Below are 248,989 nucleotides of genomic sequence, written 5' to 3'. Positions count from 1 at the left end.
CAACAAAAAGCTTAAGACCCCACCTCCGGTTCCCCCTGAACCGGACCATCTTCAGGCGCACCCTCCTCGTACGCCGTCACCTCCTCATTCGGCCCAGCTGGTCGTGCTGGGGCTTCCTCGTCGGCTTGTTGGTCTGGAGGGATGGAGGTCAGGTCCACCAACTTCCCCTGGAAGAAATCCTTTGTCATATCAAGATGAAATTTAGGAGGGAAGTCGCCAAAGAAGCAAGCCGGCCGAGCCGCCTGGGCAAACCCAGCCTGATGCTGAGAAAGGACCTTGTTGCGCGCCTTCTCCCTATAGGCACTGAAAGCAAGCTTCTCAGCATCCAATTCCTTGCCTAGTATCGCAACCTTGTCTGTTTCCTCCTTCAAGGCCAACTCAAGACGTTGGACCTTCAGAGCCAGGTCGTCAGCAACTCACCCCCGGCGGTCCAGTTTGGCCTGAAATTTTCCGTTAACTGTTTGGGCGTCAGTGAGCGCCGTCAGCGTCTCTTGAAGAGACTTCTCCTGCTCAGCCAATTGCCGACGAAGTCCATCGGCCTCGCCGTTTGACTCCATCACAATGCTCTGTGCCAAGGCCACAACACGCACTTGGAACTCACAGAAGAAGCTCCATTTCTGAGCCGAGGTCATGCGACTCAAAATTCCTTGACCTGATTCGGAGGTTAAGTCTTGGCTCAGAAAATCCTGAGCATTAACATTGTTAGCCAGGAAGTTTGGTCCAACCAAGCCTTGTGGAACAGTCGGATTGGCCAAGCATTGTTGCTTGGCCCAACGGCTCTCTTCGAGTCGGTCCAACATATGACTTTTTTCACACCCATTTCGGTTACTAACCGCATCCCGGCTAGTAAGGCTTCATATTCCGCTTGGTTATTGGATGCTCGAAAGCCGAAACGAAGGGACTGCTCAACTGTGATGCCTGAAGGACTAGCTAGAATTATTCCGAGCGTAGCACACCTCTAATCCTTTCCAAACCAATTGCCAACCTCGACATGATTGTGTATTTGGCCGTCAGTCTTCCCTCCCGAGATGTCTCTCGGCCAAGGATGTGGCTTACATTATTTACAAGTCTTCCCTCCCGAGATGGGTCCCGCCCCACCACCTTGGGGAGCCGATTGATTTCCAGCAACGCGCACGCCGACCGGAGTCTTATTTGCTCTGATCATTACTGAGCCGACATGTAAATACTTGGGTTGTTGGGTGTCTTCGGCCGTTGACCGGGCCGACAGGCATTTGTTCGGTTATCTAAGCTCTATCGGCATCCGGCCGAGCCGATACGTAGCGCATGGGGACGCATCATGGTGCTATTCTTATCGTCCGTCAGCCGAGCCGAGGTTGCTAGCAAACTCTTCTCTGCCTTCGGCTGTATGCCGAGCCGATGTTATCGTGGAGGTTCGTGGGGGTGGTTTTCAGTCCGCGTGGGTGTCTAACAGAACGACACGTGTTGGTCCACGTGACCGATAAGATAAGTACCTCCCCCCTCTGAAGTATCCACCGGAAGCTCCCGTTCGGCCCATCACCACCTAGAAGACTACGAGTGTGCCCTCAGACAGGTACAATAGCTAATTTGTATGGACACAAGCTAGGTTGAAAAGCATAGTGTGATGTTAGGATTCATATACATGGTACGGGATTCTAGTGTAGGGTTTATAATGCCTTAGGCTATCCAACTACAATGGCTAACTCTTATGGTGTGGTTCTCCCAAGGTACTTGACTTGAGTAGTATTTTACCATAATATAAACAGTTAAGTTTCAAATGAAACATAATTTTAATTTTATAAATATATAACTTCTTTTACTTTTACATAACTTTTGGTCGACATTACCTCAAGTAATCACCATTTAGTAGTGACATGAGTCATACATAATTGTCATGTACTAACAATCATTTTTTTGTTGTTGTCTTAGATATCCTCTATCAAATTAAAGCTAGAAACTAACCTCTAGGTACAAATATGTATTTAAGGGATTGTTCTCTTTTAACATATGTTCTTCTTACTTCTTATGTTTAGTTCTACATTAAAAGATAGGGATGAGAGATGTTATTGTTGTCCAGCATACAAAAGACATTATTTCTAAATTGGAAATTAAAGAAAGGGAGAAGAATGTACTCTTCTAATTCTTGTATAAGAAAACACAATCAACTTTATTTTTTTATACTCTCTTTTCTTTACCAGAAAAAAAAAAAAAACACTTCTCTTTACTTTAAGGATATTTATATCATTGTATATACAAGTTTATTTGTCTCCTCTAACTTTCTATACAACCAAACAAGTTTTATTTCTTAAAAAAAATTAAATATGATTTCATTTTTAATTATTTTTTTTGTTTGGTTTATCTTCTCTAAATCATTTTTTTTTAAATTTACATGAATCCAATTTAATACTAAGAAATTTATAGTAACTCATACATTTTAATCAACCAAAATAAATTCCATAAATCATATGGTTCTTGAAAGAAATAAAGTGTTAAGAATTTTTCATTTTTATAGTCAATAAACATGCCAAATCATTACAACAAAAAAGAAATGTAACTAGGAAGTACTTTTCTTAAAAGAATACTTTTAAAGCTATAATTTTATTGCAAGTCCTTAATTAAAATAAAAACCAATAGCAAACATGCATTTAATTATTTTTATAATACAAAACTACAATGTAATTAGGGAATTATTGTTGGAATAAAAATAAAGTCTCACATCAGTATAATAAGAGGAGAAATAACAATTTATAAAGTATACACATACTCCATTAACAAAAGGTTTTTTGATTGATGATCAAAAGCAAAATCATAAGGTGTAAACCAAAAATGGATAAATATCAAACCAATGTGAAGATGTGTGCAAATACCCCAATACACTAAAAAAAGATATAATGTTCCTCTTAATAAATATATCCCACCAAAAAATAAGTACAAAATATAACTCAAAAGTGGTATCAGAACTGCTGGTTGAATTTGTAACATCCCTCAAATTTGACATCTTAATTAATGGCTACATTTCATGACACTTCACATAACTCCTATTTGGTTAAAACTCTTCATCGATCAGAATCTTTCATAGGTAGTCCTTTTTAAGATGTTTGGACGTCTTTAAGATCATTGATTAATCCCACAAACCAACACAAATTTTTTCTTCTACTTTGTCCTTACTCACACACTTTCTTGGATTTTCAAAATGTCACTCATCCCTAAATCGCCCTTCACCAATCAAAACCCACCATTGGCATCCCTTTTTGAGATGCTCAGTCGCCTTTAAGATCATTGACTATCTCTACAAACCAACACAATACTTTTCAATATGCTTTGTCCTTGCTCACACACTTCATAGGAAACTTCCCAAAAGATTATCCAAGATGCTTAACTATGGAGTTCTTAAGTGATGAGTTATTGAAAAGTACATGTTGGTATATGTAGTATGAATTAATTCCCTTAAGTCATCCTCGATCATACAATCTCTCACATTTACAGTCTCTAAATTCCTTTCATTTTATGCGTCTGAGATGTTACAAGCCCATCAATTTTTGTTGGGTTCGCCCTCGAACCACATCATACTAGGAGAAGACATGCTCTAATATCATATGTAATACTCCTCAAATTTGACATCTCAATGGATGCATTCTACAATATTTCACACAGTGACATTTATACAACTCTTTTTATACAACTCTTTATTGGTCTGAATCCTCCATTGATCAGAACCATTCGTAGGTATCCCTTTTTAAGATATCCAATTGCCTTTAGGATCATTGATTATCCCCATAAACCAACACAAAATTTTTTAGTGTTCTTTGTCTTCACTGATACACTTTTTAGGAAACTTTCCAAAAGGTCACACATCCTTAAATCACTTCAAGTCAAGCATATACTTAATTATAAAGCTCTTAAGTGATAAGCTACTAAAAATTATATGCATTTTTTTAGTAAAGGTAGTACAAATTAAGTTTCTTAAGTCATCCTCAATCATACAATCTTACTTATGTATAATCTCTAGATCTATTTCATTCAGGATTGTCTGAAATGTTACAAGATTTGGTGACAATCAATAACTCATAACTCATACATACAAACAATAACAAAAATACAGTGTAATGCAATATAAATTTTGTTGAATGAGAGGTTAGATTCTTTATTTGAGGGGATGATTGTTGTAGGCCCAAAGTGGATAATATAAAATTAATGTGGAAATGTGTGTGCAAATATCTCGATACACTCAAAAAATAAGAGATAACCCTCTTTTTGATAAATATATCTCCCCCAAAAAACAAATACCATAACATAACCCTAACAACTATTAGAGTTGATCTAGTGAATTAAATTAGTTTTGAAAAAAAATCAATCTAATTACTTTTATTTTTAATTTATCATTTAATCGATTAGGTTAAAATTCTAAATTTGATTCAATGGAATTTAAAATTTTTAAATCAAATTAAAATTAAAATTATTTGAAAGAAAATAAAAAATTAAATTAAATGCTATTTAATATTAGAATGAGGCTTGTAATTCAATGAGTGATAATAAGCTTCAAAAATGCCTTCATTTTAAGGTGAAAAAAAAAACTCCTAAATTACTTTCATTACAAAATAATTTCTAAAAATTACATGATAAAAGTTCGAATCTATAACATAGTAGTTAGAAGAAATTGGTTTGCATTAGATATTTCTTACCAATAAAGATTAATTCCCTTGGAAGTACAAATCACCGAAAAAAAAATTTCTCTTTTCTCCACCAAATTTTCCACATTCACATGACTAAGAATCTAGTACATGATAACATACTTAAGAAATCATACTATCCATTGGTATAATATATCAGTAAATGACACACAAAGCATTCCATCCGAATTAAGATTTAAGAAATAGAAAATGTACTTGCCATGATGGCTTAGTCCCATGATACCTCGAAGCCCTTCTATCTCACATTTTTTTTAATCTATTGGAATAGTGTAAGCATATAAATAAAGTTTTACATCATTAGAAAAGAAGGAGAAATATAAGTTATAAAGCACACATATATTATTAGGAATCTTATATTGAGTAAAATATGAAACTCAATATAGTATTTAAACCTTGAGGCTCTCCCACTTAATCGACTAATCTTTTGAAATAGACTCTCTCCTCATGTATTTAAATCCTAATAATTAGTATTTCCATTGAGAGTTTTATAGGTTGAATAATGATGCAAACCGAACACTGATAGGTGAGTGAAGCTTTCAAAGAGAAAAGGACTATTACTAGGTGAGTAAAGCTCTCAAAGAGAAAAAGACTATTACTAGGTTAGTGTCGATAAAGTGAAAGTTCTCATAAATATCAATCCTTAAAGGAGACCAGAATGTTTGAAGTACTGCATTAAATAAAATATGAAGCTCAATGTAATACTTAAATTTGAAAACCCTCTCACTTAATAGATTAATCTTTTGAGTTGGGTTATTCTCATGTGCTTAAGTCCTAACACATACTATGTTTCTCTCAACAAATATCTCTACAAAAATACAAATAAATACAAAGCAACTTATCAAATAGTAGTATTGTTTTAAACTTGTTACCAAGGAGCATAATTTTGCATTTATCACATAATCACTTTGAATTGATGAACACGGTCAGCTATAGTAATATATCAGTGTTAGAGTTCACTACTAAAATGGTTATTACATTAATTGTGTCTATCTCTACCACTAACTTCTACCCCAAAAGGAAGACGAAACTGAAGAAAAAAGTGCTTTTATTGTTGGAGGAAGATAAGTTGGCACAGGCATCATTTCTGGGAGAATAGGTAAAGAAGACTCAAATTTAAGCACCTGAATCACTTGCCTTATGGAAGGCCTGAATGAATAATCTGGATGAACACACCAAAGGCCAACAACCACTAAACGTTCCATTTGTTTTTCATCAAATTCTCCACATAACTTTGGGTCAACTGCTTCAAGGAACCTTCCCAATCCATAGAGGTTCCAAACCCACTCAATCACAGATATCTGTCCCTCCTCGGCTTCTAGTTCAACAGGTTTTCTTCCACTGGCTATCTCCAATAACACCACCCCAAAACTGTATATATCAGATTCCTTAGTAGCCTTTCCTGAAGTGAAATATTCAGGAGCAATATAGCCCCTAGTCCCAGCTATACGTGTGGTTTGTGACCCTTTCTCATGATCCACCAGCCTAGCCAAACCAAAATCACCAAGCTTGGCATTGAAACTTGAATCCAACATAATGTTGCTTGATTTAATGTCCCTATGAATCACACACTGCTCCCACTCTTCTTGTAGGTAAAGCAATGCTGAACCCAAGCCAAGAGCTATGTTATACCTCACTCTCCATGTTAAGAAGCTTTTCACACCGTATAGATGAGAATCTAGGCTTCCATTTGGCATGAACTCATATATGAGGAGAAAGTCATTCTTCCTATGACACCAACCAATAAGTTGTACTAGATTCCTATGCCTCAATTGGCTTATGACCTTCACTTCAGTCACATATTCCTTCATTCCCTGTCTAGACTCTCTTGATATCCTCTTGATAGCAACATAGGACTTTAAGTCCTTCAAATAACCTTTATACACACCACCAAAACCACCTTGCCCCAGCTTCTCTGACTCTGCAAACTTGTTTGTAGCTCTTACTAGTTCATTATAGTCAAACCTCTTAGGTCCAGTGCCCTTTGGGAATTCATCACCCATGCTGAGATCAAAAGCTAACTCTTCTTTTCTCCCTCTAATCTTTTTCCTCAATAAAATACAAACCAGCACTAACAAACTCAAAAGAGTCAAAAACAAGCCTACACCAATTCCAAGCCCCGCCCACAATCCTATCTTGTTTTCCTTTTCAGAAACAGGATTGGAGTTTGGTGGGGCTGCTTTTGGTTTTATCTCATTTATGTTGTCATCACTTTGTAGACTTGAACTAAATGACCATGATCTCAGTGTATGCACCTCATACAATCTTCCTGTTGCGGCTGAGAAACCAAGAATAACCCTCCCTGGTAAGTACTTTCTCAAGTCAACCTTGTATGATATGTATTCTTCAACTTGCTCATCATCACTGTACGCAGTGAATGAAACGCTCAAATTATGAGTGCTTGAATTGTACTCAATGCTGCAATTATAAACACTCCATGTTTGAATATCTGTGAACCATGGCTTAGTTATGTCAGACTTCATAGAGTTGAAATTCAGGCCTACATGAGTGCCACCTGAAGGGTCCCATTGATTGTGGAAGGTGTCAAACTCCACTGCTACAAATGGGTGTTTAGTTGAATTCAACACTTGGTTGCCATCCACAAGGCCAAGACCACCTCCTTCTTTAATGTGCTTCAGAAGTGGAAGATTAGGATCAGCCAGGAAGAATGCCATTCCATCTCCATAATAACTCTTATCTGAAAAAATAACAAAGGAAAATTCAGTAGTGAAATCAGCAAGCTTTCCAGAGTTCGTGTCCCAGAGGAGCATCTGTTTATAACTTGTGACTCTCCCAACACTATAATTGTTGTTTTGGTCCATGGTGTTGGAAGTGACTTGGATGGCTCCTTTTAGAATTGAAGCATCACCTTCCCACTTGACATCACCATTTGTAAAGTAGGGGTGGTTAAATGATAGAGAGTTTGTAAGAGAAATTATTTGGAGGATGAGAATGGTTCCCATCGCATAGCAGAGAAGAAGAGTTGGATTATGATGAAGACTATTATGCCACAAAGCCATCTTAAGTGAGAAATGCTAGTTCAATATCTTGTGTTGGAACACTTTCATAAATGGAAGACTTAACAGTTAACGTTGAAGCTGAGAGATTGAATTTTGTGTTTTTATTATCTGATTATATTTTTCCTTATTTAATTGAATTCCAAACTGTCATGATAACTCTATTTTAGATTTTACATTTGTCTTAATTACAGTATGTTCCGTCACTGCCTACTTGCAATATAGAATGAGCGATAACTACAATATTTTTTGGTAAATAGTGATGGACGTAGTCACTAGCTAAATATTACATACATGATCATAAAATTCTTGTAACCCCGCTAAAAGCCACGTAGATTCCACCCAAGTTTCTGCACCCTATAATTCCAACCTTTTTGTTTTTGGTTTTGTGTCATTTTGGGATTATAGGACGGTCTTCATTCTTCAAAGTTTGTATATGAATCAAATTTGGCTGGTATTTTTGCCATTTGTGAAGTACACCACTTTGAGCCAGATATTACTTAGGGTTGGGGTCTTAATCATATAACCTTTTGTTTTTATGACGTTTACAATATCATCCTTATTCCTTACATGGAACCACATTGTAATTTTTTTAAACAATTTATTTTAAGAAGGTTAATGTAATATATAAAGGATGTTGTTGTAATTTTTTTTAAAATAATAATTAAAGGTTAGTGCAGAGATAAAAAAAAAATTAAAGAATGTGTGTAATTTCAAAGGAAAAACTTAGTTCTTTTTTTCAATAGATGGGATATATTTAAAAATAAGATATTATGCTTACAGTTGATCATCAAATTAAAATTAAACGAATATTGCTATTTAGCTTTTAACCTTATGTGACAGATAAAGCTATTATTGTTATTGTATTGCTATTTAGCCTTTAGGATTTTTGACAACAAAGAACTTGTGTGTCTATCCAAGGTGCTATTTGATCATTTGTCAATTCTCTTGCAGGCCGTGCAAGTCGAAGGGTTATAATGAGGGGACGAAAATTTTGTACTGAAACTAATGAAATAATAATAATGAAAAAAAAAAAGTTAATGAATTCTCAGGAATTGTGAGCATGATAATACAATATTCTCATGTTTGTTATGAATTTTTTTTAAAATTATTCTTAAATATTGTTCATTTTTATGAATGTTTTCTTATCATGTTTCTTGTTTTTTTATTTCTATGTTAAGGGTATAAGAATGTGATGTTCATATTGGAACATTTGAAGTTACATTCTAACACAACTTTCTTTTCTAATTATTTTTCTTTAAATTATTTTAAATCTTAAAAAAATATTCTAAAGAATATTAAAATATAACTAAATATGTTTTCTAAAAATATACAAGAATTTGTCAAAATATTCTTACGGTTGTTGAAAATGTAACACGATATCCTGAAATAAAGGCGGATAAAAAATCATAAGTTTCTGTTCTTGTACTTTTAAAATACTGTATTCAACCTTTATTTCCTAAACCTAAAACTGCAGCGGATGAAAATTATTATTTTAAAGACTTTGGATATTTGAAAAGATGGATTTTAAAATCAAGGATTAAAACCAAAGATGACACATAAACCACTAACCAGGCATGTAATTGGTTGAATAAAAGTATCATCTTCTTGGTGATAAAAATGGTGAAGTGGGTACAGCCCAGCCCATGAAGAGAATAGACTGGACAATGATGTAGGGGCTAATTGCTAAATGCACTCTCCTATAATTGTTAAACGTATTCTCTTTAGTAACTTTTATATTTTTCTCAAAATTATTACCTCCGTTTTTATTTATAAAATTTATTTTAAAATAATTGTTTAATTATTTATATAAGATTTAATTTATATTATTTTATATATTTAATACATTTCATAAACTACTGTAATTTTTTAATGTATTAAAATTTAACATTCTCAAAAAAAAAAACTTCTATAACTAAACAATATCGAATTCTTATGAGTTGTGCATATATTAATTATATTTTTTAAAAATTAATTTTTTTATTTATAAAAAATTACAATAACAATAATAAATTTTAAACTTAAGATTTTGTGAGTAGTATCCTAATCTTCGATCACTAGAAATTTAATGCATGCTTCTGAAGTTTTTATAAACATCAAAAGTTTAATACTTTAAAAAAAGAGTTTCTGAAATGTATTTAATGTATTCTAAAATTAATTTCTTGAACATTTACTCATTTTCAAAAATAGCTTATAAAAAATAGTTTGTGAAAAAGAGTATTTTAAAGAAAATATAAAAATAAATGGAAGGATGTACTTTTAGCAATAAGAGGAAGTGCATTTAACAATTTTCTGACAAAGATACTGGGCTTTAGATCTACCGGTTTGGAATTGAAGAGTATGAATCAATGAATGTACACTTAAAAACTCATCTTAATTTTCTGCTACACATACATTACCTGTCTTTACATATAGAAATACTGTCAATTTTATATGTGACATATTCGGCTTCTCTTTTTATTTCTGAACTAATATATCTTCTACTGTAAAAAAATAAAATTAATGTATCTTCTTTATATATATCTAGATATGTTAGATTATTTAGACATTTTTGTAGGGTTTAGAGTGATCAATTCAACCGACTTAATTACCGCCCTTTACACATGTTTGCATGACTTCGTCTAAGAATTGGAATGGAATTTACAGGTGACCCATTACTGTCATGCATGTGAATTTAAATGAAAATATCATTCTTAAACATAGAGATTTTTTAGTGTTTCAACACTATATACTGCTAAGATTTCAGCATATATATTTAGTAGCATCTCCATTTCTCATAATTTACTTTTCTTAATTAACATTTGAGCCATTAACTTAATTAAGTTGTTATTCAATCTTAATTCAGTGTGAGCAACGCTAACTTCACAAACTATACTGATAAATTAAATATTGATATATAACTTATATTTGATATTACAAATTGCAGAAGGCCCCAAATTCACGATTTGTGCACTTGGAATATATCGATTTTACCAACCTTTAATGGTTAAGAAATTAAAAGAAAGAAGTTTTTATTAAAAAAAAATGTGACATTAATGTTATTAAAATGATTTTATTGTGAATTCCGATAAAAAAAACACTTTTATTTATTAAATCATTATATATAAAGAGGGAGAAAAAAAAATCAAGTTAACTCATGAATATAAATTTTGGTAAATTTTAATAATCTAACAATAATCATTAAGTTAATATCAAAATATTCAAAAATTTAATCAATAAAATTTAATATATATATATATATATATATAGCACTTTTCTATTTTGTGCATTACCCCGAAGTTAATTATAAAACACTGATTGTTTGCACAGGAATTTTTCAATGGACCAATTCAGACGAGTTTTTATATCCTCACCTTTTGCCAATTTAAAGCTGCAAAACAGAGACTAATATATACCCAATCAGGCTATCATATTATACTACAAATCTTTATAATGAGGTGCCCATGAATATAGAAGGAATGAACACATATACTACACATATTTAAGTCACTGCCATGCATAGAAAACTTTCCTGTTATTCTAACTTATGGCCAGGGGAAGTTAAAAACTTGTAAAAATTTGCATTTATATATTGACGGAGGAAGATATATATCTAGAATCGTGGAACAAGATTATACAGACATGAATACTTTGACTAACACGTGCACAAGTTGAGAAACAGTGGGCACAATCACGATTATAGATCTTTATCATGATTTGAGGCATAACATTGGCCATCTAATCAAAACTCTTCACATTTTTTTCATTAAAAAAAAAAAAGTAAACTAATTGAAACTGCAAACTTTAAGTTGCTTTTGTTGGTTCAGAAATATTGTCACGCTTGAAAACCTTAGAAGTCACGCAAATCCTACCGTTTTTGATATTTGAGATTAGCACGCTTTAGGGATAACTGAGCAGTGATTAGAGATATATTAAAGGCCCTAGATTCATGATGACGAAATTTTAACTCTAACTAATCAATTATGAAGAGTCAACAAACCATTCGTGGGTCTACTAGCATATTGAAGTGAAATGCAAGAAAACAATCTAAATCATCAGCTCCCATGAAAATATGTTTCTTGGGACAGTGAAAACTTTTAGATCTACATGAGTTGTTTGTTTATATACTTGAATATTTAAAGAATAATTTAGTTCATTTACATTTCTAATCAACAATTGCTTTTATAAAGATCCAATTTTAATATTTAAATATGTTTTTAATCTTTGTAACTGTGGTTAAATTCTGTTTTAATCTTCTAAATTTGTTATTGGTTTTAATTTTTATAAATTTGAATTTTTAAAACATTATTCTATATATGTATGCCACATCAAAGACCATTTTAAGGTGGTATGCTTAAATATATATCATGTTAATTATTAGTGAGGAACCATAGGAATTATTTTTAAAAATTAAAATTTATGAACACAAACTAAATTTCTTTTATATAAAGGATTATAATTAAATTTTATGATATTTACATGAACTAAAAATATACTTTACTAATGAGTAAAGCTTGGTATTCAAATCAATATAATTGGTTTAAGATGGATAGTGAATAAATCATCAATTTAATCCTAATGTACTACTCTCTTCTTCAATTAGTTTTTGAAGTAATAAAATTATATAAATAATTCTTCAAATATTAAATATCTATCTATTTAGCCCCTAAATTAATATATTTAGCTAATGTTTAAAGATTAATTTGAATGATTTTTTGATACTTGGAGAACTACTTTAACATAATTTATAATACTTTTTTTCTATAGCAACACAAAATTTCTAATACTTAGAGAATTACTTGTGTATTTTTTTTTTACTTTAAAGATAGTTAATTTGAGAGAGTGAAAATGACTTTAATGATGAAATTAATTGTGTACTCATTAGATTATTAAGTTCATCAATAAGTTTAATTAGGCATAACAAATGAATTGATATATAAATTTGTTCTAATTTTAATGAGGAAAATTCGTGATTATTCGAATCCAAGTTCAGATTCTAGTTTTCTCTATACTTGTTAAAGTTAGGGGTGGAACAAGAATGTTAATAACCGTCTTCATCCATGTCCACTAGTAATATAATTACAAAAATGACCTTATATATAATACATTAAATTAGGAGGCATTGTGACAAAAAGGGAGCTTATAGATAACAAAAATTTTATTTTTACTTCTTCTCCAACTTAGTTGAAGGATATTGCTAGTTTCTAATTTTTTTTCATCATTTTACCAAAAAATAAATAAATCTAGGAGGCAAGAGCAATGGTAGAGCGAGGCGAGGATAAATACTCAAATCGTAGGTCCAGCAGGAATGAAAAGCGGGGGCCATGCCTAAGTCCAATTCGATTAACATTTCTGTTCATATTACCGTTTTCTGCCACTTTTTTTTTCCTCTGTTACTTGTCTTTCCTCTTTTCTGGCCATCTCTCTTCTCCTAAAATATACAGTATTATAGTATTGAAGTTAAGCACAACAAATGAAAGTTATCTTTAAGTCAGATTGCAGATCCAAAGACTTTACAGATTGCTAATATGCATGACGTCTTCAGATAAATAAATTACGTTTGGCAGAAATCCTCGTACTATAGTTAGCCATCAAAAATCTCATGGTTGGTTAATTATTTAACCATCAAAAGCCCTATCCTTTGATTTCTAGTATTGTAATATAATACATAAAAAGAATATGTGACATATCTGACTTATCTAAATAAATTAATACTCTGCCAAGTTCAATAATTTTATGCCACCAAAAGTTAACTCATACATACTAATAAAAGGATTAATAATTAATTAAGAACACAAGATATCACTTTTAACTGATAACATTTTTTTCAGTATTTAATCGAGGAAACATGACTGAAAATAAAAATAAATTAAAACATTTGAATATATAACTGGTTAGCCAATCTCTTTCCTACAAATCCCAACTCCATGACCAAATGATCGATTACATGTATATAAGAACGTACATTTTCTTTAGTTGACGCAACATAGTTGTCAGAATTTAGTTGAGTTCGAATTTAAGAGTTAACAATGATTTGATTCTACAAGTGAGTTGTCTCATAAATCTCAACTAGCCAACTCAAATACAAAAATATAAAATGATATATATGTACTACAATTACTACTTTTTGTCCCAATATATAAATTAAATGTCTTATTCTCCCGTATTAGTATAGTCCATGTGCTTATGCCTAAATGCTTGCATGCGAGTGGAATGACGAAATAAAAGATTAATGACAGTCAAAACCAAGTTAGCAGTCCTCAATTAACTGATTAAAAACCTTATCATATGACAACAAGAAACGGAGCATTCATTAAAAACATTTGAAGGGCCATTTCCAATGTTAGAGCATGCTCGTAGTAGTTGACAAACTAAACCCATAATTTGTTGATGATTGACACTTGGCTAGGGTCTTAGCTGGAGACATTTGTTTAGTACAGAGATTCAGGTATTGAACCAAAGCAGCCCATTGGCCGTTTAAGGAAACAAACATATCTTCATTGGACAAAAAATCTTTTTCACGTGGGTATGGCCAATGAGAAGTGTAAGTTCCGTAAAAGTCGTACTCGATTACTCTTTCCAATATCAAAAATGGGAGAATTTGAATTTAGTATTAGGATGCACTATTAACTAGGTAGAAGGAGTATTTGTGTGTGAATATATAATTGCTGGGAGTGCCACAAAAGTGAACCTATTCTCTTAGACGTACGATGCCTCCCATTTCGGACCACTCTGCGGAATATTCCCCGCTGCCATGAGCTTCATGAAGGGCGTGTATAGCAGGCATTAGCATTATTAATTATAGGTTAAATTACTTTTTTTTACATACTATGCTTATCTTTCACTGATTATAGTTAAAAATATTTTATTTTAATTTTTTACTATTTTTTTTTTTTGTCTTTTTTAGTTCATGTGCCTATTTCTACATTAAAAAAAACTAAATGATAAAATTTATATAACTATAAAGACTGAAAGAAAAATTAAAATAATATGTATCAAAAATTAAAAAATATATATTTTTAATCATAAAAACCAAAAATTAAAGTTCATAAAATCATAAACATCATAAAGATAATTAAACATGAACATCAACTGGATTATACTTAAAATTATATATAGAGTATATATGTGTATAGTTTAAAATACAAAAGAGAAATTAATAGTGTAAATATAATTTTTTTTTGAAAGATAATAGAGAATATATTTTACTCTATGTCATTAATTAATTTATTAATTCATTAACGATGTAATGTAATCTGATAAAATTATAGTAAAATTGGTCATTTTGGGTAGTGTTTTAACCTCTAATTATAAACAGTATGATGTCAAAAAATGAAGAAAAAGAATCAGAATAAACAAAATTCTTTAATTACATTTCTCTACATAACATAGCAACACAATAAATAAATAACTTGCACATCATTTTTTTTCTCTAGTGTCTAGAACATGTGTGAGAGAAAGTGACTTTAATCATGAATGGGATGGTGGATCGATGAATTTGAAATGCTACTTGACTATTTCAAGTTCCAACACCAGCTATGGAAAGGAGAAATTTGAAAGAGGCGTTGGAATTTGGAAATGGTCTTAGTTACTATCTTTTTATAGTACATAGTAGTAATGCTATTACTGGGTAGTTGTAGTCATTATTTCCAATTGTGGAAACCTTATTGAATCCGAAACAAGTGATTCCTAGTTTAGGTATGGTAAGAGGTTAGTTTTGTGGCAGTCTAACTAAAAAAGTTGTTCACTCCATCGCATGTGAGATACCGCACTGTTTCTTTGAGTTCTTTAACATGAGCATGTGCAGTTGGTAGATCCTCTCAGTTGCAGCTGGATCTACGACACCCTCCTTGATTTGAGTTCCACTTAGAATTAGATAATTGATTGGTGAGCTAAATACGAAGGAAATATAATTCTTTTTATTTTTTATTTGGTGGAGTTTAAAATGAAGAATATTATTATTGCCCTCGGTTTTGTTAGAGGATAATTAAAATGAAAGATTTTAAATTTTTTTGAGAAATTCATGTAAAGATTTTTTCGCCAAAAAGGGGAAATGCGAAGAAATTAAACGCACACATGTTTGCCTTTATATATATAACATAATCGATTATATGTATATAATTGATTATATCAACGATTATGTACATAATTTGTTATTTTTAAAAATACATAATTTTAAAATAATGACTATTATATTATAATAAAAATTGATAATAACAAAAGTATTTTTATTTTTTATTTTTAAATTAAATAATTTCTCCAAAATTTAGCTTCTACTTTATTTCTCTTCGATCAAACAATTTTTATTTCTATTTTACTTCTTACTTACTTATTTTTATTGGGACCTGCTATGTTTCAAGTGTAGTAGTCCTCATTATGTGAAGAACCATAATTTTAAGGGTATTCGACATTTTCTGTGTGACAAGTTTAGTCGTTATGACAGTTTTGTTGCACTTGACCTTGTACCCGTCATCTTTATTCTATTTGTTGAAGAAGATGAAGACGTAATCATACTCGTGCCTATTAGTCATGATAAAAGTAAGTATAGATATTAATGACGAAAATCAAGATACTAAAAAGGCTAATAAAACTAAACCTAATACCTCTAAAGTATGAAATTATTATGAAAAGGTTGATCTAGTTAATTGGTAGATAAATGCAAATGCAATGGTTGTGAGAAATTGTATATATGTAAAGTTATTAAGTGTTTTATGATAGCATATAATATCAATTAATCATGTTATTATTTTTATTTTCATTATAAAAAATAGACTTATTTTTTAAATGTATTTTTTAATGATCTGATTGCTTGATGGCTCAACATGAGTTAGATTAGGCCAAAAATGGTAGCAAAAAAAATATAGGTCATGCTAACTTAGCCTAAAATAGCATTTAACTCATGTAGGTCAGGTTGTGTTAAGCCGACCTGACCTATTTGACACCTCTAAGTACACATTTATCATCATATCCCTAGTATTTGAGTATGTTCTAAATCCTAGGGCTTTTGGTCAATTGTTTTATGATATATGTAGATTCCTTTTATTTCTACAAAAAAAAAGATTATAAAATAAGAATAAAATTTTCAACACCAAGAAGGTCAATAGGAAGAAATCTTAATCGTAACTTAGTCTTTTAAAATTTAATAATGTGTTTAAATGACAAATTATAAGAGATTTTTGGTTTTTTTAGTGAATTTGAAATGCTCAATAATAAACTATGTTATTTGGATTGGAAATTTAAAAATAAATTAATTTTGTAATAATTTGTAAAGATATTTTGATTATCAAAAATTGTAAAATACCAAATTCCAAAAAAAAAAAGTTATGCTTATTTTTTTCTTTCTTTATCTCTTTCCATACTCTCTCTCTTACCACCCTAACTTTTATCTTTCTTCTCTTATCTATTTCTCTCTCTCTCTTTTCTTTCTGGTTCTTATCTTTCTTCTTTCACCTATGTCTTTTTACTATAAATATTGAAACAAAAATATCAATATTTATATTTTGAATTATTAAATATCCTCAAAAAAATAATTAATTATTTTTGTCTACATTTATTGGATTGCATTCACACGGTGGTATGAAAATCGATTTAAGAATCAAAACTAAATATAGTTTATAAATATTTTATCTCCTTAATTCATCGAGACATCTTTTTAATGATACTAATATTTATTTTTGTGATATTAATATTAAAATTTCATTTTTGAATATATATTTAAAAATAAATGTTGCATGTAATAAAAATTATTTTACCATATATATTCGAACTAAATTTTCAAAATTTATAAAAGTCAAATTGATTTATTCAAATAAAATATTTAAAATATAAATACTAAATTAAAACAGTTGAAATTTAAATTCTCTTTAGAATTGTTGGTTGAAACCTAAGAAATGAGTGAAGTAAGTAACAAGATGTACATCAACATAGAAGCTAGTTGGCTTCTCATAGGATTAAGTGGATTTAAAATCCCTGTTTTTCCGCATCACCTTTATTCTTGAATATTTAATGTAGCAACGTCATCGTGGCACGGAGGTGGACGAAAGGCGTGACGACATTCATGCTCAATCTGTACGAGAAAGACCTCAAAATATAATCCTAGGAAATATGAACACGTATATAATCCTGAGAACACTTTTGTTAGCTGTAACGACCAAGTCATTGAGAGAACCTCAGTCTATATTAAAAACAGCTTCGTGGCCTTTACACATTCGGTGTAATTTTCTTAAAAAAATTCTCAAAATAGACATTTAAAAAACAAATCTTGAATTTGGGTAATTCGTGTTTTAGAAACACGACTTTTGCTTTATTTTTTTTTTCTTTTCTTATATTTTACATAAGTCATGAACACTAAATAATTATATATATATAGGAGGGATCTTTTTACTCCATTCAATAATTTATGTTCTACATCAAATTTTAACGATCCAACCGTTCAATTTAAAATTCTTAATGCATAGATCAAATCTGCAAATTTTTAAAAAATTTAAAAATTATTTGTTACTTCATTTCATTAATTCAAATTGACGGATAATCAAAAAATCATTTTATACATTTATTCAAATTAATGAAACGAAGTATCAAATGATTTTCAAACTTTCTAAAAATTTGCTGATTTGATTTATGCATTAAGAACTTTAAATTGAACGATTAGATCGTTAAAATTTGATGTAGAACATAAGTTATTGAACGGAGTAAGTCTAGATAGACTTACTCCTGAAATAAAAGGATCTTTCCTCATATATATATATATATATATATATATATATATATATATATATATTCTTTTTTTTCTTTCAAAGTGATAAGTCGTGTCTCAAGTTAAGGCATTATAATTTTTTTATGTTAAAATAATATCTTTTGTAATATTTATTCTGAAAAAAATAATTCGTGTTTTAAAATATGACTTTCATTTTATTTGATTTTTTTCTCAAATGAATAGAAGTTGTGTTTGTAAAACACGATTTACTTTAAAAGCCACGTTTTACGTTGTTTAACCAAGTGGTAAGGATTTAAATCTTATTTCTTGTGAATGCAAGGAATTCAAGTTAAGAGGAAATGATTACCTATTCAGTGTCCCTCGAACATTTGAAGGGAATTGTCCACATGTTTGATATACTTCATGATAATGAACAAAAAAAAATATTATAGTTATGTATCATTATATGCAAAATTAGGCTTATTTTATTCATATTTTAATTTTAAGTAAATATCACTTATAAATTAATGTTTTTATTAAATAATAAAACTAAAATATTTATAAATAAATGAAAATTTACTAGTGTTACAAGAGTATATAATTATTATAATTAATGTGGTTTTACCTTTATAATAAATAGATAAATGTACATATATTTTTATAAAGTATATATAGATAAAAAAAAAGATTAAGTATAATGTCTTCTTTTGTTATAAAAAGTTTTATATTAGAAAAAGGTGTACGACATCATATAAATTTAGAGTCAACCACCGTTCTTTTTAAAAAAATTTAGTGGAATTACAAATCACATACTCATCTCCGGTACAAATTCAAATAGAAAGATATAAAACATAAAAAAAAGTCAAATTTAATCTTATAAATTATAATTAATAGAAATAAATTGACTTTGACTTAACTAACTATATTACTGACATATAAGTATAATATATCATCAAAAGTGTTTATTTTTCAATATATAACAAGGTTGATGCATGTTTATATTGATTTAATTCAAAATAAAATTGATTTGATTACTTCTTAAAAAATGAGAAAAAATTCATATAAAAATATAATTTAATTAAAAGGCATGACGGTATGAAAATTTTATAGAGCCAACGCATCATTATCATACAATTAAAAATTGTTAATTTTAATAATAGTTATTTTAAAATTTATATTTATTTTTTAATTAATTAGTTGATAATAATGGAATATTATAATATATTAAAATTAAACTTTAAAATGATAATTTAAAATTTTATTCTTAGTTAATTTAAAATGAATATTATAAAAGTAATAATATTACTATATATAAAAAATATCATAAAATGGTAATATAATTTTTTTAACTACGAAATATTTGAGACTTGTATTCGGCTCTTAACTAATTCCTCTATCATCAAATCAGCCAAAAAAAAAAAAAAGAGTGTACTTCTATGTGTGACTTTATTGATTAAATTTTGAGTTAATCACCTATACACGGTTAATGTAAAGTTTTTTTTATACTGACAACCAATCATATTTTTTAATAGTGTCATATCAGTTGTTCATTTAATAAAATATAAATAAAATAAAATAATTTAAATAATATGATTGGTTGTTAGTGTAAAAAAAATTTACACTAGCAATGTATGGATGATTAACTCTTAAATTTTAGGTCTTATTTAAGAGATAGGAGATATAAAGTAGTAATGATTTTTGATAATATATAAAATATCTTTAAATAAAATGTACTTCCCTTTGTGACTTTGTTGTAGAGTTTTAAAAATCGGATCAGATCAACTGGTTGAACCAGTTGAACTTGAAATCGGTGGTCTAGTCAGTCTGAATCTTGAGTTGAATCAATTATATATTATAACCTGTTTTAAATTGGAGTAAACCGGTTAGTTTTCTAGTTCAACCAGTGAACCGGTAGGTCGAACCAGTGGATTGAACCGGTTCAACCAAAAAAAATTTAAATTTTTTTTATGTATTTCCTTATATAAAATAAAAATAAAGATTATTTTAAATAAGATAAAAATTAAAATTTAAGATAGAATATGAATTTATTGAAATTTATAAATATAAAATATATTTAACATGAATATTTTTTAAAAAAATTAATAAAAACTAGGTCATGCAGTTTAATTAGTGATCCATTAGTTCAACTTTTGATCTACTAACTTAGTATTCTAATCGGTTTGATAACCGGTCCAATTTTTAAAATTATACTTTATTAATATTATATTTAGTTTATAAAAGAAAGTGGAAGGAAAAAAATAAGAGAGAAAAAAGTAAATAAGTCAAAAATAAAGTGATTTTAAAGTTGTTAGAGGAGACAATAAAAGAAAAGTATAAACTTTCTCTTCACTTTTTTTAATGAAGTAGAAAATGAAAAGAAAAGAAAAAATATATTTATAAAATGACATTAATACCCTTAAACAATAATATATGAGATAAAAAAAATAAAATATATTATAATTATACAAAAGAAAACTAGTGAAAACAATAGATCAAACTAAAAATAATAATAAGTTAAAAATATTTTATCACTTAAAATAAAATAAAATAAAATAAAAAATTGTAATATAAATTAATTTAAAGACATTTTTATTGATTTACATTTTCTCTCTTTTTCTTTCCAATTTGAAAACAAAATTTTATGCGAGCTCACAAAAACTTTCTTTCTTTCCTTATTTATATGTAAACCAAATTTAAAGAAAAAAAATCATTTTTTTTCATTTCTTTCTCTCTTTTCCTTTCTTTTCTTTTCTACTTTCATCCCAATGAATTCCAATTAGTTTACTTATTTTATTTAGAACCGATGTGATTATTATTCACAACTTTTTTTTTACTTATTTTATTGAGTAGGAATCCTGTACGAGATTAATTATTATATAATCTTATGATACGACACACCCACTGACACGTCATCGATTGGTAACGCGCAATCACTTTCCGAAACGTGTCCTATGCATTAATATACGTTTTTTTTTATTATTTATTATTGTATAATCTTTAGCAGGGTTCTGACTCGCGAGCCGGCTTGTTGGCCTGCCAAAAATTGGCGGGCCGAGCCCAATATTTCAAAACTGCCAGCCTGTCAAACCCGTCTCGCCAGCCCATAGGGCTAAATAGCGTGTTGGCTCGTCACAGCTCGCCAGCCTACATACTTTAATTTTTTATATTTAATTTTTTTATGTTTATTTTATTTTGATGTAGAAGATGAGGATGAGGATGAAGATGATCAACACAAAAAAATAGAAACAACTTCTTCCAAGGAAGCTTCTAATGTTCTTGAAATAGAAAGTTAAAGTTGATTAATTGTATTTGGACTTATTTTGTAGACTATCAAAAATTTAGTTTATCAGTAATTTGTAAGTTTTTAATTTGGTTTTTGATTTTGGTGTAAGTAGACTAATTTTTATTTAATTTTGTTATAAGTTTGTAATTTACTTTTGTTGAACATATATTATGTATAATATGTATGCATTTTTAATTTCATATGGTTATATTTATTTATTTGTAACAATTTTTTTTATTTGAACTTTTTTTTTGTGGTATGCGGGCTGGCCTGCCAACCCGCTAGCCAGTCCTTAGACGGGGCGAACCAACTATTCCAACCCATTTTATATTGGCGGGCCGGTCAACCCATTTTCGGCAGGCTAGCCCGACCCATTTTTTGCGGGTCGGGTCAAAACGGGTCAGACTGATCCCGTTTTTCCACCCCTAATAATCTTAAATTAGATTTTTATCAATAAATAAATAATATGTGAAACTACATATTTAACCTTTCATGCATTAATATATGTTATTTTATATAGATAATTCATTAGAATGATAATTCATTAGAATATGGTGAATTTTTTGTTATTTTTTTATGCATATATATAATATAAATAATTATAGTATATTATAATATCACAAATAACATAATCTAATATCATGTATAATCGATTACCATATCTGATTAATATACAATATAATTGAATATCATAATAACTATAATGGAATATCACATAGCATAATGAAATAGAAGTCGAATATCATATACAAGATATTCTAATATAGCTAAATATAATACGGTATATGTAGTCATATTCAAATATTTTATACAACATTAACTACCATACATGATATAAGTGTTCATACATAAAATATTTGAATATGATACACAATAAAAACCCATATAGTATATTACAATTAAGTATAATTAAATATAATTTATTTCATATTTAAATATATGATAATTAAATAGTAGTTAGTTACGAGTAGTTAAAAGAGACAAAAAGATATTATTATTTTTAATCCAAATTCTACTTAAATTTCTTGTTTTTAAGATAATTATACTTTATGGATGTTTCATATAAATTTCACTCAAATGATCTCTTTCTCATTTTATGAAGTAGGACTGTCTTTTTATTATTTCATCCAAAATCACTGTACCCTTGCCTGCTCTCCTAAAATTCGGCCAAACAGAGGGTAAGAATAATGTACATGTATTAAAAAAAAATATCTTTATTTAAACAATTAATTAATTAAAAATTACAATTAATGTTTTTTTTAATGTAGTTATTCCATGTGTTTAGTTTTGTGAAAATCGAAAGCAATATTGACCAGCTCCTATCTTTGACATAAATCGAAACGGAACGTGATAAGACACATTTTCTGTTTTTTAGTTTTTTTATTTATTAAAACTGTTATTTTAGCTATATTGTAAGAAAAAAATTGTATACATTTAAGGTAATTAAAAATGTAGTAATATGTGGTTCGGTAGTTGTGAGAACAACTACATGTAATATACTGATTGCGTACTGGCCCACACAGTCTGAAACCTGAGCGCACGGAACCGTCTTGAGTCCTACAAAAACCACTTTTCGCTTTCCCTATAAACCTCTGAATTGCATCACTTTCTTCTTCTACTTTTAGCTCCATCTTCCACTTTTCCTTTTAGATCAGTCCCATAATTTTCAGGTATGTTACTAATTTCATTCACTCTTATTCTCTAGTCCGCACTGTCTATTTATACCACAATCATGTTTCGCTATTTATTTATAAAACCATGAGCTATTTTTTCTTCAATAATATTTGTATTTTTTTCCCCCTAATTTAAGGCTGTTTACACCATTAGTATTGGAGATTTCAGATTTTGTTGGTTGACCTGGGAAAGGAAGAAGGAACCCTAGTGAGTTTTGACTTTTGAGAAAAAGATGGGGAGAGGAAAGATCGTGATTCGAAGGATCGACAATTCGACTAGCAGGCAAGTGACGTTTTCGAAGAGAAGAAATGGGTTGCTGAAGAAAGCTAGAGAGCTATCGATTCTGTGCGATGCAGAAGTTGGATTGATTGTGTTCTCCAGCACTGGTAGACTTTATGACTATGCAAGCTCCGAGTAAGATCAATTTCTTATCTCAATTTTCCTCTTTTTATTTTACTCGCTCATCATTCAAATTTCTTTACTTCACACTGCACACCTCTCTCTCCTTCTTGGGGTTTTAGCCTTTTAGCTGAGTAATCAATTAAATATACATATCTATACATGATGGTTGTGAATCTCGTATATATACTTTCGAGGTTGTGTTCTTCTGCTTGCATATATTGTGGTGGAATTTGAAACTTGCTAGGTAAACCTCACATCACAACATGGCATTGGCATGGGATACATTTATCTGGGAATCTATAAATTTTATGAACACGGGAATTAATGCTGAAACCTTTTATACTCTTCAAGCGACCAGGACATATTTTTATTGTAAATTATAAATTAAATCTGAAGATTGTCCTTGCATTTTTTACTGGAAATATTTTCAGAAAACTTGTTCTTATGAATAAGGTAGGGAGCTCCATGGTATTACAAACCATTATCCTTCAACCTGTATTCAAGGCCACAGGTTTCTAATTCTGACATTTTTTTTAAAGAAAAATTGTCAAATATTATCATAAAATTTATCTATTAATATTTTTATTAGTAAAAATATCATATTAAATATAATTAATATAGCATAATTGTTTTAATACATTATTTTTACATATATTATTGATTACTTGGGATACTAAAATAAAATTTTTAAAAATTATAGAAATTAAAAATACTGATTTTAAATTTAAGATACTAAAAATAAATTTTTTAAATTTAGGAAAAAAAATTTAAGCCTTTATTTATTTATTGCATGTTTTTCTCTATTAATTAGTTCTTATATATTTTTGTTTTGCTATAATCCTAGAATTATAAATTGGTATAGTCTTTACACATTACAAATATTATTCATGTATTAATTTTCTACTTCAATTCATATATTTTCAACATATAATTATCGTAAGTAGTACTATATGTCCACTGAGAAAAAAATTTATCCTTTCTAGTGTGTTGTGTTTAAGGAACTTGATTATTCCCAAACTCAAATTGTAGTTTTCGTTTGCCCGCCTTCTTTCCATCATGACTTATTCTGTGTGTTCAATTTTAGTTTCAAGCACTTGTTCTTGTTCTGTTGCTTGTTTCTATTATTCCATATATAGAATTACCTACATTTCAATCTATTATATATCAATATATATATTATCTCTATTTTAACCTATTTATTTACAAGCATTATAAGAAAATTATCGTATAATGACATACACTCTATAATGGTACAATACATATTATTAAAAATTATTTTTATTCATATAATATATATTAGTATATTGTTAAAAAGTATGAGTATGTTATAGTAACAGATAATATATATTTTTAAATCTTATTTAAAATTAATACTAAAATTACGTGTAATTATATGTAAAAAAAAAATATATATATATATTTATTTATTTATAAGGATATTTTTTATATATAATATTTATTGTAATGATAATAACATTGTTTAGCTTTTCTTTCTACATTTAATTTGACTGAATTTTAACTTGTCAACGTTTTCACAATTTAGTCTTAGATATAGCTAGCTTGTCTTTGCTATCATATCCCATATTTGGTTTTTTCAACTAAAAAAAAGAGGCAAATGTCATTTCTAATAGACAAAAAAAAAATGTTAAGTGGTAAGATTATCTTCGTCATTATAAAACTTGCCCGACAGAAAATATTTTTATAATTGCGAGTTTAATTGTACTAATAGTTTAATGATTTAAACACTATCATTTGATGAACAAATAGTATATAGCCAAAAAATAGTTATTAAATATTAATAAATATATTTTATTGTTAATATAAATATGCAATGTTTATATTCATAGATTAATTATTACTTGAAATTGGATTTAATGGAAGTGGTTAGTTCTCAATAAACTTGATAATACTAAAAAAAAAATTGTCATATATTGACAGAAACATTATAATAATACCACATTTGTTACTATTTTTTCATATATTATAGATATAATATATTAGTATATTATTAAAAGTGTTAGTATAGGTTATATAGTAACACATAATATATATTATTGAATCACATTCAAAATTAACACAAAAATTATGTATGACTATATGATTATATGTTAGAAAGATTTATACCTAGATATATTATATCTATAGTATCACTTTTTATATATTTATTATGTAAATAACATTTCTTTTATTGTAAATCACTGAAGCTCTTTAAAAAGATATTTATATTGGGCATTGCATTTTAAAAATAATTATTTTCGAAGACACAATGTAAGAAATAAAAAAAAAATCTAATATTAAAATCATTAGCACTAATACACAAAGGGTCTTTTACGTCGCGTATTTTGAGCCTTTTACGTCGGAAAAGGTTCCGACGTTAATATGGTAGACGTAAATTTACATCGCCTCTAAAAGATGACGTAAATTTACGTCGGGGATTCTCTCAGACCGACGTAAAAAGGGACAAAAAACATGCCACAATTTTACGTCGGACATGGCGTTGTTCGACGTAAATTTACGTCGGCCATTGCAAGGCCCAACGTAAATTTACGTCGGACAAAGCCTTGCCCGACGTAAATTGTGGGAGTTTTTTTTTAAAACGTTTATAAATTTTTGATATACCCAACACCTGCATATAAATATAGTCCAGAATACCAAATCTAAACCAGGCAGTCCAGAATAGAAATTCAAATATATTTCAAAATTGAATGACAAAAAGAAAATAATATATAAATCTTAAAAAACATAAATTATGACAATGTAAATCCTAGTATCCTAAAAAAGCTATAAAACATATGTTTGTCAATGCTATCTAACTAACTAAACTAACTAACTATCAAACTATAAACATAATATCTAACTAACTAAACTTAGAAAAAAAGTTGCCCATTGTTCTCTTATCTTGAGCAACTCATCTTCGGACAATGGAGATGGATCTTGAAAGACCTGAAACATTAATTTAAGTGTCATTAATATGCAATGTTAATTATCCTAAAGGTAAATATAGTTAAATAAATTTTGATATGAATTACCTGCGCCCAAGAATCAATAATACCCGCAGAAACTATGACTCTCATCCAATACATGATGTAATAGCTACATTCAAACGAGTCTTGTTGCTTATTACACTAAAATGAGAAACAAATAACTATTATTTCCAAAGTCAATAAATTTAAATATTATTGACTGTATGAATTAATTTGCTAACCTTAGGGTATATGAAATGTAATGACTTTGATGATCTGGCTCTTCCACTTAAAATATTAGCTCCAGACACGATTCTAATTAATTGAAATAAAAACAAATGTTAGCCAATATATATAATAACAGTTTTAAAACATAATGAAAAAATTTAGTTACCCTTGTAATTGGCATTTAATTTCGTGACTTGGTTTTCGATGTAGTGAACAAAACCACACCACGGTGTATTCCTTAGGAATGATTACCATTAACTGCCAATGGGACCTACATTGTATGACAAACAAATTAGTTATAAAATTACCATGATTAAAAAACCAATTAAAAAACTAACCCGTCAATGTATGGAGCCATGTATATATCTCTTCTTGAGTCACTCATCCATGTTTGCATATATTGCTGGATCTGGACCTGAGTGTTTCCTGATTTTTGGATTGATTGAGGCTCAATAAATCCATATACTTCTGCTTGTGCTTGCTCCACACTCAATTTGTCCATATACCTAACACAAATAATTATTATAAGTTAAATGTAATTATTGTAAAGTTAGACTCATAAAAGAAAATATGACTTACATGACCCACAGCTATATGATAGATATATTTAACATGGAGTTTCCCTCAACAATCTCTAATGCATCAGGCAGAGATATGTATAGTGGAACATCAAAGCTATCAACTCCAAAAACTCTAATGTCCCACTGCAATTGAATTGACTTCTTCTTTAATCGTGATAATATGATTAGAAGCTTAGATATGGGATCACCCTCAGCTTCTACGATATTAGCATCATCAACATGAGGTTCTCTCATGACCTCCTTACCACGATTGATAAAATCCTAAAGAAATAATCAAAATTAGTTAAACAATAATAGAATTATAAGAATATAAAAGAGCAATAATATAATTACCTTTGCCTGTGCTGAAAGCGACATGACCAAACATTTTGGCCAAGCTAAGAATGTGCCGGTTGCCTGCCCCACTAGTTGAACCTCTGTATTGGGCAAAGGCATTAGAGCAGCAACATCTTGAACTTGGACAACCACAACCCGTGTCCAGTCTGGCTGTAGAGGGACACCATGGATGGTTGAGCCACCCTCAAATACTCGGCCAATAGCCACTAACCGTGGGGGGTCATCCTCAACATATAACTCACACTGGTTTGGTACATCAGTGTGAGTCTGATCCGGTGAGGGATTTGGAGCAGCACAACTCTCTTTAGTGCTGACTCGAACACCATCATGAGCAACTGCAGTCTGTTGCTGAGAACGAGCCAAAAGTTTAAACTTCTGTTCAAACTCTTTTTGAATATTCTTCAATCTCTCTTCAAACTGACTCTCCAATCTCTGCTCCATTCTCTGCATAACCTCTTGACTACAAGAGTCAACAGTGCTCCTCGATGATCGGGCACCAAAGAAATCTCGGTGGCTCCAAGAACCACCAACACCACGCACATGGCCTCCGTGCTCTGGCCTTCCTATGGCCGTTGTGAGGATATCATTCCGACCATCGGAAACAAATAAGCCCTGGGTGCTCTGCTCAACTAAACCCTCCTACAACATATTAACAATAAGTATACCATAAACTACACTTATGAATTAAATGAGTTGAAATGAAGAGTCTTAGTTTGTATATTTTTACTTACTATTTTATCCGCAACGACCCTTGCAGACTCAGAAGTAATTTGCCCATCTGATTTTGTCCGGGCTGCTATCCACATCTCATGGCGGGGAGGTGACTCCACACGGTCAGCAAACTCAACCCCTGCTGCCTCTGCCCTAACCTTCTTCATTTCCTTTTTTTTCTTCTCATATCCCCTTCTTGACAATAGATGGGGTGCATCATTCTTGGCCTGTCGTTCTTGAGCAGCTAATCTTTTAGCCTGCAATAATACAAAAAAGAAAATGAGATTAATTAAAATATACCTTAAGTATTTGTGTCAATGTAAGAGTTATCAATAACTAACCTGCCACGAAGGGTCCAATCGAGTGGCACGAAATTGCATCCACTCCTCATCAGTGATCTGGTACTTTAGACAGAGAGTCTCATTTTGTCGCTCTCCAAATACATACTCCCGTGTCAAGAAAGTCTTGAAGTCTCTCCACCTGGTGGCCAGGGCAGATAACATCTTCCTCCTCATGACCTCAGTTTTGGGAATGTCAAAATTTTTCTATGAAAATAACAACAATTAATAAATAATGTATTTAAGTTATATAATATTCAAGGGATGTGAAAGTATATACCTGAATATCCTGCCACATGAGGTTCTTGTCAACCTCCTGAACGTCATCCCATGATGGAATGATAATAGAAACATGTCGTCGAGCTAGGACTCCCAAATAGCTCTTAAACTTGGCAGCATTTGGGCCTGATGCCTTGCCAGAACGAGAATCCACCTCAACCGGTGTCCTCTCCTTGGCAATGCGCCCAGCTGTCAACCTAGACAATCGGGTGACAGATCTACCTTCCCTCCTTCCACTGCCAGACCCAGAATCCTCCATAATCCTGAAAAATTAAACTCTCATTACTAAAACAATGAATTAACTGAATAGACAAATAAAGTAAAAAACATAATAACAATATAGCAACATAATAACTAATAAAAAAAACAAATAATACACAAACAGAAACCTATTAGGTTGGAATGTTTTCCCATATTCCTTCATCATGATCACTTCGAATAGCATGTATTTCGTCTACTTCATGGTCCACAATAGGACCAAATGATCTGCTTGAGAAAGACGGTGTCTCATGCATATCTAGAGACTCATTTTCGTGAGTTTCATGCATGGTTCTTCCTTCGAGGACCACTGACCATTTCTCATTACATGGATCCCTGACATAAAAAACTTGTCTTGCTTGATATTCCATAATAAAAGGTTCATCCTTATAGCCGACCTTATTCAAATCAACCAAAGTAAATTCTAAATCATCTGTTCGCACACCCGTATTGCCATCAACCCATTTACACTTGAACACAGCCACTCTAAACGTAACATAATCAATTTCCCATATGTCTTCTGACTCCGAAGTAACTCATGGATGCTGTAATGGGATTTTTATCTTTTGAACTAGCAAAGTGCACAGTCTCAGCCTGAATTGTAACCCCACTATTTTGTACTCTACTTTTGTCATCTTCTGTCTTTGTATAGAAACAAATTTGTTAATGTCATACCCACCAAATGTAATGACATCGTTGTTAGGCCCACGCGTGAGTCTCAAAAGTGTATCAGAAGCATTAACCTCACCATAAACCTTTTTCTTAAACCAAGCTAAGAAACTCTTGTTATGTTCATTCAATACCCATTTCTCATTCATCCGGGGGTGTGCTATCTTGATTTCATCTATGTGTTCAGATATGTAAGGAATTACTTCATCAGTGTTGTTCAATATGTACAAATGTGCTTGGTCAATTTCTGTTCGACTCACAGTTGTAATCTTTAAACTTCGAGTACCCTTACCAAATTGTTTCCCATCATGTCGAGTCTTGGGAATTCCTATTGGTTCTGATTTCGACATGTACCTTGAACAAAACTCAATGGCTTCTTCTGCAATGTACCTCTCCACAATAGAGGCTTCTGGGCGGTATTTATTCTTGACATATCCTTTTAAGATCTTCATGTATCTCTCAACAGGGCACATCCATCTAAGATAAACCGGGCCACACAATCGAATCTCACTAACCAAATGAACTATCAAATGCACCATGATATCAAAAAATGAAGGTGGAAAATACATTTCCAATTGACACAAGACTGTGATTGCTTCATTTTCTAACTCATCTAACTTTACAGGGTCAATTACTTTGTTGCAAATGGCATTGAAGAATAAACACAATCGAGTAATAGCAACTCTAACAGAAGATGGTAAAATGTTACGAATAGCCATAGGCAAAAGTTGTTGCATTAACACATGACAATCGTGAGACTTTAAACCAATCAACTTCAAATCTTGCATAGACACCAGACTCTTAACATTTGAGGAGTACTCTTGTGGAACTTTCACACTGCTTGAGCACTCACAAAAGCTTTTTTTTTCTTTCTTTGATAGAGTATGACAAGCTGGAGGCAAGTAAGTGCGTCTTCTAATAGACAGAGGATGTAACTCAGAACGTATACCCATGTCCACCAAATCTTGTCGTGCTTTCACTCCATCTTTAGTCTTTCCTTTGATGTTTAGCAATGTCCCAATTACACTATCACAAACATTTTTCTCCACATGCATCACATCTATGCAGTGTCTAACATCTAGCTTGCACCAGTAAGGAAGATTAAAGAATATTGATCGTTTCTTCCAGATATTTCTCTCAGTTGACTTCTTTTGTGTCTTTCCGAACACAATGTTAATGTTCTTCACCCGTTGATATACTTCTTCACCATTGCGCGGTGTCGAGGCAATTTCATCCTCCTGACATCCATTGAATGCTTTCTTCAATCTACGGTATGGATGACTACGAACAAGAAAATTACGATGCTTAGTGTACGCAGTCTTTTGCCCATGTTTCAATTGGGTATAACTTGTGTTTTATTCACATATAGGACATGTATAATGACCCTTCACACTATACTCACTCAAGTTACCATATGCTGGAAAATCATTTATTGTGCAAAATAACATTGCACGCATGGTAAATTTTTCTTCACGATATGCATCAAAGACCTCCACTCCTGTGTCCCACAACATTTTCAAGTCATCAATCAATGGACTAAGATACACATTTATGTCATTTCCTGGTTGTCAGGGACCTGATATCATCATAGACAACATAATATATTTTCTCTTCATGCATAGCCAAGGAGGCAAATTGTAAATGACCAACAAAACTGGCCATGAACTGTGTTTACTACTTAAGTTCCCATAAGGATTCATGCCATCTGTAGCTAGACCAATTCTCAAGTTTCTTGACTCTGCACCAAATTCTGGATGTTTCATCAATCCTCTTCCATTGCGGAGAATCAGCTGGATGTCGAAGAAAGTTGTCACATTTTCTACCATTTTCATGCCATGTGAGGTTTTTTGCATCCTCTTTAATGGAAAACAATCTTTTAAACCTAGGTATTATTGGCAAATACCATAATACCTTAGCAGGGAGACCCTCTATTTCTTCCTCACCACTACTTCCATTAGTTTTCTTTTTGAACCGTGACAATCCACATGTGGGACACACTTTCAGTGTAGCAAAATCATTTGTATACAATATGAAATCATTAGGGCACGCATGTATCTTCTTATACTCCAAACCCATTGGACATAGTATCTTTTTTGCCTCATAATTGCGATTAGGTAACGTGTTATCTTCTGGAAGCATCTCCTACAATAACTCCAACAATTCTGTGAAGCTTTTATCAGTCCAGCCATTTCTGGCTTTTAAACTAAACAATCTTAAAGTTGTTGATAATCTTGTAAACATACTGCATCCTAGGTACAATGGTTGCTCAAAATCAGACTTTAAAGTATCATACACATGTGCTCTTTCAAAATTTTCTTCACCAACATCACGTATCATCTCTTCTAAGTTATCATCCATCCCTTCAAAATTTTCAGTTGTTGACACTGTTGGAATGTCTAATATTTCTCCGTGCCATGTCCATACTGTATAACTCTTCACAATACCATATATAAACAGGTGATCACGTATTTCTCCAACTTCTTGACGTATCTGATTCAAACAACGAACACATGGACAATAATATGCCCCTTTGATGGGTTTCCCATTTTGTCTTGCAAATTCCAAGAACTCTTCAACTTCATTTCTGTACTCTTGACTAATGCGACTTGCATTCATCCAACTTCGATTCATTATCTATATATTAACACAAATTAACTATTCACTCAGTTATTCATAATTTTTCTAACCTAAACTACAACCCTAAAAAATCGATACTAATTTCAGATAAAATCCACAAATATTTCTACTAATACGATGGTAAACTAAACGTCAATGCCTAAAAAAGTCCATCTTTAATGCATCTGGAATGGGCCGTACTGAAACCAGAACGGCCTGTTCCAGATCAACAATTTACAACACAAAAGATTTTAGCAGAACGAGCCGTTCTGCAAGGAGAACGGCCCGTTCTCCTTGCAGAACGGGCCGTTCCAGATGAACACATAGCACAAAATAAACGAATAACATTAATAGAAAACTCAGAAATTTATTCGTTTAAGAAAGTTACCTCACTTGTCGAATGTGCAGAATCTCAGGATTAGTCTGGAATGTGCAAACACACGAACTTGGACACTTAGAAATTGAGAGAAAAAGATTGAGAGAAGAAGGTTGAGAGTTAGATGAGAGAAAACAAAGGGACGCGCGCGGGAAATGAAAACGTTGCCATATGTTAGTGACTAATTTACGTCGGACGATGGGGGGTCTGACGTAAATTAGTACATCTACGTCGGATACCACATTGTCCGACGTAAATTTACGTTGCAACATTGGTGGTCCGATGTAAATTTACGTCGGAAAGTGTGGCATCCGACATAGATGTACTAATTTACGTTGGACCCCCCAGTGTCCGACGTAAATTAGTCAGTCAATATTTACGAAACTTCCACCGCGTTTTTATAACATCGGAGTTTCATTTTTCTGACGTAAAATGAGTGACGTAACAACCCATTTTTGTACTAGTGTAGTACATAATACTACTTCCTACCATAACAAGTGTTATCTTAAACTTTTTTTTACACGGACAAACAAAATTAATAAATAAATGAAATAAAATAATAGTTTTACAAAACTAACCTTATTAATTACTATCTTTGTTCCTATATAACTTAATTATCTAATTCACTAAAATTATAAAAATAGTTAATTTAGTTGATCATAATAAATATGTCTGATTTTTATTATATTTATTTTTCAAAAGCCACTCTTATACTACTGTTATATCTTAATTAATACTCTTAATTTTTTCTCCTAATTAGTACAATCTCTAACTAACCCCATTTTTACAACAACAAAGACGACATCCCTCAATTGTAAAGAGTATTTTTCAATTATGCTACACGAAGAATGGTAGAAACGTTTAAATATAAGCTTCTCTTTAGTAGGCAAGAGAAATATCATGTGTGTCGGAATATCATGTGTGTGGGAAGGTGCAATGTCTTGCTCTCAAAACATAAGTATATAAAGAGGTAAAAATAGAGTGCATGTCCTTTAAATAGTTTATGACTAATGTATCTTATCAAATTAAGCAAATATATATTTTTTATTAGAGGTATTTTAGTATAAAAATAAGGTTAAACCCTCCATTCAATCTCTAAAAGTGTGAGACTTATTATTTAGTCCGTGAAATATGATAAATTAAAAAAAAAACTCTTAAAAGTTGCTTTTGTCATTCACATTTGTCTTTTTGTGGATGGTTGTTAATTGATGTTGTTTATGGAGCTAATGTGACACATTAAGTATCACACTAGAAGTTATTGATCATCCTAAGTGGCATGTTACGTCATAAGGACCAAATTGAAGTGTTGTCATATCATAAAGACTAAATTGAAGAATTTTGTTTAAATGATATTTGTTTTTAAATGCTTGAAAACTTTCAATTTGATTCTTAATTGTACTAATTTTTTAAAATTTATTTTAGTTCTTGAAAGTTAATAATAACATTCAAATTAGTCGTTATACAATAATAGTTGACATGCATTTCCAAACATTTAAATTGGTCCCACATTAATTTATTAAAATTCATTTTAGTCCCTAAAAGTTAATAAATTTTGAACCAGTCTCTATCTAATAATAGTCAACGCACATTCCAAACTTTTAAATTGGTCACTACACTAATTCATTAAAATTCACTGAAGTCCTTGAAAGTTATTAATAACCTTTAAAGTCATCCCTAAAACAATAACTAACATAAATAACTTTGAAATGCTTGCAAAGAAGTTTTATGATATCCACAAACTTGAAATGTTATGATATTCCTTAGCTTGAAATGTTTGCAATGAAAGTTTATAATATCCACAAACTTGAAATATGTTATGATACTTACGAGCTTGAAATGAAACATCTCCATTCTTCCCAGCTAAAGGTGATGGTGAACTTGAAGAAGAAGATCCATGCAAGCATTTATTTCTCTTTGAATCTTCCTATACCAAATTCAAAGAAACCCTCTATTCTCACACCTACTCTACCTCTACCAATAATCTTTTTGCCTTCTTCACATTAACTTTAACCAAATTAGAACACCCAAAAACAAGAGCCCTAATCCTAGCATTCAATATAAAGCATCCTTTAGTGCACAACTTCTTTAGTACAACACACTTATCAACAATGTCTTCAATCTCTACATTTTGTCTTATGTAGAAAAGTAAGATAACAATGTATTAGTCACACTTATACATAAAAGAAACAAAAAGCATTTTTTAAATGCTTAATTAGAAAAGTTATCATTCTTTTATGTACTCAACCTATCCTGAGTGGATGATCTTCATTAGACAATCCTTGAAACTCTATATAACTTTAGTGTCAGTGAGTGTCTAGTGATCTAGAGTATTTTTCAATATTCATATCCTCACCCTAGAGATTTAAACACTTGAAAACCTTTAACTTTTGTATGTTGATAAGCCTAAAGATGCTTGTTAGAAAGAAAAAAATACCTAGAAGCCAAATATAATGTTGTGACCAATAGTTTGTTACATCTAAAGAGGTTGGGAATACTTATTTTGTACTCAGTGGTTGAGTGAAAAATTGTTTTAGTGAATGAAAGAACTAGATGTAACTCTTGGATTAAGAGTGAATCAATATAAATTTCTATGTGCTTTCTCTCTTCCTTGCTCTTTAAGCTTTATACTCGTTCATTCATTTTATATAACTAACAGGCCTAACTAACACACAATGGCAAGTTTTAAGCAAAAGTGTTTAAACAAGCAATTTAATCCCCAACCCCTCTTGTGTGTTACTTGTGTATTTCATGCATTACCAATGGTTTCCAATCCCATAAATAGCCAACTTCTTCAAATTCTTGCAATTGGAAGCAATCACCTTCTAGCTGAAAAAAAATGGGATAAATATCAATCAACATAAGCTCCTGTATTAGAATAGTATTTGACAATTGCAATCAACCCATCACCAATCATTTTCAACCTTCACCCGTTAATGTGAACTTTCTTCAACAACCTACACCTCTTCTAAATCATAAAAATTCGCACGTTGGAGCACTTGGCAGTTTTCACAACATACAATATTGTGAAGTGCCCAACCCCAATCTAACCAATTAGATATTACTCCAACAAGGCCCATGTTGCTAACCTGAATTGTCTCGAAGTGAACTTTAACCAAAGTAATGTTAAAACACCCAACCTTAACAAGAGTCTTATCCCAATCTCCCAATCAATTTCAAAGTCTAACTTATTATTTAGGGACCAATTTAAAAGCAATTATTAGCTTTTCAAGGACTAAAATGCATTTTAATGAATTAGTGCAAGGACTAATCTGAAAGTTTTTTTCATGTATTTAAAACAATACCATTTAAATAAAATTCTTCAATTTGGTCTTATAACGTGACAATTTTTTCAAGTTGATCCTTGTAACATGACAACATGTTGATTTGGTTCATGTGACATGGCATGCCACACATAATGAATTATAATTGTTAGTGTGACATTTAATGTGTCACTGTTCCATTAACGACGTTAGCTAATAACCATCCACCCAAAGACTAATGTGAATGAAAGAAGTAACTTTCTTTTCCAAAGACTAATGTGAATGAAAGAAGTAACTTTCTTTTCAGAGTCTTTTTTTCTTAACTTATCATCTTTCAAGGACTAAGTAGTAAGTGTCTCACTTTCAAGGATCAAATTGGGGTTTAACACAAAACATTTAAAACATATATTGGTTAGATCTTATATAAAGAAACAAAAATTTATTAAGAATATAAAGAAAAAAGTAATTAGCTTATTTTTAAAATAATGTTTATTTTAAGACTTATTGTTTTTCTTCTTTCACGGTTCAAGACTTGTATTTACTTTTTAACAAACCAAAACCAATTAATTTCTTTTGCACTACCGGTGTGTCAATTATATGTAACAAGTATCTATCACCAAAAGACACTTCCAATCAGCATTATGTTAACAAGAAAACAAAAACGGAAACTTTGGTGTAAAGGAATACTTGATATATAATTTTAAGGTAATTGGTGTCATTACTACATATTTTTATATTTATTATCTTTTACCTTTTCATGTTTTTTTGGTTGATGTAAAACGAGAATATTTAGATTACAATTTTTTTTACAATGGCAATATGAGATACTTTCCATTAATATAAAGTTCTAAATATAACGAGTAATTATGTAGGAATAGATATGATTAATCTCAAGCAAAATTGAAATTTTAGCTAAAGTATAAGTTATTACATTAGCTTGTCTCAATGAATTAGATTGTAAAAGATAGATAAAACCTCGGGTCTCAAGATATGTATGATGCAAGTAAAAATCATACCACACGTATAGCCTCACAAATATTACCGAAATTTAATTCTTACCATTGTTTCTAATATTTTCAGTACTATACAACCCTAGGATTATAATTTAGTGCATCATCTTTTAATTTATAAAAATTGATAATAATATTCATAAAGTCCTTGATCTCTTACCCAAATCTCTTAGTTGATTAACTCTAGTTAGTTACTGTGGTTAACTAACCATTATAGTTAGCTTTATTTTAGCCTTTATAAAAGGCAATTCTGTAACTGATTCCGATAAGTTGTTTTGATACACAAAATCATTAAATGAATATCATATTTTTCTCCTCTCTTCTTCTTCCCTGAGTTTTCTTTCTCAGATACAATCCTGTTGCTCTAATGGTTGTCACCATATTTGATATGGTATCAGAGCTCTTCAATTGAAGAGCTCTGCTGCGCTGCTCATATCCTTTCTTTTCTCCTTTTCGATTTCATTCTTTTCTTGGTTCGTATACCTTCTATTTTACACCATGAGTGTGACGGAAGATCGACAAACGCAACCAGATCAATATGTGAATGTGCACGACCCATACTACTTGTATCCAGGAGAGAACCCTGCTATTTCGTTGGTCTCACCAATGTTGGATTCAAGTAATTACAATTCTTGGAGTAAATCGATGATTACGGCATTAAGTGCGAAGAACAAGGCAGAGTTCGTGGATGGTTCTATCCAACGACCTGCAGTTGATGACCCATTACATACGGCATGGAAACGATGTAATAACATGGTTGTTTCTTGGTTAGTGCATTCTGTGTCCCCATCAATTCGTCAGAGTGTTCTTTGGATGGATGATGCAAAAGATATTTGGAAAGACTTAAAATCTAGATATTCACAAGGTGATTTGTTACGAATTTCTGAATTGCAACAATAAATGGCTTTCATGAAACAAGGTGATAAATCTGTCTCCGAGTATTTCACAAAATTGAGAGTAATGTGGGATGAAATTGAGAGTTATAGACCCGATCCTAGGTGTACTTGTAAGCAAAAATGTGCCTGTGATGCTCTAAAAATTGTTATGGAAAGAAAGAAACAAGATCAGGTGATGCAATTTCTTGGAGGCTTGAATGAAACTTTTAGCAATGTGAAGTCCAACATACTGATGATGGATCCAATGCCTGCCATTAGTAAGGTGTTTTCTTATGCTGTTCAACAAGAGAGACAGATTATTGGTAGTGACATGTATTCAAGTTCTATAAATGCTGCAACCTCTAACAAGTCCAACGTGTCTTGTACTTACTGCGAAAAGGATTATCATACGGTGGATAAATGTTACAAGAAACATGGCTATCCTCAAGAATCTGGACCTGCTAGAGGGGGTAGAGGAGGTGGTAGAGGTAGTCTGGGCAGAGGAAAACTATGCACCCATTGTGGTAATACTGGACATACTATAGATGACTGTTACAGGAAGCACGGTTATCCCCCAGGTCAAAAATTTCACAAGCAATCTAGCTCCTCTATTAACAATATAGTGAAGGATGATTCAGCAACAACAAGTTCTAATGATCAAAAACAAGAAAAACAGATGAGGGAAATTAAGTTGACCAATCAACAGTATGAAGCCTTAATGGCTGTACTACAACAACAAGGAGGAAATCTAGCTTCAAATGCTTCACATGTCAATCAAGTTGGAACCACCTCTGGTCTTTCAATTTCTCAAGCAGGTAATAGTGTGCTTACGGTTACCTGTAATATAAGTAAAGAAAATAATAACTCGTGGATTTTAGACTCGGGAGCGACAGATCATGTAGTTTCCTCACTACATTTATATTCAGAATATAGGAAAATCAGTCCAATTTTGGTTAAACTTCCTAATGGACATCAAGTACAGGCAACACATGCTGGAAACATATGTTTTTCTGATAATCTGTACCTTGAAGATGTTTTATACCTGCCATGTTTTCAATTCAACTTGATCTCCATATCCAAGTTAATGTCCTCTTTGCCTTGCCAATTGATTTTTACATCCAACAAATGTTTGATACAGGATTTGCAGCACCAAAAGATGATTGGTACAGTTGAGGTCATTGAAGGGTTATACAAGCTGGACGTGCTCCCCCTTAATTCTCCAACTACTCACTCTGTCTCTGATTTACAAAATATTGTTGATTCTGTTTGTAAAAGATCCATTCTAACATGTAATAAGTTGCCGATAGACATTTGGCATTTTCGATTTGGGCATCCCTCTTCTGAAAGATTGCAAGCATTGAAACAAACATATCCTGCTATTGATTTTGATAAAAATTTTGTTTGTGAGACCTGCCATAGAGCTAAGCAAAAAAGGTTTTCATTTCCCAACAGTGAATCACATTCAAGTTCCCCTTTTAATCTTATTCATGTTGATATTTGGGGTCCTTGCAACATTCCCTCCATGCAAGGTCATAAATACTTCTTGACAGTAGTAGATGATTTCACACGTTTTGTTTGGGTCTTCTTGATGCGTTCGAAAGCTGAGACACAATCCACTTTGAAGAACTTTATTCTGCATGTAGAGAGACAATTTAATGTTAAAGTAAAAATGGTCAGGTCAGACAATGGATCTGAATTCATAATGCAGAGATTTTATGATGAAACGGGTATTATTCACCAAACCTCTTGTATAGAAACACCACAATAAAATGGCATTGTGGAACGCAAGCACCAACACCTCTTAAATGTAACTAGATCTTTATTATTTCAAGCAAATTTACCTTCGATTTTCTGGTCCTATGCCTTGCTTCATGCTTCTCTCTTGATAAACTGCATGCCAACTCCTTTACTTGGAAACACATCTCCTTATGAGAAGCTCTATCAAAAATCGTATGACATCTCAATATTGAAAGTTTTTGGCTGCCTCTGCTACACAAGTACACTAACAGCTAATAGAAAAAAGCTAGATCCTAGAGCTGTCTCCTCTATATTTCTTGGTTTTAAACCGAACACAAAAGGATATGTGACTTTTGATCTTAATTCCAGGTCTCTAAATGTTTCTCGAAATGTTGTGTTCTATGAAGATTGTTTCCCTTATACTGCTAATAACAAGCCTGACCCTATTGACCTCTTGCCTTTGCCACAAGAAACTGCCTTCTTTTCTTTTCCTGACGATGCTGTCGCTCATCAACCATCTTTTGATAATCCACTTATGACTGTTGATCCTCATGTCAACAGCGACAATCCCACGAAGTTAAGAAGGTCCTCAAGACAGTCACGACAACCCAACAAATTTATTGATTATCATACGACATTCTTATCTTCAAGTTCTCCACAATTCTCAGGGAAGAAATATCCTATTGGTAATGCTCTCTCTTATACAAAACTTTCACACTCTTATAGAAAGGCAGTTCTCTCTGTCTCTGTAGTTCATGAACCCAAATCCTACAATGAAGCCTCTAAACATCAACATTGGATTGAAGCCATGAATTCTGAATTACAAGCTCTTAAATCTAACCATACTTGGACTCTCACTGAATTACCACCTACTAAAACAGCTATTGGATGTAGATGGGTCTATAAGATCAAACACAAAGCTGATGGAACTATAGAAAGATATAAAGTTAGATTGGTTGCTAAGGGATATACATAGATTGAAGGTCAAGATTATCTAGACACCTTTTCTCTAGTGGCTAAGCTCACCACAATAAGACTTATTCTTGCTTTAGCTGCCACTCAGAAATGGCACTTGAAACAACTTGATGTGAATAATGCTTTTCTTCATGGTGACCTCCATGAAGAGGTCTACATGACACTTCCTCCTGGAATGTATCAAAATCAATCGAATAAGGTTTTTCGCTTGCATAAATCTTTATATGGCTTAAAACAAGCTAGCAGGCAGTGGTATGCTAGACTATCCACTTTCCTTATTTCTCATGGTTACAAACAATGTTCTACTGATTATTCATTATTTTTAAAGCATAATTTCAATTCTTTCACTGCACTACTAGTATATGTGGATGATATAGTGTTGACAGGAAATGACTTGGCTGAAATTACAAACATTACTCAATTACTTGATGTTGCTTTCAAGATTAAAGATTTGGGAGACTTAAGATTTTTCTTGGGGTTTGAGGTTGCAAGGTCTCATCTAGCATCAATCTTTGTCAAAGAAAATATGCCTTTGACATACTAATTGATTCAGGAGTGCTTGGCTCTAAACCTGTCTCCACACCAACAGATTACACTACAAAACTTCACCAAACAGCTGGTTCACCACTCTCTACTGTTGATGCTTCCTCTTTTAGAAGGCTAATTGGCAGACTCATTTATCTTACCAATACTCGACCTGACATTTCCTATGCTGTACAATATCTAAGTCAGTATGTTTCACTTCCTACCACAGCACATCAACAAGCAGCTAATAGAATACTGAGGTACATTAAAGGCTCACCTGGAGCTGGGATTTTCTTTTCAGCATCCAATATTTTACAACTTAAAGCATTTAGTGATTCTGATTGGGCTGGATGTTTAGATACTCGAAGATCGATTACCGGTTTCTATGTTTATCTTGGCTCCTCTTTGATTTCATGGAAATCCAAAAAAACAAGCTACTGTATCTCGAAGCTCCTCAGAAGCTGAATACCGTGCAATGGCTAGTGTTGTTTGTGAGTTGCAGTGGCTCACTTTCCTCTTAAAAGACATTGGCATTTCATTCATTCAACCGGCCGTTTTATATTATGATAACAAATCAGCTTTACACATTGCTGCAAACCCTGTATTCCATGAACGTACCAAACACATTGAAATCGATTGTCATATTATTAGAGAAAAAGTTCAAAATGGTTTGGTGAAACTTCTTCCTGTTACCTCACCAAACCAATTAGCAGATATCTACACCAAAGCACTTTCTCCTGCTGCCTTCAAATTTTTGTATGTCAAGCTTGGAATGTATGATATCCATTCCTAGCTTGAGGGGGGATCTTAGTTGATTAATTCTAGTTAGTTACTGTGGTTAACTAACCATTATAGTTAGCTTTATTTTAGCCTTTATAAAAGGCAATTCTGTAACTGATTCCGATAAGTTGTTTTGATATACAAAATCATTAAATGAATATCATATTTTTCTCCTCTCTTCTTCTTCCCTAAGTTTTCTTTCTCAGATACAATCCTGTTGCTCTAATGGCTGTCACCATATTTGATAAAATCTATCCTTACAATATTTGGCATAATATATATGGTGAATATTTAAATTAAAAATAATAATAAGTAACATATATATCTGGGGTGGTGTGAGGTAGAAATTGTTTTGGTAAAAGTATATTCTTGGTTGTTATAGAACTTTATAACTTATAGAACATATACCGTATCAAATTTATATATGTAGTGTACGATAAATTCTATTGGTTAAAGTAGTGTTTCTTAGGAATTACAGAAACATTATCATTTTCTATCCATTAATATGGACTTCTACATATCTGGCAGCATGAAATCCGTTATTGAGCGCTACAACAAAGTCAAAGAGGACCATTATCAGCTAATGAATCCTGCTTCACAAGTCAAGGTAACATTATGCTCTAGATCAATTTGTTGCACTTGGTTATATATATCAACTCCACATTCTTGACTCCTATAGTTTGCAAGTATTGGCAGATTCTAAAACTAGAATTTCAATTCAGCGTCTAAATGCAGTATATATGAACACCCGACCCTAAGACCCTTGTTTCATTTCATACAGAAAATTCTGAGGCACTACGTTCAATACATTGTCCAATGATGTCATTGTCAACACTAGCTAATATGTATAGTATATCCATGACTCTTGCAAAGACTATTTTATACCCCTTATAGATACAATATATATAATAACTAGTAAACCTCAAAACTGTTAAACCGTTAGATTTCGCCTGCTTCATGAGACTTTAAATTGGTAAGTTACTCTCATGGTTAATTGCATATAAATTTTTTTCATTTTTATTTATTAGAATTACAACAATAATATATTTAAATATAAGATTATATGTATATTATTTCAATCTTTCAACATTAGGCCAATCCTAATAGCTAGTTCACATATAAAATAGATTTACTAATTAATTGATAAGATAAAACTCGTTCACTCAAATATGAGTTTGATTCCTATCACTTTATGAAAAGTGTCATGTATCTATAGATGTTTTATTTTTAAAAGTAAAACAACACACTATTTTTACCTATAAATATTTAGTAAAAGATAGACTCAAATACTTACACTTACAACTTTTTTTTTTATTTTTTTAAATAAAACTTAAAAAAGTCTCTTGTTATATAACTCATATAATACATTAGATAAATTGTCTGTGAGTAAATATAAAAAAAATTATTTACTTACAAGTTTTTGACTTTTGGTAACTATTTATGACCATTATTGCTTTCTTGTAGCGTGTGTATATCCTTCACCGTGTAATCGTTCAATCTATCAGCAAGTATAACTTGAAGTAAATTGATGCAGAGTATAGAAAAATTTACAACTCACCGGATCAATCTAGTGATAAGATACTTCGATAATTTGTATAAAAGTTTAGGCATATCCTTATTATCCTATGCACATAATATAAGATTTAAGTTTGTTGAAATACAAATGTAAATATGACGTCTCACATTAGGTAGAACAGAATTTTTTTTTTCTTTTTCTGATATGGTAGAAACGAAAAGGTTGAACAATATATAAGTATGAAAAATAAGAAAATAACTTAATGTGGATCTTTTGTTTGATGAACGAGAAATAAGATGGAGAGAGAAAAAGTATATGACTATAAAAAAGATGAGTGTGTTTGGTAAAAGGAAAATTAAAGAGGAGAGAAATAAAAAATATGTGGAACACTAGTTATTCTCACAACTTTTTTGCCTATATATATTTTTTCATTGAATTTTTCTTATTATTTCTTATTTATTTGTCATATATCAAACACTTTTTTTCATTTTATTTGTCACTTCTTTTCACCTTTTGTATTTCCATTCATTCTACTTTTTTCTTCTTCCGCCAAATGAACCCTAAAAGTTTTGAATTTGAGTGTGATATTAAGTTTACTTGTAAGATTTGCTCATACTTCATTAATGAAGACCACCTCTCAATGTTTTATGTACCTCATATTTTTGACAAGTAGTATTAAAGACTATTGAGAATAACTAACAAATAATCTTAAGAGAGGTGTTTTTTTTTTTTTAGGTTCGTTCCTGGAGTATCCACCGCCGACAGCAGTGACTAATCTCCTCGCTACGTTGGAGGGTGTTTAGTATGCAAAATATTTTTACATTTTTAAGAATCTTAAAGTGAGTCTTTTAATTTTTCATGTTTGATAATTATTTTTAAAAAAAAATTCCCAAGAATATAATTTTTCAAGAGCAATTTTTTATCTCACTTTTTCACAAAAACATTTTTAGAGGGAGAGTGAATCCAATTTTTTAAAGTTAGGAAAAAAACTTTATGTATTTAAAAAGGCCATAATATCCCTTTTATTTCTCTTTTCCTCTCTCTCTCTCTCTCACTTTTGCTCCCCTTCTCTTTTCCTCTATCCCTCTCCCTCTCTCTTTCTCTTTTTCTTTCTCCTTTTATTTCTCTTTCTGCCTCTCCCTCCTCCCTTCCTCCCATATCTCTATTTCTCTTTCTCTCTTTCTTGTATCTCATTATTTCTTGATCTTATCAATGTTAATAGTATTATTAAAATCTATTTTATTTTTACATTTTAATGGTATTTGTTAACACTTTTTAATTTTTTTATTTGAATGAAACAAAATACTATATTTTATTCTTCTTAATTATAATGTAGCATTTTTCTTTTTTACTTTTTTTATTGATTATGTATTTAAATAATTTTAATAAGTTTTTAACTTTTTAAAATAGTTTAATATCATATTTGTAATAAGATTTAAGTGTGTATATATATAAAGGATGTTTTTGTAAAAAATATTTATAAACCCAGGCATATATTTTTGTAACCAAACATGAAAATCTTTAATTTCCCGAGAATCATTTATGAATATTCCCAGAAACTTTTATGAGTAACCAAACATATTTTAATTATTTATAGGAATCATGATTCTCAGAATTTGTAATTCTCAAAAATCATGATTTTTATATATGAAAAAACTTCTCTACTACCAAATGCTCCCTAAAAATTTGATGTTAATTTCATTTATGTGGTTTTTTCATGACTCATTGATGAAGATTAATTTCTTGGTATTTTACCTTTCTTATATTCCCAACAAGTTATAACATGAAAAAAAAATAGAAAATAATAAAGTTAGATTAAGATTATTTCATTGATTCAAAACCTATTTACCCATACTATGATATTTAATCCTTTTAAATAATCCCTATTTTAATTAAACATAAATAAAAATATTCTTGACAACTCATTATCACAAAGTCCCATGACAATCTATTACAGTTCTAGTTTTACACGGTTTTTCAATCATAATACATCCACTAAAATTAAAAAAAAAAAAAAAAAGGAATGTTTAATAAGAAGTTATAACTTATTTTCAATGTTGGTCTTTATAAATAAAAAAATAAAGTGATATGTGCTTCAGTCACAATTTCATTTATCTAAATTAGAGATTGAATCTTGATTCTTAATTAAGGAATAGAAACATTGAACAACTTGTGTTAACAATTTTTGATAACTCTGAAACCAATTTAAAAGCTGTCAGTTATAAAAAAAAAGTTGGATGCAAAGATGAAAACACAATAACATGAGATAAACTTATATTGACTAAGAAAAAATGTCAGATAGGAATCCAAATTTAAGTTCATCAACTCTAACCTAAGATAATTTAGTTGCAAATTCTAAAGCAAGAAAGAACAAAGATATTAGAGTCAGGGATGAATGGATGATGCATCTGCTATGTACTAGATCCTTTTTCAAGACTTCCAAAGCTTCAAGAATGCTTATGATCTCTTCAAAGATTTTTTCCTCTTATGTTAGCCTCCATTATTTTATTTCAAAACTCAAGTTATATGTTTAGGGTTTTGTCGTCATTGTCTCACAGTATATGCTGGCACTTGACACTCATGTAGCATCTCAGAAACAGTCGACTTGATACTTAGGTATTATGAAATTCCATAAATTCTAACACTTAGCACTAAGTGGTTGTGCCTAGGGCTACTAGGCAGAAAGCAACTCTTACTTTGGGTACTTGGGTGCCCTGTTGAAATGCACGATGCTCTAGAACAAAGGCAATCGAACATTCTAACGCTCGGCGTTGAGGCTTGATGTAATGTAGTGCTACTAGTGCCTATCATTAATTGTTGCATATGATGTTTAGCACTAAACTATAAATCTAGAAATTTCGGGATGAATCAAATTTGACATTCCGATCAAAAATTATAAAAGCATCTTTTATTCACTATTCTAAATAAATAAAAGATAATTTATATAGTTCTTTTTTTATAGACTACCAGTATCTCTTTAACGGAGACAATTTTATTTGAATTAAATAAAATTATTATAGATAACAAAACTTTCACTCTAAATATTTAAATTACATAATTTTATATCTAATATTTGAATTTAAAATCATTAAGTTAGAACAACTCTACATCAATTAATCAACATGCTCCATGGTATATATATAAGTCTTTAAGTGTTTTTATACTCTCTCTAATCTATGTTATAAGTAAAAAGAATACACATTTTTTTCTTAAAGATAAAGAAATTTTAACTAATTTTATCTCATTTAATGATTCTCTCTCTAAAATATTTTTCTTTAAATGTATGACCTTTAATTACACTATTTTTTTAACATTTATAACCAGTGTTATTTAGGAAAAATATTACAGAAATATATATTAAAATTTAGTGCAATTAACTATCTTATTTTTAATATATGTAAAATCAGTTTTTATTCTTATAATAAAAAAATAGAGGAATTACGGTTTTTCAATTTAAAGTAAAATAATCTTATATTGGTAATTTGCATAATTCTTTAGTGGTAATCTTTATGAAATGCATTATCTAAAAGAAACTCAAATTCAAATAGAAAAACAACATAAGCAATACATATAAAATAGTGTCTCACTAAGTTTTGCTTATAAAAAAATTGTTAATTAACTATATAGTCTTTAATATATACTCAATAAATAAATAAATAAATAAATAAATAAATAAATAAATAAATAAATATATATATATATATATATATATATATATATATATATATATATATATATATATATATTAGTACATTCTACTCATGAATTTCACTAAATAATCTAGGTTCATTTTCTCTTCGATGAAACTCGCATGAAATTAATCATCAAATCATATAGATTAAAAAAAAAACATGTTATTAGCATTCATCAAATTAAGTGTAAAAGTCAAAAGCCTCAGCCTCCTTCAGTTTAGAACTTTGGCCCCATCGGTGAAAAGAGAAAGGTTGGCATCAAATACTTGACAGTGGCATATTTTGTCGTCTTTATCTCACAATACTCTTATATCTATTATTGACTAGTTTTGGCAGAGAGAAGCTGCAAGCTTGAGGCAACAAGTGCAGTACATGCAGGAATACCACAGGTAAAAAGTTAAACACCCAACAGTTGCAAGTAAAAACAACATTTTAGGAAATGAAGCATTGAACTCAACTATATATAAAAGGAAACGAAATAGATAATTATAGAATTGTTAAAATTGCCAACCATATATTACCGATTACAGACGTACATCTGGTTAGTGATGGAAAAGACTCCGTTTTAGCCTATCTAGTATCCATCAATAGCATTTTGATTCTCTTCAGCATTCCTTGCATAGTTTCATGTTGCGTGTGCCTAGCCACAACAAACCCAAACGCATTTTCTTCCAATTAATTTTAACTTATAATAAACCTGATTTGAATGCAAATGTATAAATGAACTTGGATCCTCTAGCTAGTCGGATACAATTTCTCTCTTCTAGTGGACATGTAGCTGTAGGAGAGGCCAGGTCATGTTAATTAATTAAAGATTTAAAGTACACACAATCAAATAAACATTTAAAAAATTTGTAAATCGAAAAACTCTTTAGATTCCGAAACAAAACAGAAAAAAGGTACGTTAACCTGTACCAAAGCTTCATATCCATGCTAAGGTCCAAGAAATAATTAACTGTTGCGCCAAATTTCCCTCTCAAACGATAAAGTTTATGAGATAAGAAGAGAACTTTAATAGTGCAATATTTTGAGTCTTGTAACATAATGTATCAGCAATAAAATAAACACAGTTATTCCATATTTTCTTTCTGGCAAGTGCAGGAAATTGATGGGCGAAGAACTTTCTGGATTGGGTATTAAAGAACTAGGAAATCTGGAAAATCAACTGGAGATGAGTTTAAAGGGTGTTCGCATGAAAAAGGTATCATTAATTATTGTTCAATGTCAAAGCAAATCAAAGCTAGCTCTTCCATTCAAATATAAGACGCCATTGATCCATTTCATAGTACATGCGTGAGCGTGACTCTTGCATGATTACTTAATTTTATTGTTTACCCTGCAGGATCAAATTCTAACTAATGAGGTCAAAGAACTACACCAAAAGGTTTCATGAATCAGATTTTGTTCCTCAAGTGGTTGAAAGATATTTCAACAAACTTCTGACAGCTCGTTTTCATTGATGCTATTGTAGGGAAGCCTCGTGCATCAACAAAATGTAGAACTTCATAGAAAGATAAACCTCATCCACAAGGAAAATGCAGAATTACAAAAGGTAAACGATCTAAAACACACATTTTTTTATATCTTAGAAATATATCTCATTCATAGTTTCATATACTTATCAAATATTATTTCCCTCATTTACTCAACCTGCGGTATTTGTTAGGTAAAAAGTTCAAGTTTTATTTTAAATATTTGGAGTTCAGGTTATTGAAGAAAAGCATAGAAAAGAAGATATTGCAACATCCAATCCTCCTTACACTATCAACTATGGATATGATATGCTTACGCCTATCAGTCTCCATCTAAGCCAGCCACAGCCTCAACACGGTGAACCACCAGCCAAAGCAATGAAACTGGGGTATTCATACGACTTGAGTCTATAAATATGATTTTGGTCCTACTAAATTTTGGTTTAGGACTTTCTAAAACTTGGTATTTATTTGGTGCTGTCTGAATTTTTAAAAGTGAACACTATCATAGATATGTTAAGCTCTAATGTGTCAAACGGATTTTCAACACATACTGTTAGATACCACCTTAGCGTTTAACAGGTTTGTCGTTTATGGAAACTATAAGTGTTCAGTTTTAAAAATTCAGGATACAAAAATTAAAACACATGTTTTAGAGGGATATATTAATATATATTTCTAGGAACAAAAACATATTTGGGTTATTCATAATTTCATTATTAACTAATCATCTAAAGTGTGCTCCAGATTACAGCTGCATTAGCAAAAACTGCTCAATAATTAGGATGGAGTTGATCGGTTGTGATAAGCTGTCAATGTTTGGTCCCAATGGTGGTGCATCTATCAGTGTCATCTTATCTTGTACTTCATCAATCACGACTGATCCAATGAACAGTAAATTGATGCATACATGTACATGGCATTAGATTATATGTCCAGAAGCTCTACATGCAGTTTCTGTTATAAGAATCGGACATAATGGTTATTATGTACGTAACATCAATGCAATAAGGATTATATTGTCATTTGTGCTGGTGTTGTTTTATAAATTCTCTATCTGTCATGATTAATTGAATGGAAATCTGAACATAACCCCTAGTGTCTTTGCCCCCCATGGCCATAACAAGTTGTAAACAACCATGCAGAAATTTGCTATTCTATTGTTTCTATTCTAGCTCTATTCCAATAAAAGAGTGATCTGATTTTTATTTTTATTTTAAAACCGGCTTTATAATGTATATGTATTTCAAAATCTTACTTAGATTGTCTTAATTGCAAAGGAAAAACAAAAGAAAATTCTCTGTTTTTTTTTTCTAGGAGAAGGAGAAATTAATATTTTCATTATATCGCGATAAAGCGACAAGTTACTTTAAAAAGGAAGTCGACATTTAATTAATTAGAAAAATACTGAAAAGTTATTTTAGTTAGAAAAATAAAGTTGGCATTCAAGAATTATACTAGATTTAGTATTCAATTCTGTGAAAATTTTTCCACACAACATTTTTCCTAACACAGATTACCTGTTTTTCTTATGACTGGTCTAAGACAGATTACCTTAGTCCCTATATTATTTTGCAAATTTACAATGTTTTTTAAAAAAATCAGAAAAGCATTAAAATAAAATATTTTAAAATTTATGAATTCAAATGTCAATTAAATCTTATAATTTTTATATAATTAAATATATTATTACAAGTTTCATGTCTTAAATCGGTCGAAAATTTATTTAAATTTGAGTTACAAAATTAAAAATTATTGTTGTTTTAAAAAGGACCAAATTGATCAAAATATAAAAGATAAAAGATCAAAAATAAATATTTAAATATATAAAGAACTAAAATAAATATAATAAATAAGATAAAGGATAATTTAACTTAAATTATATAATTATAATATATCTTTCAAATAACACTAATAAAAATTATATATCAATATATCTTTCAACTAAATATATGATTAATATTTGTAATTAAGTTTCAAAAGATTGGTTGAGTCAATGGGTTGAGTTTGACACATTCTAATCAATCAAATTATAATTAAATTAAATAATAAATTTTAAATTCCATTAATTTGACCTGAAAAGTTATTAACTCGTAACTCAATTCTATTAAAACTGCATTGGTTAAAATATATCAAATTCAACTAATATATTGATACATAATTAGATTGGGTTGAATTTAATTAATTGGATTTGCATGTTGATCACAGTCATATATATATATATATATATATATATATATATATATATATATATATATATATATATATATATATATATATATATATATTGGTTTATTGGAATAGTTTTAATTAGATTTAAAGATATTTTTAGTGTTTCAAATTTAAGTTAAATTTATTTTTAGTTCTTCAAATTAAAAATTGATATTTTTAGTTTTTATAATTTTAAAAAAAAACTTTATTTAGTCTTTATATTTAAATTTTGTTAATGAATTTATTAAATATTATCACATAAAATTTATTTATTAATATTATTATTAGTGAAAAATATCATATTAAACTCAATTGATACTAAAATAAGATTTTTGAATTTATTATTTTTAGATATGTTATTAGTAACTTGAAGGACTAAAATAAGATATTTGAAAATTACATAGATTAAAATCAATAATTTTAAGTTTAAGGGACAAAAATAAATTTATCTTAAATTTAAGACACAAAAAATATATTTTAGTCTTTTAATTATTTTGAAAAGAATATGAAAAGGACCACTTTATATATTAAAACAATCTTATTAATGTATACGATTTAAACTAGTGCAGGATTCTTGACCAAAATAAAATTAGTGCAAGATTCCTCAACAAACTCTTAGTATCCAAATAGTTATGTAAATAACTTATTTGATTGTCGTCGTCTTTTATCATTTAATAATTTAAACAAAGAGAATATATTACTTGCACTAACAATATGTAAAAGATTTTTATGCATATTGAACTCTTAAATTTGTCAGACAAATATATAATATAAAAAAATTAAGTATGAAAAGAATTTTTATTTTTAAGGAAAATTCAGCAAGCATTTTTTTTTATGGCGCGAGGTTCAAATTAGCAAGGAACTACTTAATAAATCCACACCATTCAAAACATATTGAAGATAACATGCATTATTCATTTTGATAAGATATATGGATTGGAGAATACGTTCAATCCCACCAACTTATTAATTATTTGTGTTGGTGCAAACATTATTATAGGTTGGTGCATTCATGATCCCTAAGTGAATACAACAAACGTCAGTTATTATAAAGTTATCCACAAATCATTTCTATTATATTTTTTTGTCTGATGTATGTCATCTTGATTTTTGAGTATGTTAATTTTCTTCAAAATATTTGTTACTTCAAAAAATTAAGAAACTTTTAATTTTTAATGATATTTTTTTTATTTATTAGGATATTATCTCAATATTTAAATAAATTTATGATTATATCATATATATACTTTTCTAATAAGGGTATTTTGCAAAAAATTATTTTGTGATAGTAACTTTTGTAATTAATTCTTAAAAAATTATATTAGTTTAAAAGATAAATATATAATATGAGACTAAAAAATAGTAAATAAATTTAAAATATTAATATCTTATATTTGTAAATAATTGTAATTACTTGGAACACCGATTCATTCGTGGTTTACATTAGATCTGAATTGTAATAAGATTTGTAATGCATTTACATTGTTGACAGATTTGACGCGATTTTTTAAAAAAAAAATAAATGAAATTATTGAATAAAAATCAGATTATTCATTTTTTTTATCTTAGCAAATCAGACTTTAAATTTGCATTTGAGATCTATAGATTTTTTCTGTGTTTAAATTTACATTACGTAACCTAAAATCACATCGGAATAAGCATTACAAAAAATCACACCGAAATATTAATTGATATGACTTAAACTAAATTTACGTATTTTACATTGAAGAATTAATTTTGAATCTAAAATTAATTTTAAATTAAAAGCTAAATTATGTTATTATTTTTTTATAGTATTAAATTCACAATTTTAGTTTTATTTTTATTTTTATTTTTACAAGTTCGGTATTCCAATTTTATAAAATTCATTAATTTGGTCCTTTATTAAATATTCATTCATTGATTGTTATAATTAGTTACAGTAATCATGATACGAGGTTAAATAGATGACATAAGAATTAATATTTAATAGTATTTAGGCTAAAATTTACTCTTTATTTTCATTTTTATCTCATAAAAAGAGTAAAAATAAATAAAAATGAAATAGAAATAAGAACTAAAAGTGCAATTTAGTTTAAATATTATTAAATATTAATTATCATGTCATCTATTTGATGTTAGATCATGACAAATATTACAATTTTAGAAATTAATGGCTCGACTAAAATTGAGGGCTAAAATTTCATAAGTAAAAATTGAGAAACCAAAATTGTAATATTATAGGGAGACCCAAAAATGTATACTACAAGAAATGTTGTAACATTGTATTTTTTTTAATTATTGTCTTTTAGCAATAGTTATATGTTGTGGTGTCCTAAGGTGTGGTGTCCTAAGGTGTGGTGTTGACAGACTCTATGAGTTAATAAATAGTCTTTAGGTGTTTTAGATGATTTCTCTAGACAGAGGTCAAGTTTGATCCTAAGAGGAGAAGTATATAGGATTTCTTTTAAAATTTGAGTTTCATAAGTTTTGCTCTAAAGAAATCTTATAGAAGCACTCGAGAGATAAGCTTTGAGATTCAAACTTCTTTTTCTTTCTAGGCTCTCCAAGCAAGTGAGGATTGTTTATGAATTGTTTATTCAAAGATTAAGATGCTAAGAATCAAGGTTGTGTTGGTGCGTAGCTTCAATGAGAGCTCGAAGTTCTTCTTCTTCCCTCTTCCTTTTGAACATGGTGAGGTAAGGAAAGTTAGATTCTTGATTTTTGTTGGATTTCTTGTTGATTGATTGCATGATTGGATGCTAATAGGTGAAATTATGTTGCAGAATTGCATGAGTTGGAATGGTGATCATTGAATTTGGTGTTTTTGGGGTTTCAAGGAGAAAATCTTGGTGATTTGGAAAATTGTAGTTGCATGTTGGAATTTTGGTGCAAAATGAGTTGTTGTTGATGTGAATAAGTGTTATCTTGTTTTGCATGTCGGTGATTTTTTGGATTTCAGGTGGGAAGAGAGCAAATTCTTGGTTTGTTAAGTGTAGAACTCACAGTTGTGTCGGGTATGCCTTCAAGGCGTTGGGTGTGGTTTCAATTAGAGGTTCCCTATCTTGCTCATGTTAGGTGTAGGATTGGTGATGTTAAGCGTGGGAAGAGAAAATTTCCTCGGGTTAGAATTGTGTCGAACGTGATTTGAATGGTGTCAAGCGCGGGGTGAGAGAATTGACTTTGCTTGGATTGGTGTCGAGCGCCAAAGGAATGGATCGAATGTGAAGAGAAAGACTTATCTCTACTTGGGATGGGGGGTTGACATGAGACTTTGCCACACAAGGGTTCCTTACCTCATCCACTCCAGGTGCGAGTTGAATGGCATTAGGCGTGGGTAAGGCAACGAACTCCTTGTCTTAATAGTGTCGGGTGTAATGTGTGTGGTGCCGAGTGCGACTTATTTTGAAAATTCTTGTTGTTTGATTTGTGATATGATGAACATGAATAGGTTAGATAAATATATTGCATGTTGTATGTTGATTGGTGATATTATTCTATGTATATTGATCAAGGATAATATAATATATATATATATATATATATATATATGTATGTATGTATGTATATATATGTGTGTGTGTGTGTGTGTGTGAATTTAATTGTTGAAATTCTTGAGGTGTGACGTTGAGAATGTTTTAGGCATTTTATGTTGATACATTGTTAAGGTATGATGTTGATTAGGTATGTTGATTGACTTAGGACTAAAAGAGAGGTTGTTTTAGAAAGTTAGATATCTCATTGTATGGATATTGGTCTGGTTTTCTATAAGCTCAATTGTGAAAAAACCTCTTTGAGTAGGTGTTATCTCTTGGAGGATTGTTGAGTCTCATCTAGGATCTTAGTTGATGCAGTATGTGGGTCAAGTGGAGGCATACCAACTACAAGTGACCAATGTTAATCCGTATGTGGGCAAGGTTGGGACATATATGTATAAAGTGACCAACTAAGTAAAGTATAAGGTTAGGGACTTAGTCCCTAACTGAGTATTGGAGGGATGTAGTATTTGAAGGGTAGTTGGTGGGCTAATTCCATAATGAGTTTAGTTTTGCAAACTAATGTCGTGGTAAACTCATACCCAAATTGTTATATCCTGACAAGAATACTATACTTCCTAATTCAAGTGGTAACATTCAAGAAACCATGTTGATAGGGATTGGAATCCTACTTTAGCTATTGACCTAGCAAGTGTATATGTATGATGTGGTGTGATTTGATCTTATTCATATGCTTGTTGTTTATATGGTTGAATGTCATGCTGAGATGTTTGGTGTGTTGGTATGTTGTAAAATATGAGGTGATATATGTATGTTTTACATGTTGATGACTAGTATAGATGTTTTCACTTCCATACTTGTTTTATACTTATTCTTTTGAAATCTATCTTACCCTTGCACGTTTTCTAGTGGTTGGACTGCGATGATCATATTTTACATGGTAGTAGAGTAAGGTTAGGTTGAGGTGTTTAGCATTTTGGAGATCCATGATATTGGATAGCGGTGTAACTGGAGACTACTCTTTTAGCTTTTTGGTAGAGTTGCTTGATTGACAACCTAAGGTTATACTCACAATTTTAGATTACTGTATAATCATATATATATGTGTGTGTGTGTGATTGCATAAGTTAAGTCAAATCTAAAGAAGTCATGATGTCACATGGAGGTACATTCCACTCTCAAGACCAAAAGGCTCTATGCATTAGCGGATCCAAGATCCTAGATTAGTGAGAGTAATTTTTCTTAAAAAACAAAAACTAATAATAATCATCATTATATATACAAAGAACAAAACATAATGTCAAAAACAATTATCAATAAGTCTATAATATAAAATTAAGAAGTACAAAATATAATATTTTTAAATATATGTTAATAATTTAATTGAAGTGAGGCCGGCCAACATATTAGAGCAACATTTTGTTCATGTGAGATATATGCTCAAGCATGCATTGCTAGTTTCATTGTATATATCAAACCTCGAATTTCCAATTTTAAAATGTTTGAAATGTATTATTACATATGATTATTTATAAAATATTATATCATTTTAAAAATTAAAAATTAAACTATAATGACTTGCCATGATCATTTCACTTACGGATAACCAATTAACAGCGAAAAACAACTAACATACCAAAGATCAATATAGTCACAATATCCGAATATGTACATTATATATATATATATATATATATATATATATATATATATATATGTATGTATAGTTATCCAATAGTGAAAACTATAATCCTTAAGTTGTCGATAAAACAATATCTATACATTCGATTACATCAAAGTAAGCTAACCAAAAGCATCAAAACAAGCCACCAGCATTGCCTCACCAAGGCCATCGCCCGACTCTAGCTAATCATGTTCTACTCCCATGAAAAGCATGATTATCGCAATCCAATCACTAGAAAAACATGCAAAGGTAAGCTAGATTTAAAAAAAAAACCATATAGCAAATATAGAAGAAAAATGCATCTAGACTATCAACAACCTTAACATGTAAATCATACAACAAAATCACAACATGGTCCACAACTTAACACTTCAACTTGGCATTCCACACCTTACAAGAGTAAGCAATTCAACACATATGAACATTCATATATCACAACATCAATGCCATTTAAAAACATTCTCAACCAAGCATATGAACAAAACCAAATAATATCACATCATATGCATACATTTCAACTAATGTATCGTTACGCATTCACCTATGAAGATTTCCTATACTAAGATGAGTAGTTTAAGTGGCTTGACTCTATCAAACCAATTGATCATTTTCACACTATACATCTTGCTAGATCGACAACTCAATCAGGATACCAATCCCTACCACATGATTTCTTGGATGTCTCCACTTAAATTAGGAAATTCCAATACCACTATCAAGTATAATATAGTTTGGGTGTGGGTCTACCAAGACATTGACATGCATAAATCAAGTCACTTATGAAATTAATTCGCTAACTATCCTCGTGATACCATGCACCCTTGTAGTAATTAGTTAAGGGTTATAATCCTAAACTTTACACCTTACTCCAACATTGATTAAGGATTTTAGAGGAGACTCAACAATTCACTCCAAGAGTTACTGTCTACTCAAGGAGGATTTTTCAACAATTGACCTCCCAAAGCACCACACCAATATCCAATTATGGGATATCCAACTTTCAAAAACAACCTTTCCTTTAGTCATAAGTCAATCAACATACTTTAATGCCTTTAACATTCTTAACACCAACACCTTAACAATCATCACCTATATACATTACCATAGGTCAATGTATATAGATAATAACATTATTAATTCATTGCATACCAATGCATCTCAACATTCAATCATACAATCATCTACATATATCATCTTAGATAAATATACATAGAACAACAACATACAACATGCAATAGATTCATCTAAGTTATCCATTTAATTTTCACCATTTAATCATATAAATAATTAATAAGTATTTTAAAAGCAATTGCCTAACACCACACACCCAACATCCAATGCTATTGGGGTAGGGAGCTCTCTGTCTCGCCCACACCTGATGTAATACTACCCTCGTCCAAAGTGGCATGGATTGGGTAGAGGCCCCCTAGGCCTTCACACCTAGCGTGACAAAGTTCCACGCCTAACCCCAAATAAACCCAAAACACTTTCTCTCCTCATGTTTGATGCCACTTCTTTGGCGCCTGGGACCAATCGAACTCAAGGCAATTCTTTCTCCTTACATCCAACGCCACCAACCATGTGTCTTGCGTGAGTAAGACAATGGTGAGTTATGCACTCATCACCATGAAAGAGTGCCTAACACAATAGTGAGTTATGGACTTCGTAGACCATGAATTTAACTCTAACCACCTAGAAAAATAGAAGATCCAAAGCATGCAACATAATCATACACATATATCACCATCCTCAGCTTACTCCACATCAAAAATCCAACATGCAACCACTAATTGACCAAATCATAAAAAATCCAACACTCATGCTCAAAGCACCTAAAACCCATCATTTTCATCATATCATCTAAGAAGCTCAACAACACAACCACATTTTTTTTATAAAAACCAACAACATACAACTCAGCAAAAGTATCAACAAGTCATTTCTAGTTTCCCTTACCTCAACTTCAAGCAAAGAGATGAGGAAGGAAGACGAAGATTGGTTCCAAGTTTCACCTGCACCACCTTGATTCTTAACTATTTGACTTTGAATCAACAACTAACAACAACCCTTACACACTTGGGAGGCTTAGAAAGGAGATGAAGAAGGATCAAACTCTAATGCTTCTCTTTCTAAGATTCTTAAGAAGTGAACTAATGAAACTGAATTCTAAAATAAAATCTTATACTTCTTTCCTTAAGGTCAAACTAGACCTTTGTCTAGAGAAACCCTCTAAAACTCAAAAACTTTTTAGGAGTTGCTCCCAAAGTTCTTCAACAATTACTCTAAAAATAACACACATCACATAATCAACACAACTCACAATTGTTAATAAAACACAATAATTAAGAAAACGTGCAATATTACATAAACCATGATTAAAAATAAATTAAAAAATATACTTAATTAAATAATTGATACTCTAATATTATATATCATTAAAATATTAACAAATCATTGCACATCATTAACTTCCTTAAAAAAATTGAATTGATGATAAATTGAAGTGAACTATAGAAATTAATCTATTTCTTAAGAAATTGAAGTGAGCTGCACTTATATTAAAAAAAATCAAATTATTTGTATGAAAAGGAAAATTTCTCTTATTTTTAATTTTTCTTATATTTTTATTATTAAAAAATAATTAAGTTCAATTTAAATATATTTAATTCAATTCAAATATGAAAAAATAACTCACTGAACTAATAAAATAGTTTAGTTAGTTTCACTACAAGAAAAATTAGCATTATCTACGGAAGAAATCCGTAGATAATGCTGAAAATCCGTAGGTAACTGATAATTACCTACGGATTACCTACGGAAAAAAATCCGTAGGTAATAAGCTCGTAGGTAACGTTACTTATGGAAATTTTCCGTAGGTAATGTTACCTACGAATTTTACCTACAGAAAATTCCGTAGGTAACGTTACCTACAAAATTTTCTGTAGGTAAAGTTACCTATGAAATTTTCCGCAGGTAACGTTACCTATGGAAAAATTCCGTAGGTAACATTACCTACGGAAAAATTCCGTAGGTAACGTTACCTACGAAATTTTTTTTTATTTTTAATTTTAATAAATTTATTAATGTAACAACTTTTATATTTAGCCTCTCAAGGATCTTATTTCATAACACTTCACTTTTTAACGTGGTTTGTCCTTACTGCACATTTTCTGGGAAACTTCCCAGAAAGTCACCCATCCTTGTACTACTCTAGCTCAAGCACGCTTAACTGTGGAGTTCTGATGAAATGGGCTACAGAAAAGCTAATGCATGTTTTCAGTATAAGTAGTACAAATTAATTCATTTAAGTCATTCTCATCTATACAATCTCATACTTATACTATTTTTAGATCCCTCTCATTTTGGTATGTCTAGACTGCTATAAAAATATAAAAATATATATAATAATTATATTATATTTAATTAATCTTTATATATATATATATACTTACTTGTATAATTAACAATCTACTTATTTATATTTAAAATTAATATTATGATACAATTTAAATTATTTATTATAAATTTAAATGTTTAAATAATAATTTATATATTTTAAAATGATAAGGGCTAGAATAACACCGGTGTAATTTTTCTAAGTATTACACCGCTCAATAACTTTATATTAAATATGAATTTTGTAAATCCAACCGTTAGATCGAAAGTTCATATCACTTTATATGTTTATATCAAATTTTGTTAAAATTGAACAACAACTTAAAGGTAATCAAAGTGTTATTTTAGCATATTTTGAAATGTATATATTACGTCAATTTTGTTTTACAAGAATGAAGTATCAAATAATCTTGAACTAATATAAAATTTTGTATATATCAGCTAAAAGTACAAAACTTTCAATCTAACGGTTGAAGTTATAAAATTCACATTTAAAATATTATTTTTATAAATTAAATTTTAACATTATAATAAATAACCCTTATTATTACACTGGTGTTATTATAACCCTTCTCTTTTAAAATATTATTTTTATAAATAAAATATTAAAAGAAAAATAATGTACGCATTTCGTTTCTACATTGTATTAAAAGAAAAAATATATATAATAAAAATTGTGAGAAAAAGAAAATATTAAATAATACCTACGGAAAAAATTCCATAGGTAATATTCTGTAGATAACTAAACATTACCTACTGAAAAAATTCCGTAGGTAACTAAAAATTACCTATGGAAAAAATTCTGTAGGTAACTAAAAATTACCTACGGATAAAATTCTGTAGGTAACTAAAATTACCTACGGATAAAATTTCGTAGGTAACTAAAATTTAACATTTTAAATAAATTATTAATTAATTAACTTAATATATTTATTCATCTTGAATTTAAGATATAAAATTCAAAAAACATATTTATTCTTGTTTTATTTTCTAATTATCAACCATTAATAAAATACTAATTTAAAATCTTATCTAATTATATTATAATATTTTCATATCAAATTTAAAACCAAATATTAGTATGTTATTTTTTATCATCATTAATTTATAAAAATAAAAAATTTAAAATAATAATTTTTATTAATATTTATTTTTTATTATAATCTATTTAATTTAAAAGCATACGCTACAAGTTATTTCAAAAAAACTTATATTACACTTAAAAATTGATCTATTTGAAGAAAAATGAATAAAAATAAAAATAATAATAATAATTATTATTATTATATTAAATTTATATAATATATTAAAATTATATATACTTTTGTTTATCTTTTTAAATATTAAACTTGTTGATTTATATAATAAAGTAAAATTTATAAGTTTATTGAAAGATAAATTCGTATTCTATTTACATACTTTATTACAATTTTTAAAAACTAAAATAAATTATTACTAATATTAAACTTTAAAATATTAAAAGAAAAATAATATACGCATTTCGTTATTAAAAGAAAAAAATATATATAATAAAAATTGTGAGAAAAAGAAAATCTTAAATATTACCTACGGAAAAAATTCTGTAGGTAATATTCAGTAGTTAACTAAACACTACTTACGAAAAAAATTCCGTAGGTAACTAAAAATTACCTACGGAAAACATTCCATAGGTAACTAAAAATTACCTATGGAAAAAATTCCGTAGGTAACTAAAAATTACCTATGAAAAAAATTTCGTAGCTAATATTTCGTAGATAACCAAACATTACCTACGGAAAAAATTTCGTAGATAATATTCCGTAGATAACTAAAAATTACCTACGGAAAAAATTCCGTAAGTAATATTCCGTAGATAACTAAATATTACTTACGGAAAAAATTCCGTAGGTAATATTCCGTAGATAATAACAGTTTTTCTTGTAGTGTTTGTACAAATTAATTTTCAACTCAATTTGGTCCAAATGATTTTTTTTGTAATTTAGATGGGTTCTCATGATATAAGAAAAGAGTTATGAGGAATATAGAGGTGTTAATTACTTGGTAGAATTCAAGGTAGGGCTTAAGCAAGCTACATAAGTGAACAAGTCATATAAATGAACTAGTTACTACATTTTAACTTAAAACTTTAATGTGTTAATTAGGTTCATAAGTTTCTGTCAATTATATATTGCTTGCATTACTAATCTCCATTCAATGTGAGAACACAATTACACTTTTATAATCTCCCGTCAAGTGTGAATCTCTTTCACATGATATACTTCTTCTCAAATAAAAACTTTTTTCATTCATGAGTATTTTAGAGTATCTTTGGTATCAATATTTTCTACATAGTGCACCTTTATTAAGTCCCTAAAACTTAACTATTAGCCATTATTGTCAATATGCTTTAAATATTTGTATTAACGTTTGTACTACAACAAAAATTCTTGTTTATTTACTTTAAGTATTTGTAAATCTCAATTAATTTAATTTTATTTAATAATATTATTTCTAAAATACTCTTTATTTCTAATTTTTTTATATCAAATAAAAAACAATTTAGGAAAAAACTTTAGATATAATTGATAGAATTAAATAACATTATCTATTGAATGTTTATTTGTTTCTTAATCAAAAGTTTGTTGATGGATAATAAATACTCAAGTCATGGTTGCTTTTAGTTTTATAATCATATATCTTCGAGGGTTCCAATGTCTGAGCAGAACAGTAGACGCATAAATTAAAGCATAGATAAGCAAAAGAAATGAAATTGGTCGTTGGATTCCGAAACGAAAGGTACGCAAAATACAAAGACCTATACTGCTTTCCCTGCGCAACGTCCTGTTGCCATTAAAAATCGCAGTTGATTATTTAACCACCAATGACCATATCCTATGATCTTTCTTATTGTATAATCCTACCATATTAAATGCTGACACCTTCTGAGTTCTGACTCATTGCTCTACTAATTTTAATATTTTTCCATGTTTAATCGGAGAAGAAGATCAAAATCTGTATCCCGTTTTCCTCTGCAATTCAGTCCTCCACTAAAATCATCGATAGAATCATAAGATATATATATCTCACTTGGTTGACAGCCTTTTCCTAAATTGTCGGTACGCGGTACGGTACGGCACATGATTGAAAAACATTATATATATAACATGCTTTTGACTTATAATTTTTAAAATTATTTTATAAAATACTTTTTCAATACTATGCTTCAAAGAATAGAAAGATGAAATTAAATGGTACAAAATAATATCATTACCGAAAAAAATAATTGGCTTAAAATAATTTAAAGTTTCCATGTTATAGAAAAAATATTAAAAAAAAAATAGCGACTATCCAATATCAAAAGATTCAAAATAATGTCTATCTTCTTTAACCGAAAGGTATGATTTATATAGATTGTATTTATGAATTTCAAGATTTTAAGAATTTCAAGCATAATTCTAAAAATCGGACTAGTCATTAAATCAATTAGTGTACTGGATTAATGAGTTAAAGGTTAAATTAATGGATCATTAATTGAATTGCATGACTCAATTTTTATTAATTTTTCTATAAAAAAATTTATGTTAAATATATTTTATACTTATAAATTTCAATAAATTTATATCTTATCTTAAATTTTAATTTTCATCTTATTTAAAATTATCTTTATTTTTATTTTGTATAAAGAAATACATAAAAAAATTATTAATTCTTTTTTGTTGAACTGGTTTGACTCACCGCTTCGATCTACCCATTGAACCGAAAAATTGACTGATTCACTTTGGTTTGAAACGGATCGAATGCATAATCGATTCAACTCAAGATTTGGATCGGCTAAACTATCGCTTTCCGGTTCAATCAGTCCGACCGGCCGATCCTGTCTGATTTTTAAAACACTAATTTCAAGCAAAAATCTTGAAATAATCAACATTTTATTTTATATCCAATTGTGAGCATTAATAAAAAATATTTTATGTTAATCAACAGTAGTTGCTAAACTAATATTGAGAGGGTTTTTATAGCTAAAAAGTGGAATGATTTTTGGTTATATTATATTTGAATTTGGCATAATATCAAAGTAAACCTCTCCACAAAGAGTTGTGAGAGTACACTTGTCCCTACCCTCAAACACTAAGTGTTTAGAGGTTATAAAGTTTGTTCTCTCAATGAAAAATTGAGTAAACCTCTTAATGAAAAATCAAAAGAGTATAAAAGTACCTCCACTAGAGATGAGAGTCACTAAACTTTTTTAATTGTTAAAAATATAATTTATTTATTTATTTTAATGTTGTTAAAATAAATTATTCATTATTTTTTTAAAAAAATATAAATATTACACCTTCAAGTATTTATGGATATTGGATAATACTATTTTGTTATAAGCCTTTTAATTTTAATTTACTCTAATATATTATTAGATGTGGTGTCATGAATTTTGGATGATAAGGAATCTAATTAATTACATGTAATAACGTATTCACTATCAAAAAGTAAATACAACTCATGTGCTATGTCTTGTAATGAGTGTTTAGGAAGATAATCTGGTAGCATGAGATAACAAGTTATTTTTTTTAAGAAAATGCTACTAAAAGTGTTAGATCGAGAGATTTCTAAAAATATTACTAACTAAAAATATCAAATTTGATAAGATAATGGAGGCCGTGTATGACATAAAATTGCTCACTAAAAAAAACTGTTTTACAGTGGCAAACAAAAATTATCACTAAAAAGTATAAACTTTATAAGTAGATTTTATTTTATATTGAGTTACAAATGATCTATCTATTCATTATGTAAATTGCATAACAACGACTTTCAAGTAATGTCATAAAATTGGATTGGATCGATCGACTAGACAGAAAATCAGTGTTTAAACTAGAACGGTTTACTCATCGAACGAGTTATATAATTAAATCGGATTAAACCAACTGGTTTTGGCAAAAAAATAAAATAAAAATTGGTGAACCAGTTCCAGGTTTCCAAAAATATTTTTTTCAAAAGTAAATTTCAAAACAAATATAATTTTAAAAAAAAAAAATTAAAACGCATTTGGATATTATTATATTAGATTTGCATTTTGAATTGATGATAACTTGGACATCAATTTTAGATTATATTTATATTTTAATTTATAAACTTATTTATGGAGTTGTATCATTGCTTTAATTTAATTATTTATAAACTTATTTATGGAGTTGTATCATTGCTTTAATTTAATTATTTATAAACTTTACTATTATGAACTTTTATTTTGAATATCGAGTACTTTATAACAATAATGTTATTAATTTTGAAGTATTGAATTGTGTTATTATGACTTGTGATCTTAAATTTTAAATCACTACAAGAAAATTGGGTATTATCTAGGAAAATTTATCTACGAAAAAATTTTCGTAGATAATTTTTGTTTATCTACGAAAATATGTCGTAGATAACTCTAACTTTGGTGGGTAATGAAATAATAAATTTAGCTACGAAATTTTCGTAGATAAGTGTGGCGGACTTTGGTGGGAACTTTTTATACGAAAAATTAGCTACGAAAGTTGTCATAGAAAAGAGTTATCAAAAAAATAATGTAAAAAATTTAAAATAAATAATTTATCTATGAAGCTTATTCGTAGATAATGAAGGTGCAATTTTTTTAATTAAAAAAAACATGTTATCTATATACATGTTTCGTAGGTAACATTTTGTGTTTAGAATTGGAAATAATCTTTAATTACTAAATGTTGTATTACTTTATCCGAAACCCTAACATATTCGTCGTCCTCATCACAGCCTTCGCGTGTCTGTGTAATGCTCCTCTCTTCGACTCTCTCAACTGATTTGGTCTCCACGATCTAGCGACCTTCGCGATTATGAGTTTCGTTTCTAATCCCCTGAAAGCGTTCAACTATGCGTGTTGAAAAACCTTTCGAGAAAACCTAATTCGAAACCGTTTCCTCTGGCCGAAGTTGTGTTCTTCGTTTGTCTGTAAATAGAAGTCAGAAATCCTTTGCGTTCTGGTAAGTCACTTATGTAAAAGCTTTCTCTGTTATGGTTTTGAAATATTGATTAAGTTTTCGTTTGGAACCCTAAATCTGATTTTGAATTTTCGTAGATCGTTTTGTGAGATGGCATTTGGTTGTGCCAAAGATGGGTTTTTTGAACCGTAAATCTTTGTTCTGTCTTCTACGATTCAACCACATCGCATACACCTTCGTCTCCGTGTCTGGGTAGCCTTGCTCCGGCGACCTTCACAGGCACCAATCCACAAGAGGTTAAGCTCTCGATCTTCATCTCTGCGCCATCACCACCGCTCCTCAAACACAAGACTGTAATTAGGGGTAATATCACATTATCATCTTCGCAAATAGAATTGCATACCAATCCTTCTGCAAATGCAATGGCTTCGTCTATTTCTGCTTCAATCAAAATACATTCCATTAATTCTCCCCAGTATTGATTGCCTTTCTGTAAACCTGATTGATGTACAAATTCCATGACAATCTTGATTGCATCGCCAACTCTTCCATGCTTTACAACACCAGGAAGGAGGGTGCATAAAGTTACGAGATCAGGAGAGAGAAATTTCTTCATCTGATGATAAAACCAGAATGCATAACTAGCTCTGCCTTCTTTTAGCAAGCCATAGATGATAGTGTTATATGTCAGAACATCAGGTCTACAGTTCATCATTGTCATTCTACAAAACATTTTCAAGGCCAAATCAACTGCTTCATTCTTGCAAAGACAATCAAGAAGTGTGTTATAGTTACTGTGTTTTGAGGGCATCCAGACTCTTTCATACTCCCAAACAAATCAAACGCCTTTAGGAATTTTCCCTCTTTTCCTAAACCAGTTAGCAAAATATTGTATGTAACAACTGTAGGAGCTAGCTTTAAATCCTTCAGTCTCCCAAACATTTCCCATGCCTCGTCAACTCGGTCAGCCTTGTAAAGTGTGTCAATTAAAGAATTAATTACAATTATATCTGGTTCACACCCTTCACGTGACATGTCAGTCAAAAGTTTTATGGCATTATCTATTTGCCATGCTTTGCTGTAGCATTTCATCATCATGTTATAGGTTACTGAGTCTGGCGAGAGCCCACAATTGTGAAGATCATTGAATATATTTTTTGCTTCTCTTATCCTACCCATTTCAGCAAGACTATATAAAGATGCATTACATGCTGCTATACTAGGCATAATGCCTCTCACTTTTATATGAATTACCTAACTATTTAATTATCATTAACATATCTAAATTTGTTATTTATTATGTCACACAAGTGGTTTTTCTGATTAGGTCACGGGTTGGATATATGCCAAATGCTATTTCAGTCTCATTATTGATGTACTTAGCATGAAACAACAGTTTTGGATTCTAAGCATCAAAATTAGTTTGGGCCATATACTTATTTACTTTGGACAATATGTGATGACCAAATTTTGTATTTCCCAACTTGGAGCAGCGAACTGTACCGGGTATTATTTGTATTGTTTATCTGCTTTAGGTTACTTCTTTTTGTAGTTCCTAAGATCATATTGCTTCTATATTTATTTACTAATCCTCTGAGTACGATCTTTAAGTGTGTTCTATACTGTTTTATTTCTTCTCTTGTCTTAGTAATGTTTATGTCATCTACATTGGACTATGAGTAATCGGATTGTGCCAGCCATATGCAAGGTGCATGTTTTTAATAGAACTTAATATATGTCATGAAGTCTACGTTCAATAAGACTGGTACTTTCAGCACAACATGAGAAACTAAGCACATATATACTGTCAAAAGAAAACAAAAATTCAATTTGTTTGTTATACATTTTTTTTGGTGAGGTGTATTAATATAAAGGTTGTGATGTATACAATTGCTCCAGCATGGTTGGATGTATAGAGTTAGTTAATTCGAAATTATGGTTCTGTTATGAGTATTAACTCATTTTCAATATTGTCTTAACTTTTCCTTGCCTTTGTGATATTAATAGTGCAGTAAAAATGTTGTTGATAGTGTAATCAAATCTTATGTTACTAATGTTGTTGTTTATTGATATTTTCAGGTTGTTTTTATGAATTATCAAATTGAGATCGATTGCAGCAATTTTTCAAGAAAATATTGACTAAGAGGTATAATACTAAAAGTCAAATCCAATGCTTGTTGTTTCAACTTGTGTTTTGTATGTAATATTGATTTTTAAAGAAATTAGTCATGCAACCCTCCATTAGTTTGTTCAATTATTCTATATTGTTTTCTCAAATGTCTAAATTGATTTATAAATTGACGTTGCCTTTACAAGTTGGTGTAGCTTTATAAATATAATAAACAATTTTACTTTATGAAAATAATTAAATGGTTTTGTTTAAAAAACCAATTCATGGACACTTATCAAAATACCAAATCAGTCTACTACACAAATTTAGTTTAGGCAAAATGACCACTTAATAGTGGCTAATGAGTTTGGAGGTGTCTTGGTTGCACCACTGCAATTGTTTCTTCATGAGGGAACTTCATTTGTTTCTTGACTTTGTAGTAACAAATAGAAGTAATCCTTGTTATATATGTTGAATAAAAATCATTTTTAAGTTAAAAAAATCCTGTTGCCAATTACGAAAGAAAAACCAATTAAGTCTACATAGTAAAATGGTTGAATGTCCACTAGTTATATTAGTTTTTTTAATTCACTTTATACGGGTGCATCTTGTGGTGGAGGAGAAGAAATATCTCCATTGGACCCTGTTGAGGAAGAGAAATTGAGGAACAAAAGCTGGTTGGTTGCTGCTGGTGGAAAAAATCCTAAGGGACGAGTATATGGGGTTGGAAAACTTCATGAAAGTTATCTTTGCGGGGGAACATTCACACAACAAACATGTAGTTCTGCAGCTGCAGTTTCACAGAAGATTCTAAGGTTGGAAGAAGAGATTCGTCAATCTAGGGAGGAGTTTCGCAAATCTAGAGAGGAGAATCAACGTTTGCAGAAAAAATTAGAATCCCTAGTAAGTGTTGTTCTCCCTCTTCTTCCTCCAGCCGCACAAATGGTGTTACAAGACGTCAATGACCAACCACAAAATGAGAACCAAAACCAGGAGGATGCTCAAGATGGTGACCAACATGATCGACAAAACTCTTCTCACTATGCAGATTATTAGATAGTTTTTAATTGCAGGACTTGATCTAAGAGTAGGATATAAATTATGATGCATGACTTTAAAATATTATGGATTTCATGTTCTATTTTATATTTTTTACTTTATTTGTTAATTTTTAGCTTATTGTTCATTTCATGTTGTTATATATCTTATCATTAATCCTGTGTTTACTTTATTTGAAAAATTTTAGCTTATTATTCATTTGATGTTGCTGAATATATATACATTCATCCTAATGCAAAAAATGTATACATAACTTCCATGGATGTAGTTATAATGAAGGTGCTTGTTGGTTGTTATTACAGGTCCTACTTAAGTGAATTTTATGGAAGTTTTTGTTTGTTGATATGATGACATAAATCAATGTTAGGGAATTATATTTACAACAATATTTTCATTGTATGTCTTTATAACTTATTATTTATTGCTGTGCTGAGACATAAATATTTATGGTATTTAAAAAAAAATTTCAATAAACTTTGATAGTTTTTGAGAAATTAAAGTTGTCTCAAAATATTTATACATTTGAAATATATTTATAAAATTATTATATAAGATATATAATGATTGCAGGGTTTTAGCAAAAAAAATTTGATAGTTTTTGAGAAATTAAAGTTGTTTCAATGTAAGATACCTAATGGTTGCATGGCTTTAGCTAAAATGATTGGCTGTAGCAAAATCCATATTATCTACGAAAAAATTCGTAGATAAATTACCTACGAAATGATTCGTAGATAACTTACCTATAACGTACTTCATAGGTCAGTTATCTACGAACCATTTCGTAGGTAAGTTATCTACGAATTTTTTCGTATGTAAGTTACCTACGAAAATTTTCGTAGGTTAGTTACATACGAAAAACTTCGTAGATAACTTCACTATGGGGAATTTTCAATTTGTAAGTTATCTACGAAAAAGTGTCGTAGGTAAGTTTTCTATATTTCAATTTGTAAATTATCTACGAAAAGGTGTCGTAGGTAACTTTTCTATACAATTTTTCGTAGGTAATGTTCCTATGCAAATTCCTGATGCTACCATTTCGTGGGTAATTTCAGACGAATATTTTCGTAGGTAATGCATACGTATTCGTAGATAAATTCAGACGAATATTTTCGTAGGTAATGCATAGGTAAGTTACCTACGGAGGCCAATTTTCGTAGATAAATTTACCTACGAGCTTATTATCTACGGAAAAAGTTTCGTAGATAATTCGTAGATAATACCCATTTACCTACGAAAATTCTGCATTACCTACGAATTATGGGTGTAGATAAATACCAACTTTCTTGTAGTGAATTTGGATATGTAATATTTGTTATTTAATATGTTAATAATTTATTTTTAATGTATAGAATATCTTAAATTATGTTAATTATATTTTTAAAATCTTTTTTTAACATAAATTGATTTAACAGATTAATAAGTGATTATCTGATTTGACCATTAAATCATCAAGTCACTGCCTAAATTACTTTGATGGTTGATTCAATTTTTATAACATTGTTTTTAAGGTTTTATTAAAAGTATTTTAGTTTTTTTTTCTCCATATTATGCACCAGAGTTTCACTTAAACATATCTCCATATTAGTATAATATTATTCATTTTGAGTCTAAGTCTTCGTAGATTTGTTTTTGATCATTACTCAAAAGTTCTTATACTATTGGAGACACAGTGTTTATAAACCCAAATTAATTATTATTTTTATTTTAAATTTTAATGATGTGAGACTTTAATTATATCTTAACAATTGTTTGATTAAATGAAAAACCATGGTTTAATCTCTTTGTAATGGAAGTTATCTTTTTCAATCTACAAGTGTTCAATGGTGACCCAAAGTTTAGTCATGCTCTAAGTATTTATATCATCACTCAATCATTAGTTTAGATAGCAGGACACACCTCCTAATAGGAAGTCTGTCCATACATGAACTTACTATTAAGAAAACTTTCGATATAAGGGATTTTTTGCTTGAATCTATCTTTCATCATACATGTAAAATGTAACTTTAATTGTATTCCAACAAAATCTTATAGTTAGAAGTAATTAGTTTTTTATTTTATCCATAGTCATCATATATGTAAGAACAAAATATTTGTAAGCATATATATTTTTCTTGTACTATCTTATTAATTTTCAACAAAACCAATCTTTTAATTAATACCCTTATTTTGAATAAATTATGTGTTAAATCATAGTTGGTTCACTCTATAGAAATTTTAGAAAATATTTTACATTTTAACCAAAAAGATTAAAAAAAAAAAAAGAAGCATGAATTTATTAAAAATTTAATTATTATACACATAAATAATCATATTCTTTTACATCATTTTATATTTATCATTTATTTTATAGAACATATGACATGTTTAGATAAACTTCTATAAGCAATTTTAAGAGATAAAAATAAAAAAATAAAATAAAATAAAATATTTTATGAGTTAAAATTAGTTTCTTCATGAGTTAAACGTTAACTTTTAAAGAATCTAATTTTATATAAAAATTTCCACAAATTAATTTATATATAAATTAGTTTTAACTTTTAGATAAGTATATTTTACTTTTTTCTTTTAAAAGCATCTACGAAAGGTTTATTAAAATAAACCTATATTAATCATCAAATTTTAGCTCTAAAATTTTAAACTCTCGGTATTTTATTTTAACTTTAAGATCATTTTTTAGTCCTCAATAACTTTTCATCTTTTAATTATTTTTTAACATCAATTAACTTTTCAAGTTTTTTAATTCATCGGAATCAAACTTATATTATCTTTACAACAACTTAGAAAATCTACTCACAAACAGCTCACATCGATCAATTATTTATGTCAAACAAACTAGTTGGTGAAACAATTTTTTTTAAGAAAATTTTAATGTGATAGTTAACGTTGGGTTTTATGTATAATATGTTGTGGTAAAAGCTAAGACAAAAAAGAAATATTAACTTATAATTATTTTTATGAAATTAATGTTGCATTTATTATTCATTTTGGTGAAAAGTATTTAATAATATTACTAGTTCATACTTACTAGTTATACTAATTAGGAATCCTCGTATTGTCAATAATGGAAAACAAGAATTGTGAAAGACCATCTTGCTTGACCTGGAAATTGGAAGCATTCCCCAGTCTCACCCCAAAACCAGAAGTACAAAAGTAAACGCCCATGGTTTCGGAAAATTCAGTATCCACATGCATATCATCCGTACATTTACGAGTGTAATATATTTTTCCATAATAAATTATCACACACAGTACTGTACCAAATAAATAAATAAATAAATTATTGCATACAAATATACTCATTTCATCAATAAGTACGTACGAAAATAACTTCGTAATTTTATCGGTAATTATGAAAATTAACATTTGAAAATGCAAAGTAGAGTTGTATGTCACGAGATCGTAACATATATATATTTAAGATGTATTTGAATAAACAGTTTAACTAAAATTTGATTTTCTTAATTTTTAAAATTATACAGCGTTAGTCTATTATTAACATGACATTTAAAAATAAATACAAATTATTGATGAGTATTTGTGAGTGATATTATCTATCCTAGCTAGTTAGTCACAGGAAAATAACAGTGTTAAAAATGTAAAATAAATTTGTTTCAATTGATTATAAATTTTAATTAAAATAAAAAAGAGACATGAAGTATAAAAGTAATGTTGTGCCTTAAATGAAAGCCAACATAACTAACTGTATTTTACTTAATTTTGGATCAACATGTTAATAATGAATTAATATTGTTTAATTTTAAAGACTAAAAAAACCAAAAGTAGATTTTTTTTTTTTTTTTTGTTTTTATCAAAATTGACAAGGATGCTGTTTTTTCGGCTTGAAACACTAGAAACTTAAAAGCCCTTTTAAATATATTGCTGATATAATCAACATATTTATACTGTCAATTAATTAGATTTTTAAAACAATGATTTAAAAATCAATAGCTTTCAATTATATAATAATTTATGATTAAATTATATATTTGCGTAATTTCCGTCATGGTTTTGAATTAATTATATTCAAATTTGTTTCCAGTGAAAGACGATTTTGGGCATGAGTGTTCACTATTCAGTATGTAATTGAGAGATAGTTGATTGATATGCGAAGAAGATAAGGAAAATTGGTGAAGGAACCCTAGTAAATGGGGAGAGGAAAGATTGCTATTCAAAGAATCGAAAAATCGACGAGCCGGCAAGTAACTTTCTGCAAGAGAAGAAATGGATTAGTGAAGAAAACTAGAGAGCTATCAATTCTCTGTGATGCTGAAGTTGGACTCATTGTGTTTTCCTGCACGGGCAGGCTTTATGAATACTCAAACACAAGGTAAACTCAATTCCTTTTCTCTTTCGATTTTATCTGATAATTCATCATTATCTATAAATCTTAATGCTTGATATTATTTTACCTCTTTTCGATCTCTTCTTTAGTTTGTTTTTGGTTGGGGGGATTAGAAATTAGAATCCCTTCTTTTAGATGAATGAATAATTGATACATACATGTTCATTGTGGTTCTTATGTAGTTGGTTGGCGTGGTTCTAGTTTCACTCTACTAATATGATATCTGAAACCACTGAAATCTGATGATAAGGTGTCTGGGAATCTATATATTTTGTATCAAAACTTTGAAGGGATTGTGCTATTTTTAACCTTAAAAACTTCAAGAAAAAACAATAATGTTCTTCTGGATAAATGGGCTTTGTGCTGCAATTATGCATCTATTTGCCTACATTTGAACCCGGCAAGTATCCCAGGAACTTCACTATTTTTCTGACTTCTATGTCTCGTGTAAAACAGTGTTTGCTATGCTCACGGTTTAGCTTTACCTTCTCCCTAATTAACATTATATTTCTCATCAGATAGATATAGTTGTTTTCAGAATTACCCACTCTGATATTATATAATCCAGAATAAGTTGGGGGAGCTTTTCTTTTACATTTGAAAACTGCATATCTCATCTCCCCAACAAGATTCTTGTCAATTTATATATGGTGCACATTTGATTTACAACATATTTTGTGCGCATTTAATTGATTTTACACCCAGTAAATTATACTTAAATTTAATGATGTATTTTTAAATCATTTAATTAATGAGTTTGACTGCAAATGTGATATAGTGTAAATTAATGCATCGTTTTTTATTGGCAATGCATCAAAATTATATTCATTCAATAAAATTTCATTATATTGTTATAATAATGATAATATCTTTATTAATAAAGATTGAAATAATGTACTAATTTTATAATTTTTTTGTTAGATCCATTATAATGTACTTATTAGTTTCATATTTGGCATCCCATCTAATAATATTTGAAGACTGGACACCCCAGAGACTAAACCCTACGTTGGTCGCATTCCAGGAACTCAATTGACAGTTTAGTCAAAACAAAGTTTTCTTCAATAATCATATAATTTCAAATATTATAGGACTTATAATAACTGAGATTTTGGTCTTTGGTTCTCTCGTAAAAGTTTGCTGGAGTAAAATACATGTTTCCAGATCGATGTTTAGATCCTTTACGATGTACAAAACAATTTTGTTAATTCTCAGATTATGTATATAATGAGTTAGAGTATTTGGATAAACGAGTTGTATAGATTGATCCTTACAATGCTAATACATACCGGTTGGATTTTTTTAGGAAATAAATTCAAAAGTATCAGTGGAAATATACATGTTTAAGTTGTAAGCTAATGCTAACTAGTAGTCGGTCCCTTAAAAGTAAAATTTTACTAAGTAGTCAACATAATGCATGCTAATAAGTAAATGGCATCCAGTTTGACTCATTTTGAGCTTAATATTTAAGCTTGAGTAGAATAATAAGTTTAATATGATATTCCAGCATGGGTTTTTCTCTTTAATGTGATAGCTAGCCTTTTCAGTTGAATTTTTCTTGTGTTTAAGTCATCACAATGTACTGAGTAGTGAATACTAATTAATAAGTGAAGCACTATAATAAGTTAATTTAAAACCAAAAAAGTTCATTTTCTTCATTATTTTGCTTTATTTTTCAGTCAAATTAATCTACAGGTTCCAAAATTAATTAGTTGAGAATTTGTAAATATGTTCATATACATTTAAAAGTTTTATGTAAAAAAAATACATTTAAAAATTTATAATTAAGTTCTTAAACTTACTAATCATTTTTAGTAATTAGGTTTGTGATTTGCATTTTTGTAAGGGCTCTCTTAAATATAAAAACCCAATTAATCATTTTTAAATGGTTTGGGAACTTGCTGAATTAAACAAGTGATCTGGTCCCATAATTGATTATCATTAAAAAAAAATATTCAATTAGATTCTTGTACTTAATGGAACCTTGACAGAATCCAATTAAAAATGATCTAAAAGTTTTAGATCCTAATTTAGACTTTTAAAATATAGAGAAATACTGAATAGTCTGATAATCTATGGATTAATTCAACTCTAGATCTAACACCAACACATGAATTAATTTACACAAAATTGTTAGAATTTAATTGATATTTTAAATTTTAAATTTTAAATATATAATTTTATTAAATATTTAAAGAAAAAATAATTTACCGCTCACAATAATCATGATAGTTCAAACAATAATAGATGGTATTTGTATTATATATATATATATATATATATATATATATATATATATATATAATTTTTTTCTGTGTAAAATTTTTATTAGTCAAATAAAATGTATAACGACATTTTGATAGCACTCACAAAGTTTTAATTAGGAATTAAACAAGAACACTATTAACTCAACTTTTAACTTAATTCAATTGTATAACGATCTATTAGGTTATTATACTTAATATAATATAGTACTATGTAACGGAAAACATAAAAGCAATCAATTATACTAATGTTTTCATGCAACAAATACTTTAATATTCATGTAACAAAGGACACAGTTAAATTTATGGATATTGTGATATTGATTGGGCAAGTTGTCCTATAGATCGACATTCTACTATTGGATACTGTGTACGTATTCCTTGGTAGAAATATCATTTCTTGGAAGAGTAAGTAACAAAGTATTGTTACTTAGTCTAATGTCGAAGCTGAATATCGAGTTATGGCCTTGATTACTTGTGAATTTGTTTGGATTAAGCAACTTCTTCGAGAGTTAAGATTTTGTAAGGTTCATCCAATAAAATTGTATTGAGACAATCAAGTTGCACTTCACATTGCTTCCAATCCAGTATTTCACGAGAAAAGCAAGCATATAAAGGTTGATTGTGCATTCTGTGAGAGAGAAGTTGTTGGCCAAGGAAATTATTACCGAATTTGTCAATTTCAATGAACAACTTGCAAATGTTATGACTAAGTTATTAAGGGGGCCTCAAATTCAATTTTTATGTTCCAAGCTTGGTGCATACAATTTGTATGCACCAACTTGAGGGGGAGTGTTAGAATATCTTTACGTTTGTAAGATATTGTCTACTTTGAGTCTAAATTCTCATGATTTTATTTTTGGTTATATATCTCTCAATAAACCTATTTCAAATGAAGACTATGTGTACTTTATAAATCTATGTCAATCTTTTTATTCCAATGATGTGAGACTTTAATTGTATCCCAAATATATATATATATATATATATATATATATATATATATATATATATATATATATATATATACATGTATTACCTTCCAATGTTAATCAAAATTTTCTCATTTTTATTTTTATATGTTATACATCCATATATAATATTTAATATCATTATAATATTAAGAAAAATTCATCATAGATATCTCTTATCATTAGACCTTTTTATCTATTATTTTTAATACGCAAATATAACCTTATATATATATATATATATATATATATATATATTAAAATAATGTTAATCCATATAAATAAAGGTCCTAACAATCATCAAGAAAGTAAAAATAAAAAATAAAAAATAAATGATATGTATGACATAGTATTTATAAATGTTATCATTTGATTTTCGTTTAAATATTTTTAATCTTTTTAAAATTGGTTTCAATAGCCAATTACATGTGACTTATCTTGTTGTAACTACGATATTTCTGAAGTGACAGTTAAATATGTATGATACATCATTAATAAGTAATAATAAGAACCACTTTTGAAAAAAAAATCAAAAAGGTTAAAATTAACAAAAACATAAGAAAAATAAAACTACATTTAATCATTTTTGCAAAAGCTATAAACATTTTAACCTTTGTGCATTATATATTTTGACACCTATTTATAAATAAATAAAAATATACATATTATGTATTTTGTATAAAATAATATTATGTAGTCCTTTCATGTATTTAAAATAGATTTGTTTTGATATGAATACTTTATTGCAAGATTTAGGATTTAAATAAAATTCATTTCCCAACTTATTATTCTTGGCTTCTATATTTATTGCAGTATGAAAACAATTATTGAGCGCTTTAACAAGAAAAATGAGGATCATCATCGACTTATGGATTCTACTGCGGAGGTCAAGGTAACACATTCATATAATATTCCTCTAATTTTCCTCAAGCTCTCCCAATTATGTTATACCAATAATTAACGATACCCATAATTTGTTTATATATTGCATCATTGAGCTGTAGTATTATTATTTAGTGTGATAGAAAGAAAAAGTAATAAAAGACAAGAATAAGGGAAAACAATCTTTCAAGGTTATCAACAAGGTTATACGGTGGATGGTGGCAAGGACCTTTAAGTGTCATATTACCATGGTGGATTAAATAACCATCAAAACAAAGAAATAATGTTAAAAAATAGCAAAACACAATGACAATTCCTAAAACTATTTTGTTTAGTCCTCTTCATCCTCATCAATGTTTGCATAATTAATTTTCACATGATGATGTTGCTTATTTAAAAATCCTTAAGCTTTTTCTCCATCTGAATGTATAAAATTAGCATTTGGCACTAATTCCTCCTCCTGATTGCTAGAATCTTTTGATGCCTCAACTTCTTCAACCCTTTTTCCCCTTGTTCTTTGAAGTTACTCCTTTGGCTCTTTTAGAAGGATTAGTAATGTTCCTACTTGCCCCTCTCCTTTTGTGACACCTAGTGTATTGTCTAGGCTCATCAAGTCCCGAAGCTTAATAAACTTATCTCCAACTAAGGTCATCATCTCCTTCATGAACCCTCTCATCTTCACCTTCTTCCCCATCCATCTCTCCAATTAGCCACTCATTGCAATCATTAATCCCATTGAGACTAATTGGATCGATTTAATCTTTAAGGTTATACCTTTGATGGAGTGCTTGATTATACTTGACAAATACCAAGTCATGTAGTCTTTTATGCTCAAGTCTCCTTCTCTTAGTATGAACCTAAAGCAATTAAATAAAAACTTATTACTTAAGGAATAATAAGCAAGAAATTGATTGTTGACTTTAAATAGGAATTAAGAAATTAATTACTTTCTCAAAGACGCTCCAATTACGTTCATAACTCAAAGCACTACATGTCAAGCTAAGGATCCTTATTACAATTGTTATAAATATGGAGTATCTGAACCATACATCCGCCACCATTGAGCTACAAATGCAAACAAAATATGTTAAACACAGAAACTTGAGCAAATGACTTAAAGAATAAAAGTTCAAAAGTTGCAATATTTTGTCTCTTACCCGATGCAACTTCACCTCTCATTGCTATAGCAGTTGTGGACCCAAACATACCACTCGCAACTTTAGAGTGAGCCAACTCCTTATGAACAATCTTCTCCATCTCCAAATCTCCTAGTAATTTATTGATACAATCATACAAACCCTAAATAATCTCACCATTAAACTCCATCTGTGGGTTGGCATAAAAGAACTCCAGGTTCAAAAAGTGACCAGCAGCATGTAAAGGGCGATGAAGCTGAATATCCCATCTTTTATCAATGATAGCAAACACATCCTTGTATTTGCTTTCATTTTTAAAAGATTTCATAATGGTTTCCTTTGCCTTGTCCATTGCCTCATATATGTAGCCCATGGATGGTTTTTTCTCACTATCCACAAGCCTAAGCACTTTCACAAGAGGAGCCATCACTTTTAGAATGCAAACTACATTCTTCCAGAAACTAGGCATCAAGACAGTTTTAGTGGATTCCTTTCCCGTGGCCTCCTTTGCTATCTTGTTTTCCTTCCACTCTTCTGACACAAACATCTTTCGAAGATTAGTTTTCTCTTGTTGAATCCTCTCCAAGGAAAGATAAGATGTTGTAAATCGAGTGATTGCATGCCTCACTAACTCCCTCCCACCAGTAAAGAACCTCAACATGCTCAAAGTACTTGAATGACTATAAATGAAGCCAACAAGAGAGATAGCTTGCTGAATAGTCTTCTTTATATTGGGCAGTTTACCAATGTCCTCTAACATCAAATCTATGCAATGTGAAGCACAACGAGTCCAATAATTTTTTTTCTTTTTTCCTCTAGCAACCTACCAGCAAGAACATAATTACTTCTATTTTCTGTTATAACTTGGACAACCTTTTCCTCTCCAATCTCCTCCGCAATAGAATCCAACAACTCAAATATTTTTTCACTGGTCTTTACATAGTCAGATGCATCAATCGACCTTAAGAACATTGTCCTAGAAGAGGAGTTCACCAAAAAGTTGATTATGCTTCTTTGTTTCCTATCAGTCCAAGCATCTGACATTAAGGAACACCCAAAACTTGTCCATTGATCCTTTAGTGGCTTCATTAATTCATTAGTGTACTCCACCTCCTTTTGAAGGAGTAGTACTTTACTGTCATGATAGGAAGATGCTTCCCAAAATGCCCAATTTGACGAAGCAGATCTTGAAAACTTTCCAAATGTATCAAGTTGAAAGGTATGCCAGCTTAGTACCGTGCTATATATTTTTCTGTAGCTTTTTTATCACAAAGCTCTCTTATGCCTGCTTGCACCACCTTGTCTTTCCTATTTTTTGCAGTTGTAGATTGAGATTGATTATAAAGGTCCATAGGTCCTTTACTAATATCCTTCAATCTAAAATCACCAATTGGAGGTAGCCAAGAATCAGAACTTCTAATTTCCATAAATCCTTCTTCACATTGTGCTTCAATCTCTTGCATTGCCTTCTTGAATGCTTCATTTTGCCTTTGCTTCTTACCATCCGTAGCTGCCCTTATCTCAACCTTGAGAACTTCAGGAGCCATCAAACAAGTTGTAACATTGCTCGCCTTTCCAATCAAATGTTGTTTCACCCTTGTGATACCTCCTTTCATAATCTTCTGGCAATAGTTACAAAGAATCTCATTTGTATCATTCTCTCTCACCTGTGTTCAGTGCTTCCAAGCAACATCACTCCTCTTAGAATTAATGGAATTGGAAGATGACATTGTTTGTGGTTGGGTGTTTGATTCTACCTCCCCTAACATTGTCGTAGACTATGGTGGTCGCATCGGATGCGGTGGCGGCAACGTTGGCAGAACTCGAAGGACGAGGCGTGCGGAGGGAGAAGGAATATAGCAGAATCGCACGCGGAGGGAAAATGAGTAGTCAAACGCGGAAGAGAAACGATCGCACGTGGAGGAGCAACAATTGTGCATGGAGGAAGAAACAGTTGCGCCGAGGGAAAAGGGAGGAATCGCACGTGCGAAGGTGGAAGACAAGAATCGCTCGCGAAGGGAGAGGAAAATTGCATTGGAGGTGACGGTGGCAATCGCATCGGAAGCGACGATGGTGGTGGGTCTCGTTGAAGCAGGTGCGTGTTGCACGAAGGAGAGGGCAATATGCATTAGGGTTTCTGTGACAACCTTATTTTACAAAATTAAGTTAATGGGTCGCCCAACCCGGGAAAGAAACACAGGCCAAAACTGGAAAAAAAAATGAAAAAAAAAGCCCATATTAGTGCCATGATTGCCATGAACGCCTTAGATTCATATGCAAAATGGCGGATCCCCACCATACATAGGCCAAATGGCCATAACGGATCGCAGCGGCGACTGCCATACCGTTGTGGCGCCGTCATAACGACCATTTGACAACACTGCAATCTTTCAAGGGATATTTAATACTAAGCGTAACACTGTCAACTTAAATTTAGCATCGTAAGTTTCGAACCTTAATCAGTCTTACATGGTAAATCAGAAAGAATTTAGTTTAATAAACAATGATGTTAATGATGAAAAATAATAAATCAAACTCCTTGCCTTTATTAATTCAAAATAAACAATAGACAAAAGCAAAAATAGTATAGAGAAAGCATAATAATATGAAGAAAAAAAAATTACATGAAAGATTTTCTCAATGTGAATAAGAAAAATTGTAAGAACTAATTTTTTTATGAATTAAAAATATTATTAAAACCTAGAAACCTCTAGGAAAACAGATATCATTAAGGTCTGTCCTTAGGACATTACAAATAAAATTAGAAGTAAAATATAAAAAATATGAAACTCGAAAAATAAACTAAGGTCATGAGTGGCTAGGAAATCAACTGTTTGGTTAGTCTTTCTCAACACGTGACACCACTTGAGAAACCCTTCATTCTAATAGATCTCATGGATCACTATTATCACATTTGAACAAGAATGAGTGCAACAACAATCTTTAGTTAGCAACATAATTGCATTATGAGAGTTAGAACAAACTTTAATTTTGCGCTAGCCTCTCCCCCAAGCTAAATGAAGGTCAAGACATATAACTCATAGTTCAGCTAAAAGAATTGAACAAACTCCCAATTTTACTACAAAATTGCATAAGAAAGCTTCATTCTCATCTCAAATAAGTCCATCACTGGAAGGTACAACACGAAGATCTTTGACTAACCCATCTGTGTTCAACACCATTTCCTTAGGATTCAAAAATTTCCAAGCTATGTCCCATATGCCAAAAGTACATGAACCTTATGAATAGCGAAAAAAACTTCTTGAGAACCACCAATCTCATATGCCATACTCATCACCTTTCTCACTTCTTGAGAACACTTCCAAGCTATGTCTCGTATGCCAAAAGTACACAAACCTTGAGAATGAATAGTGAAAAACACTTCTTGAGAATGAATAATGGAAAACACTTCTTGAGAACCACCAATCTCATATGTCATACTCATCACCTTTCTCACTAGATCTATAATATTTCACTTAACTTGATTAAAAACCATTCATTCCTTCTCCACCATGTTATGTACAGCATGATGCAAAAAACAATACTTTATCTCATACCAAGAACATCAATGTGGTTCGATAAATTATAAGCTCACCAATTATGCCAATCATTATCCTTGAAGAAAGCATTATAAACACCTCCTTGGATAAGAAGGGCCCAGCCCGCTCAAATTTGTTCACGCTCTCTAAATAGATGAAAGAGATTCTCTTCATAAACCCCTCAAAAGTAACATACATTTGTATCCTATAACCCAAATATGAATCGTCTTGCATTAGTAAGCATCCCTTCATGACCCGATTTCCACAAAAATCCTCTTATCCTCTCATGTCCCTTCCACTGAAACACTTCCTTAAACAAAACATTATGCTCACTTTGCCTACTATGCATAACAACTTCATAAGCATATTTAACTGAAAGTTGCTCATCACTGGTCAAACTCTAAGCCAACACATCTAGTCCAGCATCACAATGAGGAGGATATAAGGAGAGTATGATGTTCTTCACAAGACCTAATCTAATGTAAGATCTCAACGATTGAAGTATGATTTCCAAATTTGTTTGGAACTCATCTACCTTGGGGCCTTGTAAGGCTTCATTGAGTTTAGAGCTCTAGATACCTCCTTTTTACTTACAAGTTGTATGAGTTGGCATCTTTCACCATTATCCAAGTAAGTCATATTGCGAACTTGTACATGTAAGGCAAGGGAATCTCCTTGTCTAGTTGAAGAATAAACATTAAAGTAAGATTGAACTTTTGTCTATAAGGTGGCATCAACTAGGAATTTTCTTTGGAAGGTCATTATGAACAACGAATAAATCCATAATGCCAAAAATAAAAAGAGTTCTTAGTATTTGCAAGGTTAGGGAAATGAATGTGTCCATATTAGAGAGATAGTGCAACAGGGAACAAATAAATTATGGGTTCAACTCCTTACCTACAAGTATATATTTATCTTTGAACTTAACACCATGCTACAAGATGTTACACATTAAATGTAAGGAAAGGTATTTTTCCTTTTGGTGTGAACATTGGATGAACATTGGTCCTTTATGCCACCATATCCTTTGTGTTGATATTCGTGATTCTAATATGAAGATACATTACGCTTTTTATAACTTTAGCTGGTACTTTGAAGGACTTGAAACCCTTTTATCCACCATGTATATGTCATCATTCATACATCTTATTTCCATCTTGACCATTGAGTTAAAGACTTTTATTTATGAGGAAAATCCTTAAGTAGACTCAATGTTATCAAATAGCGTCCATGCATGGCAATTTTATGGCGAATTGTGGTGGTGGGATTTCCTTAGACCTCCATATAAGGAAATGGAACGGTGGGTTTTGCATGGCGCACCACGGTGACTACAAACCAGAAGCAATTTTGGAATCTTCAAATTCCATTGTAGAAAATTTGTCACAGTGAAAGGGATAAAGATGTCAAAAAGCCTAATGCGAAAAATGCTCTAAAACCCTAAAAAAAAAAGATTAAATGGGTCATTTGACATGATCCAAACCTAGTTGTTGAGATTTCTGTTGAAACTACTTTTGTTATTATTGTAAATCATTTTAATTCTCTCAACGAACTCAAACACGGCAAGTGTACCGGCCGTACAAGTAGTAAATTTATATCGTATCCATCGGGACTAGTAGGTAAAATAAGCATTTATTGACTATTCGTGACTAAAGAATAATTCCATTTTCATAGATTGTCATGCAATTCAAATAAAGGTTATGACCTATGGAATGTTAAAACTATAAAACTAATTGTGTGTGTGTGTGGAAGGGATAGAAATGGTATTGTGGTTTTGTAAGATTGTGGGGTCAGATATCACCAAACATCACACTAATGAATCTTCATTCTCTTGTTACATTCATTGCTTAGTCAACCCTTAAGTTTACTCAAACTTAATCCCTTAGAGCAAGAGCTTAAGTGTGGATAGTGAATATCAATTCCTTGAGTATCCAATACCTACACTCGCATTACGGGTTAGGGTTTAAGACTACTAATGGGCCAAGCTCCATTCATAGATACATTTCCCACTAGGCATTTGTTTCAGAGCTAGTTTCAATGGTTATTTTCCAATACCCAATGGACTCTATATCAAGCAAAGGAGGATCAATCCAAAGCAAGCATTAAGAATAGAAACATAACACAATAATGAATGAAACAACATATATATATATAGATATCATAAAAAAACGTAAAGATTACATAAGAGTATCGTTGGTTACATCTAACCCCACAAAATAATGGATAGAACCGCTCAAAACAATGAGGGTAAAACAAAAATAGAGATGGAAGAACCAAAGGAAAGACCCACACACGAACAGTCCCAAGCACCAGAAATCCCTTCCTCAGCTCCTAGAAGTCGCCCAATGTGTGAATGAGGGAGAAATCCTCGAAGTCTTGATCAAATACAAGCTGGGTGAGTCAGATTATGGTTACCACACCCGGTGCATTATGTTTTGCGCCCGGCATAGGGCCTTCCAGAGAGTTTATTTACTCTCTGTCTCAAAACACGCCCGACACAATTACTTTTAAGTCAGGCGCGATGTCCTCCTGAGAGTTTGAGTTGCTTTCTGTCTCGAGCACGCCCGGCGCATCTTCTTGTGCCCGACGTAGTTATGAATTGCAGAGAGTGTGGCTCTCTATTTTGCTCAAGCCCGGCACAGGTAGTCTTGTGCCCGACGCAGGTAATCTTCTCCTACTCCTTAACTCCTTTAATTTCCAATCCAATGGGTCTTCAACTTTCAACTCTTCACTTAATACATGCACAAAAATGAGGTGTATCAAGGTATTGTTAGCTAAATTTTGGGTTAACTATATCTGCACAAAAAAATGAATCAAAAAAAGAACAATTGTATTGTAAGAGTGCATGGGGTGAGTAGAATTGTTCAATAATTCCTATCTAAACATACGTATAAATGAGACTTAACACTAGCCTATTCAAGTTATGAAAGACAAAAAAAAATGGGTTGGGTCGAATGACTAAGCCTAAACCTAAATTTTAAAGTAACTAACCTATTAGGGATTAAACCCAATCGCCACACAACATTCTTTAGTATCTTTTTCTTCGTGAGTTCTTCTGCACACAAAGACCAATTCAAACTTATTTCACCAAACCACATAACTGCATGCACATGCACCTATACCAAACTGCACCACACTAGACAACAACTGCACTATACTAGACACAAAATAAGCTTCCATTTCTAGTGACCATCTTCTTCAACAACTTTTTTTTGTTGATTATCCATTATTGTTAGTTTTTTTAACAATATTTAACTATTCCACATGACCAGAAACCACCATGGAAATTGAACAAAACTCTTCAAGGTCAATGCCTAAGCTTTCCTTTGTTGCATCCATACAATAGCAACAATCTCTGATCAAGATCAACTACATGAATATTTGTCAACTACTCTCATTCACAAGTTGCTTATCAATGTTTGGTGTGACACCCTCTATCCCACATACATTATAACAATAATATAACAAGAATTTTCTGAATAAGAAGTATCACATTGCATGAAACTCAACATTAAACAAAACTAAATCAAGAAGCGATTACAAGGAATTCAAACTTGGTATTAAACAATTCCAACTAAATAAGTCTAGATCAATAATTCAAATACTAATAGAAAACAATTCCCTAACTATGTCTCGGTGTCACATTCTATTAGAGCTTTCACAACATAAGTTTAAATCTCTCCTCCAACATTATCATAATTCAATCCACCTACATTCATACACCAAAACCATCCACAAAAGAAAGAGGAGTGAGAAACATCTCATTCTGACTACCAGTGCAAGCTATTACTGATTAGTCATACATGCAACAATAATCATATAATAGTAATTTATCTCGCAGTTTATAGATTCATAATTCTCAATTAACCAAGGTACAAACAATGACGTGCATATATAAGAAGATACAATAATGTTCGTATAATATATATCAACATCCATCACAATCATAATTCACAAGTAATTAAGACGCTATGATCATACATTGGACAAGACTCCTTAATCTATATGCATGTGACGTCAAAAAATCACATATCCTGACCCGAAAGCATGAGTAGTCTAGGAGGTCATGTCAGGTCATAGCCCTCTTGGCACTCTACATTAAGAGAAGATACATCAGTGATACATCAGGACAACTGTGTTGCACAAGTTTCACCGCCATGCACATAAGCGGGTGAGACTAGGCTCCCAAACCAAGTTGTCCCCAAGGTCATGAATTCTCAAGCCTTTACATAAGGAGGACCTTCCCTGAAAACGTATTTCACATCATATATATCACAAAATACATTGTGCACATAATGCATGTCATACAAGACTCATTGCATGTTCATATAAATTATGTTCACAATAATCACATCTTTACTAGGTAATTCACCTAGACTTTAACATTGCTAAGTTAGACTTAGACTTAGTCACATGACTACTCTCACATTTGTCACATAGCATATATTTCAAAATTTCAAGGATTCACATGAGCAACACATATGTTCTTATATTATCAATTTTCCACATTACATTCTTAAGCATACATATTTCACTTATCATAATCAACTAGTTCATATGGTTCACTTATCTAAAAGCTATTAACGTTCGTCTACCAGTTACATGCAATTGAGTTGTAGGCATAAGACAATGCTCGTCATGGGGTGCCATGTGCCCGGCACGGTCGAAGTCGAGAGTACTTTATGCTCTCTAGGAGAATCACGCCTGACGTAACCCTTCATGTGCTTGGTGAATTTCACAACAAGGAGCCTTTCGAGCTCCCACGTCTAGTGTTTGACGTTAACACCATCATGAGCACTCTATGGCTCTCACTCGACGTGGTCCATCTTATGTTAAGCGTGATCATCATAGAGAGCCTTTTATCGCTTCGTGCCCAATGACCCATGTGGTGCTCAACGTAGTATCATTAAGGGTTATTTTTTGCATAATGTACGCATTACGAATAATACAACCTACAAATGTGGCTCTATGAAATTATGTGATATTAGGAGGATCTACAACAAAGTTATTTCACTCTAACCAATAGGTTTCCTATTCAAATTTGTTTATCTAATAATTTGCTTTGTATTATTAATCTTTAGGGTTCTCTTGGGAACCCATAGGTACTCATAAATTCACAATTAAGACAATCTCATAGATCAGGAACGCAATTATAATATAATATCATAATCAGAACATGAAAGAATTCACATATACCATAAATTTATAGTCACAATCAGAATTATAGGTTTACCCCCTCATGCATCACACACAAACAAACGAAATTGGAAGCCAATTCCACTATCTTGCAGATAACTCGCACCTCGAACGAGGTTCTCACTCCCCCTTACCTTAATGGATGTCAAACTCCATATGTCATTTTATCTATTTTGCCTCATATATGGGTGGAATAAACACGAATGCAACCATCAATCTAGACACAAACACCATCCAAGACCCCCATTGTGTTTAGTCTCATCACCAAGTAATGTTTCTCATCCCTCACATCCATTAATTTATAAAACTAATGTTATTAACCAAGTTTCAAAACCCACTCTAGCATGCTTTTCAAGCCTTTAACCATCCTCTATTAGAGAATCTCGAACCTGCCAATGTAAGACAAGCCATGCAACACCACTAATGGAGACAAACCATTTTTGAAGAGTTTGATGCATTGATTTGCAATGACACTTGGTTATTAGTAATAGAACATAACATTCTTGCTTGAAAATAGTTGTTCTACATCAAATGAAATCCAAATTGATCATGTGATATAAGGCTCGATTAGTTACCAAGGGGTTCACACAATGCCTGAGAAACAATCCACATTGTAAAACAATCAAAGCTGGTAGTTTTAAGAGAAGGAATAGTGTAGTTGTTTTTATTACCTGTAAGACCCGAGCAAAGAAGAAAAAGAGGAAATAGCCAACCTATCTTCAACGTTACCGAAGAGCAGTTAAGAGAACCACTCATTCTAATCTTGTAACACCGTTCACCCCCTCCACAACACTCCCCACTAAAGCATTTGTCCCCCGCCCCCTCCCACAAAACTGAAACTTTCGTTGAGCATAAACACCAACTCCCATCAAGCCCCTGTGCGCCACCCTCCCTTACCAACTTCAAATTTACGGAGCAACAAAAACTTTCTAACCTACCTCCCAATGCCGCTCTAGCCCCTTTCAAACATTATTGGGGCCACCTAGCTCTACGAATCCTTACCTTTGAGTGAACTCACGACCATTCTCTATATCTCAAACTTGGAGTATCATTGAAAATGGAAGGAAAAGATAGCTTGAGTTCAAATTTTACATTTTTCAAATCACCTTTTTACATCAAGTATATATTGGACTAATGTAAAAAAATATTTTTTATATCGGTTAAACTTATAACTGATGTAAAAAGTAATTTTTACACTAGTTAAATTTGTTAAAAAAAAAACTAATTTACATTGGTTCAATTAAAAAACATATAAGAAAATTCAAATAAATTTAAAAAATGTCATCATGCATTATTTTACATTAGTTTTTGCATAACTGATATAATTTTCTATTGTAAAATATCATTTTTCTACTAATAATCTAAATGCACCTTTGGTAGTAAATGATTTGTACTCGATTCATACACAATTTCAACTTATGGAATAGATGGATGAGAAAGATTCTAAAAAAATAATTAAGATGCATAAGTTGATTTTAGTTTTTGATAGAATCATGATTCATTTTACCTCCTGATTTTTCTTCTTATTCTATAAGTGGAGTCGAAGTTTATTTTCACATTAGACATAAGACATAGTTAAAATATGTTGTGCTAAAAGTTTAATTTATTTATTAGATACACCAATAGGTTAAGAGTAATTGTAAGTAAACTAGCTAGAGATAGACATTTTATCACAAGGATGCGTGGCTATTCGGTTCGTATTTTGTAAATTCTCTTATAAGACTGGCGTTGACGGTTAGGGAAATTTTAACAGGTTCAAAAATTAATATTCTTCTCCTATGCAGTCTGTGCACTATCATGTACTTCTTTACAAAATTATGTTATACAAGTCTGATATATGTATTACTACATGATAGTTATGGCAGAGAGAAGCAGCAAACTTGAGGCAACAACTGCTGCATTTTCAAGAATGCCACAGGTAAAAGATAATTAAATGTACCCAACAGTTGAATACTTGTCATTGAAGCAAGTCAGAAATATGGAAACTAGCAAGTTACATGGAAGTATGAACTCTTAATTTTTGGCAAGTTAAAAGAGAAAGAAGGGCATAAAACGTTCAAGTATGAAATGATATAACAGATAAGTATAGAGTAGCAAAAAATATACAACCATAAATACATTCAAATACCATTCTAGAGACTAGAAGACAAACAACTAGAATATGGATCTGACTTCACTAGATTCATATCAAGATGTGGTAAATATGTTATAGTCTCCACAATAAGTTATTAGACTTAAGAATGGATACTTAACAAGTTTAAGAGGAAAACATTGTACCGATCGAGTGCATTCGGGTACCGCTATTTTAGGTATTTAGGTAGTTAATTAATGTTGGGTGAAATAAAACCTCAGTTTTACTCTGATGTAACAATATGTACAGCACAACTTGTACTCTTTGAAGCTAATAAAATTGGTTTTTACTGATTAAGGGGGAAAAACGCAAGAATGTAAATAGGTCATAAGCACCATGATATTCGAATAAAAAGATGAGTTTAAGAGATAAAATTGAAGAAATGTATTCAAAGGAAAGACATGCAATATTTAAATACAGTATCATAACAAACAAAGCTAATTAAACTCAAATTTGTTATAGAGAAAACCACTTCCAACAAATGCAGATTAGTCTATAATTGTTAGTTTCAAAAATAATAACACATTAATTTTTTATTGATAATTTTAAAAAACAGTGTGAATTATGTTAATAAAAAAAGTTATTACAAAGGAGGTTTATAGCTATTTCCCTTGACGATTTCTTAATTACACTCGATGCTAAAAAAAATATTTCAAGAAATCTTAATAATTTTCTGAACCAGCAACAACAAAACACCATTAAAATTACATGACTCTCGCACTCTGAAAGATATATAAGATTGAAGGTAGCAAAGCAAACCAATTCCCACTGTATATGGTCTCTATATAGATATGCTTCTTGTAATAATGGGAAGGGGGCAGGGCTTTTCCGAGTTCCTAATCTTCCTGAAGCAAAGCATTGTCTAAGCAAAAATTTGGAGAATAGAAAGATAGGGTTGGTTCAAAATTACTCTCACTTTTCAGTACAACCTTATAATGATATTGGGATTAGCAAAAAAAAATGCTGTATTTGCATTCCAATCACATAAAGTATCAGCAATAAACAAATTTGAGAAGAGCAAGAATTCCATGCTTTCTTTTCGGCAAATGCAGCCAACTGATGGGTGAAGAACTTTCTGCTTTGGATATTGATCAGCTGAAGCATCTGGAAGATCAATTGGAAACGGGTTTGAAGAATGTTCGCACAAGAAAGGTATCATATGGTTCAAAGTCAAAGCAAATCGAAGCTCCTACTTAAAGTACATGTTTGGTTTCAATTGATTTATTTGTTGTAAAAAGAATCTTCTTTTTTCAAAAGATCTTTCAATGAAATTTTGATTATAAGTAGTTTTGGACATAGGTAAATCCTAATATACAATACATGTGTCATCCATGCATGCATGACTCTTACACAATCATTTACTTCACCTGCAGGATCAAATGTTTATAGATGAGATCAAAGAATTACAACAAAAGGTTCTAGGCCTCAGATTCTGTTCCTTTAATAGGTATTTCCAAGAATTTCTGACCGATCTCCATTGACGCCATTAATTGCAGGGAAGCCTCGTTCAGCAACAAAAGGAAGAACTTCTTAAAAAGATAGACCTTATCCACAAAGAAAATGCAGAACTAAAAAAGGTAAATCATCAAGAAAACGTATTCTATAATTTAATAATATGTGTTACACATTAGAATTGGAATGTAGCTTTTTTTTTCCTTTATATTTTCTGAAGCATAAAACAATAGCTTCATAAATTAATGTGTCATTTGTACTAGTAGCTTCATAATTTGTAAATAAGGACATAGTGAATTTTTTCTCTTAAAATCATCTTTTTCCCTCTCTAATTACAACAATTTTTCTCTCCATCTCCTCTCATTGTTATAACTTATAAATTCGTTCCTTACACTTCCAACCAAAAATTATTCATGCAAAATATAATGAAATACCTAAAGACAAAATTTTATTTTAGCTAAACCTAAGTTAAAGAGTGTTGAAACATATATAGGTTGTTGAAGCAAGGCGTGCAGAAGAAAAAGAATCACTGAATCCTTCACATGCTATCAGCAATGGATATGATAAACTTTACCCTAACAGTCTGCAACAAAGCCAGTCTCAGCCTCAACACAGGGCACCATCGGATGAAGCGATCATTCTGGGGTATTCCCTCAAATTGAAGATATAAAAAATAGTTTAACGTGCATCTGATGTAATATATTTTGGAGAAATCGCTTTTTTTTTGAAAAATTAAAAAATCTTTTAAAAAAAGAAGGGATTATTCTCGAAATTTAAACTTTACTATAAACATGCTGTAAGTCTATAGATTTTTATCCTTATTTTTGTTATAAAGTAAGAAGCTAAAGTGTGCACTAGTCTAGATTACAGCTACATTGGTGAAAACTGGTTCGATATCGATCGATCGATATTATTTATAAATCTGTAATGTACATCATGATTCATGAATCATGAAACGGACAATAAGTCAATAAGTTTATGCTGTACATCAATGTATGAACAATATAGATATTATTGTGGCTGGTTTATATTATTTCAATCTTGTATAAATTCAATTTGAGTCATACTCCAAATTTGATGAGCTTTCACATATAATCTAAATTATTTAAATCTATACATAAAAGGAATATGAAAACATGCAATTATTTTTTATCTTCACTTTTAATAGATCATTACATCCCTAAAAGAAAAAATCTTATATTTCATGAATAACCACTAATAATATTCTTAATTATTTTTTAATTTTTTAATTTTTAAAAATATTAAGAGGCATGAAGTATCTCATTACTAGTTAATATATAAAGGAAATCCTAATTTGTTGTAACTTGGTCTCTATAATTTTTTTTAGAGCTATTGTATCCTATAACTATCTTAAAACATTCACTTTATGATTATAAATCACTTATTATTATATATCTTTAATTATCTATATTTTTATTTACATTTTTTAAAATACATGTATTGAGACACAACATGTCTCTTATCCCCCAACTTCTAACAAATAATATATTTTTAGGGATAACCATGTCTCTTAACCAGTTAATATCACCTATAATTTTATATGTTTAATTAAAAAGTATAAAAGTTAGTGAATCTTACTTTTTGTTTAATGAATTTTATATACAATATGTAATATTTAATAAATTTTAATCATTATTAAAAATAAGTGCATTGTTAGGGGGAAAAATTCCCCAATAGACTATCATCAACTTAAAAGAGATGAGGAATTACATAATCCTCAGACTTGCCAAACCACTGCCTTCTAGAGAGGCAAACTCGTGTTATTTTGTTGTCACTTGAATTGTCAAAGACAGGAATGAGGCTTATGTGTTGGGATAAATTTTTTAAGCCAAATAGAAATTATCCATTAATTAATATTAAAAACTGTTGTGTCAGATTACAGAGTTAACGTTAATAACACGTACATGTATCCATTGACGTTGATAATTAAAAGGTTGCAGCGAAATAGTCTTTTGGTGCAATGATCTTTCTCGGTCAAATCACTGGATTTCTTAACGAGATTTGATGTTACTCTTCTGATGGGGAGACAAAGAGACGTGTGTTTCTAATTTGGCATATTAGGGACCATGACCATCTTTACGATTTTAAACTTATTAGGGTTCCCATTAATCCCTAACAGGTCAAATCTGGTTTCCACTTATTTGGGTCCATAACATTTTTTTCTTATTGGCAGTCTAAAGACTCACTAAAATTAGATCATTTTTATTGAACCCAACTAAATATAAATAACTAATATAAATACTATAAATAATATATGTAGCCCACAATAATTATTAAAAATAAAATTTCTAAGTTCTTCGGTGACAATATTAAAGAAACAAATGGCACCAAATTCGTTGCGTAAATATCATGGTGCATGGGCATACAACAATGACAATGTACACGATAATTAATTATTCCAAAACGATGGCAGAGCTCGTTATTTCCAAACGGTGGGGAGGTTACTATTTTAAAGAAAGAGTGGGGCTGTAAAGAGGTCTCAGTTCTTAAGAGAGTTCAATGCAAGCCCAATGATTCAATCAAAGAGGGAAAAAAACAAGTGTTAAAGTTGCAGATGTTAACATGACATGGGCCAGCTAATTTTAACATGGTGAATCTTATTAAATAGGAAATAAATTCAAGATAATTTTGAGTAAATATTTTTTAAAAATATATTCTTTTTCATGATTATATATTGATAAATTATTTCGGTTTAGTGTTTAATATTTATATAAAACAATAATATTTATAATTATATTATTTTTTAAATATTATTATATTATATTAAAATTTTAAATTAATCTTTTTTATATACGAATTAAGGTATCTCCTAAAAATACTAAGGATTAAAATGATATTTATTTAAGGAATTTACATTTCCTAATAAATAATTTTCATATATATAAATTAATGATTGAATCCGAATCACATATTTAAGGTAAGAAATTATTTCTCAACTATGTTACACTCTATTAATGGGTTAATTCTATTTAATTTATCATGTATATTTAGAGTCTTTATCAAACCAAATTTTAGTTTAGAAAAATTTATCCGATCAAAAAATTAGTTGAATAAAAAAATATAATATATTTTAAGTTCACGCAAATATATTCTTATTTGGTTTTAATACTTGTAAGAAAACTCGTGAGTTTTATATCATGACATTTTCTAATTGTTTTTTTATTTCATGCTGATTAGTTTAGTGTTCATATGAATAAATGAAAAATATTAAGATAATAAAAATATTTATTATTTTATATAAATAAGATAATTACATATATTTTTTTTTTATAAATTTGAATCATCTTATTTTTAGTTTACTAATAATATTGTACTTTTTAAAAAAAATATTTATTTATACACTTATAATTTAATTTTAATATATTATTAGTCTTTAAAAACAAAATTAATATTTAATAATACATTAAAAAAATTATATTATACAGTCGGTCAAAATTAATGAATTAACATGTAGAAATAACTTCAAGAGTATATCATAAGTAACCATAAAAAAAATCATATCATATAAATTATAAAATTAAGAAAATACTATATTATATATAATTATATTATTTATATTAAATAATAACTATATTTTTAATAAATTATATACATAAAATTAATCTAATAAACTTGATTTAAAAATAATATTTATTATCTTCATTATTTAAATGTTATTCGTTTTATTAATCATTTCAATAATAAATTAATAGGGGCTAAAAAATATAAAGCTTAAATTAAGAGATATTTTATAATATATATTTTTAAAATAAATAATTTTTTTTAAAATATAATATTATAAAAATGTTAATAACTAAATAAGTTTTTGTTATTAACACACGATAATTTAATAAGATTTATACTTAGAAAAATATTATATATTACTAATAGAAAAAAGTAGAAAACAGTTACGCATATTAGATATTAAGTTGTACTGTTTGAAAATTATCAATTTCATAGTCGAAATCATCCTCGGACCTGGCTGGGTGTTCACCCCTAAAACCAACATTAATCGAACCAATGATCGAACAAAGAATGTTAGAAATGAAATGGTGGTTGAGAATTGGGGGGAAGAGGAGTCTCCCTCTATGGGTTGGGAGATGGAGTAGAAGCCTGCGTTCAGACGCGGCGTTGGAAGCCATAGCTAAAGCTTCAGATGACAGAGTTCCCAACATAGTTCTCTACAATTACCCTTCCTTTTCTGGAGCATTCTCCGCTCTCTTCGCTCACCTCTTCCACACTCGCCTCAATCTCCCTTCCCTCATACTGCCCTTCTCTTCTGTTCCTCCTCTCGCTTTCAGGTTCTCTTCCCACCCCTTCTTCTTCTATTCCATAAATTTCCTTTCTTTTTCTAATGGGCTCTTGTGGAGCATTACAACTTCTAATTTGTGTGCTTTACTTGACTTTGAGTTGAAAATTTGAAATGGGGTGCTGGAAAGTTGTGGTTTTTGAGTGACTCCTTTTTCATAAGCTTACATATTTGTGACAACAGGGTTGAAGATTTGTGCATTGATGGCCTTCAGACATGTTATCTACTTGACTTTATTCCTTCAAAGGAATTCATTTTCAACCTTTCCCGAAAATCAAAGTGCAAGTAGGTTGATTTTCCCTTGGTCTTGTTTTTATGCTAGTATTATACATATGTGGTTTGGTTTTGCTTGCGTATTAATTTAATTATTTTTATCTATCTAGGGTTATTGGGTTTGATCATCGGAAATCAGTACTTAGACATATTTCCCCTGCCAATGATTTCCCTGAGAATATTACAATTAATGTAAACCTTGAGAAGAGTAGCTCCAGTGTTGTTTATGAGTACTTTGCTGGCAAACTTGAGGATATTAATATTTCTTATGTAAGTAAGAGTATAAATTCTTGCGTGCTTTATTTCTCATTAACAATGACTGAAATTGAAAGATGCCTGAATTTCAGGGTGCGGCTCCATGTTTGGTGGACTCGAAAGACAAAGGTCGAGTGGAGCTGATTCTTAAGTATATTGAGGATGGAGATCTTCGCCGATGGAACTTGCCCGGCATCAAGGCCTTTAATATTGGACTGAGTGAATGGCGGTCGAGGTTTAACTGCATTTCAAATCCATACATGTACAAGCAGGCATGGACTGGTCATCCCTTGAGATCGATTCTATATTTTCTTATTGTTCTTCTTGAATGAACATTTGGAATTTTACTTTAATTCGTATCAAGAATGGATTGAGAAACAAATTTATGAATCCACTGCATTTTCTTATTTCTCAAAAGTTTACTTAAAGCAAGTCAAATAGCTCTACCAGGAAAACTGAAGAAAATTTTCTGTTTAAAATGAATTTGTTTCAATAGCAACTATAACTTTTATTCTGTAAGATAGAGAGCTTGTAGACATGCCTTACAATCTTTCCCAGTCAGTTTTGTCATTTGTTGGTTTCCTGTTTACGAAGGGAAAAAGAACAATTTGATAAGTTAGGTGGTTGTTTGAAGTGAGAATGGCTAATACAAATTCAGAAACTTCTACTACACTGCCATAGTGTCATACACTAATATTACAACTCTTCAGGTCATATCACCATCTATTTTTATTTTTATTTTTATGTTTTGCTGTGTAAAATTCCAAAAGGAAAAATCATCTTCATTATGTCTTTGCTGAATATTTTCTGTCCTTTGAAATATCTTCTTTGCAGTTGCTAGAATTGAGTGCTGATGATCTAATTTCTAAAGGAAATTCATGTCTTTCATCTCGCCAGAATGCTGCAAGTAAATTGCTGGAAAAGGTTTTCAGGGTTCGTTTGGGTAGAGGATTTTATGGAGAGTGCCTGGTAATATTTCAGGATATAATCATCTCAGTTTGTGTTGTTATTAATATGCCATTATTTTTGTTTCTTTTATTTTGTGTTGTTTTTAAAATTTAACTTAATTATGAATGAAATTCAAATTTGTAACATGAACTTCTGCTGCTTTTCTAAATGCTCAGTGTATAACTAATTCTTGCAGGTGTAATTGATTTTAGTGGCAACATGCAACTGTAATGTGGTGCCCCCACGCCAAATCTTTTGATTCAAATTTATAATCAAATTTTGTTGCCATGGTTGTTTAGGGAGTTCGAGCAGATGGGAACTCCAACTTAAGTGATGAAATTGGCAAGCTTCTTAGTGTAAAAAGTGCTGCTACTGGCCTTAGGTGAGGCAATATATTTAGAAAGAAGTGTATATCAAATTTATGTTTAATTTGATATCATTGTCTTGTTAGTAAAATGATGTTCCCTGTGTTTCAGAAAGAAAAATTTACTTGATTATAAATCTGTTGAATTTTTCATGAGCATGGTGATTGGAATTAATTGGAAGTTTTTGCCAGAAGAACAATGGCAACAATTGATAATGACAGCAATGTCAAACTTGTCCAAGCAATGAATTCAGTTCAAGAATTATTCAACAAAAAAAATCAATTTTTTCTCATAATTAGCCGCTGAAAATTAAAATAACCTAAAATAGTGAAGTGACCTTGTGAGATTCTAATGTTTCTATGGTACATCACGCTTAAATGAATGGTGCATTTAGTGGTCTCCAAAAGGGTAACAACGCATTGAGTCCTGTTTTCCGTTGAACTAGAGGCAGGATCTTGGCTTGGTGCTTCATGAAGGAGAATGCAGAGATGTTAGCACTAGTTACTTTATTACTTGTCAAGCCTCAAATGCTTTTTTTCAAAGATAATAAGATCCTATATATATATAGGATATTGTTATCTTTGAAAATAAGTATTTGAGGCTTTATAATTGATTGCACTATAGAAATCCAATGTGATACTATGTTGGTTTCAAATATTTGTTGATTCTTTTTCTGATTTTAACTGTTGGAGTACAAAACTGTATATTGATTATCCTCGTTTGATTCAAGTTCTTTAGGGGTTAAATGAATAATGTGAAAAATGTTCTTTTAACAGCTTCTTATTATCTTATAACCATGATTGCTTGCCATTGCCTTGTGTGGAATTTTCTAACGTTATCAAAGAACTATGGAATGATAAACTGAATTTAATCATCAATCAGGCCTATAGGTGCTGTGATATTCATGCAGCGGAATAATCTCAAAATGTGCTTGCGTAGCACTGATGGTGCCACTGATACCTCTGAAGTTGCAAAGGTGTGCCTTGCTTGTTTCACATTTGGATACATTTTTCTCTTACCTTTTGACTGTTTAACACACATTAATGAGTTTTCTGTTCTGGGAACCTGAAGGCATATGGCGGAGGTGGTTCCCCAAGTTCAAGCTCCTTCATCATAAGGATGGATGAATACAACCAATGGATTTCGGGGAATTCATGATGATATTTTCTGGGTTTGAATAAATAACCTTATCTTTAATTTTTTAACATTTATGGCAATGTAGTTCGTCATTTTATTAACAGACAAGCTATATATTCCTGAAATTACTTGCATAGCTGATTATTTGACTAAAATTCAGGAAGAGACAGATGAAGTGATGACACTTGCATGATGGCAGTGTTACCAAAACAGATCCACAGACTTCCTGATATTGATGCTGCACATGATGAGACTAGGAAAAGTCAAGGTAGAGAGTGAGCAAGATGGAAGCATTGATCTTGGGAGTAAACAAGCCACTGTTGAGGTTGATTTAAAGGACAAAAGATGAAAATGATATTCAAGTTCAGCCAATTTGAAAGAAAATTTCCTAACAATTAGTTCCTCATGAGTTTGAGACCCCAATACTGCTATTGCCATTGTTTCTTCAACCACCAGTTGCCAACTTTACACAGATTTTAGCTGCAGTTTCTGATTACTATTGCAATGTTTATCTTTTTCAGCCAAAGTCTGTGATTGAAAATATTTATGGAGCATTGAATAATAAATAAGTTAAATTATTTCTATCCTTGCTATCTTGATCTTCTATTCTTTTCCTTGCATTTTCCACAGGGAAGAGAGTGAAATTTTAACCCCGTTTGTTTGGTCGATGAATTTTACCCCTGGATTGGTACGTGGTTGCTGTTGCGGCTGATACAAATTCACTTAACCAGATTAATGAGTCCTTTTATGCGCTTACAGTCCATCTTATAAAAGCTTAAATAAAAATAAAATGTAGTAAATTAGCTTCATCACCGGTATTATCTCACAAGTTTAATCATTTAATTTTCATTTATTTATTTATTTTAGTGTAAAATTTTGACATACTTTATCATTTCATAATTGTATGTCATTGTTGAACATCAAATGCTAATATAGTAATTATTTTAGAATTTAAATGTTTTTAATTTCTGAAAATACAATTTTTTTTAATGTTTAGTCCCTTTTTCACTTTTAATCTTTACATTTAACAAAAAAAAATGTTTTTAATCCCTTACAAGAGTGTATTTTAGGAGCTAAAAGTAAAATTTTAGGAGACACACAGAGACAGACAGAATCTACATATATATATATATATATATATATATATATATATATATATATATATATATATTGTCTTTAATCTAGAAAGAAGTTATATGAATACTAAGTATTAACATCACACTTTTTAAAATAAAAAACAAGTTGCTGGAAAAATAAAATAAAATGTATATACATTCTTCAATTTCAGTTCATGAGTGTTGCAATGCAATTGTAATGAAAAAAACCATTAAAAAGAAGCAGTGATCAATATACAGGGCAACCATCAACCACTATGCCCTTAGCAGTAGGGCAAGTTGCAAGAGGACAATGCTCCCCATCATTCCCCCACCAATTGAGACTCTTGTTTTCCAGGCCTAATGTGAAGTATATCACAACAGCCATAAAAGCCACCCCTGCATCAAGTGCTGCCGACAGAACATAGTTGTACCTCTGCCACCACTTCTTCCTGTAACGGAACACAAAGAAGTTGAAAATCGTTCCAACTGTGATCCATGCATTGTAGTTCAATGCTGTTGCTGGTGGCATCATTCCAGTTGCCCCCACAAGGACTGGAAGATTGATCAAGGGGATCCATGACTGCTTCGGGAATGCCTTGTGCAATATCCAAATTAGCATTGGCCCTATTAATCCTCCAAGGAAAAACCAATTCATTGCTTGGTAGTTTCCATGAGAACCGAAGATCCTCTTTGGTCCCACCAGACCCCAAATCACTGATGCATCAAAGAAAACACGGTCACCTGGACATGTCCAGGGACTGCCTTCTGGAAGGAGATCTGCATTGCATATGTTGTGGATTGAGCTCAGCAACCACCATGCTACACCAATGTTGATAGTTCCAGCAAGCATTGTACCAATGAACTATACACAGTTGAACATGTACATAAAGTGAATTAGATGCTATAGAAGAAGTGCAATATGAGTATAGTTCAAGATAATATGGTTGTGTAATATGGTTATCTTTTTATTAGGTAATACAAAATCATCAAATGTTCATGATTTCAACTAATCTCTAATTCACACATATTTAAGTTTTTCAACTTACCAGCAAAAATTATTAACACTTAATTTCATGTTATATAGAAGTTAATTAGAGATTATGTGGTCCAAGATCTCCGGACAATTTCTCAATGGGTGAAGTGAGCGGAAATAAACATGATAAATATACCTGAACTAAAAACATTGACCTTGGAGGGATCTTCATGTAGTGACCAAGCTTGAAATCACCGAGGAAGGAGACAGCCTGAGCCATGCTTATGTAACCATAGGTTTTGAAGCATACATTTGCTATTGGTCTTCCGGGGTAAATGATACCAAAGAGATACTCGGTAATAATATTTAGTCCTGGTGTCTGTAGGCAGAGCATAAGATTTAAAAGGTCAAAACTTTGAAATTTATGGGCCTGCCCCTATGAAGAAAGTACTTACTGTATATTTAAAATCACAAGTTGACTGTCCGGCTAAAAGTGCTACCATTCAAAATACTAACTTAATGGTTCTGTCTAAGTTGAAACTGTTCTTTACATTCACAATTAATCTTTGACAAATCTTGTAAGTTATGCATTCATATGTTGTGATCTATAAGCTAAGTTTGTCATAAGCATGGAAAGAGAATCAAATTGTGCATGCCATGTCATAAGGAAAAAACATATTTTTTTGAACACAAATTTAGAACAGATAGTAGTCTCTTTGATTTTTTTGGTGTATTTTTGAGATGCGTGTATACTAAAAAGATTAAAAATAAATAAATAAATAAAAAGTAGGTGAGAAAAAGAAATAATTGTATATGATATCATATATGGAGCCAATTTTTTATGTTCAGATAATGGGACCGAAAGGAGATTGCATTTTACATGTATTCAATATTTTTTTGGTTAAAATGAATTGACATTTTGTTCTTTTAGTAGGGGAGGGGGTCAAAAGTTGCAAGATTTGAACCTGGTTTGTGGTGGCAGTAATGATGCTAATTGGGAGTGTAAATACATAGGCCAAGACTGAAGCAAGGATAAGTCCCCACCACGGCATCTGAATCTGGTCATTCATAAAGATGCATAGCACGAGAGAAATCACAAGCGTCACGCCCAGCAACACATAAAACCACCAAGCAGGTATGTCTTTGTATTTTTTCATCAGTTTTGTGTGGATATCCTCTTTTCCCTTTGCTGATGCACGATACCGCTCCATAATCTCCCTGCATGTTTAGTCCACATCAAAATATAACAATTTTTTGTTCATTTTTCGCATGATATAACTCATAGTACCATCTGTTTGTTCCATAACTAATACTATCACATCCCTGACATGAGAAGATCCTTTCTTTCTGTCATTTATTAAAAAATATAACAAACACAAACAAGTAAACAACATTGCTAAAATAATGTTAGTATTGATTCATAAGGAGAGCATCAATTACCTTCCATAGAAGCAAGCGACATGTGTGAGGGTGGAAGCTATGGTGGCAAATCCAAATCCATAAGTGAAAGAGAAAAACACACTGAGATGAATTCGACCCTGTTGGTGATACTTGGCAACATCTATCTCAAACTTATCATTGACAATAGCAGATATGTTGTATTCTTGGCCTTGAGCTGTGAACAAATCTGATGAGAAAATGGGAAACGTACGAGCACTGTACACATTGAGGCCCCAGTATGCTATAGGAATGACAACATACACTATCAACGCGTAGCCCGCGAAAACATTGACAATGGCAAAGAAGGGCGAGACAAGAGGACTGAACAAGAACGATGAAACAGCAGTCCAGTCAAGCGTGAACGCCCCGAGTCCTAAGCCATTCATGCCTGAGCCTAGCTGCTGAGCCGTCACTGACTTGGAGAACACCCAGCACACCCATGATATGTTAGTGAGCGTCGAGAAGAAGTATCCAGGGATCACGTACCACGTGAAACTGCAAACTAGTGCGATGAAGAAAAACTTTGCCCGCGAAAATCGCCTCTCGTCTTTCTCATGCAAAGCTCTGCATGCACGCATGCATGCATATCAACAACAAGGTTTGTACGTAAAAAAGAACAGATAGAAGAAAGCATGTACCGGAAGAACAGATAGAAGAAAGCATGTACCGGAAAAGAGAAACCTGGACGAGGCTACTGGGCCACCACATATGTGCAGGCTCCACGACGTAGTTCCTGAGCAAGCCGGCCCAGCCGTAACCCAAGACCTGCGTGGTGATAATGAGAAGCCACGCCGCCACGAACGATATCTTCCTCCCGTAGAAGGCCTTCACGATGTTGACGATCCCCACCGCGTACGGCGACCCCGACCCGAAGGCGCATCCGGCGTTGGCGAATATCGTTATCAGCACGTGCTCCTTCATGTTGAACGGCCCCGGGTTCAGGGACAAGCGCTTCGACCCAAATCCCGGGATTCGGAACGGCGTCGTCGGGAGCAGCGCCGCCATGAGGTGCCCGATGGGAAGCGTCGCCACCTGCACTGTGATCTGCGTGATCACGAGAGGCTCCGTGCGGTAGGCGAAGAACTGGTTGAGGAAGGAGAGGAGGGAGCATGAGAGGAGGCCCAGGAACCACATTCGGAACGTCCATACTGGGATGCTGGGGTCGTCGGTGTTCGTTACTGTTAGTCTCACTTCCTCTATTGGAGACTCTTCTTCTTCTTCCTCCTCCTCCTCTTTCGTTCTTGCTTTCTCCGGGTCTTCCATGTTCGTCGTAGCCGCCATTTCTTCTACGTTCTCTGTTTGTATCTTGAGAAACGTAGGAGCCAGGTTTTAGATTTTGTATACTCTTTTTGTTTCATAGTTACTTTTAGCTGTTACAGTGACCGGAAATATTGGAAGAGGATTATTTTGGTAACTTCCTCAACATCCACTAACACCAACACATTCATTCATTCATATCTCTACCAAGTAGAAATCCTAGTAGTAAGTAACATTGGTAAATCAACTCAAGACGGTTACATGGTTACTATTTTATTTTATTTTTTGATTAGCTTCTATACCGGAGAGACCGTATCGGTCACGTGGGTCAACACGTGCCATTTCGTCAGGCACTCATGCATAGTAAGTCACGTACAAGCATCACCATCAACGTCGGCTCGGCATGAGGCCGAGAACCGACATCAGTCTGGTTAATGCCAATATGGACCATCATCACTCATCGAGTCGGCTCGGTCAAGTACCGTTCCGACATAGATCATACCGGAAGTATACAAGCTGCCGTATACGGACTAGACGGCTCGGTCATTTGTCGTTCCGACTAGTATTGAATAGTCGGCTCGGCCTCTTGCCGAAGGGTTAAACAAGTCATAACGGTAATCACAATTAAGAAAGGTAAGTACATGATTAAAGCCTAACAACCAATTAGTACCGTATTACCTAATTTGGTAAATATCTGAGAGGGCCCATCACGCTCAGGCCCATGTCAGATGCTATAAATAGGTCACACATAACAAGGTATGTCACTGTTCATTAATTATCCTAGAATATCGTGCTTATCCTGACTTGAGCGTTGGAGTGCCTTTTGCAGGTACCTCCCCCCTCTGAAGAATCCGTTTGAAGTATCCGTTCGGCCCTTCTTACCAAGAAGACTACGAGTGTATCCTTAAGCAGGTACATTTTGGCGCCCACCGTGGGGCCGAACCGATAGCATTGCAGAAGCACTGAAAGTTTACGAGTAAAAGAATCATGGTAAAGACAAGGAATACTAATTTTGAAGGGCAACAGTCTGAAGACGAGCATCAGTCCGGGGCCGAGACGGTTGAGGAGACAAACTTGACCGATATGGTGCGCCAGATGAAGGAAGAAATGATCGCCATGAAACAACAGCGAGAGAGAGATGCTGCCGAGATGGATGCATTGAGAGAAGAGAATGTTGCGCTGAAAAATCAATACCGGGATCCCACATGGAAACCATCTGAGACAACTCACACACAGGGGTCGTTCCACTCGCAGGGCCCTCACTCTTCTCTTCCCCACACCTCTGTCGCCGCTCCAGTTGCGCATGCTTCGGTCGGCCGACCGATCCAGCCTTTGCCGGCCGGAGCACATCGGCATCCTTTTACCCCGAACATCATGCAGATGGCACTCCTTGACCATTGGAAGTCTTTGCCCTTAGACAAGTATAATGGCACTACCGATCCAGACGAACACGTGGATGTGTTCTTGACTCAAGTTACTCTAAGCACAAACGATGATGCTGCTCTATGCCGAATCTTCCCAACATCCTTAAAGGGACGAGCACTGAGTTGGTTTACTCGGCTTCCGGCCAACTCGATTGATTCGTTCAGTACGTTGGCTTCCCAGTTCACAATTCAATTTGCTACCAGTCGGCCTCACCAATTGACCTCGTTGGCACTAATCAGCATTCGTCAGGAGAAGAAGGAATCTCTTCAGACATTCATGAGCCGATTCAACAAAGCGGCGCTCGAAATTCGAGACTTAAACCCTGCTGTAGCTCTACACCACCTGACCACTGCCTTGAAGCCAAGGCCTTTTGCCAACAGCATTTGTAAGAAACCCCCTACAGACATGGATGATTTGCGTCGGCGAGCCGACAAGTACATGCAGATGGAGGAATTGGCCGAGTTCCGGAACCAAGCCCGAGTAGAAGTGTCAACAAAACCTGACAAGCTGGCCGAGCCGAGTTTTCGGAGTCGACCGAAAGAGTTGGTTCCCCGCGAGAAGCCTCCTCGGGGACCAAGGTACTCACAATACACGCCCCTCAATACTAGCCGATCAGCAGTATTAGAACAAGCACTGGCCTCGGATATACTGGTCATCCCAAAACGAGCATCAACCCCTCCCCAGGCCGATACGACCAAGTCATGCAGATATCATCGCAACCGTGGGCATTCAACTGACGATTGTTTGGCTCTGAAGGATAAGATTGAAGACTTAGTCAAGCAGGGACAGTTGCAAGGTTTCGTTGAGCGTCCAAACCGATCGAGATACGAAGACCGGTCACGGAGACGCGACCAACTCGAACAAAGGACAGAAACACGTTCTCGCAGAGAACGTAGTCGATTTAGAGATAGAAGAGAGGATGAGCCTTCGGCACAGCCTCGGCGAGTCATCAATACCATTGCCGGGGGATTCGCTGGAGGTGGCTCGTCTTCATCTGCACAAAAAAGACACCTGCGAGCTGTCCGGCATGTTCATGCCATCGAATCCGCTCGTCGCCGCCTTCCCACTATAACTTTCACAGAAGCTGATTTTAAAGGCATCGATCCGGACCAGGATGATCCAATGGTAATCAGCGTCGAAATTCACAATTGTATTGTACGCAAGACGCTGGTCGACCAAGGAAGTTCGGCCGACATCCTCTACTGGAATACGTTCAAGCAGTTGGGCATCCCGGAGTCCGAGCTAGTTCCGTATGATGAACCCTTGGTCGGGTTCTCCGGCGAACGGGTCAAGACCAAGGGATACATCAAGTTGTCGACTCGGTTCGGATTTGAAGGCGCCGAATACCGAGATGTTTCAGTTAAATATGTGGTGGTACACGCCAGCACATCTTACAACATTCTCCTTGGACGACCATCACCGAATCGGCTCGGAGCAGTCGTATCTACCCCTCATTTGGCCATGAAATTTCTGGCCGAGTCAGGACGAGTCGTCACGGTTCATGCCGACCAAAAGACGGCGCGGGAATGTTACTTCGCTAGTTTGCGACTGCCAAGAATAAAAGACGAGGTACCTAGGAGGCCGAGTGGGGTTCACTCGGTGTCCCATCATTCGACTGTGGACCTTGATCCCCGGATCGATCAGGACGAAAGAGTCGAGCCTGTTGATGACAAGCAACCGATTCAAGTAGGGGTGTTGGAGTCACAAGTCACTTATATAGGAGCCAACCTGTCCGAGCGGGAACAATTGGCTGTCAGCCAAGTGATCCTCAAAAATAGTGACCTATTTGCTTGGCATCCCTCTGACATGCCCGGCATTGATCCTAGTTTCCTCTGTCACAAGTTGTCCATAAGCAAAGAAGCAAGACCGATCGCTCAACGGCGTCAAAAGGCTGGGGAGGACAGGAAGGCGGCAATAGAGGCCGAAGTGAGTAAGTTGCTAGAAGCCAAGTTCATCCGGGAGGTACACTACTCAACTTGGCTAGCTAATGTAGTAATGGTCAAGAAACCGAATGGGAAATGGCGCATGTGTACTGACTACACTAATTTGAACAAAGCCTGTCCGAAGGATGCCTATCCGCTACCAAACATTGATCGGCTCGTCGATGGGGCATCTGGCCACAAATTCCTGTCATTCCTTGACGCATATTCCGGATATAACCAAATCCGAATGCACCCTCAGGATGAAGAGAAAACGGCGTTCATCACCGAAACAGCCAATTACTGTTACCGAGTTATGCCCTTCGGCCTGAAAAATGCCGGAGCCACTTACCAACGGTTGATGAACAAAATTTTCAGCAACCACATTGGCCGATGTATGGAGGTGTACGTTGATGACATGGTAGTAAAGTCAAGTAGCGTATCTGTACACGCACAGGACTTGACTGATGTGTTTCACGCGCTTCGGCACCACCAAATGAGCCTCAACCCCGACAAGTGCGTATTCGGGGTCTCAGGCGGCAAGTTTTTAGGGTTTATGTTGTCCAGTCGCGGCATTGAAGCAAATCCTGACAAGTGTCAAGCCATTCTAAGCATGAAAAGCCCAAGTACCCTGAAAGAAGTTCAGAAGTTGGCAGGCCGGCTCACTTCGCTCTCCCGCTTTCTTCCTTGCCTAGCTGAGATAGCTAGACCCATCCTCCTTTTGCTCAAGAAGACCGAGCGATTCCAATGGACCCAGGAGTGTGAAACATCATTCCAACATTTCAAGGAGCGCCTTAGTACACCCCCAGTCCTTTCCAAACCAGTTGCCAACATTGACATGATCATATACTTAGCGGTCTCCGACAGCTCAATTAGCGCTGCGCTAATACAAGAAAACCGAGAAGGGCAACAACTAGTGTATTTCATCAGTCGGACTTTGCAGGAGGCCGAACGACGATACCAGTTAATTGAAAAGGTAGCCTTAGGACTCATCTACACTGCTCGTCGACTCAGACAATACTTTCATAGCCACAAGATAATTGTTCGGACCGATTGTCCAGTGGCAAAAGTATTAAGAAAACCAGAGATTGTCGGCCGAATGATGGCATGGTCGGTCGAGTTGTCAGAGTTCGATTTGTCCTTTGAGCCGAGAGGTCCAATCAAGTCGCAGCACTTGGCTGATTTTGTTAACGAGCTTATCCCTTCAGGGCGTTTTGAAGACGAATCATGGACCTTGCATGTCGATGGGTCTTCTAACGCCCAAGGCAGCGGAGCAGGAGTGATACTGGCTAGTCCCTCAGGCGTCACAATTGAGCAGTCCCTTCGGTTCGGTTTTCGTGCCTCGAATAACCAAGCGGAATACGAGGCCCTACTAGCTGGGATGCGGTTGGCAACCGAGATGGATGTGAAGCGAGTCATATGCTGGACCGACTCAAAGATAGTGGCCGAGCAGGTCAATGATAATTTCCAAGTTAAAGATGCGAACTTATTACAATACTATCATCTATTCCAAAAATTGAAGGATGAATTCAGCGAGGTTCAGGTTCGGCATGTTTTGCGTAACAACAATGAACGAGCTGATCAGTTAGCTCGGCTCGCCAGCAGCCGGAAGCCGGGACAGCTGCGCACCACTATTCATCTTGAAGTTCCCTCCCCAAGCGTAACAACCGAGTGCATGGCAATAGATGAATCACCCTCATGGACCACACCCATTCGGAACTATATCACTAACGGCGCAGTACCGGCCGACCCGTTGGAAGCTAAGAAGTTGCGAACACAAGCGGCTCGGTACTCCATGATAGCCGAGGACCTCTACAGACGGGGGTTCTCCACCCCGCTGCTCAAATGCATAGATAGTCACCAAGCAGATTACGTGATGAGGGAAGTCCATGAGGGTATTTGTGGCTCCCATTCCGGAGGACGAACCTTAGCAGCTAAAGTCTTGCGGGCCGGTTATTATTGGCCAACTCTGAAGGGGGACTGCGCCGACTTTGTCAAGAAATGTGTTCAGTGCCAAAAATACGGGAACCTCATCCATGCCTCAGCTGCTGAACTGCATAGCATCAGCTCTCCATGGCCGTTTACTTTATGGGGCATTGATGTACTCGGCCCATTTCCGGTGGCGAAGGGACAAGTTAAGTTTCTCCTCGTAGCTGTCGATTACTTCACAAAGTGGATTGAGGCCGAGCCGCTTGCCTGCATCTCCGCCGCTAATGTCCAGAAATTTGTCTGGAAGAACATAGTTACCCGTTTCGGCATCCCATATGCCATCATCTCGGATAACGGCCTACAATTCACGGACAAAAAGTTCAACTCTTTCCTTGAAAACCTTGGCATCTGGCATAGGTTTACATCAGTTGAGCACCCCCAGTCGAACGGCCAGGCCGAAGCGGCCAATAAGGTTATCCTCACCGAATTAAAGAAACGGCTCGGTTCGGCAAAAGGGGCATGGGCCGAAGAGTTGCCAGAGGTCCTTTGGGCGTATCGATGTACACCACAATCAGCAACAAAAGAGACACCCTTTCGCCTGACTTACGGCGCGGACGCCATGATCCCGGTTGAAGTCGGAGAGCCATCATTCCGAAGACAGCACTTCCATGAGGAGTCTAACAATGCTTCGCTCCGAGCCGAGCTTGATGTCCTCGATGAAGCACGGGAAAAAGCACAGATTGTGGCCGAGGCATATAAACAACGCATGACACGCCGTTTCAATTCAAGTGTTAAGCCGAGAACATTTCACGAAGGTAATCTTGTATGGAGAGCAACCGGGTCAGCCAGACGCAACTCTTCAGAAGGGAAGCTATCAGCCAACTGGGACGGCCCTTTCCGGATACGGCATGTCCTCAACAATGGAGCGTACAAGTTAGAAGAGCTGTCCGGCAAGGTCGTTCCTCGGACATGGAATTCTACTCATTTGAAGACATATTACAGTTGAATCAACATCATGTATTTACATTTCAACTATGTATAATGATGCACTCTTTTCCTTGAACCGGTCTTTTCTCCTCTTAAAAAATCGTGAAAAGAGGTTTTGGCCGGCAAGGTTTTTAATGAGGCATCCAATCAATAACAACACAGTTCAATTATCTTTGACTTACTATACATTTTTAACATTAAAGTTTTTACAAGTCTTCCCTCCCGAGATGTCTCTCGGCCAAGGATGTGACTTTCAATCCTACAAGTCTTCCCTCCTGAGATGTCTCTCGGCTAAGGATGTGACTTTCAATCCTACAAGTCTTCCCTCCCGAGATGTCTCTCGGCCAAGGATGTGACTTTCAATCCTACAAGTCTTCCCTCCCGAGATGTCTCTCGGCTAAGGATGTGACTTTCAATCCTACAAGTCTTCCCTCCCGAGATGTCTCTCGGCCAAGGATGTGACTTTCAATCCTACAAGTCTTCCCTCCCGAGATGTCTCTCGGCTAAGGATGTGACTTTCAATCCTACAAGTCTTCCCTCCCGAGATGTCTCTCGGCCAAGGATGTGACTTTCAATCCTACAAGTCTTCCCTCCCGAGATGTCTCTCGGCTAAGGATGTGACTTTCAATCCTACAAGTCTTCCCTCCCGAGATGTCTCTCGGCCAAGGATGTGACTTTCAATCCTACAAGTCTTCCCTCCCGAGATGTCTCTCGGCCAAGGATGTGACTTTCAATCCTACAAGTCTTCCCTCCCGAGATGTCTCTCGGCTAAGGATGTGACTTTCAATCCTACAAGTCTTCCCTCCCGAGATGTCTCTCGGCCAAGGATGTGACTTTCAATCCTACAAGTCTTCCCTCCCGAGATGTCTCTCGGCTAAGGATGTGACTTTCAATCCTACAAGTCTTCCCTCCCGAGATGTCTCTCGGCCAAGGATGTGACTTTCAATCCTACAAGTCTTCCCTCCCGAGATGTCTCTCGGCTAAGGATGTGACTTTCAATCCTACAAGTCTTCCCTCCCGAGATGTCTCTCGGCCAAGGATGTGACTTTTAATCCTACGTCTTCCCTCCCGAGATGCCTCTCGGCCAAGGATGCGGCTTTAGTTTTAGATCTTCTAACCCGAGATGACTCTCGGCCAATGAGAAAAACATTGCGAAAAGAATTCAAAGCAGTATACGAAGAGAAAAATCGAATTTATTAAAAGGCACTATCGGCCTAGCAACAAAAAAAAAAAATGGGCACTATTGGCCCGGAATTACAACGCAAAAACCTAAGAAACTACCTCCGCCTCGCCAGGAATCGGACCAGCCTCAGGCGCTTCTTCCTCCTGAATTGTAACATCCTCATTTGGCTCGTTCGCCCGAGCCAGAGCTTCCTCGTCGGCTTGTTGATCAGGAGGAATAGAAGTGAGGTCCACCAGCTTCCCTTGAAAGAAATCTTTCGTCATGTCAAGATGGAAGTCTGGCGGAAAGTCGCCAAAATGACAGGCTTGCCGAGCCGCTTGGGCAAAGCCGGCCTGATGCTGGCTAAGGACCTTGGCACGCGCTTTCTCCTTATAGGCCTCGAAAGCGGTATTCTCAGCATCCAACCCCTTCCCTAGAGCAGTAACCTTGTCGGTCTCGGTCTTCAAAGCAAGTTCGAGACGCTGAACCTTCAAGGCCAAGTCGTCGGCAACCCGCCCTCTGCGATCCATTTCAGCCTGGTACTTGCTGTTGGATGTTTGAGCGTCTGTTAAAGCCGCCAGCGTCTCTTGAAGAGACTTCTCCTGCTCAGCAAGCTGCCGGCGCAGCCCATCAGCCTCGCCGTTCGGCTGCATAACTATGCTTTGGGCCATTGCCACGGCCCGCACTTGGAACTCGCAGAAGAAGCTCCATTTTTGAGCCGAGCTCATGCGACTCAGCATCCCTTGGCCGGCTTCAGAAGTTAAGTCTTGACTCAGGAAATCCTGAGCGTTGACGTTCCCGGCCAAAAAACTTGGCGAAGATAGACCTTCTGGAACAGGGGGGCTAGCCACTCGGCGTTGTTTGGCCCGGCGACTTTCTTCCTCGGCCCTTGCATCCGGCCTTCTTTTTTCAGGTTGGGGCCGAGTGGGTTTCTTTTTCCGAGCCGACGACCCTACCCCACCAGCTTGGACGGTAGCTTGATTCCCACCCATCGGGGCTGAAGTCTTGTTTCCAGTAGTCGCCGCCAATTGATTCCGGATCAGGTTACGGATGTCTAGATCGTCATCTCCATGGGCAGCCATTAAACCTGCACATTATTAGTCAAAATCAATGATAACACACAAATTTAATTAAATAAGAAAGGTACTATACCAATTAGTTCCTCGACTACATCGGTCGATTCAAACAACCGGATCAGAGGACGACATGGTAGAGGCCGAGGTAGTTTGTCTAAAAAACTTAGACTCATTCTCTCCTCCGGGGACATGCGTGATTTGAAAACCGTGTCGTACTTGCGCGGCTTCCGGGTCCAATACAAGGGAAATAGTGGATTCCCTTCGGCATCAAAGAAATACTTTTTTCCTGGTTCTGGCCGAATCATCACCTTCATAAATCCCACTTTAAATTTTTTGTACGAGGTGGTAAAAGGTTGCAGCAAGCAATCATTGTGACGAATCAACGACAGCCACTTAGCCTTCTTCGTCGGCCGAGACGTATAGAAGTGCAGGAATAGATGTGGAGTGGGTTGGAGACCGAGGGCTAGACACAAATGCCTAAACCCTTGCATAGCGGCCCAGGTGTTCGGGTGAAGTTGGCTCGGCGCCACATTAAGAAGCCGAAGTATACTCATGAAATAATTGTCAAAAGGGAGGGATATCTTCAGATCCCGGAACATATAATCATACACGTAAAAGAATGGGTATTTGGACGATCCTTGATTCAAATAAACGAAGTCTGGATTCGAAGCCCCGTCACCTCGGCACGGTTGGAAAAAGACAGCAGAAGGTTCTTCGTCTTCGGGAAAGTTTAAAAACTTTATGGCTGATACGACGTTCACAAGAGACTTCTTGCTCGTATACCGAGAGTATACACTACCAACTTCACCATGTACCCACGAATACCCGGGAGTCGATATGGGAGGAAAAATTCTTGACGATTCCCCACCCCGACTCGGCTGATCTTCAGAACCCACAACCGATGCCGAATCATTCCCACTTTGCGACCGATCGGACCCCGAAGCCGACTCTGCGGAATCGCCCCCATTCGAAGCTAAAGCCGACGCTACCTCCTGGTTCGGCGTCGTCCTTAACCTAGATTCCTCTTCGTCCCCAGAGGAGTCAACATGAACAATGTCCAGGTTAGCCATTACGTACCTGATGATTGAACTTGACCAATTGCTGTTGAGTACTCAAAACGCTCTCAAATAACTTCGGCTCGGAGCAGCTAGTAAGTTTGCATGTGGAAACCCTTCCCCCTACACATCTATTTATAGGCGTTCTTAATAAGCAACTGAAGAGACACCCCCTCATGCCTACCGTTGGATCATTTAGATCCAACGGTCTAGGGCGCGCAACTCTTCGCATGCGTCATTAATGACCAACGGTTATATCCCTTCGCTTCCCACCATAACTTCTCGCGTACGCCATCAAATGCCCAATGGTTACAACCCTTCATATCCCACCATCAGTTGTAACCCTTAGCTTCTTCTTCAAGACACCAACTCAAAAATCCTGTTTTTATTTCATTAACCTTTCACGTCGCTTCGCTCCTCAAAGGCTGGGGGGCTTGTGTACCGGAGAGACCGTATCGGTCACGTGGGCCAACACGTGCCATTTCGTCAGGCACTCATGCATAGTAAGTCACGTACAAGCATCACCATCAACGTCGGCTCGGCATGAGGCCGAGAACCGACATCAGTCTGGTTAATGCCAATATGGACCATCATCACTCATCGAGTCGGCTCGGTCAAGTACCGTTCCGACATAGATCATACCGGAAGTATACAAGCTGCCGTATACGGACTAGACGGCTCGGTCATTTGCCGTTCCGACTAGTATTGAATAGTCGGCTCGGCCTCTTGCCGAAGGGTTAAACAAGTCATAACGGTAATCACAATTAAGAAAGGTAAGTACATGATTAAAGCCTAACAACCAATTAGTACCGTATTACCTAATTTGGTAAATATCTGAGAGGGCCCATCACGCTCAAGCCCATGTCAGATGCTATAAATAGGTTACACATAACAAGGTATGTCACTGTTCATTAATTATCCTAGAATATCGTGCTTATCCTGACTTGAGCGTTGGAGTGCCTTTTGCAGGTACCTCCCCCCTCTGAAGAATCCGTTTGAAGTATCCGTTCGGCCCTTCTTACCAAGAAGACTACGAGTGTATCCTTAAGCAGGTACAGCTTCTATTTACGTAATTCCATAAATTTTCAGAACCTTTTTAATTTTTATTAAAAATATTTTATTTTATCATTATATCATTATCTATACCTAATCTATACCTAATAATAAAAGAGATTGAAATATATAACTACTTTTGATCTCCACTTTTTAATAGATCATTATATATTTCAAATATGTAATTTTTTTATATCCTATTTAAATAAATATCTATAATCTTATAATATCATGTTTATGTATAATTATTAGAGACACAAAATATTTTGACCCTTCTAATATATAATAAAAAGAATTGTCTCATTTGGCACACACATTTTTTAAATTATTTTATTCTTAAATTTTTAAATAATAAAAATAATTTTAAAAGTAATTAATCATTCTTATAAACATAAGAATCAAACTCAACATTTTTAGATTTAAAAATCTAATATAACACCAATTAGTTTACTAAATATTAATAATTTTTAAATATTTTTATTAAATAAAATATAGAAATATAAAATATTTCGATCTTATTAATATATATATATATAGTGGTATATAGATGTGCAATATTTAGGAGGCGCAAGGGAATACAAAGATAATTAAAATGAAGACAAATAATAAGCAAATAAATAGTTCACACAAAATTTATCTATTTATTACGAGTACTTACAAAACCAAAGCAAGAAAATTAGAAGGCTTGGGTGCTTAAACTACGAGGGATTGAGGGAAAAAAGGGTTTATGATTCAAGAGAATTGTGTCTCTTTATCTCAAATTATAAGATATTTATAATCAAAGAGTCCATAGACAGATCTCAAAGACAAAATTCAAAAGTAATTAATTATAACTAAGAAACCATACTTTTAGTTACTAACATACAATGACAAATTAATTTACAATTAGTAAGCCTTACTTTTAATTGTCGACACTCATGGACAAATTAAAAAAACATCTTTTGGGTGACGTAAGAATCACGTCTTCTTACTATGATATTTTTCTTTATTGCTACTTTACTGACACAATTATAGTTGGGATCAAATGATTTTCCAACACAAAATTCTTAAAATATTTTGTCACCTTTTATCAACTTGAGTTTTTCCATAACTTGAGCAATTCTTTGAAAGCTAACATCGGACATATTGATTTTATGAGTCTTGAAGAAGCATTTTACTCACAAACCTTCAAAGCTAAAATTAACATCTTGTGTCATTTGTAATTGGTAGCAGTCATCTTATTGACTACTATTCACTTCCTTTATTTCATATTCAATTCCAAAATCCAACGAAGAAAGGATCTCTAATAATTTTTTCTTAAATTCTTTTTTAGAATTGCTTTTTATTGTTGTAGGCTTCTTAGATGAGACATAAGGACTTAAAGTTGATCTAGTCTTTCAAGACTTGAATTTGGATTCAAGGGAATCCTATATTAAACTTTTGATAAAAATACTACTTTGGTCCCTTATAATATTTTTAATTTTTAATTTAATCCTATCTTAATTTTTTGTTTCAATTTGGTCTCCAATAAGTTAAATCACTACAATGTCGGATCTTCCGTCCAAATTTCTTAAAAGGAGTTAATTATTGGTCATGTGGATGCCACGTAGATGCATAGGTGACAAGGTGCAACTTCCTCCTTCTTTAATGTATTTGGAACGACCCGTTTTGAAACCAGAACGGTCCGTTCTGAAACCAGAACGGTCCGTTCTGAAACCAGAACACCAACTCCAAACGGTCCATGATTATAGTTCACGCACGCCCGTGATTCAAAATCACGATTGTGAAATGTTCAAGGAAAAAAAGTTCAAGGTACAAAATATTTCAAACACTAAATTAGGTAATATTGTCAATGGAGGATTGATAACTTCAATTGCTAAATATTTGGGCTATACACCATTTTTGGACCAATTACAGGATATAGAAACTCCTAAAAGTATTAATTATAATACTTGTTATGCAATGTAGTGTATCACTAAGGATACTAAGAACAATAGTGACAGGTTTTATTTCATTGTTAATCGTGAATTACTTACTATCAAATCGACACTATACAGTCAAGGATGAAAAGACATGATTTTATTTTCCTTCTCAGTAATTTATTTGAACTTTCTTAGTATATGATTTGTTATGAATGTTTGTTTGTAGTCTCTGAACCATATTTCAGTCTTTGAATTTATGTTATCTAATAAATTTTTATTTTCAATCTCTGAACCACATTGCTGCATTGTGTTGAACATACGTTGACTTTCTGGAACGACCCATTCTGGAACCAGAACGACCCGTTCTGATTTCAGAACGGGCCATTCTGCTACACTCGTTGTGTGTTAAATGTTGTATCTAGAATGACCCATTCTAGGTGAAAAATTAACACACAATAGTGCACGCAAAACGGGTCATTCTGGTTTTAGAACGGGCCGTTCCGGATGCATTAAATAAGAGGAGGAGGACGACGTGGCACTTTGCCACCTATGCATCTATGTGGCATCCACGTGGCCAACATTTAATTCTGTTTAAGAAATTTGGACGGAAGGTCCGACATTGCAGTGATTTAACTTATTGAGGACCAAATTGAAACAAAAAATTAAGATGGGACTAAATGGAAAATTTAAAATATTATAAGGGACCAAAATAGTATTTTTACCTAAACTTTTTCTACCAGAAAACTTTTACTTTTAGGCAGAGGCTTGGTGGACAGGGGACCTCTAGGTGCCTATGCAACTCATACATGTGCTGAAACAATCAACTTACTCTCGTGATTGAGCAGGAATTGAGAGGTTTTAAGTGACCAAACATATTTGGAGTTAATGTCTTGAAATTATCATAATATTTTGTCATCTTAAGTGGTAAAATGGCTTTTATTGCTCCTACAAACATGAACCAATCAAGAAATCAAGAGAGTAATTCGACAAGTAATTTATTTTTAAAATTGATATACCATGAATGTCTGAGATTTTTTTTCAAAAATAATTTTATACCAAGCTTTTTGGTAATCAAAGTAATTATAAGAGGAAGGGATGATGGATCTCGAAAAATCCTTTTTAGTAAAAGGATGTTGATTCCAAAATGAAAATGTCAACACTTTTATTATTTTAAGTTTAGAATAATTGACAATAGAGGGGATAGTTTTATCCATTTCTAAGGTGATCTCTACAAATCCAATATCAATTAAAATAAACTCGTAAAATTTCTTGTTCTTGTCCAAACTTTGAATTTTGGGTATCCAACTATAGTCAAGAGGGGAATAACCTTTTAATGATTTCTTGTGATTTGAGGTTTTCTAATTCATGTTTTGAAGTAACTATTTTTTGATAGATGATTTTTATATGAAAATCTAATGGTAGTGTGATACGCATTTGGCATGTATACAAATTGACATAATAGTAAAGAGGACAAAAGTTCAAGTTATCAATCCACAAAGACTTGTGTTTATGATTATTTAAAGTAATTATGATACTAAATGGGTAAATTAAAAATTGATTAAACTGGATTACGTAAAGAAATAATTAATCACAAAAATTTAAAGAAAGTAATAATTTGGATGAAATAAATATATAATAAAAGTAGTCAAAGATTGAGTCACTAACTTATGTAAAATTTTATAAAATTTTCATTTAATTTGTAATTAAACAATTAATCCAATAGTTCACACATGTATTTAAACCATCATTTCTTAGGTGGGAAATTCTAGGTTGTTTAAAAAAAAAAATCAATTTCTAGGTAATTTTTATTAAATAATCTTGCATTAAAGTCAAAGACTAAAACTTCATAATGTTTATCCTAATTCTTTGGTAATAAACGCCATTACTAAATTACATAAAGAAATAATTAATCGCATAAATTTAAAGAAAGTAATAATTTGGATGAAATAAATTTATAATAAAAGTTGTCAGAGATTGATTCTCTAACTTTTGCTATGTAAAATTTTATAAAATTTTCATTTAATTTGTAATTAATCTAAAAGTCTATAGAAATCTTAATTTCATAATAATTTTTTATGGACTTTTTGGGTAGAGTCCAGTCCCTTAGAGTGCCCATATTACTCATTGTGAGTGAGCAAGTGAATGTGTCTTGAGGTGTCCTCTAACTTGACTTGCTCAAAGCGAATTTTGGTTGCTCAAAGCGCATATTACTCACTCTAAACAAGTTGATGTAATCTTTCAATGCTTTTTGACTTGTCTCCCTTAGAGCAAATTTTTATAACTTGAAACAATGATTATGTGCAGCCTAGAGTAATGTTTTCCCTTTGAAATCCGTATCTTTCCTATTTTTCTCTCTCCTATGTTCCACTTCAACAAAGAAAATTATAAAAAAAATTCAATATTTACAAAATTAAACTAAAATTGAAATTATCTTTTAACTAAGTATTTTGTGACCAAAAACAAAATTTATAAGCATAATGCAGATTAATAATTATCTAAATTGAATAAAATATGAATGCATATTTAACAATTATCATGATTGTAATTTTGAGACCTTTTCAAAATGTTTTGAGAAAGAGGGTTTTTAATATTGAAAAAGAATTAGTGGTGGTTATAGGACTATTTATGGTGGCTAATAATTTTCCAGTCTTGGTGATGGAGCCTGCATATGATGGATGGGGCAAAGTCATCTAATGACAAGGTTTTAGAGGGAGTGAGAGTTGTGAGTCTCATGTTTTAAAACTTGTTTTTGTAGACTTACAATTGATTCTTAAAAGGAGATTTTTATTTATTAAATCACTTTGAAATTTTTTAGTACAAAGAACAATACTTAAATTTTCTTTTTAATAGCATTATATTTAAGTTAAGATTCTATACAGACTCCTAAGTAAAATCTAATTATTTGTTTAGACAATTCTTTTATCTTTTTTTAGTATTCCTCCAAAATCTATGTCTAAAGCATCTATCTCAACAATCATAAAAGGCATCTAGATGAGAAATTCCTAAACAAGGCAAGATTTTAACTAGACTTTTTTATTTTAATTACTATTTAAATTAATTCATTAGTTCAAGATTTTGGATTTTTTGAAGCCTATTTAAAAGGGATTTACAAATTATCCTTTCCTTGGGTATAAATCAGCCACATAATTAAGACATCCTAGAAAATTTTATAATTGATTTTTATTTTTATTTATTAGAAAATTTATCAACAAATTCTATATTTCTTGGTGTAATTATCTAGAGACCAACTTACTTTTAGGGTCCCATGACTTAGAAAACTCAATAGTGACCCACATCTAAATAATAAAAAATTATATAATTAATAAAATAATCATAAAATTAATAGTGTTACAAAAAACTAAGAAATAAAATAAAGCTAAAAATAAATAATTTCAAAAATATATTTATGCTAAAAAAATAAATAATTGTGATGTGTTTGTATATATATAGTAAAAATAAATTAAATTAAATTAATTTATATGTAATTAAAAATATTTTTAACATATTTAAAGTTCGAATATTTACTAATACAAATACCTTATTGCTCATTTTTACTTTGGATACCCATTTAATTATTTATTTATAATTTATAATAGATTTTATTTATAAATATCTACAAGTAGATTTTTTTAGCTATTCCTAATCAAAATCTAAAATTTATAATTTATGTTATATGTATAAGTGATCATTTATTTTCGTATACATAAATTTTTAATTATTTTATCTTTTTAACTACTTTGAAGTCACTTTTTCACCTCATTCCCCTCTCTCACTAAATTTTTTAATTTTTATTTTTTTTATCTTCCATAAATCTCCAACTAACTACTAGTTTTTATTATTTTAAAAATAATAGATGTATGTAGTAATGTCTCTCCTACTGGTATATAATATAAATTAATGAGAGTAGTATGCGTAAGAGGTGGACACAGTTAAAAGAAAAAGTATATATTGATTGGAATATATATTCTTGAAATTGCTCATATTAAAACAATCTTCTTTTCTTGTTGTTTTATATATATTTGTCTAATAATTATATTGTTAATGAAAAAGTATAATAAAATATTATATAAAATTAAAATATGTATGATTTATTATATACATATATTTATGGTAAATTTTTATAAAATTGTGATAATAAATAAAAATGTTACCATAACTATAAATTATAAAATTTAATTAATTAATTTAATAAAAAATATAACTTTTCTGTAGGATCAAAATATAATCTTAATTATTATATGTAATAGTATATTTTTATGTAAGAAAACAAACAAAGAAAAAGTGATGAAATTTAGACAAAAAAAATAACGAATGTAGTAATGTCATGTTACATTTACTTATGTAATAAAACATTTTTTTTATAATATATCACATAATATAATAGATAATATATTTATTATAAATAATTGATTTGGTTTATAAATTAAAATATATAAAATTATTATTAAGTTATTAAATTTTTAATAATATATCCGACGGTTTAAAAAGTAACGAGTAATGACACCTAATATGGTGCTTGGTCTTAGACATTTCCAGAATAATCGAGAATAGTGAGTGATACATAAAATGTGTTGAAGACTAGAAGTACACGATACCTCATTTCCACCTATTCTCTCGTCACCACAAAACCCTAAACCCTACAAAACTTAAAACCAAACCCTTTCTTTCTCATTTCCACAATCCCCCATGGCCGCCACCGCCTTGCTCCGCTCTCTCCGACGCCGCGACCTTCCTTCTTCTTCCCTCTCTGCCTTTCGATCGGTACGTCACCGCCCTCTTTTTCGCATCTCACTTTCCTTTTATTTCTTTTTTCATTTAAGATCTCTGAGACGAGGTTCTGTGTCCTCTGATTATGGGACTTTTTTGCGGAGGTGAAATCCGCTCATGTCGGAAAAAAATTATTAAAATCTATCTCGTCAATAGTACGTACTAATAGATCTTGGGATTTAACTGTTTTAGAAAGGTTTTGAGGACTGTCCTACGCACTTTTATGGAAGATAGAGGCACTTGTTACTTTGGATTTTACTGATTATTGGGTTATGTATTGGCTCGGAATTTTTCTAGATTGTCTGCGTTTTTTTTTTGGGGGGGGGGGGAGGTGACAGCTGACTTCGTTGTTATTCATATGCAAGTTCGGATATGAAATGAGTGTACCAAGGAAAATATACAAGTTCGGATGCTGTATTGCTGTTGTATATAATTTTTTTTTTCTTTTTTCATAACTCGCAATTTTGACATGCTTAACTATGTGGGATTGGGACCTAGTATTGTTGTTTGTTCTTGTGGCATCATTTGTTGAATAATGATTGTTGATGGTTGATCATATGTTATCTGAGCGTTTATTCAGAAGGTAAATCTAATTTTTTTATTGCATGGTTGTGCAGTTGACAGGCGGCACAAAGACATCATGTGTTGGTCACAAGTGGGCGAATTTGTCCCGACCATTCAGGTGCCATTTGTTGTTTTGGTTTCATAGTATTACTCTTTTTCTTATGATTATATATAGAGAGAGATTCCAATCTATAATTTATTCATTGTAAAACTTTATGTCACTGCAGTTCAAAACCTGCGGGTAATGATGTCATTGGAATTGATCTGGGTACCACGAATTCATGTGTTTCTGTTATGGAGGGAAAGGCAAGATTTTTTTCTCTCAATTTGTTTACATATGTTTTAAGGGATGATGTATTTGCTTACTATTATCTATGACATTTTCAGAATCCCAAAGTTATCGAGAATTCTGAAGGAGCTCGAACAACACCATCAGTAGTTGCCTTCAACCAGAAAGGGGAGCTTCTTGTGGGTACACCAGCCAAGCGTCAGGCTGTGACTAACCCAACAAATACTCTTTTTGGAACAAAACGTTTGATTGGTAGGCGTTTTGATGATCATCAAACTCAGAAGGAGATGAAGATGGTACCGTACAAGATTGTCAGGGCACCCAATGGAGATGCTTGGGTTGAAGCCAATGGCCAGCAGTATTCTCCCAGCCAAATTGGTGCTTTTGTTCTCACCAAGATGAAGGAAACGGCTGAATCATATCTGGGAAAGTCAGTTTCAAAAGCTGTAGTTACTGTACCAGCTTACTTCAATGATGCTCAGAGGCAGGCAACAAAAGATGCGGGTAGAATTGCTGGTCTTGATGTGCAGCGAATCATCAATGAGCCCACTGCTGCTGCACTTTCATATGGGATGAACAACAAGGAGGGTCTCATTGCAGTTTTTGATCTTGGTGGTGGAACATTTGATGTCTCCATCTTAGAGATTTCTAATGGTGTTTTTGAGGTATTTACAATTGATTATCTTTTTCCTTTTTTTCATATCATTAGGATTTAGGAATAATGTTTGAAACTGTTGCTGATAACTTTTGTGTATAGGTGAAAGCCACAAATGGTGACACTTTCTTGGGAGGAGAGGATTTTGATAATGCTTTATTGGACTTTCTAGTGAATGAATTCAAGAGAACTGAGAGTATTGACCTTTCGAAGGATAGGCTTGCTTTGCAGAGGCTTCGGGAAGCTGCAGAGAAAGCAAAAATTGAGCTGTCTTCGACATCTCAGACAGAAATCAATCTTCCTTTCATCACTGCTGATGCATCTGGTGCAAAGCATCTGAACATCACATTGACAAGATCCAAGTTTGAGGCTTTGGTAAACAACTTGATTGAAAGAACAAAGGCACCGTGTAAGAGCTGCTTGAAGGATGCTAACATATCTATCAAAGATGTTGATGAGGTTCTTCTTGTTGGAGGGATGACCCGTGTGCCTAAAGTTCAGGAGGTGGTCTCAGAGATCTTTGGAAAGAGTCCTAGCAAAGGAGTAAATCCTGATGAGGCTGTTGCCATGGGAGCAGCTATTCAGGGTGGTATCCTACGTGGAGATGTTAAAGAGCTACTTCTCCTGGATGTTACTCCACTTTCTCTGGGTATTGAGACTTTGGGTGGTATCTTTACCAGGTTGATCAACCGCAATACCACAATTCCCACAAAAAAGAGCCAGGTAATAATAACATGCTTTATTGAAGACTCCCCCAACCACTGCAAATATGTTCTAATTTCGAAATACTCTTTTTGTACCTGATTTAGTTATTAGATGTATAGCCTATTTAATTTTGTTAAATATGCTTTTTGCTATTTGGTTGAGTCTACTTTTAACTTGCGATATCATTGTTTCAGGTGTTTTCAACAGCAGCTGACAATCAGACTCAGGTTGGTATTAAGGTGCTACAAGGTGAGCGAGAAATGGCTGCAGACAACAAAATGCTCGGAGAATTTGAACTTGTTGGCATTCCTCCTGCCCCAAGAGGTTTGCCTCAGATCGAAGTCACATTTGATATAGATGCCAATGGAATTGTTACTGTCTCTGCCAAAGACAAGTCCACTGGGAAAGAACAACAAATTACCATCCGGTCTTCTGGAGGACTCTCAGAAGATGAGATTGATAAGATGGTCAGAGAAGCAGAGTTACATGCTCAGAGAGACCAAGAAAGAAAGGCTCTCATTGACATCAGAAACAGTGCAGATACAACCATCTACAGCATTGAGAAGAGTTTAGGTGAGTACCGAGAGAAGATTCCCAGCGAAGTGGCCAAAGAGATTGAAGATGCAGTTTCAGATTTGAGAAACGCAATGGCTGGGGACAATGCCGATGAAATTAAGTCAAAGCTTGATGCCGCAAACAAAGCCGTCTCCAAGATTGGAGAGCACATGTCAGGTGGTTCTAGTGGCGGTTCCTCAGCAGGAGGTTCTCAGGGTGGTGGTGACCAGGCTCCTGAGGCAGAGTATGAAGAAGTCAAGAAGTGAGCTATGTAGTAGGCGAGGTTTTGTAGCATTTGTTTCTTATTTTAATCATCACATAATTGCAACAATACAAGGTTACTTTTGTATCTAATGTTGAAAGCCAATTTTTACCAGTAGGCTGTTTGATTTGTAGCATTTGTACTCCGAACACGGCTGTTTGAATAACTAAATCGAAATTTTTGCGTAAAATTTGTTCATTCGTCATGGCTGTTACTAGCATTTGGAACTTTGTTTGGAGACTTGCATGCACCTGTAACGCGCACAGCACACCAAGACGCTAGGCTCAATAAGTTAACAATTTGTAGCTGCAGTAGCTTACGAATGCAATGATTCAACTGGTGGTAATGGCCGTAGTTGACCTAATAGATGGTTGAAAGTGAGGTTTCTTAATGGTGATCCTGGCAAGGTAGAAGGGAAGAAAAAAGTTTTATATTGAGAAAAATTAAATTCAAGTTGTTAGGTCTTGTTTCGACGGTTTTACATTATAAGCTTTTAACATCTTTAAAAATTAAAACAATTTTCTATTCGTAATTTGCAGTTTTTATTTTTTACTTAATTTTTAATAATTGTTATCAATCTTATGATTTTGTTTTAAAAAATTGACTTTTCATGTGAAGTTGTGATTACAGATATTATCCCCCACTCCAAGTGTGTCGAGTACCAAATTTAATTCTCTTCTCAAATATCCTTGCTAATAATGTAGCTTCAAGTGTTAGTATTTTGTAACAAACGATAATCAAAGAACAGTCCACTAGTACTCAATACTCATACATATATAATTTATATTCTAATACAGATAACAACCTCAATTAAATACAATATTTGCAATAATAGTCTTCCTCATTACCATAATACTAATTAACTAGCCAGAATAATAGTTGGTCTCAGCAGCAGCAGCAGCATTCGTTCAGTATGCAGTAGCAACATAAAGCTACTAGGCTGCAGATTTGTGCAAAACAAGCAAAGCAAAATCAAACAAAAGCTTTTAACAATAAGATGGGAATATAATACCTGCATGACTTAAAAAGGAATAAATTATATTTTTGGCTCAATGGAACGACGAATTTGACCTTCCAATGTATGTAAACACTATTTCTTTCCGACACCCCATTTCTCTTTTGGATGATGGAGCAGCATAGTACTATGGAGGTGCAGCCACTGGAGGTGGCCCTTGACAAGGACCTGAAGGACATTATCATAACAATTATTTACTACTACTACCTATAGTAATTAACATAAATTGAGAGCCTTCAAATTCAAGCAATTAATGGTTTATATATGCAAAAAGGGAGGAAATTGATTAGCTGCGGCAACTAACTTATTTTTTTATAAGCAAAAATGCATTGATTAACGACAACTTTTTTTTTTCTTCTAATCAGTAAAATAATTACAATAAAGATCAAACTTAAATTTTCATACATCTAATTCAATTTCTTAACTACTAAACTGACTCTATTGGTTTGATTAACAACTAACTAACTTTTATTTTGTTTGCATGAGAAGAAACAAAACAAAAGATGCAGGAAATTCAGAAGCATCCACCTAAGGTGAACAAAAGGTTTGTGTTAAATTTAAGGATGTGAGGTGTCTGTAAGCATGTACCTTGAGCAGGATATGAGTATCCATATTCGTTCTCACTCATGTCTTCCACTGAAAATCACAAAAGACAAAATTTCAGAAGATTTTTTGGAAGACAACTTACAAATGATTAACCAAAGTAAGTGCTTCACAAATACGTATTACTATACAGAGGGAGACAGGCTTTAAGTAAAAGGCAGAGAGAATATAACAAGTGGCGCGGAGAAAAATTTAAGGAATCAGAAAGATCCAGAAAAAAAAAAATATTAACATTTAAATTTAGTTTATTTTATTTTAATTAATTGGTCCTTGACATATAACTTCAGAATCACTACTATTTGAAGATACCATATAGTTCTTTGTTTATATTTATATGGTTGAAGACAGTTACTATCCACCACTCCTACTCTCATAGTCATAGGTCTCTGCAGAACAAGAATAATAATAATAATAATAATTATTGAGTCCTTTTAGTTATGAATTCCAGAGGAAGACAAGACTAAATATTAATTGAATACAAAAGATTTTTCTTGTAAAACATTTTGAATAGAACTCAAAGAAAATCAGAAAAGGTTTGGAGCTTGTACACGTGGCATGATGCGATGGGTGGGAAATAGAGAGTACAGGTAGGCAATTTTTTTTTTTTTTTTAATTTTATTTTAATCTTTGAAGTTTCTTGCATTCCCTTATGAGTGAGTGTGAGACAACCTTGGCATGCTGTCACGTGTGAACACAAGTAAGAGGACTTATAAGTCATAAACTAAAAGTTGAAAAGTTAGAAACTTATATATTAACTATAATTGAAATTGTTTAGTAAAATTGGTTGATAAGATAATTGTTTAATGTAAAATAATATATTTATTTATCTAATAAGATGTATGTAAAATGATTTTAAAAATTAAAAATGAAAAAAAAGAAATTTCAAGTAATTAATGATAATAGATAAGGAAAAAGTAAAAAAAAAATTTAGAAGTTTATAAATAAACTATTTCAACTAACTTATAAAAATAAGTTATAAACTTCTAAAACAAGCTTTTATACCAAACAATCTTAAAATTAGTTTATAGGTTAATTAAATGAGCTTATAAACTCCTCAAATGTCTTTTCAATTACATTTTAAAGTCTTTTAAACTTGAAACAAGTTTGTTTCTTTTGCTTTAAATTTAAAATTAATCATTTTAGTTTTATGATTTTTTTTTTGTTTTAATTTGTCATGATCACCTGCAGTATTACTGATAAAATATATAATTTAGTTGTATATCATCATTTGAATTTAATGTATGATATTTACACTAATAAAATTATTAATAAGTGACTTTTGTATGATAGATTTAGTATTAGGTAGTTTTGTTTAATATATACTAACAATATTTGAACAAAGAGAATAAAACAAGTTTTTTATAATATATTATAAAGATTAAAAAAATAATTTTAAATTTGAGTTTTGAGAGATAAAAAATAAAATTACCTCATCTTTTTATTTTTAAATTACCTCGTATTTGAAAAATAAAAACATTTAATTCTTTTTTCATAAAATATCCTTCAAGTAAGGAAAATAGGAATTTGAAAGGAGTATGTGAGGTTAAGAATAGTCTAAATATTTGTAAAAGAAACTAAAAAAAAAAATGTGAAGAGTTAAAAATTAACTCTAAATAGTTGCTCCCAAATGTATTTAGGGCAAGTGGGATAGGCCTTTTTCAAATAGTTTATATAAAATGCAAGAGCCTCAACATGTGGCCTTTCTAACATGATAAATAAGAATAGTATATGATTTGCATTAGACAAGAAAACTGGTATGGAGTTTTCTTCAAAAGGTTGGGATTATAATCATGAATCAAGCTAATGGGCTGGTTTAATATTTTGTAACATATTCTTTTGAAAATTAAAATACATTTTTTTATCATTTACTTTTAGAAGATTTAGCATGATTTTTAAATTTGAATTAATTTTGCTCTTTTGAAAAAAATAATTTTTTATTTTAAGACAATTTAAAACCATTTTTTATTAATTAATAAAATATAAAATTTGTCTCATCAAATTTATTTATATAATTTTTTTAATGTTAGTTATACAACCATTGAGCACTAGATCTCATTAATATTAAACATTTGTAAATATTAACATATCATACATTCATACTCTTTGAAAACATTTGACATGTCAAATCTAACTCCTTGAGCTAGTGCAATTTCCAAACAAAAAAAAAGCCTGCAAGGGAACAATGGTAACAACTTTAGGGGATGGGTTGGTAAGTAGGTCAGGTGGGGCACCCGGCCCACCACGGGTTCAACTCGGGTGGGCCGGGTCGAAAGTGGGCCGAGTTATATTTTTTGACCCATCATAAATTTTTTCATTTTCTTGGCCCGGCTCGGCCTGTTTTCAAGGTGGGCCGAGTTGACCCACGGGCTGGAGCCCACTTTGACAGCTGTAGGTAACATCTAGTTCATTTATCATCCGTGTTTTCTCTGTTAATCTAATTCATTCAAAACATATTACAATTATATTGTTAAAAAAATTCGAATTTAAAAACTATTTATTAATCAATTTAATCTTAATAAACACAAATATTTGTATCATTTTAGACATAAATATTAACTTTGTTTGTTCGAGTGTGGTTGGACTTATTATTTTAAGTAAAGTCTTGAGTTTAGTTACTGCCAATGAAAAAATATTATTAGTAGAAATCTTACTAAAAAATAGTTAGACAAATTATTTGACTAGTCATCAACAAAGTTAATATACTTCATAACAATAACATAATTATTCTAAAAATAAACACAAATATTTAATCTTTTACTTACATCATTCTCATATATCTTAAGGAAAGTAAAAATATTTCTAAGTGTCTTAAAAGAAAGAAATAGTAGGTTTGGACTATTTTGGTCGTTAGATGTTTCGTTTTCAGGGCACACAATAATCACGCCATTTAATTTAATACATTATTTCTTTTACTTACTATCTATCCATAAAACAATGTTTTAACTTAATTAATAATATTAAATTCAAAAATTAATTATACACTTTTGTTTAATACTAAAAAATATATATATTTTTTATGCTTCGTGTAGAAAATTTGGATGATATGGACCACCCTCTCAAATTATTGATTTCCTGTTACGTATTTGTTTTGTTGCTTTTCTTAGAAGCTAATTTTGTCTCAATATTATATATTTATTAGGTTAAAGGAATTGAGTGTGATTATTACGTTTTCACGAATACAATAATTAAGCACGCCTTTATCTAAATACTTTTCAAAAATATTAAAATGACATAAATACTTGTGATAATACACGAACAAACAAATGTCGGAGAACAAGAATCATATTAATAACACAAAAATAAATTAAAAGGATATATATATAGGTACATGAACGACATGCTGTCCAAAATTTTTTTAAAAAAAATTATAAAAAAAAAGACCTAAAGCCTCTAAAACTAAAGAAAAGAAAAGAAAAGCAAGTCAATATTTAAAAGTCATTAGGTTAGGTTAGTTGAATTTGAGGGAGAGTATTGAAAATCAAGTTTCACATTGATGGATTGAAACACATTGAAGGGTATATGAATAAGAATAATGTGGTTACTTAAGCTAAAAGTTTATAGTCTCCTAATAAATGAATGTTGTTGGTGGTGATTTTTTTTTTTAATTAAATGATGAAGAGACTTTAAGAAATTATTCTGATTTATATATATATAAAAAAAAACATGTGAAAACTTTTAATTTTGAATTTTAAGATCATAATAATGCTTTAAGAAAATAATTCCACTATCAATTCAGTTTCTCTTACTTTTTTCCCTTTTATTTATGTTATTTGCCTTTATTTTACAATTTCATATTTAAGTTATAGAAATTCATTTAGAATCAGTGTAATAAATGTGAAAAGAGAAATGAATAGAAGGTAGATTTGGTTAAACGCCACTGGTTTTTGTTCCTGTGTTTTTGACTTTTATGTTACCCTTTTCCAATTATTCTGTTTACACTTTTCTTTTTTTCTTCACTGATGATCCTAAAATAAAAGCAATGGTTCATTCATGGACAATAGTTGTTCTATCAATAAATTAAAAAAAACGTGAATGGTAAAATGAGTTTTTATTCTAGAAATAGTTTATTTATATTTTTATTACTTTTATCATTCATTTTACTTTTATATCCTTAAAATAAATATATAAAGTCGTAAAATATCTATTTTATGCTAATATATATAGAGTTGGTAGTTAGTCTTTTTTTCTTTTAGTAAAGATAAGAAATTATAAAGATGATGACAATGAATATTAAACTTAGGTCTCATGCTTCTAATTACCTCAATCTCTTCACATTCAACCACTAATTTTATCATTAAGAGTTACGTTAATGAAAAAATATAAAAATATCATAAAAGATTATAAATATTTTATTAAGAATAGGTTTAAAAGAGGAATTTCATTTATATATTGTTATATGTTAAATTCTACATTTTAAAGAATTTTCAAGTTATTAATTATTTTTTAAATATTATTTTTATTCTATATATTTTAATTTCAATTTTTCAAAAGAATTTTTACATTAGTTTATTCATATCAAATCTTCGCTATCTATATTGCCTAAAACTTTCTTTCAAAAAAAATTTATACTGTTCTTTTTTTTATATAAAAAAACCAGCTAATAATTATGTTTATCTGATTTTTATACTCAGTCATTAGTATTTTTTTCGTAATTCATTGTTTTATAAACATTTTAAATTTATACTTTTAAATTTTACTTAAATTAAAAAAGATATATGATATAAAAAATACTTATTAATTTATGATAACATGTATGTTTAAAAATGAAAAATCGCCTCTGAATCACACCTCCGGTGGTGTTACACTGCCAGAAAAGTTTGACTAAAATTTTGGCGAAATTCAATTTAATTTAAAGGTGATTGATAAAATATTTAATTTGATCTTTAAAAGATGATAAAAGTGACATGTAGATTATTGAAAGATTTTTTATGGTATCTAAATACCTAAATTTTAACTATATTATACAAGTTAATCTTTTTGTTGTACTTGAATATTAACTTTATTAATCTTATAACTAATAAACAGTTAATTGTCACATTAATACATATTTTATCTATCGGTTAGTATGCAATAGTTACATGAATCTTTTTGTGAGCTTATAATTTATTTTTGTAAATTAATTGAAGCAACTTTTACATTATAATTTTTAAATTTTTTTATCTTCATTGATTTACTTAAAATTATCTTTATCCTTTATAATTTATAAAATATTTTGTTTACATATTAGTTTTTCATTCTCCTTATTAAATAAATAAATATCATTTTAACCAACTAGCTTATTAACTAATCTCATCAAATTCTTTTAATTTAACTAGTTATCTTATAAGCCTTTACTTTTTCAATTCCTAACTTATAATTTATAATTCTTTTAACCAATTTAATTTATTAACCAGTTTTATTGAACACACCTCCATCTTTGAAGATATTTATTTTATATAGATCTTCTTTTGTTCTCTCATAGGTGTTTATGAAAAAAAACTATCCTAACATACCTTGCCAAGTAGTGATAATTCATTAACATCTTTCAACTAGGTGCGTGTTTGGGAAAGAGTATTTCCCAACTTTCAGCTAGTTTTTTTTTAAGAAAAAGGAAGTTTATGAATAGGCTGGTTGTATGGGATAATAACTTATTTTGATACAGTTTTTCCCCTAAAAACAAGCTATTTTTAATATAAAAAAATTGAATCTTATGGTTATTTTTCAACAACTTTTTTGTCTTGAAACTGATTTATTATATAAAATTATTATTTTTTACTATGCTCAAATAAAATTAAATATCTCAAAATTATTTTTTATTAAAAATATATTTTATTTATGATCTATTATACAATCCAACTTTCCCAATTTTTGTGAATACACTCAAGTTCCATAAATAATTTCCTTACATACATGGAGTGATGGGTGATATAAATGGAAGTAATTATGAGCGTGATTGCAATAAAGTGTGAGTTTATATTATTTTCAAAAAGGGAATGGTAAAAGTAGAGAAAGTAAGTGAAGGGTTAGGGCTTGAATGGCAACTTGTAATAGAAAAATGGTTAATTATATGATTAACGTAGTTAAAAGCATATGTTAGTGGTCCACTCGTATATTGCATACATTAAAACCCTACACTTTCTTTCGTACGTTAGGTAGCCATACAATATTGACTTTTATTTTCTTTTTTTAGATTTTATGTTTGTCAAAAATGGATAGATTTTACTCTTCTCTTTTAAAAATAAGACGTGACTTAATTTGTTAATTAAATATATGGTTAGAAATATCTTAAAATGAATCTTCATATCTTAAAAGACTAGTCTTAAAAAACAATTTTCATACTCTCAATTAATTATAAATTATTTTTTAGTTATTATAAAATTATTATATAATTAGCATAGAGCAGTATGAGTAGTGTGAAGGCGCAATAGTTATGGGGTGACTAAGTGATCCTTCGACGTAGTGGGAACAATCGTGGGCATATGATTGTAGATAAAACGCACTCTTGCTCTACCAGAATAATTCCACTCTACTATAACTTTGGAACAATAATTCTAAATTATATTTTACTTATACTAAATGAAAAATATTAAACATTTCTTAAGTTTTTAATTAAATACTTTTTTTTTGTTTAATGTTTTCGTTATTATAACTTTTAGCAAATTTAACTAAGATATCTATTTTATTGAATATTACTAATTATTTAAAAAGTAATAATTCATTTTCATTAATTCTTCTTTTACACTCTAATATCATTTAATATAATAAAAAATAAAGTATAATAAATTATCGAGTTATTGATTTTTTATAATAAGTTAATTTTTAATTAATATATATTGACATTTTTATAAAAAATAAAGTCACTAATAAATGTCCACGTGGGGGTGGAAATGATGGGTTAGACTAAGCATTATTAGTCTTGGATTTGACTTTATTTTAAAATACATTAATTTATCATTTTTTTTCATCTATTAGAATTACAATAATAGTATCATGGTTCAAACCTATAATCTTACACATGCAATGTAATGTTGTATCTTTGCCTAATTTTGGGCATGGTGCATGCTAGAGAGGGTTCTTTGACCAAATGTTTGGTTAAACTTAAAGGAAAGGAAACATATAAAGTTTTCTTTTATAATTGAGTTCCATAAATTCATTATTAAGAAATCTATAAAGATAAACTAATGAGAGGGTTTCAAGTTCTGATCTTTCTCCTTATTTTTCTCTCAACTTACCAAGGATCTTCGAGTTGTTGATTCGTGTAGTTGATTTGGATTCAAAGCTTAGAGTTGAGAATTAGAGCGTTTTGGTGTTGTGCAAAGCTTCACAAAACTCTAACGTCCCTTCCATTCTTACTTCCTCTTCTTCATTTTCAGTTGTTCGGAGTTGAGGTAAGGGAAGTTAAAATTAGTTTTTGGTGCTTGATTTGTTGATTTCATGTTGTTACTTTTAATCAAAATGGAGATAATGGTGAATGTTAAACTTGCTTTGGTGTTTTAGCTTTCAAACATGATGATTATTGTGGATACAAATCAGAGCATGTACTTGCTTCATTTGCATGATGGAGTTAAGTATAGAGACTTATTCCCATACTTACTTTATTTTTTAAATCTAGTTTATCCTAACGTGTTTTTCATGTAATTTGAACTGTGATGTTCATAATTTTCATGGGAGCAAGATTAGGTTAACTAGAGTGAGCTTGTGAAGCTATTATGGAGCAATGTTGTCAACAATGTAGTCGATGAATACTTTTGTTAACCTATATAGACATTACTTAATTGTCGACTAAGGGTTTTTATTTTCACAATTATGAATTATTGTACCTATGTATATATGTTTTTGTATAGTTTGTTGGTTTACACGCGCGCGCGCGCGCGCACACACACACACACACATATATATATATATATATATATATATATATATATATATATATATATGTGTGTGTGTGCATATATCTAAGTGTTGTGAACATATTAATGTTGAGTATTTTAAGTAGTTTTTGTTGTTTGTTATAGGGTAATTCCGTGAATGTGATGCACAAGGCAAGTTGTTATAGTTTCTATAAACATTCCTTGACCAATGACTTATGATTTTTATTTTCACTATTAAAGATTCGAGTAACATGTATGTATGTATATATGTGTGTATGTATATATATATTTAAGTTACATGAACATATTAATTGTAAGAATTTAAAGTAGTTTTCGCTACTTGTGAAAGATGATTATGTAAATTTGATGATCAAGACAAATCATTACATATTATCCCAATTCTTTATCATTGAATCGATCCTAATATATATATATATGCTAAATTTTATAAGAATTAAATCTAATTTATTTTTATGATATTAACATATTTTAAAGTCTTTTAAGAACATATTTTATAATAAAATGTTTAAATGAATATAAATTTATTTTGAATGTCGGTTAAATATGAGAAATAAAAAAAAAAAAAAACTAAGTACCTCTTCATAGGCCTTATGGGCGCATATGAAATTAAACTTGTCAAAGACTAGTATTAGTTGGGGAAGGACAGGTGGGATCCAAAATTATCTCAATTGCCCATTCGATTAAATATGTGATTGCTACATTTTTGTTCGCATGCATGCGCACAATCAACTCTCATGTTCAACCATGATTAAGACCAAGAAAAAAGGACAAAACTCTCAAATTCCAGATGTACATGCCTTTCTGCTATTAACAATATATTTAAAGAAATAACAGTCATGGAAGGAAAGTGAAACAATAAGCATAGTCATAGATAATGAGCTAACAATATTGGTATTATTATATATAAGCAAGAGGAAACAAAGCATATTTATGTAATATTATTAAAAAAAAGAAAAAAAAGAAGAAGAAAAGAAAAGATAATCAGACAGAACCTTGTTGAGAATGAGAGACCTTGTTAACAACCTTACCATCCTGGGCCACCGAAACCCCTACCGGCCTCGCATCCGCAACTCCTTGATACTGCACCACCCCTCCCGGCGCAGTATAGTAAACCTGCCTCCCACTCGCACTATCATACGCCACCTGCGTGTACGCCGCATTCTCCGTCACCCCGCCAGGCCTCACCACGCCGTACCCCTCCGCGTACGCCGACCCCTTAACCGCCCCCGCCGACGAAAACGCCGCTTTCGGCTGCGCAACGCCGCCGTACACCGCCTGCTCGCGGTACCCCTCCGAACCCATCCTCGGCACCGCGTAGTACCCCTGCGCCGCCGGCCTCACCATCGGCGCATGGTAGTACGTCCCCGGCGCCGGAATAACGTACATCGCCTGGTCACCTCCGCCGGGAGCCGTCGTGACGGTGGTCTGATATCCCTCGCCGGAGAACTGCTTCTCCGGCCAGTATCCCGGCGGCGAAACCTTCTCCGGCGGCTTCTGCAAGTAATAATCCCCTCCCGCGGCGAATCCATCCTCGCTCCGCCTCCGGTACTCGCTCTCGGCGACTTGCAAACGCTGCATCTCCTGATGCAACTGCCGGTGAATTTCGAGTGTACTGACGTTGGGATCGGAAACGGGAGGCGGAGCGGGAGCGGGAGCGGGAGCGCGGGGGTGATACTCCGGCGGCGGCGCGGCGGGCTCCGGAACGGGATCGTGGAACTTGACCGCGGCGAAGGAAGGCGCGATGGGAGGAGGAGCGACGGCCTTGTCGAGGCCGAAGAGGTAATCGACGTTGGAAGGAGGAAGGGGAGGGGTTTTGACAGCGTCGCGATCGGAGGAGAAAGAGGAATTAGGGTTTGCGGAAAGTGCGAAGAGGAAGAGTCTCATTCTCACGGGTTTAGAGTTAGGGCGGTAGAGTCGGTCGTACTCGTGCATCATGTGTTCGAGGTCGTCGTCGTTCGTCACGGAGATCAGCGCGTCCAGGTCCTCGCCGGGGAGCTGGTACTTGAAGGTGAGCTCCTGCGGCGGCGTGTCGCAGACCGCCGCGAGCTTCGAGAGGAAGGTGGTGAACTTGATGGAGCGGTCGACGGCGAGGATCTTGGTGTCGCCGCCGACGTAGGAGAGCTGGTTGTCGTGCGTGCGCGGCTGGATCTTGCCGCCGTAGCTGCACATGAACTTTGCTTTGTAGGTTTGGTTTTGCTGGTCGTCCCACGGCGGTGGGTTCTCGAAGTCGATCTCTCTTGAGCGCGGCGAGGAGTCGCCGGAGTCCGGGTACGACGGGTACTGGTAGTTCTCCATTTGCTATGCGTTCGATGTGAGACTTTTTTTTATTTATATTTTTGTTCTGACCCTGTTTTTCTTCTTGCGGGACCCACTCTAGGAGTGTGCCAGAAGGGATAAGAGAGTCATTTTCACACTCTTCATTTCTATATTAACAGATAATGCATATCACATGAACTACAGTTCATTTCCCTTCAGACAACCCTAATTATCCTACAATTTTCTTTTTCTTTTTTTCTTTTTCTCATCAACGTTGCTATCAGAGTTATTGACTGCGATTTTGGTAACCACTAACCACCAAACAATATCTTATTATCATATGTTTTTGTTTCCACGGATAAGGCAAGTGTTTATTGGATGTTAAAAATCCAATTACTCTACTTTTTATTTAATGAATTTTTATTAAATTTTTAACATCAAGTTGTGTTAAAACAATCTTTGAATGTGATCCGCCAGAATAGACACCCTACCATAACTATATCCACTGTCGCTGCATGTTCAACGGCTTAAATTGATTAATTATATATCTTGAATTGACAATCTATACCGCTATAGCTACTGCGAATTAAAACAGATTGTGGTAGGAAATTAAACATGGATACCAAACATTGTATGGTCATTTACAAGGAATTAATAATATTCCATTAGTTTTGCTGCACTTAAGTTTTTTACACATGGAAGAACCAACAGGCATTGGAGGAGACAAGGAATATTGGTTTGGAAAAGGAAGGGTAAAATCTAGAAGGTCAAAAGGTTAAGCAGATTCCACATAGAGCCAAAACAAGGGAAACACACATGCAACAAGATAGACACTCTGACTAGGAAATCCACATTTCTTTTCTCCTTCATTTTGCTTCTATGTGATGGACTAGGGTCCTAGAAAGAGCAAGCATGGTATAGCTTTCATCATCATCCTGATCATTTTGTATTTGAAAGCTGAGTTATTAATACTTTCTAAGTTGTTCACGCACAATTACTCCTCATACAAAACTTGAGATGAATGTTCAATAATTGAGCATGACTTGGGTGAAGGAAATAGAGTGCCTTACCGAACTAGGCTCTGTTTGGATATATATGTAACGTGGGTGAAGCATGTTCCCCACCGTGAAACTTTGCTGTCTTATGTAATATGCCTCGCTAAAAAGTAATCTCCCACGTGAACACAAAAGTGCTAAAATGAAATCAATTGTGTATCACACAAAGTTATCCAATGAAAGAGGGACAAATTTAATGTGCAATTTATAGCTGCACTTTCACTGGACTCACGTACCCACCCACCAGAATAAGGGTAGTGTCTTATCTGTAACGCCCACAAATTCCGCTACATGCATGCATGATCATATTTCTCTATTTTAATTTCCTGTAACATGCTACTTTGAAGACTGAACTATGATTTTTGTCCGGTTCTGAAAAATCAACTTAACACTTTGTTATACCATTTAAATAAGTGGAAGGTAATTTTAATTTGATGAATGAGGCTGCATAGAAAAAGATTTGTTCCTTTGACTTTCAAGTTCGAACCAAGAGCAAGAGAACCTTTTTTGTCGAGATTCGTTTCTTTGAAGTTTGAGCCAAGAGCAAATAAACTTCTTGTCTACGTGGACATTGTTATGGCCGATCACATACTGTCATGCTATTACAAATGACAAGAAAAAAAGTAATTATAAATCAACACTGTCAACGCTTGTAGGGATCATTAATCTTGCTACTGTTATCTTACATTAATAGCTACAAAGCTTGGACCAAACACCGATTGGTATTGCTGGTTTACTCCTCTACTTGCATATAGTATTCTAGCTTACGAAAAGTAAAATCGCTACAAATATAATATTCATATTCACAATTCAATATAGATCGCTTCAAGAAAGAATTATTGCTCAAGGAAGCACTAGTTCTGGGGTAGTTACACTGCATAATTATAATATGATATATATAGTTCTTCAACTTTTATAATTAAGTTTTATAACATGATATGATTACTCATCTACCCTGATATAAATTAGAATATACAAATTAGAGAATGAGGTTTTCACTTTTCTCACCCTCTCAATTAGTTTACTATTTATTCTCATTCTTAGGAAAGAATTGCATCTCATGATTTTCGTTGTAAATATGACAATTGTTCACATTAAACTATATAGTCAGGGAAGATTATTTCCATTTTATCCTTTTACTTTTACATTTATTTACTTTGAGTGTGACTTTCACTCACAATTAATGAGGGTAGGAAAATTTTATCTGACTCTCTTGTTTTTCCAACACGGCCTTTTTCATTTTAAATTATAATAAAATGACTATTAATAATTAGAATGTTTCATATTGATACAAATATTTAAATTTATTTTTATTGAATATTATATGTCATTTATTATTTATTTTAAAATATTATAGAGAAAACTGTATATTTAAAAATAAAAAAGGATAAAGTAGTCGTGAAATTATTAAGTTTGTTATTATCAAAACAGTCACCTTAAAAGGAATTTGATTCAACGCCCTCTTAATCTTCATAGAATTTTTTCTATCTCTTTCCCATTTTTTTAAAAAGTTCTTCTTGTTTTTAAGCCTCTTATTACTATGATTTAATTTGATAGTTGATGATATGCAAACGTTAATTAATTTATTCTGTAGATACTTTTCTTCTTATACGAGTGTCAATTACTTGGCTTTATGCTATTAGTTGCTTGATCACTGTTTAAATGTTGTGTTTGTTCATGTCAACGCCAGAATAGTAAGAAATAGGCATGTTACTGACAGTTGTTACCATAAATGAAATTAACTAAAAAAATAAATAGCTTATTGTGTGGTCTTTACTTAAATTCCATGTAGTTTGACTTGACCTGAGCTTACTAATATTTAAAAAGATATAGACAAAGTTTTACCAAAAGAATTTGAGATATAACCAATTTAGGGAAAGTGTTGTCTATATATAGGCGTCCAGATTAGGATTACAAAGTCAAAAATAGCTCAAAGTGTGTCTGTTGTAGGTATCCAAATTTATAAACGAAGAGATACATTGACACAATACAAATACTTGAGGACAGTACTTGATTCGAGGTGTTCTATTCTACGCACAATCTAACACACTTTCCAATTTCGTGTTTTTTATGTTTGAATATTGTTGACTTTAATTATAATCCAATAAGAAAATTTAATAACTAAACAAATCAAAATCAAGTAATTATATGAAAAGTCTCGTAAATTCAACTCCACTTCGTTTTCCAACACAAACATAGCATTTTATTTTTTAAAAAAGAAAATTACACAGCGTCAAATGAGCTCATAAACTTGAAATGGGCAGCCTCACTCTCAATCATCTGTCTCTATTTGTTTGTTTGCTTCCCCGTTTAGTTGACAACGTAAAAAGTAAAGGCTCGTGTGCAACAATTCTGCTTTTTAAAAAGGGGAAATGGCGACAATTGGCACCAGTAAAAGATGTTGACTTGTCCAGAGTAAAATAAAATGTATGAATACAAAATTGATTTGATACGCCAAATGTTATGTGGTTAATTTTAATATTGATTTATTAATTTAATACCGAAACTGTTCCATCAACACAGAGGACACATATGTGTTTGTGACTGTGTTGTTACCACTATCGGGTCATCTGATTTCCTACAAGGTTATCCTTGGATTAACAAATATCTTCTGCAGACAATAATTGTTAGGTTTCAAGACAGAATCAGGATAGTTTGTATAATCTGGAATAATCACGTTAGATTTGGTAAGAGTCATGATCTTCAAATAGGAATGATTATGTTCTGCAGATCAATATTTAAATGATACCGAACACATACAAACAAGTAGAACAAACCCTTTATTTATTTGAGTTCCCATCCGCAACATCACTAGGGAGGTCCGGTCCTGAAGGTATCTTGCCTGGATAGTTAGTTGTTAACGTTGATGCTTCCAATCCTATCATACTGGAGAAAAAACAGACAAATCTTGAATAAGATGAAAGAAGCCTGCTTTTTGTTTGTTTATTTTATATTTGCAAACTCACCTTCTATCCACAATGACCATAGAGCGAAGCTCACAATTGGCAAAGCTGCAAGGATATGCAAAAAGAGTCAATCATTTACTTCAATATAAAAACTGATGAACATCTCCCGGGATCGCCTAGATTTGTCATCATGTTTCAGTTGAAGGAAAATGATCTCTTACCACATAAGAACAATATATGCCTCACATAACAAGCGCAAAATATGGCTGGCACTCACCTTCTATATATCTAAGACTGATAAGTGATAACAAAGCCAGTAATGATTTCTTTTAATAAATGCAGACATCAAGAAAGAAACAAATGGATATTTTCTCAAAAATCATGCATATTCAACTCAGTTAGCTTAGAGGGAAGTGAATCGCAAACAACTAGGTCAGAGGCATGAGGTGATGAGGGCTTACTGCTTGGATATTTCTTTCTTTACCAAGGGGTGGCAATCACTTCCAAAGGCCTTAAGAGTATGAAACAAGAATCCACTATGAGTAACAATTGCTATTTCCTTCTCTTTTCGTGTCCACAGCCTGATGAAGTGAAAAGTAAAAACTCAGTCTCACAAATTTCCAGGGTCACAGGTGAGTTCAGTGACAGTCTTTTGAGCAGCTTCAATTACATTAAACACATACTCTGCTATATCTAGTAAATTTCCTAAAATATTGTCATACATATGTATACATTTTAGTAAAGAGCCAATATACATTTTAGTAAAGAGCCTGAACTAGTAAAATATTGACATACATGTATATATACATTTTATCTTCCTATTGCAAAAAGCCTAACATAGTAGAACTATATTAACTTGGTATACCGTAAACATCAAAGTCCAATTTTGGTGTGTTTCCAATATGTAGTATTGCTGACCAAAGAAAAACTCATAATAGAAACCTCAGAAGTTTCTGATGCTAACAAACTCATACCAGTTCAGAAACTTCAGCCCCCTGTCTGCAAGTTCTTCCTTTGTCTCTCTAACATTGGCCTTCCACCAGGTATCCTCATCACTATCTATCTGAAACAAAAACTTGAAGAGACTAACATAAACCCAAAGAGAACAAAATAAAATTTGGCCAACTTTTTACTGCTAAAAAAAGGAATTATCTGTCTTCAATTAAATCAAACAACAAGCATTCAGGCACTTGAAACCTAAGCACTTGCCAGTGAAAAATCAACAGCAGGAAAAAGAAATTGATACTCGCTAACGCTTCTTCTTCTGTCACAGGGATGAACTCCCTGCATGAGGAAAACCATGGAGAAATTTGTAAGGTCCATACCCCACATGTGAATGATAATATCAAGTTTTAGGAACCTTATGTTAAAAATGTACTAAAACTGTCTTTGCTCATTAAAGGTAGGCTTTTGATGATTTGTAGTTGGAAAAAAGAAAATGAATTGATTGCATACTTTCTATTGTATCAGTAATTTACTTGAATAGATGCCTCAAGCATTCAGTGACCAGTAGTAAGATCACTGCTCAATAATTACTGTTGACTTCACACCATCAAACTGATCATTATAGTTGATCGACTATGATGCATTAAATGGTTGTTAGACCTGTACTAGGTATGTATTAGGTACAGGTACTGGTTGAATACATGTGCGTACAGCATATGCACCCAATGCTTTTTTTCTTTCTGAATTGCTATCAAATTCTTTTGAATTCTGTTGTAAAGCAGTTAATTGCGGTCACTTCTAACCCACCTTAATTGCAGCCTCTTAGGACTGCCTTAATTGCAGCTTTGAAGGTGTGCTTAGTCCTACACTGCCTAGAAGTATTGCCTAAGTAGTGCTTATAAGGCATGGACAGTCCTCACTTTACGGGCTAGTTTTGTGATGTTAAGTCCTAAGCTCAAATTCTAGGAGTTTCATTCTGGCCAGCACACATACAAAGTATTTGGAGGTTGTTTGTATGAGTTCATCATGCCTAAAGTTCAACCTCCTATGGCGACATCTAGAAATTTTAAAAAACAATATCATAACCCAATGACTTTCAAAAGACACCTTATAAGCCAAAATTTAAGACACGACTTCAACTTATAAGCCAAAATTTAAGGCAAGACTACAAAAAATGAATTGGGAATCGATCTCACTAGTCATTACTTATGGCTAAGTAGGTCTGAATTATAAATACTCTCGTTCCATCCTCCATTCTCAGCCCATAAAATAAATTGCAGGATAAAGTCTGTTAATCATGAAGCAAAAACATTTTGAATGCCCCTTCCCCTTTAGAAATAAGATTCCAAATTTATGATGGGTTTGCAGGAATTATCTTGATGACTAAATGAATTTTATGACCAAGACACAAAAATTGCCTATGCTGAAATGGAGATTGAACTTGTTAACAAGAGTAGACGTAGCAACATGATGTACTCTCTCCTGAACAGGTAAAAAGATGTTCAGTGTAGAATCACATACCAAATGTTCACGACAAAGTTCAACAGCAACAATTGGTGGGGAATTTAGACTTGAAATTGCAGCATGGCTGCTATTTCCTGCATTTGCCACCATCAGGGGAAGCACATCCGTTTTATCAGTGTAACCATCACCGCCAAATACCCCAACAGCTGTTTGTAGAGTCCTAAAGCCATAAATTGTAACATGCAAGTCAAAACAGCTGTCTTTAGCCTCAATGCAGTTATAAGAAAATTTTCACAAGCATAATATAACCTAAATATCTTTTAAGGATTCACGAGAGAAAAAACACATTGGAGTTAAATAAAATTTGATCCATAAAAGCAACAGCTTGTGTTGCTTTGGTTCCTTATAGTTCACATCTATACAAATTAGTCCTCAAATGTTTCAACTCCATATCAAGTGAGAATCCCCCCATCAAGTAAAGCGTTAAACACACGCAACATTATTTGCCAACAAGATTTTCCTACATGGAAACCCTATGGTCAGAGAGATTTAGGAATTTACAGAATTAAAAAAATGTTTGTTTTTAACAGAATGGGTGGGAAATTTCAGTCTTCTCCAAGCACACAAAGTAATGACAGTGTTTAATGATTCCAAGTAAGCAACCTAGTTATCAAAAACATGAGAGGAGCTTAGTGCATACTTAACATTCCACATTGATATTTTCATATCTCACTAACACTGACTGACTAAAATATAAACTTTAGTAATCTCTCATTTGGCAACCAAATTGTATAAAGACGCAGTTAGTGCATAGTTGCTAGATGTAGGGATGGAACAGTAAATTAACTGAAACACGTAACATTCATAACAAGGTGTTCTGGTATGCCTAAAAGTCTCATATCGCTTAGGAGTCGAGGTTAAGGGTAGTTTATAAACATCATCTCTCCTTAACCTACTGAGACGCCTTTTAAAGGACAAAACTGGCCCAACAAGTATCAAAGCGGAGAATACCTCGAATGCGGTAAAAGACTTATGGTAGGAACATTTGGCGCTAGAAAGAGAGCCTAGGCCACTCTTGCTAGATGTAGGGATGGAACAGTAAATTAACTGAAACACGTAACATTCATAACAAGGTGTTCTGGCTTAGGAGTCGAGGCTAAGGGTAGTTTATAAACATCATCCCTCCTTAACCCACTGAGACGCCTTTTAAAGGACAAAACCGGCCTAACAAGTGTCAAAACAGACAATACCTCAGATGCGGTAACAGACTTACGTAGGAACATTTGACGCTAGAAGGAGGGCCTAGGCCACTCTTGCCCCTTAGCATCGACTAGGGAGTTTGTTCTGGTATGCCTAAAAGTCACACATCGCTTAAGAATCGAGGCTAAGTTTTATTTTATAAACACTCTCCTTCGTTAACCCACCAAGACACCTTTTAAACGACAAAATCATAACGTTCCAACGAGCCAAAGCCGTAGAAACACAAGGTATATTAGTATATTGTAAAGGTAAAGGTAGTTTGAATGAATGAAACCTCAACAAGGGAGATGCAATGACGAGATCGATCCTGTTTAAAAGGCCGGAGTGACGAACATGGTTTCGCAAATAATGAACCTGGCAGTGATGGTGATGAATTAGGAAAGAAAAAGAGTGAGGAGTGGAGGTTATAGTATAGCATTACCTGGTTCCACCCCAAGGGAGTGAGATGAGCATCGAAGTAATCGGGATTCATGTAGGCTTTGTAGTTCTTGTCACCGTCGACGTTGTGGATCCCCTGCGCGTGCCTCACCTGGAGGAGGAAGCAAGGAAGCAATGATTGATTGATGCGCGTGTTGAGATGAAGAGTGAGTGGATACTAATACGAACCAGGTGAATGGTTTTGCAACGATGCAACGGAAACAGACTCGGACCTGAACCACCACCGGAATCCATCTTCTTCTTCGTAGATCCAGAGTGAGTGAGTGAGTGGCAGTGCTGAACGCTGATGTATTTTATTTTTATTCTCCTCTATTTCTTTGCTTCGCTGCTACTGCAGACTGCAGTGCCGTCTTCTGCTGCCAAATTCATACTTACTTAGGGGGACTCATTTCCGTAAAATAAAATGGCATTCTTAGCCAATTAAATTATGCCACCCAAATCTTATTCCAGATATTTTTTCATCATAAATGATACAAGCTTGCTCCCAAAATCATTTCGAACATTAAAATATTAATTTAAATTATAAAATATTAAATTAAATAATTATTTTATAATAAATTTCTTAAAAAATATTAATAATTTAATGTTTAGAGGATGATTGTTATTAGAGCTCTCAAAATAGGTCAGTTTAACCTCAAGCGTGTGGTTTAGCGGTAGGGGTTGATCCACGCTTAAACAGGGATTCGAATTCTACCTTGTGTATGCAGCCACGTTAAATCTTGGGGCCAACTATCTCACCCTTTGAAATGTCTCCAACATAGCGAGGAGATTAGTCACTGCTGCCGACGGTGGAGGCGGTGGATACTCCAGGAACGAACCTAAAAAAAAAATAGGTCAGTTTGGCCACCAAATTTATTATGCAAATTTTTCTAGCCGGCCTGGCCCACCACAGGTTGGTGAGCTAAACGAACCGTCCACCAACCCACCTGATTTACAAAAAATTATAATTTAAAATAAATTTCAATATAAAATAATCTCTAATTTAAAAAAAAAATTATCAAACAAGTATCATAGATACAATATTAAACTTAAATTAAAAAGTGTACAACTTTAAAAAATTAAAATAAAAAAATATATTTCATGAAAGTGATTATTCATCAATATTAAATTTTATTGGAGATTTGAGTAGATAAATTTATAACAATTTCATATTGTTTAACATTGATTTATCTTTATCTATAAAAAAATGATATCTTATTAAAATAATACATATATAATAATAAATAGTTTAAAGTTCAATTCGGGTGGGTCGAGTCGAAAATAGGCTGAGTTATATTTTTTAACTTATCATAATTTTTTTCATTTTTTGGTCAGACCCGACCTATTTTTAAGATGAGCTGGATTAACCAACTCACTTTGAGAGCTGTAATTGCTACTCCATTTTTCGGAAGATTGTTCTTTTTTTTATTCATACTTTTTACTAGTGTCCTTGCGTTCATTTATTTATACTGTTTTCAAATTTCTAGTTTTATGAGCCCTTTTAGGCTGTGTTTGTTAAAGTGGAAGAAAAAAAATGAAAGAGAAAAAAGAAAGGTGTAGAGAAATGTAAAGAAATAAATGAGAGAGAAAATAAAGGTTGTTCAAAAAAAAATACGTGGGTGGAAATTAACCTTTTTAAAAATATTTTAACTAAAATAATAAATAAATATATTATTTATTTTATTTATTGTTATTATAAAGTTAATTTATTTAGAAATAATTTATCTAATTCTTTAATTTATACATTTTATTGATAAAATGTTTATTATATATAATTAAATTTTATAATAAAATATATATACAAATAAAAATAATAATTACTATTTATATTAGCAACATGTTATTTATTATCTAAAAACAAGCTATATATTTATAAATACCAATTATATATATGGAGAGTGCTTAAATTATATTAATATAATTTTTTTATTAATTATTATATCGATCATCATTCAATATTTTTTTAATTAAATAATTATTTTTTAAAATTTATTATTAGATTGAATTATTTGATATAGTATTTATATAGATCAAAATTAATGTAATATATATATATATAATTTTTAAAATATAATTAATTTAATTTATTTATTATTATTTAATTTTAACAAAAGTTGACATATATATTTAATATAATATAAATATAATGATTAAATCAATAAAATTCATTAAAGATGTAATAATTATAAAAAAAATTATTGTAGGTAATTTGATCCCTTCCTTAAACTCTAATCTCCAAATAGAAATAAAAGTTAAGGTGAAACTCAAGTATTTTTTTCAGTGACAGATATTCTTCCTGAGCAGAGGATTGTTTCAAGAGTTCATAAGGCTCATTCTCATGAGCGAGCCCACTACCCATTATTTGTTCTTTTAGAAATGTTAGGAGCATTTTGATATATAAAGGCTCAATACTTAAATTGTTCAAGCAATATTTGACTTGTTCTTTTGAAATATTATGCATATATATATATATATATATATGTGCAACAATTGGTAGTGGAGAGAAAAGGGAAAGAATGTGATGGCTCACGAAGGCTTGATTTTTGTTTTCTTTTCTCTTGTCTTTCTCCATGTGTGTATATGATATTTGGTTGTGGGGGGAAAGGAGCGGTGTAGTGATTCAATGGCAATGATAGAAAATCTAAATCTAGATTAAGAAGGAAGTGTTGGAAGTCGTGCTCGAATGGCTCGAAGTATTGAGGTTTGGAAGAAGATGTTTTTCACAATGGGATAGACACACCTAAGCCTTCATCATAACACAACCATGAATCTAAGATGCCAACAATTTTTTCACGACTTCCCTAAGTTTTTAGAAGTTTTTTCACTTTGGATGCCACACAAAAATATGTACACTTTTTCTTCATTTCTCTTTTACAAAATTTTCAACTTGGCTACACTTCTTTTTTCCTTATCTTCTACTTCTACTTCTAGTTTACCAAATACACCATTCATCCTAAGAGGGGACATGCAGCCTACTACTATTTGTGAGTTTCAATCATTTGAAATATATATTCATATTTTAAAATTAAAATAAATATTTTATTAAAATATTTCATTATATTTAATTATACAATTATAATTATTTGTGAGTTGGATGATGAATTGGGAAGCAACATCAGACGGCGGAAGACGAGAATGTCTCCGAAGCTACCTTCGCATCTGTTCCCATGGCTCATCTTACTAACATTCGCATCCCTCTGTTTCTTCTATTCATTCCTCTCTCTCAACACATTCTCTTCTTCTTCTTCTTCTTCTTCTTCCCCAACCTCTTATTACAACTGCAATCTCTTCCGAGGCCAGTGGGTGTTGGATCCCGACCGCACCCCTCTCTACGACCAGACATGCCCCTTCCACCGAAACGCATGGAACTGCCTCCGAAACGACAGGCAAAACATGAGCTTCATCAACTCCTGGAAGTGGGTCCCCCACAACTGCCACTTGCCTCGGATCGACCCTTTTCGCTTTCTGCCTCTCGTGAGGAACAGGAACATTGCCTTTGTTGGGGACTCCCTCAACGAGAATTTCTTGGTTTCTTTTCTCTGCATTCTCAGGGTCGCTGATCACGGCGCCAAAAGGTGGAAAAAGAAGGGTGCTTGGAGAGGTGCCTATTTTCCCAACTTCAATGTCACCGTCGCTTATCACCGTGCCGTTTTGCTCTCTAAATACCAGTAATCTTCTCATTGCGCTATTCTGCTTCTCACAAGTTTGCAAATGGCCATGTATTATATTATGTGTTACTGGTTGTATGGATAAGTTTTTTCATAAGTACTTCTAAAAGAAAAATAAATACGAGGAAAAATTGAATTATGCTTCTCCATAACTTAAAATTAAGATTTGAAGAAGCTAATCCCCAAATTAGCTTAAGTAGAAACTTGTTTCATTTTTTCTTTCTATTTTTGCCTCCTAAAATTCCTTCTTGGAGAAGTTTACCCCAACAGGCCATAGTAGAATTCAGTGTTTATTCATAGTTATCTAACTCCTTGCCAAGTAGTTTGACTGTGCATTTCACATGATGGGGTGGCTGTAAATATGCAACTTTATGTAATTTTGGGATAGATCCTATAGAGAATTAGCTTAGATTCTTAGAGACTTGTTGAGGCTCTGAAATTTGGCGGAAATTTGATATTTGATATTGACCAGCCGATGGTAGGTTGTATCGAGTACCTGAATTTAAACAGAAGGTATGAGATTTATTTAAGGTGTGATGCGTTGTTGATAGTTAGCACTCATTGTTGAGGGCGTGTGCGAGTGGAATCATGTTTGAAAGAGTACTCTTTGAACTTTAAACCACCAGGCAAGTGATGCCCTAGCTAGTGGGTGTAGTTAATGACTGGAAATTCTTGTTAGATTGCAACACTGACCTATTCTACTTGTCTATATACACTATCATGCTGTTGGTTCATAGTTGTAGCTATATTTGTGAATGGGATATTTCCTATACTGATTGCAGCCTGCAGCTCATTTTATGGATCAGAAACACAGACATGGAATTGAAGCCCGTCTTTTGGAATTGTTTACGATGATGCATCAATTCATTAGGAACACCCAAATATAAACGCTACAACTGAGCAATAAATCTCAGAAATTTAAACAATACATTTTATCCACCCTTTTATGTGAAGACACATAACATTCCCTTTACAGCTTCTGCATTGTATTTGTATTAGGTATAGATAGCCGTAAAGGTATTAGCAAATTCACTTTTCTGTGCATCATACTAATTACTTCAGGCATCTCTACCAAAAAAATTCATTATAGTACTATAGTATATACATGTATCTGATCGAAGATACACAGGGATTCTACTCTGTATTTCCTATTTTAAGAATAGATATACTACATTTTGGCTATTAAAATGTGTATATGGATATTACATGGCTTCTTTTTGCTTTGGTTTTAATACCACTAGTGTGTTTAATTGTAATTTTAACAGGGCGTGGGGAGCTTTTATTTTAGGTAATGATGATTATATTGGAATCATCGAGTAAACATTTGTTATAACAGAGCTTGATAAAATTTGGGATTAAAGACATCAATCCATGAAGTCATCCATCTGTGTTTCCTTCTTCTAGCTTGTTTGAGTATGTTGTCAGTTTCAACTTTCAGCTTATTTCTCTGAATGTTTTCATTTTTAACAATTTTCATCTGCTGACTCTATTTTAATTCTTGTTAAGTGTTTCCTTTTTTATGAGTGCTGGTTAATTGTCTTATTTTACTTTGTTTCTTTGATGTGAATCTTGAAATGGAAATCTTATGTGCTCATTACTTATTAAACAAAGGTGGCAGCCAAAACAATCTGAAGCTGGAATACAAGATGGATCAGAAGGCTTTTATCGAGTTGATGTTGATGTTCCTGCAGATGAGTGGGCTAAAATTGCTGGATTCTATGATGTTCTGGTGTTTAATACTGGTCACTGGTAAGTGGTAATTCTTTCTATGTTTTCTTGAATTTTGTAACTTCTGGATGATGCAATACAACTCAAACAATATTATGAGTTTGACTGCCAGCCTTATATATGCATTGGGAATGAGTTGTTGAATCATGCTACAACCCTTTAACAAAGCATAGGTAGTCAACTTGAGTGAATTAAATAAGTAATAATATTAATAGTGAAAATATTGAAAATAACTCTTAAGACTAAGGCGATTACTTTTGCTGCCCCATGTTTTTTATGAAACTGGTCTGCGGTTAATTTTTGGTTGCCTTGGTATTTTATGAACTGTTCCCATGATTGAATATATATTGTTACATGATTTTGTCTTTAATAGGTGGAATAATGACAAATTTCCAAAAGAGAAACCTCTTGTCTTTTATAAAGCAGGACAGCCAATAATTCCTCCTCTTGGGGTGTTGGATGGACTTAAAGTTGTTCTTACTCACATGATCACATACATTCAAAAAGAATTTCCTGGAAAAACACTTAAATTCTGGCGATTACAATCCCCAAGGCACTTTTATGGTGGTGACTGGAATCAGAATGGTAGCTGCTTGTTCAACACGCCCCTTGAGGAGAATGAGGTGTGTATTTCTGAAACTTGTGTTGGTTTTGATGTCTCCTTGGTGAAGATATTCTTTTTTTTAACCTCACAATGCTAATCACTTTCCTTGACTTCCCAGCTCCTTATGCTATGAAATTGCCACATTTTTTCCCAAATTTCATAGTCATGATGTACCTGTGTACATCTCACATAAACATCCAACTCTTGCTTGCATTTGGTAAAACTTTTTAATTGTAAATGACTTGAATGCTTCACGCTTTCAGAAGGATCTGTTGAATTGTGTTCCATGCCTCATGTATTTTTAAGCATTGTTCTTAGGAATGAAACACTAATACCTTGGCAGCTTGACTTATGGTTTGAACCCAGGAACAACGGAGTCAACAAGGAAGCAAGGCGGTTGAACTTTGTGATCGAAGAGGCATTACAAAGAACAGACATTCAAGTTCTTGACTTATCTCATTTAAGTGAGTTTAGGGCCGACGCTCATCCGGCCATTTGGTTAGGAAGGAAGGATGCAGTTGCAATTTGGGGTCAGGACTGCATGCATTGGTGTTTGCCTGGTGTTCCTGACACATGGGTTGATATATTGTCACAACTGATCCATGATGGATTTGGAGGAACTGGTAAGCTATAGAAACTGAAGAAGCTATCATATTCAATCTTGCATACCATGAACTGAAAACTTCCACCAAGATGTTGGGGGGCATGCTGCCAAGTTCTGAACCAAGATATGAAAATCTTGAGTTGTGCTTGAAAAGTTCGAGGCTGATCGTGGTTGGAAGAAAAGCTTTGGTGGTGGTCTGGAGGAAGGGACTGATTGGTGGAGCATAAGCTATACTGGAAGCGGCTCCATTCTAAATACTATTCATCGTAGGGCCTCAACTTGTCAAATACTAGCATTTAATCCTTACATTCATATTGTTATTGTTGTTGTTGGTACAGAATCTTCTATTCAAAATTTTAGTATCTAGCAAGTGCATTATATATTTACACCAGACTAACTAGTTTGTGAGGGAAATTTTAATACGCAATGAGTGCATTATCCTTTTTATTTTTTTGGTCCTGCAACGGATATTCCCCTTACAGTGGCTTGTGCTGGACAGTATGGAGTATTAACACTTGAATAATTGATTAATAATTGATTGCACACGGCTTTTTGATAGCTTCATAATTGATAGCTGCTGGCAAATAACATGTGAACGTGGCAGAAACATTCTGGACAAGTTTCTCTCGGTTGGCAGAGATCCATGTGAGGCCATGCTTATGGTTTCTTTAGTCTTAACCCCCATAGCTTCAAGAATCCGATGCATTTCCAAGAATTAAGTGAGATCTTTATCCATATTCAATTATGATGCTATCTATAAGATCAACATTGTTGGTAAAAACGGTTTGCATTGACCTGGTTTACAATGTTAGCATCATAGCCAGCTTTTCGGTATGCACTTGGGTTCAATGACTTTTCGTTCAAGGAGACAACACGAAATTCGCACATTCAACTAAATAAGTACTAAACCATACGGTTCTCGAAAATCAAACACAAGGGTTTATTCATCAAATTCCAACAAAATGGAATTGACGAAGGGGTAAATACTAAGAGCTAAAATGTACAAAGTTCACTTCCTTTTCAAATTGTAAGTACTATAACGGAAATTTTATAGCAATCATATAGATCCAGAATTTTAATGAATGATTCAGAAGTCTTCAACTTCTCTTGACCGTGTGCTAAAAAATGATTATGAAGGGATGAGGATGAATTCTTACGAAGACCTTAAAAAGATGGTTCAATTACTTCATAAACTTCAATTTTCATTGTGTGCTTTTTTAAAAGAAAACTATGCTGCTAATCAATTAAATACAACAGTTTGATATTAATTATTACAAAGTTTAACTATCTTATCATATACTAGGCATGCCTATCTATTTTTAAAAAAAAAAAAAGAATAATGAGTGATTATTTAAAGAGTGAGAGGTTTGAAAACTAAATATCATATTCAAGTGTAAATAAATAAATAAAGATAAGAAAATGATAAAGGTTACTAAAAATGAAAGAGAAATTAGGGATAATTATAAGAGTAAATTAGTTTAAAATTTGTATAAACTAAAAAGGAGTATTTGTTTTATTAATAAGATAGATAACAATTTATAATAGAATGATAATATGATTGTTTTTACATTGTTAATATATTTATATTTAATTATAACTTTTTTATTCATAAAAAATATTACAAAGATGATCAAATCTAAATTCTTATACTTTTATTACAACTTTTTTTTCAATCACTAAGTTAATTTTAATGATTTTTAATTTTTAATTATAACTTTAATCCCTGAAATAATATTTCTTTTTAATAAATAAAAGCATTTTATTAAAATTATTATTATATATTGTTAACATAATGTTCAATAAAAGTTTTGCATTATAAACTCCTAAATCAACAGCGAGAATGAGCAAGAAAAGAAAACAAATGGGAGAAGGTTTGATTTTTTGTGTTACAGTGTTACCTGAGACACAGAGAAGGAAAACTGGGTCATCATTCGTCCAGAAAGAAGTCCAACTTTGCGGCGTCAACACGCACCTCTGTGATTTTACCGTTCTACCCTTTTATGCATCGAATGTGTCAAACATCATACATGAGAACAGAATCATCATTCGTCAGACGCTAAGGTCAACTGGAGTGTTTTTTAACAGACGTGACAATCGGTACAATAATTTATACTATTTCTGTTCATTTTTAATAAGATAATAATTATTTGTTTCTTTATATAATATTTAATATATTAATTATTTTTAAATTAAAATATATTTTCTGATAAAATATATTAATTATAAATTCTTTAAAAGATATGTATTTTAATTGATTAGAAAAATAAACAATATTAATTATGAGAAATAAGTAATATAAAACATACACGTTAATTGATATATATATATATATATATTTATATATTTTATTTTCAAAAAAATAATTATGAGGCATAAATTACCTCTTTTCTACGTATAAAAAATAAAAATAAAATTTCTTGTAGGAATTTATGATCCTTGCCGACCAATATTCATTGGTACAGAATGTACAAGTTATATTTTGTGTCTATTGGTTTGACTCTAACTAAAATAAACACCACGTATTTCATTTGGTAACTCTAGTCTCCAGAAGTTTCGAATCACGACATTCACAAGATTGAAAAGGAAATAAATTGACATTGAATCAGTAGGTGCGTGTTTGGACTTTATAGGAAAAGTTCTTACCCTGGCAAAAACGTGCCTAAATCATAATTTGGAAGTTTTCAGTGAAATCCACGTACACAATTAGTCTTCATAATGGACGGAAAATGAGAGTCATGTATGGACAAAATCACTTTATTATCTTCTCTTAGGTGCACCAACAATCCATCATTGGTTTGATATATAATGGAGTCTTGTGATTCACTGTGGCACTTATATCGCATCTTTAGTATTTAAGTAGAGAATGGTTATACAGTTAAAAAATGATGAGCACACGATGAAAAAAAAAAAATGAAACAATTTTGAAGAGGAGCTCATAAGAATACAACAGTATCAGCTGCAGAGAGCCATTGGGAGTGTATTGAGAATGAAGATTTGCATATTGAAACTGGTAGTACTAAAAAGTAAAAAGGAACAGATTGTGGACGAAGAGAATGAAGTAAAATAGTGTACTCAAGATTATTCATTATTAAATAATAATAATACCCGGCACTCATGCAATTATTATGAAAGTCTCCTTGAACAATCAGCGAAGTTGTGATATTTTACCATCCAAATCTGTAAGGCAAATCGCGACTAAAATATGAACAGAGTAAGAGATCAAAACCAAGAATCATATATACACATTTGAATACATCTTAGACTCGTATATATACTTTCGCCCTAAAGTTGATGTTATAAAAAAAATACAAGAAATCAATATTCATCTGTCATGAGGATCATGAATTTTCAACTGCTCTTTCAAAAATTATGACACATTGACTTCTTTCGGGCATCAATGTTCTAATCACTTCCGTATAATGTTAAAAAATAATTGAAAGAATTAGCCTCCAAAGGCCCTCAATCTGCTATAGTAGTGTAAAAAATGGGAAGGAGGCTTGCAGCCCCCTCAGGAATCAAATAAAACTAAACCAATTGAAGAAGAGTCTACTTCTGAGCCCGTTGCATCTTGACTCTGATCTTTTCTTCAATCAAGGAAATTTCTGTCTCAAGATCATACATTCTGTTAAGGGCACGCATATTCTCAAGTACTTCACTCAAACTATCATCATTATTCTTATCACACCTCAGGTGCTGCATGGGACCATGAAGTAGCTTATTCACAATACCCATACTGAGTGCATAAATTGCTTCCTTGTGTTCCTTTGAGACATCAGGACCCATCTTTGACAAACACTTCTCCATCTCAGAGGCTCTTACCCTCTCAACATAAGCTCTAAACTTCTTAATAGTGGGAACAGATTCCAGAGAGTCTTTCCACGCTTCAAATTTATTCAACTCCTCATGGATGATTCCCCGAGCCCCCTCAGCTTTCTTAAGCCTGTCCTCCTTGTTAGCTGCAACAACTTCCTTCAGATCATCCACATTGTACACAAGTGCAGTCTCCAGCTCCGACACACAGTGTTCCACATTCCTAGGAATAGATATATCCACAAAAATCCGCCTTCTCCCATGACTAACCACAGGAAGCATCTGCACATTCTCCTTGGTAAACAGCGGGGATTCAGATGCTGTGCTGGTGAAGATCACATCAGCATCAGCAGCACATGCCAGCATGTCTGAAATCGGTCTAAACACAATCTCAACATCATCCTCCAACTCTCTCCTAATGGCATTAACTTTCTCTTCAGTCCTGTTAACAACCACCATCCTTCTGCACCCTTTTGCAGCCAAATGCTTGATCACAAGCTTCCCCATCTTCCCTGCACCAACCACCAACACTTGAGCACTATCACGAAAGGAAGACTCCTGAAGCTTCATCAGCGCGAGCTCCACAGCAGCCGAGCTGACAGAAACCGATCCAGACGCAATGTTAGTCTCGGTCCTAACCCGCTTCCCAACTGAAATCGCCTGCTTGAACAAACTACTGATTTTCTTATCAAAACCAGGCACTCCTTGCCCAGCTTTCACAACCTGCTTCACCTGAGCAAGAATTTGACCTTCCCCAAGAACAAGCGAATCAAGCCCCGCCGCCACTTCAAATAGATGCTGCACGGCATCCGCATTATACAGCATTATCTGGTGCTCACGAAGCTCAGGCACCGGAATCCCACTCATCTAAACAGAAATAAACACAAGAATGAATTTTTATTTTCCTTTGTAAACAAAAGGTTTAATTATCTGTTTATTCCCTATAACTTCAAAAATTTTATTTTATTTTAGTCCTATAATTAAAAACATTTCATTTTAGTGTGATTTATATTACTATATGAACTAAGTAATAAAGCTTATAAAATTATAAGAACTAAAAAGAAACGAAAGACTGAAACAAAATGTTTTAACTATAGAGAGTAAAGTAATCAAAGCTAAACAAAAACAAGAACAGAAAATTGACAAGTTTTGCAGGTGTGTATATATATATATATATACATACCTTAGACATCCAATCAGTAACTTCCTTAACACCACGGTGTTGGGAGAGAGCGACAACATAGATCTCCATGCGGTTACACGTGCTGAGAACTGCGGCTTCTTCTATGTGATTCAAAGCACAAAGGTCCTGAATGACCTTGGCCCAATGGGCCTCTGGGATTGCGAGCTTCTCACGCATCTGAACGGGAGCAGTGTGAATGTTGAGCCCTATGCAAATAATGCTACTCTTTTCCTTCGTATATCCTAACACAAACAGAACAAAACAAAAAACAGCTTCAACTCAACATCTGAAATGACGCGTTTTTAAAATTGATTGCTGTGATTCGTGAAAGGGGGAAAATTGGGAGTCAATGAGGACTCACTGTCGGCGGCGGAAGTCTTGAGCAGCTGGAGCGGGGAAGCGACGGCGTTTTGGCGAAGGGAATTGGTGCTGTCGGAGAAGTGGCAGGTGGCGTTGAGGGAGAAGCGTGTGCGTGTGCGTGTGCGAGGGAAGGAGAGGTGGGAAGGCGGTGGGCGGAGGGAGGGGCGGAGTCGGGCGGAGGAGGTGAATGCGGAGGAGGATGGAGGCAGGGCCGCCATTGGAAGGAGAGAAGAGTGTGAGAGAGGGTGCAAATGCAATACGATGTTATGTGTTTGAATGGGAATTGGTGCGCTTTGTTTGACCGATGAAAAAGTGAGCGTTGGTTTGGTTTAGTTGCCCACACGCCCTCGCCGACCCATTCGACCAACCTTTTTCTATTTTTCTTCTTCAACCAATTTTGGATATTAATTTATCTTCTATTCTATCACCAAAAAGGCAAAAACACGGGATTTCATTTTACACTTAATAAAATATATCTTCCTTACCTTTTTCCCACGTGTTCTAAATTAAATAAAGGCCAATTTGCTTAAAAGTTAATTTTTTTAAAAAGAGTGGGAATTATAAAATATTTTTCAAGAAGTAAGTAGACTTTTTCTTAAGAAAATAAAAAATATTAAAAAACTATTTAGACAAACAAATTAAAAAATTAAAATTATGTATTTTATTAAAAATAGTTTTAATAAAAATTTAAACTAACATGGTGTCAATATTATATATTAGTACTTGACTCTTCTAAAGTAAAAAAAAAAAAAAGTGTTTTAAAGAAAAAAAAGTGCACTTAAAATTATTGGCTAAAAAATAAGTGATTAAGAATTGTGATTATACCATTCAAACCTTTGGTTGATCTAGTTGGTCAAATACTTAGATTCTTTATGCCTTTAACAATTGAACTTGGCGGGTTGTATATCATTTAGACATTTAATTGACCATGTTTATTGGCCTAGTCTTCAATCAATCAAGATTCGACAATCAAATCACTTATAGAACAAGACTTACTCAATGGATGACTACTTCCCAATAATTAGAATGACATTATTTGTGAAATAAAAGTCACAATAATATCATTTGTGAGATCAATAATAGTAATAAGTAATCTTTTGTGATTCATGACATCACATTAAGAAATAATATATTCATTCCTAGAATATCAACCATACTTTAGCTAGAAGATCCATTTTTAGATGATTCATGAAATCACATTAAGAAATAATATAATTGTATCTTATTTATTTATTAGGAGTACTTATAAGATATACATTTTTATGATAAACATTAAGAGGATTCACCCCGATACATATTAAACATTTAATTATACAATTAGAGCACATGGGTTATGTAAGGATAAACAATCAATCACCACAAAAAATATAGGAAGGCGAAAAGGTTTGCACTCACCTAAAGATGATTGTCCAAAACCTTAAGAGATGTCGAGGTCATTAATTATTTTTTCTCTTATTCTCCTTCTTTATTCCTATTTTGTTTTTCCCCATCCTCAAGATGTGTGTGTTACAAGGGTGTGTGTGTGACTTAAGATTTATAAGCTTGCCCAATGGTCTTTTTCTTTTTAAAGTTGCCTAAAATACCTTTAATATATTTTTTAATTTTTAATTTTTCAACTTTGCAAATCCTTTTCTCTTTGTCTTTAATGTTCAATTTTTTTTCTTCTAAGCACTCACCCTTTACCTTTACGCACACTCTTTTTCTACTCATTGTCTCCAACATTCAATTTTTGTGGGAAAAAAAAAAGACACTAGAATAGAGTTTGAATAAAGTCAATTGAAAGCTCAACACTTTTTTTTTTTAAAAATGAAGTCTTATCAAGACATTAAGAATGTAGACAAAGAGTTATGAACAAAGAACACACGATATTTTTATACTGATTTGTCCCAACTATCAAAACTACATCTAATTATTGATTAACCTGATCAAATTTCACTATCTTTGTAGAGATACAAGTATTCTTTCACGAGTTACTCCCGACTTAACCTAAATATTTTTTAACTTGCATTTTCAAGTAATTATCTAAGTGTTCTTTGAACGATGAAGTTTCTTCAGATTTCAACAACTAAGTATTCTTTACAAAAAAAATATTCTAAGGCTTTAAGTTATAACACAATTAAGGTTAGAAAATTACTTATTGTTTCATTTTACTTACAAAACGTGATACAACCAATTAAAGTATAAAGATTTACAGAAATAATGAAATGAATTTTTACAATGGTTGTTCTTTCTTTTCTTTCTCAACCTTCAAACTTCTTTATATAGGTGTTTCATGAAGATGACTATTGCAAATCCGTGAGTTTCTCTCACATGCTTGCTTTGTCTTTCTTCAACTTCCTTCCTTGTAGAGAGAAGTGTCCATTGGTGTATTAAATTCATTTAACCAAATTGTCACTTCTTATTTGAAACTTTGCACACTTTGAGATATCTACTTATTCTTTTTTTGATGAAAAGTAAATATTCGTTTCTTTTTGAAGTTCAAGTATAAAAAAAAACTTTTATTCTTTCAATTTATTAAGGAATAAAATAGATAAAGATTATTTGATTACTAGACATCATAAGTAATATATATATTTAATGCATTCGTCTTAGATAGACGAAGTGGTTCGTCTGGTAGACTACACATCATCTTAACCAATCGTCTATTTAATTTTGTCTTCTTATGCGATCTGAAAAACATTTCTTTATCAAAATCGTTCAAGTTTTCCAACATCAAAACTCATATTCTGAGGGATTTAAGATCATTTTTTGATCTAACAAATTTTTTTCCAAGCACTTACTATTTTCACATGCATCCACTTCCTCCATTTTTTTTCAAGATTGCAAATATTAAATTTTAGAGATTGATTTTACAAGTAAATAATTGGTTCATGTTATAGACAACTCTTTTTAATTTATTTTATCAATATACCCCTTTTTTATAAAAAAAATCTTAAAATACCATTCTAATTAATTTCCAATTTTTAATGAAATTTATTTATTTATATCTTTTTCATTCACCCTCTTCTTTCATTTTCTCTCTTTTATTTCTTCTTCTTCTAAGGGATCAACATATGTCATTGGGGTTTCCACACCAGTCTTTTAAACCCTTAAAATTTTGGCTAAACTTATTATGATCTCCACCACCTAGCTTGTGTCAATTTTCCTCCAACTCAAAGACTCGATGCAATAATGTTTATCTCATTTCAATGTAAACACAAGTTTCACTACACTTTCACTACACTTGTCATCACCATCACATACAAATTAACCCATTTTCTATCTCACATGCTAGGTCACTTATCACTAAAATACCACATAAGCGAATTTTCACCATCTCATAGGCTAGATCACTTGTTTCGATGACATTCTATCTCAACACAAAGTCATGTAAGGTTCACGAAATATAATATTATATTTTATAAGTATACTAGGACTTCAATTCTCATACATATCACAAGAAACATCAATTATAATCAAACATGAATCAAAACATCAAAACAATCACATGATTCACATATTTAAATTCACCAATCATGTATGAGAGTCCCATGTTTAGTGCAAAAACACCCTATGCTTAGCCACTGGGTGAAGAAGAATATGGTATTCTCTATAACTCTAACATTAAGCACCAAACTCAAAGAGCTCCCCTCTACTCTTTGGTACCACAACATCAAGTGCCAAAATGATAAAGAGAACCACATTTTTTCTGCATATCCCGCACTTAGTGTGATCTGGGATTTTCATTCTTACAATTCACAATTTTAAGTTTTTTATCCTTTAGGATCCTCCATTTGTCCCTAAACATCTAACACTTATTTGAGATTTTAAATTAAGTCTTAACATGCTTTTAATCCTTTTATAACACAATTAAATAAATTCATCGATTCATTCAATCACATAAGGTCCCTAAAGTTCTTAATTCTCAAAAATACAAGAACACTCGTAGCACATCTAACATCAAAATTGATCAAATCATAACAAAGGACAAATTGTTGTGAGGTATTCACAATTTGTCCAAAACAAATTAAAAAAGAGAATTGAAACATAATCCAAATTGAGGTATAAAGTCAACCAGTCTACCCGTGAAAATGTCATACTTACAATTAAGACTTTTTATATTCGCAACAAGAGTTGGAGCGCAATCCTCCATTTAACACTTACGACTCTTCATACAAAAGTTCTTTGGAAGAGTCTACATCAATAACCTAGTTTTTTTCAAATGATTTGTTACTAATTTTTATAAAATATTAAAGTTATACATATTGACAAAAGTTTTATCTGACGACAAAAAAAAAAAAAACTTAACATATTTTATTTTCATTTAAGAAAAAAAATTCTTTTAAATCTCACTTATCGTTGAACCAATAAGTTTGTTTTGATTAAAAAAAATGAACTTGTTTAAATTATACATATTTGTAAGAAGCCTATTCCAACCCTTTAAATTTTAGAATGGTAAGAGCAAACTATCTACATTTCCTTTTTTTTCCCCTCTTTATTACACCATTGTTTTTCTTGATTTTTTTTTAAATATTTATAGGGAAAATATTATCATATATTTCTTTCTTTTTAATCTCATTTTCACTTTATTTTTTTCTTATTTTTTTCTCATCATAAAAAATATTATTTTTACTATGTTCCCTCTACCTTTCTCTGTAGCTCTTTATTTTAATGCTATTTTCATCCCTAATCTATCCCGATATAATTATTATTACTCCATTATTGAACTAAGTGAGATCCTTTATATTTTTATATTTTATTTAAAATTTTTAAAATAAAATAAAATTGAGGTTAAATAATAAAAATGTTTAAAAAATTGAATAATTTAAAATAATTAATTTATTTAAATGGTTATATCAGTAGTTAATTTTTAATATTATTTTATAATATTTAAAAAATTTAAAATAAAATTATCTAAAAATATGAACAGTTATGATCCCATATATCTTCTTTATATAAGTATAAATAAATTTCCTTAATTTTTCACTTTCACACCCTTTCCCGCGTGTTGTCCCTTATGAGTTTTTTTTATTTTTTTTTAACATTTTCTGAATTAAAAACTTAGTCTAAAAATTATAGATTTATAATCGTAAAAGAGTTATGTAATAATAATAAATAATTGATCTAATGTTCATCTATAATTATTACTTATAATAATAAAAAAAACCTTTTGGTTTGTTGTATTATTAAATTTAGGAATTGATATGAAAAAAAATAATTCGCCACTGATAAAATTTTAAAACATAATAATTTAATTTTAATTTGACCGAATAACCTGAATAGAATAACCTAATTTTAACTACCTTCACTTCGATTGAATTTATTAAAACAATTTTAAAATTTTGAATCAAATAGATTTTATTTATCAATGTTTCTTATTTTCTTGAATCAAGGCTTAACTTTATATAAATATTGTTATCTTTTTAGTTCATGTATTTATAAAAGTTTTATTTTAATTTTTATATATCATTTTTTCTTAATCTTTATTATTTATAATGAAACTATAAGAATAAAAAATTGTATTATATATATAAGTAAGGATTAAAATTTAATTACAAAGATCAAAAAGGTAAATTTTATGATATTAGAGAGACAGAAACAGTTAAACCAACTTTTGTTTTGGTTGATGTATTTCATGTTTGGTGGTAGTACCCTTTATTTACATTTTTACTTTCCGAAAATGACATTGAGAATAAAAGCAATCGCCACGTGAGATTGCGTATCTTTCTGAGTTGAAAAATCTGAGCATCGATTGTGATCCACGAAAACCACATCAGACATTAGTGAAACTAGAATTGTTGTGGTGCACAAACTTATAGTTATCTAATTATTATTATTCCAACCTCATCCAAAATCCCTTCTACGACGCTTCCATTTTCTGCAGAGTTTTCTATCTTTCACAGCTTCCTACGTGTACGTGTGTCATTACCCACCTCTATTTTCTGAGGCAGCGAGGAACAGGATACTCTAAAGATCATTTTTTTTTCTTTTGTTTTCTTTCAGCATTTTTCAAATTCTATCTGGGTGTCTATTACCGGAACAAACAAACGCAAATGAGCTTCCCCAAGTTGGGTTTTATTGCTTCATGACCTCTACCACTATGTTGGAGTCTTTAGCTTGGTGTCAAAGCTTTAAGGTAACATCTCTCCTTTTGGTTTTTTCACAATTTCGTTGGTTATCATTGTTGGGCTAGTTTGAGTCATGCTGACATGGGTTTGGTTGATTATGTTTTTTGAGTAATGCAAGAAATTTTCCTTTTCATCTTTCCTGCATTTCCCTTCAAGAATATGTTTAACCTTTTAAGTTTTTGCTAAATTTAGTGCATATTCAAATAATAGAGTCAATTCCTACTTTGCTTGAAAGCCAGAAACTCAGAATTGAGTTTTGACTTAGTTAAACTGTAAATTAAGCTTGTTGCATAATCTAATCTGTATTCAGAAAGTTGTTACTTGTTCTGAAATTTGCTATGCAATATTATTTTCTTGCAGGGATATGACCTTACCAAACAAAAGAGTCCGGGTTACACTCATGCTATTTCACGAGTTTATAGAAGTTCTGCTTTCATGCTTTATTCAGTTAACAAGCAAGTGCCACTACTACCACGCGGTGCAAGTCATGGGATAATTTATAGGACTTCTGTTTCAGAAAACTTCTTTAAAAGGTCTCCTCTCAATGTTCCATCATGGAAAGGATTGTATAGGCCGCGTTGGGAACGGCTGCGAACAAATGTAGCATATGATGTTGCTGGTGCTGTTGACGTCATCAATGATTTAGGATTGGATACTCTTACTTTCTTGGCTGTGACCGTCATAATTGTGCCTACATTCAAGTCACTTAAAGCCAGTCCTGTAAGAAATTCTTGGATTTTTTCAAGTTATGCTCTTGAAATTATTATAATCTCACATCTCAATAATCATAACCGTCATTAATTATTTATCATGTAATCCTCTGTATTTGGTTTGATAAATTCCTGCATTAGTTTGACTAGTTAAAATGGACTAATGCATTCTTTGAGTAAATAAATGAGACAAGCACAAGCATCAAGAGATGAAAAGGATGCACAACTCAAGTTTTGATGAAATTTTGAATGGCTACAGAATGGGGATACTAAGATTTACAGCAAACTCAATATCTAATGTCATTCGGTTGTACTTATTATACACCAAAATAGCTAATTAGAAGAGGTCTTTTGGTTCCCATCAGTTATCAATATTATATTTGTTGTCATCATTGTACTTAATAATTTTTTTTTTTGAGTAATCTTTACTATTCTGTGAATTTAATATTACAGTTCTATCACAGAAAAAGTCTAGATTTGGAGTTGATTGAAATTTGAAAATTAACTTTTTTACTGCAGAAATCAGTTTGAATTTATTTTTAATTGTAAAAATGAAAGTAAAAATCTATAGATACTCAATGTTTATAAACATGCACGTTGAACCTCACACACATAGGGTGTGTTTGTATTGCAGTTACTTACGTTTAACGTAATTGAAAAAACAACACCACACTTGCTTTTGCTTTTTTACATTGGAAAGTGGAAAAAATCTGTTCAACAGGTGTTGAATGGTTTTCCAAACGCACTCATAATAGTAGAATAAGACTTAGTGTTGTCAATTTACTTTCTTATATCAATAATTGCAATAAATTTAATGGTTGCTATTTTCAGATACTTGGTTTCTTCTGTGCTGGTGTGGTACTCAATCAGTTTGGTTTAATTAGAAACATTACAGATGTTAAAGTTTTATCAGAATGGGGGATCCTTTTCTTGGTAAGATACATCTCACTACTCAGTGAAGGTGCCATTTTTTTGTTATTTATTTATTTATTATTATTATTATTATTATTTTGTTTTGCATTTTTTTCTCACTCTCAAATTAAGCATTGGAACTGTGATATGTAAACATATTTTAGCATGTTGTTTCTCTATTTCATGAAAACTAATAATCCAAAACTCCTAGGTATTAGCCTTTTTTTTAGTACTCCATTTCATAATGCCTGTATTGATTGCTTTTATTTTCTACACAGCTTCTGAAACTCATATGTATTAACTTATATATATATATATATATTGAAATTTCAACAGTAACATTGTTTGATCCTAACCACTTTTGTTGTTACGTTCATATTTGTTGTATGATAAGGTAGCATGCACATTAAAATATGATTGGATTGGAGGTTATGGAATAACATTTTAAAAGACTCAAATATAAGTATGAATAACTTATATTATTTTCTTGGTGCTAATCTGCAGTAAAATTTCTGATAAACATGTTGTATAATTACTCAGAAGTAATGTTTGTTTCTTTTCAGCTGTTTGAGATGGGTTTAGAGCTTTCACTTGCACGATTGAAAGCTCTTGCAAAATATGCTTTTGGGATGGGATTGGCTCAGGTATGACACTTTGAGAGTGATAATGGGCGTGCAAAGAAAATTTCTTAAGCCATTTCATTATAGTTATTTATCATTAGCTTCATCTATGTTGAAGAGATTATAAATTTAGCTTCGATGATGGCTTCTATTAATTTATTATATTTAGTTGTCAATTCTTTATAATTGTTCTATTTGAGGTTCTAATTTCTTCTTTGATATTTATAAAATTACGTTTGGCCTTTATTGTCCTTATTTTAATTTTGATTTAAATACTTTTGAAGGTTGTACTGTCCACTTTAGCATTTACTGCTTTTGAACTTCCTCCAAATGGAGCCGTCGGAACAAAAATTTTGGAATTTCTTTTCCACTCTAGGCCTGATCTGGTAAGGTTTCTATATCTAACAATTTTTCTTAGTTTCATGTTTGAACTTTTTCTTGATTATAAATTACAGTCATTCTGGTTAGAGGCAGACAGAAGACAAATGCACGCATAAAGAGTGACACTTTCAAATGAGAAATTTGATAGTGAAGCTTTTAATTGTTTTTAGAGAAATTGCTATAGACAGTTGCCAAAAAGGAAAAAACTTGAGCCTTTAAGAAGTGGTTCCCACTTCCTAGACATTCTACAAGATCCTAGTTGACCGGATGCTAGACTATCTTTCTGCTCTAAATTAGTTATCCCTATTCAAAGTGGTGCTTGATAGAACCCCAATGCCATGGGTTTATCCATGTAGCCAATATCACCTAGTAGGACCTGACTAAGGAGTTCATTCCTTAGTGCCTTTATTCTTCTAACTAAATTATAGTTCCAGCTCAAAGTCAAGTAGCCATGTGTTTTGTCCACACTTCAAATGCTTTTGCATTTTGGGGCATGTTACATATGAAAACCATTTGTAAACCTACACCTAACAGCTTAATATTTTACGATGGTTGTTTACTTACAAAGATAACTAACTAATTATAGTTAGAAATGAGAAGGTAAAATGTAAAACTGATGAGGCTTCATTGCTTTAATCTCTAATTTATTTTGAGATCATATTCATAGGTGAACATCAGAAGTATCGATGAAGCCGTAGTGATTGGTGCTGCTCTCTCTCTTTCATCTTCTGCGTTTGTTCTACAGGTATTTGTTTATTTAAAATGCCTATTTAAATTGAAGATAAACAAGGATAATTTCTGCACCTTGTTTGCACTAAAAAAAATGATGACAATGTTGATGTATCAATAGTACCTTGAGTTGTATCTATACTAATTATACTTATATTTCAACTTTTAGTTTTAACATATGCGACTAGTATTTTTCACTATTACTTTTATTTTTCATATTTCCAATAAATAGGAAACATATTTATGCATTAGAAATATATCAAAAGAAAAAAAATGCATGTGACTAACAAAAATAAATTTACTAATTTAGTTTCATGACTATTGACTGATCTGAGGAAAGGCTGAAGAGTTTTAATTTGTTTAGATTGATACTGACCAACACCTTCATGCTTTTTTAAAATATTTATGAAGGCATTTATTTTCTGACATAGCACGTATGTTTTGGAGAAAAGTCTTATTGGAAATGCTAGTGGTTGTTATTTTTTGTAGTTAATATGATAAAATATAGCTAATTTTGATAGCTGGAATTCTTTGCACCCTTCCTTCCCTCCTACAATCCTGTGATTTTATTATGGATCCCACTGACTTTTTTATGAGATAATATGATTTAGTAGTACTAGTTAGTGACTAAATCATTTTTCTCCTCTTGCTCTGCACATCATGTTGCTCCTTTTGCTTCTAGTTTGCAATCTCTTGGTTTGTAAACTTCTTTCTCCAGCCCTATGTGCTATTACTTTATCTTGTTTATTACATTGAAAATAAATCATGGTCAAAATAAGTTTGTCTGTTTTATATTAATGGTTTTAGGTGTTCCCATACATGAATCCATTGTGATATGTGACACGAAATATGGATAATGCAACTTATCAGCCATATATATATATTTTTAGCTTCTTGCAGAGAAAGGTGAACTTCCCACAAGATTTGGTTCAGCAACTCTTGGAATACTTCTTTTGCAGGTTTTTGTCTTACACTCTTGCTTGGTTACAGTCAAATTTCCATGTAATTTTTTATCACAAAAAAAATGTGGATTTTAGAACTCATTTTGTATGAGTTTACCTGTTTATATCTTCTGATATACTATAGTAGATTGATAAATAAGATGTCAGTGATGTAAAGCTTTGACATTATTATCTTTGTTCCTTTTCTGCTTGCTATTCCAGGACTTAGCCGTTGTCCCTCTTTTAGTCATACTTCCCATACTAGAGAGCCAGGTGAGATGTAAACTATAAGTAATATTCTCACCCTTGCTATTTTTAATTTAACCTATTACCTTTCTTGTTGATTCTTTATAAACTGATGGAGTTAACAGTTTGAGATTTATTTGTATTATTTATTGCGCTTTGAATTATGGTTAACATTGTTCTGGTCATCAATTATTGTGTGGCCCACCTACCACTTTGACATACATGCAAAATTGCATTTTTGTTTGATGATATTTAAAGTATTGAGAAATGCTAGAAATACATCCTCTGACACTCTCTTTTGAACATGCTTTCTTTAATGGTTGGAATTTATCGGAAAACACAAAAAGCTGGTGCATCCCATACCCCCTATTTAATGACTCTTGATTTTGTAATTTTAAATAAATTATAACCAATAAGAGAAAGTGTATTAAGAAGAGCATGTTAGAGAGTTTGATGATATTTAAAGTATTTGTAATTGTTAGACTTATAATAAGTATTAATGTATGAGCCTGTATATTCAAGTTATGATTAGTATATGGGCAGGGATTATACACATAACACTTGTAAGTTGTAATATAATTGTACAGTTGTACTCATCCCAATCTGAATAGACAATACAACATTTAGAAACCTGATAAAGTTAGCACATCTCTTCTTCAAAATTGTGTTTGGGGGCGGGAATAATAATACAAGCCACAAGGTCCCATATGGTAGCCACTGGTGCATTGTTAGATATAAAACTGTTCATGAGCATGCTCCTAACAGCATAAGCTGAGTTGATTCCTTAAATAGTATTAGAGTCTTTGTGACCAAGTGATCTTAGGATACGTAGTCCTTGATATATATAAAGGATTAGAAATTTCCTCCCCATATAAATATAAAATATATGTTAAACCCTTAGCTTAAAAATCTTGGAAAGTCATGTTGTTGAAGATACAGACCCTTCACTTCCCCCAAATATTTTGTATGTACATTTTGTTTTAATACCTATCTAGTAAAAAAATTCTCAATGTATGTCCGCATGTGTGTGTGAGCAAACCTTGTTACATTATCGTGCTAGTTGTGTTCCTCTTAAATTGTAAGTTTGTCCTTCTTTTAGTACCAAAAGATGTGATCTTTTGGCCATCTGACTCTACCAACTATTGTTGAAAATTTTCCTTCTTGTATTCTCTTTCACATACTGTAAATTTGAGGTTAACAATTATGGTCTGTTGCATGACTGTTATATTTCCTACAATAAACTCATTGGTTATTTTATTATCAGATACATCAACTTTTGTATTCATTCTTCATCCCATGATTTCTTATTTTTCATTCTAGAATATATCTGAGGAAAGTATTTGGCCCATGCTTGCTCAAGAAAGTTTAAAGGCATTAGGTGGATTGGGTCTGCTTTCTCTTGGGGCAAAGTACATTCTCAGACGAGTTTTTGAGGTCTGTCAAATATATTTCAAGAAAGCATTTTATCCAAAAAAAAAATGTTTTTTTGATATGTTTTAGGCAGTAAACTGTTGGTCAAATTCAGGTTGTAGCAGATACAAGGAGCTCAGAGGCTTTTGTTGCTCTTTGCTTGCTGACTATTGCTGGGACTTCACTAGTCACACAGAATTTGGGCTTCAGTGATACGGTTTTGTATTTTCCAATGTTTAGGGTTTTGAATTTGGGATAGTAGAGAATCATTAAATTGAATATTAACTTGAGTATTGTGTGAAATATTGTAATTCAGCTTGGAGCTTTTTTAGCTGGGGCAATTTTAGCAGAGACAAATTTCAGGACCCAGATTGAAGCTGACATAAGACCATTTAGAGGCTTGTTGCTTGGGTTGTTTTTCCTAACTACGGGAACTTCAATTGACATGCAGGTAAATATGATGATTATCACTTATGATATATGTAGTATGGTTTTTAGTTTTTCTAAGCATGTTTATTATATTATTTGGACAGTGGTGTCTGTGCATATATGCAAACTTTGACTATCAGATTCATCCTTCATCAAACTAGATATTATAGTGGCCCAAGATTTTGATCACCTGTGATGTAACATTCTAGTAAATCAAAACATACTGAATGTGTACTTTGGATAAATTCAAATACCCCAGTTATTTCCTCTTGTTATCTTGAAGTGATGATACTCACGCTAGCTTACCCATACACCTGTTGTGTTATTCCATTAAAAAAAAGGTCCTTGTTTGAATGACATCTAAGTGATTTATATCTGTTTTCATGCAATTGGATCCATGAATTTATGAAGTTTAATAGATAGAAACTTTGCCAGATCCATGAATTAAGGAATATATTTTCTAACAACTTGCCGTTTGCATGAAATTTACACACCCTCACTGTGAAACTACGGATTGACCTATATTTTATCCTCCATAATTATTATTTATTTGTTACAGCTCCTTTTGCGAGAGTGGCCAAATGTACTTTCACTTTTGGGAGGTTTAATTGCCATAAAAACATTGATCATAACTGCAATTGGTCCTCGTGTTGGGCTTACTCTACAAGAAAGTGTAAGAATAGGATTGCTTCTATCCCAAGGAGGCGAGTTTGGATTTGTTGTTTTCTCTTTAGCAAATAGGTAAGTATTTGTCTAGTATGATGCATTGATGCTATTTGAGTAAGAAAATTGGGATTGTTTTTAGTTATAAAAATTTGTGGCTTCTTGTAAGCAGGCTTGGGGTGCTTCCTCTTGAGCTCAACAAGCTGCTCATAATTGTTGTTGTATTGTCAATGGCATTAACCCCATTTCTGAATGAAGCTGGAAGAAGGGCTGCTAATTTTATTGAAGAAAAATCTGCTCCCGAGAATGTATGCCTTTTTTCGTAATATTTACAATTTTGGAAGTTACATGCACACAAACACAAATGTGTATGCATATAAGGATTGTGAGTAGCAATGATGAATTACTGATGTATTTGAAAAAAAAATGTCTGACATAAGATGTGTAATAAAAAAAATACATGAAAATTCGCATGATGTGTCAAAGTAGGTCCTTTTACCAACATTATGTTGGTCCAAGCAAAATTGGGCTCATTTTTTAAACAAGATTTCGGATTTGAGCCTTGTAAAAGAAAAATGTGATTGCAAAAGGATATCCCATTAAAGGTGGCCATTAGATTTCTCAATAGAGATTAATCATTGATGAATATTTTATACCTATAACATGATAACCAAAAAATAAATAAATAAAGTAGGTCCTTTTGGCACAAAATTCATGCCCTGTGGATTTTATACTTCAAGCCATCAATTTCTTTTCAAGATAAAAATATAACTGTTTCTTCAATATATATATGTGGCAAGCTTATGCCTTAGTGATTTATTTCATTTCAACTGCAAGTTTATTGACTACTAAATTATTTGCTGAAACAGAAAGCTTCTGAGATGGTTGACTTCAATGCTAGAGAACCTGTTGTTATCCTTGGATTTGGACAAATGGGCCAGGTAGATCAATCAATACATTGTAAAATTGATCTTTTATATTTTCCATTTCTAATTTTCTCTCTGTTCCAAATCCAAAGGTCCTTGCCAATTTCCTCTCCAATCCATTGGCTTCAAGAGGAGATGGTGATTTAGTAGGATGGCCTTATGTGGCATTTGATCTTGACCCCACAGTAGTAAAGGTCAGTTTATTTGAGCACTGTGCTTGGCTATTGTCTACCAGTATCTGTACGAGACCTTTTTCTTTTCCTTTCCTTTTTGAGGACTTTGTTTGAAATTCTGGAGTAGAGATCTGCTGTTTAGAATATATTCAATTTACTACTGATTAATTAGATGTTGAGATATTCTCTCTGATGCCTTACATGAGACGTGGAATAAATTATAATTTGTTAAGAGTTGACTCATCAATCATTCATGATCTCATTGTTCTTAGCTTTTCCTTTTCTTTGTTTTATTAATTAAGAGAATGAAAGCATTCTTTCATGTCATTTCTTACCGGTGATATTGGAATTTCTTTTAATTTATTCTCCCATCATTTACTGCTGGACAGGCAGCTAGTAAACTTGGTTTTCCAATTCAATATGGGGATGGATCGCGTCCAGATGTTCTTCATTCTGCTGGTGTCCATTCTCCCAAAGCTATCATGTTAATGTACACCGGGAAGAAGAAGACAATTGAAGCTGTTCAGAGGCTAAGAATGAGTTTTCCTTCAGTAATAATCTCTTACTTGCCCCTACCTTCAGTGCTAGACCCTTTCCTTCTTATCTCATGTGGTTGTGTATGAGAGCCTGTATGTGCACAGAAGGGGGAAGATAACAAGTTCCAGTAATTGAAATATAACTATGATGGCATGAGTAACTACTTTGTTTTAATTTGTTTATGAAATGAATGGTTATATTATAGGCCCCTATATTTATCTTAAGAAGCTTCAAAAAATGCCATTCCTGAATTGGAGATCATACATCACACCCCCAACTTTATGCTCAAACAAAATTAGAAACAGAAACAAAGGGTATCTGATGCACTAGGACTTGTACTTGTTAGGTTTATATTAGGGGGCAACTTGACTGATAAAAAGTTGTAACTGGGGGATGATTTCCTTTAATTTTGTTCTCTTTTCTCTTGGTTTATATACTTAGTGATGAAATTCCTCAGATCCCAATCTATGCTCGAGCTCGAGATCTGAAGCATCTTTTAGATCTGAAGAAAGCAGGTGCAACGGATGCCATTTTGGAAAATGCAGAGGTACTATCAAAAAGTTGTTTCCCTCCCCTGATGCTTGAAAACTGTGCTAAGCATTTTATTCTTGCAGACTAGTTTGCACCTGGGTTCTAAGCTGCTGAAAGGCCTTGGTGTGATGTCTGATGATGTAGCATTTTTGAGTCAGCTTATTAGAGATTCCATGGAGCTACAAGCTCAAGAAGCAATTAGCCAATCTGAATATCGTGAATTAGATATTATGAAACCTCTTCAGGTACTTTAAAACAATGATTTGGCCGTGTGTAAGCTGTCTAAGTGGATTTATCTGAATTTAATAGAATGTCTAACAAAGAAATAGGAGAAAGAAAGTAATAACTAATATGTAAAAACTTTAGATTTGCCTCCTCTAAAATGAAGAAGTGGACTTTGGAGAATAAAGTGCATTGATAATTGTTGATTAGAAAATCAGCTGTTGAAATTTGTGATATAATCAAATATATATACAACAACATCTAAGGATAATTAATATCCAAAAAAAATGTCTATAAGATATTATACTATGAACTATTAATTTTCTAATTAATGATTATTGTTGTATTTTAATCTATAAAGTGCATTCTCCTTCCTCATACCAAACCGTAATATAGCCACAGATTCTTCTAATTTTTCATTTTGAGTGTTAACTTTTCCTCCACTTTTCTCTATTGCATTATAAAAGTGTTTAGGCAAACAAAGGGGTGGGAAGGTCTTTCTATTATTTGTTCTTTGATCATGTAGTCCTTGACATGATAAATTCCACATCTTAGTTTCCTTCTATATTTTCTACATGGCTTATTAATTTATTTTCAAGGGAATTTAAATTTTCTTTTGAAAACTAGATATCTAGAAAAGCACTATACTATTGCCCCATTTTTTAAATTTGTTCTTTATAATCTATTAATCTTTATGGCTACTATTGCTGTAATAGCAACTAACATAAAAGAAGAAACTAACATGTTGTATTATCAGGTGAAAGTTACTGAAAAGGAGGAACGTGTAGCAGTGACAACAACTTCACAAGAATCTGAATTATCAGAAATGAATCAGAAAGATCAAGCTTCATTGGTTATAAATCAGAGGGAAGTAGATACAGAAGAACAAGATTATAAACTAAATGAAGCTGTGAATTTACAAGGAAATGGTGTTTTACTTAGCCAACAAAGTATTGAAGAAAGCTCAATGGTTGCATCTACAGATGCTCCTAGACAGAAGAATCTAGTAGACCCATCAATCCCATCTTCCCATACTGCCACTGAGGAACCCTAAATAGGGCTTCTTCCCATTTGTTTTGCTCCTCTAACCCCTATAACTTCTGAAAGATTTCAGGAAGTTGTCATTTTTATTGCAGAGCTAACAATATATGTATAGGAAACTTCCCAATGTAAGAGTTTGTAGAACAGCATCATTCCAACTCTGATGCTCACTTCAATTCTTTGAGAACCACAAAATGTATAGTAATTTAACACCATTAAAATAATTTTTATCTCTTGTGGGAAATCGTAAACAGTTTAAGGTGATATCAAATTATAATGGTAACTGTATCTTTTTGTGGTTCGTAAACATAGTTCACATTATGTCTTAAAATTGACAAATAAATAATAATCTACGTTTTGGCTTGTAACAAAATATTATTTTAATATTGACGAAAAATAATCTTGAGAATATCATATGAGTGTGTCTAGTTTGGTGTTTGAAAGAGACTAACGCAAGAAAAGGAGAAGGAAGTGTCACTTTGAAAATTTTAGCATCCAATTTTGAGGTGGTTAAATTTAGAATAAAAAATACTTTAAGAATCAATCTTTAAATGTTTTGTTGATTTTTTTTATTCACTTTATAAAAGAGAGAAGACTTTTGATTATAATATGAAATTTAATTGCGTTAAATAAAAGCATAATTATCCTCTCTCTTTTTTTCACGATTGACGAATTAGTATATGATGTCTATAAACATGTGACTTTATAGTAAGATAAAACTTTGGTTAACCACTTGTGTTTCGAATTGACCCTTGTTTAATCATGTCTATTTCTGATAGACCTTCAATTCTTTTGACGTGGTTACATTCAAAATAAAAATTACTTCAAATCAATCTTTAAATGTCTCATTCAATTGTTTTCATTCATTCTTTATAGAAAAGAGAAGAATTTTGATTGTAATATGAGATTTAATTGTCTTTAACCAAGTGAAGCATGGGGCTGGTTTGGCCTCATTTTTTTCTTCATATTTTTTATGTTGTTTCAGAGAGGCTTTTAGACCTCTTGCACTCACCAAAAAAGGTGAAACATACAAGTAATCATTTTTTTCACATAACCAACTAATGCACCAGACTTACTTGTGTACAATATGGATAATTACTCTATACTTAAATGCTGTAATAAGACTTGTTTAAAAATAAAACAAACAAAATTTATATACTTAATAAAAATATATATCTTTTTGATATACACTTTTTGTCAATTATTTTATCCTACAATTTTTAAAACATTTATTTTATTTATTTATTATTAGACTCTATAATTAACTACCTAAAACTACTTGCATTTATCAATAACTGTTCTTTCATGTTTAACTTCAAATACATAGGAGGCAGGAAGTGTCTTTTACGCATGAGTAAAAGATAAAAATAATAGTGGATAATTTGTAATTGGAGGACAAGTAATTTGGGATAGTTGTAGGGATAAAATAAGAAAGAAAGAAAATATATATACATTCTCTTTATATATGGTATAGACAAGATTGACCTAATAAGTGAAGCCTAAAATCTTTTTTTTAAATGAGAAAAATTATATATTAAGTTTGTTTGTCAATATATGAAACATTTTTTTTTTATAATATATGTAGCCTTTTTCTTTATAAATACTAATAGTAAATTTTTTTTGTCAATAGACCTAAATTATAATTTGAGTTTTAGAAACCTTATCTTTAAGTCATATATAATATAGTTATATAAAAAATGGATCATGATTCATGTTATAATCACTAATGAAGTATTTTACTCATACTTTTTTGAAAAGGAATAATGTTATATTTATCTATTAAACATGAATAGTTATATCGTTTAAGAGTGTTTATAAGTGTTTTATCCATATGAAAGTGTTTTTGATGATTCTCTTAATTATTTTGACAATTTCAATTTATATTTATTATTTTTATTTTAAATTAAATTTTAATAATTAAAATAAATTATCAATAATTAAAATAATCTTATGTGACAATATAAGTTTTTTTTATTATACCATATTACAATATAAGTCATTCATCCTATATATCAAACACAAATAATTATTTTTTGTAATAGCATTTTTTGCATTTTTATTGTGTGAGAATTTTTAGAGATTTTTTTATATACTTTTTACTTATTTCAATTTTATTTATAATATTTATTTTTAAAATAAATTTTAATATTTTTAAGTACATATTTTAATAATTAAAAATAATTTTACATCATAATATAAATTATTTGTCATAAATTTAAAATATAATTTATTTATTTAACAATATTTATTTATAGAAAATTTAAATATAATATAATTTTTAATTATATATATAGTTTATTATAAATTTTAGTTATACATTAAATATTTACCCTGAAAAATATTAGTTAAAATTAATTTGCATGTCAATTCAAATACTTGTTAAAAGCCTTTTTGCGACAGTGACTGCTTGTTGATAAAAATATTGAATAATTTGGAGATGCGGGGTATCGATCCCCGTACCTCTCGCATGCTAAGCGAGCGCTCTACCATCTGAGCTACATCCCCATATATAAATAAAATGCTTCTTAGGTTAAATTATAAAAACAATTGATTTTTTTTATCAAATATATTATAATTCACGTCTTAACCATTAATAGGCTAATTTTTTTTCTTAAACCTCCCTAAATTATATTTTTAAAAATCAAATGATTTATTTTGATGATGTAAAGTTATATTAGCATTTGTATTATTTAATTTAGTGGTAATATTTTTGTTGGTTATGATTTTTTTTTTATATTTTAAATAGTTTCCTAAATTATAAAAATTTATAATCAATTTTTTTTATTTTTTTATTCAAAATTTGTAATCAGGTTCTTGTGATTAATGGTCTATTAACAAACCTCCAACCTTGTGCATAGATAATTAATTACAGAAATTGAAAGTATTAAACAGTTAAAAAACTTAAAAATGATTTAATATGAAAGTTTTGTATATTAAAATATTTATTTTGAATAAAATAAAATATATTTTCTAAAATAATTACTTATAAAAATTTTAGAATTTTTTTAAAAGATAAAATTATCAAAATTGACCATATTTTATGTTTTGGTGGTCACTTTAATCATGTTGAGTCTTTATTTTGATGTTTGAAAAGAACAAGATCAACTTGACATATTTGTTCCTATTCGAATCATCTCCAATGAATTTAAAAACTAATGAATACAATTTAATGTTGTCGATCTCAAGTTGAAAAAAAGAAAAAGAAATTGTCATTATCCAAAACCAATCGCACATCTTCAATCTTTCTTTTTACCAAAAGTACATTTTTCTTCCCTTGTTCTTCTTTCATCTTTTTGAACTTATTTAGGGTTAATATTTTTAGTTTTGTTTCACTAATATTTTTTAAAATTAATATTATTTTATTATTTGATAGATTTAATTATTTATTTAATCTTCTAAATTTGGAATATATATTTCTTGTCTCCAAATTTAATTTTTTTAATTCTTATATTTTTAAAAACTATTATTTTAATTTCTCATAATCACTAATAATATAATTCTATTAATTTTAATTGGTGGAAAATAACATTATATTTTAAAAGAAGAGAACATGAAATATTGAAAACTACTTATATTATTTCATGTTATTTTAAAAACTAAAATAACTATTATATTTACTCCGAATGTGAGCAAGTTTATAATGGACTGAAAACGTCGAAATTTAGAAAGTGTGCAAATTATGAGACATGTCTCCTATTATTAAGTTTTATTTAGAAAGTATGTATTTGAAATAAAAAATAAATAAAGTATATTCTGTCAAAGTTAACAATTTGTTAAAGACCATTAGTTATAATAATATGATATAATTACAAAATTTGAAGAAAAATTAATGATTCAATTTTTTTTTCCTTATAGTTTAGACTTTAGAGACATTTAAAAAACTCAAAAGTTAATAGAATTACCTAGTATTATCTATATTATTTAATTAATAAATGAAATAATCATGTGTTCATTTTTTTAGCTCGCAAAATTATTTAACTTCTTAATAAGAATTTGTTTGAATGAATAACTTAATTAAAACTTTATTTAAAAAGTTTTTATGTTATACGTATTTAAATTTCAATAAGTTGTTACATTTGATAAACATGTTTATTAACACTTATATAATTTTAAAGTGTTTAATTATAATTTAAACACTATTAAAATGTTGTCTCATTTTAGAAATTAAAATTTTTTTGAAATAAAATCTTGATTGAAAATAAAATAAAAAAATTAAAAATTAACTAAATAATTTTTAAAATTAACATCATATATTACTATAATATTAAAAATAATAAAAAGGTACTCATCACCATTCATCCAATTGCAGTTTATCAAAATAAATTAATATTAAAGTATGAGAAATATATATTATATATATATATATAACTATGATTTTTGGGAGCAATATATATAATCATGATTAAAAATTAAGAATCATAAATTTTAAAAATTAAAAATTAATTTCACATCAAATTATGACTAAAAATATTATTGTATAAATGCTAACAATAAAATTATTCTAGATGTGCTAATTTAGAAAAAGAAAAGTTAAAAAAAAAATTATAATAGGAAAATGTGAATTTTATGGAGAAGAGATCCAAAAATTTTTGGAAGGGAAGAAAAAAAAAATAAAGAGGAACAAAAAGGTAAAAACAAAAAATTCTGAAGAAAGTAATAAAAAAATAGAAATAATTTTTAATGAAAGAATGAAAAAAATAAAAAAATAAAAACTATTTATATTCGTAACAAGATTCTAACATATATAATTAATAATATAGTTTTGCATAAGTTAAAGGGATAAATTAAAAAAATTAATAATTGAAAACATTAATTATTTTAGATATTTTTTTTTCAAATACCAAAATTACACCAAGCATTTTCATTATAACCTTCTTTCTTTCTTTTTTCTTCAAATAATAACAGAAGTATATTCTAGTTTGCTTACTGCCAAAATAGAGGCATGTTCTAACTAATTTCAACTCAACCTCTTTTAATAGCTAATAAAGTTATACAAAAAATTAAAATGATAAACCTCAAATTCGCTAGCTCCATGCAAAAACAATTGTTTGACCATTAAATTGGGAAAATGTGATAAAAGATTACGAGAGAATAACAACAGAAAAGGAGTGTTGATAAATAAGGATTCAGAATCACGAAAGCGATTCGTTGTTAACAGCAAACACTCATCTAATCGTGTCACCTATAAAATACTACAATATTCCCTATTTCTCAGCATTTCTGTTAACAAAAGAAAGTGTGACATTGTTGTTTAAACCAAGAAGAAGGGAAAGAGGAGAGTATATTCGTTTGAAGGAACAGGACCAACGACGCCACTTCTATCTCTTTGACACTTGCTCTTATTCATTCAACTACCTTTCAATTTCCAATTTTTAATAAAAGGGTCTTTAATTTTATCGAACTATAGAATATATTGGTTTATTATACAAAATTATTATATTGGCATGGCACAAGAACAAGAAAATGAAGCAAAGCCTCAGTCTTCTTCCTCTCAGCCTTCTGTGGAACCGGACATGGACACTAAGTCCATCATGATTCCAACAACTTCATGGTTTACACCAAAGAGGTAAGCTTTTTATTTTTTCTTTAATAGATCTGTGCTGGAGAAAAAAAATGGGCAAAGGAAGGAAATTTTGAATTTTTGTGATTTGGGTATGTTTTAGGAAGGGGGAGTAAGTCTGGGTATTTTTCTTTTTTCCTTTTTCATTTTTTTTATTGCGCGTGGGGAACGTTTTCTTTGTCTTGAAGTCTATTGGGCGTTTTTTTTTTCTTCTCCTAATTTGTTCGTGATTAGATTTGTGTTGTTGGGTATTGTATTATTCTTGTTTGGTCAATGCAGGTGTAGAATGAGTTGAAATTTGAAAATTCAATGATGTGGTGTATTTGAAAATTCTTGATCTGCTTTTTCTTGTACTGTAGGTTACTGGGTATATTTTGTGTGATTAACATGCTAAACTATTTGGACCGAGGTGCAATAGCAAGCAATGGGGTTAATGGAAGTCGAAGAACTTGTGAAGGTGGCACCTGCAAACCTGGAACTGGAATACAGTAAGTGTAAGATATACTAAGATCTTTGACATAAATAGTGAAAATGTATGTAGTTGTCTTACACTTAGGTATTAAATTTTTATTGCACGATTGTTGGGTTTGTTTTACAAATTCTCTTAGTTCTTGATTCTTGATTTATGTTTATGTTATAGGCTGGAACATGTTTTTTTACATGATTCGCAAAGGATGAGACTGTTTATTGCATGGCTAATAGAAGCTAATTTATCGAACTGATACCTCTGATTTTAGTGGGCCTTCCTCTTTTTAAAACAAGAAGAAAAGATGCTGTCATGGCTTTAAATAGATTTTGGTGTATTTGTTATCTTTATGGTTTTTCTTAAAAAATTAAAAAGAAATTATCGTTTTTGTCTTGGATGAAAAGAAGCATGAACTCAATTAATACCCAGCAGGTTAACTATTGCCTATATGAGTTTTTCCTTCTGTTTTGTGCCTTGACATGACATGTCATATGATAATATCGAGTAGTTGTAGTAGTAGTTTTGATTACATCGATTTCTCCTTCCATACAGGGGGGATTTTAACTTGACCAATTTTGAGGACGGAGTTCTATCATCTGCTTTTATGGTTGGACTTCTTCTGGCTTCTCCAGTATTTGCTTCTCTAGCAAAGAGGTAATGACTGTTTGTGTGGAAAATATTCCTGTTGCATACCTTCAATAAGAGACATGTTGTTTCATGACTAAGTCTTAATATCTCATAATACTAGATAGATTTTATCTTGGTAAGAGGGGCCTAAGGGAGTGGGAGAGTGAAATACAGTAAAGTCATCATTTGAAATATACATTTCTCTATCAAAACTGATTAATCACCTTGCAAACATTCTCATAAAATATTACTTTCCTTGATGATTGAGAGATTCTACTATTTTATGTTTTGATAATTATATTGGGGGCTCCAAAGTTGTACCATATTCCATTTAGACATGAAGGTGAAAGAGGAAGGGGAGGGGGATACAAAAAAATATTTTACAGAAATTTTATACACTGCACCTCCTGTTTGCCATGACGTAGATGAAAGTCCTTTGGCATTATGGCAATTAAAGTAAATAATCTACTTGAGACGTAGTTTACTCGAGTTATTCCGACTCAATCAACCAGCCTTGTGCTCCTCCTACTTTAAATTTAGTTATGCTAACAATCTATTCATTTTTAGATTGCACTCATAAAATTTAGCTTATTCATTTTTAGACCTTTTTTCTCCATTAAACTCAGGTTCCTATGTTTATTAGACATAGTCATCCAATAATGAAAATTTCTAACCCCTGTCATGCACACCCAGTACCATTTATATGATTTGTAATTAAGATCATTGACTTAGATAAATGGTTAATCATTATGTAATTTTTATATTTTGCAGTGTAAACCCGTTTAGACTTATTGGAGTTGGATTATCAGTATGGACTCTTGCAACCTTACTTTGTGGTTTCTCTTTCAATTTCTGGTTCATTGCACTCTGCCGCATGTAAGTTATTTTTCAAATGCTGGTTTTGTACTGAATACATACATAGTAGTACACAATGTAAGAATCATCTTTTTTTCCCTCTTATTACTTCCCTATTTCTCTATAGGCTAGTTGGTGTTGGCGAGGCTTCATTTATAAGTCTTGCAGCACCTTTCATTGATGACAATGCTCCAGCTCCACAGGTTTGTTTCTGTCCCATGATCGTAGAATGTTTCTATATAGTCTGTTATGCTCATGTGTAGCCATCTTATTTATTTTAGTTATTGAACTTTTAAGTAATTTTTTTCTGGGATCCTGTTCAATTGTAGCTCCATCTACAATTATGATGTGAATATATGTTATCTTCATTGGATCATTAATACCTTTTAAATTGTGATGCTGTCTGCTTAGTGCAATTGCGTTTTGGATTCAATTCTTAAAAGTATACATTAAAAAATTAGAATATTTGTTTTGACAAGTTGTCTGGTTTTAGTTGGTTGTCCATTTTGGCAAAACCATCATTATATAAAAAAACAGTTTTTGTCAAGAACATAAACCAGCTTGGACATTACATAACTAAATGAAACAAATACTGTTTCCAGTATTTTTAGAATACTAAAGCACTGTATATTAATAGAACTGATGCAACTTTTTTTTAGTCATTTAATGTTATTAAGAACTAATGTGGGATATTTACTTTAATCATTAGTTGTATGTTTGCTTCCGTTCAACATCTTAATGGTTTATAGATAGTTACATATACTCTGATAAAACTGACTGATGTTTTCTTTACCTGTCTTGGTAGTTGAAATGTTATATGTCATTGTGGTTGTTATCTGTTTTCTTTATGGTGGAAACCTAACTTATATTGGTGTGTGTCAGAAAACGGCATGGCTTTCCATATTTTACATGTGTATACCAGCAGGATATGCAATTGGCTATGTCTATGGTGGTTTGGTAAGATTTCCTTTGGTTTTAATGCCAGTATTGAATTGTAGTTTTAAAATCTATGATGAAGGTACAATGGTATATATAAATTTTAAAATTATATATAGGATGGAAGCATAACTCTCTAACTAAATTTTTAAAACCAAATGAAAAGTAAAATGATTTAGATAAGAAAAATCTTAAAATAGCAGGTCCTTAAAAGTAAAAAGGAAGTTTTAAGTAATTCATTTATAATAAATATTGAATGACAATTGTCTCCTCCCCTTTCAATTACAATAGAAACAAAATGTTGGACGACCTATAGGTAAAGGAAATCTAGGATGGAAAGTTTAGGAACTCTCTTTTGCAGTATCAGTACTTATACTTAAGAAACAATCATGTGTATCTTCTTTTTTTTACTTGCCTTTAAATTGCTTTTTCTTATTTTATCCTTTTCATTGTTTATAAACAGGTTGGAAGTCATTTTGGTTGGCGTTATGCATTTTGGGTGGAAGCTATATTGATGTTTCCATTTGCTATTTTGGGATTTGTTATGAAGCCTTTGCAGCTGAAAGGTGCACATTTTTCTCGTGCATTGATTTTCTGTAGTACCCTAACATTGTTTCCCATTGCTAAGCTACTTGTGCATCCAGGTTTTGCCCCTACTGATTCAGAAAAGGCACTGACAGTTGAGATAGTTGGGTCAGAAGTTCAAGGTACGGTTATGTTAATTTGGAAAGAGTATATTGCATCTAATACAAATTTACGGTGATGAAAATTCTATAAAGAGTAATGTTAATTTAGATATACTCAGGTTCATGATAAACCCCATACATGGCAGCATATCCACGTTTTAATATAAACTTTAGAATTATAAATAAGTGCGCACTACGAAATTCAATAATAGATATATTACTATGAATTGTGTTCACCATGCACCCAAGTCTAGAATAACACTACTTATATGTTGGCAGCATATCCCCATTATAAGTAAGTGCATATTAGGAAATTAAATACTGGATATTCTACAGAGTCAACACTGCTCATAGTTTTATACAAAAATCAAGAAATTTTACTTTTTTAGCTATAGATTCTTACCAGCTTATCCCTTGTGGGATGTGCCTGTGTTATTCTTTAATTGCTCCTTTAAACTTATTTTTACCCTGGTTATTGCTCTTGTACTGTGTAATACGTTTTTTTTTTTTTTTTATTGGAGGATTCTTGATCCTTCTTTTCTATATTTCTCTGGTATTATTGTGACTTCCCTTTATCTGAAAAAGGATAAAATCTATTCCACTCCCATGAAACCCTAGTAGTTGAACAGACTCTCAGGTTATTGTTTTATCAAACAACTAGGTTTACTTGTTTTCTTCGGTAATCAAAACTACTCTTTTGCATAAAAGGCTCAAAGTTGTCTATGGTTGAAGTGATTGTTGCCATTTCCCTTTCATGGTTGTGTGGAAAGTAATATGCTTTTTCACTGGGACAGGGTCAACACCACTAAATTCTTTTCAGTTAACTAAAAAAAATTATGTTTCTGTTTTGTTGGTTTGCTTCTGATTCACAATATCTCTTTGTTACTTAACAAAATCCACTTATATGATGAGAAGGTGTGGAGGCTTCAAATGGAAAAGATGAACCATTATCCTTGAAGTCTGAGTTCAGAGACAAAAGCTCACTTGAACCTTCCAAGTGAGAACACTACCCCTATCCTTGATTTATTGAGTGGTGTTTTTATTCCAGCCAGTATTTCTCATCTTTAAGGATAAAATTCTCTCCCTCCAGCTGAGAATGATTATTCCACCATCCTTCTAAACTAATTTCTTCCCCCTCTATCAATTTATTGTATGTGTCTGACATCACTGGCTGACTGATGTATATATAAAATGATATTTTGTTGATTCCTGTCTTATTTTAGGTCAAAATCTGCAACCACAATATTAGACCAGTTCTCAAGATTTCTGAAAGATATGAAAGAACTTTTGCTTAATAAGGTTTTTGTTGTCAATGTTCTAGGTAATTCTTTCTCGTACTGGTCTACCATGTGTATCAACTTATTTCTTGAGATTTAATTTATGTTGTTAAATTCATCTTAGAAGCTTCCATGTGACTACCTTACTTCTTTGGGAACTTCATATATCTCTCCTTTACCTATATGTATATTATGTTCAACAATCATATTGTTTTTTTATACATCCATTCAATTTTGTTTCATGAATGTCTATTTGCAGGTTACATAGCATACAACTTTGTATTAGGTGCTTACTCATATTGGGGACCCAAAGTTGGCTATAGTATATATCACATGGTGAGATTTTATTTCATCTAATGACCACAAGTATGCATAAGATTTACTTAACATAACTGTTCATTCTTTCTTTTATCTTGTTACATGCTTAAAATAAGTAAATACCCAGTAATTTTATAGTTTCAGGTGAAATGCAATATTATTATCTACTATTACACTAAATTATTGAATTAAGAACAATTTACTTTGGCAGACTAATGCAGATATGATATTTGGAGGAATTACTGTTGTATGTGGAATATTTGGCACCTTAGGAGGAGGCTTTGTTCTTGATTTCATGACTAGCAGCATATCAAATGCATTTAAGGTTGGTATTTGAATTCTGAGTGTAAATTCTAGCATTATTTATACAGGTTTATGCTTTTTTCTATGCAGTTTTTATTTTTTAATTTTACTTTTTACACATTGAAGACTAATTTAAGTCAGATAACTGGATTTGCACTAGTAAACTATTATGCCTGAGTCGTTCCTAATATAAACTTCAATCTTGTATGGATATATATGAGATGAACTGGATTTAGTTGACCAAAAAAATTGGGATTAGGCCTCATCAAAATCCTTTGTACTAGATTGCACTAAGAGGTTAGGGGTATGTTGTTGTAGCCGAATAGGCAAATTTATTTTTAGTCACATCATCTGATATTTAATTGATCAAATTATGCCTCATTTTTGTTTTTGAAAATAATGGTTGCAGTTTTGAAAATATTTGCCTCTTTAAATTAATATTTGTTTCTGTAAAATATGGGAAACTCTTTTATCAAAGTCTGCTGCAAGTAAATTCGTTTGTTAATCATTCAAAGTGTATTCTCAGCCAAAAAACGATTTCATTGTTTATCAACACTGGTTTCTATAATACACCACATAAAGTGTACATGTGCAATGATTGAAGTTGTAATGGACTTGATCAATGGAATCAGTAAGCCATGCATACTGACTCATATTGTGTTCTCTGCATAATTGTCACTCCTAAGATTCTCATAGAATTTCCTTTGCTATTTTCTGAACATTTTCTATTCTTTTGCAGCTTCTCTCAGTGACAACATTTATCGGTGGTGCTTGTTGTTTTTGTGCCTTCTTATTTAGAACCGAGTATGGATTCCTAGCTCTTTTTGCTATTGGTGAACTACTTGTGTTTGCCACTCAGGTACTTCACTTCTCTGCGAGGAAGATTTGTTCATGTTTGCTTGTTTGTAAATGTAGTAAGACATGATAAACTATATATGTGCTTGTCATCTTAGTATATCAGCTACTTTGAGTGTTCCTTTGTTAGCTGAGGGTCTCGAAGTTCCTAAGCTATATTCTTAATAAATTATTATATTTTAGTATTCTTATGAAAAACCACTAATACATTTGGGAAGTTAAACACAAGCTTGCTTTTCCAAACCTCTGGGTGCCTGGATGATGACTAATGTGTAACCACTTTTGGCTTTTGGGTGTGACGTATTTTGAAATAATCAAATTTGGAGGAATGAGTTTCTTGCTCCAAAAGAATGAATTTTTTTTAAGCTAATGTTAATTAAATTTACTTTTGAGTATGAAATAATTATTATCATAACATAAACAAAAAAGTTAATTTAAAATATCATCAACAACGAAACTCTTATCCTACTTAGTGAGATCGGCTACATGAATAACACAACTCTATTGAACCTAAAGACCAAATTCTCAAAAGACATTATTCACTATGAGATCGCTCTTAACACTTTCTTCCAATATCCTTTTTGGTCTCTCTCTCCCTCTGCCTTTTCACAGGGCTAAAATATTATCAATGAGGACAGTATTGAAAATTATGCAAAATATAGAGTATAAATTTTAGTCGAATGGATGTCTGGCTCAATCACACTTCATGAGGTGCAAAATGACTTCTGCTAAATTTGGCACCAAAAAAAGATGGTGCACAGTGCAGACATGGCGTATCTGTAGTTCCAAACTCTTTTTTGTATTTGTTTCTGGTGTTATCCTTTTTTTTCTTCTTCTTTTATCTACTAGTTAGGGTACATTACGTCTTTCTTTATCATTATTCCTTTAAAGAACAATTTTTAGTGGAAATTATGGAATAGAGTTTGTATGCTATGTCTAGCTTAGATAATTTTCTGTTACTTTATTTTTATGTATAATCTATGGCTTGTGATCATTAGAATTCTTGGTCTAAATTATTGCTCCCCATTTTTTTTTACAATTTTCTTCTTAGGGTCCTGTGAATTATGTATGTCTCCGTTGTGTTAAACCAAGTTTGAGGCCCCTGTCAATGGCAATGTCTACTGTTGCTATTCATATCTTTGGAGATGTACCTTCCTCACCACTTGTTGGAGTGTTGCAGGTTAGCTTTTTTTTAAGTTGTATTTGTTACAATTTTTAAGTGGAAGCAGTTTACTTTTCCTCAAATCAAAGGAAAAAAATGACAAATAAGTTGACGCCTTTGTGGCAATGTTTTGTAAATAACAGAATGTATTATGCCAAGTACAATACTAAGATGGAGATTCTATCATGCAGGATAATATTAATAATTGGAGAACGACTGCATTGATTCTAACAACTATATTTTTTCCAGCAGCTGCAATATGGTTCATTGGTAACTCATTATGGCAACTTTCTATTGATTTGCTACAAGAATATCACATCACTAGTTTCTTTAACATATTATCATTAATGTTATTGCTGGACTTGAGCAACATATGTATAATATATAGAAAAGTTTTCTGACTGGCCTAAGTCATAATGTGTTATGGTATTGTTTATTATTGCAGGAATATTTTTGCGTAGTGTGGATAGATATAATGAAGATAGTGAGGTTGAAGTATCAAGCGTCGAACGGACAAGCACAACACCATTGTTTGAAGAGAGAATTCCTGAAACATCAACATCTCATCAATCTCAGCAATGCTGATTTCTTTAGGTAGATTTTGTTTCGCATAATGATGGCCATTGAAATGTAAATACTAAAGCATTCTTATTTTTTAATTTTTTCTTTTGAAATTTTTCCCTTGCTTTATATTTTTTGTGTAAGTATCATTTTGCTAAGTAAAGGAAATGAAATACAATGGTCCATATTGGTAGCTTGACTGTCTAATCTCTACTTTGTTAAAGATTATTATTTAGGTTTATGTTTCACCATTTTGGGCATAACTTTGTAAATATATATCAGCTTGTCCAATTTTATTTTATTTTACTTGGTTCTGCAGTGCAATTATATGCCTTTTTATGTTTTATCTTTAATTGAATGTTCTTATATAAGGATACTTATGAGACCAATTCGTTGGCTTTGGATGATGGTAGAATATTTTTTATTTTATCAAAGTGATAAGTCTAATTGAATTATTAATGCCGCTGGTAAAGTTTGCACAATTTCTCTTCCCCTTGTCATGTTAATTTCTACGCTTCTCTCTCTCTTTCTCTCTTTATATATATATATATAAACTAAATAGACGTAAATCCACACAATACTTGGGAGATATATAAAATAAAATTGAGTAATTGTTAGTCTTGGTAGGATATTTGTTTAAAATTTAAATTACATGTTAAATTGGAAAAAAGAATAAGCTACTAGTTTTAAGTGACCTAATTTCTTTTAAAGCTCTTATTGCTAATTATAATGCAATTGTTTTAAAATTTATAATTTTACTAGCAAGGTGTGGCATTATGCCTAAAATTATTTATATACGAGATGAGAACAAAAATCATCTATCATGATAATTTCTTGTGTATTTAATTTCTTTAGATTTACTTAAATTATTTCAACCAACACAGAATTAGTTTAAGTGATGTTTTTGTTTAAAAATTGAAGAGCTAATTTTATTATATTCCAAATATTTTTTATTTGAATACAAATATCTCTTATGGAAAATATTTGTGATCAGGATAATAAGCGCGGCACTTCGTAATTAAAGATGGAACATAATGTAATCCACAACAATCCAAAAAAAAAAACAAATCTTATACATTTTTAAATATATTTATCAATTTATTCCATTTAAATAAAATATTATTTATTTATTATATTTTTTTAAATCTAACTATTCATTGTTCTTAAATTTCTCTCAACCATGTCTGGGTTTTATTTTATATGTTTCTGATATAATTTAGTTTTTTTTAAGTCTTGTGAAATCATTATGAGGGAAACAAAAATAATTTAGAATTTTTGTTTACCCTGTGTAACTATATGAATTAGAGTTATTTAAATTTAGGCAATTTATTCAGATAAGAGACGAAACCAGTTAAAAGATTCCATTTTCCATGGTTTTAACTATAAACAACCATTCTAAGAAACATGCAGAACGTTGCCCATAGACTGGCTTCTGTTGCCTATTTGACCATGAACAGGAGAAAATGAATCATGTATATGATTTCACACAGAGCCACTATAAAACCAATAGAGTTAGTGTTAGGTAGGAACCTTTAAATATAAAGACTCCTTTTCAAGAATTGACAGATGCCATTTATATAGAGTACTGCAGTAGACACCTCAGTTTAACTAGAATCTATTTAGATATTTAATATTTATATATCCTGTATAATTATAATTATTGTATTGGGATACAAATAAAATCATATATCGTTCAAACAAGAGGATGGACTTGGGTTTATATATAAATAATTGTCCCCATCAATAAAAAGATTTTTGGGTGATATCCAAAAGTAAAATTATGAAGGTTGAGCTCAAAGACCAATGTAGAGACATGTGTATGTGTGTACTAACCGGTATTCAACGTATTGAACATGGTTTTATAATAGGGATTCATTGGGAAAGATAGAAAACCAGTCAACGGTTTTCATTTTCTATGGTTTTGGCCTTTTTCTAAACAAGGATTCCAAGAAGAAACAGGTAAAGCATCATCGCCCACAGATACTACCCTCTATGAGAGTACAAATACCAATTTCACATCACTTTGCCTTATCCATTATCCATGGCTCCTACAGCAGCAATGCTCTTGCTCTCTCACAATGGCAAAACACACGCCCCATCACTCACTAACATGCTACCCTCATCATCATCTGTAACAACTCTTTCTAGGTTCAAACATTCTGCACTCAAATGGCTTTCCCAATCAGAAAATAATAGGATTCAACCTCAATCGCACTGCGTGCTTCATCCTTCTACCGTAGATAAGAGATTCGAACAAGCCCTTCAACTTTGTAGCTGCTAGTCATGATCCTTCAACTTTTAATACTTTATTGCTCCTTTTGTAATTTTCTGAATTTCATATGACCTTGTAAGTACCCACTACTCATGTACATGATATAACAATTTGTCATAACCATTTCAGTTTGTACAAATCTGTAAAACTGCTTCTAATGACTTCTTAATGCTTCTTTTTGTGTCAACTGCATGCCCCAACAATCAATTTATATTTCCAAGTGTCGCTTTTATACTTCTTAACCAGAATTTTCTTTTATCATCCACGACCGATTAACAGTAGTGTAGTGTTTGCAAACTCATAAATAGAACTATATGAGTACACTTAAAAGCAACAGTTCTACTGCAGGAATTGATCTTTTTAATGAGTTCAAAGCATAATTCACCAAATTTAAGTTTACAACCAGACAAATGAGGCCGCCACTAGGGATGGTAATCGGGTGGAATGAGTACGGATTTTGGTATTTTCGTCTCTATTCTCGATCTCCTCCTATCTATGTGCATTCAAATCAAATATTTTTTATCAAAATCAGAACAGATCGAACAATATTCATGAATATAAATTTATTTATCATCTTTAACTGCCACAATGACATATTAATGATGATAAGAGATAACTCGTTTCAATCTTTCTTGTTAGTTGTCACTAATATATTTAATATACGGAAATTTGACTCTTGAGAGTGTTGTATTGATCATTAATTAAGACCCTTGAGGAAGCATGTGACATATTCGGTGTCCTTGTAATCTTTTACTTTGGTGGAAAGATCACACGAACATCTAACATCATATGTACAAGTTGGTGTTGGTCTCAATGACTCCAATTCTTCCTATAGGATCTTTAGCTCAATAAAATAGTCTATATAGTGCGGTCTACTTGCTTGATGGAATGGATTTTTTGCAGTAAGTCTGAAAACCTGAAGTAGTCCCCTTTTGAAAATCTTTCCTTCAATTCCTCCAAAGCCTTTGAGCATTGTTGAATTAGATGACACTTTCAGAAACAGATTCTGTTATCCAAGAAAGAATCAATATCTAAGTTAACAAAGTTTGCTAATTGAAGAATTGTGGTCCAATAAAGTAGAATATATCTGGCATGTTATACAAGCATGTCGTGTCTATTGCTGCTCAGACATAGTAGCAGTTTCATTAAATCATTCAAATGTACTCGGGCGCAGGAAAATGTTCAAACTCTTTCTTCATGGATAACTAGAGGGAAACAAAACAAAATAAGAAAACACTATGCGAGACATTAACAATGGTGGATAAATGACGAGATATAGACATCACTATATATAATTTATAACATTTAAGTACCCAAATTCGTTAGTTTAAGTATATTTTTACTCGTGTTCTTTAACTAAAAATTAAAGTTTATCTCTTATTTTAGTTAAAGTTTATCTTTCATTTGATTATAAAGTTATGAGTAAATGTACCACTTTATGAAATAGAATTATACTTTCTTATATAATAAAAACAAAAAAATACTATTAAAATTGATAGTAAAAGATTGAAGTGATATTTCTAATATTTTAAGTTTAAATTTTATTATCATATGAGTAATCATTCTTATATTTATAAAACAAAATATATAATCGGTTATACACTTATACTTATTTTCTTTCCCTTTCTCTCTTTTGTTAAATAAATTTAGTTTGGCCTTTACCAAAACTTTTCCAATTGATGATTAAATATTCGAAACATTATCATATCTCGTTAATCCCAAGGACGTTGATTTCTTTATATCTTTTTTGCCATTCCAGGCACAATTTGTTCCAAACTATGACCATTGAAATTTAAATACTAGCGTTATATTTTAAGAGTTTTGTCCATCTTTTAGCTCTTATCTTGGCAACGTGTACCGTCTCCTACAAGGACGGAGCCAAGGGGGGACCTACGGGTGCCACGGCCCCCCCAACAATTTTAATTTTTTTTTATATACATATATATTACTATATGGCACCCCCTATTTTTAATATAAACTCATATTTTTAATATAAACTCATATGTATATTACTATATGGCACCCCCTATATGGCACCCCCAGTATTGAAATCCTGGCTCCGTCCCTAGTCTCCTATGTTTCAGTTTATGAAAACAATATTTCTTAGGTTAATGTTTCACATTCTAGGGATTAACGTTGTAATTACTACTATAACATGTCCTTTAGCGTTGGTCAAAATAAAGGTTAAAACATGTTGTTAGAATAAAATTTGAGTAGGGTAAAAATGAATTTGCATTGGATAACACAGCACGAGGGAAAAATATTTATCAAAAAAAAGTGTCAAAATACGACTCATTATGCTTTACCATTGCATCATAACTAAGTGTATATAAAGTTTGACACATGTATATCATGATGCAATTGTAAAGCCTAATAATGCATGGCAAAGGGGCTGTTAATCGAATTAATTTGAATCAAGTTTAATGATATTGCAAGTGATATATTAATTTTGACTTGCAAATTGTTGCAAAAAGTTACATTTTGACAACTTTGGAATTTTAATAATTTTTGTTATATATATATATATATATTTTTTTTTGATTTGCAAGTAAAAGAATACTAAATATAATAAAGCAAATAGAGAATATAAGAACTTAAAATTAAGTTAATTATGCATTGTGAATTAAATTTGACGTGATATTTCTATTTAAAAGTGATATGATAGATTGATTTTATGTGATATTAAAATTTTTTTTTTCTTTTCTAACTACATACATTAAAAAATTACTTTAAATTTAAAAGATCATAAAAAAATTTAATTCATATTTAAAGAATTAAAAAAAATATTGTTTTAATAAGAAATTAATTAGGATGTTCATTAAAGTGAGTTGGCATGATAATTCAAATTCATTAATACTCTCATTATATAATATTGAGTTTGCATCCTGCTATATGACATTTGTTTTGATTTTAGAACTTGTATCTTAATATTGATATTTCTGTATAATATAAGCTGAGTTTTTAAATAAAACAAGAGAAAAAAGATTTAAATAATGATAATAATAATAATAATAATAATAATAATAATAATAATAATAAAGATATGAGATCTTAATAATAGAGATTTTCGCATGAAAGAATCTAATTGAAAATAAAAATAAAATAATAATAATAAAAAGATGGAGGTTGGGTTGAGAAGAATGAGGAAGAAGGGAGTGAGGAATGAAAGTTGAAAGTAGCCTCTGAAAGTGAAACCCTAACAAATGGCTTCGTCGGAGATCGAGGTGGTATCAACGTCGGTCTCCAAACCCACCGACCAACCTCCGATCCTCGACGTCTTCACCGCCTCTGCTCACGGCGACTTCCACAAATTGCGAACCTTCGTCGAACGCCACGCTGCCTCCGTTTCCGTTCCCGATGTTAGCGGCTACTACGCTCTTCAATGGGCCTCGCTCAACAACTTCCACGACATTGCGCACTATCTCATTCAGGTTAGCTCGGAATTCGAAATTCATGTGTGCATGAATTCAATGTGCTTTAATTTGGACCCTACTTCGTTCGCAGCATGGTGCGGATGTGAATGCTAAGGACAGCATGCAGCAAACGGCGTTGCATTGGGCGGCGGTTCGCGGTTCAACTGCTGCTGCTGATGTGCTCCTGGAGAATGGTGCTCGGGTTGAAGCTGCTGACGTGAATGGATACCGGGTATTGTTTAAGACTTCAAATGGATATGTTCCATCAAATTTTCAGGACCATTTGCTTCTTTTTTCTAGTTAGGGAAGTCGATTAGGTAGGCATGGGTTGGATTGTGGGTTTTAACATTTAAAAATTCTTGCTTCCAAATCCATATTCTAGTTTGGATTATTGACCGCTTTTCAATTCATGCCAACAGCTTTTTTTCTAATGTTAATTGTTTACTAACCACCCGTATCCAACTCTATAGGTCTGAATGGTGACTGTGTACCCAATTTTTATTCTTTGTTTTATATCCAAATATCTGAGTATCACAACTACACCTGATTTATTGATGAAAAGTTATAGTAATTTTTTAACACACAAGTATTCATCTCGTTTTAGCGAATAAGCAATATATGTTAGGTAAAAAGAAGCAAGACAGGAGTGTAGTTTATGAAACTGGGACTTGTTTCAATATCAATGATTAGAAGATTACTTATAAATTATAATGATTATAAAAAGATATCTAGATTTTAATTATCGCCAATTTAGTGTTTTTTTTTTCCTTTGAATAAATGTAATTTCTTATAAATTGTATTGGTATTTGGGTACAAAATAGGCAAGCATGTGGGTTACAGTGTGAGATTGATTAACACCTGTTTCTGTATAAGGAAAACCCTGAACTTATTCTGCTTACCACCTGTTTAAATGTTTCCAGTGTTGTGCTATTTTCATGGTTAAATGGTCCCTGCAGGCAGTTCATGTTGCTGCACAGTATGGACAGACAGCTTTTCTAAATCACATAGTAGTAAAGTACCATGCTGATTTTGATGTGCCTGATAATGATGGAAGGAGTCCTCTTCATTGGTATGCCATGAAACTTTTGATTGCTATGCATGGTGAAGAAACCTTATTTTGATAATTACTTGATTGTCAATGTCATGGTTCCACCATTTGTTTCTTTCCTTTGCTTTTGATGCACAGATGCACTCATAAAATTAGTTCAAATCTCTCATTTAAATACATAATGTGGATTATGCTTTGGCTAAAATTTATATTTTTTTTCCTAAACCAATTAATTTAATGGAGTATTGACCAATGGAATGTTTCCATGCACTTCATAGAGTTTTGATGTACTTTAGGTTTGTAAATGTATTGTTCAAATTGCTGAAGCTCACCCTAAATGATTGTTTCTAATAGTAATGGTATGGTTGCTTATTCAGCAAACTAAATCCATTCAAGAGAATGATTTTTTTTCTTGCTTATTTGACTTATTTAATTCTCATGGCCAGGGCTGCATATAAGGGATTTGCCGACACAATAAGATTGCTCCTATTTAGAGATGCAAGTCAAGGAAGGCAAGATAAAGATGGTATACCAAGTTGGCATTTAATTTCCTTTACATTTTTATAGGTTCCCAATTATATGTTATATATATACGAAATCTCTCTTCTCTCTCTAGTTTTTAGTATTTGGTCAAGACAGTCCAGCATAAACATATTTGAAGCCAGCCTATAATATGCTGAGATTAGCTATTCTTTAGGATGGCAGCAGATGTAATATGGAATTCATATTTTTGGTAATGAGTACTAAATAAGCTTTGCTTGAATAATATATGAGATTGAACAAGGTTTAATTATTATTATGCATTACTATGGATATCATGTACACAATGATTTCGTGATCTTGATACTTCTGGTTCAAGGGGGTTCATATGCTGAACTTATCTATTTGAAATTTAGGATGCTTCAGACCTGTCTATAGTTTCAAGAGTTTGTTCGGAGCACAGATTTGAGGTTTTATGTTCTTGACATTTGAGATAAAGTCGTAAAAGTTTGAATGTTATTATTAAGTACTACCTCCAGTCCCTTTTATAAGAAACAAGTGATAGTGTATTTTGCACTATAACTTGTTTCTTATTAAAAGGACCGGAGGGAGTATTACATTAGATTAAAGTTATTTAATGAAAATTTTTGAAACAGGTTTATTTTATTTTATTTTTCAAGTTTCAGTTGTTTTTTCCCCAAGATAATCACTCAATAAAACTGGTTTAGGTTGTACACCATTGCACTGGGCTGCTTTAAGAGGAAATGCAGAGGCATGCGCTGTGCTTGTACATGCAGGCACAAAGGAAGAATTGTCAGTGAAGGACAATGCTGGACACACTCCTGTACAGCTTGCATATGATAAAGGTCATCGGCATGTCGCTCCTTTCCTTGTACGTAACATTGTATTAATGAGGCTGTTGATTCTGTAAATTTTTAAGAACATTCTTGATGAGACTTGTTGTAATTGATATTGTTAAATTTAGTCTTGCCAAGTGCAGGAGATCACGGGTAAACATACATCTCATGAACTAACTATCCCAAAATCTTGAGTTATTGGGTGAAGGCACATGAATGATATTTATATCTAATACCTTATGCAAGAACCCTTTGGTCATGAAATATGGACAATGCACAGTCCTACCTAACCTTGTGCTGAAATTAACAATTTTATTTTAAATTTTAAAATAATTAGGGGAAATTAGGATTTAGGCCACATGGTCATAGGGGCTTTTTGATTCCATTTCATTAGCCAACTGTCCCAAAAGCTTAAGCTGCTGGGTGTAAGTTGAGGACTGTTGAAGTCTTATAAAGACTACATTGATGATATCTCTAATTGATGTGAGATCTAAACACCCCCTCACCTATAAGAATGAACACCCGGAGGATGGACCCAAAAGCTTAGGCTGCTGGGTGTAAGTTGAGGACTGTTGAAGTCTTAAAAAGACTACATTGACAATATCTCTAATTGATGTGAGATCTAAACACCCCCTCACCCATAAGACAAATGTGGGTGACCCAATAACACCACCCCCTTCATGCCTAGTAATAGATATCTAGAGAATGGGCAAATATGGGGCCAATAACGAATTGTGGTCCGTGGATAGATTATGATATTATCTTAAAATTTGGGTTTATCATCTAACTCAATTTCACAAAGTTGACTTGTGAGGTGAGGATGACTCAAGCCTTATAAGGACTACATTGACCATATCTTTAGTTGATGTTGGATCTCAACACCTATGAAAATAGATTATGATATGTCCATAAGCTGTTTTCAACTTATCTCAATAAGCTCTACAAGGTAGGTGATAAAAATAGTTTAACCCTACTTTTTAGTGATAGAAATAAATTACACATAAGTGCTTACATTACATGCAAAGCACTTGTTGAGTATGTGCTAAGTTCAGTTGTTTACCCTAACACATCCTTAAATATTACTGTACTGATCATGATGCTAGGATAAAATAGGAGTTGTTTCTTAGTATTCAGGTGTTTAAGATGTGAGAAAAGGATGTATGTTAAGTTATTAAAAAAAGTATCCTTGTAAGCAACATAGTTTAGCTGTATTTGGTAGTGTTATAGGTAATGTAGGAGTAATGTTAATAATCAATATTTGCCATCATTGAACTGAATTACCAATAAAGTGATCTGCTTTTTGCATTACTTTGCATTGCTACTTACTCTTGTATACTTTTTGACTGATAATAATTAACCATGGTGGTACTTTGAGTTTGCTTACTCTTCTGAAGTTAGGTTGGGTGAAAAAATGGAAGTATATTGTATCTGGCAGAAATGGATAAATTAATTTTAGAATGATGAATGATGATACTGTTGGCTTTAACCATTAAATTTTGCTTCTGAAAAATGCATAGGAACAGTGACATGTTGCAATTTGTTTATGCAGTTATACTCTTGTTGCCTATGTAACTGATTATAGTGTTATATTTTTGCAGTCAAATCAACAACGGGCTCATAACAACTACTGGAGAGGGAAACTTTGTTGTGGGATGGTGACAGATATTGGTTATGCTCCCATCTTATTGTGTATTATAATCTTTCTCACAATCCTCTTCGTCAACTGTGTTGTTGCAGGTATTTTAAAAATTGTATGCCAGTTTGCTATCCTTTTCTGTGATGAACCTTGACTGAATATTTTCACTAATTCCAGCTCCTAACCTTAAAAAGATTACTGCCATTGTTGGACTTTGGTCGTGGACAGCACTTTCTCTGGTATTTGGTGCCCTTATTATGTTCTATAGGTGTAGTAGGTAATCTTCTTTGTCATGTATTCTTTCTGTTTTTCTGTGTGATATGGTAATATACATATATGTACTTTCCTCGTATTTGTGTGATATTATATGCTTTGAATGAATACCTTCTACTGATGCATGCCTGTTGTTATGATGTGAATGCTCAAATAAAATTCTTTAGGAACTCAAGTTGGATCCAAGAGTTAGGACTTTGGACTAAAACTTGACAATCTGTGCTGAAATATAAAAAAAATCTTTTGAGTTTAATTCTAAACTTTCAATCTACGCTAGTTTATTGATGCTATTTCAATCCTATGCAGTAAAGATCCAGGTTATATAAAACGGCCAGGAGACTTGGGCACTCAAAGTGATACTGAGGTATGTGGTTATTTCATGGCTGTTGTGTAAAACAATGTTGCTTTTGAGTGAACTATCATTTTGGACGGCTCCTCTCTTTCTTATTTATTTATTTATTTTATGGTAGTATGTTGGGGTATAAACATATGAACATTGCAATTACACTGCAATCGCACATGTTGCAACTTAGATATCATATAGTTAGAAATGACTTGGTTTTATTTCAGCTGACGATGGATGTGATGCATGTGACATCAATACTTGATACAACTCCTTAAGATTTCACTAGAGCATTGACAAAAACATATGATTGTTTATATCTTTTATATGAATGCACCTTTTACCTATAATATACACTTATTTACTGTTGTTTGTTCTAGAATCTCTAAATTGTATGTTTTATATTCTGCAGGATCCTTTATTGAATATTGATCTGAATAGTTCCTCTGTTTGGATGGGAAACTGGTCTCAACTTTGCCCTACCTGCAAGGTTTACACATAATCTTTTGAGTATTTAAAAAGTCTAGTGTTGAAACTTTTATGTTTTACTTTATTAGATTCTCAAAATAAGCTATCGCTTATCAGGTTTTCTCGAATTGTATCATCAGATAATAAGGCCTGTCCGATCTAAGCATTGCCCTACTTGTAAGCGATGTGTGGAACAGTTCGACCACCATTGTCCATGGATTTCTAACTGTGTTGGGAAGGTAAGGATTATTATGCTATTTCAATTGTTGCCCATGAGATCAAAAAGTGTATTCTTATAAGATTTATTTTATTTTTTCGGTTCTACTTATAATAGATGGATATGTGATAAATCAATTAGATTTTTTCCTTCCTCAATATTTTTTATTTGGAAATAAGATGCTCTATTTGAATTTTCTGTTCAAACCAAGAGTTGTTTTTCTTCTTTTCCTCAGTCTGCATACTACGAGCCTTAATATCATACTTGGTATGCATCTTGCAGAGGAACAAAAGAGATTTCTTTATTTTTATCTGCCTGGGAACTTTGACTTCTACCCTTTCTGCTGCCATTGCAATTCAAAGTATGTCTTGAAGATCTCTTTTTTGCACCATTCTACATATTGAAATTGTATGATTTATTATTTTGCTTGAATTATATAACAGCCTTGTTTTCCATGACAGGAATTTGCACATCCACACCATCATTACTGGCAGGAGAAACATGGATCCATTATGTGCTAGTAAGACATCAAGGTGTAATTGTGTTTTTGGTGGTGGACGCTGTTGTCTTCATTGCGGCTACAACATTAACGATAACACAGGCTTCCATGGTGATTGCTTTATCCATAATCGCCTTTTTTTCACAACCAATAGTCATTTAGGTCTGCATCACCAAATGTGTTGGTGAAAAATTACTGAAAAGAACTATTGATAAATATTTATTAAAATATACCAAGAAGGGAAAATATTTGTTAGAATGACTAGATTTTCTGATGGGTCTGCACCTCACAAATGACACAATATCTCTCCCTCGCAATCCCTACTCCTTTTAATCAAATTATCAAAGGAGTTGGGTGTGTTGGTTCTTAACAGATCCAATGACAAAATTACTTGCAATCTTTCATATGATGTCATGAATTCTACAGTACCATCATTTTTATCCCAGGTTACATTTGCTTCTAATTGGCAATCCTTTCCGTCAGTATGGATTTTTCAGAATGCCATAGTTTTCTCTTTATCAGTTGCTCTTCAAATTTTCTTACAATGAACTAATGGTTGACAATCCTCACTTCTGGAAATGTTGTAGTGACAAATGAATTCATTTATCCATCATCCATCTAATCCATTTACAAGTAATTAGATTAAATCCATCCACTACAATAAAATAAATAATGGATTGGATCTAATCCATCGGCTTAATTTTATGGGTGGTTAGTGGTCCATCTACTATTTTTTCAAAATCCATTGGATCACAATATGTGATGTTACTTAAATTTAGATTTTAAAAGACTATTTTGACAAAAAAAAAAAGGTGTCTTGTGAATTTTAAAAGACTATATAAGAATGTAATGACTTGTAAAAAAAAGAGAGAATAAAATGTTTCCAATAATAAAAATTATTTAATTTTTAAAACATTATTTATATGGATGAATAGGATATCCATCCATGAAAAAATCGTTGATGAATTGGATGAATTGAATTTTTATATTAATTTTTAATGAATCTAAATGGATTATTTTTATCAAATCCATTATAATTCGCCTAAAAAATTATCCAATCCATCCATTTATCACTCCTATGTAAATGCACACTTTGACAATGGTATTTATTTCTTCTTATGTTCTATTAATGTAAACTCTTGAAAGTTCATATGGTTTCATTATTTTCAACATTCACCTTAGCGTTCACTTGTTCGCCAATTCTGTCAATTCTTTTGTGTATTTTGTATTCTGGTGCTCAATTTTCCCCCAATAAATTTGCCTTCTTATCTTCCCACTGTTGCTTCTTGTGCTCATTGCGAACTTCTAATCTGCTCATTATTATAACTCCCCAACATGGAATAGTCAATGATACATCTTGATCCTCTCCTTTTATTTAGGAAATGAGTGTCATTTTTGGAGAAAGAGACAAGTTTCCCTTTGCCGGAAGCCACCTTTTCATGTGCAGGAATTCATATGTTCTGTATTTGTTTACCTTTCTCCAAAAATGAAAGGTCACCGTTAGGAAAAGGAGATCCGTGAATGGTATTGGTATATTGTCAAAGTAGTTTGCAACATTCCTTCAGTTGAGCAACTTACCTCATTCTTTTTACACTGAACTGAAATCTTTGAAATATACATCATTGTGCACAAGCATCTCACTCGATCACATTCAGTTTCTAATTTTCTGTTACTCAAACACCTTCAAGATAGTAACTGTAGAAGGTTATTCATGTTTGTAAATTGTAATGCAGATTGCTCGAAATGTGACCACAAATGAACTAGCAAATTCCTCTCGTTATGATTATCTTCGTGGTCCTGATGGGCGGTTCAGAAACCCATATAACCACGGTTGTTGGAAGAATTGTGCTGACTTCCTTTTTCTGGGCTATACAAATGATGATAATATTACTTGGCCTCCACTACAGCAGGTTGCAACTTAGAACATTCTGCCATGCCGTGTTCATGCATCCTTTGTTATATTATCACCTAGTTCTAAATGGTAGATATGTAGATGATAGTCATTTACAGCTTGGCTGTTCATTCACTGACACATGTACATTTTATTACAGAGCACAAAGAAATAAAACATTTTTCTTTTGGGCCACCAGAAAATACAAATTATTTGTTGATACACTCATTCTGACAGTTGTGCAATTGTTTGGTGGGATATCCATTACTTTTTAAGGAAGTGTATTTAAAGGGCTAGAACAAATGTCTTTTGACTTCAATGGTATGCTTGGCATGAATGAAAAATGGGTTGGTGTAAGATGTGGAAAATGATAACGAGCTTTGACCGTGTTGGTCTTGAGGTTTACGTTTGCCGCCTCTCGATTTACAGCATGGTTTTTACTCTTAACCTTCCGTTGACGTGGGATCTATACAACTCGGGAAAGTGCAAATTCGATGGTAAGAGACACAATTATATTGTTGTATAATGTAAATCTTGGCTGTAAAGAGTGATCTTCTTTAAAATATACTGTGAAGGTATTACAGTGTCTTGCCTCTCCTATGATAAAAAATCTCGGTTGATTTTTCTTTGAGCATTAGTGATTTTCTTCATTATATCCTTTGAAGGTATTGCAGTCTCTTGTCGACGTTGTCGTCTTTGACATGACCAAATACTCCGCCCCTCCCCCCCTTTTCACTATTTGCAAAATTTTTGAAAGCAGGAACAAAGTTGTGTATTTAAAAATACAAGATAAAGGTAGTCCAAACGCCCTACAGTTTATATTTTATATATATTTGTTGGTGATGAAAAATCAATTCTCCCATTTTAAAATTAAATCTTTCAATTAAATTTATGATTTAGATGAGTTTTAATAAATATTTTGATTACCTTTAACAGGTTAAAATTAATTTTACTACATTAAAATAAACTAATTGGAGGTAGCTATGAAAAAAAAGGTAATGATAATTTGGTTGACTCGTGTATCAAGTCTTGTCAGGCAGGTATAAAGGAAAAAAAGTGTATCTTTGTAATTATCCTTGAAAACATAAAAGTAAAAAAGGAAAGTATTTGGCTGGTACTTTAGACTTTAAATTTCGAGTTCAGTTCAGACGAGGTTTTGTAGTTTAATTTTTATGGGTTTGGTTATCTGTTTTAAAACATTAGAATGTGATTTTACTTTCTAATACATAAAATGCAAATGCAACAAAGTCATTGTTTTAAAGTGAAAGTAGTTTGAGTTATCTCAACAAAGTCATCTTCGTCTTCATGGTTTGTATACTAGCTCCATTTTAAATTGTAAACACGTAGAGTTGAGGAACGGTGACTATTGCTTATTCGCATTATGAATGTTAGTAACGCAAGTGTTCATGATGAATTTCAAGCGATTATAATAAATAATGTTTACGATGGACTTGAAGAAGGCCTGCACGAGGGCTTTCAGAGGCCCAATGTTGAACTTGAGTTGCTCATTGTTCTGAGTTCCTCACACATAAATGCGAGAAGGTAATAGAGTTGATATTGTTTGTTGTACTTGTGAGGACAAGGAGACAACATATTTATAATAGCACGGAGGACTAACAGATACGATTACATCCGTATGAGTCTACAATAAAAGAGAAATATTCTTCTTTGAATATACTATGCATGCATCGTTGGAAATTCGAAACTGGAGGTTAATATTCTGATTGAAATCACTTCAATGAAAATTTCAAGGATTTTTCTCATTCATACAACCAATATTTCAAAATCATGAATAGATAGCTCATATTTTATCTCATCTCAGTAAATTAACTTTAATTGCATCATTTTCTAGATAACGGATCAAAAATATGCAATATTCATTTTTTTTAAAATGAATTTAATTTTCAGTAAGTGTAACAAATTTTACATTATCAACTAATAAGATAACATTACTCGTATTTTAAAAATAATTATCATAAGAATAAATGATTTTCAAAAAAAAAATAATCATCACAAGCCAATGCAGAAATTTATAGTAAATTAAAAAAAAAATGCACCCAAGGGAGAACAAATTATTGCCATTTCTTAATTGCTTTTACAAAACAGTTCAAACAACAATTCTAGCTTCATCCAAATAGAGATCAAAGCCATAAGAAGGCCACTATATATATATATATTGGCACACCTAGAAGACAGGTCCTTACTCTCCAGAAGCCGAAGATGAAGAGCATTGAATAATGACGCATTGAGAAATGTATTATTGAACGCACTCTAGAGTCTAGACTATAAACAAGAATTATTTAGATAGTGGATCTTAGTAGCTGTCAGAGTTATTTATCTTAATGGGATTACAGGTGTAAAGAACATCCTCAACAACAGGCGCGGATGTCTCCATAGCCAATACCATGCAGTAGAATAAACATCAGCTCTGCTGGATTCCACTAGGCCATGACTGGCTTTTAACAGGCTTTAGAATAGCTTCAACTTCAGACAAAGCCTCCTCATCAATTCCAGAAGTTGCAAGTTCTCTTGCCGCAGCTACATTTTCCTCCACCTAATTTGTTAAATTGTCCCAGTTAGAACAGGTCATTCGTTTTAAGTGACTAATTCATACTTCCCCGTCCCAAAATGACTATTTAAGAAATTTACACAGTTTAAAACAACAATAAATATATCACTTTTAAATACAATTTTACCAAAATAATTTTACCCTCTCAATAAATACATTGCTTTTAATTGTTGTGATTGAAAAATTAATGTGGGTACAAATTAGGAAAAAAAAAATTAATATTACACAAACTTGACAACATCAGTCATTTTGACACATTTTTCAAATACTAAAACTATAATCAATTTGAGATGGAAGGAGTATTACACAAACTGAACTCGATAAAATTTTGCATAAACCAGTTTCACCAAAGTTAGGTGTACTAGGCTAACAAATAATAATGTATCGACACATTATTGATTATAGTAGCTAATAGTTAATAAACTATGTGGATCATTATTTAACGATGTGCCAACTGCCAATAATACTTTACGGACCTAGTGAACCCAACTGGGGTGCACTAGCTATCTGAGTTAATTGAATTTGTTGGTGGAGTATGAGAGGATATAAACATGTTTACCTACTCATACAACTTCCTATAGTACATCCTAATTACGTTGCATTGGCCTTTGCCCAATTGATAATTAAGTATGAATAGCAGAACCGTACGCAAACCATTTGAACATAACAAGCGTCTGTTGCTTGTAAACTGTTTTTAAATATCCGTACAATAGAAAGAAAAAGATGCCAGAGAATATGTCTTTCCTCCCCGCCCCTTGATAGTCAAAACCTTCAAAGAAAAAGCTGGAACACAATATAGATTCACATAATCATCCTGCTAGAATGTTCATGTTTCATCTTATAGCGTAGGAACAGTAAAGTACAGAATATTTATATCACTTCTGTTTTAACAGCTCAGCAAAACAACAATATCAACTCTTAAAGGACTTTCTATGAACTCCATCGATACTCCAAAATAACATGGTATTATATGATAAAAGACGTATAATCAAATGGAAAAGAGTGCTGTCAATTAAGTAGTAAAACAAACAGCTACATTTTGCAGTACTACCATGAATTAGAGCCCGGAAATTTCCTTAGTATGTATTTTACTCATACAGTGCTGTCAATTAACTTGCAGTATTAGATAAAAAGACATTGCATTAGCATATACCTTTATGCTCATGACTGGTTTCTTATTTATCATTTAGTTGGTAGGTATGAAAAGGACAGATGGAAAAATGCGTACATATTTAACAGAGGAAGATTCCCCCGTGTTTCAAGGAAAACAACAAACACAGGTTACTACTTTATAGACTAAGCCATACAAAAGCTACAGAGCAAGCTTTCACTCATTATCCACAAAATAACAGAGATTTTCACAATAAAGATATATACAACTAAATATGGAAATTCAGCAAGACTGTTAAACCGAACCTGTTCAACAGATTTCATGCCTACAAGCACTGATGAGATTTCCTTATTTAACAAGCTGTACTGCAATGCTAACTTTGAAATGTTTTTCCCCTTTTCTTTACAATGAGCAGCAGCAGCTTGGCATGCGGACTGCAAGTTTCCAAATTAAAATATACAAAAGCATAAGCATAAAACAGAGATTCAATAGAAATGCAGTTTAAAGACGTTTGAGAACATCTTTTAGCAGGACACAATACTCGGATCAGAACGAACAAACTAACAAAGATAATGCCCTAATCTGGGAAAAGAATAGTGAAAGAAATATTCTTCTAATAGGTTGTCTAAGTGTTTGATTGGATAAATTTTTCCAAAAACATTTTTAGGAGAAAAAAAATAAGAAAAAATAAAATAAGCAGAAATTAACTTATTCATAAACTAATTTGTAGGAGTTCTTTCATATTAGCTTATCCAAAAACTTATATTTAACTCATAAAAAAAGTTTCAAATTTCAATGCTTTATTCTATTTGATTGTTTACTGACATTTTCCAGCAGAACTAGGTCTCTTTCTTTCCATTTACATATATTAACCACTCTCAGATCTTATAGTAAACAAACATTTTGCATTTGGATAAGAAAATTGCAGGTGCATAAAAAATTTAATCCCAAACAACAAACTTTTGCAACTTTTGGGACGGACACATTTCTTACTTACCCTCTCTCACACACAAAGAGACATAAATATAATGTAGTTTCATAATGAAACTCAACTATGTGCTCATTCACCACCTAATATGAACTGAATCATGCTTCAATAAGAACACAAACACAAACCAAAACCAGCAGTGAACCAAACCTCTTGCTCTACTGGTTGCAAGGCCTGTCCTATAACTCGGGTCGACCTAGTGCTTCCACATTTAAATTTTTTTTTTTTTTTTGTGTTAAAATAATGTTTGACTGATGGAAAACACGCTCCGCAAAGCACAAATTAACCTTTAATTGTTAGTTAATTAAAAATATTATATAGACCATAAAAAAATAAAAATAAAAATAAAAAACTAGCAGTAATTGATAAACACACCTTGAGTTGCGGCGAAGCAGGATGCCATTCAGGTGGGCCAGCCTCAGTGAGAAGGCCCATAGACAGCGGAGAAGCATTGATAATGCCAACCCCTTTGGCCTTCAAATAGGGCACCAAATCCCCCAACGCAGAGTCATTCACGCAGTAATGGCAATACGACAGCACAACATCCAACGTCCCCGGCGGAACCCTATCGAGAACGTAACTGAAAACGCTCAGCGGAAGCCCCGTGATGCCGATGAACCGCGTCTTCCCCGCTTCCTTCAGCTTCACCAGCGCCGGAATCGTCTCGTTCACAATCTACCACAACAATCGATTACTACTTCACATTCATAAACGGCAATACCAGTTTACAATCGATTATTACTACTACCTGGTCTAAGGAACCAAACTCGATGTCGTGGCACTGAAGAATGTCGACGTGGTCAAGCTGCAAGCGCTCCAAGCTCTCGTCTATGCTCCTCGTTACTCTGTCGGCGCTGAAATCGAAACCCTCCTTGTAGCGTCCGCATTTGGTTGCCACGATGTACGAGTTTCTTGGAGCTTGCAGAGCCTTTAGAGCTTTCCCCAGCACTTTTTCGGAGAGTGTTCCTCCGTAGTAGCTTCCATTTCACAGACAGAGAGAGAGAGAAAGTGTTAGTGAGATTGAATATGAAAAAGCGTTGATGCCATTGGTTTGAAAAGGGAAATGAGAGAGTGAGTACGGAGAAGTGTCGAAGAAGTTGATGCCGGATTGAAAGGCGAGGCTGACGGAAGCGATGGCTTGTTCGTCGGAAACAGTGCCGAAGACATTGCCGAGTGGAGAAGCTCCGAAACCTACGGTACTGAGTTTGAGTCCGGTTCTTCCAAGCTCACGTAACTCCATTTCTCCTTTCCTTTTTTTCTCTCTTGCATTGCATCTTCAATGTATGATCATCGTCATTTTGAAAGTTACTTCAGTGGACCCGCCCTCCAGTTTTTGGCTGGGCTCAAATCCTACACACCCAGGCCCAATTACCCTTTTTTATTTGGGTGGTGCTGTTTGCACCACTTTTTCTTGTATAAAATTACTTTTTGTCAAAAATTAGTTCATTTGTTGACATCATGACAATGCTATCTTGTGATACATGTTAAACTAATAATAATTAAATAATGAGTGATAGCAATATCTTTTTAATTAGTTAAAATTTGTTGTAAATTGTGAGTTATGAGTTCATGAATGAGATTTATTGAATTTTATTTGAGATCCATACAAGTGCGTAATTTTTAATAAATTTTAGTTAATTATTTTTCTACTTAAAAGTTATCAAGTTTATAAAATTAAAAATACTAACATTGTGTTTGATAGGATGGAAGAAATAAGTAAGAAATAAAATGAAAAGGTTATTAGAGGAGAAGGGAGTTCATTCTGTTGAAATGGCTAAGCTTGTTGTTGAGTGGGATGATCTGCTTGTATCGTGGCAGGCTTGTTGACGAGGTAGGTGCTCTAACCCTTGAAATAAGACAACTTTTAGGCGAAAAGAAGGATTTGGATGAGAAGCTTCTAGTGACAAAGGAGGCTATTTATGAGAAGCACGTAAAATGTTTTTAGTAAAATATTCGCCAAGTGGAAATTTTCATGCTAAGCTTCCCTATGGTAAGTTGAATGTTGGCTTTGGTATTTTTATTGTGAATGAGGTTAACATCCTTAGTGAACATGAAGGTGAGGAGACAAAAACCAGTTTTGAGGGGCTAGTCGTAGTGGTTGAGGTCAAGGTGATTGAGGAGGTTTTTGAATTAAATAAAAAAACTTTTGTGCTTGAGGCGAGTGTTCAGGTTGCTACAATGGGAAACTATTGAGATTTGTTGTCGAGGGTGGTGTTATCAAGCTTGTTTTCGAGCAGATTGTGGTTGAAATCCATGATGTTGATGGAGTTTCAGTAGCCAATGTCTTGGTCGATCTGCCACTAATTAAGGAGGTTGCCAATTTTGAAACCATTGCAAAGAACGTAGATGACCAAATGGTTGATGATTTTCTTGTGTGAGGTGTCTTATGTATAAACTGCTCTCTATTTTGTGTGATCTGTGGTGTAGTGCATTGTTGAACAATGTGTTTAAAATGGCTATTCAGACATATTGCCTATGTTTGTTTGCATATATTGTTTTATTGCTTTTGTGATGTAGTTGTGGTATATGGAAACTTGTTCATTGTAAGAGGTTTGGTTGTTGACATCCCATTGTGTTATTGTGTATGTATGAGTTAGAAAACTGTAGTCATCAGGGCACGAGGGAATTCTTGGTCTGGGAGTTTTAGGAATGAGTTGGGATTTGGAAATTTGTGGTTGGTTGTTAAGTAATGAGAGCTCATGAGCTCGACACCGCGTGTACTTGGCAACTCACTATTGTGAAGTGTAGGAGTTATCATAATTCGTGATGTTTGGAAGCTCGGTGCTATGCATGAATTTTTTTTAGAATATTGTTGTTGTGGGCAAGACTTCTGAAGATGTTGATGACTAAGGTGATAGGAGAGGCATTCCATGTTATAGGAGAGGCATTCTATGTGTTTTGTTGTTTTGTATATGAAAAAATGTTGATTTTCTTGTTTGGATTTTGTTCGCTAGTAGTGATTTGGTCGTCATCTTCATATTTGTCTTTGTTATAGGTGTGATAGCTTGTCTACTCAAGAATTACGTAGGAACGATGTATGTGTAAGGGACGTGAGAGTTCATTTGCTCAGAAATCTCATATGAATGAAGGTTTTGTGAAGGACACAATAGCTTGTTCACTTAAAAATCACGCACAAACTATGTTTGTGTAAGGAACATGAGAGCTCGTTTCCTTAGAAATTGTGTATAAATGAGTGTCATGTGAAGGGTATAAGAACTTGTTTGCTAAAAAATGATGCATGAATTAACTTGATGGTGTGTTTGGATGGAGAATTTTACAAATTCAAGGAATTTTAAATTCTTGGTATTTGAATTACTTTGATTTCAATTTCTATCATTCTTAAAATATTTTGTTTGGATAAGTCAATTCAAATTTATCAAATTTTAAATTGTTAGGTTGGATATGATAATTTGATTCTATCATGATAAAATTGATTTTAAAAATATATTTATATGTTGAGATTTTTAAATTAAATTTTATAAAAACAAATATTTGCTAATTTTTAAATATTTAATAATTTTAAAAATTAATATTAGATAATATTTAATAATTTTAAAAATATTTTTGAATATTCAATAATTAAAAACATGAAGAGATAAGAGATAAGATAAAATATATAAGTGAAATAAGAAGAAAAAAATATGAGGAATTTCAAATTCTTACTCTTTTGGGAGAATTTGAAATTCTACTATTTCAAGGAATTTCACAAATGCTTGAATTTCAAATTCCTTATAAATTCCTCATCCAAACAAGGTATTTCACCTCAAAGAATTTGAAATTCTTCAAATAAATGAATTACTCCATTTAAATTCTCCATCCAAACACACTATGAAGGTTTGTGTAAGGGACACGAGAGCTTGTTTGCTTAGAAATCACATGTGAATGAAATGTGTGTGAAGGGCTTGAGAGCTCATTTTCTTGAAAATCACACTCGAAGTCAGTGGTTCATGTAACGAACGAGCTCATTTGCTCATAAATCGCATATGAATGAAGGTCGTGAGAGCTCGTTGTCTTAGAAATTGTGCACAAACTCAGAGGTTCATGTAAGGGTCATGAGAGCTTGTTTTCTTGAAAATCATGTGTGAATAAAGGTTGTGTGAAGGGCACGAGAGCTCGTTTGCTCAAAAATCACAAATGAACTTGGAAGTTTATGATTACTTATGAGTGACGTTGGGGGACTCATATGATAGTTGTTGCAACCTTGAGGAAAGGAAAAAAAAAAAGTTTTGATAGTAAAATAATAGATAGCTTCATTGCATTTGCCAAATTTTTCTACACAAAGGAACTACAACGTCTTGATGAAGATGTGTGACTAATCTATTTATACGATTCGAGGTTTCATGAATTACGGTAAAATTCAAATTCCCGATTTATTTTTACCATAGAAAATATTTCCATCTTCTTCCCTATTCTAGATCTATTTTCCATTTTTCATGATTATGAATTTTTTTAATGGACTTGGATCATATTTGAAGATTAATTTCAGATTTAGATCTATATTTAGATTTAGACGTAAAATAACCTAAATTGACCTGTTCACCGTTCTTGAATTTCAATGAAATTGTGAGATCGTGATTATGTTTCATGTTTTTATGAAATTCAATAGATATAGATTTAAACCTACATTTTGGTTACGTTCATGTTGATTTAGGTTGATTGAATTTGGATTATAATTTGAATTGTTAAAATTTTACCTAATGATTGAAACCTTAAATCGATATAATTTTTGATTGAATTTGTTTGTGTTTGTAATATTCTAAATTCTTTTTGTTGTTCATAAAAATCACCTTTCTAATTATGTGATAATTTTGGATCCAATTGACTTTTGTCTTCGAGAAAAATGACCTAAGTTGTTCCTTATATTACAAATTTTAAGGAAAATCTAGTTTACTTTTGATAGTGATTCGGCAACGCTATCAATCCCATGATGGGTGTCAAATGTTCTTATCAAAATTTGCAAGAGCTTCAACGGTGGGGATGACATCTTGATTGCTTTGATATCCATGGTGGTGGAGGTACCCACAAAGACAGTTTAATATTTAAGTTAAAGGATAATAATGAGAATATGGTAGAATGATATATATGTGGTGCCTCATATATAAGTAATTGATCATATCTCTAGATTTTTAGATGATGTCATATGATATCTTAGATATATATTTCAGTGATTGCATGAAGATATTATTGTTGATTAGTGAAAATATTAATCCTAATGAGGTTATTTATGGTACTTGTCTGAGAGGATATTTTATTAAAGTTATTTTTATAAGGTTATTTCACAAACATATTCCACAATGATGAAATATTGTCCGCTTTGGGCCTTAGCCCTCACGGTTTTGCTTTTGGTCATTACCCAAAAAGCCTCTAAATCATTGAAGTATGTTTGTGTTATATAAGTTGTTATTTCTTGTTTTATTTTATCGATGTGGGACTTGTTTGTATCCTAACAAATCCTAATAAGTAATGATATTTCATTAAGTAAATATAATATGTTGGATTATGATATTTTAAAAAATATTCATGTCAAGATATCAAGCAGGAGAAGGCCAACTTGACCTGATCAAACTCGATGGTACATTGTAACGACTTGACATAGCCGTCACACTGTGCGACACACAACTAATCACGCATATACATATACTGAAAATCACAAATGAACTTGGAAGTTTATGATTACTTATGAGTGATGTTAGGGGACTCATATGATAGTTGTTACAACTTTGAGGAAAGGAAAAAAAGAAAAAAAAAAAGGTTTTGATAGTAAAATAATAAATAGCTTCATTGCATTTTCCAAAAATTTTTTATCAAAATAATATTGAATATAACAATTCAAATATTAGTAAAGTGTACTTCATGCATGTACATATAGCTAGTAGTGATGTCATATCATGGTGTGGATGACACATTCAAATATTAATAAAGTGTATTTCATGCATGTACATAGCTAGCAATGATATTAGTGTTATATCATGGAGTAATATAAGAATAACCTCCTTAATTTAGCTTCCAACTATAAAATTATACATTGAACTTGTTTCGATGTTTATTTAAAGAGAGCTCATGTTCATTTCGGCTTGCCTTATGGTGCTTATTTTGTAGGTATTGTATGTTGAGCTCAACATGATGGTTTCGTTGGTGAATGTATTATTGTGATGTTCGTCGACTAGCTGCCCTAAGGGAACTTGAGGAAGGGAATGACTCTCCTCATCGAGCTGGGAATTTTATGCAATGTGGGTGTCTCAGGTCGATCTAGAGATCGTGTACTCCTCCATTTTTGGGACGACAATGTGGGTGTCTCAGGTCGATCTAAAGGTCGTGTACTCCTCCATTTTTGGGACGACAATTTTTGAGTGAATGTTGTTGTTCTCCTGACATGCCCAAAGTTTTTTTTCGTAACGTACGTGATCAATCTCACGTTGTCGATAAAGGGCACCAAAGGATTCTTCTTTATGTCTTTGCATGGCTTCCACACACTGCAATAATTTGACATTGTGGTGTGATAGACGAGCTCATGGTGGTAGTATTTGCCATAGGTTCCACAAATAGAGTTGCAGCGACGAAAACTAGAGGTTGCTACGTACCTTGGGATTAAGCTTGAGTTGTCGGTTGTTGTGGAGGTTCCTAGTTTGTTGTTGTTCATTGTCTGGTTTCAAGTGAGAATCATGTGTGTGTGGAGGATAGTTTCACTTTGATCCTTGATAGATCAATTTTTGTATATCTTTCTATGAATTATTTTTGGTTTATTTGACTTTTATTAGTATCATATCATGATATATTAGTTTTGACTTGTTCTACTAAGTCATTTTGGTCTTAGTCATACATTTTAGTTAATTTCCAAAAAAATTTCCTATTTTGATATTGTTTCTTGTGTAAGCCATATCTAGAATTTTCGATATCAGATTTGGACATTCTTGATGTCCCTAGAAAGTTGCACTAGTGCAAAAGAGGCTTTTTACATCTGTGTTTTTATGTCGGACTAAAATATATCTGAAGTAAAAATGACGCGGTGGCATTTTTGAAAATAATGCAAACTTTTTTACGTCGGTCCCTTTGTTCTCCGACGTAAAATAGCTTTTTATAAATGCATAGTTAAGTTGCGTAGCGCCTCTCCATTCAAAAATGCATTGTTTCGCATGCGTTTCGCGTGCCATTGGTTGGGAGCACTCCGATTTCCTTCCCGTTCTTCGCTTCTTTCCTACGTTCGAAGGTTCATTTCTTATCTTCTTCACTCCTTTCGCTTTTCTATTTTCTTTATTCACCAGATTGCATGGTATCATAATGTTTATCTTTGGCTGCAGACAGGAGCAGAGTATGACAAGGAGTGCAAAATTTGTACAAGGCCTTATGGATCTTGAATATGGATTACTAGTGCAAGTTAGGGACACGACTCTCAGGAGAACGGGCCGTTCTGCAAGGAGAACGACCTGTGCTGCGAGGAGAACAGCCCGTTCTGCAAGGAGAACGGGCTGTTCTACAAGGAGAAAATGGCGTTCTCCTTGCAGAACGGGTCATTCTCATTGCAGAACGAGCTGTTCTCCTTGCAGAACGGCCCGTTCTAGTGTAATTTTTTTTGGGTTTTGCAACTTTTTTACGTCGGTGGTCAAAAATCTCCGACGTAAATTTACGTCGGTGTTAAATGCTGACGTAAATTTACGTTTCCCGCTTTAACGTCGGAAGTTTTTCTGACGTAAAAACCTTAAAATAACTTACGTAAAAAGCCTCTTTTGCACTAGTGCTGAGAGAGTTCTACAACTTCTCTATTGAGAGCAAAGGCCAATTCAGACATTAAGTGACCCAAAAGTGCGTTGCAAAGTTGGGGCCCTGTATAATATTTTCTTTTTATTTTTTTAATATGTAATGTTAGGATTTGTTTAAGATGTAATTAGTTGATGATTTAGTGGGTTGAGCCTTGTAAATATTCTGATCAGGCCAATTATATTTCTTTATTAATAGGTGTTGTGGGACTTGTTATGTACACTTTACACTCATTTTTCAAATTTTAGAGTTGTTTCTTCTACAAATTTCTCTAAATTTTCTCTTCTCTTTCAGAATTTTCTCTTTATAGTTTTCTACACAAAGGAATTGCAATGTCTTGATGAAGATGTGTGATTAATCCATTCATCCAATTCAAGGTTTCATGAATTACAGTAAAATTCGAGTTCCCAATTTATTTTTACCGTACAAATTCTTTTTGTCTTCTTCTCCATTCTAGATCCATTTTTCATGATTATAAATTTTGTTTTAATGGATCTAGATCAGATTTGAAGATTAATTTTAGATCTATATCTATATTTAGATTTAGACGTAAAATAACCTAAATCGACCTGTTCACCATTCTTGAATTTCAATGAAATTGTGAGATCGCGTTTGTGTTTCATGTTTGTGTTTGTAATATTCTAAATTCTCTTTGTTGTTCATAAAAATCACCTTTCTAATTATGTGATAACTTTGGATCCAATTGACTTGTGTCTTCGAGAAGAATGACCTAAATTATTCCCTATATTACAAATTTTAGGAAAAATCTAGTTTACTTTTGATAGTGATTCGGCATGCTATCAATCCCATGATAGGTGCTAAATGTTCTTATCAAAATTTGCAAGTTCTCCAACAGTGGGGATGACATCTTGATTGCTTTGATATCCATGGTGGTGGCGGTACCTACAAAAACAATTTAACATTCAAGTTAAAGGAGAGTTTAGTTAAGAATGAGAATATGGTAGAATGATATGTGGTGCCTCGTACATAAGTAATTGATCATATCTCTAGATTTGTAGATGATGTTATATGATATCTCAGAGATATATTTCGATGATTGCATGAAGTTATTATTGTTGATTAATGGAAATATATATTATTCCTAATAATTAAAGATATTTCGTTAGGTAAATATAATATGTTTGATTATGATATTTTAAAAGATATTCATGTTGTCAAGATATCTCATTAGTTGTTAAAAGTTAATTGCTTAAAGTTTTACTTTATGATGATGGATTGAAGTCCTACTATAGGTGAGCAGGAGAAGACCAACTTGACCTGATCAAATTCGATGGTAGACTAAGCTTTTTCTTACATAATAGAGAATAAGAGTCGAATTCTAAGTATCATTTTAAATTATTTTACATAAACAAAAAAAGTTTACCATCTCTATATTTTTTATGTCTTTTAAAGTTTATTTATATGCACAAACAAAAAATAATCTAATAAATTTTCTTGATCTTAATAGTATTGAAATTTTCAATTTTACGAAATAACTTTGGGTATGACCTTATGACCTTAATAATACCATCTCTATATTTTTTTTTTTATTTTTTTTTTGCATATGCTCGTAAATTCTAGATAAAATTGTAATCCCTATTTTCAACCCCAAGTCATTCCCCTTCTTTCTACTCCTAAATTACTAAACCAAACAATTTTTTTTTAAAAAAAAAAAAAAAAACCCCTCACTTTTCTTAAACTGCCCTCCATTTCTCCAACGAATTACTCAAAAATCTAAATATACAATACAGTCCAGACCAATCATTCATGAATAAATATACAATTTTGATACCGATACTGTCGACCGGTATTTTTCTTTTATCATTGTATTGGACTTTTAACTTTGTCAAAAACTAATTTTTTTTTTTTTTTTTTTTAGACTTTGACTGTATTGAAGACGGACTGCACCACTAATTGGACCAAAGAAATTGTGACAACTGGTCTTGATTTAAAATACAAGCATATATATATATATATATTAATAGAAAAAAGCGGTAATTTCATATAGAGTTGGGAGATTGCGACTTGCGAGGGTAAATTAAATATGCACTCAAGTTTTAAAAATGAAATGAGTGATAATGAGTTTAACGAAGCATTTGGATATTTATGCTATTATTGTATGGGCTCCACCTTCACCTTGGCTTTGTATTATTAACGATCCAGCGAGCCCTCAGGTCTAAGCGACAGTGTGCACACTCAGAATTTTGTTTTAGAAAATGTCCGAGAAGGGTGCTGTGGGATCATGGTCGACTGGCTTATGCGACTGCTTCTCTGATTGCGGCAACTGTACTATATATTATTTAATTATTTCGCTAGCTTCTTTTCATATCTTTACTATCACATAAAGTTACGGTATCTGTACACAAAATAAAGTGGATTTGATGTTATGGGTTGCACTTGCAGGCTGCCTCACGTTGTGTTGCCCCTGCGTTAGCTTTGGAAGGATAGCTGAGATCGTGGACCAAGGAACAACCTGTGAGTGTGATGATTGATTCTAAGTGCATGTGTGAAGTTGGTGTTGAATTAATTTGATTGTGTATGCAGCTTGTTGTGTACATGGAACACTTTTCTGTCTACTTGGTGGTTTTACATATTTTGCGGGTATCTACACGTGCTTGTACCGTACAAAAATAAGGAGGCAATATGGGATTGAGGGTCACCAATGCACCGATTTCTTGTCGAGTTGCTTCTGCTCCCACTGCGCCATTTGCCAAGAGCACCGTGAACTCCAAGCCCGTGGATTCCGCGTCTCTGCTGGTAAATTAACCATTACATATAACTGATCAATTTGGTTTCATTGTGTCTGCATGCATGCTTAATTAGTAATTAGTTGAATTTGAAACTGTACGTGTAGGTTGGGAAGGGAATGTGCAAATGCAAACGAGCGGCGTGACGGCGGCTCCGGCGGTGGAAGGTGGCATGAGCCGTTAGTGGTGATGTCGTAATCGATTCTGGTGTCGTTTAGTGAGTGTGAGTGATAATGGAATAAGTTGTCCAAGACTTGGAAGGATATCATCATGCGTGCTCCACCACATGTGTGTGTCCTGTGTGTCTCCAATAATTCCAAGTCCAACAAGTATGCGTCTCTCTCTCTCTTCAAAATTTAATAAACTTAAGGTTTAATTATTTTTCTTTAGTATTTTTATTTTTTAAGTCTTTATAATTTAAAATAAATACTTTTTATTTTTTTAAAAATATTAACAGTATAGTTTTAATTTTTAAGTTTTATATTTGTAATTTGGTAATCATTGTTACTTTTTTATAATAGTTGTATGGTTTATGTTGAAGTGATAAAAGTAGTTTAATTTTGTGTGTTTGATATTTAATTTATTTCATTAAAATTATTTTAAATTACATCTTTTGTAATAATAAAAAATAAAAAAGATTACAAAATTGTAAAAATAACAACTAAAATAATTTATGGCTTAAATATGTTTTTAGTTCCTCAAATTTAAGGTAAATTTGTTTTTGGTCCCTCAAATTTAAAACTGTTGTTTTTAGTCTCTGTAATTTTTAAAAATCTTATTTTAGTCCCTTAAATCACCAATAACATATTTAAAAGTGACTAATTAAGACAGTTATGCAATATCAACTAGATTTAATGTGATATTTTCACTAATAGGAACACGAATAGGAAGGTTTTATGCAATAATGTTTGATAAATTTCTTAACAAAATTTAAATATAATGACTAAAATAAGATTTTTTGAAATTACAGGAATTAAAAATAATAATTTTAAATTTGAGGGAGCAAAAATAGATTTACCCTAAATTTGAGGAAAAAAAACATATTTAAGCCATAATTTATATATGATAGTCACTTCTACAATTAATTTGATCACTTCTATATATTTCTTCTACATTTAATTGCATTTTTAATTCCCATTTTGCTCTTATTTGATAGTGACTTTCAATTTGCTCTTGGGTCTTTGTTGTGTTGACAAGCATCGCATCCAAATTGATTTTTATCGTCTAGATAAACAACCTAACTGAAAATATATACTCGTTTGTTTAAACTCAAATCCATATTAATTCAAATCGCCTCAAACCTAAATATAAATAGTCGAGAATGAGTTATATTTTTTGAAAATCAATTTACAATCAATTTAACTTTTTAGATCCAAAATTGTCCGAACTGGATCGTTGTTCGCCCCTATTTATTGGAATCTTTTCACATTAAAAAAAAAATTAACTGCATTTTAGTCCTTCAAATAAGTTTGTTGTTCTGTGACCTAAATTTAAAATTGTTTTTTCTAATTTAAAACTATATGTTATAGTTTTCGAGAACAACATGTAATATTATTGACCAATATATTGAGGAAAGTGAGAAGAATGTTAGTCGAGAGTTTTCTAATATATATATAATGAAAAGCTAATTAAGCTAAAATATTTATATAAACTAAAAAAAAATACATTTATAGGAAACCAAAATTATATTTAAACAAAATTTACGATATGTCACATTGATAACGTGACATGTTGCCGAACACAACATTTGCTCCACAGACTTTCATCAATGACACCCAACTAGATTAATATCTGCACTGGTTTAGATCTTATCCATTTAATAATTTTTATTTAATATAATAGATATACTTATAAAAAAGTAATAATTTAAAAGAAGGTTAAAATTTTATTTTAATATTTATAATTTTACTTATTTTTTTTTATTTTTATAGTTTAAAATAGATATTTTAATGTTTATATTTATTTTTTTTCAATTCGTTTTAGTTCTTATATATAGTTTAAAGTAAATTTTTTTAGTTCATATATTTATAATATTTTAATTATTTTAGTCTTGGTCGTTATTTTTTATTTTATTTTTTAACATTATTTGTTTTATATTAATATAACGAAAAAGACGTTACAAAAAATAAATAATAACAAGAATTAAAATAATTAAATAATTAATAATAGAGACTAAAAAATTTAAAAAAATTATAATTATAAAAACTAAAAAGATATATCTTATATATAAAAAGATAAGTATAAAAATTAAAAAAATATATTTTAAATTACAAAGACTAAAAAGTAAATACAAATATAAAAATAAAAAAAAATTAACCTTAAAAAAATTAAGAATTAATTTTAAAGTTTAAACACTTCAAAATCTCACGTTTCTTTTTTGGAAAGAGATATTATAAAAAAATTTAAATATTTATAAATTTCCTTAAAATAATAGAATTTAAAATTCTTCTAAAAAAGTAAAAATTTAAAAAAATTTGTATTTTTTCTTTTTTATCACACCTATATTTCTTTTATCTCCCTCTTTTATTTTTTATATTTCATTTTGTCTATCTCTTTCCATTAGTTATACTCTATTTTATTTCTCCTTCCCTTGTCTCCCTTTTTTCTTTTTTATCCTCTTTAATTTTTTTTTAATCTTTTTTCTTTCTCATCTCTCTCTCCTATTTCTCTTTTCTCTTCATCTCTCTCTCTCTTTCTATTTTGTTTTTTTTTTCTTCTATTTTTTCTTTCTTTTTTCACTACTTCCTTCACCTTCCCTTCAAAGTTGACATAAATAATATTAATAATTTTTTAATTATTGATTATTTAATAATATTTTTAAATTATTAAATATGATCCAATATTATTTTTTAAAATAATAAATTGACTAATATTTATTTTTATAAAATTTAATCTTAAAATCTCAATATATATATATATATATATATATATTTAAAATCAATTTTTTATGTACCTAAAAAATTATCATATTCAAATTAAAAATTAAAAATTATAAAAATTTGAATAAATCAATTCAAACAAAATATTTAAAGAATAATAGAAGTTAAAATAAAAAATAATTTAAATTCTAAAAAAAATCAAATTCCTTAAATTTTTAAATTTATCATTCAAATCCAAACACACCATCAGGTAGTTTAATCGAAGATTTACTAAACAAAAATATATACATTTAAAAAAACAAAAAACCTCAAGTAATTGTAATAAGTAGAGGTGATCAAAATTTGTCAGCCCATCCAAAAACCAATAAACGCGAATGCAATGCATTCACATTGGTAAATGTTTTTCGGACAGCCAATGAAATAATATAAAGTTTTGGTTTTAGACGTTTCAGTTGAAAAAAAAAACCATCAAAATTCGTACTTGACTGACTAATAGAAAAGAAAAGAAAAATATGTACATAAATGACTTTGGAAAAAAATAAAAATAAGTGTGTCACTGTTAATTCAGATTTTAATATGAAGTAACAAAAAATGTCTCATAAAAGAATCATTAGTTTTAGTTATAGAATTGTTTACGGTGGAATTAACCATCAAATCCTGGGTTCTTTTTATTTAGACTAGCATACGAACGTATTTCAATTTAGGTGCCTTACTGTGTGTTATCGTGTTACCGAGAATGAAGAGTAGGATGAAAAAGTCTTAGCAACTACTTGTTTCGAAATGTTCTTCTATTACTACTAACAAGCAATGCTCATGCAAGCAAATAATAATATGAACAGAGTGAACAATATATATGTTAGCAATGCAAATCATAGTTCATTTCGTACAATGATCAAATTACGTTACACATGCGAACATATTGATCCAGGTACATGAATACACTACGTAATTAAACAACGAACAAGAAGACTATTCTACTTCTACTCCTAAAAAGAGAAAAAAGAGGCCGAGAGTCAGTCATACCCAAAAACGATCTTGTGCACGAAAGCCATATGTGTGTGTAGGCAGAGAGTGCTTCAGAGTCCAATTCTAGTATGAGTTTTTCGACCCCAGTAAAGGTCCGTACTCCTTGTATTTATAGAGCAATCAAGGGCGGTTGATTCTGTACATGTACGCTTTTGACTCATAACCGCTATCCACTATCTTTGCTACGTGGTCTTGACTCAACTTCCTTTAACCGCTCTTCCCACGTTCCTTGTTTTCTCGATTGATTTTTTAGTAACCGTTTTGGCTTAACCTCCATGTTCTGTCAGTCTCAACTTTTCAACTATTTTCGAGCAACACTTGTTTTTTCGAGTCCCATAATTTCATCATGTGTTGATTTTACTTCTCAGGCAGCGCTATCAATCTTTTCGAGTCACATGATTTTCGAGTATGCCTAACAAATGCCCCCCTAGGAATTTGGTTTCGATGAGCATCTTAGGAGAAAACTAAATTCCTATCAAGGTTGTTCTTCGATACTTCCTCGATTTGTTTCTTGATGTTCACTTTTCTTGACGTTAACTTAATCTTTCTTTCGATGAAAACCTATTCTTGTAAGGTACTGACCATTTGGATGTGACATTGATAGCTCTGACGGCGCATACTTCTATTTTTCCATAAATTTGCCTTCTGATATGAAACGTTTTGGCGGTTGTTTTGGAAATTCAATTTAATATTTCAAATAATCTTGCCTAACCTAACCCGTTTCAACCTAGGCCCATTTACCTCGTTTAAAACCCCTTTTTCACCCTAGGGTTAAATTGTTTTCACCATTCTCTTCCTTCGTGCCCAAGTTTTCTTGCTCACTGTTTCTTTTTTGCTCTGGTTCTTGATCTTCTTCTCAGACCGTTCTCTCTGTTCTTGCTTTTGTTTGTTATGGCTTCTTCTGCTGCGTCCACTTCCGCTGCCGTAGCTTCTTCAATGTCTCCTACTGCCACCACTTCTTCCCCTATTTTGATTGCTACTACTTCTGCTGCTATGCCCACCACTCCGGTAACCACTATGGCCACCGCAACTACTATCCAGGACACTCCTCTGCTACTGACTGGTGCTCAGGTTCAAAAGGTCAAAGAAGGTGATGACACTTTCATTCCAATTCCAGGCATGGAGGAGGCTAGTTTGAAAATATACCAATCTCAGGTACTTCTTCCTTTTTCTCTAGCAGATGGTTCTGTTCATGCTTTCCTTGGTCCTTTTGCTGGTCAAAATACCAAGAGATATGGTAATACCCTTTTGCCTGAGGACTCCACCACCCTACCTTTCATTTATTCCCCAGAAATAGACCTAAACCTTTTTGGGGATACTACCAAAATTTTTAGAGCGTTTCCCCCCGTTAAAGAAAGGCACCTCTCTTGGTTAGCTCGTGTAGAGGCTTCTATGTCCTCAGAATGGAAAGAAACAGGTATTTTTGAATTTATCCAACTAGCTAAGTTCGACCTCCACCTTTTCGACCCTCAAATGCTCCTTTCTGCTATCTTCTTCTGGAATAGAGAGACTCGGGCTTTCGAGTTTCCTTGTGGCTTCATTTGCCCGACGTTACTTGATGTTGCTGCTATAACAGGGTTAAAGCCTATTGGAGATAGGTTTTATCCTGACGCCTTTGAAGAGGAAATTTCGATCAAGGATACTTCAATTTCTTGGGATAAGAAGACCTATTTGGCCTTTATTAACGCGCATATGGGACAACCTGACACGCCTGTCTCACCTTCAGAGCATATTGCCTTTCTTATGTACTGGTTGTCATCCTGTGTCTTTTGCACCCCTTCGCTTCAAGTCCCAAAATATTATTACAATTTAGCTCAAGCCCTTCATTTGCAAAGGAAAATCTGCTTAAGCAAATTACTTCTGGCCTCTCTTTATACTTGTCTTGATGAAGCTTCTGAAAGTCTTGCTCGAGAATCTGGGCCTCGAAATCTCTCTGGCCCGTTATGGCTACTTCAACTTTGGCTCAACGCGCTATTGGAGAAGAAACTTCATTTGCCCTCAAAACCCATTCCCATATGTGAACTCGAAGGAGCTCGTTTAACAACCCTTACCCCTCGAAAGCGTCTGGTAGACAATTTCGAGAAATATATTATAGCCATCCTTAGCTTTACTGACTTCACTGAAGATTTAGCCCCTTTCATTCGACCGAATTTGATAGGTCCTACATGGTTGCGCCAAAATAACCAAGTTGGTAGCATAAGTCCAGCTTCAACTGACCTGTGGTTTGGATTCTTGTCTTGGGATGTGATCATGTCGGGTATGAGGCAAAAAGATGTCAGACTTTATCCTTATCAGCCCCAACTTTTTGCTCGACAGTTTGGGCTTTGCCAAATGAAACCTCTTCCCCTTCGACGTAAAGAAGGCATTGATGCGGATATTTGTGTCGAAAAAGGGAATTATGAAGAAGTCCTTAACTTCATCCTTCGCCCTGATAAAGAACTTAGGCTTACACCGACCACCTTTTCTCCTTCCTTCTTAGTCTCAAAATGCTACCTTCGATGGTGGTGTTACTATATTGTAGATAAACTCACCGATTTTGATGGCTTTCTGAAAAAGCTGATTAGTTCTCCTCTTTCTTGTTCGCAGGGGCCTAAACAACCAGGTACTTTCAAGAATCAACTTATCATTTATCAATTCGAACAATTTTTTAAGGTTTGTTATCGACCTGACAATGCGCACCGAACCATTTTTGACGCTTCTGTCTCATTATCGAAAATGGTACAACGGAACATTCGCTCAAAAAAGGTAATAAATCCTCAAGGTAAAACTGATTTCGAAAAATTTGTCCAAAGCATATACCTCCTCTTCCAAATGCCCTTTTTGGTCTAGTTAAACATGTATCTCATCCTCCTTGGGTGAAAACCCTCGACCCGTTTTACCTTGAGCGCAAAGAAGTTCCTGTAAAGAATAAAGTTACCTACGCGAGATGTTCCGTGTACGATTTTCCTCGAAACAAATGGTGGCCATTATGTTGGGTCAATAACATTAACCCTCCTCCTGGTAAATATTTTTCACCTCCTTCTTCTTCGCGTATACCTTAAACTTTTCTCACTTCTTTGCTCGAAACTTGTAGCTGCCATCCCTCAGCGTGTTCCTCGACATGTTGATCCAACTCCTGATTGGGAGAGTGACGATGACGAGGATAAGGAGACATCTAAAAAGGGTCGAAAGAGAAAGACTGCTGCTGACAAGGTTTCTTTACGTTCTAAGGTATACCTTGTTTGGATTGTAGTTTTTCTCGAAACTAATATTTTATCTTACCTTCTCGAAATTCTACTCTACAGAGTATTGGAAACTCGAAGAAACAAAGAATAGGTTCAGACAGTACCAAAACTGTTAAGTATCTTAACTCAAATATTAAGATTATTTTCTTGCTCGTTTTTCATACCTAATCAATTATTTTCCAATTCAGGTCTCGACCGCAAAAAAGCAAGACAAGGGGAAAGGTAAGATGGTCTTGCCTCTTCCCAAAAAACCTCAACAATCCTCTGGCTAGAAGTTGCTTAAAGATGTCATGAAGTCCGTTCCTAAGGTATCTCAATTTCGACGTCTTTCCTCCTTTATATTTCTCTTATGCCTTTAACCGTTCTAAAATCCTATTAATAGGATATTGCGATTATCCCACTGGATTCTTCTCAAGGGGTGTCTCAAGAGGTGCAGAAAAGCGTACCCTTTGCCACTGAGGTAACCCAACATGTTCATCTTGTTATACCTTGTGACTCAAATTTCCTCTTGATGTTTAGCCTGACTTCTTCATTTCCTCAGTTGTCTACTCCTCAAATGGATGTTGCGGCGCTTGCCTCTGCCATGGCTTCGATAGAAGTTCCCCCTCCTGTCGAAGAGGGTAAGATTCCCCAACCCGAACCTTTGACTAATATGGAGACGCGGCAAGACTCCGCTCAAGGTGAACCTTCTTTCGAACTACAACCTCCCTTGGATCCGAACCAGGGTATATTTCTTTCGACTTTAATCTTCGATATGATACCTTGTTAATGGAAGTTTCTTATGTATTTACTTTTGTGCAGGTTCAACTGAGTCCCCTAGACCTTTTACCACTTCTCCTTCAACCCAGGGCGGTGCTACTTCTTCTGTCCAAGGTCTCTCCTTGATTCCCTCTCCAGATTTGGATTTGATGAGTTTCTTTAATGACGAGGACGAAGATATCAATACTATCTTCGAAGTGTTGGACAACTGGACGAGTGGTCCCTCTGGGTCAGAGAAAGACAAATTGAAGGTTGTTGAGCCAGCTTCTGACACACCTTCTTACCAACCCCTACTCGACTCTTTTCGCTCGAAGGCATACGTTAAAGATCTCGATCAAGCCTTCCTTATTCCTGAATTCAAAACGGAAGTGCAACAAATGATTGATGAGTTGCTCAGTTATTCGGACCTTCCTTCTGATATTTCTTTAGAGCTTCAAGCATTTATCAAGCCCTTTAGCCGCGCCTGGGAACTTCGAACTCAGTGGTCTACTGCATATCAAGAAGTGACTCAAATTGAGGTCGAAACTGAAGGAGACCGTGCTAAGCTCGAGAAACTCCGAGACGAGTTGGTTTCTATCAAGAAATCAACGGAAGAAATAATTTCTGCTTTACAAGCATTGCAGAAGGAGGAGGCTGATATCGAACGTACTATCGAAGCCTTAAACCACGAGCTTGACAAAACTCGCTCGAAGAAGGATGAAGTGAAAATTAAGAGTCAAGAGATCAAGCAACATCAAACAGGGCTTAAGGAAGAGGGCAAAGCCATTTCTTCTCGATTAGCAAAGACTTTGGAGCAGAAGAGGCATTTAGAAGCTCAATGTGCGTCTCGCAAAAAGAATCTGGACGAGGCTTACAAAGCTTTCGAGGATTTCAAGAAGCAATTTTTGCAATAATTCATTCTTCTTATCTATTTTTCCAACCTTTTAGTTTATATTTGCCTTGTATTGAACAATTATTCTTCTGCTCTTTTATGGAAATGTTTTAAATATTTCCCATTTATGACTTTGCTTGCACTTGAATTATTTATCTCCTTAATTACATATGCGTTCTTTGAATATACTTGCTCGACTAGAAATGGGCCTTCCCAATTATATGACCACTTCCCCAAACATCGAGATTTTTGATCCATGGGAAGTATAACTTTTAATACCAATTCTCCGACTCGAAAACGTTGCATATTCACTCTCTTATTATAAGTTTTCTCGACTCTTTCTTTCTGTCGAACAATATTCTGTAACGCAATTAATCTTTCTTCCTCTAAAGAGATCAACTCATCATACATCAAGTTCCAATAATCCTCCACGGGTAATTCATTTTGTTTTTGTATATGAATTGATTGTAAGTTAATATCGATAGGAAGAATAGCCTCATGGCCATATACTAATTTATATGGGGTTGTTTTCGTGGCATCTCGAGGTGAGTTCCTATATGCCCATAGTATTTGGACGAGAGTTTCATGCCAATTTCGAGGTTTATTTGATATGTGTTTTTTGATTAAACCAATTACCACTTTATTAGCAGCCTCAACTTGACCATTAGCTTGGGCATAATATGGTGTTGAAGTTACCAACTTAATTCCTCTTGATTCTGCATATCGAGCAATGTTTCGACCCGTGAAAACCGTACCCTGATCAGTAGTGATTGTTTGAGGAATTCCAAACCTTGTAATAATATGGTCTTCGATAAAATCAATTATATCTTTTTGCTCGACTTCTTTCAAAGGAATAGCTTCAACCCATTTTGTAAAATAGTCTATGGCAACTAGTATATACCTGTGGTTCTTCGAGGAAGGTGGGTGTATTTGTCCGATTAAATCCATTGCCCAACCCCGAAATGGCCAAGGTTTGATGATCGAATGCAACTCACTTGCCGGTACCTTTTGTATTGGTCCATGCTTTTGACACTCCACACAACTTTTTGCGAATTCGATACAATCTTTAATCATAGTAGGCCAATATAAGCCTTTCCTTGACAAAACCCATTTCATCTTCTTTCCAGCTTGATGTGCTCCACAAATGCCTTCATGAATTTCTGCCATTGCTATATAACCTTCATGGTCTCCCAAACATTTGAACAAAACTCCGTCGAAGCCTCTTTTGTACAATTCATCATTTAGTAAGAGATAATTAAGAGCTTGGAGTTTAATCTTCCTTTCGACCTTTATGTTAGGATTTCGCAAGTATTCGATCAATTCGCTCCTCCAATCTTGTTGACCTGCTGAACTTATATTTAGAATTGCTCGATAGTCTAACACTTCACTCTCTGTATGAATCAGATATTCAAGATACTCTTTACTGATTTTATATCCAGAGGCTATTTGGGCCAATTTATTTGCAATATGATTTGAGTCCCGGGGAATGTGTTGTAACTCTACTTCATCAAACGTGTCAAGTAATCGTGTAGCTCGAGTTTTGAATTCAATTAATTTTTCATTTAAACACTTATACTCTCGAGTTAATTGTTTGATGACCAGTTGTGAATCTCCTCGAATTACCACATTTTTAGCGCCTAATTCTTCAAGAATCTCAAGTCCAGTAATCAATGCTTGGTATTCAGTTTCATTATTCGAGCATCCTGTATTTGTTTTGACTGATAACTTCGTCGGGACCCCTTTGGGAGAGATGATTAAAAGACCTATTCCGGCGCCTAACTCGTGTTTCGAGCCATCGAAATATAATTGCCAAGGCTTGGTGGTTATGTAATTAACTTCTTCAGTTCCATTCGAATGTTCTGCAAGAAAATCTGCAATTATTTGTCCTTTAGTTGCTTTTAGCGGCTCGAAAGTTAATGGGTATTCGGTTAAGGCAAGTGCCCATTTGCCGACTCGAGAATGTAACACAGGTTTACACAACATATATTTTATCACATTACTTCGACAAAGTATTACAACATTACGAGTCCTAATATAGTACTTCAACTTGGTACACGCAACATAAAGACTTAAACATAATTTCTCTAAAGGGGTGTATCTAAGTTCTGCTCCTACTAACATTCGACTTAAATAGTAAATGACTCTTTCGATGCCATTTTCATCATCTTGCGCCAGCATGCCCGCAATAGTCGAATCATTAGCTGAAATGTACAACTTCAGTTGCTTCCCTTCAGAGATTGGTGCAAGCACTGGAGGATGAGCCAAGTAAGCTTTAATTTCTTCGAATGCTCTCTGGTGCTCTTCATCCCATCGAAATTCTTGCTCCTTTTTTAAACGCAACAAAGGAGAGAATACTTTAGTTTTACCAGACAAATTCGAAATAAATCTCCTCAAAAAATTTACTTTACCTAAGAGAGATTGAAGCTCTTTCTTGTTCGATGGAGGCTTGGTCTCCATGATAGCCTTGGTTTTGTTCTTGTCTACCTCGATCCCCCTCTGGTGTATAATAAATCCCAGAAATTCGCCTGCTATGACACCAAAAGCACATTTCAGTGGATTCATTTTCAAACCATATTTCCTCATTCTCTCGAAGGCTAGTTTCAAATGATATAAATGGTCTTTCTTTTGTTTTGAGCCAACAATTATATCATCAATATAAACTTGCACGAACTTACCAATCAAATCATGAAAGATTAAATTCATCGCTCTTTGATAAGTTGCACCAGCGTTTTTAAGACCAAATGGCATCATCACCCATTCGTAGACGCCTAAGGCACCTGGGCATCGAAAGGCAGTTTTTGACACGTCATTCGCTGCAATATAAATTTGATTATATCCAGAATAACCATCTAACAAACTCATAATCTCGTTACCTGCAGCGACATCTATCATATTTTCAGCAATGGGCATAGGGTACTCATCCTTGGGAGTTGCCATGTTGAGATCTCGAAAGTCAATGCAAACTCTGAGTTTTCCATTTTTCTTTATAACTGGCACTATATTCGAGATCCAGTCAGGATATCTCGAAGTTCTGATGAACTTTGCTTTCAGCAATCTCTCAATTTCCCCTTTGATTTTCTCGATCACTTCAGGAGCAAATCTTCGAGGACTTTGTTTCACGGGCTTCCTTCCTGGGATCATTGGTAGCCTATGTTCTACCAATTCTCGATCCAGACCTGGCATTTCATCATAATCCCATGCGAAGCAATCTTTGTATTCATGCAAGACTTGAACTATCTCCCCTTTCAGCTCCCCTTGCAAGAACTTGCTAATGTAAGTGATCCGCTTATTTTCGATAGTTCCCAGATTAACCTCTTCGAGCGGATCTTGGGATTCTAACTTATGCTCTTCATTAGCGGCACTCTCGAAACCCAAAGGTGAATCATCGAAAATGCAGTCCAGTTTGAGTTCTAGCTCTGCTTTTTCTTTTTGCTTTTCATTTTTATCTGAGACTCCTTCGTCCCTTTGATTTTCTGTTTTTTGCTTTTCTTCCCTCTTTTTCCCGATTTCGAACTCCTTTTCTTTTTGTTGTTTTTCTTTTTCCTTTATTGATTTGAAATCCATCTCTTCTTCTTTTTTTTTTTTTTTCTGCGGCCAACATGGCCGTGCTAACCTCATTGTCAAATTGATCTTTGTCGGCCAAATTGGCCGTTTGATCGGCCACGTAGGCCGATATTCGAGCTAAAAAGCTCGAATAAGGATCTTCGTCCTTCATGCATCCAATGGAGCCGAATTCTTTTCGGCTCGAATAACGAATCCTCTCTTTACATCCCAACAAAAGGTTTTCTTGACACCTTCCTCTTCATCCATCACCCCAGAGTTGTAAGCGTCAAAAGGTTTGGTCTTGGCAAATGCTGTCAGTTGTTGATCAGCAAAATACATGCCAACTTCATAAGTCTTCTAATCAGCTTCGAGAACCTCTAAACCTTCATCATCGTTCCTGAAGAAAACCTTCTGGTGTACGGTCGAAGGAACAGCACCTACACCATGAATCCACTCCCGACCTAGCAACACGTTGAAGTTTGCTTTGGAAGGTGTTACTATAAACATGGTAGTCCTCTTCACACTTCCGATCTGTACATCGAGCAGAATCATACCTTCAGGATGTGAAGACTTGCCTGCATAGTCGGAGATCATGATGTTATGGGGTTTCAGATCATCCAAGGATTTCCCAAACCTTTTCAGCATTGTCTTAGGCAAAATATTCACAGCTGCGCCTCCATCGACCAAGACCTTGTTTACCTCTTGCCCCTCAATCATCAGTGTTAACAATAGGGGTTTGAGATGTCCTTTCATTTCCTCTGTGGGAGAGTCGAAGACAGCAGAGTTGAACTTAGGGATAACCCTCGAGATTTGATTGACCCATATGATTTTGGACTCATAATTGGGGTCCTCGAAAACGTCTTCCCTGATGATATCCTCTTGTTCATTCACGGATTCCATAGCACCAGCATACTCCGAAGGTAAAATGGAAACTACCCCGCAAATATCTTCCAAAGAATCCTCGAAACCGCTCTCGAAGCAGTTTGTTATCATGTCTTCATCGTCTTCGATGAACTTGCCAGAAGATTCCCCTTTTTGAGGAACTGGGATCGAAAAACGATTTCCTCCCATACCTTCAAAAGTTGCTTTACGCATCCTTTGCTGCCTCCTCCATTGGGTTTTGGTTAAGTTGTTAAATGGCTGTCGAAATCCACGTCCATATCCCCCAGCTGGAATTCCAACATTCCCTGTAGTCAAGTTCGAAAATTTTCCTGCATTTCTTTGTCCCGGGTTTCCCATGCTAGTCATTACTTGTTTACCTCGACCCATCATAGACCTAGGTGGTGCGTTCCATTTCCCGACAGGCACATTCGCGTTCGGCACAAAAGTATTGCCGAACCTAGACGAGTTATACATCTCCATCTTCCCAACCGGGGCATTATATTGAGGCATATGAACTTGCCTCATAGTCAGACCAGCATTCAACCTAGCATTGGGCTTCATTTTTTCACGCAGCTTCTCAGCTTTGTAATTCTTCATTATTTCAGACTCCTCGAAAGCCTTAGCCGCTGCTCTGTCGAAGACAGCACTGCATCGAGGACACAACATGACCTCTTTATCAGCTTCTTTTTTCTTCGATAAAAACTCCACTAGACTATCTCCTTCCTTTGGGTATATGGGTTCTTGCTCTTTAGCAAAATCCTCCATTAACTCTTCGAGCTTCTCATCAGAAATGGGCTCAATGCTATCATCGTCCTCAGCAGCGACTTCCACCATGTTGATGGACATCGAAACTGGTTCAACATAGCCAGTATGGGCAGCAAATGGGTCAACATCTACTTTCATTTCCTTCTCTTCAAAAGCCAGGCGACCATCAGTAATCGCCTTCTCGATGAAATCCCTGAAACGCACACAACTGTTAGTCCAATGTCCATACATATTATGATATTTGCATAATTTCTTTCCTTTTCTTTGCTCGAAAGGTGGAATTTTATGATTCTCTGGGAGTATAATCTGTTTATCTTTTAACAAAGTATCGAATATCTTTTCTGCCTTACTAACGTCAAAACTATATTTTTTAGTCGAATTCCCTTCTATATTACCTCCTGGTTTTAGCATTTGACATTGGTACGTAGGTCCGGGGCGCAATTCTGCCAAATTAATCTCGAAATCTTCACTTACAACTTCATAATTAGAATCCTCATTTAACTCAGAACTTTCTAAATACGCTATCTTTTCTTTTCGAACGAACTTGTCGAATTTCATCAACTTTTCCTTTTCTAATTTAATTTGTTCAATCCTCCTCACTTTCTCAGCAAGTTGAGCCATGTCCCTCAATTGTTCATTTACTAATTTTTTGCGTATTGAGAAGTCTAAACCTGTGGCGGCGATTCTAACCAATTCATGTTCTGGAATATTAGTATAGCATCGAGATTTTAATTGCCTAAACCTATTTAAATAGTCATCTAATGTTTCATTACTTTGCCTTTTGATATTCATTAGATCGACTATACTAACCTTTGTTTCCTCTCGAAAGAAATGCTCATGAAAGCTACCCTCTAGCTGTACCCAAGTATGTATCGAATTAGGAGGCAGGGTAGTAAACCAGGTAAAAGCATGTTTAGTCAACGAACTTGGGAAATATTTCATTTTCAAGTATTCATTATTAGCCAAATCCCCACATTCGACCCCATACCTAGCTATGTGTTCAACTGTTGACTCAGTTAATTCTCCTGCAAATTTCGAGAATTTTGGGACTTTCATTCCACGGGGTAATTCTACTTGTGTAATATAATCTGGAAAGGCTGACACAAAGTATGGGCGTTCATTTCGACCTACATCGAATCCATGTCTATTCAATATCCTTTCTACCATTTGATCTAAATTATCATTAGGGTTCCGGTTAGGTCGAACTATGTTTTGCAAATTTCCATGCCCCCCAGGGTTTTCTGTATCGTTCAGATTCACACTCATTGCTCTCGAAGGAGTCCCATTACCCAACTTATCTCCTATTTTGTTTATTAGCTCGTAAAGGGGTGTCATGATGTTGTGCATCTGAGTAGACAACAAATTGACCATGTCATGATTACTATGGTCCATTTGTTGTCGAAGGGCCATCATTGCTTGATTACTAATACCCGTGGGCATGTAACTACCTTGTCGAATTAGTGAACCCTCCTGACTTGTTCTTACATGTTGATACGGGTCTTGCATAACAAAACCCAGCCCACTTGGCCCAGGATTATATCCCTGTGGGGATATATTCATTTGTGAATTTGGCCCTATAAAAGGCATTGACATTTCGACATACGCAGGCTGGGTATTTCGCCAATTAGTTGGCATACCCCAAGGGTACTCTCTGGTAACATTTACCAACTCTTGAGTGGTATTATTATGCCTAGCATGGTTTTCAAGCAACACAGGAGGAGATCTTGCCCCCCTGGTCACATTGGTAGCATTATCACGATTGGAGTTCGGCTGTTCTACATCTACATTATTATGGTTTACGTTCATGTTATCAGACGTAGACATAGTTCTTCCACTCCTTAATCTCATGCAATTCACACACCTAAAACTAGTCCAATTATGTTCTAAATTAAACAGGTCCCACTGGGCGTGCCAATTTGTTTACGGTGGAATTAACCATCAAATCCTGGGTTCTTTTTATTTAGACTAGCATACGAACGTATTTCAATTTAGGTGCCTTACTGTGTGTTATCGTGTTACCGAGAATGAAGAGTAGGATGAAAAAGTCTTAGCAACTACTTGTTTCGAAATGTTCTTCTATTACTACTAACAAGCAATGCTCATGCAAGCAAATAATAATATGAACAGAGTGAACAATATATATGTTAGCAATGCAAATCATAGTTCATTTCGTACAATGATCAAATTACGTTACACATGCGAACATATTGATCCAGGTACATGAATACACTACGTAATTAAACAACGAACAAGAAGACTATTCTACTTCTACTCCTAAAAAGAGAAAAAAGTGGCCGAGAGTCAGTCATACCCAAAAACGATCTTGTGCACGAAAGCCATATGTGTGTGTAGGCAGAGAGTGCTTCAGAGTCCAATTCTAGTATGAGTTTTTCGACCCCAGTAAAGGTCCGTACTCCTTGTATTTATAGAGCAATCAAGGGCGGTTGATTCTGTACATGTACGCTTTTGACTCATAACCGTTATCCACTATCTTTGCTACGTGGTCTTGACTCAACTTCCTTTAACCGCTCTTCCCACGTTCCTTGTTTTCTCGATTGATTTTTTAGTAACCGTTTTGGCTTAACCTCCATGTTCTGACAGTCTCAACTTTTCAACTATTTTCGAGCAACACTTGTTTTTTCGAGTCCCATAATTTCATCATGTGTTGATTTTACTTCTCAGGCAGCGCTATCAATCTTTTCGAGTCAAATGATTTTCGAGTATGCCTAACAAGAATATATTAAAAAAAAATCAACATACGAGCATATTAAAGAAAGGTCACATAATTGATAATTTTTTTTCTCCACTCATTCCGTCGAACCACCACACACAGTGTCATCGTTGCCACTGTAGCTGTCATTACAGTGGCCGCATAAGCAAGGTCGTCACTGTGTCGCATCCACAACATCATTATAGCCTCATGACCGCACAAGCAGTGTCATTATCGTGGCCACACAAATAGGATCATCGTGACTACGTAAGTAATGTCGTCATTATGGTCACATTGTCACCGTGGTTGCATCCACAACATTGTTGTGATCGCACGAGCAACATTGTGACCATACAAGCAGTAGTTACCGTGGCTGCGCACACAACATCATTATCATGGCTGGACAAGCAGAATCATTGCAGTTGCACAAGCAACAACGTCATCTTGACCACACAAGTAACATTGTCACCCTGATAGCACTTGTAGGATCACCATGACTGCACAAATAGTGTCGTCATCATGACCACATGCACAATATTATCAGTGTGACTGCACTCGCAACGTTTACCATGATTGCACTTCTAGCTTTGTTACCATCGCTGCATGCGTGGCATCATCATCGTGGCCAACCACATGTGTAATGTCATCATGATTCATGATCCCTCAAATATTTTTGTTTTTTATAATATTTTTTCGGTTAAAAACATCTTATTCTCAATTATTTTAGTGTCTCGTCTATGGAATACATTTTATACTACTTCATATTAGATTCCATCCTATTTTACAGCAAAAAAAAAAAACCTATTAGTATGTCATAAAGGTATGACATTACAACTTATAAAAGTTCTTTTGAATAAAGAAACCTGAGAAATAGTTTGAAGTGGTGAAGCCTCTAGCACCGCACCATTTTCATCGAATATCCTAATCACACCATCTTCTTCTTCCCTCCCAGTGTTCAACCCGAAACGTGAACTACTCTCGCGGTTGCAACCTCATTGTCAACAGTTCACAACTCACCACCCCTTCAACCCTCTACACAAACCCTTCCCCGATTGTTCTACTTGAAGCCATAATCCTCAATTTTCACAAACCCTCCGAGTCTCAAAAATCAAATCCAACCTTAATCAAAAGTAAGAGCTATAATAATTTTAAACTGATAGGATTATTTTATAATATTTGTTTGAGAGAATATTTTTATAAATTTATTACACAAACATACTTCATAATGATGAGATATTGTCCACTTTGAATTTTAGCCCTCGCGCTTTTACTTTTAGTCATCACCCAAAAAGTCTCTCTAGCATTGAAGTATGTTTGTGTTATATAAGTTGTTATTTCCTATCTTATTTTATCAATATGCACTTATTTGTATCTCAACATAAACCAAGGATAGATTTTTTTTTCTTTTATAAAAGAGGCAAAGATTCCCCCTCCCTAAGGTAGTGTTTGTTTCCGGTGAAATACTGCTCACGAGCAAAGAAAGGCGTGGATTGTGTGTGTTTGTTTCCCGTGATTTGGAACGAAAGAAAGGCGAAGAAAAGCGAGGGGAAGCACTGTTGCTCTCCTCGCACAAAAGGGAATAAAGGAGCTGAAAGCCACGTAAGATTTGTAAAAATCCTAAAATGCCCCTTCCATGCATGTGCCATGCAGCAGAGGATTTACGTTCACGTTCTCCACCGGCTGGTGTTGATTCTCGACGTTGGGTGGCTGGTGGTGGCTGGTGAGTGATTGTGGAAGGAGGTCTTCCATTTAAAGAAAACGAAGGAGCATAATCGATTATGGTTGGCCACATAATCGATTATGGTCTTGCATAATCGATTATGGCCTTGCATAATCGATTATGGGTGAGGCATAATCGATTATGCAAGGCCATAATCGATTATGTGGCTAAGCATAATCGATTATGCAGGAACCCGGAACGGCCCCGGAACGACACCGGAACGGCCCGTTCCAAAAATGCATGTTATGAGAAAAATGCGAAAGCAAAACGGGCCGTTCCACTTTGGAACGGGCCGATCCACTTTTGGAACGAGTCGTTCCACTTTTGGCCTTTGCGAAGTATTTTATAACCCCAGAACGGGCCGTTCCACATTCGGAACGGGCCGTTCTAGGCACATTAATTTGTTATTAATGTTTAATACGTTTATATATATATATATATATATATATATAATATTAATATTTAATATATAATACCTTAAATTAAATATAATTATTTAATATTAATATTTAATTTATATATATATATATTAAATATTTAATATTTAATATATATATATATAAATTAAATAATATTTAATTGATATATATATATATATATTAAATATTAAATATTTAATATATATATATATATATATATCAATTAAATATTAATATTAAATAATTATATTTAATTTAGGTATTATATATTAAATATTAACATTAAAAAGTGGAAATATAAAAAAAATAAAGTAATACATGTTTATAAAATTATAATAATAACACTTTCATAAACATTAATAAAATAATGTTACAAAATATAATTATCATAATATATTTTGTTATTATTATTTATTACTATAATTATTATTATTTTCATTTTTATTAATATTAATATTATTATTTATTATAATTAATATCATTATTATTTATTATGATAATATTTATTATTATTTTTATCATTATTTATTATATTTTTAATAAATTATACTTATTAATATAATTTTATTGTAATTATTATTAATTATAATAAATAATATTATACTCATTTTTAATCTAAGGGTAAAAGTGTAAATTACATATTCATCTCTTAAATTTTTATTTTTTATCTATCATTAAATTTAAACCAAATATTTAAATTAATTTATTTTTAAATTAATTTTTTTATAATTTTTTTAGTTAAAATCTATAATTATAAACTTTTTTTAGCCTAAGGATAAAATAGTAATCTTTCACAATTATCAATTAAAAAATTTATTTTTATCTATCACATCAATCATTTCATTCACAAACTTTCACAAACTTTCTCTACACTTTCCACTCACTTTCCCTTAATCCAAACAATCTCACTTTCTACTCACTTTCCCTTCAAATCTCTCCTTTTCCACTTCCCATTTTCCATCTTCAAATCCAAACAAAGCCTAAATCTGATTCAAGATTTCAATGAAAATTTTAAAACACAAATTCCATTTAAAGATTTCAATGAAAAATCCAAAACACACGGCATGTTGTATGCTAAGGTTAAATATACATTTATTAATATAATATAAATCAATTTAAATTTAATATAGCTATTTTATTTTGTGAATATAAATGTAATCGTTATTCAATCTCAAGGGCTTCTACGTGAAGCCTCGAACAAGTGCCTCATTAGTGTAGTAGAAAAATCATTGATAGTAATAATATTTTATTATGTAATATAATTTTTGATAATTATTTAAAATATTAAAAATTGAATTTATAAAAATATTTTAATTCACAATTACAAAAATAGCCTTTTACTTAATATTCTTAAAAGAATGTTAGCAACTATTATAATACTTTTTATAATATAAACACAAAAAATTATTATTTTTTACAAATAGAAAATTAAGAATTGAAAAGAAAATATATTCACAATGCAGAACCTCCTCCGCAGAAATCTGAGTGACAGAGTCTTCTTCCACACGTTGTCGCGGTGGAAAAAAATGTCGCAATTGGACAGAGTAATGGAAGAGGGAGGAATAAGAGGGATGGTGGTACTGGTGGTATGTGAGGGAGAGAGCAAAAGCAAGAAAGTGAGGGAAAAAAGAGAAAACATGGAACAAATTAAGGAAGGACAGAGGACAAAAAGGAATGCCTCCATTGATGGTAGCTAGAAATCATCACAGCGAGACTTCATGCAAGTTTTCGTCATTTTTTTTGGAATTTTCTGTTTTTTTATTCCCTCCTTTCAGTTTCTTCTTTGTTTGAATTATTGATGTTTATTATTATTATTATTATTATTTTTAATCTAAATCATCATCACAAACCTACCACTACAACTAAGGTTTGACTCTAGACTCTGGTTTGATTTGTGTTCCTTAGGAAAATAAGTTAAAAACAGACCTTTGACTTGGGAGGAACCTCAATTTGGAGAGAATCTCAACTTTTTTTATAAAAAAAAACCTGTTTGTTCCATTATCTCACCAACAAAGAACTATGAGTGGGGGGGAGAGATCCATGATCGCGTCAAGGAAAAAATTGTTGTGAAGGTATATTAAAAGTTTACTAAACTAATATATATATATATATATACACATATATATATTTGTGGAGAAAAGATAAATATTAAAAGTGTTGAATAATGTGTATAAAAAATTCACACGTTTTTCATAATAAAGTAGTAACACTAATCAAATAAAGTACATAGAGTAGTCAGATGGAACATTAGGATTAGTTCGTCTCAACTACCAAAACTACGTTTAATTCTCAATTTAACCAGATTGAGTTTTACTATCTTTAAACAAAGATACAAATATTCTTTCAACAAGTCACTTCTGGTTTAACCCTATATATTATTTGATTTGCCTTTTTAAACAACTAGTTAAGTATTCTTTTAATAAGTCTCTCCATATTTAACAATCAAGTATTTTTTTAGAGCCTTTCTAGGTTCAAAACAAATATTCTTTTTCCAGCAAACCTTTCTAGGCTTAAAATAAGTGTTCTTTTTCAAATAAGTCTCTTTAATCTCAAATATATATTCTTTTTCAAACAAGTCTCTTAAGGATAAACATTATAACAATGGTTATGAAGATTATGTGACTGTTGTGTTAGTCTCACTTAGACATTATACAATCAATACAAAGCAATGAGTGTTTACAAGAAAGAATAAATATATAAAGAGAGCTTTTGTACAAATGTATATGTATCACTTAAAATTGGTGTCTCGTGTAAATTTTGTATTTTTTTTTCTTTTTTGAACTTTAAATCTTCTTATGTAGTCTCAATAAATAATAAATATTTAATATATGTGAAATAAATTATATGATTTAATTGATTTATAACATTTTATGAATGATGTATGTCATACATTTCATCTAATAAACTTTTTAAGATTATTTTCAAAAATATTTTTGAAGATATTTCTTATTTATAAAAAATGTTTTATTTGTTAATATTAAAATTCTGAATGTAAAGGATGTACATCATCTTTTAATTTAATATATATCTAATGGTAATAAAAGGTGACTGCATTCACGGGGCACCTTTTTTGAATGGATCACCTATTTTACTACTTCACTTATACATCATCGTGAATTCATTCACCAAATTTTTCTTCTCACTGATTAAATATATATGTTGCCATTTTCATATATCACATGCAAACTTAAAACCTGCGTCACTGCAAGTGTTACAGTGTGAAAATCAACATTCACATATGCAGAGAGAAGACATAGGCAAATATGAAAATATTAGGGACCACCTAACAAAGCCCACTCATATAATTTGTAACTCATTGATTCTAAAATCCAGCTAACATGAAAGCTTATTTGATCGGAGATGGAACAAAAATTACAGTGGTCGAAATGACCATTTTGAACCCTAAACTCAATAATTCCAATCGATGATCAGGCCTATTAAAAAAGAGGTGTCATACCGAACTCTATCGAAATTAGGTATGTAATAAAAAAATGTACAATTTTTTATTATAAAAATATTAAAGAAAAGAGAGTGAAAAGAAGAAAAATAAATATAAAAAAATATGAGATGATTGTTTATTTGTTTGGTAGAGAGAAAAAAAAAGGATAATTTTTGAAAAACATCAATGATCTTAATAAAAAACGAAATATAATAATTTTGTGTGTATGTGATATAATCATAATTATAAAACTCAAACCGAATCGATCGGTTTAACTGGAACCTGGACCTCCAATCGGTCCAAGCATACTTTTAGATTAAAAATGTTGTTAGCCTGTTTACACTTCAGTAACCCTAGTTAAACCATTAGTTTTTATTTAAAATTTACACTGTTCAATTTTGATATATACTTCCTCTCGATGCCTAATGCATCTTTCTACCACAACACTGTCCATTTGTCCATGTGATAAGACATATATGACTTGTACTTAGACCTTCTGAAAATATGAATAAAATGTTAAAAAATTATTTATGAATTTCGAACCCTATAAATAAGGAAACTCCATTACCACTAAGTTGTCATTCTCTTTTATTTTATACATAATGTAAATATTTTTTTTTATATAAATCTTATTAATTAAATATTTAATATACTAATTAATTTATGCATCCCAATGTTGACTATATTTTGGATAAAGGTAATTTTTTTAATTGTGAATGTAAATATTTAATCACTTTAGGACTACTACATCAACATATTTTATTATTATACAATTAATTTAAATAATTTATATAGTATATTTTAATTTAAAATTATATATTAATTCATGTAATTTAATTAGTTTATAATTTGGTTACTTATATTAACTATAATTTTTTAAAAAGTTTCTTTAAGACATAATATGATTTTTTTATTAAAATTTATATGTATGAAATATATAACATGGATATTTTTTAAAATATTTAGTAGAGACCAGGTTATGCAGTTCAATTAGTGATCAATTAATTTGACTTCTAACCCACTAACCTAGTACCTCGACTAGTTTGATAATGAGTTCAATTTTTTAAATATTAAATTTAATTATTAAAGATAGAGGAGAAGAAGAAAAAGAAGCGACTTTGCATACCCCTAGCTTGAGGTTTTCGACCTGGAGCTCGGATTCTTCACCACCTCCTAGAATCAATTGAAAAAATGGTAGAAAATGAAGGGTTCAAGTGAAAATGAAGAAGAAAGAAAGAAAGAAAGAAAGAAATAAGGAAAGAAAGAAGAAAGAATTATCTCTCTAGGGTTCTTAATGATGAGTTTGCTTTTGAAAAATCTTCCTTTTATACTTTTTTCTGAGCCAGCTTCACTTATCTCTTATCCAACTCTCCAGAGATCAACACAACACGTTCTTAGAGTCTCTCAACCCCAAAGCCCCTAACAACAACTATTAAATCAAATAACAAGTAATGGGATGACAGTGTTATATATAGATCATATTTATGGACTAAAATAGAAAACATAATTTAAAATAAATTATTGTTTATACAAAAATATTCTTATTAGACACCTATAAGAAAAAGAAAAAAAAAAAAAAGTTATAAATATGATAGATGATATGATTTAATAAAAATTAAAAATAATAAATAATAAATATTACTAGGAGTATAAAATTACTGTATATCCAAATATTATAGTTCTATTTTGATAATAATAAAAAATTAGAAATAATTTTAAGAGAGAAAAATAGAAAAAAAAACTAAAATTATCTTTAATATAACCTTAAATTAGTTTAAGAATAGGTTGATTTATAGTAATCTTTTTCATTAAATTTTTAAAATTTGATTTTAAATTCATGCATAAATTAATTTTAATTTATAAAAATTTGTGATCCCATTCCAGGTAATCAATATATTTGTGATCTGAATCCAGGTAATGAATAACAAGTCTAATGCGTTAAAACCGAAATGTGAGGGCAACAGTTCAACTCAACGCGTATTTATTTATATTATTTTACAGTACTTGCAAATTGACTCTACTATTCTTTATGATCATTACAGTACTGCCAATAATTGGTTAAAGACTTTTCCTAGCAAACGACAAACTATAACCATTTCAATATGATTTAATGGCCACCACTATCCCGGAGACAGAATTTTCACCTCTACACATGCAACTACGTAATTGGCTAAAATCTTCTCAAGTCAATGGAAACTCTTGCATTTCATATCAATAATTAAACTTTACAGTACTAAATCACTTTTATTTATATCAATAATTCATGACCAATATCTAACCACGTTATCACATAGCTTTTCATTATTTTGTTAATAGTTGATGGGTTGGCTAATGGCTATCATATTCATACGTACTTATTTTGATTAGATGAAATGAAGGGAAGAGAATGAAAAGAGGGAGATTTTTATAATTTTTTTATTCAGTTTAATTTTTAGGAGTGGAGAGAAGGAAAATGTAGGAGAGTAAAAATAATGTCTAAATTATATTTATTTGTATTTTTAAATTTTAAATTATAAGAGTATAAAAAATTTATTTTTAAAAATTTATTCTCTAATTAAAAAAAAAATTATCACCTTTTTCTTCCATTAAATTTCTATCTTCATTTCATTTTAATCGAACAAAATTTCTAATCCATTTCATCAAACACATTAATATATATATATATGAATAATAAATTTAATAATATATCATGATTGAATTTAAAAATCAAAATAATACATTACCAAAATCCATACATGATACAATTTTAATGGATTAAATTGGGTTTAAACACAAAATAAAATCAAAATCATCAAAATAATTTAATTTGCAGATTAACCTGAACATCCCTGCATTACAGCAGGTTCTAATTATGGGCTTTGTGGTTATGATTGCAGGTGATAATTGACCAAGAAAATGAGGTACGAGGAAGGAGCCGAGGAAGTAACTTGGGAAACAAACCAAATAAATACGTACCTTAAGGCTTTGGACATGATGAGAGGGACCACAACATGCTCAAGAATAAATTGTAAGCTCTTGAACAGGATTTCAATGACTAGTTGGTAAAGTCCACAAAACTACAGAAATTGGAGGATTTAATTTGTCAGTTTGAAGGCAATATATGAATATAAAATGAGTTTCATCTATTCTCCTTCATTGAAAATGTTAGGCATCCACGGTTGTCTAAGAAAACACACCATAAAACCCGTGAGCATGACAGTGCAACTATTCTGTAAGTTGGAATACAGGAAGGTCAAGTAGGACAAAGGTTATCACAACAACTAAATATATATAAGTTGCAGCAGCTGGGGCATAACATTAATGATCAGGACCAGAATTATACACTCATTGCTGCAATATCTGTTGATGAGTAAGCTTCTAATCACCATCAAGATCTTTAATCTTTATTACTTATATACAGTGCATATGCCAAATAATGTAATTGATCTAGACACGGGTGCATGGGGGTGTTGTGGTTTGGGTATGTGGATTTCTTTCTTCCATGTTTTCGGGGGGTTTAATGGTCACTTACACAAGTCACTATCAACTAGTAGAAATTAAAGTACCAAATTAAGCCTATCAACATTAAACTGACTCTTGATTTTTCTTCCAGGATATTACCTCGAGCTCTTTTGATTGAAGAATTAGTTTTTTGTCTTATGGAGATGTCATCCATCAGAGGGTTACCTGATCTGGTACGAATTAAGATATATAGCTTTTCTTGTGAATAGGTGTTTGGGTAAATTAATTTATGCTGTGTGTAACTTGATAGTGGTTTAGTCTAGTGGGTCGTTTATTACATTGAAAATGAAAATCTAATTTGAAACCATTTAATTAACACATGGTGAGTTAAAATCAGGCATTTTTGGTTGATGAAATACATATGAACATTTTCTGAATAAAAAATTTTACGGTTTGTGTGATGTTTTCTGATTTAGAAGGAGCAGGAAATGGTTGAGGACCCTACCTTTCAACACCAGTGGCACTTGTGTTCTATTGATGACCTTATTATACATAATGATTTTGGTGAGACTGTACAACATAATGCATTTACTTACCCAAATTTCAACTCCAAAACTTCCATGGAAACTGCACTTGTTGACTTTGAAAGACCCACAAAACATCACCAAAACATGAGCTGGAATCCCAGCAAAAATGCTCAAACATCAGAGACAGAGTTTGTTTCTTTCCCAAATCCTTTTTCATTTGTGGGTTCCAATGTCATAAGTCCATTGGGATTAGTGAAGGCCATGGATGAGATGGATTGTCCTATAACCATTAGTAGCACAACTCCTCTAGAAAGTACCTCTCAAGGAACCTTGAGCCAAAAGATTGGCACACGTTCTAAACTTACTCATCCTCAAGATCACATAATAGCTGAAAGGAAACGGCGAGAGAAGCTCAGCCAGCAGTTCATTGCTTTATCTTCCCTTGTTCCCGGACTACAGAAGGTATAAAAGATTATCAATGTGAATTTTGACTTCATCGTATATGTTTAACACACTGGAGTATTATTCCTTCGAATTATGTGACTGGTTTCATTTTAGTTCTCCTTGTTGTATAGTATAAGCTAATATTTATAGAAATTCTCTCTTGTAACTTTTCTAGATGCTTATTTTAACTTGTGCAAAGACTAACTGAATGTGAATCGTGATAGATATATCAATTTTTTAAAACTAGTAGATATACTTGCGTTATTAATTTATATCCATCCTGCATGTGCTTCTAAGTTCTAACACATACATTGGTCTCATTTTTCAATGTGCTACTAACAGACGGACAAAGCTTCTGTTCTTGCGGATGCTATCAAATACTTGAAGCAATTGCAAGAGAAAGTGAGGGCTCTTGAGGAGGAACAAAACATGAAGAAAAATGTGGAGTCTGTGGTAATTGTGAAGAAATCTCAACTATCCAATGATGTAAACAACAATTCTTTAGAATATCATGGTCAATTTGACGAGGCACTGCCTGAAATTGAAGCAAGATTTTGTGAGAGAAATGTCCTCATACGAGTTCATTGTGGGAAGAGCAAAGGAGTCGTAGAAAAAACAATCCAGGAAATTGAGAAACTCCATCTGACAGTGACCAATAGCAGTGCCATGATATTTGGGAGATGTTCCCTTGATTTAACAATTATTGCTCAGGTAATTTTCTTGCATATTATATTGGCTGAAAACTAAAAACTATAAAAATAATGGAATTAATCAAGTTCCATGTACATATAGCAGTAATTAACATCCGAAGTAAGGATGAAATTTTTGTTTTAACAATACAGTATAGGTATAAATGACTTGCCATACACACGTTATATTTTGACCAAGTTGAGGAAAAAACACGTGTTTAAATGCTATCAATGCATCAGTTTTCATAATTATTTCCGCTAACTGTATTTTTCTTTCAATATGGGAAATATTCTGAAATTTACAGATGGATATGGAATTTTGCATGGGAGTGAAGGATCTTGTGAGAAACCTACACTCAGCTTTTACATCTTTCATGTGAGGACGTTCTGTTAGTTGATAATAAACCGACTTCAAAAGCATAAGAAGAATAGAAGTCACGGTCACAACAGTTTAAAGTTTAAGTTCTTCGGTAATATTTGTTCTTACATGGCTTTGTGTGATGTCTGTCATCTCATCTACTCCAACCATGTTCTTCTTTTTGCATGGTTTACTCCTTGACCATGTTATTGCCACCCAATTATTTCAGTTTCAACAGTTACTACACAACTGGTTATTAGGCAGTTTTTGGCAGGAGGTTGAAAAGTTCAACCGGTCTGTTTTATGTCCTTTTCTTACGTAAATCTATTATTTCTTACGAGGTTATAAGTTGAAAGTCGAAACCTCTTGAAGTTCTTGCTCTTGTACCAAAGTATACATATATATATATATATACTCCATAATTGTATATATACTTCATGAAAGTTTGGTTGAAATAAAGTGGAATAATTGTATCTTTACAACACGTGTATAATTTGCCTGCCATATACGTGAATTCATGATGGACTCTACGATATGTAAAAATAATGCTATTTATGCCATTTTACGATATGTAACTGAAATGATAGAGAGTTAAGGACTTAAGATTGATCTCTAACAAGCAGGCTCTATTACGCTTTCCGATTTGATCATTTAACTACATATAAATGTGCGTTTTATGGATGCGCGCTGCTTGTAAAAGTTATATATAATTCAATCAGGGCCGGCCTTTATATATATATATATATATATATATATATATATATAAAGTAAAAAAATAATATCCTAATAAATTTTAAAATATTATTTATGATTTTAATTTTTAAATTTAAAAGTGTAAACATACAAATAGTTAAACATATTATTACATGAAAAAAATGACTAAACTTATACTCACACATCACAAAGAAACTAACTATAAAAAGGTAAGAATTTATAATTTGATTTCAAGATTTTAGTAGCGTAAGATAAGGTATGATTTAAAAAGAATAAAAAGAAAATCAAAGAAATTAAATATAAAAAAAAAATAGAAAATTAAAGAAATTCTTATTTATGATTTTATTGGTTATGCAAGTTTACATAAAAAAGAAAAATAAAAGAAATAGTCAATAGCATATCATACTTTTATCTTTACATTCAATATTATGATTTATTTTTCTAAAATTATAAGTAAATTTTTTTATTAATAAAAAAATCAATTATTGATTAATTTTTCATAATTAATTTATTTTCTCTAATGAATTTCTAATAACTTAATTATTTTTTTTGTAATATATATACTAAATAATTTTTTTTGTGCTCCTCTCACAATAGGGCTCTGGAGAATCGTCCCACCAGCCTATGTTTAGGCTGCCATTGAATTCAATCATGTAAAAAGTTGTTTACTATAATATTCCATTAAAGTTTAAAATAATATATAAAAGCATCATTCTTAAATGCTCAAAACGTTGTGAAACTATTTCAATTATCATTTATATGTATATGTATTGATTATAATTAGGAGTGAACAAATATTTGTTTGGATAAATTTGTTGAAAAACGATTTTGAAATATTTAATTTTATTTTAATATAACGAAAAAAATCGACTTTAAGAGACATAAAAAAAAAACTAATGAAAAATAACCATAAAATTCAAATTTTTAGATACATGGAAATAACTTATTTTTCAGAAAAAAAATATATCTACAAATTTTGTATTTACATAATATTGTCCTCCTGTATTTGAATGTATTTTTATCCCTAAATATGCAATATATTGAGGGGATAAGTTTGTTGTCAGGGGTGATAGAAGAGTGGACTAATGGTGAAGAGATAATATGATCACCAAAATTCTATCACATTGCCATTTTGCATACAGCATAACTCAAGGGACAAAAGAGCCATTACCATCTGTTTCGAATTGTCAAATGATCAATGTCGAATGTGTTATGGATAAGTGAAGGATTGAAGAAAATAAGATCTGGGAAACAGTTCAAAAGGCCCGATATTACTAGTATCTTTCAGATCATTATGCGGTTCCACTGATGTCAATTCCGTTATCATCAGCAGTTACGGATGACACCAAAAATTTAGAGTACTATTCATAAGAAAAAAAAATTACTATGAACAAAGGGAAGTATTACACAAGGTCACTTATATAAAAGAGACAAAAACCAGTTTTCCCTGATCACATTTATTTTCTGATGAATTCTACACCCTTCTGGATGCTTCCTGCTAGTTCTCTCTTTGCTTTTTCCAACCCAATCCTGTTAAGCATCACACGGCAAAAGTTTCACTCTTTGTACTACTTATTGTGTCCAAGAAAATAGGGAATAGTTTCATGAACTACTATGATATGATACCTTTCATACTCGTTCAGGGGACCCAGTTGATAAACCTCTTCTGCTCCAGCGCGTCCAAGACGTACCTTGGTTGCAAAGTATGGAAGTTCCGTAACCTATTGAAGTTATATGATACTGTTAAACAAGATCTTAAAGAGAAGATGAAGAACATGTGCAAGGAATAGAAGGACTTGAAAATGTAACCTGAGAATCAACAAAAGCACACTCCACCACCCCAGCTTCTCCTTTTAAACCACGCAGGCATGCGTCAGCGAACTTGGCAGCTGCATATGCCTACACAATCATGAGTGAGATTTCACCTTTGCATGTTTATCTACTAGGAATTAGTTAGCACTTAATTGATAATGCATGCAACTGTAGAAATATGAAGATGAAGTTGATAAATTATTAACCATTGATAGTGTTGCAGAACCAGCCCCAGCTTTTGCCTGTAACATGAATAATAATTGTTATTAGGTTATGATGAATATTCAATCTCAACCAAATATTGACTGGGAAATAACATGATGTATTTAAGATTTCTTGAATATATAAAGTTATGGATGAAAACAAGGTAGAGAGCAGTAGAGATAATCTATTCAGACCAGCAGTATGCATCATTTGTTAACATTGTTTGGGTATCTTCACTTGTTTGAAATTGAACATCTTAAGCAAAATTGATATGTTCAAGTGTATCTCTCCTGTGATGATAAAGGAAATTGGAGCATTTGCCTGCCTCAATCTTATATAAATATAATACCATAAGCAACTTATAATTGCAGCATCATCTTATATTTTTCTCTAATCTCTAATAATGTTTCACAATTGATATCTAGCATTTGGCAAGTTTTGGCATCTGAAAAGGAGGAAGCAAAAAAGCTTTGACATTGACTCTGTCATCAACTCATCTTTGAAATGACCATAGGGAGAGGCACATATTTGTATGAGCCTAAATTATCAATAATATATTATACGCAAGTGCAACGAATCTTGTAAGGTATCCCCTCTTCTACTCCAGTCACATGTTAAAGCTATAGATTATTTATGACATTACCTCAACAACTTCAGTTCCACCATTTTGGATGCGATTTGTCAGGTATTCAGTTTCTTCTGCAGTGAAGCTACTGGGAGGCTTAACCTGTCAAAACCAAGTTTCAAGAAGTGTCAGTGACCTGTTCTATAATTTTTTTTTATTTTTTACAGTGAGGAAGTATTTTCTACAAGACCTGTGACAAAAGAGGCAAAATTGTGACCCCAGCATGACCTCCCACAACTGGAACATCAACCTCTCTTGGATCAACTCCAAGTACCTCTGCCTGCAAGAAGAAAACATGGTAGGACATACAGTCATATACCAGCCTGTATTCATACAATTTGAGCATATACCATATAAATCTCGATGTAGAAATATCTGCTCTGTTCAACCCAGCAATAATTATAAATACTTTTCATATAAATATAAACAAACTAATTTGATGTAACAGTTTACTCAAAATTTGATTATACTTTTAGCTTGTAGTCAACTGGATATTTCAGTTCTCCAACACAGCTGAAAGGAAATTTAAATGAGTTATATAGAATGTTTGAATAAGAAACACCAAAACAATGCTTACCACAAAAGTATTTGCCCTCACAACATCAAGGGCTGTAACACCAAGTAATCGCTTTGGATCATATGTACCGGCTTTCTTGAAAACCTCCGCAGCAATTGGAACAGTGGAATTCACTGGATTACTAATCAAGTTGACAATTGCATTGGGGCAGCACTTGGCAATTCCTTCACACAGGGTCCTCACAATTCCTGCATTGATTTTAAATAAATCGTCCCTAGTCATCCCAGGCTTCCTTGGCACCCCAGCAGGTATAATTACCAAGTCCATGCCAGTGAGTGCACTCTCAAGTTGTGGCTGCCCCAGAAAGCCACGAACCTACAAACCCAAAAAAAAAATTGCATTATGTGAACAGATGGCACCTAAACACTGCTAAATTCCAGCATCAAAATTTTCTCAATAAAACAATTCCTTGATCCTAAAAATAAAAAATCCCCATCAGTATCAAAGAGGAAAACTATTGTAACTAGCCTCAGCATTAGCACAACAACTACTCACTACTCAAACTTGTTGAAATTCAATAATTGTATGAAAAGAAAAATTACCACTGCACCAGTGTCCATGTGACTAACATCAGCTGTGACACCAGGGGTGTTGACAACATCATAAAGATGAAGAACCGAAACCAATGGATTCATCTTCATCAACAAAGAAAGGGATTGACCAATTCCCCCAGCAGCCCCCAAAATAGCCACTTTGAATCCAGGTGCTCCACCTTTAGCTCTGCACTCAGCTCTCTTAAGAAGAACATCACTTCCTTCCTATAGACATCATTTCAAATACACACGGTCAAGCAGTCAACAATGGAAGGAACACAAACCAAGTTGTTCTAATCAAATGTTAAAAGCGTTGAACGTTTACTCTTGTAGTTTCTTCACTGCTTTGTTATTCACATAAGTATATAACTCTTTGCATGGAAAGTCTTAACTAATAGTGCGTAAAAAGTGAAGTAAATATAAGGAAGAAACCTGAAAATTTGGAGGCTGAAGATGAGCAGAGATTGTTGCAATACGGAGATTGGCTCCTGCACGTGCTTCCATTTGTTATGAATTACTATTATTACTAAAGAGTGAGAGGGAGAAGCAGTGTGTGTTGAAGGTAAGGAGTTATATATTAGAAAACAAATGAGGGGTGCAAAAGAATAAGAAGTTAAGATAATAATGGGAATGAAGAAGTTGACATTGACATATACGTCCAATGTTTTTCTCTTTTTATAAAAATGAATTTTGTGTGGAATTGAGTTTTCTGAAGCCTTATCCTATCTATCAAGTGAATGTGGCTCTCACAATTTTAACCATCCTCTGTTGGCGTTCATGATTAAGATGCCATGCTTTTAGTCACAAAAGGTTCAGGATGAGGAAACGTTCAATATGTTCCACGTAAATTCTCCCTCCCAACTCCCAAAAGATTGCTAAATTAAAAAGGACTATGATTAGGAGCAGGACGAATCCAGATTCCAGACACCAAAAAAGGGGCCAATTTTTTATTTTTCTGTAATTATTTGAATTTTTATTTATTAATAAATAATTTTTTTATAAAGTTTACTAATTTTACATATTATTTTATTTTCAATGATTAAAAGAAACATGTTTTAATTTGTTACAAAAGTATTGTTAGAAACGCCTTGTTATGATTATATACCTACATTCGGTTACAAGGTTGCGTTGTTGTAATCAATTAAATTAAATTAAATTACACAACAAAGTCAAATTATTTACGTTGTAAACGATTACAATATGTTGCAATTGATTGATCACCATATATTGTTGTAATTGATTATCAATGTAGGCATGTAAATATGAAAAAAAAAATGTAGGCATGCAAATTCCTAACAACACATTTTAATCAATTACGAGGTTATAATCTATTAAATTGTTCATTAGAATTTTGGGATTAATTAATTCAAGAGTAATTAACAAATTACAAAAGTATTGCAATCGCTTACATTACCATTAAAACTAGAGAAAATAATAAATTACACATTGATTTAACATATTAGAAATATGATGTTCCTGTATAAAAAAAAAAAAAAAAAGGAAATATGATGTTCAAACAACAACAATTTCAAATTATATAAAAACTTTGGAAACATCTAACACAATCAAATAAAAACACAATACAAAATATATCAAATAATATGCAACGAAATGTTAAAATGGATTAAGACATTCAAAATTCTTAATTACCTTGTGATTTAAAACAATTTATCCTTAACAAGTGTTTTGTTGAAAATATAAATTAGTTATTTGGTTGTCTTAACAAATTCTAGTATGCAATATCTCTTTGATCAATCTCTTAGAAAATGATGTTTTATTTTTGTGTTTGGTCCTACACACAATATAAGATTCTTAGTAAATTTAATGACACGTTTGTTGTCACACCTAATAAGTAAGTGATAAAGTTTAAGGACAAGATCTAAAAGTTAATAGAACTTTGTTACAATTTCTAACAACTATATCTTCAGTCTCAAGAATGGATAAGACTACACATGGAAGAAACAAGTGCATTTCCTCATAAATGGTAGGTACTACTGATACTTTTCTTATCGAAATTTTAAAACAAAATTAGAATCAAAATATTCAACTAAGCTAGTAGATGCACGGATTCAGATTCTCTAACTTTGTAACATGAAAGTTACGGTAACTTAATGCATTTAAACAGTTAGATTTATAAAAATGAATCAGATTATGACATGTGTACAATATATATTTTGACTTAAATGTACACGTGTCACAATCTGATCTATTATTACAAATCTAACGGTTTAAATGCATTAAGTTATCATAATTTTCCCTTCATAAAGTCAGAGGATCCATTTCCGTAGATATACGCTTAGATACTATAAATTCATGTCACATATTCTCGTGTTTTGTTTGAGGAGAGAAAAAAATTGAAAGGAATGGAATAAAATAGTTAAGTGAGAACTAATTTAATAAGAAATAGACAACAAATAGTGTAGAATTTGTAGTTATTTGAAATAATACAATTAAGTAAAAATAGGGATAAAATAGTATTTTAAAATTGTACTTTATTTAGTTAGATTTTTATGTAAAAATATATTATTTAGATAATTACATTTTTATCCTTTACTAGTTAACTAGTGTAGAATATTAGTCTTATCCAAACAATTTTTTGTGAAAAAATTTATATAAATATATTGAAAAGAGAGTAGAATTAAATTCTCATGAGCCCTACCATAATTTCTTCACAAGTCCACTTAAATCATCTCCTTTAAATCTACATATATATATTTTTTTTTTAATTTATTGATAATCCTTTCTTTTCTTCAACATTCTTTACTAAATTACCTCTCTCAAACACATCATTAAGATATTTCATGATCTTCCTAAAATAATCTTGCATGCAAACATACTAAACAAGATATTAGGCTACTAGCTATAAGATTAAGATATAATATATTTAGTCAATTTTATTGATATTTACCTTTCTTATCCTTATCTTAATAGAAGAGGTTCCCATTGGGGTATCAGATTCCTTTGCATTTTCAATCTCAAAACTTTTAAGTAACTCTTTACAATATTTGTTCTCTTTTCTTCAAGCTTTTTTGGGATACATTAGACACTTCATTTTCATGTATCCTTGCTTTTCACACTCATAACATGTTGGAGTTTTTGGCTAGCTTCATTCTTCTTGAAGCTTTTCTTAAGAGTTGATATTCTAAGTTTACTTTTCTTTTTTAAGAACCTTCCAAACTTCTTTACAAGAAGGCTCGTGTTTTCATTTCCAGATCAATGGAATTCGAGACATCATTGTCCCCCATCATTATGAGGTCGTGGCTTTGAGAG

General features: G+C 32.2%; 19 protein-coding genes, 2 long non-coding RNA genes and 1 other non-coding gene across 35 annotated transcripts; 13 read left to right on the top strand and 9 right to left on the bottom strand.

Moving 5' to 3' along the window:
• Positions 1-5,175: 5,175 nt before the first annotated feature.
• On the bottom strand, positions 5,176-7,913 carry LOC109804712 (L-type lectin-domain containing receptor kinase IX.1). The gene has a single exon (XM_020366538.2). It carries the CDS (start codon positions 7,685-7,687, stop codon positions 5,669-5,671), a length of 2,019 nt encoding a protein of 672 aa, XP_020222127.1. The 5' UTR covers positions 7,688-7,913; the 3' UTR covers positions 5,176-5,668.
• Positions 7,914-22,925: 15,012 nt separating this feature from the next.
• LOC109806911 (MADS-box transcription factor 23) lies at positions 22,926-49,940 on the top strand. 3 transcript variants are annotated; one of them, XM_083068680.1, is made up of 9 exons: positions 22,936-23,312; positions 23,485-23,730; positions 42,764-42,842; positions 47,780-47,832; positions 48,545-48,644; positions 48,786-48,827; positions 48,915-48,995; positions 49,150-49,304; positions 49,663-49,940. In XM_083068680.1, the coding sequence occupies exons 2-9, from the start codon at positions 23,549-23,551 to the stop codon at positions 49,676-49,678; spliced, it is 708 nt and encodes a 235-aa protein (XP_082924806.1). In that variant the 5' UTR covers positions 22,936-23,312; positions 23,485-23,548; the 3' UTR covers positions 49,679-49,940. The 3 variants fall into 3 exon arrangements, with proteins under 3 accessions (XP_082924807.1, XP_082924806.1, XP_082924805.1); XM_083068679.1 differs by having other exon boundaries at positions 22,938-23,312; positions 47,771-47,832; XM_083068681.1 differs by lacking the exon at positions 49,663-49,940 and having other exon boundaries at positions 22,926-23,312; positions 47,771-47,832; positions 49,110-49,238.
• Positions 49,941-65,382: 15,442 nt separating this feature from the next.
• LOC145955325 (uncharacterized) lies at positions 65,383-68,933 on the top strand. The gene is made up of 4 exons (XR_014431946.1): positions 65,383-65,663; positions 65,759-65,984; positions 67,701-67,767; positions 68,357-68,933. It is a non-coding gene; the product is annotated as an uncharacterized LOC145955325 (long non-coding RNA).
• Positions 68,934-72,654: 3,721 nt separating this feature from the next.
• On the top strand, positions 72,655-92,664 carry LOC109806910 (MADS-box transcription factor 23). Its single transcript, XM_020369442.3, has 7 exons — positions 72,655-73,117; positions 77,181-77,259; positions 88,974-89,035; positions 90,301-90,400; positions 90,622-90,663; positions 90,745-90,825; positions 91,194-92,664. The coding sequence occupies exons 1-7, from the start codon at positions 72,936-72,938 to the stop codon at positions 91,368-91,370; spliced, it is 723 nt and encodes a 240-aa protein (XP_020225031.1). The 5' UTR covers positions 72,655-72,935; the 3' UTR covers positions 91,371-92,664.
• A 1,983-nt stretch (positions 92,665-94,647) lies between these two features.
• On the top strand, positions 94,648-98,571 carry LOC109808516 (heat shock protein). The gene is made up of 9 exons (XM_020371552.3): positions 94,648-95,001; positions 95,193-95,294; positions 95,393-95,552; positions 95,630-95,809; positions 96,372-96,506; positions 96,785-96,867; positions 97,733-97,826; positions 97,922-98,021; positions 98,148-98,571. The coding sequence occupies exons 1-8, from the start codon at positions 94,721-94,723 to the stop codon at positions 98,006-98,008; spliced, it is 1,122 nt and encodes a 373-aa protein (XP_020227141.1). The 5' UTR covers positions 94,648-94,720; the 3' UTR covers positions 98,009-98,021; positions 98,148-98,571.
• Positions 98,572-99,210: 639 nt separating this feature from the next.
• On the bottom strand, positions 99,211-102,918 carry LOC109806909 (oligopeptide transporter 4). The gene is made up of 5 exons (XM_020369440.3): positions 102,165-102,918; positions 101,498-102,061; positions 101,023-101,275; positions 100,254-100,436; positions 99,211-99,946 (listed from the first exon to the last, which is right to left on the bottom strand). The coding sequence occupies exons 1-5, from the start codon at positions 102,776-102,778 to the stop codon at positions 99,332-99,334; spliced, it is 2,229 nt and encodes a 742-aa protein (XP_020225029.1). The 5' UTR covers positions 102,779-102,918; the 3' UTR covers positions 99,211-99,331.
• Positions 102,919-103,741: 823 nt separating this feature from the next.
• On the top strand, positions 103,742-107,955 carry LOC145955128 (uncharacterized). Its single transcript, XM_083069836.1, has 2 exons — positions 103,742-107,886; positions 107,952-107,955. The coding sequence occupies exons 1-2, from the start codon at positions 103,742-103,744 to the stop codon at positions 107,953-107,955; spliced, it is 4,149 nt and encodes a 1,382-aa protein (XP_082925962.1).
• Positions 107,956-119,836: 11,881 nt separating this feature from the next.
• Positions 119,837-123,248, top strand: LOC109808690 (heat shock 70 kDa protein, mitochondrial). Its single transcript, XM_020371796.3, has 6 exons — positions 119,837-120,022; positions 120,646-120,710; positions 120,820-120,898; positions 120,980-121,546; positions 121,639-122,259; positions 122,436-123,248. The coding sequence occupies exons 1-6, from the start codon at positions 119,948-119,950 to the stop codon at positions 123,060-123,062; spliced, it is 2,034 nt and encodes a 677-aa protein (XP_020227385.2). The 5' UTR covers positions 119,837-119,947; the 3' UTR covers positions 123,063-123,248.
• A 544-nt stretch (positions 123,249-123,792) lies between these two features.
• Positions 123,793-124,798, bottom strand: LOC109807663 (uncharacterized). The gene is made up of 3 exons (XR_002240486.3): positions 124,662-124,798; positions 124,130-124,241; positions 123,793-123,998 (listed from the first exon to the last, which is right to left on the bottom strand). It is a non-coding gene; the product is annotated as an uncharacterized LOC109807663 (long non-coding RNA).
• Positions 124,799-133,422: 8,624 nt separating this feature from the next.
• LOC109808579 (uncharacterized) lies at positions 133,423-134,973 on the bottom strand. The gene has a single exon (XM_020371631.3). It carries the CDS (start codon positions 134,840-134,842, stop codon positions 133,529-133,531), a length of 1,314 nt encoding a protein of 437 aa, XP_020227220.1. The 5' UTR covers positions 134,843-134,973; the 3' UTR covers positions 133,423-133,528.
• A 3,536-nt stretch (positions 134,974-138,509) lies between these two features.
• On the bottom strand, positions 138,510-143,263 carry LOC109809712 (phosphoglycerate mutase-like protein 1). Of its 3 annotated transcripts, XM_020373095.3 has the most exons (9): positions 143,040-143,263; positions 142,855-142,962; positions 142,708-142,787; positions 141,231-141,393; positions 139,974-140,048; positions 139,739-139,827; positions 139,226-139,345; positions 138,825-138,869; positions 138,510-138,744 (listed from the first exon to the last, which is right to left on the bottom strand). In XM_020373095.3, the coding sequence occupies exons 1-9, from the start codon at positions 143,103-143,105 to the stop codon at positions 138,639-138,641; spliced, it is 852 nt and encodes a 283-aa protein (XP_020228684.1). In that variant the 5' UTR covers positions 143,106-143,263; the 3' UTR covers positions 138,510-138,638. The 3 variants fall into 3 exon arrangements, with proteins under 3 accessions (XP_020228684.1, XP_020228685.1, XP_082924804.1); XM_020373096.3 differs by lacking the exon at positions 139,974-140,048 and having other exon boundaries at positions 143,040-143,260; XM_083068678.1 differs by lacking the exon at positions 139,974-140,048 and having other exon boundaries at positions 143,084-143,249.
• A 2,183-nt stretch (positions 143,264-145,446) lies between these two features.
• TBL12 (trichome birefringence-like protein (DUF828)) lies at positions 145,447-149,901 on the top strand. Of its 2 annotated transcripts, none has more exons than XM_020373367.3 (4): positions 145,447-146,518; positions 148,130-148,267; positions 148,620-148,869; positions 149,217-149,443. In XM_020373367.3, the coding sequence occupies exons 1-4, from the start codon at positions 145,986-145,988 to the stop codon at positions 149,298-149,300; spliced, it is 1,005 nt and encodes a 334-aa protein (XP_020228956.1). In that variant the 5' UTR covers positions 145,447-145,985; the 3' UTR covers positions 149,301-149,443. The 2 variants fall into 2 exon arrangements, with proteins under 2 accessions (XP_020228956.1, XP_020228955.1); XM_020373366.3 differs by having other exon boundaries at positions 145,460-146,518; positions 149,194-149,901.
• Positions 149,902-152,670: 2,769 nt separating this feature from the next.
• On the bottom strand, positions 152,671-155,162 carry LOC109809637 (glutamyl-tRNA reductase 2, chloroplastic). Its single transcript, XM_020373002.3, has 3 exons — positions 154,809-155,162; positions 154,448-154,689; positions 152,671-154,131 (listed from the first exon to the last, which is right to left on the bottom strand). The coding sequence occupies exons 1-3, from the start codon at positions 155,023-155,025 to the stop codon at positions 153,001-153,003; spliced, it is 1,590 nt and encodes a 529-aa protein (XP_020228591.2). The 5' UTR covers positions 155,026-155,162; the 3' UTR covers positions 152,671-153,000.
• Positions 155,163-160,544: 5,382 nt separating this feature from the next.
• Positions 160,545-171,629, top strand: KEA3 (K+ efflux antiporter 3). 2 transcript variants are annotated; one of them, XM_020369959.3, is made up of 20 exons: positions 160,547-160,699; positions 160,790-160,922; positions 161,275-161,634; positions 162,456-162,557; positions 163,100-163,180; positions 163,441-163,542; positions 164,205-164,282; positions 165,157-165,225; positions 165,430-165,480; positions 166,774-166,887; positions 166,979-167,080; positions 167,180-167,314; positions 167,852-168,033; positions 168,128-168,263; positions 168,825-168,896; positions 168,974-169,075; positions 169,444-169,605; positions 170,049-170,138; positions 170,206-170,367; positions 171,102-171,629. In XM_020369959.3, exons 2-20 carry the CDS (start codon positions 160,872-160,874, stop codon positions 171,396-171,398), a joined length of 2,448 nt encoding a protein of 815 aa, XP_020225548.1. In that variant the 5' UTR covers positions 160,547-160,699; positions 160,790-160,871; the 3' UTR covers positions 171,399-171,629. The 2 variants fall into 2 exon arrangements, with proteins under 2 accessions (XP_082924803.1, XP_020225548.1); XM_083068677.1 differs by lacking the exons at positions 170,206-170,367; positions 171,102-171,629 and having other exon boundaries at positions 160,545-160,699; positions 170,033-170,138.
• A 2,188-nt stretch (positions 171,630-173,817) lies between these two features.
• TRNAA-AGC (transfer RNA alanine (anticodon AGC)) lies at positions 173,818-173,890 on the bottom strand. Its single transcript has one exon. It is a non-coding gene; the product is annotated as a tRNA-Ala (tRNA).
• A 2,581-nt stretch (positions 173,891-176,471) lies between these two features.
• LOC109807498 (putative sphingolipid transporter spinster homolog 2) lies at positions 176,472-185,315 on the top strand. Of its 2 annotated transcripts, XM_020370029.3 has the most exons (16): positions 176,472-176,951; positions 177,305-177,433; positions 177,964-178,065; positions 178,810-178,914; positions 179,021-179,096; positions 179,776-179,850; positions 180,293-180,395; positions 180,474-180,536; positions 181,431-181,512; positions 181,739-181,836; positions 182,052-182,128; positions 182,322-182,435; positions 183,153-183,272; positions 184,320-184,448; positions 184,622-184,700; positions 184,876-185,315. In XM_020370029.3, exons 1-16 carry the CDS (start codon positions 176,830-176,832, stop codon positions 185,013-185,015), a joined length of 1,614 nt encoding a protein of 537 aa, XP_020225618.1. In that variant the 5' UTR covers positions 176,472-176,829; the 3' UTR covers positions 185,016-185,315. The 2 variants fall into 2 exon arrangements, with proteins under 2 accessions (XP_020225618.1, XP_020225620.1); XM_020370031.3 differs by lacking the exon at positions 176,472-176,951 and having other exon boundaries at positions 177,303-177,439.
• Positions 185,316-190,364: 5,049 nt separating this feature from the next.
• Positions 190,365-199,014, top strand: LOC109807497 (Ankyrin repeat family protein with DHHC zinc finger domain-containing protein). 2 transcript variants are annotated; one of them, XM_083068675.1, is made up of 13 exons: positions 190,365-190,694; positions 190,768-190,908; positions 191,633-191,745; positions 192,171-192,250; positions 192,933-193,096; positions 194,660-194,798; positions 194,875-194,974; positions 195,277-195,334; positions 195,726-195,803; positions 195,922-196,020; positions 196,281-196,359; positions 196,460-196,608; positions 197,877-198,053. In XM_083068675.1, the coding sequence occupies exons 1-13, from the start codon at positions 190,467-190,469 to the stop codon at positions 197,985-197,987; spliced, it is 1,539 nt and encodes a 512-aa protein (XP_082924801.1). In that variant the 5' UTR covers positions 190,365-190,466; the 3' UTR covers positions 197,988-198,053. The 2 variants fall into 2 exon arrangements, with proteins under 2 accessions (XP_082924801.1, XP_020225617.1); XM_020370028.3 differs by lacking the exon at positions 197,877-198,053 and adding an exon at positions 198,231-199,014 and having other exon boundaries at positions 190,373-190,694.
• Positions 199,015-200,450: 1,436 nt separating this feature from the next.
• On the bottom strand, positions 200,451-204,343 carry LOC109809791 (NAD(P)-linked oxidoreductase superfamily protein). The gene is made up of 5 exons (XM_020373190.3): positions 204,136-204,343; positions 203,805-204,033; positions 203,432-203,731; positions 202,374-202,502; positions 200,451-200,942 (listed from the first exon to the last, which is right to left on the bottom strand). Exons 1-5 carry the CDS (start codon positions 204,294-204,296, stop codon positions 200,811-200,813), a joined length of 951 nt encoding a protein of 316 aa, XP_020228779.1. The 5' UTR covers positions 204,297-204,343; the 3' UTR covers positions 200,451-200,810.
• An 8,594-nt stretch (positions 204,344-212,937) lies between these two features.
• On the top strand, positions 212,938-214,116 carry LOC109809364 (protein PLANT CADMIUM RESISTANCE 1). Its single transcript, XM_020372648.3, has 4 exons — positions 212,938-213,097; positions 213,215-213,286; positions 213,356-213,568; positions 213,666-214,116. Exons 1-4 carry the CDS (start codon positions 213,028-213,030, stop codon positions 213,740-213,742), a joined length of 432 nt encoding a protein of 143 aa, XP_020228237.1. The 5' UTR covers positions 212,938-213,027; the 3' UTR covers positions 213,743-214,116.
• Positions 214,117-216,493: 2,377 nt separating this feature from the next.
• LOC145954457 (uncharacterized) lies at positions 216,494-222,445 on the top strand. 5 transcript variants are annotated; one of them, XM_083068670.1, is made up of 6 exons: positions 216,495-220,065; positions 220,537-220,673; positions 220,748-220,798; positions 220,876-220,995; positions 221,070-221,147; positions 221,229-221,340. In XM_083068670.1, exons 1-4 carry the CDS (start codon positions 218,355-218,357, stop codon positions 220,957-220,959), a joined length of 1,983 nt encoding a protein of 660 aa, XP_082924796.1. In that variant the 5' UTR covers positions 216,495-218,354; the 3' UTR covers positions 220,960-220,995; positions 221,070-221,147; positions 221,229-221,340. The 5 variants fall into 5 exon arrangements, with proteins under 5 accessions (XP_082924797.1, XP_082924796.1, XP_082924800.1 ...); XM_083068674.1 differs by lacking the exons at positions 216,495-220,065; positions 220,537-220,673 and adding an exon at positions 221,489-222,445 and having other exon boundaries at positions 221,229-221,367; XM_083068672.1 differs by lacking the exons at positions 216,495-220,065; positions 220,537-220,673 and adding an exon at positions 221,489-222,445 and having other exon boundaries at positions 221,229-221,412.
• A 16,033-nt stretch (positions 222,446-238,478) lies between these two features.
• On the top strand, positions 238,479-241,736 carry LOC109809744 (transcription factor bHLH19). Of its 2 annotated transcripts, none has more exons than XM_029273588.2 (5): positions 238,479-239,144; positions 239,388-239,469; positions 239,716-240,225; positions 240,550-240,918; positions 241,202-241,736. In XM_029273588.2, exons 2-5 carry the CDS (start codon positions 239,434-239,436, stop codon positions 241,274-241,276), a joined length of 990 nt encoding a protein of 329 aa, XP_029129421.1. In that variant the 5' UTR covers positions 238,479-239,144; positions 239,388-239,433; the 3' UTR covers positions 241,277-241,736. The 2 variants fall into 2 exon arrangements, with proteins under 2 accessions (XP_029129421.1, XP_020228720.1); XM_020373131.3 differs by having other exon boundaries at positions 238,484-239,144; positions 239,713-240,225.
• A 1,477-nt stretch (positions 241,737-243,213) lies between these two features.
• LOC109809827 (malate dehydrogenase 2, peroxisomal) lies at positions 243,214-246,311 on the bottom strand. Its single transcript, XM_020373228.3, has 9 exons — positions 246,152-246,311; positions 245,729-245,944; positions 245,187-245,501; positions 244,800-244,889; positions 244,628-244,711; positions 243,987-244,022; positions 243,778-243,867; positions 243,595-243,689; positions 243,214-243,498 (listed from the first exon to the last, which is right to left on the bottom strand). The coding sequence occupies exons 1-9, from the start codon at positions 246,221-246,223 to the stop codon at positions 243,426-243,428; spliced, it is 1,071 nt and encodes a 356-aa protein (XP_020228817.1). The 5' UTR covers positions 246,224-246,311; the 3' UTR covers positions 243,214-243,425.
• Positions 246,312-248,989: the final 2,678 nt, after the last annotated feature.

Source organism: Cajanus cajan, chromosome 2 (assembly GCF_000230855.2).
Source record: "Cajanus cajan strain Asha chromosome 2, NIPB_CcT2T_4, whole genome shotgun sequence".
Lineage (NCBI taxonomy): Eukaryota > Viridiplantae > Streptophyta > Magnoliopsida > Fabales > Fabaceae > Cajanus > Cajanus cajan.
This window is presented reverse-complemented; position numbering and strand designations above follow the sequence as displayed.

Excerpts from the sequence above, each read along its gene's own strand:
- LOC109804712 (XM_020366538.2), bottom strand. The coding sequence starts at position 7,687 with ATGGCTTTGTGGCATAATAGTCTTCATCATAATCCAACTCTTCTTCTC.
- LOC109806911 (XM_083068679.1), top strand. The coding sequence starts at position 23,549 with ATGGGGAGAGGAAAGATCGTGATTCGAAGGATCGACAATTCGACTAGC. Across the intron at positions 42,843-47,770 it reads ATCCTGCTTCACAAGTCAAG|TTTTGGCAGAGAGAAGCTGC; the intron begins GTAACATTATGC and ends ATTATTGACTAG. Across the intron at positions 48,645-48,785 it reads AGGGTGTTCGCATGAAAAAG|GATCAAATTCTAACTAATGA; the intron begins GTATCATTAATT and ends TTTACCCTGCAG.
- LOC109806910 (XM_020369442.3), top strand. The coding sequence starts at position 72,936 with ATGGGGAGAGGAAAGATTGCTATTCAAAGAATCGAAAAATCGACGAGC. Across the intron at positions 73,118-77,180 it reads TATGAATACTCAAACACAAG|TATGAAAACAATTATTGAGC; the intron begins GTAAACTCAATT and ends TATTTATTGCAG. Across the intron at positions 77,260-88,973 it reads ATTCTACTGCGGAGGTCAAG|TTATGGCAGAGAGAAGCAGC; the intron begins GTAACACATTCA and ends ACTACATGATAG.
- LOC109808516 (XM_020371552.3), top strand. The coding sequence starts at position 94,721 with ATGATCGAACAAAGAATGTTAGAAATGAAATGGTGGTTGAGAATTGGG. Across the intron at positions 96,868-97,732 it reads AGTGCTGCTACTGGCCTTAG|GCCTATAGGTGCTGTGATAT; the intron begins GTGAGGCAATAT and ends ATCATCAATCAG. Across the intron at positions 97,827-97,921 it reads ATACCTCTGAAGTTGCAAAG|GCATATGGCGGAGGTGGTTC; the intron begins GTGTGCCTTGCT and ends GGGAACCTGAAG.
- LOC109806909 (XM_020369440.3), bottom strand. The coding sequence starts at position 102,778 with ATGGCGGCTACGACGAACATGGAAGACCCGGAGAAAGCAAGAACGAAA. Across the intron at positions 102,062-102,164 it reads GTCCAGGTTTCTCTTTTCCG|AGCTTTGCATGAGAAAGACG; the intron begins GTACATGCTTTC and ends GCGTGCATGCAG. Across the intron at positions 100,437-101,022 it reads TTACTGCCACCACAAACCAG|ACACCAGGACTAAATATTAT; the intron begins GTTCAAATCTTG and ends CTCTGCCTACAG.
- LOC145955128 (XM_083069836.1), top strand. The coding sequence starts at position 103,742 with ATGGTAAAGACAAGGAATACTAATTTTGAAGGGCAACAGTCTGAAGAC.
- LOC109808690 (XM_020371796.3), top strand. The coding sequence starts at position 119,948 with ATGGCCGCCACCGCCTTGCTCCGCTCTCTCCGACGCCGCGACCTTCCT. Across the intron at positions 120,023-120,645 it reads CCCTCTCTGCCTTTCGATCG|TTGACAGGCGGCACAAAGAC; the intron begins GTACGTCACCGC and ends ATGGTTGTGCAG. Across the intron at positions 120,711-120,819 it reads AATTTGTCCCGACCATTCAG|TTCAAAACCTGCGGGTAATG; the intron begins GTGCCATTTGTT and ends ATGTCACTGCAG.
- LOC109808579 (XM_020371631.3), bottom strand. The coding sequence starts at position 134,842 with ATGGAGAACTACCAGTACCCGTCGTACCCGGACTCCGGCGACTCCTCG.
- LOC109809712 (XM_020373095.3), bottom strand. The coding sequence starts at position 143,105 with ATGGATTCCGGTGGTGGTTCAGGTCCGAGTCTGTTTCCGTTGCATCGT. Across the intron at positions 142,788-142,854 it reads CTCCCTTGGGGTGGAACCAG|GTTCATTATTTGCGAAACCA; the intron begins GTAATGCTATAC and ends CATCACTGCCAG. Across the intron at positions 139,828-139,973 it reads CTGCTGTTGATTTTTCACTG|ATAGATAGTGATGAGGATAC; the intron begins GCAAGTGCTTAG and ends TTTTTGTTTCAG.
- TBL12 (XM_020373366.3), top strand. The coding sequence starts at position 145,986 with ATGTCTCCGAAGCTACCTTCGCATCTGTTCCCATGGCTCATCTTACTA. Across the intron at positions 146,519-148,129 it reads GTTTTGCTCTCTAAATACCA|GTGGCAGCCAAAACAATCTG; the intron begins GTAATCTTCTCA and ends TATTAAACAAAG. Across the intron at positions 148,870-149,193 it reads CGCCCCTTGAGGAGAATGAG|CTTGACTTATGGTTTGAACC; the intron begins GTGTGTATTTCT and ends ATACCTTGGCAG.
- LOC109809637 (XM_020373002.3), bottom strand. The coding sequence starts at position 155,025 with ATGGCGGCCCTGCCTCCATCCTCCTCCGCATTCACCTCCTCCGCCCGA. Across the intron at positions 154,690-154,808 it reads CAAGACTTCCGCCGCCGACA|GATATACGAAGGAAAAGAGT; the intron begins GTGAGTCCTCAT and ends TGTTTGTGTTAG. Across the intron at positions 154,132-154,447 it reads TTACTGATTGGATGTCTAAG|ATGAGTGGGATTCCGGTGCC; the intron begins GTATGTATATAT and ends ATTTCTGTTTAG.
- KEA3 (XM_020369959.3), top strand. The coding sequence starts at position 160,872 with ATGACCTCTACCACTATGTTGGAGTCTTTAGCTTGGTGTCAAAGCTTT. Across the intron at positions 160,923-161,274 it reads CTTGGTGTCAAAGCTTTAAG|GGATATGACCTTACCAAACA; the intron begins GTAACATCTCTC and ends ATTTTCTTGCAG. Across the intron at positions 165,481-166,773 it reads TTCCCATACTAGAGAGCCAG|AATATATCTGAGGAAAGTAT; the intron begins GTGAGATGTAAA and ends TTTTCATTCTAG.
- LOC109807498 (XM_020370029.3), top strand. The coding sequence starts at position 176,830 with ATGGCACAAGAACAAGAAAATGAAGCAAAGCCTCAGTCTTCTTCCTCT. Across the intron at positions 178,066-178,809 it reads TTTGCTTCTCTAGCAAAGAG|TGTAAACCCGTTTAGACTTA; the intron begins GTAATGACTGTT and ends TATATTTTGCAG. Across the intron at positions 179,097-179,775 it reads ACAATGCTCCAGCTCCACAG|AAAACGGCATGGCTTTCCAT; the intron begins GTTTGTTTCTGT and ends GGTGTGTGTCAG.
- LOC109807497 (XM_020370028.3), top strand. The coding sequence starts at position 190,467 with ATGGCTTCGTCGGAGATCGAGGTGGTATCAACGTCGGTCTCCAAACCC. Across the intron at positions 190,695-190,767 it reads TTGCGCACTATCTCATTCAG|CATGGTGCGGATGTGAATGC; the intron begins GTTAGCTCGGAA and ends CTTCGTTCGCAG. Across the intron at positions 192,251-192,932 it reads AGGAAGGCAAGATAAAGATG|GTTGTACACCATTGCACTGG; the intron begins GTATACCAAGTT and ends AAACTGGTTTAG.
- LOC109809791 (XM_020373190.3), bottom strand. The coding sequence starts at position 204,296 with ATGGAGTTACGTGAGCTTGGAAGAACCGGACTCAAACTCAGTACCGTA. Across the intron at positions 204,034-204,135 it reads AACTTCTTCGACACTTCTCC|CTACTACGGAGGAACACTCT; the intron begins GTACTCACTCTC and ends GTGAAATGGAAG. Across the intron at positions 203,732-203,804 it reads AGTTTGGTTCCTTAGACCAG|ATTGTGAACGAGACGATTCC; the intron begins GTAGTAGTAATA and ends TTGTTGTGGTAG.
- LOC109809364 (XM_020372648.3), top strand. The coding sequence starts at position 213,028 with ATGTCCGAGAAGGGTGCTGTGGGATCATGGTCGACTGGCTTATGCGAC. Across the intron at positions 213,287-213,355 it reads CGTGGACCAAGGAACAACCT|CTTGTTGTGTACATGGAACA; the intron begins GTGAGTGTGATG and ends TTGTGTATGCAG. Across the intron at positions 213,569-213,665 it reads TGGATTCCGCGTCTCTGCTG|GTTGGGAAGGGAATGTGCAA; the intron begins GTAAATTAACCA and ends CTGTACGTGTAG.
- LOC145954457 (XM_083068670.1), top strand. The coding sequence starts at position 218,355 with ATGGCTTCTTCTGCTGCGTCCACTTCCGCTGCCGTAGCTTCTTCAATG. Across the intron at positions 220,066-220,536 it reads GCAGGGGCCTAAACAACCAG|CTGCCATCCCTCAGCGTGTT; the intron begins GTACTTTCAAGA and ends CGAAACTTGTAG. Across the intron at positions 220,799-220,875 it reads GTTCAGACAGTACCAAAACT|GTCTCGACCGCAAAAAAGCA; the intron begins GTTAAGTATCTT and ends TTTCCAATTCAG.
- LOC109809744 (XM_020373131.3), top strand. The coding sequence starts at position 239,434 with ATGGAGATGTCATCCATCAGAGGGTTACCTGATCTG. Across the intron at positions 240,226-240,549 it reads TTGTTCCCGGACTACAGAAG|ACGGACAAAGCTTCTGTTCT; the intron begins GTATAAAAGATT and ends TGCTACTAACAG. Across the intron at positions 240,919-241,201 it reads ATTTAACAATTATTGCTCAG|ATGGATATGGAATTTTGCAT; the intron begins GTAATTTTCTTG and ends TGAAATTTACAG.
- LOC109809827 (XM_020373228.3), bottom strand. The coding sequence starts at position 246,223 with ATGGAAGCACGTGCAGGAGCCAATCTCCGTATTGCAACAATCTCTGCT. Across the intron at positions 244,712-244,799 it reads TTTTGCCTCTTTTGTCACAG|GTTAAGCCTCCCAGTAGCTT; the intron begins GTCTTGTAGAAA and ends TGGTTTTGACAG. Across the intron at positions 243,690-243,777 it reads GTGCTTTTGTTGATTCTCAG|GTTACGGAACTTCCATACTT; the intron begins GTTACATTTTCA and ends TAACTTCAATAG.